Below are 288,358 nucleotides of genomic sequence, written 5' to 3'. Positions count from 1 at the left end.
AGCCTGTCATGGGGAGAAGTAAATGGATCAGAACTAAACTCGAAGAGAGAAAATACACATTTGGAAGCAAACTATGAGGACTCAGCCATGGGTTCCAAGAGGGATTGTGTCACTGCGGACTCTAGCTCCAAGGTTTTGTGTTCAAAATGGGAGACACAGAGCTTGGGTGTACTTATGGGAAAGAGGGAAGAACGGAGCACCCAGGATAGCAGGAGACAGAGGGAGGAGAAAGTGGGAGCTGGAGCCCAGACAGAAGGAGGAGATGCAGGCAGGGAGAGTCCCGTCAGGTGCACCTGTTGCTCAATAACAGGCAAAACTGTCAGGCCCAGGGTGGAGTTAGAGGGCAAGTTCAGGCCAGAAGAAAATGGAAAATCGCGTGCTCACAGAGTCAGAGAATGCAAACGCAGCAGCACAGCCAGCCAGGGAGAGTGGTGGGTCTGCTTCTTAGGGAGTAGCCACCAAAGCCTCTGCCAAAACTGTTGTCACACACAGCCAGGAGGCCGTGGGGGAGGCCTATTCCTTCTAAACTGGTACTTTCTGCCCTGCTCAATGCAGGGCTAAGAGATGTTGAGACATAGTTGTCATCACCCCTGATTGATTGTGGGTTTTAGCAATAGCCCAAAATCATCCTGGCCCACAAGCCAGAGTGATTGACTTGGATGAAGTGATAAACACTTATCAGCTACCCAGGACCCAAACACTGAAACCAAAACACCTGGAGTGACCTGGATACTGCAGGCCTTCCCATAAATTTCCCCTTCTCCAATTGCAGTTTCTCCCTCCCACCCTTGGCTTCCCCTCCATCCCCACCCCCACCCCCCCCGCCCTCCTCCATCCTCCATTTCCCTTGCCCAACATTAGCATCTCCTTTTCCAACCTCGGTGATCCACCTTCCCTCCTCACCAAGCCTGCATCCTGTGCAAGAGCACTTTTCTGTCCCACGTCCACACTCTGCAGGGAGCATGTCTTGTCTTCCACCCATGTGTTTTGGCCCTGGAGTCAGGGAGCCTGCTCCCCCCTGGGATCACTTTACCCATTTCAGTGGCTGCCAGACGCCAAAACAGTACAGGGGTTCCTGGGTCCTTCAGCTAGGACCTGCATAGCTGCCACCCTGCCTATGAAGACTCTCTCACCTAAGTGAGTACAGAGTGCAGTATGGGGCTGAGGACCCTGGACAGACAGCTCTGATTAAACCTCTCCAACCTGACTCTTCTCTTAGAAATTTTGATTCCTATGTCTCCTGCCCTCCATCGCCTCCTCCAATAACACTCTGATAGTGGACTGAGTGGGCATCCCTCTCCCAGGACTGTCTTCCAAGGTCTGGCTCACCTTGGCTCATGTGCACCTCCAGTCCTCACGGTGGGTGCATCTTAGCTGGCAGACCTGCTGGAATCCCCATCTTATCACTCACTTTGTCTCTCTACGGAAACATCTTCACATCTTTTTGCAATGTTCAATTGGGGAAGATAATATTACCAGCATTGCTTGGAGGACTAATTGAATTTATATATCACGTAGCGGGACATCAGTAGTTCATGAGTATAGCTCTTTTTGTGATGTGGGCAAGGGTGTGTTAATCTTACTCCAGCCTCTTGTCTTACAAAAAGACAAGCATTCTAAGTGTAGACACATAAAAGGTGCTCAATAAAATGTATTCAAAAGGGGATAAGTGAACACACATACATATGTGTGAGCAGGAGTTGCCCTCCATGGAGAAATACCTGCTAGGAGTAGGCTAGAGAATTGGGGGAGGAGAGAGAAAGGGCACCTGTGCAGTACCTCCAGCAAAAGAGAAACAGAGAGAGAGCGCTCCCCCAAGTCCTTGATTTCCTTTATGACACCTCATAAAGGTACCTCTGCAGGTGTGCAGCCACCTGGGAATTATGTGGCAACTCCACAACTTCCATGTAGAGCTTAATATCCATATTTTCATGGCACCCCCTCCACACACACACACACACACAGGGGTGCCAGATGAAGCAGGTGCATCCGGGGAAAGGGGGCATTTTGATTGACAAGCAGGAGGATGGATTTACACTGGAGGTGGAGGAGGAGCTGGCAGGTACTTCCAGCTCACTGCAGACCTGTCTAGCTGCCTACCTATGTATCCCACCTCAGTCCCACCCCTTTGAACAGATGATCCCCCCATTCCAGAAGGAAACAGTGCTGGAATGTCAGGAACCATGGCACACGAGGGATGAGGGCAGCTTTTTATTTTTTTCCATCCACAGCTCACCTGGTCAAACCATTCAGGAGATTGCCTATGAGTAGGAGACCAGGGGGTGTGGTGTTCACATGGTGGCCCCTTTGAGAGTAGATCAGTGCACTGTTAACTCCTCCACCCAGGACAGGGGCATGAACGGGACAAACCCGGACATAGGCCAGCTCTCATTTTTAGCAGCTGTCCCAACAAGGTGTGCGTACTGCTGATGCCATCGTTCCTCTCATTGTGGCAAAAAGCTGCTCCAGCTTTAGGAGCATACGAGCTGTTCATGACTGTACAGCCGGGCTCTTAGCACCTGTGTTGTGGGGGGACCAGTAAGCAAGCAGGTGCATAGTGGGAGTGCAAAGCAGGTGGGGTCGCCCCAGGGACTCAAAGGAGCTGCTATCCTGGGGCACCTGGGTGGGGTTGGGCGACAGTTGTCCAGCCCATCAGGACAGCTAAGGAGTCTTGAGAGTAATTATTAGCATCCCCTGGGGCGTGATGGGATGGCAGCAGAGCACTAGACCTCCAGAGGATTTCAAAACGGCAGATGGAGACCCAGGCTGTATCGAAATCCAGCTGCAGGGCTGGTGCCTAGACTCACGCCAGCTTGATGACACCAGTGACAGCTTAGCCAAAGGATGTGGCGCTCACATCCTGCCCACAGGAGCAGGGCTGCTGTGCAGAAGGGAACTTAACAGCAGAGGAAGTCTGCAGGTAACAAGAGCATCCTTGGCCGGCGCCACAGCTCACTAGGCTAATCCTCCGCCTTGCGGCGCCAGCACACCGGGTTCTAGTCCCGGTCAGGGCACCGATCCTGTCCCGGTTGCCCCTCTTCCAGGCCAGCTCTCTGCTGTGGCCAGGGAGTGCAGTGGAGGATGGCCCAAGTGCTTGGGCCCTGCACCCCATGGTAGACCAGGATAAGCACCTGGCTCCTGCCATCGGATCAGCGTGGTGCGCTGGCCACAGCGCGCCAGCCGCGGCGGCCATTGGAGGGTGAACCAACAGCAAAAGGAAGACCTTTCTCTCTGTCTCTCTCTCTCACTATCCACTCTGCCTGTCAAAAAAAAAAAAAACAAAAAACAAAAAACAAAAAAAAAACAAGAGCATCCTCTCCTGCACCATTGGTCATGGTTCCCAGTAATGAGACAGCCCCTTCGTATCCCAGCCAGGCCTCCTAGACAGCTTCGTCTCAGACCCTCCTTATGCTCCAGGGACTCCTAAGGACCAGGGGTCCTTTTCCAAATGGCGTCCAAAGGCAGCAATTCCCAAACCATGATCCCGGTGCCATGAGTAGGAAATGAGGGTGTATGAAAAATACATTCTGCTCTCCATAGCTGCAGATTAAAAAAAAAAATCACCTCGGCAATGGACATGCACAGACTTTGTTCTTGTTACGATTCCCTAGACAAGCCATCTGACTATCTGCATGGCATTGACATCGCGTTAGGTATTACAGGTAATCCAGGGATGACGTAAAGCCCTCAGGAGGCCATGTATAGTTACGTGCAGGTATTAGGCTGTTTTATAAAAGGGACTCGAGTGAGCATCAGCAGATTTTCACACTCCTGGCATCCTGGAACCGTCCCCCCCTCCCCGCCCCAGATGGACACAGAGGGACGACTGCACTCCTATATACCTGGGTCCTCCCACCTACAAAGTAATGCCCAAGACGCGGCAAATGTGTTTTGGCTCCGCTGCAAAACTCTGAAAGAGGCATTTTGCAAAGCGCCGACTATGGCCCACGGAGGCAGCGAGCACGTGGTTCTTCCGGAACATGGCATTCTGCACGAAGAGCCCATCTCAGAGAAGGCTTTCCCAGTTCAAGCTTCCTGACGCTGTGCTCTCGGGCGATACGCGACACCCCCACGTCACCAGTCCACTGCTGCAGGACTCTGTGCACTAAGGCCCGAAAAGACACAGGGTTACAAGAGGAGAGGAGAGAGAAGGAAGGGACGCTGCTGCACAGCTAAGAGGGTAACCAAGGCTCACGGGAAACAGCACCGACTTTCGGGGCGTGGCGGTGTGGCCGCTCTCAGTCAGGGAGGTGTGGACTGCTGGCCACGCCAACTGCCACTCAAGCAGCACTTCACACTTTGTTTGACTAAAGCAGAGCTGAGCCAGGAAGTTTATTGTCTTGTTCAGATGAGAACGCTCTTTGTTGACGTTCCAAAGTGCCCGGCTTAGTAGTAAGTCCCTGTTGGGGTAACAGATGCCTTTATAATTTAATTCCTGTGCTTTCAATGAATATTCATATGCATCAGAATAGAACTGTTTGGCTCTGAGAGAGAGAGAGGACTATGCAATGTCTCTGTCAACAAACAGAAAGGGGTGCGATTCTGCCAAAAGTTTACGGATGTTTTATTAATGCATGTTAACCAGGGCCCTCCTCAGCTGTGCAGGCCAGGGCAAAACAGCTCTGTTACGACTTAGCGAGCGGCCAAGGCACACCTGTCTATGGCACTCCGAGGAGAAGACACAGGCTTTGGTGCACACTTGGGCACCGCGTGAATGTGGTGGCCTGATCCCTTCTGCCTTCTTGTGGGCTAAGCCTGCATAGTATCACAGAATGGCTCTGCACGGTACTTTGTGGCCCAGACTTGGCCCAAGAGCAAAGCTTAGCAAACAGAATGGGTCGGAGAAACACACACACAGTGAAAACTCTCCAGACATCTGTTCAACACATTTGGAGTTTCACACCGTGTCCCCTCAAATTAGCTTTTGAATGCTCTGGACCCCAAAGCTGTTGCTCCGTCTGGGCCACAGAATCCAAATCTACTGATTTTGTGCCAATGTGTGTGTTCTCTGAGAATCACTCACTCAACCCCAATTTGAACCATGCTCCTTGATGTGGACCAGCCTTGAAAGCTAGTCCATCTGTTAATGATCTATTTGGAAAACAGAACAGAACTCAACTGGAATTGTGTTTGCTAATTGCTGCATTGATCATTATTTTCATAGACTGGTTATTGGGAAAGGTACTTCAAAAAGTTCATGGAAAAGGGAATTAAAAATTTATTTTGGTGCAAAAAGTTTTTAAATCAATGAATAGTTTTTTCATATGTACATTTTTCACGAACTTTTAAAACATTCTTCATATGCATGAATTTAAAATTTTTTACACAAAAATAAATGTACCTTTTATTTCCATTTTCCAAGAACTTTTTAAAAGTACCGTGTATGTTCTAACCAAACCCACAATTTTCAGATGTTTGAACACAACAAACTCTCAACATTAGAGAAATGTACTCACAGTTCAGTGGTACTGCCAATGCCTCATCTTCAAACTTTAGACAAACATCAGTTACATATAAATTATGATCATGTATCTAATCACATTTTACATATGCACCATATATTATGGCATAAATACACAGCCTGTGAGGTATGCTATATTTTATGGATGTCATGTTACAGGTGATGTTATATATTACAGGATTGGGCAAACCTTATCTTGAAGGGAGAGAGTAAATGTTTTAGCGAGGGACATACAGTCCAAGTTGCAGCTTCCCAAGTGGCAGGGAAAGCTACCGTGGGAAATATGTAAGTGAATGAGAGTGGCTGTGTGTGGCATCAAGGGTTTATTTACAAAAACGGGTATTGGACCCATGGATCATAATTTGCCAACCTCGGATACACATCACTTGCTGGATATCCCACTGCACTATATACCATACCGTATAATATATGATTGCATATTAAATATTACAAAGGTTTCCTATGTGTAGACTTCATGGTCCTTGTGTAGCAGGGACTTCTGGGAGGCATCTGAGAGAGAGAAGACAATGGCAGCAACAAAATCCATCAGTGAAATGCTCCAGCAGTAACAATGAATTTAAATGTACTTGCAAATGAATGTTGAAGAGCTTGTTGGACCTGTTTGACTCACGTTAGAAACTTGCAGGCGGTTCATCCTGGGTGCTCCAGAGAGCTCATCCCACCCCCATCCCACCCACTCACCTTCCCCGACCACCCCCCCACACCCTGCTTCTCTGTGGCAAGAGCTGCCATCCCAGCCCTGAGCTGCACACACACTTCACACAGCATTTGCGTTCTCCCGGCCTCGTCACTGGGACTTCGCTAAATCCCTTATGGAGCATCATTGACATTTGATGGGAACTTATCGATTCTAAGTCTTTCTCATCGTGATGGATTTGAAACAACCTTCCTTGATTTTTTTTTTTTTATTAGAAAGAGAGAGATCCCATCTATCAGTTTACTCCTTAAATGTCTACAACGGCCCCTGGCTGGGGCTGAAGCTGGGAGCTGGGAGCTCAGTCCAGGTCTCCCATGTAGGTGGCAGGAGTCCATCACTGCTGCCTCCCGGCTGTGCACTGACAGGAAGCTGGAATTGGGATCCAGAGCCAGGAATCAAACCCAGGTACTCGGGTATGGGACACAGGTGTTTTCACTATTAAGGCAAACATCTTCCCCAGACTTCTTTGATTCTGAGTTGCATTTTCACATGAAGGAAGCCCCAGGGCTTTCCAATGCCTCTGAGATCTCCCACACAGACCATACCTTAGAGGTTTTTGATCCTCTGATGCTTCTGTGGGGTTCTATGGACTTCACCTCCTAGCTGAATTTCCTGGTGAGGTTACTCTGTTCGACATTGAGTGTCTCATCCCCAAATAAAGGGTGGGTACATGTGCCCATAGAAGTGGAATGTCACCACTGATATTTCATGATAATGTGGGCAAGGAGGGAGAAATGAGGAAAGACTGCAAAAGTGAACAACAAGAAGAAAGGATTCTGGGAGACCTTTAGAATCGAATTAAGTTTCGCGGGTGATGAGCAGCTTGGAAGAAAGGTGAGCAGTGAGGGTGACAGGACTGGCATCCAAGGATGTGATACGTTCAGTTGCATGATGGAGAGCCAATACGACAAAGCAAAGTGGAATAGACATAAATGTGAAATCCCCGACTTGGATCCGAGATGTTAATGGCACAGACAAGACAGAGTATGTGAAGACTGGGAAGTAGGGCTTCCTGAACAGTCACCTGAAGCTGATGTGGCTGTGGAACATGTTAATGAGCTCGCCGCATCTTCAGTCACAATGGCAGTTCCTCCATGTGCGTGTCCCCTAGCTCTCGCTCCCTGGCATAGCCCATGTCTAGGGCTCCAGGAATCCAGGTGCTGCTCAACCAAGGAGATGAGGCGATGCCCCAACCCACGTACCAAGCCGAGGGCAGAAAGAGGTCCAAATAGAAGACAGCAAGTGTTCACCAAAGGAGCAGCCAAGCTGTAGTGAAAGCATTGAAGACAGAGCAAAAGCCCAAGGAGCCAAGTGAAGGCTGGGGTGGGATGCGAGCTCAGGTTCGCTGCTGCTGGTGCTCTCTGTTGCAGTGCTTGGTCTGCCAGGATCTGGCGCTAGGAATGCAGGGATGAACACATGCTTTACTTGGAAGATCCAGGCCACACCAGTGTGCCATGGCGGTTGGCAGGAGGCACTTTATAAAGGACTTACTTGGCTGTATCCTGAGCCAAGCAACTAGAATGTGAGGAATCTGAAACCCTTGGCACTGTAGATGTGGGGCTCATGGACTGGAAAAGAGGGGTACAAAAACAGGCACTGGGGATACCTGTTTTTTTTTTTTCCTAAGTGTCCAAAGAGCTGTGCTCTAGAAGAGGGATTTAGCCCTGTTTTATGAGTTACTAACACAAGTTACAAGAACGTACACTTTACATAAAAGATGTATCGTCAGTCGGTGAGAAATGAGAGGGAGCAATTTTGACACAATGAGGTATCTGTCCTAGGGTGTTGTCACATACAAAGCAGCAGTCCCCACCTCCAGGGGGGTTTCATGCAGAGCCCCATTCTAATGCTTCTCTTCTCCTAGCCCCTGCCCAAGTGACATACAAACCCCCTACTTTAATGGGTGTGTCTGGTCATTGCAAATTATGTACCTGAAAGCATTTTATAAACCTCAAAATATTAGGCTGGCATACATCATTGTGTAGTTGTGGAATTATAGGTGGTTGAACTGGATCCGCTGCACAATCTCATCCATTTCCAGGGTTCTGTGACTTAGGAGACAGCTGAACTGCAGCCCCACACAGGTGGATCAGAAATTTCAGGACACAGAATCCAAACAATCACAGTCTCTCATCCACTTCCCAGAGGTAAATCCTCTCTCTGCAACCACCCCTGGCGTGAAGAGGATTCTCTGCGTTGGGTAATGAACCTGTGACTCCGAGCTCCTGGGCTACGCCACTGACCCTGCTGCACCCACCCTGTGCGGTTTGAGTGGGCCCTGGAGTCTCGCCTGCACCCTGACTTCACCCTCAGAGTCTGTCTCTGCGTGCACTTCTCTGCACCCTCTTCGCCCCACCCCAAAGGTGCCACGAATTGGTGTGCTCTGGAAAGTCCCAGCCAACTACAACCAACTGACACCTCAATTTCCTCCTCTCTAAGAGGAAGCAAATGTGTGTGCCTGTCCACCTTCTCGGGTTCTTATGGAGGGCACCTGATTCAACATAAGGAAAGCTGTTTCAAAAAACAATTTAGCGACTATTTATTAAAATCTTCCAAGTCGTATATGTCCGTGCCCCTGCACTAAAGCACTTCCCAAACATCACCTTCTAATTCCCCGAAGTCTCCGATTAAAATACTATTCCTCTTGGACAGTGGAGGGAACTGGCTCACAGAACTTGTAAATGCCAGCAGCAGGACTTAAATGTGGCTCTCTTGAATTCCAAAGCCTGTGATCTTCCCCACTTCCGGTGCTGCCCATCTTCATCACTGTTAATATTATCACCTTTGTACAAAGCAGAGGAGGCTTTTGGGGGAAAGGTAGATGAACAGATTCAGGCCACAACTCTCACATGGGAAGCTCTTATGTCCTCAGGGAAACCTACACAAGCAACTTAGGGGTGTGAGGGCAGTATGCACATAGCACTTGAGCTGCTGCAAGACACACACACACACACACACACACCCTGCAGGTTGAAGCCAGGCTGGGTGTCAGAATGGTAAAACGTCATCCTGACAGTTGTAAAATGCTGGAAGGATTTAATTACACTGATGTGTATCTGCTGGAAGCGTTCCCAGAGACGCACGCACCCCATCAGCATTCTGCAGCCAAATTCATCAACAGATTGTTATCAAGACACAAATCTGCTTGCAAAGATATTTTTGTGAAGTTTAATTCCACAAAGAGAAACACTGCTGCTTGTTAATGTGGAAGAAAAATGTAAAACTATAAGAGGCAATGCAGACCTGGCAGGGCCCAGAATGGTTGGAGAAGGGGATTCATCATTTAAACTACGTGTGGATTCTGGAATTTCAGGGTTAGGGTCTGTCCAGAATGAGCATATTTCAGATTCTTTTCCTACCAGGCCATGGAAAGTCTGAAAGTGATGTAGCACAGACCCACAGAGATGTTTATTGAGTCTATCACGTTGCGTTAGGGACCAGACATTCTAAGTGCCACCATTGTGCGGGGTGCTTTTGTGAAGCCCAGGAAAAAAAAAATAGAGGCTCTAGCCAGCCAGTGATGTCTTGGGGAAAGTTTTGGCGACTCTAGGGTCCATATTGTGGCCATTCCCTTCTTTCCCCATTACCATCCAAGGAAGGGATAATGGGTTACTACCAGTTTCTACCCTGTGGGTCTGTCTGATCCACTGATGTCCTTCAAACCCAGGGAGATGGCCAAGCTACACTGTCATTTACTGCATCCAATCTTCTGGCTTTTAAAAAAGATTTATTTTTTATTTTTTATTTTTTTTTGACAGGCAGAGTGGATAGTGAGAGAGAGACAGAGAGAAAGGTCTTCCTTTTTGCCGTTGGTTCACCCTCCAATGGCCGCTGCGGCCAGCACATCTCGTTGATCTGAAGCCAGGAGCCAGGTGCTTCTCCTGGTCTCCCATGCGGGTGCAGGGCCCAAGCACTTGGGCCATCCTCCACTGTCTTCCCGGGCCATAGCAGAGAGCTGGCCTGGAAGAGGGGCAACCGGGATAGAATCCGGCACCCCAACCGGGACTAGAACCTGGTGTGCCGGCGCCGCAAGGCGGAGGATTAGCCTGTTAAGCCACGGCGCCGGCCAAAAAAAGATTTATTATTTTTTAAAGATCTGTTTCTAAAAGTATTTGAAAGGTAAACTTACAGAGAGAGAAAGAGAATCTTCCATCTGCTGATTCACTCCCCAAATGGCAGCAGTGGCCAGGGCTGGGCCATGTCTGAGCCAGGAGCCAGGAGCCAGGAATTTCTTCTCAGTCTCCCATGTGGGTGTAGGGGTCTAAGCACTTGGGCCATCTTCCACTGCTTTCCCAAGTGTATTTGCAGGGAGCTAAATCAGAAATGGAGCAGCCAGGCTCAAACCACCATCCATATAGGATTCCAGCATTACCAGTGACAACTTAACCTCTTATGTCACAATACCAGCCCCTTGCCTGTATCTCTTACACCACATGCAGATGCTCTGTTATTTTGGAAATATCAAAGCAATAAAGGTTCCATAGAGTTGTGTCGTAAAGAAATCACAAAATAAGAAGACAAATATATGTCTGTGCTGATACGTAGATTAGTTCCTTGGCCCAGTTCATATTTTCTTCTCTTTGTAATATTACCTATTTTGCTTCTTCCATAGTGTTTTCTGCCCTTTTGAAATTATGTTTACCTGGAGACTTGTAACCTATTCCTAAGGCTGGTTTTCATTATAAACATTGCAGTGCTGTTTGATATTTTAAAAAACATTTACTTGAGAGGCAGAGAGAGAGAGAGCAAGCTCCCATCCAATAGGCCATTCCCCAGATGCCCACAACAGCTGAGACTGAGCAGAGATAGAAGCCAGGAGCCAAGAACTCAATCCAGGACTCAATGTAACGGCAGGAATCCCACCACCTGAACCATCAGCACTGCCTCCCAGGGTCTGTTTCATTGGGAAGCTGGAGTCAGAAATTGGCATTAAGAATCAAACCCAGGTCCTGTAGTAAGGCATATGGGCATCTTAACAAGTGGCGGAGCTGCCAGGCTGAACACCTGCCTCCGTTTGAGGTACCTCACTTGAATGAAGATTACAGGTGGATGAATCCTTCCCCAGTTCACCGTCCTAGAGGTCTCTGTAGAAAGGGATACCATTTCTTGTGTGTCTCCTGGTAAATACTCAGTATGTGTAACATATATACACTTGCCCCTCAATACTCAACAAAAGATTAATTCCAGGATCCCTCATGTATTCAAAAATCTGTGAATGCTCAAGTTTTTTCTATATAATCTTCCTATATAGTTCTTAAATTTTTTTTAAAAAAATAATTTATTTGAGAGGCAGATAGATAGAGACACACAGAGAGAGAGAGAGAGAGAGAGAGAGAGAGAGAAGCTTTAATCACTGCTTCACTCCCCCAAATGCCCCCAACAAGCATGGCTGGGCCAGGCCAAAGCTGGAAGCTGGGAACTAGATTTAGGCCTCCCACAGGGGTGGCAGGGACCCAAGTACTGGAGCCATCATTGCTGACTCTCTGAGTGCGCATTAGCAGCAGGGTCAGCTGGATTCAAACCCAGGCCCTCTGATAGGTATGTAGGCATCGCAAGTGGCGTCCTCTGCCTTCCCCTATATACTTAAAATCCTGTCTGGATTACTTGTAATACATAATATGATGCAAATGCTATGCAAATAGCTGTGGTACTGTATTGTTAAGCAAATAAGGACAAGGGAAAGGTCAGTACATATTTAGTATACACGTAATTTATTTCTCAATCTGCATTTGAATCCTGTGGCTGTAGAACCTGCAGATACAGGGACTGGCTATATGGATATACACATGTGTTACTGCCGATGTATGTAGTGGAAGCTTAAATTGAAGCCTCATTCCTTAAAATTCAGGCTTCACTTAAACTGCTATCCCTCTATATTTGTGTCTGTAGAATATATAATTTTTCTTCACTATGTTTTTAATCTGCACAGTATCATAATATGTGGATATACCACATTGTCTGTATCCAAGCAACTGTTGAGTAAAAGACATTAAGATGGTTCTAATTCTGGACAATCAAAAACAATGATGTAAATAACGTCCTGTTCCATGTGTGTTGACACCCTTTTCTGAGTAATTCCATGAGATGAACTTCTAGACTGGATCCAAGGTCTGCCACATTGACATTTTTATAGCTATTGTCAAACTGTTGTCCAAATAGTAGCTCTACCCATGACTTTCTATGAATTTTCATCTCATCACATCCTCCGAACATATGTTTCAGTGAATTACTTTAAGTCACAGCCACTGTGATAGATGTTTTGTGACATCTCAATGTATTGATTTCGTTGATTATTGTGAGCACTGAGCATCTTTTCCTATATTGTTTGACGTTTTGATTTTTTCTTGGCTATTTCATTGGTCTATTTTTTATTACATATTCTTTTTCTCATTAGTAAGCACATTTAATGTATTATTCATTACTGTGTTCCAAATATACCCTCCAAATTTGCCATGGGTCTTGTTTTATTTATGGTATAACTTGCAGAATAAAAATGCGTTTATCAATCTCTTATCTTTTCTTTTAGGCATCTGAATCCTACATGATGGTTAGAAGGACTCCTTCCACCCAGATATATTTAAAAAAACCCTATATTTTCTGCCATTAATACTTGGTATTCTTTTAAAGATTTATTTATTTATTTATTTGAGAGGCAGAGTTACGGACAGAGAGAAGGAGAGACAGAGAGAGGTATTCTATCCACTGGTTCACTCCCCAAATGGCCACAATGGCCAGGGCTGAGCTGATCCAAAGCCAGGGGCTTCTTTCTGGGCTCCCAGGTGGGTGCAGGAGCCCAAGCACTTGAGCCATCTTCCACTGCTTTCCTAGGCCATCAGCAGAGTGCTGGATCAGAAGAGGAGTAGTCAGGATTTGAGTAGGCTCCCATATGGTATGCTGGTGCCACAGGCAGAGTCTTAACCTACTATGCCATGGCACTTGGTGTAGTACTTGGCATTTTCATCCTTAAATCCTTCTGGAGCTTTTATGAATATGGCTTGATGTAGAGATGTAACTTGAATGTGTTTCTCAGTTATCCCAAATAAATCATCCATGTTTTCCCACATTGATTTGAAATGCCACTTTAATCACATACCAAATGTCCATATTTAATTGTTCTAATCTTGGGCTCTGTTCTGTGCCATTGATCTATTGGTGTCCATCATTACCAAACTCTTCTAATGATTGTGACTTTATAGTATGTTACGATTGGAACTTTTAAAAATATGATCACTGCTCATGAGGAGTTGCAAAAATAGTAGAGTGGTCCTGGGACCCTTCCCCAGTTTCTCCCAATGGTCACTTACATCCAAAACAAGGAAGCTGACATTGTATGGGGTGTATGTGGCTCAGTGTCATTGTGATAGATGTGCACATTTGTGTAAGTGCAATCAAGACCCAGGACTATTTCATCATCACCAAGGCTGTACTTTATAGTCATCCCTACCTTTATTCCCGCCACCAACCCTAACCTCTAGAAACCACCATATTTGTTTTCCATCTCCATAATTTTTATTGCAAGAATTCCAGGGGCAGTGCCACAGCTCAATAGGTTAATCCTCTGCCTGCGGCGCCACCATCCCATATGGGCACGGGGTTCTAGTCCTGGTTACTCCTCTTCCAGTCCAGCTCTCTGCATAGTGACGTCTCGACGTGACATCGCATGTCTTTTCAACTGCGTATTTGCTAACTGCTTATCCTCTTGCCTTTTGCCCACTTGTTAATGTTGATTTCTGATGACTTTATTGTTCTAGATATGAATTCTTTGTCACGTAGGTGGTTTGTCGATGTCTTACTGCAGCTGCAGCTGGACTCGTATGTTCCTAGCAGGGTCTTTTACAGAACAGGTTTTAACTCCTGATGGAGTCCACTTTGTGAGCTTCCTCCTTTCATGGAACATGCTTTCAATGTTGTAACTAGAAACTCTACCAAGCCCTAAGTCCAGAAGATTTTCTACTACGTTTTCATCTAAAAACTGTTATTTCTGACTCTCTGATCCATTTTGCACACAAGGTGTGAAGTGTAGGTCAGCTTCGTTTCTTTCTCTGTTCTTTTGCCTGTGGACATCTAACTGCTGTGAAGACAGGCTTATCTGCAGGAGTGTTACAGCAGTTAGACAGCCACAGGCAAAGGAAGAGAGAAAGAAACGAAGCTGAGAACTTCACACCTTGTGCAAAACTTCACTCACAATAAAAGCCTATCTTTCCCCCATCCAGCTACTTCCTCAGTTCTGTCAAAAACAATTGGTTCTACTTCTAGAAATGTTTATGGGCCCATGGTTCTGTTCTAATCTCTGTGTCTATGCATCTTCTAGTGCAGCTATACTGTAAGTCAGGAAATTAGGTAGAACAATTGCCAATATTTCCTTCTTCTGTTTCAGAGTTGTTTTAGATATTCTAGTTCCTTCATCCTTCCATATAGACTTAGGATAAAGTTGTCTACATCTATAAAAGGTCTTCCTGGGGTTCTATAGGAATCAAGTTAAACCTGTAAATCAATTTGGGAAGAACTGACATCCTTATTACCTTGAGTCTCCCAACCCATAAACCCAGAAGATCTCTCCAATAACTTAGATCTTTAAACTGCATTTGGTAGTTTTTAGTTGTACAAATGTTCTTGGATTTATACCCAGATGTTTCATTATTGTAAATCATATGGTACATTAAATTTTGGTTTCCACACATTCATTGTTAGTGTACATGAAATTGGCTTCTGTATGCTGATCTTCTATCCAACAGTCTTGCTTAACTCATGTATTCGTTCTTTTTTTTTAAATTTTTTTAAGCTGCTTTTTAACTGCTAGGCAAAATGACCTCATCACGTATCTTTTTAAAGATTTATTTTATTTATTTGAAAGACAGAGTTACAGAGAGAGGTCTTCCATCTGCTGGTTCACTCCCCAGATGGCCACTTCGGCCAGAGCTGCACTAATCTGAAGCCAGGAGCCAGGAACTTCTTCCGGGTCTGCCACGTAGGTGCAGGGGCCCAAGGACTTGGGCCATCTTCCACTGCTTTCCCAGGCCCTAGCAGAGAGCTGGATTGGAAAAGGAGCAGCCGGGACTAGAACCAGCACCTATATGGGATGCTGGCACTTCAGGCCAGGGCTTTAACCTGCTGCGCCACAGCACTGGCCCCATGTATTCATTCTTATTATTGGTTTTTTTCTTTTTGTCTGTTTGTGTTTGCTTTTCCCTGGGACTTTCCACATCTGCTTGTTATCTATCATCTGCTGGTTATCGTCTTTTCTGATCTATATGATTTGTATCCCCTTTTTGGCTTAGTACAATGCCCGGGACTCCCAATATTATCTTGAATACAGAACTAGAAATGACATATTTGCCTTGTTTCCAATCATAGAAAATATCCAAAAATTCTTTACATCAAAATAAATGTATCATTTAATTCCGTTTCCATAAACTTAAAAAAATATTCTCATATAAATTTAGCTGTTGGCTTTTGATACATGTCCCTTATCAAGATGAGGAAGGTCCCCTCCACTCTGAGTTTTTGGGCATTTTTAAAATCATGAGTAAGCGGGGCCAGTGCTGTGATGTAACAGGTAAAGCCACCACCATATGCCAGCATCCCATATGGACTCCTGTTGGAGTCTCAGCTGCTCCATTTCCAATCCAGCTCTCTGCTATGGCCTGGGAAAGCAGTGGAGGATGGCCCAAGTCCTTGGGCCCCTAAAACCATGTGGGAGACCCAGAAGAAGCTCCTGGCTCCTGGCTTTGGATTGGCCCAGCTCCAGCCATTTGAGGAGTGAACCAGTAGTTGGAAGACCTCTCTCTCGACACCCCTCTCTCTCTCTCTCTCTGCCTCTGCCTCTCTGTAAGTCTGCCTTCCACATAAATAAATAAATCTTTAAAAGACTCATGAGTGACTGTTGAGTTTTTCAAAGCTTTTTGCTCGATTGACATGATCATGTTATTTTTCCTTCTTTAACCTAAAGCTATAGGGGATTTAGTTGATGTTTTTGTTATCGAGCCAGCCTTCTGCACCTTGGACATGGTGTATAATTCTTGGTAGTTCTGTTTGTTAATATTCTGCTGAGAGACTTTGCATCTCCCTGAGGACATTAGGGTATAGTTTTCCTCTTCCTTTCTTCCTTGCTTGCTGTCTTCCTTCTTTCTGTTTCCTGCTCCTTCTTCTCCCCCTCCTCCCCCTCCTCCTTTTTATGGTCCAGCCCATGTCTGATCTGGCTATTAGGGTAATACTAGTTTCATAGAATAAAATGGAAGTGTTTGTCTTCCTCTGTTTTCTGGAAAATATGGCATAGAATTGGTGATGATTCTTCTTCAAACAGTTGGTAAACTTCTCCAGTAAAATTGCCAGGGTGTAGAGATTTCTTTTCTGGGAGTTTTTAATCGCAAATTCAATTGTCTTCATTGTTAAATAGATATTCAGAGAAGCTATTTCCTATTAGGGGAATTGTGGCAATTTACTTTTTTAAAATATATTTTATTAATTTCTTTAGTGGAGAGAGATTGAGAGAGCTCTTCCAGCCACCAGTTCTCTCCCCAGTTGGCCACAAAGACCCAGGCCAAAAGCCAGGAGCCAGGAACTCCACACAGGTTTCCCTACATGAGTGTCAGGGACCCAAGCACTTGAGCCATCATCTTCTGCCTTCCAAGGCACTTTAGCAGGGAGCTGTATTGGAAGCAGAGTAGCCAGACTTTAACCTCTGGTGCTCCTGTATGGAATGCCAGCATCTAAGGGCAGCTTAACCTGATGGGCCACAACACCAGCCCCAGCAGTCACAGCTTGAGGAAATGGTCCCTTCTATCTTAGTTGTCCAATTTGTGTATGTAGAGTTCTTCATGGTTTCCCCCTATTCTCCTCCTCACGTCTTCAGGATCTGTATTAGAGTAGCATCAATATACTTTGTGTGTTCTTTCTTTTTTGTCAGTTTGTCTAGAGATTTGTCAATTTTTATCTTTTCAAAAAATAAGTCTTTTGGGGGGCTGGCGCTATGGTGCAATAGGTTAATCCTCTGCCTGTGGCGCTGGCATCCTATATGGGCACCGGTTCTAGTCCCAGCTGCTCCTCTTCCAATCCAGCTCTCTGCTGTGGCCTGGGAAAGCAGTGGAAGATGGCTCAAGTCCTTGGGCCCCTGAACCCAGTGGGAGACCGGAAGAAGCTCCTGGCTCCTGGCTTCACATCGGCCCAGCTCCAGCTGTTGCGGTCATTTCAGGAGTGAACCAGCTAACTGAAGACCTTTCTCTCTGTCTCTCCCTCTCACTGTCTATAACCTCTCAAATTAATAAATAAAATATTTTTTAAAAATAAGTCTTTTGTCTCATTAGCTTTCTGTATTGTTTTTTCTGTTTATGATTTCTTTGATTTCTCTTTCTGCTTGCTATAGGTTTATTTTGTTCTTTCTTTCTTCCAGTTTCTTGTGGTGGAAGCTTAGGATGTTCCTATGAGAACTTTACTCTCATCTTCTATAAACATATAGTGTTTAAATTTCCCTCTCAGTACTACTTTAGCTTTGTCTTACAGATTCTTTTATAGTTCAGTGCATTTTAACAACATTTCTCTTGCGGCTCCCTCTTTTACCTATGAGTTATTAGGAAGGGGATTGTTCTAAGAGTTTCTCCAAAAGATAATTTTCCAGTTATCATTCTATTGCTTACTTATAGCTCAATCCTGTGGTGGTCAGAATGCACACTCTTCATAATTGCAATTATTTTAAATTCATTGACTATACCTTATGACTCAGATGTGGTCTTTCTTGGTACCTACTCTGTGTGCTGTTGAAAAGAATGGGCATTCTGCTGTTGGGTAGAATATTCTATAAATGTCAACTGGATCCTCTTGGTTGATGGCGTGGTTGAGTTCTTTTGTGTCATTGCTGTTTTCCTGTTTGTTTTTTAAGATTTATTTTATTTATTTGAAAGGAAGCATTATGGGTGGGTAGAGAGAGAGAGAAAGAGAGAAAAAGTGAGAGAGAGTTTCCATCCACTAGTTCACTCCCCAAATGTCCACAATGGCCAGGCCTGAGCCAGGCTGAAGCCAGGAGACAGGAACTTCCTCTGGGTCTCCCATATGGGTGCAGGGCCCCAAGTACTTGGGGCATCTTCCTCTGCTTTCCCAGGTGCATTAGCAGGGAGCCAGATTGGAAGTGCAGCAGCCAGGACTTGAACAGGTGCCCATATGGGATCCTGGCATTGCAGGCAGTGGCTTAACCCATTATGCCACAACGCCAGCCCCTGTTTTGTTTTTTAATCATTGAAGGAGAAATGTTGATTTTTAAAATTTATTTGAAAGATAGACAGAGTTCTAATGCACTGGTTCACTTCCTAAATGCCCATGATGCCACCTGGTTCAAAATGAAGCCAGGAGCTGAGAACACAGTCCAGGACTCCCCAGTGGGTGACAGGGATCCAAGTTCTTGGGTCATCATCTGGTGTCTGTCCAGGGTATACATTAGCAGGAAGCTGGATTGGAAGCAAAAATAGTTGGGACTTTAACCAGGTATTGCAATATGGGATAAGGGTGTCCCAGGCAATATCTCAACCACTGCACCAAATGCCTGCCCTTCTGTTACTTTTTAAATCATTTCTCTAGGCAGTACATTAATGAGGGATCTTCAAAAATTCCAGGAAAATGCATATTACTTAAAAAGCTATGCATAGATTTCAAAAATTTTTGCAATAAAATAAAGTTATCTTTCAATTTCATTTCCCACCCCATTTTACATTTTTATGCATTTATTTACTTCAGATGGGAGAGAGAGAGAAAGAGACAGTACCCCCTCTGCTGGTTCACTCCCCAAATGCCTATAAATGGGTTTGGGCTGGGCTGAGGCCGGGAGTTGAAAATGTAACCCGGGTCTTCCCTTCACTGCTGCTTCTCATGGTTTGCATTAGCAAGAAGCTGTAGTCAGAAAAAGTTCCAAATATTGGAACCAGGCACAAATATGTCTTAACCACGAATCCAAATTGCTTTCCCCAGCTCCAGTACTTTCACATGTCCTTATGCTGCACAAGTTATTGAAGTCTACTTGGGTTGACATCCTTCTACTTAAAGTGAGATGAAGAAAACTTACCTTTCTTTACACCCCCTTACCTCCAAAATTTAAAATATAATTGTTTTAAATATTGTCTTTATATATATATTGCGGACCACATTAAAAAAAGTTACAATTTTATTTCAGCCATCAGACGTAATTTAGAAAACTCATGAAGAGTAGGAAAAAGTCTGTCTTTATCTGTATTTTTCTCTTACCAAGTTTTTCCTTACTCCCTGATGTTCTGAGATTCTTTGTATCATTTCTGTTCAGAGAATGTCCGTCCGTTAGCCATTCTTTTCAGATTCCTCTGCTGGCAGCAAGCCTTCTGCTCTCCTTCGTGTGAGACCACCTTTACTTCACATTACTTCCTGAAAAATATTTTTGCTGGATATGGGGTTGTGGACTGAAGAGGTTTTATTTTTAGCACATTGAAAAGTGTGATGCTTCCTGCTGGCATCGCTGTTTCTAACAAGAAATCCAGTCATTCAAATTTCCCGAACAGGTAAGGTGTCATTTCTCTCTAGCTACTTTTAAGACTTTGCTTTTGTCTTTTGGAAGTTGACTGCAATGTGCCCTTGAGTGAGTTTCCTTGGATTCATCGTGTTGGCATTTGCTCATCTTCATTTATCTGCAGGTTTAGTAGTGGAGGGGTGGTGTTTAGCCATAATTTCCCTTAATACTTTTTCAATTCCATGCTCTTTCTCTTCTTCTTCTGGGACTCAAGGGGCATGAATGTTAGATCCTTCATGAGGCTTTGTTCATTTTTATTTCCATCTATTTTCCTCACTGCTACTGAGATTAGGCAATTTTTATTGGGCTTTCTTCCAGTTGCTTTCTTCTTTCCTCTCCATTCTACTGTTGAGTCTATTCTTTGAGGTTTTTTTTTTTAATTATCACATCTTTCAGTGTTGAAATTTCCATTTGGTTCTTCACCCATTTCTTGGGTGGAGCTACCTGTTTGTCCATTCATTGCTTACTCAAGCGTTTTATGATGGCTGCTTTAAAATCCTTGTCACATACCTCTCACATGTGTGCTATTTTGGTATTGTTGTCTTTTGATTGTCTTTTTCTGTTCAAGTTGATATGTATGCCAGGTGTCTTTTGATTGCTACCTAGACATTATGGGTATTATGTTATAAGATGTTTCATTTAACCCTATTGTTAAGCAGGGTTCTTCTGGTCGCACTCTGGAGTGTTACCTTGTTACTTCCAGGTGGGAGAGAAAGCTCACTTGGTCTCCATTGGTCAGGGGGTGGTGGGATCTCTTGATAGCAGTGGACTACGAGAGAGGAATGGAAGCTCAAGTTCCCCACTAGGACTCTGCTGTCGCCATCCTGGCCAAGAGCAGCCTCTGTTGTCACTGTTGGGAGCATGGCTCTTCCACTGCTGGTGGTGGTTAAAGTCCTCACTCTCCACTCAACCTCCTTTGACGGCACCCTGCAGGAAGTGCGAGGTATCTCTCATCACCCCTGAGTGTGGGTGGAATCCTAGGCTGCTCCTGTGCCCTCCACTGACACCATCGGACATAGGAGCTTGGCCCATTGCCCCTCGGTGGGGACAAAAGTCTCAGTTCCCCTCTGCGCCACCCCACGACGGGAGCTGGTCCCATTCTTGGCCTGCTGAGGGTTTAATTCGAGGCTCCCTGCCCCGCTCCCTGGGAGTGTGGGGGTAGGGGCACAGCTTTTTCTGTGCCATTTGCTTGAGTTAGAGAAGTGATTGAAAGTTTTCTGTCCCACAGGGCTGTTTCTTTCCTGTTCCTCTGTCCTGAGAGACAGGATTTTGGAGGAAACTTTGGTCCTGTGTTTCTGTAATATCCAGTCTAAGACATATAAGGCAAAAGGAATCCCAGAGAACTCACCACCGAGTCATCCCTTAGATCCCAAGGTCCCTAAATAACCCGTCTCCTTCTCTGCCAATGAAAGTATTCTTACATTTGTCTCACATATAATCCGTGGGTTTTTAGTTGTACTTACTAGAAGCAAAATGGAAATGTGCATCTACTCCATTTCCCCAGAAGTAGAAATCTCTGGAGTAGAGTTTACTACTGGTGAGGAAAAGAAACCACTATTTTTAGCTATTTTTTTTTTCCTCCTGTAGAGAATTTTTGGACTAAAATGGCTGATCTCTCTCAACATTCCCATTGGGATTACTTACACTAAATGGAAGGTAACTCATGACCCAGTCATCTAAAATATTTAGCAACTGAGATGTAAATAATCCCTGGTCTCATATCAGAGAGCTGAAGAATCTCGGGGAAACATTTCGACCCTGGAATCCTAGCTCGGGATCAGAGGGCTTGCACTTCACTCATCACCAGTCAATCCTAAAGTTCTGTCTCCACATGTCGGTGTTTGGCAGGGATGCCTTTTTCTGTCACACCTCACACTTCACTGCAGCGAATCCTATCTTTCCCAGTTTTCCACCATTGTGGTAGAGCCATCGAGTACACCAACTAGAGCGTTTGCTTCAGAATTTGTCATCCAACTGTTTTAAATGTCCAATCTTGAAGCCTATTGTTGCTTGGGGTGCCCTTTCTACAAACTCTTTTCTTTGTAAGAAAACAGAGCAACATTTTGACAAACAGAACAAACTGGAATGTCCTGATTGCAATACATGTCTGTGTTTGTTTTCCCCCAGTTGCATAAATATAGCAAATCCCTCGACATAGAATTATCCCGTGCTTCCTGGGCTCCCAGGAGCAGTGTTTGCTTTCATTGCCTTTTCTGCAAGAACTGACAGCAGGAAGGAGGAGGTGGTGGTATTCAAACAAGTAGTTATGACTGCAAGTTTCAGAAGGAACATTTTTGGACAGACATCAGAATGAAGAATTTCTGGTCTGGAGAGTAATTTTTATGTAAAAGAATATGATGTAAGTCACAGTGAAATTGGAAAGAGGAGATGTATTTCAGGCAAAGCGTGATGTTTAAACCCAACAAGAAGCACACCCTTCTGGCCACAAATACTGCAATGGGCTTGGCTGAGTTGCTGTTCTTCCTCGCTCCCCCACACTCTGTCTCAGGCCAGCGTACAGGGGCGACACCTGGCCAGGGAGACTTTTCATTGCACATCGACATATAATATGGCCTGGCTTCATCATGTCTAATTCCATCTCTTTTGGTTTAAAGAGAAAATGCAAACATATCGAGAAGAGTTCTCTTTTTCTCTTACTGGAAACAGATAAAAGGACTTGCTGGGGAGGTAGCTTTGGGGAGGGGAGCGAGGCTTCTTTTGTGATTGAGTTACACAGACTCGGGGCGATAGGCTTTCTTCTGAAGGAGTCCATGGTGTACGGAGAGACATTTACCTACTGGTCAACAACTTTAATGAAATGTGACCGGTTAGGCTCCCAAAGCTTCAAGAGAACATTTGTTGGCTTTTCAGCTTCGATGTTCTTGTGCATCGGCATTCTGGGTAAAAGTGGTTTGCATCACTGGAGTGATCTGGGCTGAACTGTACCTTCCCCCGCCCCCTTTCCAAATCCGTATGTTGTGGTCCTAACCTCCGAGACCTCAGAATGGGACTCTTTAGTAGACAGGCAGGGACTTTGCCGTGGTAACGTGCTGGGGCTGTTTAATACATGTAACCCTAGCCCCTTGGTGATGCAGCTGCACAAACTTTGTGGATGAATTTAGGTTGCAAACAAGAACAAACTAGAGGGCAAGTCATGTGGGCAGCCTCAGATCAGACAGACCTGAGAAGCGATGGTGCTATTTCCCTGTGTGTTTCCCCATGGAATACCTGCGTGCTCACTAAACCACCTGACCGCTCCTGGCACAGGGGTGGTCCTTTCCTTCCTGTGCTAAAGACTCTTTGAAGCCACTTCCTGTGCCTGAGGGTGGAGACAGCCCCGGGCTCTGGTTCTCAGCCTTCTGAGGCTCCCTGCTCCTCTCTCCAGACTCATCATTTGGGACACTATGTCTACTCACACTCATCTTCCCTCACGTCCTCAACTGTCAATCTTGCTTGCACCTTGTGCTCTGCCTGGTTCAGTCCCAAGGCCTGCAAGCAGCTCTTCCCATTTTCTACCTAGACAGCACTGGTAAGGTATCACAAAGCTGCCTGTGGCCCAGGTGTCAAACCTCCAGTCTCTCCTTGCTCTCCATGGCAGAGTCTGCAAGTTCAGGATGTGTCCTGAAGGGCAGGCATTTGGCCTCATGAGCAAGATGCCAGCTACAAAGTCTGCCACCCGTATTCGAGTGCTTGGGTTAGAGTCCCAGCTCTGGCTTCTGACTCCAGCTTCTTGTTAATGCAGACCCCGGAAAGCAGTGGTGACACTATTTATTTGTATCCCTGTCACCCACGTGGGAAACCTGTTTGAGTTCTTCGCTCCTATCTTTGGTTTTGCCTATCCCCAATTGTTGCAGGCATTTGAGGGTTAACCGGTGGATAGAAGTGCTCTGTGTGTGTGTGCACCTGCACACATGCACGTATGTTTCTCAAATTTAAAAAACAGAGCCATTCACCAAAAAAAGATTTACAGTTACTTCAACAATATCATTTCAACAATTTTGCAGCCAAGTTATAAATAGCCTGTGGTCTCATATGAGAGTGATTAGCAGTCTTAAGGCAACATATAACTCTCAGATACTTGATGAAGATTTCATGGTAGGAGGCCTTTAACTTCACATCTAACAAGTTGATCATAAAGTTCTGCCTCAATAAATAGTTCTCCATCATGCAAATGACAACCTGTGGTTTTATTACAAGGAAAATTAGTATAATTCAATTCATAGTGTCTCATTCAATATTTCATTATGACCTCTGTTAGCTTCTGGCATGCATATGGATACTTCATCTCCTGGTAAATTTCTAAGTTTACTAGAACTGACTCATTTAGGTTACATGATGCCAAAGAGGCAGCGTCAGAAAGAGGCCTCCCTGGCTGCCCAAGTGTCCTGAATTAGGAGATTAGGAACGGGCAGGGCACTTGCTCAGCTTCTCGCCAGGTGAGCAGGGTCTGTGTTAGGCAATCCCCCTCCCAGCCTCCTTGCCATGGAGGAGCCTCCTTGTGCTACAGACACCGGAGCTAAAATCTCATCACTCTGACCTTGATGTTCAATAGACCAACTCACATGCCAAATCTCCTTGGCTTATCCTGTGTCGTTGGCTCCCATTGCATGCATTTTTTTTCCCAGACTTGATCCTTTCAGATGGCATAGAAATCATTGACATCCGCGGGGGCGTCTGTAGCACTTTCCTGCACACATTCCCCGCCCTGACCCTGCAAAGGCACCCCCACCTCCACAGTCCGCCGTGCACCTGCCGTCAACAGGACCTGACCAGAGGTGGGCACACAGTGCACCCGGTTCCCCAGGTCACACTATTCAAAAGGAGGTGTGACCTTGCCTTGTTCATTCTCACGGAGGGAAAAAGTGAAAAAGCAACAACAGCAGAAGAATTCCAAGCAGATTTTGGCTCTTCTGTCCTTTTAGGGATTGGCGTGGAGGAGGGGGCTGGCCTAGGGCCCCGGTGGGAGCAGCCTCTGGGGATGAATCCAAACCAAGAGCTGCTCCAAATCCCCTTTTCTTTGGAGGAGTTGTACTGGGGGCTTGTTTCCTTCTCTTTGTGAGACGCATAATAATAGCACCGCCCCTGCAAGGGTGTTGGGAGATTAATGAGGGGAAGTCAGCCATCGAAAGTCACCGAGTAAGCACTCCATCAGAGCGAATTCCCTTCCCTGCTTACCTTCCTTCCCCAGGCAAATAGCGGATTAGCGCAGAGGGCTCTAAATCGCTATTAGAAATTAAGCATGTGCAAGCACTTCTCTTCACACTAAATAATTCACAGATGAAGAATCGGCCATAATGGGACCACCCATCTGTACTAATCGTGAGAAAATACGCTCTCCAAAGAGCTGAGGATGCAGGGAGGACATACACACCAATGCCAGGCCGGCGAGCACAGGAACTCGGGCGCCACCTGCAGCCCGCGAAGGCGTTCACAGGGAGAACCGCAAACGCCGTGGCGACTTAGAGCAGCTCACCTGGGTTATCTCAGTTTCTCTAGCCCTGCAGGACCCTGTGGGTAAAGGTCTCACAGGCTGGAATCATATTGTTCCCAGGGCCGGGGACCTCTCAGGGCTTCACTGGGGAAGGTCCCTTGGGTCACCAACACAGAGTTGTGTGTCACAGCAGAGCCATTGGTGGAGAACGGGACCAGGGTGAGTGTGCCGGCAATAGGGTCTAATGTAACAGACCCGGAGAGACATCCCTTTGCGTGCAGAAGCAAGCTGCATATCCTGCCCACAGGCACGGTGCAGATGGTATGGAACCGTGAACACCAGGAGCTGGGGAGTGTGGAGGAAGCCACATCAGGGTCTGCCCAACACAGTTTCTGATGCATCTAACTCTTGAAACAGACCGAGCAGAAAAAGGGAAACCGGAGTGATTATTTCCCAAGTGCACCTTATCAGAGATAGAACTAACCCACGCTGTGCCATACATCTCACCAAAAAGATCGTCCCCCTCCCTGCGTAAATTTTGAAGACTTGATACTTTATTGCTGAGGCTGGATATGAGTAGGGTGCCCCCTAAAAGCCCACGTGATAAAGGCTGGTTCCCAGAGAGGCCCCACAGGTAAGTGATGGAGCCCTTGGGCTTGGGGCTTCGTGGGAGATGCTTAGGTCATGGGAATGTGACCTTGGAAGGTAGTTGTCCTGTGACCTCTTGAGTTCTCGCGGAAGGCTTGCTGTTAGAAAAGACCGAGTTTGGGTTCATCCACTCTCTGCCTTGGGATCCTTCCCCCAGACACACTCCTCCATCCACCCTCTGACCCTCTCCAGAGCCAAAGCCTGGGCCACACTCAAGTTCCAAACCCGTGGCCTCCAAAACTGTGAGCTAAAGAAGTCCCTCTTTCCCACAGAAGTAGATTGTCTCTGGGGTCTCACCGTAGCAACAGAAAACTGACAAACACAATTACTCAGCAATTCAGAAGTGTGCAATGTTGAATGCCGTGACCGGATGCCCAGTTAGAGTTCTAGGGCTAAGCAGTCGGCACAGTGGCTAACAGGCAGCTTAGGGCACCCACACTCCATGTCAGAGCACCTGGGTTCAAATCCTGGTTCCACTCCCAAGGTCAGCTTCCAGAAGGTGATGGCTCAAGTATTTGGGTCCCTACCATCCATGTGGGAACCTTTGTTAAGTTCTGGGCTCCGGGCTTTGGTCTGGCCCCACACCAGTTGTTGTAAGCATTTGGAGATTGTTGCATCAGATGGACAGCCTCTCTCTCTCTCTCTGTCTGTCTCTCTCTCTCTCTCTCTCCTTTTCTCTGTCTCCTCTTTCCATCTTTCACATGCTTTTAAATTCAATAAATATATAAATATACATGACACATGAGGAAATTTCTTAAAACTTATAGTACATTTTACATAAATATTCAGAAAAATTAATTTTGTAGATAAACTGTGTAGCATCAAATAGTTGCTGCTTGGTTGTCTTGGAGGGCGAGCCCAAGTATCGCAGTTCCTCGTGAGAGTGGACAGGTCTGCCCACGTGGCCTGACAAGCACCAGTCCCTTGCGAGGTCCTGCCCTCCCCATCTGCTTTCTTTCCAGGTCTCCAAAGGCCTAAGTTGCAAAGGTGGTTGCAGTGAGAAGAGAAGGAATTGTTTGGGAATTCGGCCAATGAAACCATTCAGTGGGGACAAATTGGAGTCCCTGAGGCCAGGGCTGGGGTGGGGAGGTGAGGTGAGTAGGAAGTGGACACAGGAAAATCCACGGCCCACCCTTGTCAGTCCACTGGTGCCATGAATGACACCCCCCCCCCACCATTGGCACCTGCAATTCACATTTTAATCTGGACTTTGAAAAAAATATTTATTATGTATTTATTTGAAAGGCAGAGTTGCAGAGAGAGAGAGACAGAGGGAGAACCATCCCCTGATCCCCTCCCTAAGTGGCCAGGAGGAAGGCAGGAGCCCCAGCTCTCCCGTGTGGGTGGCAGCAACCCACGCACTTGAGCCGTCTTCTACTCGTTTCCCGGGAGCGTTAGCAGGGGGCCGGATCTCAAGCCTGGCAGCCAGGACTTGACCCCATGCTCATTTGGCATGGTGACATTGCAGGTGGTGGCTTCGTCCACTGTGCCACAACACCAGCCCCTACTCTGGGTTTTTGAATCATTACTTCATTGTTATTTTATATGCTTGTTTTTAAATTTTAAAATATTTCTTTTTTTTTAATTTTTGACAGGCAGAGTGGACAGTGAGAGAGAGACAGAGAGAAAGGTCTTCCTTTTTGCCGTTGGTTCACCCTCCAATGGCCGCCGCGGCTGGCGCACCGCGCTGATCCGATGGCAGGAGCCAGGTGCTTCTCCTGGTCTCCCATGGGGTGCAGGGCCCAAGGACTTGGGCCATCCTCCACTGCACTCCCGGGCCACAGCAGAGAGCTGGCCTGGAAGAGGGGCAACCGGGACAGGATCGGTGCCCCGACCGGGACTAGAACCCGGTGTGCCGGCGCCGCAAGGCGGAGGATTAGCCTAGTGAGCCGCGGCGCCAGCTAAATTTTAAAATATTTCAAACATGCTGAAAAACGGAAAAAAGGCATCATAAATACCTTTATTCTTATAATCAGATTTAACAAATATTAATATTTTGTCATAGTTTTTAGATATTATTCTTATGAAGAATAAAATGTAAGTAGATATAAAGTTTTATCCCCATCTGGCCCACACCACTCTGCCCCTGCCTCACCCTCCAGGACACCCACCCTCATGAAGTTGGTGGGGGTCATTCCTGTGTGTCTGACATTTGGGTGGCACATGTGTGTTCCCAGGGCATTCTGGGTTCTTAACACTGATGTAAGTGATACTATACTGTACATATCATATGTATATTGCTTTATTTCATTAACATTGCAATTTTGAGATGAATTCATTTTTAATATTTTCAGGTCCAGTTCAGTCATTTTAATGGTGGTAATTTCCATAGTAATTTCCATAGACATGCTGAGGGCAGTGTCTACTGAACACACACCAGTTTTGCGCCATCCTGAAGTTGAAGGATTTTAAGTCAAGCTATCCTAGGTCACTGTGATACGTTAGAAGCTAAGTGTTATGGAGAGGACAAAATGAGAAAAAAAGAGGGGTCTGCATGATATGGGCAGATGCAGAGGGAAACAGAGCAATTTCAGTAGGCAGGTGATCAGGGGAGACATCGTTGAGAAGCTGCCTCGGAGCAAGGGTCTGCAGGATTGAAAAGTTAGCCAAGTTCATGTGTGAGGAGGTTCCCCAGGCAGAGGGCACCAACGTGGCTACCTCAGCTTCTCTGTGCATGTTCATTGTCCGCAAGGTTTCCTTGGACGTGTATCTACAGACAGAATTGTAGAACATGGAGTATATAATTTTTCAGATTCATCGATGCAGTCCAGTTGCTTTCCCCTGTGGTTGTGGTCATTCTCTGTGAGTGAGTCTCCATTTTTTCACATAGGCACCAACGTTGGATGTCATCACACCCAGATTCTTTCATTGTGGCTGCAACACCACTTCTCAGACTTTGGCTGCGTGGGTCTTGCACTTCAGTTCTCAAGATCCTTCAAAGGCAATGATCTGGACCAAAACTAAAAACAGAAACAAGTAGTTTCCATATAGCTGTGCTAGCAACCCAGTGTCAAAACCTGAAACATGACATTCAGTTCTTAAAGACGTATTGCTATTAGGATCATTACAGGGCATGAGTTAGCAAATGAGTTTTATTGGGAGAAATCTACAAGTGAGAGTTTTATTGGGAGAAATCTGCAAGGGAGGTGAGAAGAAAATGGGAAAAATCCCAGACCCTTATGCGCTCTGAGGGACCCATGCTAGGTGGTGTTGTCCTGGAGAAGAACCCTGCTTTCTGGGAGTTGTAGGGAAAACGAGCTGCCCAACAGGGCATCTTAAGTTCACTTGAGTTGGGCTGATGTAGCCTCTCCTGCTGGGAGATCCCACCTCCCAGAGAGTCCCACTGGTCCCTCAGGTCATGTTGAAACAACTCTCTTTGTACCCCGGAGAAGCAAACCATGGATAGGTTAGTAGTAGCCTTTGGTGTAAAACAGGCTAAGGTGTTTGACTTCATCCCGTGGGCAATGGGAAGTCATAAAATGCATTAACCAACAAGAAAAGGGACACAATCCAATTTATGTCTCAGCAAGTTCAGGCTGATTGCTGTGCACAGAAGGGTTGAAAGAGAGCACTCCAAGAGGGTGAGGATGTGAGCTGGGAGACTGCTGTTGCCATTGTTGTAAGGGTGATAAAGACCTGCACTGGGAGACAGGTATTAGTAGAGGTGGTAGAACTGTGCTTGTCTCCATCGCAGAATGAACATGATTTAGTTAATGAGACCTGGTCAAAGACGGAAACAGGAATCAAAGATGGTGCCTGGGGCAACCAAGTGGTTATTGGTAAGACTCATTGAAAGAGGAAACCAAGAGGAGAAAGGGTTTTGGTAAAATGCTTAAAAAGATGATGACTTTCCGTGAAAGATTTGTTGAGGTTGATGGGTCAGTGGGACATTCATGTTGAAATGTCCAGAGGGCACTTGGCTATATAACTCTGGACTTAAAAGAAAGCTCTAGTCTTTATAAGAAACTATTCTGTGTCTATTTCAGCTCTGCTTTTCTACAGTGTTGATCCAACCTAAAATGGTTCTGTGATCTTAATATTTTTGTCCACAGCTCCTGGGGTTTCATATTTCATCAGTCACATCCAAGGGTAAGGACAGGAGGGAGCAGTCTTTAACCCAGCACTTTTTAAATATTTTATTTATTTATTTGAGAGGTAGAGTTACAGACAAAGGGAGAGACAGAGAGAAAGGTCTTCCATCTGCTGGTTCACTCCCCAAATAGCCTCAATAGCCGGAACTGTGCTAATCCGGAGCCAGGAGCCAGGAGTTTCTTCCAGATCTCCCACATGGGTGCGGGGGCCCAAGCACTTGGGCCATCTTCTACTGCTTTCCCAGGCCATAGCAGAGAGCTGGATCGGAAGAGGAGCAGCTGGGACTAGAAGCAGCGCCCATATGGGATGCTGGCGCCGCAGGTGGAGGCTTAACCTACTGTGCCACAGCACCAGTCCCAACCCAACATTTCTGAAAACTCTTCAATTGTTTGCCCCAGCTTAGGACACATGCCCATCCCTGAATGATGTCCCTGAGACCAGGAGGTGGGATGTGTTGATTGACTTAGTCCAGGTTACATGCTTCACTCCTGGAGCCGTGGGGGGAGCCATCTTTGGTGGGCGTGAACTTCTCAGGAGTCACAGGGATTTCCAAGCTGCACCACGGAGGACTGAGTGGGAGGGATGGGGGAGTGGGTACTAGGGAGACAGCCAACAGAGATCCCCTCATACAGAGGACAGGGAAGACAGCAGGTGGAGCTCAGATCATTGGCTTGTTTCTCGTAATTCCCCTTGGGGTGTGACACAGCAGAGAGCAGAAGTCTGAGGCCACAGGTCCAACTGGGGTCACCCTGGACCATCCGAGCTGCTGTGGACCGGGCAGTTGATAAACTACACAAATGTGTTGCTCACAGTTCCGGAGTCTGGGAAGACCCAAATATGGGTCTTCTGCTGTGGCCTCAAATGACAGAAGACAAAAAAGCAAGCAAATCCCCTAGGCCTCTTTTCAAGATCACAGACCCCATTTGCAAGGGCTCCTCTTTCACAGTCTAAGACCTCCCAATATCACTGCACCGGGGGATTCCTTTTTTTTTTTTTTTTTTTTTTTTTTTGACAGGCAGAGTTAGACAGTGAGAGAGAGAGAGAGAGAGAGACAGAGAGAAAGGTTTTCCTTCCATTGGTTCACCCCTCAAATGTCCGCTATGGCCAGCGCTGTGCCAATCCGAAGCCAGGAGCCAGGTGCTTCCTTCTGGTCTCCCATGTGGGTGCAGGGCCCAAGGACCTGGGCCATCCTCCACTGCCCTCCTGGGCCACAGCAGAGAGCTGGACTGGAGGAGGAGCAACCGGGACAGAACCAGCACCCTAACCGGGACTAGAACCCAGATTACCGGTGCCACAGGCGGAGGATTAGCCTAGTGAGCTGCGGCGCCGGCCAGGGGATTCCTTTTCAACATGTGAACCTTTGAGGGGCACAAGCATGCACTCCACAACTGGTCTCCACAGGAAAAAGGCAGTGAACAGTGGGATCATTGTAAAGGAATCAGCAGCAGGCGGGAGGGCCTCACCTTGCCTTGAGAGCAGGAACAGGGGCCGTGTGTTCATGGTTCACTGAGAGCTTAGCTCAGAGGCCAGGGAACCCACGGGCAAGGGCGCATTTCAACAACTGCCTCCCCCTGGGAGGATCTGCTGGAGGCTGCACACCCAGCAGGGAGTTGCCTGGGAGCTGCACGGGTGCCCTCTGCGCCCATGAAAGAAGCCTTTGTTTTTATATGGGAAGAACTAGGGAGCCAGACAGTTCCTCTATGGGTGTCCACTGCCTCCCAACAAGGCCAGAAACTTTGTTGCCTTTCACTACTCAGAGTTCACTGTAGATTGCACGCGCCTTTCAGCATTTTCTGAAGGCCAGTGATGGGGAGAGTCACAGGACAGGGCGGGGGGAAGAGAGGAGAGACCCCACCAGCAGAGGGAGGAAGCCAAGCTGACAAACGTATGCGCCAAGTGGCTCCCGCTGGGCAGAGCTGTAAGAGTCGGATGAGAACTTTATCCGAAGCTAGTAAAGAGCTCTCAGGAGCTACCACCAAAACATAAAATGAATTTACAGAAGAAAATATACAATTCTCATTTTTAATATATGAATGGGAAAATAGACTTCTATAGAAAGTCATGTGAAAATTATCGGAATCAAAATGGAGTCACTTCTGTCAAGCCATACCAAGAAGAGCAATGATGAGGTGGGAGATTGTAAAGGAGAGCTCGGGGACATACACCTGGTAACAAGAACCATTCCCAAAGACTGTCAGAATTACAGCCATGCACACAGACCACTGTAACCCTACACAAAGCATCCTCCTGCAAGAGTGTCTGCCCCACAGCTGGTACGTAATCTTGGCTTGGCACCAACCTTGTTGTAGATCCTTCTAGCCAAAATACCCTATGTAATCCTTCTCATTTTGCTTTTAATAACACTCCCTTACCTCAAGCTCCCTGAGACACACAAAATGTATCATAGCATTGCAATGCTCTGAGAGTGCCATACCATTGATCTCTGAAGAATCTCTCTCTGACTGCTGTTGAGGTTGACATTCAAGTGGAATGGCTATCTTACAACATACAGCAAAAATACCAAGGGAGACAATCATGGCCTTGGAGGACAGATCCAAGGAGATGGAATATGCAACCCAAGTGTGATTTTAGAAGAAGAAAAGGGAAATACGGAGAAGAGATAATTACCCAAAAGGGAAAACATCCTCAATCAAATGAGGAGATGGCCTGACAATCGACGTAAGCACTTTTAATGGTAGAATTAGTGCTTAGCGCTGTGGGTTCATTTATACCGTCCATCCCCATATTCATATACCAAATCCTGACCCTCAGGACCTCAAAATATGACCTTATTTGGAAACAGAGTTGTTGCAGGTGTAATTTGCTAGGATGTGATCATGGGGGAGAAAGGTGGGCCCCCTAACCCAAGATGACTGGTATCCCTATAAAAGGGGGACATTTGGACCCAGGGACAGACATGTATAGAGGGAAGAAGATGGGAAGGGACTCAGGGCAGAGACAGAGCCCTGGAGCAGAAGGGACCAACCCTGCCAGCACCTGACGGCAGACTCCGGCCTCCAGGACTGTAAGACAATGCTGCTCGGGGGCTGGCGCTGTGGTGTAGCGGGTTAAAGCGTCGGCCTGCAGCACTGGCATCCCATATGGGCACCAGTTCTAGTCCCAGCTGCTCCTCTTCCAATCCATCTCTCTGCTCTGGCCTGGGAAAGCAGTGAAAGATGGCCCAAGTGCTTGAGAGACCCGGAGGAAGCTCCTGGCTCCTGGCTTCAGATCAGCTCAGCTCTGGCTGTTGCGATCATTTGGGGAGTGAACCAGCAGATGGAAGACCTCTCTCTCTCTCTCTCTCTCTCTGTGTGTGTGTGTGTGGTTCTACCTCGCTCTGTAACTCTGTCTTCCAAATAAATGAAATAAATCTTAAAAAAAAAAAATACAAAGCTGCTGCTGGAGCCTCCCCGCCTGTGCTGTGTTGTCAGAGCAGCCACAGCAGCCACCCCTGAGCCACAGCTAGGTGGTGTTCCCAAGGGAGAGGAGGAAAGAGAAAAATCCTAGCAGCATCCAGGTGGGAGAAATGGATTTTTAAAAGAGAACCAGAATGCTATAGACCTTGATTCTCTATGCAGCAACACTTATCAGGAATGGCTCATTCTCATCGTTGCCCATTGTCTTTTTACCCTCTGTCTTTCCGCCCAGCTTCTTCAGTCAAGACCCAAAATGGCTGCCAGCTCATGAGCCCACCCAGTGAGGAAATGGGTATCAACCACAGCATCAACACACACAGGGCACCATGGCCTGCCCCTGGGACAAGTTGTACAGAGTTCTTCTCTCACCTCCTCCTTGACCTCCTAGACCTCCCTGGACACGCCCCCTTGAAACAATGGAGTGGTCCATGGCTCTGGCCTTGCAAACAAAGCCCTCATCAGTTCCCTGGTGCCATCTTGTCCAGTGCCATGGCTTGGAATGACATCCATGTGCTTGCATGCTTCAGTTTGTATTTCTAGCACAAAAACCGACCCTGAACTTCAAGCTTTTGTTGCTATCTCCGGTTGAATACCTAATGGGCATCTGACTATGCCTGGCTTCCCTAGAAAACAGAATGAGAAACAATTGGGAAACAGGAGATAGGGACGCAGAATGTCTTAGTCTGCTTGCTTTTTTTCTTTCTTTCTTTCTTTCTGATTTTTTATTTTTATTATTTTTATTTTTTTGTAATTAGCTAGAGAGCAGAGAGGGGGAGGGAATGAAGGAGAGAGTACTCCCATTCTCTGGCTCATCCCCTAACTGCCAGCAACAACCCAAGGCGGGGACAGGGGAAACAGGGAGCCAGAAACTCAAACCAGGTCTCCCATGTGAGTGACAGGAACTAAGTTACTTGAGCCATCGCTGCTGCTTTCCAGGGTCTGCATTAACAGGAATCTGGAGTCAGGAGCCAGAACTGGTGATTAAACCCAGGCGCTCCCACGTGGGACACGGGCATCTTAACCACGAGGCAAAACACCCGCCCCTATTTTCTGTTGCAATTACCAAAATAGCCGGAGTCGGGTACTTGACAAAGAGAGTGTATTTGGCTCACAGTTCTGGAGATTACGAGGTCACGTGTGATGCAGGTTTCATGCTGCATTCCATGGTGAGAAGTGTGCCAGCTCGGGGCTCTCTTCCTCTTATAAAAGCACCCATACCCTCATGGGGGCCCCACACGCTTGGCCTCATCTAACCCTGATCACCTCCCAAAGACACCCGCCTCCCAATACCAATAGCTTAGGAATTCAGGGATGAGCTCTAGGGGCACACATGCAAACAGCAGCAGAGGGACAGGAAGCATGGTAGAGCGAGGTACAGAGCTGGCACCACATGATGGACCTACCATCAAGGCTGGCCCAGGGCCCGCGACTTACCCGAGACCAGCAGAGTGCGTGGGTGTAACATGGCAGCTCAAGCTCAAGCCTCTCGCCCCTCCCCACCTCGCAACAGCAAACCACCCTTGCTCAAACCACACAACTCCTTCGTTACTCAGTTACACTGCCCAACAGCCCACACCAACCGTGGTCTGAGACAACCTCACCCAGCTACTGTGCTCATGAGTGTCTCTCATGGTTGAAAGCACGTGGTGCTGGAGGAGACTGGGCACCTCCCATGTCCAGTAAGTGGCCTGACCCCAGTGACCTCAGCCCTCGCTCTCGCTTCCCGCTCACGCTGCCCAGCTTGGAGAAGAAACTGGCTTTCCATCCACATCACTGTATGAAGTCACTTAAAAGTCCATTTGACAGGCCAGTGTTGTGGCGTAGCAGGTAAAGTCGCTGCCTGTGACACTGGCATCCCAGTTGGATACTGGTTTGTGTCCTTGCTGCTCCACTTCCAATCCAGCTCCATGCTAATGGCCTGGGAAAAGTAGCAGAAAATGGCCTAAGTGCTTGGGCCCCTATCACCCATGTGGGAGACCTGGATGAAGCTCCTGGCTCCTGGCTTCAGCCTGGGGCAGTACTGGTCATTGTGGCCACCTGGGTAGTGAGCCAGAGGATGGAAGATCTCTGTGTGTGTGTCTTTCTCTCCCTCTCTGTGTAACTCTGCCTTTCAAATAAATAAATTGAAAGGCAGAGTTACAGAGAGGCAGAGGCAGAGAGAGAAAGAGAGAGAGAGAGAGAGAGAGAGAGAGAGAGAGAGAGAGAGAGATCTTCCATCCGCTGGTTTACTCCCCAAATGGCCACAATGGCTAGAGCTGAGCCGATCTGAAGCCAGGAGGCAGGAGCTTCTTCTGAGTCTCCCACATGGGTGCAGGGGCCCAAGGAACCTGGGCCATCCTCTACTGAGTTCCCAGGCCATAGCAGAGAGCTGGACTGGAAGTGGAGCAGCCAGAACTCGAACCGATGCCCATATGGAATGCTGGCACTGCAGGCAGTGGCTTTACCTGCCAAGCCATAGTGCTGGCCCTAATAAATCCTTTAAAAAAAAAAAGTTCATTTGAATGTGAATACACTGATCTGAAATTTTGTGATTGGCAAGTATTAGCATCTATATCCAAGAACATTAATAGTGTTCTTTGTATTAAGAAATACACATTACAGATCAATCCCATTCACAATAGCTACAAAAACAATCAAATACCTTGGAATAAACTTAACCAAGGACGTTAAAGATCTCTACGATGAAAACTACAAAACCTTAAAGAAAGAAATAGAAGAGGATACCAAAAAATGGAGAAATCTTCCATGCTCATGGACTGGAAGAATCAATATCATCAAAATGTCTATTCTCCCAAAAGCAATTTATACATTCAACGCAATACCAATCAAGATACCAAAGACATTCTTCTCAGATCTGGAAAAAATAATGCTGAAATTCATATGGAGACACAGAAGACCTCGAATAGCCAAAGCAATCTTGTACAACAAAAACAAAGCCGGAGGCATCACAATACCAGATTTCAGGGCATACTACAGGGCAGTTGTTATCAAAACAGCATGGTACTGGTACAGAAACAGATGGATAGACCAATGGAACAGAATATAAACACCAGAAATCAATCCAAACATCTACAGCCAACTTATATTTGATCAAAGATCCAAAACTAATCCCTGGAATAAGGACAGCCTATTCAATAAATGGTGCTGGGAAAATTGGATTTCCATGTGCAGAAGCTTGAAGCAAGACCCATACCTTTCACCTTACACAAAAATTCACTCAACGTGGATTAAAGACTTAAATCTACGACCTGACACCATCAAATTATTAGAGAGCATTGGAGAAACCCTGCAAGATATAGGTACAGGCAAAGACTTCTTGGAAAAGACCCCAGGAGCACAGGCAGTCAAAACCAAAATTAACATTTGGGATTGCATCAAATTGAGAAGTTTCTGTACTTCAAAAGAAACAGTCAGGAAAGTGAAGAGGCAACCGACAGAATGGGAAAAAATATTTGCAAACTATACTACAGATAAAGGGTTGATAACCAGAATCTACAAAGAAATCAAGAAAATCCACAACAACAGAACAAACAACCCACTGAAGAGATGGGCCAAGGACCTCAATAGACATTTTTCAAAAGAGGAAATCCAAATGGCCAACAGACACATGAAAAATGTTCAAGATCACTAGCAATCAGAGAAATGCAAATCAAAACCACAATGAGGTTTCACCTCACCCCGGTGAGAATGGCTCACATCCAGAAATCTACCAACAATAGATGCTGGAGAGGATGTGGGGAAAAAGGGACACTAACCCACTGTTGGTGGGAATGCAAACTGGTTAAGCCACTATGGAAGTCAGTCTGGAGATTCCTCAGAAACCTGAACATAACCCTACCATACAACCCAGCCATCCCACTCCTTGGAATTTACCCAAAGGAAATTAATTTGGCTAATAAAAAGCCATCTGCACATTAATGTTTATTGCAGCTCAATTCACAATAGCTAAGACCTGGAACCAACCCAAATGCCCATCAACAGTAAACTGGATAAAGAAATTATGGGACATGTACTCCATAGAATACTATACAGCAGTAAGGAACAATGAAACCCAGTCATTTGCAACAAGATGGAGGGATCTGGAAAACATCATGCTGAGTGAATTAAGCCAGACCCAAAGAGAAAAATATCATTTGTTTTCCCTGATCGGTGACAACTGAGCACCAAAGGGGAAACCTGTTGAAGTGAAATGGACACTATAAGAAACAATGACCTGATCAGCTTTTGTCCTGACTCTAGATGTACAATGTAATACTTTATCCTTTTTAGTATTTGTTGTTGTTGTTGTTGTTCTAGTACTAGTGGTTGAACTCTGTAATTAACACACAATTATTCTTAGGTGTTTAAATTTTAACTGAAAAGTGATCCCTGTTAAATTTCAGAGTGGAAAAAGAGAGGGAGGAGATGCACAATGCACAATCAGTCTTGCCCCAAATGATGGAGTTAGAAATGTGCCAGGGGATTCCAATACAATCCCATCAAGGTGGCATGTACCAATGCCATCTCACTAGTCCAAGTGATCAATTTCAGTTCACATTCGATGGCTTGGATAGGTCTAAGAAACAAAGGGATCACACAAACAAGACAAGTGTCTGCTAATACTAACTGATAGAATCAAAAAGGGAGAGAAAGATCCAGCATGGGAAGTGGGATACACAGCAGACTCATAGAATGGCAGATGTCCTAAACAACACTCTGGCCTCAGAATCAGCCCTTAAGGCATTCGGATCTGGCTGAAGAGCCCATGAGAGTATTGTAGGCATGGAAAGCCAAGATACCATGGAAAAGAAAAAAAAAAGAAGAAGACCTAAATGTAAGATCTCTGTTAGTGAGATCCCAGTGGAAAGAACGGGGCCATCAAAGAAGGAGGTTCCTTTCTCTGAAGGGAGGAGAGAACTTCCATTTTGACTGTGACCCTATCGGAATAAGATCAAAGTCAGCGAACCCTAAAGGCTTCCATAGCCCTGGCAACTCATGACTAGAGCCTAGGGAGATTACTGACGCCATGAACAGGAGTGTCAAATTGTTAAGTCAGCAACAGGAGTCACTGTGTACTTACATCCCATGTGGGATCTGTCCTTAATGTGTTGTCTAATGTGCAGTGATGCTATAACTAACACTGAAACAGTATTTTTACACTTTGTGTTTCTGCGTGGGTACAAACTGATGAGATCTTTACTAATTATATACTGAATCGATCTTCTGTATATAAAGATAATTGGAAATGAAAAAAAAAAAACCTGGTGTTAAATTGGAAATGGCATAGAAAATTAATTAATTTTTAAAAAAATATTATGTAGGATCTCTGCCTTTAATGTGCTGTTCACTCTTATTTAATGCTATAACTAGTACTCCAACAGTATTTTTTTTTTCACTTTGTGTTGCTATATGGGGGCAAACTGTTGAAATCGTTACCTAATATATACTAAACTGATCTTTTGTATATAAAGAGAATTGAAAATGAATCATGATGTGATTGGAAGGGGAGAGGGAGCAGGAAAGGGGAGGGTTGTGGGTGGGAGGGAAGTTTTGGGAGGGGGAAGCCATTGTAACCCATAAGCTGTACTTTGGAAATTTATATTCATTAAATAAAAGTTTAATAAAAAAATACACATTACACTATTGAGGTATCCTTTACAATGGGTAATGTGCATATATTAAAGGCTATAATTTGGTAAATTTTGACAAATGTATACACCTGTGTGACCACCTCAGTTACAGACATTGTCATCACTCCTAAGAGTTTCTGCCAGCACACCATTTTGGGTCCAGGCAGACCTGAGCTATATGTTTACTTATGTAGGTGTACCAAGCTCAGATCTAGGAAGGCCCTCAAAGAGTTCATGGAAAATGCACACTGTGAAAATACAATGCAGGGACTGCAAATTGTTTTACACCAAAATAAACATCTATGACCTCCATTTTCCATAAATTTTACAAACATTTATTTATATGTGTACCAATTTATTTCAGAGGTAAAGAGGTAGACAGAGACAGCACCCATCTGCTGTACCCACTCCCCAAATGCCTGGAGGCCAGGCACTTAATTCAGGTCTTATATGTGAGTAGCAGGGAGCCAACCACTTGAGCCTTCACCCACTGTCTTCCAGGGTATGCAGCATAGGAAACTGGAATTAAGAGTGGAGCCAGGACTCAAACCCAGGCATCCCGATAGGGAACACGGGTGTCCCAAGTGGCATGCTAGCTGCTGCACCAAATACCTACCCCTCCACAAGCTTTCTGAAGCACCCTCCACTCTACTGTAGACCGGTGCTCTCCTCACCATAGGCTCTGTTTTCTGTCGGGTTTCCTTCACTGAGCATGTGTCTTTGAGACCTGAGTGTGTGTGTGTGTGTGTACATGTGAGTGCATGTGTGTGTGAGGTCCCGCCTTCTTGCCAACTAGTGTTCCCTCACATGGATGTACCACAGCTTGTTTGGCCCCCCACTTACAGGGGAATACTTGGGGTGTTTCTCCTGTTTGGGTTGCAGGAATAAATCTGCTACAAACAGTCATGTGCAAAACAGTGATATTTGTTTTAATTTCTCGTGGGCAAACACCTAGCAGTGGAACTTCTGTGTCATATGATAATATATGTTAAATTTTGTAAGAAACTGATTGTAACACAAGCAGGATATGAAACCCCTGTCTTTCGCTTGCCCCAGGGCCTGTCCGTACACAACCTTGTCCTAATTCTGACTACGGCTTGTCCTCTCTGAAATACATGTTGAAACTTAATCTCCATGGTGAGACAGTAAGAGGTTGAACCATGTCAGAACTTTAGGAGAACATTAGGCAACTTCAAGAATGGACTCACTTGTTCATGTTATTAATGGTGTGTTAGTTTTTTTATTGCTACAACAAAATGCCAGAGACAGCCAACTTACAAAGAGAAAAGGGTGAGGCTGTTGGTGTGGCACAGTGGCTTTAGCCAACACTTGGTATGCCCACATCCCATGTGAGAGTACTCTGTTCAAGTCTGGCTACTCTGCTTCCACTCCAGCTTCCTGTCATTTTACACTCTTGGAGGCAACAGATGATGGCCCAAGTACTTGAGTTATTCCCACCCACGTGGGACACCCAGATGGAGTTCCTGGTTCCTAGCTTTGACTTGGCCTAGCTTCTGCTAGTGCAGGCATTTGGGAAATAGGCCAGCAGGTGGAAGATGGCTCTGTCTGAATCTCTCTGTCTCTCCCTGCCATGCTGCCTTTCAAATAAAACAAATACATCTTTTTTTTTTTTAAAGAAAAGGACTATTTAGGTCACAGATTTGAAAGTTCGCATTCAAATGGAAGAGGCAGGCTTTGCTGAGGTCTCGTGGTGAACAGCAAAACACGAGGAGGAGGGGGATCATGTGGTGAGGCAGGAAGCAGAGAGGTAGCCTGGACCCAGACAACAGTATTCTGTCCCCAAGAGCACGTACAGTCTTACATTGATGGTCACTTCAGTTCTATGGTATCTGAAGGTAAAGATTTTGGGAAACGATTCTATTGGTCTAAGTTGCTAGGGTGGTGCCTCATGATCAAGCCATGGTGGCCTTGTAAAGGAGAGACTGCAAAGGGCAGAAGAGTGTGCTTCATGTGTCTCTGCTTCCTGCCTCGCCATGTGGTCATCCTTCTGACATCCTCCAGCCTCACCAGATGACTGAACCAAGGAGGACCCCGATCTTGGACTGTGAACCTCCAAACTGAAAGCCAAGGTAACCCTTCCTAAGCTGCATGTTAAGGTGATGAACACCCGGCTAATATGCACCCTAAGTGGCACACTCCTGGATATCTAAGCACTTCCAACTAGACCCCACCTCAAAACACCATCATTGGATTAAGTATCCACCCTCTTAGGACCATGAACTTAACGACTTTGCAGCTTTCAATCCTGCATGAGTCTGGGAACCAAATCATAGACAAACCATACCAAATAGATGAATAGATAGATTATCTCAAGGTGGTGTTACTGAGAAGCCACTCAAGCTGGTTTCTTGCACTCTGGGAGGCTCTGTACCACCTTGGACCTCTGCCAGCAAGATGTCCAACCCCAGAGGCAGCCTCTTGACCTGGGGTCACATCTGTGAGCCCAAATTTACATCTTTGCTTTGTAACTTCCCCAGTCTAAGACAATGTGGTTCTCCCTGGCTCCTACTGAGTGGGGAGTTGTCGCCTCTGTCTCTGTCTGTCCCTACCAGCCAGCCCGGGCTGTAGTGTCCAGGATCCCTTATTGAAAATTCTGGAAAATTCCAGGATTCCTCCAGCCCAGCTCAGGGAACCAGGAACACACAGCAAGCACCTGCTGGCTTCTTGAATTGCCTCAACTCCTTCTCAGAAAATAGGATATACACGTGACTCTTCACCAAGGGGTACTCTTCCTGCTGGTTTCTCCCTTGATCATCTCCACTTTATAGACTTCACTTGTTTTTCTGCTCAGGCAATGCTAACTTTTTAAAGCATTCTACCACGAGACTCTCCCACTCCCTGAAAACTGGGGCAGTCATACTTAAAACGAAACTTAAACACAGATTTCAAAAACTCTGCACATTAAAAATATTTTTATAGGGGGAGATATTTGTCTACATACTGAATTTTACTTGTGGGACTTTTTACTTGAGATATTCAACAATCTTTAGTGAGCACTTTTACCCTTTTTTTTTTTAATTTTTTGACAGGCAGAGTGGACAGTAGAGGGAGACAGAGAGAAAGGTCTTCCTTTTGCTGTTGGTTCACCCTCCAGTGGCCGCCACGGTAGGCGCGCTGCGGCCGGCGCACCACGCTGATCCGATGGCAGGAGCCAGGTGCTTCTCCTGGTCTCCCATGGGGTGCAGGGCCCAAGCACTTGGGCCATCCTCCACTGCACTCCCTGGCCACAGCAGAGAGCTGGCCTGGAAGAGGGACAACTGGGACAGAATCGGTGCCCCGACCGGGACTAGAACCCGGTGTGCCGGCGCCGCAAGGCGGAGGATTAGCCTACTGAGCCGCGGCGCCGGCCACTTTTACCCTTTTTTAAATGTTTTCTCCCTCCTCTAGTTTGTCTTCTAAAATTATCTTCCTGGGGCAGGCTATGGAATGTCTGGGTGGTGCCCAGCTCCAGCGCCTGACTCCAGCTTCCTGCTCATGTAGCCCCTGGGAGGCAGCAGTGATGGCCAAAGAATTGGGGCCCCTGCCACTCACACAGGAGACCTGAACTTAGTTCAGACCCCTGGCAGCTGTGCACATCTGGGGAGTGAATCAGCACATGGGCGCTGTCTGTCTCTCTGCCTCCCAAGTTTAAAATAAGGAACTGAATAAACAAATAAATTACTCGCTTATAAATAAAATTATATAACAATTATAAAATTACTAATTTCCTAGAAGATTCTGCCAGTCTAGAATGTTGTGCCTCATAATGAGCTCTCTACTACTACAGCATAGGAATGCGAAATTATGAAGAACAATAATAAATGACATAATAAAACTAATGATGTGTGATATATGGCATTTTAATAGCATATGCTTTCCATCTGGGCACTTAAAAAGCGATTTTACAGAATTTAAAAGCTCCCCCACTTTAGAAGCAACACGACCGTAAAATCCCATTTTTAGCGAGTGTGTGGGTTTCCAGCTAAATTAACATTAAGTCATTGATGAAGAGAAAATAAACAAGCCCAGATCTCCTTAAACACGAAGTGAAACCATATGCGCTCAGGGACTGCGGGGTGAGGCTTTTTCCCAGGGAACACCTCGGGCCCTCAGGGACTGCCCCTAGAACCCAGGAAGGGGCTTTAGCCAGGGGTCTCCGTGAGTCTGGTGGCACCATCGCGGGAGGACCTGTCCTGGAGGGAGCTGTGGCTGCCGGGGCGCCAGGGTCGAGGCCACCAGGGAAGGAGTCTCCACTCGCTCACCCCAAAGACTCCCCGTGTCCTTGAGCCCCTATGCCCCCTACCCAGATTTCCTGCGTTCCACTCCAGGAGAAGAGTCCCTAAGCTACACTCCCAGGCCTCCCTGCTCCATCCTCTCCGGGACCCCAGTGCCCCCTACCCTCTGGGCTCCCGGCCCTGTGCCAGGGCCACTAAGCAGGGCCCCTAACCTGCCAGACGCTCCCAGGTGGGAAGGGCAGGTGGAATTGCGACTGTGTTGAACCCTGCACCTTGCTGCCTCCCACTGCTGACCCTGCCTCCCAGACTTAACTCCCAGCTTCTTAACTGAACGAAGCTGTGGGTTGTTTGCTGCTCCTGTGCCTCAGTTTCCCCAGCCGACACGTAGGCACAGGCCGCCTCCCCGCGTGGTTTTGGGGAGTGGGAGGCCAGAAGATGTCTACAATGTGCTAGCTTTCTGCTCCCCAGCGCATCCCGCACTGACTTGATCCTTCCTCAGAGCTGTGCGGGAAGGAAGAGGTGGAACGTCCGAGACTCACACGCCTCCGTCTTCGTCCTTGTTTGCCCTCAGCTTTTTTGAGGTGTGAGTGACAAGGAAAAGTTGCACAGTTTAAAGCATGCGTGATGAGTTGATAAACACATGCTGGACACCATATGGGGTTATGGGCTGCGCTCCAGATACCAGCTGCTGCTCCTGCAGACCCTGGTGGCAATGGTGATGGCTCAAATAATTAGGTTCTTTCTGGTGAGGTCAGTGGGAGACCCAGGTTGAGTTCCCAGTTGCTGGTTCCAGGCTTCAGCTTGCACCCAGCTCAGCTCCTGTGGACATCTGGAGGAGCTGATCAGTGGATGAGGAGCTCTGGCTGCCTCCCAAATAAATAAACGAAGGAAAATTTCTTTTTAAAAAGTAAGAAGTCCTAAGCACCCCGACTGCTCAGTTACAGAATCAGAATCACTAACAAGAAAAAGCAGTAACTTCAAACTTATCTCTGCCAAAAATGAGAGAGACAGGGAGAGAGAGAGAGAGAGGGAGAGACTTGCCTGGGCTTGAGTTGTGTTAAAGCTTTCCTCCTGTTTGCTATGGAGGAAGCTGGTGCCAGAGGGGAGGCAGCCAGGCCAGACCTGGACGGTCACGTGCAGGATGGAGTTGCTTGTGAATGACTTCCCATGGACAGCAGGATTCCACGTATCAATGCATCTGATTTCCTCACTAGGTAAGAAATTAAGGAAAAGTCAGTTCTTTTTCTTGTTTCCCATCAGCTTTATGGGGGGAGAGTCGACAAGAAAAATTACGGGTATTGAAGGTATACAATGTGATGACTTCATAAACGTATACACTGTGAAACAATTCCCTTGCTGAAACCACTTAACACACCTATTACCTTACATAGTTTTTGTGTGTAGTAAAAATACATAAGATCTATACTGTTCATCTCCCCATCCCCTGACACGCCCCGTCCTCCCCTCCCCGGCCACCTCTACTTGCTATGTCCAGGAGTTCAATGTCTTTAGAGTCCACTGACAAACTCATCAGTATTTGCTTTTCTGTGGCTTTTTTTTTTTTTGAAGATTTATTTATTTGAGAGGCAGAGTTAGAGACAGAGAGAGGAAGAGACAGAGAGATCATACAACCATTGGTTCACTCCCCAATCAGCTGGGCCAATCCAAAGCCAGAAGCTTCTTCTGGGTGTCCCACGTGGGTGCAAGGGCTTGGACCATCTTCCACTGCTTTCCCCAGACCACAAGCAGAGAGCTGGATCAGAAGAGGGGCAGCCAGGACTCGAACCTGCATTCGGTAGAGGTTAGGTAGAGACTTAGCCTACTCTGCCACAGTGCTGGCCCCCTATGTCTTACTCAGTTCTCTTGGTGTAATACTCTACATTTCATCCGTGTTGTAAAGAGCAGGAGTTCCTTCTTATGACTGAGTAGTATCCCTGTGTGTGTGTACGTGCGTGTGTGTGCATGTATCATGTGTTCTTTATCCATCTATCCATCCCAGACACTTGGGCTATTCCCGTCTCTTGGCTGTTAGGAATATTGCTGCAATGAACATGGACATGCAGATGTCTCCTCCACATACTGATCTTATTTCCTTTGGATGTATCCCAAAACAGAGACTGCTGGATATCATAGTTCTCTTTTTACTTTGAGGGGGAACCTTCATATTTTTGTCCAAAAGAGCTTTACCCATTTGTATTACCACCAACAGTATATGAGAGTTTCTTTTCTCCACATCTTCTACAAAACTTGTTATCATTTGACTTTTTAATAATAGCCATCCTAGCAAGTGTGAGGTGATATCTCTCATTTTGCTTTTGATTTTATTTTCTGTTCATTAGTAAAGTTGAGTACTTTTTCATAGACCTGTTGGGCATTTGTATTACTTCTTTCTTTTTTTTTTTAATTTTTATTTGACAGGCAGAGTTAGACAGTGAGAGAGAGAGAGAGAGACAGAGAGAAAGGTTTTCCTTCCGTTGGTTCATCCCCCAGATGGCCGCCACGGCTGGCGCACAGCGCCCTTCCGAAGCCAGGAGCCAGGTGCTTCCTCCTGGTCTCCCATGTGGGTGCAGGGCCCAAGCACTTGGGCCATCCTCCACTGCACTCCCTGGCCACAGCAGAGAGCTGGACTGGAAGAGGAGCAACTGGGACTAGAACCCGGCGCCACAGGCGGAGGATTAACCAAGTGAGCCACAGCGCCGGCCCCATGTATTACTTCTTTCAAAAAATATCTATTTAGATCCTTTGCCTGTTTTTAACATTTGGTGTTTTGTTTTGTTTTTGCTATTGAGTAGTGTGAGTCCCTTCTATACTTTGAATATTAACTTCTTAGTGGATGTGTGGTTTGCAAATATGCCTTCCCATTCTGTAATAGTGTCTTTCAGTGTGAAGAAGCTTTTTAGTTTAATATAGTCCTACTTGTTTATTTTGTAGTATGTCCCCCATGTTTTTGGTGTCATCTCCAAAAATTTATTATGAAAATCAATGTCAAGAAGATTTTCCTATATTTTCTTCTATCAGTTTTATGGTTTCAGGTTTTACATTTAAGGTATTAATGCACCTTGAGTTGATTTTTGTGAATGGTGTAAAAGGATGGTCCAATTTTATTTTTCTGCATGTGGATATAAACTTTTCCCAATATCACCCATTGCGTATACTATGTTATCCTCATTATGTGTTCTGGCACCCTTGTCAAGGATTAGTCTACTGCGTATGCATGAGTTCATTCCTGGACTAGATATTATATTGGTCTATGTGTCTTGTTTTTATGCCAGTACTATATTGGCTTAGATACTGTATTACAAAGTTTTCATATTCAGAGATACTTTGGCTATTTGGGATATTTTGTGATTCTGCATGAATGTTTTCCCATTTCTGTGCAAAGTGTCATTGGGACTTTAATAGGGATTTTTAGTGATTCTGCAGCTTGTTTTGTGTAGCATGGAAAGCTTAATAATGTTAGTTTTTCCAGCCAATGAACATAGGCCATTTCTGTCTTCTGCAGTTTGTTTCGTCCATATCATATGTTTCAGTATACAAACCTCACATCTCCTTATATTTATTCTTAAATAACTTATTATTTTATGCTATTGTACATGCATTTGCTTTGTAATTGTTTCAGATATTTTCTGTTAATGTATAGAACATGCAACTGAATTTTGTATGTTGATTTTGTAGCCTGCAACTTTACTGAGCTCACTTATTATTTCTATTATTTTTTTGGCAGAATCTTTAGTTTTTTTCTTTACATAGATCATGTCACCTGCAAATACAGACAATATAACTTCTTCCAATTTGAATGTCTTTTATTTCCTTTCCTTGCCTAGTTGCTCTTGCTAGAATTTCCAGTACTGTGTTGAATGGAAATGGTGAGAGTGATACTCTTGTCTTGTTCCTAATCTTGGAGAAAAAGCTTTCAGCTTTTCACCATTGAGTACAGCATTAACTCTGAGCTTGCCGTATCTTATTGTATTATGTTGAAGTACATTCCTTCTATACTTAATTTGTTGAGAGGTTGTTTCTTTTTTTTTTTATTTTCATCATGAACAGATGTTCAGCTTTGCTAAATATCTGTAAGATTTTTTTCCTTCATTTGTTAACGTGTATTACATTTGTATATTTGTATATGTTGAACCATCCTTGCAAAACATGGATAAATCCCACTAGGTTATGGTGTGATGCTTTCAGTGTGCTGTTGAATTTAGCTTGCTAGTATTTTCTTGAAGATTTATTTTATCTTTGTTCATTAGGTATGTTGGCCTGTAGTTTCCTCGCTATGTCCTTATCTGGATCTTATCTGGATTTCCTATGAGGATAATGCTGGCAGTGTAAAAGCAATTTAGAACTATTTCCCCCTCTTCAACTTTTTGGAAAGTTTTTAAAGGGATTGACTAACTCTTCATTAAATGTTTTATAGACTTATTCTCCTATGAAACCATTTGTTTCTGGGCTTTTCTTCGATGGGAGACATTTTGTTATTGCTTCAGTCTTCTTATTTATTATTGGACTGTCTGGATTTTCTGTTTTTTCATGCTAAAATCTTAGTAGGTTGTAGGAAGATTCTAAAAAATATTCTAGTACTGTGTCCCCCCACACATATTTTATGCTACTAATATCACAGTTTATAACTTTTTATATTGTATATTCATTAAATTGTTCCAGCTGTAGTTATTTTAATAACTTTTATAGTTTCTGATATAAATTAAAATGGAATTAAAATATAGGTTTATTTTGGCACAATTTGAAATCTACAGGTGGTTTTTTCATAATAGGCATCTGTCATAAATGTTTTGAAGACTACTAATATTCATGGATCACAAAATTTTATTTTGAACTTATTTTTTGATTTTGTTTTCCATGAGCTTTTTGAAGTGCCCTCACATGTGTCTTTACCCATTTCTTCTTGTTTAAACAACTGGTTAGCATATTATTATTCATAATAGTCTCTTACGGTCCGATGCATTTCAGTGTTTATCAGTTGTTAATGTCTCCTCTTCTACTTAATATTTATTTGAGTCCTCTCTGTCTTGATGAGTCTAGCTAAAGATTTGCCAGTTTTATCTTTTTAGAAACCCAGGTTAGTTGTGTTGATCTTTTTGAATGTCATTCTAGTCTCTAACCTTCTGCCCTAATCTTTAACATTCCCTCTCTTCTTCTAATATTGTGTTTTGTTTGTTCTCCTTTTTTAGGTCCTTGAGGGCTATAAAGTTAGATGGTTTGAGATCTTTTTTTTTTTTTAATGTAGTGATTTATGCTATAAACTTTCCTCTTAGAACTACTTTTGCTGTATCCCATCAGTTTTGGTATGTCATGTCTCCATTTCTGTTGTTTCAAGATATTTTTTGTTGCCCTTTTGAGTTATTCTTTGACCTATTTTTTGTTTAGAACAGTATTGCTTAATTTCCATATATTTGTAAATTTCCCAATTTTTCCCATTACTGATTTCTAGTTTCATGTCATAATGGGCAGAAAGAATATTTGATTTCAGTCTTCATATGTGTGTTAAGACTTGTTCTGGCCAGTGCCGTGCCTCAACAGGCTAATCCTCCGCCTAACGGCGCCGGCACACCGGGTTCTAGTCCCAGTCGGGGCACCGGATCCTGTCCCGGTTGCCCCTCTTCCAGGCCAGCTCTCTGCTGTGGCCAGGGAGTGCAGTGGAGGATGGCCCAAGTACTTGGGCCCTGCACCCCATGGGAGACCAGGAGAAGCACCTGGCTCCTGCCATCGGATCAGCGCGGTGCGCTGGCCACAGCACGCCGGCCGCAGCGGCCATTGGAGGGTGAACCAATGGCAAAAGGAAGACCTTCTCTCTGTCTCTCGCTCTCACTGTCCACTCTGCCTGTCAAAAAAATATATATATAAAAAAAGACTTGTTCTGTAGCCTTATCATAGAGAATATTTCCTGTGTGCCTGAGAAGAATATGGATTCTGCTACTATTGGTGGAATGTTCTGGAAATGTTCTACTATTGGGTGGACTGTTCTAGGTCCATTTGGCCTATATCATCGTATTAAAGTATACTGTTTCCTTGTTGATTTTCTGTCTAGGTGACTTACCCATGGTTGAAGTGGAATATTGAAGGCCTCCACTATCATACTACTGTATATTTCTCTCTTCAGTCATGTTGAAATGTTTTTTATATTTAGATGCGAAATTTTTGGTGCATTTATATTTACAAATATTGTATCTTTTTAATGAATTGAGCTGTTAATCATTAAATGGTGACCTTTTTTTTTTTTCTTGTGATAGATTTTGATGGAAAGTCTGATATAAGTATCACCACTCTTAGTGCATTTGGGATAGCATTGCTATGGAATATCTTTCTCTACCCCTTCACTTCCGGCCTATGTGTGTACTTAAAACAGAAGTATATCTCTTGTAGAAAGCATGTTGGGTTTTATTTTTTCCTGTGGAAGCACTCTGTGTCTTTTGCTTGGAGAATTTATCCATTTACAGCTAAAAGAATTATCGATACGTAAGGGCTTGCTGTTGCCATTTGAAAGTCAGAGTTAGAGAGAGGAGAAGCAGAGAGAGGGAGAGGGAGAGGGAGAGGGAGAGGGAGAGGGAGAGGGAGAGGGAGAGGGAGAGGGAGAGGGAGCTTCCATCCGCTGGTTCACTCCCCAATTGGCCACAACATCCGGAGCTGCGCCAATCCAAAGCCAGGAGCTTCTTCTAGGTCTCCCACGTGGGTGCAGGGGCCCAAGGACTTGGGCCATCCTCCACTGCTTTTCAGACCGTTGCAGAGAGCTGGATTGGAAGTGGAGCTGCCGGGTCTCCAACCTGCGCCCATATGGGATGCTGGTGCTTCAGACCAGGTCGTTAACCCGCTGCACCACAGCGCCGGCCCCAGCTGTTGCCTTTTTATTAATTGCTTTCTTCCTACTTGCTGCCTTCCTCCGTGGTTCAATGACTTTTGCTTCAGCCTCTTTATTTTCATCATTTGAGTGTCTACCAGAGGCTTCTTCCTTGTTGTTATCATGAGGCCTACATACAACATTATAGTGTATACTAGCTGACAACAACCTCAATTGCATGCCAAAACCTTACATTTTAACTTTCTCCACCACACATATTTTATGCTACTGATGTCACACTTTATGTATTTTATATTGTGTACCCACTAATAGATTTTTGTAGATATGGATATTTTAACATTCTTAGCTTGTACACAGTGTTAAAAGGATTTGTACATTACCAGCACAGCATTTTGAACTTGACTATATACAACTACTTGCTTTTATCATTGAGTTTTATACATGCAGTATGTTTTCCTGTTACTAATTGGTGTTCCTTCATTTTAACATTAGCATATATTTAAAGGCAGGCCTAGTGGTAATGAGCAAGACAGCTTTGTGGTAATAGTCCTAGTTGGAAATCTTTTTCTTTAAGTGCATCATCCCACTCTCTGCTGACATACAGTTTCTGCTGAGAAATCTTCTGATAGCCTTATGAAGATTCTTTGGTATGTAACAAGTCATGGTTATCGTGCTACTTTCAAAATGTTTTTCTTTTTTGTGGTGTTTTTTCTTTGATGTTACCTTTGAAAGGTAAGAAAGTAGGCAGGTGAAGTTTTCCAATTCTGTCCTCTATTTTTTATATTGGACTCTAATGTGTCCCAGGATAATTGTCCTTGGATGTCTTGCTTGCAGACTTTGGGCTTCACAAATCCAGATATCTATATCCTTCTCAAGATTTGATAGATCTTCAAGTATTAGTTCTTTAAATAAGATTTCTGCCTCTTTCTTCTCCTTCTAGAAATCCCATAATGTTATATATTTGTTTGATGGTGTCTTATAGGCTTCAACTTTTTTTACTCTTTTTGTTCCTTGAACTGGCTAATTTCAAATTACCTGTCCTTGAATTTGTTAATTCTCTCTTCTGCATATGAGTCTGCTGTTGAAGCTCTCTACCAAATTTCTCAGTTCTGCCATTGTATTATTCAGTCCAGGGTTTCTGTTTGGTTCTTTTTATTATGGTTTCCATATTTTTTTTCTTTTCTTTTTTCTTTTTTTTTTTTTTTTTTGACAAGCAGAGTGGACAGTGAGAGAGAGAGAGACAGAGAGAAAGGTCTTCCTTTGCCGTTGGTTCACCCTCCAATGGCCGCCGCGGCTGGCGCGCTGCGGCTGGTGCACCGCGCTGAACCAATGGCAGGAGCCAGGTGCTTCTCCTGGTCTCCCATGGGGTGCAGGGCCCAAGGACCTGGGCCATCCTCCAATGCACTCCCGGGCCATAGCAGAGAGCTGGCCTGGAAGAGGGGCAGCCAGGACAGAACCGGCGTCCTGACTGGGATTAGAACCCGGTGTGCCGGCGCCACAAGGCAGAGGATTAGCCTAGTGAGCCACGGCGCCGGCGGTTTCCATATTTTTTTAATTAAACTCCTCATTTTGTTCATTTTTTGCATTTTCTGTTTGTGTTTTCTTACATCTCACTTAGCATCTTTAAGATGATTACAATTCATTGCAAGATCTACAGTTTGTACATCTCTAGTTCTTTTGGATTGGTTACTGGAACTTCATCAGTTTTCTTGATAGTGTCATGTCTGTCTGAGTCATCGTGACCATGCATCTTTAGTTGGTGTCTGTGCACCTGAAGGAGGGAACCCTTTTTCCGGTCTTTCCAGACTGGATTTGGCAGGTAATGGCCTCCTCCTGTCAGGTCCTCAGCCAATAGGTTTGCTACAGATGTCACAGTTGTGCAGGGTTGGATCTAGGCCATGTGTCTACTGTTGGGTCCACAGTGAGGTCAATGATTGGCAGGCCTGTCATCATAGCTTGCAATAAATGTCAGTCCTTCTTGGTCCTTGGGAATATGGGACTGCCTGTAGGATCTTGGTTGATAGGCCTGGAACTGGGCCAGCAGTTCAGTTAAGGTTTCACAGTTGGGTCCTCAGTGGGTCTGTCACTAGATGTGTGGATGAGTGAGGGTCCTGCCAGGTCCATCCCTCCAAGGATGTCACTGGGAAATTCCCTTGGTGGGCAGGACTGGCCCTGGACCACATCACAGGGGTGTTTCAGGTGCACAGATAAAAAAAAATGATGTCTGTAGCTATGCCTCAGGAGGTATGGACAAGTGTACTTCCTGCCGGGTTTCTGGATGGCCAGGACTGTGCCCAGACCATGGCTGAGTGGGACTGGAGCTGAGTCACAGGATTGCTTTATTATCTGCAGCCATGCTGAGGGTGGCAGGCCTCCCTCTAGGCTAACTGGTGGGTATGTCTCCTCCAGGTCCCTGGGAAAGGAACAGCACTTCCAAATTATGGTTGTGAGGGCCTGAGGCAGGTTACAGGGCCGTTTCAGGGCCCACAGTTGAACTGACTTGCAACAGGAGGAATGGGTAAGCATGGCTCCTGCCAAGTCCATTGGCAGATGGTCTGGGAACAGGATCAAGGAAAATGGAGGTACAGCTGAGTCTACAGGGGGACGGAATTATTTCTAGGTTCTGTAGCTGGGATCACAGTTGCAAGCTCACCACCTGGGCAGTGGCCTACCTTCTCCAAAAGCCCTCCTTGGTCTTGAGAGCTACCGGGTTCTTGTACCCTTTGACCTGTATCCCAAAAACCCCCATGAAGATACCTTAGTCTATGGATGGAGGTGAAATTATTGCTGTGGTAGGGGAATACAAGCAGAGAATCTATTCTTCAGTCTTGCTGAAGTAACCAGGAAAGCAGTTCCTAATTGCTAATTAACATCAGAAGATGGTGGCAAACAGTAAAGAAAACACATTCACTTATTACTGGATTAGCAACTTATCAGCAGAGAGAGAACACTGCATAAGGGAATGGTTGGATCGAGGCTGAGGAAGGATGTCAGAGAGGAGGGAAGAGTGGGAGTGGGTTTCAGAACAGAGTTCAGAATGGCGGAAGGGGCCAGTGTTTTGATGCATGAGTTAAGCTGCTGCTTGCAACACCAGCATCCCGTGTGGGAGCACCCGCACCAGTCCTGGCTGCTCTGCTTCAGGTCCAGATCTCAGCTACAGGATGGCACAAATACCTGGGTCCCTGTCACCCATGTGGGAGACCCAGATGGGGTTCCAGGTGCCTGACTTCAGAATGGCCCAGTCCTGCCTGTTGCAGGCATTTGGGGAGTGAACAAGTAGATGGGAGATCTCTTGCTCCCTCTTTCTCTATACTCGGCTTTTGAAATAAATAAAATAAGTTTTAAAAAAGGACTGGGGAAGCTTTGAAGGCTCTGGAAGCTGACGTCACAGCCGTGTGGACAGGAGGGTGGGAATTGGGCTCTAGTTCATGCTTGACTCTGAACTGTGCTTGTTCTGTGTATCCATTCTTAGTAACAAATAATGGTTAAGCTCTAAATGTTCCTCAGAATGCAGCTTTAACTGTATCTCATGGTTGTATTGATTCCTAGGTACCATGCATTTATTTTTTATTTATTTTTGATCTGGGGCTTGCTGAGAAAAGTCTCCAAGTATTTTTCTGGTCATAACCAGTTCTATGGAATTCTGATCGGGGAAGATGGCTTGTGAAATGTCAACTTTGGAGATTTTAATAAGGTTAACCTTGTTGTCAAGTACCTGATTGATTACTGAAAATGGCATAAGAAAAACTCTACACTATGCATGGAGACCAGTGTTCTCAGCCTGTGCCTGGTAGCTCCAGCTGAGAGGTTGTGTTATTAAAAACAGAATGCTAGCTTAGGTCTTCCTGATTTGCTCTTTCAGCTTCTGAAAAATGCATTTAACGTCCCCACAGCAGCTTTCTACCCTTGGAGCTGTTGCTTTATGTATTTCTTTGCCAAGGTTGCTATTGCTGTTTGTTAGGCCTACACCTGAGGATAGAGGCTCTGTCTTCCAGCCTGCATGGCAGGGCACGAATCTGATTTTGGTGAACACTGGTTAGTTAGCGACCGAGAGGGGTCCCCTAGGGACCACGGCTTCTGTCCTCTATCAGTCACCTCCACTGACTCTCCTGAGCTCCCGCTCTCCCATTGTCCATTTAAAGCATATTCCAGGGAGCTGGCACTATGGCATAGCGGGTAAAGCCGCAGCCTACAGTACCGGCATCCCATATGGGCTCCCGTTAAAGTCCTGGCTGCTCCACTTCCAATGCTATAGCCTGGGAAAGCAGTAGAAGATGGCCCAAGTGCTTGGGCCCCTGTACCCACGTGGGAGACCCAGAAGAAGCTTCTGGCTACTGGCTTCGCATCAGCGCAGCCACAGCCATTGCAGCCATTTGGGGAGTGAACCAGCAGATGGAAGACCTCTCTCTCTCTCTCTCTCTCCTTCCCTCCCTCTCTGTAACTCTGCCTTTAAAATAAATAAATAAATAAATCATGCACCAGCCACCTCTGTGCAGCTTTAAATTGAATTCAGTTCATCCTGGACTCCTTCCCCATTGCAATAGTCATTACTGATAGAGGACTCCCTATTGCCATAGTTATTACTGATAGGAATGTCTTCCCCAGTGTCTGGCTTTGGTGGAAGATCACCAGCATTTGTCAGGGTAAACCCCTGAGGGCTTAGCTTTCCAGAGCACCAGCTCTCAGAATGCACCCCCTATCAGTGTAGGCACCCTACTTTTTAATCCAAATGAGGACTGATACAGAGATTTCTACTTGGGGGGGAAGTCACCTTGAAAATCTAAGTACTTTATTTTTATGCCATTTATATCAGGATTCTTTTTTTTTAATTTATCTATTTGAAAGGGACAGAGGAGAGGGAGAGAGAGAGAGAGAGAGAGGTTATCCATCTCCTGGTTCACTCTGCAAATGGCTGCAAAAGCCACAGCAGGAGCAGGCTAAAGCTAGGAGCTCAGAACTTCATCCCACATGGGTGACAGGGGCCCAAGGACTTGAGCCACCTTCTGCTGCTTTCCCAGGTGCATTCACAGGGAGCTGGATCAGAAGCAGAGCAGCCAAAACTGGAACTGGTGCTCCAGTATGGGATGCTTGAGTCACAGGCAGCAGCTTATCCCCCTGCAACATAGCACCAAACCCAAGGTTTCTTTTCAACAATGGACACAGGGTGCAAATGCATTAAGCGTTTCTCACTTTTCTTCTGTGCCTCTAAACTCAGGCAAACTGTGGCCGACTTAGGGGAGAAGGGAGAGTTTCTGGTGACACTTGGAACTTTGCTCTCTTTGCCTTGATGTGTAGGTGTAGAACTTTGGAAAATCAATCAGACGGCACAACAAGCATGGTGTGGAAGACAGCAGCAGAAACACCACCCCCCCCGACGTGTCGCTGTGCCAGGCATGCTGGTGGGTCGGCTTTGTGCAAAGAATGTTCCCTGTTGGAGCTGGCCTTGTGGCGTAGTAAGTAAGGCTGCCACCTGCGATGTTGGCATCTCATATAGGAGTTCGTTCATGTCCCGGCTGCTCCACTTCCAATTCAACTCCCTGCTGGTGGCCTGAGAAAGCAGTAGAAGATGGCCAAGTGCTCGGGCCCCCTGCCTTCCAGGCACAGGGCACACTCCCAGGATTCCTCAGCACCCACAGTCCTCCCCTGACTTATCTGTATCTCCCCTTTTAAATTGGCACCCCATGCTACTGCTCGCACCTTTATTCTGCCCAGGAGCAAAAATCATTTTTAGGGGAGGAGACAGCTAGCGAGGTGGGGGGGTGCTAAGGAACTCGGTGAATGAGCCAGTGAACTTCCAGTGACCCTTCCCAGAGTCCCTTCTCTTGTGTGTGCAGCCGCATGGCCTGACGCAGCCTGAGCCGCCCCCGTCCCGCAACACACACACCCCAGCTGTCGCTGGCAGGGGCTCATAGCCAATCACATGGGTGAGGGTAAGTTTCCTATCCCCACACAGCTGCAAAGCGTTCACACCGCTTTTCCTCTCACCCATTCCTGGGGTCCTGACAACCCTGCAAGCTGGACCCCTGGGGTTCCGAGCCCTTAGCAGTGAGAGTGCTTTCCCCCGTTCCATGTCCCTCTCTTGGCCGTGGGGGTGCAACCGGCACATTTTTCTTTCCACTGAAAGCGGGGCGAGGAATCATCACTGCGCTCAGGAACAAAAGCAGCTTGGAAGGTCTTTTTCTAGACGATTCATAATCCCCGTGTTTTGTAAAGGCGCATTTGGTGACAGAGAGGACCCCTGGATGATTTAAATTCTGCACACTCAGGCAGAAGAACCTCCCTCAGCTGGCTAAATTTTCCCCACGGAACTGAGCTTCATGATGTTGTAGAATGTATGAGGGACTTTAAAAAAAGTCCATGGGAGGGGCCGGCTTGCTGGCACAGCAGAGAGAAGCCACTGCCTATGGTGCCAGCACCCCAGGTTAGAGCGCCAGTTGGCATCCCCACCGCTCCACTCTGATCTGGCTCTCTGCTACAATGGAAGACGGCCCAAGCACATGGGCCCCTGCCAGCCACCAGGAAACCGGGGTAGAGTTCCAGACTCCTGGCTGTGGCCTGGCCCAGTCCTGCCTGTTGCGGCCATTTGGGGAGTGAACCAGCAGATGAAAGATTTCTCTTGGTCTCTCGCAGTCTTTCTTCTCTCTCCTTGTTGGTCACTCTGCCTTTCAAATAAATAAGTCTTTTTAAAAGAGAGAGAGAAATGGCATCAAAGGTTTACTTTGATGCAAAAAAATGAAGTTTGTTCCCTATTTGCATTTTCCAAGAAATTTATGAAAGCCTTTTAGCTTTCAAAACATTTGCACACCGAAGTGAAGTTACCCTTTAACCCCATGTCCCGTGCCCTGTTTGCAGTGCCTCTGTGTGTGTGTGTGTGTGTGTGTGGAGTCTCCATCGTGTCCGTGTTCCTGGAATAGCAGCAGGCACACAGCAGGCGGAGATCGGCATCTGTCCTCCAAATTAATCTAATAATCTCACGCTGGATTGGCTTGGGGAGTATCTGGTGGGGATTTCTGCGGCCCGGTCTGTAACGTTACCTCTTTGCATTTGGGACAGAGCATTTCATCCACAATTAAATCCATAAGTGCTGTTCTGAGTAACGGAGTTAGCCGCCGCAGTGGTTAACAAGCCGCAGCTTTTCTAACAAGCCCTCTCCTTCTCTCGCTCTTATTGGGAAGAGACTGGGTTTTTGTAAATACTAAGACACTCTAGCAAACAAATGTCCCCAAGCGGCAATGAAGTTAATGACATTTATTCAAGGAATATACTATGTGCAAGGAATATTCAGCGATGAAACCTCCATAATAAAGCCAGCTCTTGTCGGACCACTTCCTCTCATAAAATAAACATGGCCAACGGCATTTTGTGGGAAAGAAACGCAACACTGATATTAGGCTAATGAAATCCACACTGAAAACTATTTTAAGCAACTAGAAGTTTACCCTTACTGGGTAATAATTAAAACTTGAACATTTACCTGAATGCAAAGAAGAGAGAAAAAGCATTGTTTGCGGCCAGCGCTGTGGCTCAGCGGGTTAATGCCCTGGCCTGAAGCACCGGCATCCCATATGGGTGCCAGTTCAAGTCCCGGCTGCTCCACTTCTGATCCAGCTCTCTGCTGTGCCCTGGAAAAGCAGTAGAAGATGGCCCAAGTCTTTGGGCCCCTGCACCCACGTGGGAGACCCAGAAGAAGCTCCTGGCTCCTGGCTTCGGATAGGCACAGTTCCGGCCATTGCAGCCTATTGGGGAGTGAACCAGCAGATGGAAGACCTCTCTCTCTCTCTCTCTCTCTCTGGCTCTCCTCTCTCTGTGTAACTCTGTGTAACAAATAAATAAATAAATAAATCTTTTTAAAAAATAAATAAAAATAAAATAAAATATAAAAAAAGCTCTGTTCAGCTTCCAGAGACCACCGCCTTGCAGGAGAAGCCTCCGCAGCTGCGTGGCTAACTCCGCCAGAGAGGCATGGCCGGAAGTCACCACAACAGCGCCTGCGGGCGTGTGGACAGGCTGAAGCACAAAGTGAGGACAGAAACGGCAGTATTCAGAGTTTCTTCAAAAAAAATTTGAACCAGTTTGTGCTTCCGTTTGGCCAGTAAGCGTTGTTCTGCTTTTGCATGGAGCCACGTGCTTTGTGCACGCACTTTGCAAAGCAGAGAGAGAAATGTCGGGCACAGATGGTGTTCATGCCTGCCTGGCACTGTACCCCTCGATCTCACCTGCACTCAAACAGACAGGGGGAGGAGGCAGGTGCAGGTGGGGAGGAGGCAAGTGTGTCGGGGAGGAGAGGTAGCAGTGTGGGGACAAGAGGCAGGTGCAGGTGAGGAGGTGGGAGCGCCAGGTTCAGGTGAGGAGAAGGCAGGTGCGAGTAGACAGGAGGGAGGGTGCAAGGAGGAGAGGCCAGCACAAGCAGGTGGAAGCGTGAGCTTTCTGGCGCCTGGGAAGTGTTGGAGGGATGGCAGCCACGTTAGCAGGTGGAACCAGAACAGATGAAGGTTGGGCAGAGTGAGGAAAAGAGTCCCACCCTGGACAGGGACAGATTTGGGCTTGGCAGTGTGGTCGCTGAAGAACACAGGCCATTAAGAATGGCTCCTGAATTCTGCATCTCACACCCCTTTGCACTTGGATGTCTTGTTGCACTTGTTTAAAAGGCAGAGTTACAGAGAGAGGGAGGGAGGGAATGAGAGAGAGAGAGAGAGAGAGAGAGTTCCACCCATTGGTTCACTCCCCAAATGGCAATAGCCAGAGCTGGGCCAGTTTGGAGCCAGGAGCTTCATCCAGGTCTCCCACATGGGTGGCAGGGGCCCAAGCACTTGGCTCATTATCTACTGCTTTCCCAGGCCATTAGCAGGGAGCTGGATCAGAAGTGGAGCAGCCGGGACTCGAACAGATATCCCTTTTTGATGCTGGCGTTGCAGGCAGCAGCTTAACCTGCTGTGCCACAATGCCAGCCCCTCAGGATAGCTTTTCAATGCAGAAAATCAAACACTCAAATTACAAACAAAACATCTCTATTGAAATTCTCCAAGGCCGGCGCCGTGGCTTAACAGGCTAATCCTCCACCTTGCGGCACCGGCACACCGGGTTCTAGTCCCGGTCGGGGTGCCGGATTCTATCCCGGTTGCCCCTCTTCCAGGCCAGCTCTCTGCTATGGCCCGGGAAGGCAGTGGAGGATGGCCCAAGTCCTTGGGCCCTGCACCCGCATGGGAGACCAAGAGAAGCACCTGGCTCCTGGCTTCGGATCAGCGCAGCCAGCTGTAGTGGCCACTTGGGGGGTGAACCAATGGAAGGAAGACCTTTCTCTCTGTCTCTCTCTCTCACTATCCACTCTGCCTGTCAAAAAATAAAAAAAATAAAAAATAAAAAGAAATTCTTCAGCCATTCAAGGAACCAGAGTGTGATGTAATGGGGGTGGGGGTGGGGGGTGTGTGTGCTTCTGAATTGCCTCACTCAACAGCAAGAGTCCAGGGCGGCGGGAGGGGAGGTGGAGTTTGCAGTAGGGTCAGGAGAACAGAGCTTTGTGGTGTCAGCCCCCCACTGTCAGGAGGCATGAAAATTGCTGGTTTGTGCTGGCACCAACCACGTGTACCCGTAACACTTCTTGGGGGTTTTTCCCTCTACCTATAAAATAAGAGGAAATGCTCTATTTCAGTTAAAAGTTAATGAAAATAAAAGCGGGATGTGTTTCCCCACCCAAGTTCCCAGGCTGCCCATGGACCTCAGGGTGGAGTCCCTGCTGTGGTGTCCTGCAAGCAAGCAAAGTTTCGGATCTTCAGAGGCAGGGAGCGCACTGCCTCTGCGGGGGCTCAGGAGGGAAAGGCAGCGGTGCCCCAGTGTGAGGTAGGCACACTCTCCTGCCCTGGGCCGCTCAAGCCGCCTGCTCTCCCAAAAGCAGAAAACCACAGCCCTTCCCCAACACCAGCCCTCAAACCTCAAGATGTCACTCTAATAATGTTCTCACACCTGTCTGAGTTAGAGTGACCCGGTCTGAGAGTAGGGTCCCAAGACCCCCATTTCAGAGGTGCCCTGGCCCACACCCGGAAGAAGGTGCACCACACAGAGACCTGGGAAGAAACGGAACAGACAGGTGTTGCTGTGTTCCCTCTGTCTCTTACCACTGCACTGACCCCTTGGGGTCAAATTCTACTCCTATAGAGCTGTTCGTGCTCCATGCAACCTAAGCATAGAGATAGATCATCCAGGGGCCAGCATTGTATTGCAATGGGTTAAGCCACTGCCTGCATCTTTGGCATCCCATATCAGAGCACCAGTTTGAGTCCTGGCTGCTCTGTTTCCAAGCCAGCTCCCTGGGAAAGCAGCTCCTGGGAAAGCAGCAGGAGATGGCCCAAACGCTTGAGTCCATGCCACCTAGGAAGGAGTGGCAAATGGAGTTCCTGGCTCTTGGCTTCAGCCTGGCCCAGCCCTGGCTGTTGCAACCATTTGGGCAGTGAACCAATAAATGGAAAATTGAGCAATCTCTCTTTCTCCCACCCCCCGCCTCTCTCTCTCAGCTCTGCCTTTCAAATAAATAAATAAGTAAGTCTTTTAAAAACTGGATTATTCACCTTTAAGTCTTCCATCTGAAGGCTCCTGTTTCACCTAAAACTGTGATCAAATAATTTTGCCATCTTTGCTGATCTGGGATGGTGGTGTTGGCCTTGATCACCCCCTTTCCTGCCCTACGCCTCCCAAGAGCGACTCCAGACACTCCCAGTCACACACTCTAGCATATGGGTACCAGCATGGCCCAGGGTGCCGGGGAAGGGCAGCCTTCTGTCCTCTGTGCTTGGCAAAGGCAGGGATGTGATGGTGGGAGCGTGGTCCTCGTCGGGTGTCCCAGCCAGGTGCTGGCTGGGCCCTGAACAGCAGACACAGCTCCCTTTGGAAGGCGCGTCCTGTTATAACTTACCTTGTAGGGAGTGCGGAGGGCACCCCGTGGTGGTCAGCACAGAACGCAACCAACGGCACGTGTCCGATACACATTTATGGGATGACTGCGTGAACACGTAAATGAAGGACCTTCAGTGAGAATTAACCAACAATTCACAGGAGTGGCCCTGCAACTGAAATCTTTTCATCTCAGTGAGATTTTCTTTGGGTATTCTTAAAAGTAGATGATTCTCGGGGCCGGTGCCGTGGCTCACTTGGTTAACCCTCCACCTGCAGTGCTGGCATCCCATATGGGTGCCGGATTCTAGTCCCGGTTGCTCCTCTTCCAGTCCAGCTCTCTGCTATGGCCCAGGAAGGCAGTGGAGGATGGCCCAAGTGTTTGGGCTCCTGTACCCGCATGGAAGACCAGGAGGAAGCACCTGGCTCCTGGCTTCGGATGGGCACAGTGCTGGCTGTGGCGGCCATTTGGGGGGTGAACCAATGGAAGGATAGACTTTTCTCTCTGTCTCTCTCTCTCTCACTGTCTGTATCTCTACTTGTCAAATAAAAAAAAGTAGATGATTCGCACTTCACCCCTACTAAGATGCTTTTATAGACAGACATAAGTAGATAGATGATAGATGACTGACATATATAGATGACATGTACATAAATGACACATCTTAGCTAGATGGATGACAGATAGAGACAGATGACAGGTGGATGGCTGACAGACACACAGATGATAGACAGCACGTGTGCTGAGGGTGAGAAAGAGTGGAGGCCTCCCTCACCGAAGGTAGATCAGTGTAATCACTGTGGAGAGGGGCCTGAAAGTCTCGTAAGAAAATCCATGATTTCCCACGTGGAAGTTCCACTCCCAGAATTTTCCCAAGAGGAATGAACACGTGTCGACATAAGAACATACACAGATGCTCCTGACAGCATTATTCCTAACAGCCCCTAACCGGAGTAGGGGGACCCTGTATCCACCGAGGGACGGGTGGCAAACTGGATGTGGTGCATCTGAACAGCAGAGCCCTCACCAGCAATAACGTGAGCTTCAGAGGTGTGTGCAACAAGCAAAGCCAAGAAACACTGAGTGAAAGAAGCTAGAAGCGGCCAGTGCTGCGGCTCACTAGGCTAATCCTCCACCTGCGGCGCCGGCACTCCAGGTTCTAGTCCCGGTCGGGGTACCGGATTCTGTCCCGGTTGCTCCTCTTCCAGTCCAGCTCTCTGCTGTGGCCCGGGAAGGCCGTGGAGGATGGCCCAGGTGCTTGGGCCCTGCACCAGCATGGGAGACCAGGAGGAAGCACCTGGCTTCTGGCTTGGGATCAGCACAGCGCACCGGCTGTAGTGGCCATTTGGGGGGTGAACCAACAGAAGGAAGACCTTTCTCTCTGTCTCTCTCTCACTGTCTAACTCTGCCTGTCAAAAAAAAAAAAAAAAAAAAAAAGCTAGAAGCAAAACACCACCCCTGTGTAATCCCACTTACATGAAGTGTCCAGAAAAGACGAATCCACAGAGGGAAAGGAGAGCTGGTGGCCTGGGACTGACAGGTGTGAGACGTCTTTATGGGGTGAGGGTGGGTTCTAAAGTTAGACTACCATGGAAGCTGAACACTTCGGAAGTGTATTATAGATTCTTGGCTCCTACTTAGCATGGTGTGAGGTTTTTTTTTTTTTTTTAAGATTTATTTATTTGAGAAGTAGAGTTACAGACAGACAGAGGGAAAGGTCTTCTATCTACTGGTTCACTCCCCAATTGGCCGCAACGGCTGGAGCTGGGCTTATCCGAAGCCAGGAGCCAGGAGCTTCTTCTGGGTCTCCCAAGCAGGTGCAGGGGCCCAAGGACTCAGGCCATCTTCTACTGCTATCCCAAGCCATAGCAGAGAGCTGGATCAGAAGTGGAGCAGTCAGGACCCGAACCAGTGCCCATATAGGATGCTGGCACTGCAGGTAGAGGCTTAGCCTACTATGCCACAGTGCTGGTCCTGGTATGAATTTTTTAAAAAGTTTTATTTTCTTTATCTGAAAGGTAGGGTAACAGAGAGAGGGAGAGAGACATCTTACATCTGCTGGGTCACTCCTCAATGGCTTAATAGCAGGGGCTGGGCAGGCTGAATCCAATAGCCCAGCACCCCATCTCGGTCTTCCATATGGGTAACAGGGACCCAAGCACTTGGGCCATCTTCTGCTGCTTCCCCAGGCGCATTAACAAGGAGCTGGATTAGAAGCGGAGCAGCTGGGACTTGACCTGGTGCTCTGATATGGGATGCTTGGCATTGTAAGAAGCAGCTATGCCACAACACTGGCCCCCATAGTGAGTGAATTTTATGCAAATAAATAATGGCTCAATAAAGTGTTAAGAAACCAGTAGTGACTTCGTCCTTTGTAACAGCCAGTGACCAAGGACCCCCCAAAGTCCACCTGCAGGAGTAGACTGAGCTTGCCATGGGCCCCAGAACCAGCACCTTGCTACAGATGCCACGCGGGATCCTGGGGTGAGAGGGAGCAGTGAATCAGTGAAGTCGAACAAGATCGTGGCCAGACTGGCAAGGGTCCCGTGGCCGCCTGCTCCCTGCAGCTCTGAGGGCCAGCTCTTCCCCACCCCGTAACAGTCACTCAGGCACTGGCGCATGCAAATTGAGGATCCTGGCTTAGCACTACCTTTGCATTGCCTGTGGGAAAGGCTTTGTGCAGCCTTGAGAATGGAGATCATAGAACAGTAGGACCCTTGCCCAACAGTAACAGACAATTTGCGAAATGTCAGTCTCCTGGCTCCTGTAGCCCGATTTGAAGGAGTAGAAAGTCAGGGTGAATTTTCTTAACGCAATTCTACGATTCTGCATTCTCACTGGCTACGATTGGCTCACATCCCTCCAAAAAAGGGCTGCTTCCCAGTAAAGAGCCCACCATGGGGAGGAGGTGGCCGCAATGGCAGGAGCTGCACTGACCCAAAGCCAGGAGCCAGGAGCTTCTTCTGGATCTCCCATGTGGGTGCAGGAGCTCAAGGACTTGGGCCATCCTCCACTGCCTTCCTGGGCCATAGCAGAGAGCTGGACTGGAAGAGGAGCAGCTGGGATACAAACCGGCACCCATATGGGGATGCCGACACAGTAGGTGGAGGCTTAGCCTACTACACCACAGTGCCAGCCCCAAAAAAGATGATTTTTTTTTTGACAGGCAGAGTGGACAGTGAGAGAGAGAGACAGAGAGAAAGGTCTTCCTTTTGCCGTTGGTTCACCCTCCAATGGCCGCCGCGGTTGGCACGCTGCGGCCGGCGCACCGCGCTGATCCGATGGCAGGAGCCAGGTGCTTCTCCTGGTCTCCCATGGGGTGCAGGGCCCAAGCACTTGGCCACTACACTCCCTAGCCACAGCAGAGAGCTGGCCTGGAAGAGGAGCAACCGGGACAGAATCGGTGCCCCGACCGGGACTAGAACCCGGTGTGCCGGCGCCGCAAGGCGGAGGATTAGCCTAGTGAGCCGCGGCGCCGGCCCAAAAGATGATATTTTACAACCCTAGAAGGAGAAGTCATATTGACCAGCCAGAGCAGGCCCCAGGAGTGGACACTGCTGGCCACGCCCTGTGGAGCAAACAGGGCCGTCGCCTGTCTGGATGCCTGTCAGTCTCCTTTCCCAGCTGAGATTCTGTCTGGACCCCTGCACTCTGGCTCACATAGGCCTCAGCTCATCTGCAGGCAGCCCCAAGGGCACGGGCCTTGGCCATGCCTGGGGGCAGGGGTCACTGCAGTTCCCGTCCTGGAGGTGTTGTGTTTCAAAACAATGGTCACCTCTGGTCCCCCCCCCCCTCGGTTTTGATTCTACCTCTCGGCCTCTGGACATCATTTTCCACTAACATCGCAGATGGGGAGCAAGAGTGCAAAACAGTAAGAAAGACTTAAAGGTGCTGACTCGGCTTTTTCAGTTCACGCCTTAGAGCTGAGCCACATGTCCTCTTGTGTCTTACCTGGACAGGAGCAGGTGCATGGCTGGGGGACCTGTCACGTCACCATGGAAGTGTGCACTGGCAGAGCCTATAGAAGGCACTGAGGGACCACCAACCAACAGCTGCCACCCCACACCCCATGCACCAGTAAGACCACTTCTGGGGCTAGAGCTGTGGCCAGTGAACCCACTGCCTGCTGTGCCAGCATCCCATATGGGCACTGGTTCATAACCTGGCTGCTCTACTTTTGATCCAGCTCCCTTCTAATGGTCTGGGGAAAGCACCAAAAGATGGCCCAAGTATTTGCGCCCCTGCTAACTACGTGGGAGACCTGGATAAAGCTCCTGGCTTCAGCCTGGCTCAGCCCTGGCTGTTGTGGCCACTTGGGTAGTAGACCCCAGCAGATAGAAGATCTCACTCTCTTTCTGCCTCTCTTGTGGTGGCTCTTTCAGATAAACAAATAATTTTTAAAAAACACAGACCACTTCTAGGAATGTCCCCAACAGACACATGTCTGTGTCACAAGGTAAGTGCACGTTCTCCACAAACATTGCTTGTGACAGCAATGGAGAGAAGCCAGGCCAAGGCTAGCTATGAGATGTGTCAAGCCAAGTAGGACCCGTCCCCACCAAGGATCACTACAGAGCTGAGATGGTTGGGACGCCCTGGTCAGTGACAGAAGCCAGGCAGTGACCACCTGAAACACCTGAGGTCCTAGACGGACCTATGGGTGCATTTACTTACAAATACCTAAGGGAAGTCTGAGGAGACCCCCAAGAGACAAATGAAGTTACTTGAAACGGGGCAGTGGGCAACAGAGGGCTGCAAGTTCACCTGCTGTTTGAGCTACATATGGGCTATTTGATAAACAGATGAAGGGAAACTGGAAAGGCAGACAACACTGGACAGACCCTGTGGCCTTAGCCTGAACATCTGGCCACTGGGCTTTTGTCCTTTGTAGCTGGCATCAGACAAACCGAAACCCAGGCCTTCCTTCCCTAAATAAAGCATTATTGTCTTTTCTCGGGAGCCAGTTACTGGACACTCACCAAGAACAGGGAGAAAATACGGCCCCTGCTACTTTGGGTAATGATGGGGGTGGGGACAGGGTGACCCTAGACAGTCTGCATGGGCAGGCTGTGGCTGCCAGTGCAGAGACACCACTAGGAGTGAGTTCACTTGGACACAAACCCCTTTTTAAAAGTTCATGTAAAAAAAAAATTTGAAATGTTCCTGTAAGAAGCATTCACTGGGAGCGCTGCTTGTGTGAGATTTGTTCCAAGCATCGTTGGAAAACCACCCACTGTGCAAACAAGAGCTGCAAACGTTGAACTGGGAGGTTGAAGTAAATCCCAAGTAAGAGCTCCATGGGATTCTCCTGAGGTGGCTGGAAGCTGCTGTATACTGGAATATTTAGTCGCATGTCCTAATTTAGTACAAAAATCTATATCCAGTAAGCTGACACTGGTTTTGACAATGACTGTTAATAAAAAAAAATGTACGGTGTGTAAAAGGTACTTTTTGGTTTCCTATGGCTGGACTAGAACTCCATGCATGGAGGCACACTAGGTGCGCTGGCTAAGGCACCGTGTGGGATGCCTGCATCCCACATCGAAATGCTGGTGTTTGTCGGCGCCGCGGCTCAACAGGCTAATCCTCCACCTTGCGGCGCCGGCACACCGGGTTCTAGTCCCGGTCGGGGTGCCGGATTCTATCCCGGTTGCCCCTCTTCCAGGCCAGCTCTCTGCTATGGCCCGGGAAGGCAGTGGAGGATGGCCCAAGTCCTTGGGCCCTGCACCCGCATGGGAGACCAGGAGAAGCACCTGGCTCCTGGCTTCGGATCAGTGTGGTGCGCTGGCCTCAGTGGCCATTGGATGGTGAACCAACGGCAAAAAGGAAGACCTTTCTCTCTGTCTCTCTTTCTCACTATCCACTCTGCCTGTCAAAAAAAAAAAAAAAAAAAAAAGAAAGAAAGAAAGAAAAAAAGAAATGCTGGTGCTAACCCAGGCATCCTGCTTCAATGCCAGCTTCCTGGCAGGTGCACCCAGGAAGGCAGCAGGAGATGGTTCTAGTAGCTGGGCCCCTCTCACCCTGAAGATAGCAGACTCAGACTTCGTTCCTGGCTCCCAGCTTCAGCCCAGCCCAGCCCTAGGTGTTGTGTGCATTTGGAAAGTGAACCAGCAGATGAAAGATCTTTCTTTGTCTCTGCTTTTCAAATAAAATGAAGTCAATAAAATAAACAAATACACTTCAGCCCCTCGATGCCACTGAATTCCTCGACTCCTGTTTTGTGGGTGTGAATGGGGACGTTCACCTGAATCACGAAACTTGCTTCTAGTCGGTTGTCCTGGAACATCCCGATGAAGCCAGAGCTGTCCAATGGCAGGAACTTTAAAAGCTCAATAACCTTTCTCAAGATGCAGCACACTTTTACAATGAGAACAAGCAGTTCCAAACAGATGTTATATTTAGCCAAGAAAGAAATCCCCCAAACCCAAATCTCCCCCGTGTTAAAAACACCTTGCAGGGTTTTTCTGCAGGGCCTCGGCGGTGGCAGCCCTGCGGTGCGCTCCCTGGCCAGGAGCATCTCGTTCTCACTGGGGCCCAGCGACGGGCAGCTGAAGCCACGGAGGCAGCAGAGGCCGGCTGCCCTGACAGTGCCTGCGGGAGAGGCAGCCCGAGGGCTATTTCCCATTTTTGACTCTCAGGTCACAGCACAGCAGTTAAACCACCAGGTGGACCAAATTAGAGATGAACTGTTCAGTTCCTCTTTCACATCAGTGGAAATGAGAAGTCACGCCATTGAAGCCCGAGCTCCCGCGATATGCAATGTGGGCCACGCTGGCTGGCACAGGGCCTCGAGGCCGGCTCCTAACCCTTGTCCCAGGTGCGGGACTTCAGGATCTACCCAGAAGCGTGGGATCATTTGTGTGTGGGCAATGCCTCCTGGGAGCAGTGCTCTGCTGAGTGGGTGGTGATGGGTGGGACACCCTACCCCAAGATGGCACCTTGCACTACAGGAAACTGCCCTGCTGGGCGGAAGCAGGCCATAAGACCCCCTCTTTACTCCCAGAGAAAGGGGGTGCCCTTGCTTCTGAAGACGCAGGGACACAGAAAAAGCTGAACAAATGGGTCTCGCTGGGTCCTCCGGTCGTTACTATTTGGTCACACCTTTGTCCGACTGCCCTTCTGCGTGCCTGTGCGGTCTTTATAAAACTCAGCACAGAGCATGGATTTGGGGCTGGTGTGGCATGGCCGGTGACACCGACATCCCATATGGGAGCTCAGTTAGAGTCCTGGCTGTTCTGCTTCTGATCCACACCCTGATACTGCCTGCAAAGGCAGCTAGGATGGCCCAACCCTGGCCACTGCAACCATCTGGGGAGTGAACCAGCAGCTGGAGGCTCTCTCCTCTCTCTCTCTCTTTCAAATAAATGAATCTTTTAAAATGCTATGCTTTCCTCTTGTTACTCTGGCTTTTTTTTTTCCCATCGGGGCTCAGCCACGGACCTTTGCAGTGGGTGAGGAACTACGGCTTCTCCGATGATGAACCTCAAGTTCAGAGTGATGTGAACAGTCAGGCCCCGTTTGATGACTGTTACGGTTTGCTCTGGATGTAGCTTGAATGTGCCTCGCAGACGTTTACCTGTTGGGATCTTGATGCCCAGCGTGATGGACTTGAGATGATAGGGCCAGGTGGGGGCCACCAGCTCATTGTGGGCACTGCCTTTGGAAGGGACCCATGTGGCTCTGGTGGGACCCTGGTGAGTTCCTGAGAGGGTGGTCCAGCCCCTGAATCCCTGCCACTGGGACACCATCGACCAGGAGTCCTTCCCAGAGCTGAGCCGATGGCGATGCCAGGCCTCGGACCTCCAGAACCTCTTTGCTTGACAAAGTGCCCAGGCTTGGAAATGAGACAGGGACCGGACACACAAGACCCACTCCAAGAGCGGACCTTGGTCTGACTCGCCTCTCACCCCCGCTCAGAGCTGGCCCCAGAGGCGCCACCGCGGCACAGGTGCACCAGCCGTGTACTTTAACTTGTGTAGTGAAGTCAGTGGGTGGCACGCATCACCTTGGCTGGGCTCCTGTCCTAAGAGGTCAAAGTAGTCTGGCCAACGCCACAGCAAAGGCAGGTACCTGTTAGAAATGAATGTTCTGGGGGCCGGCGCTGTGCTGCAGTGGGTTAAGCCGCCGTCTGCAGTGCTGGCATCCTACAAGGGCACAAGTTTGAGTCCCGGCTGCTCTGCTTCTGATCCAGCTCCCTGCTAAAGCGCCAGGGAAAGCAGTAGAAGATGGTCCAAGTGCTTGGACCCCTGCACCCATGTGGAAAACCCAGAAGAAGCTCCTGGCTCCTGGCTTTGGATCAGCCTAACTCCAGCTGTTGTGGCCATTTGGAGAGTGAAACAGCAGATGGAAGATCTCATTCTGCCTCTCCCTCTCTCTCTCTCTCTGTAACTCTACCTTTCAAATAAATAAGAAGTAAATCTTTTTAAAGAAAAGATGGGGCCGGTGCTGTGGCGCAGCAGGTTAAATCCCTGGCCTGAAGCAACTGCATCCCATGTGGGCACCGGTTCTAGTCCCAGCTGCTCCTCTTCCAATCCAGCTCTCTGCTGTGGCCTGGGAAAGCAGTAGAAGATGGCCCAAGTCCCTAGGCCCCTGCGCCAATGTGGGGGACCCAGAAGAAGCTCCTGGCTCCTGATTTGGGATCAGTGCAGCTCCAGCTGTTGCAGCCAACTGGGGAGTGAACCAGCAGATGAAGACCTCTCTCTCTGTCTACCTCTCTCTGTAACTGTCTTTCAAATTAAAAAATAAATCTTAAAAAAATAAAAGAAAAGAGAAATGCATGTTCTAGGCCTCCAGCCCTGCTGAGTCAGACAGGAGCGGGGAGGGCAGTGCGGGCCCTGCAGCAGGTGCTAAGGACCTGCCGCTTTACCTGGAGCACACTCACAGCTCAGCCTCGCCTGGCCCCACTCCAGTGAACACGGAGCACCTGCCTTTGTGCTGTGAGGGGCGGCCCCAGACACTTTCTGGCTAGCAGAAGCACCTCTAGGGCTCATCTAAGTTGCAGCTGGGGTACGGCTCCCCCTACCCCAACCCCGAGGTGTACTCTGGCCCAGCTGGCTGCACTGCAGATGGGTGCAGGGGATGCAGGCAGCCCCGGAGGCCCACTCTCTCGCGCTCCTCCCTGCACCTTGGCCTTGCTCCAGGGCCCTGGGAAGTACCAGGCTCCAGGTCTTTTTTTTTTTTTTTTTTTTTTTTTTTTTGACAGGCAGAGGGACAGTGAGAGAGAGAGACAGAGAGAAAGGTCTTCCTTTGCCATTGGTTCACCCCCCAGTGGCCGCTGCAGCTGGTGCACTAGGCTGATCCGAAGCCAGGAGCCAGGTGCTTCTCCTGGTCTCCCATGCGGGTGCAGGGCCCAAGGACCTGGGCCATCCTCCACTGCACTCCCGGGCCACAGCAGAGAGCTGGCCTGGAAGAGGGGCAACCGGGACAGAATCCGGCGCCCCGACCAGGACTAGAACCCAGTGTGCCGGCACCGCAGGCGGAGGATTAGCCTAGTGAGCCGTGGCGCTGGCCTGGGCTCCAGGTCTTAATGTGTCAGGGGCCCTGGGACCTCAGGTACAGGTTGAAAACCAACAGCCACCTTCGCATCCTCCACAATGAGCTCATGCTTGAAACCTCAGCAAAGCAAGGGAAGATATTTCCATCATTTTCTGCCAGTGTGCGTCAGATTAGCGGGGAGTTGCCAGTCCTGAGTGAACCCCCAAAACGTACCCCAATCACCAGGCAGCAGGTCACCTCCTCGCCCAGGAAGTTCCTTCCACGGCCCGACGTCCTTACAGCCCGCCAGAGACGACCAGACGTTCTGTTTCACTTTATTGGCTACACCAGGTGTGGGGTTTACAAACGGGATGGAGCAGGTGCACAGGGTACAGTCAGCGCACCTGTGGGCCCGTGTGTCACAGGGGCTCTGAAATGGGCGGACCTCACTTACACTAAGACAAGCAAACCAGAGTACAGCCAGATGGCATCCCACCACGCACAACGTAAACAGTTAAATTACTAAGCCATTATTTTAGATCAAAATACTTCCATGAAAATGGCGTACAAAAAACCCATATAAATTACATTTAAGGTCTGTACATGATTCTTAAAAAATAACAACAGTGTGTTCTGTACAATATTGCTTCCTTTGAACATTCTAAACCCACAAAACACTTTCCCTTGATTTCCAGAAAAGTGGGCAAGATACAGATGCAGTATAATTAAAACCATTTCACAAAAATACGAACTTGTGTCAGTTTCTTTAAAGGCACGTGTTGTCTCAATACGGGGAACATCCCGTTCTCCTGGGACCCCAGCGGGTGGCAGGTGGCGGCATCCTGTTCCCGAGAATCTTTGGCTGCTGAGCCCATCGCGGGCAAGGAGGCAGCGGGAGAGAAGCCAACAGGTCGGAGGCTGGCAATTTCAAAAGAGCCAGGCACCTCTGGGCTGCCCTCTGCAGGCCTGTTTTTCCAACGCTTCAGAATATTTGAGTCATTGATTTTCTTGCAAAGCACTTCCTGTGCACAACCTGGCGACCACTGTGTCAACGCAGGCAGCAAGGCGGGGCACTGTGCGTCCTGCTTCCCAAGATGTCCCAGGCCGGCTCCTGACGGCAGCTCCGTGTGGACAGGATGGGAGCGGAGTTTCACGCCGTCCAGTCTGCCAACCAGCCTCACTGGCCCCTGGTCTTCCCAGAGGTGGTCGAGGTCCCCTCCCCTCCTGCCCCCAACCGTGTGATGATGATCCTCAGGCTTCCAGCTGCACCTGCGCCTCCTCCATCTGCAGAGTGTCATTGTCTCCTAGGAGCTCGGTCTCTGGCACGGAGCCTTCCTCCTCCTCTTCGGCTTCCTGCACGGGGCTTTGGGCCACGTCTTCCGGGACGTTCTGTGTGTCCTCCGTGCCCTCAGAGAGCAGGGCTGCTCTGTCCGCCACGGACGTGTTGGAGGGCGCCGTGGTGACATAGCCCGTGCTGGTGGAGCCGCTGCCACTGTGGTGCGAGCTGGGCTTGGGGACCATTGGCGGGGGCACCTGCTGTGGGGCCGTCTGCATGGGGATGTGAACCGGGTAGAAGTTGGGCAGGTAGGCCCCGTAGGCAGGCACTGGCTGGTAGCCGTTGACGGGGATGTAGAGCTGGGGCGCGGGCACCATGGGTCTGATCTGGCCCTTCATGGGGATGAACTGGGGTTGCGGGAAGGGCTGGGCCTTCTGCTTGGGCCCCACGTAGCGTGTGTTGCTCACGTTGCTCACGGGGCTGGTGCTCAGCGAACTGGTCTGCGTGGTGTTGCTGGCGCCCGAGGTCTGCGCCGAGCTGTTGTAGTTGGAGAGGTTGCCCCAGGCGCGCAGGCGGCTGTGGATGTCCTTGAAGCGGGGCCGCCGGCTGGGGAACTCATGCCAGCACTCGATCATGAGGGCGTACACCCAGGCCGGGCAGTCGTCGGGGCAGGGCAGCACCTGCCGGTTACGGATCATCTCCACCACGTCCTGGTTGGAGTAGCCGCAGTAGGGCTGCAGGCCGTAGCTGAAGACCTCCCACAGGACCACGCCGTAGGACCAGATGTCGGAGTCGATGGAGAACTTGCCGTACATGATGGCCTCAGGGGACATCCAGCGGATGGGCAGCAGCGAGCTACCCATCAGTTTGTAGTAGTCGGCGGCGTAGACCTCACGGAAGAGGCCCAGGTCGGAGATCTTCACGGCCAGCTTGTCGTACACGAGTACGTTGCGGGTGGCCAGGTCCTTGTGGACCACGTGGTGGCTGGACAGGAACTCCATGCCCGCGGCGATCTGAGCCACGACATGCACGAAGTCGGGCGGCTCCAGGGCCGACTTGACCGTGCGGTCGTCGTCGGTGCTGCCCACGTCCGAGTGCGGTGAGCGCATGACCAGGAACTCGTGCAGGTCGCCGTGCGGGCAGTAGCTGAAGATCATGCTCAGGGGCTGGTCCTTGGTCACCACGCCCAGCAGGCAGATGACGTTGGGGTGCTGGAGCCGGGCCCGCAGCATGGCCTCGTGCCGGAACTCCTCGCGGAGGGGCCCCTCGGCCTTGTCTTTCAGCGTCTTGATGGCCACTGCCTGGGTCTGCTCCCCTGGGGTAGGCCCGAACAGGTGCCCCTTGTAGACTTTGCCGAACCGGTCCTCTCCCAGCTCCTCCATGAACCTCACCGTGGACAGGCTGATCTCTTTGAGCTTGGCCTGCCGAGAACAAAAATCCCAGAATGAAACTTCGGTCACTAGAGCGCTGGGAGCAGAGCTGGGCAGTCAGTGGTGGGGGACAGAGGGAGGGCCAGGAGGGACAAAGTGCCGGGGCCACAGAGCTGCAGAAGACCCACTGCTCCTGCCCGACCTAGTCTTGGTCTGTCCAGGGCAGCTCTGATGAACCTGAGGCCACAAGGCTGCCTCCTGCCTGCAACCTTCAGTGAGTCCCAACCGGGCTAAAGGGGAAGTTTCTCCAGAATACGGCCAAGATACTATAGACTTCCTCCCCTCTGTGTGTGTCCACACACAAACACGCACACACACAGCCAAGCCTGGGCACCAGGGCAGCAGCCATCCTTGGAGTTACCTCTGGCCTCTCCTAACCAGGTTCCTCCACCTCCCCGTTTCTCACTCCCACGTCGCAGCCAGTTCCCTCTGGCTCAAGGCCCCCCGGGATGCTCTCCCCACCACATTCTGCCTTCCAGGACTCTGTCCCGTTGAGAGTCCAGCCCGGCTGTTCCACAGCCTCTCCCACCAGGCCCCAACTCCATCCTCGGGTGCACGCAGAAGCAGCACACAGCCTGCGTCTCTCTGAGCCTCAGCTGCCCATCTCTCCTTCTGTGTGTGGTCCTCATCCTCCTCAGAGGCTCCTGGTCCCCAGAGGACTCAGGTTGTCGCTGACCAGCCCCCGCCCATGGCACACAGGCGCCGCCTCCCTGGCTGAGGAGCCCAGTGAGCCCAAGGGCCCCTTCAAAGCCGCTTGGAAATGCTGTTCCCACGAGGGCTGTGCCTCTTTTCCTCCGCCACATTTCAGCGTCCCATAGACGCCCCCCACCATCTAAGAACTCTCGCCCTGGGGACGCCCTTTCTGCGCTGGCCCGGCCCTCTACCTTCCATTAGGAAACTACTGTCCTATCCCCCCCGCCCCCGAAAAACTACACAAAGCAAAACCAAGCCAACGTGAAACTGCGCGTTACACAGCAAGGCCACGACGAAGAGACCCAAGGTCACAGGTACCCAAGCCCCGAGGTGATGCCTGGAAGAGCCACGTCCCTAGAGCGCGCGAGGCGGGCGACCTGTTTGTGCTGGCTGATGAGCGGCATTTCCATGTCCTGGCTGGGCGAGGCCATCAGCTGTCGGCGCTGTGGGGCAGACCCGGATGCTTTCTGCTTATTCCGGCACATGCACACCAGGAAGAAGAGGCAGGCGATGACCAAGGGGATGGCGATGCTCGGGACCAGGATGTACAGAATCCCCATCTTGCTGCTGTCCCGGGGACCTGCAGACGGTAAGACGCCTTTTCAGAAAACGCACCCCCCTTCTGCAACTCTGAAGTTCTGCACTAGCCCACTCCCCACCTCCAGCCCACATATCGGAGTGCAAATGAATGATCAGATACATGATCCTAAGGGACCTACCTGTATCCCAGACCGTCACAAAGTAACATAGCAAGAATGCACACCCTGCTGTGGTGGGGGGGTGCTAATCCAAACTGCCCACCGTGGAACACCGGAAGACACAGCGTAAGACACACGGGGACTCTGCAGGTCTGAATACTCCTAATATTTCTATCTGCTTTCTTTCTTCACACGTGAATGCCATAGAGAAATGGGTGATCAGAGCCCAGTGCTGTGGTGCAGTGGGCCAAGCTGCCCTGTGGTGCTGGAATCCCATATCGGAACACTCATTCTGGGCCTGGCTGCTCCGCTTCTGGTCCAGCTCCCTGTTAATGAGCCTGGGAAAGCAGCAGAGGATGGCCCGAGTGCTTGGGCCCCTGCACCCACGTGGGAGATCCGGATGCAATTCCAGGCTCCTGGCTTCGGCCTGGCCCTGCCCCAGCTATTGTGGCCATTTGGGGAGTAAACCAATGAATGGAAGCTCTCTCTTTGTCTTTCTCTCTCTCTTTCTCCCTCTATCACTTGAGCTTTCAAATAAATAAATGTTAAAAAGAAAAACAAGATGATGATCTGCCTGCTTCTCTTCTACCAAGGTCTCCCCAGCTCCTGACAAGCTGCTGAGTGACAGTGAGTGGCACTTGTCTCCTGTCCTCGCTGAGTGAACCTTGGTACTGGGATTAGAAAAGTCCCCTTTTTCTTGGGCAATTTTTAACGTCCTCCCCGGGCATTTTTGTATGATGACAACACGTTCTTTTAGGGCAGTAACTTAAAATGCATCGGATTTAAAGGTGCATTGGGACTGGGAATATTCAGTATGCAACAGGTGCACAGGAAGCTTGAAAAGCAAGATGCACCAAGGGTCCTGGCTTGCAGCAGCTTTTCCTTTTGGTTCCTGCAGAGTGAAAAGCAACGCTTTGTCTCCCTCTGCAGGATCTGCCTGGAGTAGGGGGAAGCAGAAGACCCTGACCCTGAGATGCTGGGCAGGGTGCACGGGTAGTGGGGATAGGGCTGGTTACTCCTGGGGTACTCAATACCCTCACCTCCCACCCCAGGATGCCCAAGCACCCCAAGGCAACTGCATTGGAACTGCAGGCCGTGTGACTTGTAGAGAGTGACTGCTGTCGCAGACCCTAAGAGGGCCACCTTTGCCCATCCCTAGGGAACCACCTGAGCTTCTGATTTCTTCCTAACCCTGCGAATAATGACCCTGGACTCAATGGCCCTGGGGCCAGGGGGCAGCGTGCTGCCATCTAGAGGCACACAGTGTGCTTTCAGGTCTAAATCGCTCTAAGCGCAGCCTTAGGGGAAAACGGAGCACACTGCCCCAGACCCAGTCTTGCCCCACTCACCTCCCCTAAATAAGATCAAATCTGGTACAGCCACACATAATACATTCCCCTGGCCCTGCCCAATGGCTCCCTCCTGGAAAGGATCCTGGGAGGCAGATGTTCCAGAAGTCTCTGGCAATGGAGGCTTGGGTTCACGGCTCATAGCTCAATACTAGGGTTGTGGAGGGCTGAAGCCTACACTTCGGTGCCAAGGTCAGAGATAGGAGCACCCGCCAGGCCCTGGCGGGATCGTCTGCTCTATTAACGGTCTTTTTAAAAAGTCACCGGTGGGACGCACGCTTGTTGGGAAACAGCTGTAGGAGGACAGACACGTGGGCTTTTAAAAGTGAACATGCCTCATAGTCCTTTTCACCCAAGGTTGTCACACGGGTGACAGGCTGACAGTCACCTACCTTTTCACAGGTATGTTACACGGGACCCCAGGAAATAACTGATGGCAGAAGCAGCTGTGGAGTTGTATTTTTTTCTTTTGAGGTGGAATTTTAAATGGACATCATTTGCGATAGATTCAGACTATGGTTCTGTTGCTGCCCTGGGGTCTGAGGCAGGAATGAGATGTTCTGCGCTTCTCAGAGCAGGAGCGGGGTGAGGGCATTCTTTCCCAGCTGCGCCCTAACCTGCTTTCACCTCCCACCCAGCCCCTGGGGACCACAACAGAGCTGCTTCCGGTTCGGCTCCCGCAGGCGGGCACCGACCTTTGACCTTTGCTTCTGCGTCCTCTGTGTGCAAATACACCTGCAGCACAGGGTTCCGAGAATTGCCAGGTTCAAGGACACCCAGCTTTTCTCTTCCGATTTTGATTGATTTTTAATTGCAAAAGCAACAACCTGCTTCGTGTGCCAACGTCTTCTATTTTAACACCTCTGTAGGCTCTCGGGCACCTGTGTGCACTCACACACATTCCACTCCTTTCGTTTCTTTTACCAAAAGCCAAAAAAGTGGCGCTAACAGCTCCTGCTCTGTAACTTCCTCCCTCCTCCACTTAGCAAGGCGTGGTAGAATCCTTGGCACGCCAGGGTGGCTAGACTACAATTTAATTCCTGCCATTTTTATTCTTCAAATTGATTCCTGCAATGCACACACATTCTTGAAAGACCTGCGGACAACCGCTGAGCACCAGGCAATGCCAAATTTGGAGCCGCTACACGGCACTGTGGGAGGGTGATGAATACCAGATGGTACCCCCCCTCCCGCCCCAGTGAGGAGGCAGCAGGGGGCTGTGATGCCGTAGGAGGAGGCTGCAGGTGCACAGGGAGCTGACTGCTCCACCCGCGCTCTCCTCTCTCCATCACCATCCACTGCCTCCGTTCCCAGCCTTGGTCACCCTGCCGGCTGCAGCTGGCGGACCACACATGACTGCAACGCAGAGAGAACGGCTGTGGCCCTGCAACCAACCACTAACTACGCTCTCTTTCACCCGCGACAGGACAGGGACACTTGTGAGGAATGGTGAGAGATCTGTGCTCTCTCCTCGCTCCACCAAGTCTGTGTGCGAACGCTGACAAGTGGGGAGAAGCTCAGAAAAGCACTTTGACCAACATTGGACAATCCTGGGCGATGTTAATGGAAGCATAAGGTGCCAACCAAACAGCCCAGGGCACGGAAAATGCTCTCAAAATACAGACAGGGGTCCCCAGTGGGTGGCAGAATTAGGGGTGCTTGGCCATCACTCCTCAGACCCTTTTTGTATTTGAAAACACCCTATAGCCAGCGACATTCATTTCATAACCAGCAACAGTTGTTTTTAAAACAAACAAGCACCGTGGTAGGATGGGAGAACAGGGTCCCCACGGCACACACATGTGCGTCCCTGGTCGGAACGGAAGTTCACATCACAAAGTATACTCAACACTCAACGCTTTTTAAAAAAAAAAGAGAGAGAGAATACATACTACACGAGGGAACGTCACACAGTTCCATGCGTACGTTTTTATTCTGCGTAAAGCACCAGGGGCCTTCCATCTGGCCTCCGGGGTTCCGGCAGTAAGCGTGCCCCCCCCCGAGCTCGGGGAAATCGGCACTTGACAGGTGGTGGCTGTGCGGGTGCTGCAGGGCCCACGGCTGGCACTGGTGGCCCGACTTGGTGGTGCTGGCGGTTCCTCTGTAGTCTGCCCCGGAGCCGTTGTAACACTGATGGTCTGAGAAGGAAAGATGGGTTAGCAGGCCCTAAAGTGCAGGGCAAACGGCCCAGCCCTGGGGGTGCACAGTTCACCTGCGATGATTTCAGAAAGACACCACAAAAGCCCTTTGCCCGCATGCGCCTGAACTGGACGATCAAACGGTCGGAGCAGCCTGCATCGCTCCCAAGAAAAGATGCACTAGAAGTTACCACTCAGTAAAATCTGAGCCAAGTTCAACTGAGGGTGCGCGAGGGAGATGCGGGAGGAAACCTGTCACCAGGGATTCCAGGAGTCCTGGGCACAGAGGTCCATATCCGGCTAGGGATGGCCAGGCCCTGTATCAGAGTGCCTGGGTTTGAGGCCCGCCTTCCAGCTTCCTTCTAATGGGCACCGTGGAAGGTGGAAGGCGAGGTTCAAGTAGTGAGGTTCCCGCCACTCATTTGGGAGACCCAGATGGAGTTCTGGGCTTCCGGCTTTCAACCTGGCCCAGCCTCTGCTGTTGTGGGTAGCCGAGAGCTTCGGCTGTTTGCCTCTCTCCCTGTCTTTCAAATAAATAAATGGAAAATTTAAAGAAAGTTATCCCATGGGCTTGAAACCCCCTTGAGGCCCACCTTTGGCAGGATGAGAATGCCAACCCCAGCCTCATTGATCGCCTGCGGCAGAAAGGACGTGAACAGTGCCAGCAGGAAGCACAAAGCCCCAGGCCTGGCGTGGGAGGAGCTTCGGGGTCCTGGCTTGCAAGGCAAGGAGCCGGGACAGGCAGGAAGGGCGCTGAACCTCCTGCCCGGTGCCCACGGCACCTTCTCCCATGGGACTAGCCCAGGGAGAAGGCTCCTCCCCGCGTCTGGGGCGTGGCTTCAGCAGGTCCGGGGCGGCCGTGGGCTGCGTGTGCATCTCCAAGGCAAGCCTGGCAGCCGGCCCTGTGGTCTCCTGCGGCTGCCCACAGCCTTTTTGAGACAGGCGCTCCCATGGCTCCATTTTAGGGAACTTTGCAGCAATGGCAGGTGTAAGGGGGTGGGAGGATTTGAGTCCCAGAGACGGCCAGGGAGGGCCGAGCCAGAGGGAGAGCGCCCCGGCTCCTGCACCTCGGGGGACCCCCACCCCGGGCGCAGCCCGCACTCACAGCGGCCCAGCCTCTCGGCCGGGATGCCAATGCGCATGCAGTTGGCGGCGTCGGGGCTGTCGGGCAGCGGCAGCAGCTCGCACTTGGGCAGCTGCAGGCGCATGAGGATAAGCGGGTTGGAGCGCGCGATGGTGTACTCCTGGCGGCACAGGTCGCTCTCCAGCACCTCGCACTCGTCGCGGCACAGCTCGCGTGGCTTGGGCGCCCGCGAGCGCGCGTCGCACAGCGGGAACACGAAGTGGCAGAAGGACGGGATGGCGAACTGGGAACACTGGTCCGACAGGTGCGTGGACGTGCCGATCATGGTGAAGGCGGCTGCGGGAGCGAGAGGCCCGTGTGAGCGCGCCCGGACCTCGCCCCGACGGCCCCCAGCACCCTACCCGGGCCTTACCCTCCGCCCCCGGCCTCGCCTCCTGTGCCCTGCTCGGGGCACCCTGGACAAACTGGCCTGTGTCCTCTGAGCCCCTGCCCCCACCCCAGCACCCCACTCAGGTCCCGCCTGACTCGTGCCCCCAACCCCAGGGCACAGCCTGAGCTGCAGCCCTAGGACTCGACCCTGAGCGCAGAGCCTCCCCTCCAGACCCCCTCATTCTGCCCCCCAGCCCCAACCCTACACCCTATCCTCGCCACAATACCCTGCACCACCAACCTGAGCTCCAATACCCGCCTTGTGCACCCATCACTGCCTGCACCCCAGACTCTCTGAGCCCCCAAAGCCTGATGCCCCACCCACATCCCAACACCCCAGGTCTCCCCGTCCTCTTGCTCCCTTCCCCCTACCCTGAACCCCAGACCCTGTGCCCCTCGCCAGGAACCCTCCAGCTGTGCTGGCTCTGCCCTGGACACGGTGTCCCCGAGCAGACCCACGGTGCCACCAAGTACTCTGATCTCAGCTCCCCCTCCACACGTCAGAAGCAGAACAAGACTCCAGGGGAAGGAGGACGCCCTCCGCTGCCCCTCGATGGGAAGATTCCAATTTCTCTCTCTCTCTCTCTCTCTCTCTCTCTCTCTCTCACAAACACACACACCCAGCCCCTTCCTAAAGACGAGCTCTCAGTCGGGCTCTGCAGGCAAGCAGGTGCACAGAGCCTGGGGCTGCAGACTTGGAGAAGCAGAGCAGGACCAGGGCGCCGCCCAGGGCTCTGTCTTTCCCAACACGGCAGGCCTTCCCTGGGAAGGTCCCGGGCACAGGCAGAGCGAATGGTCCAGGGAGACTCAGCCCTGACTCAGCTGCAGGGGACTGAATGACAAGGCAGCTTCAAAGCCAGGCCAGCGCCATGGAGTGGGGGAGCGGGCAAAGGGTTGGAGCAGGTTGAACAGGAGGACGGGGGGGCGGCTCTGTGACCATTATTCCACTTTTGCTGGTGAAAGACCTGCTAATATGAGGAGCCTCTGCCTGCATGCCATGCTGAGGCTGTGTCCTCCAACAGGGACAGAAATCTGCAATTTTAATCCTAGGACAGTAGCTGTTCTCAAATTTGTACTTGCTGGGCCAGGTGTGGCCAGCAGGTGGCGCTGCTGCCAACCATTTCTTCCTGGGAGACCCACCCAGCAGCCGGCCAGGGAGCTCAGCTATAAAACAGCCGGAGATGCCAATGTGTGTGTGTGTGTGTGTGCGCGCGTGTGTGCTGGCAACCGGCCCTGTGTCAGTGGCCACGTGCAGGGGGCATGGCCCAGCCTGGGTGCCCGCACCACAGTGCTCTTCATGTTGTCCTCGGTTCACTTGAGGAACAGAGAGGGTGAGATTGGGTGATTACAGGTTGGGCCATCAAAAATTGCTCTCATTTCTAAACCACACATCAGTCGGCGCAGAGCAGCTGCGAGCTGCTTCTCACGAAACCCTGAAACTCGAGGGCCCGCGTTCTACGCCTTCCTTTAAAAACGGCGATAAAATCAGGCTGCTTGGGGAGCTGAGCGCACCGATCCTCCCAACAACTCCGGAAGGAATGAGTGAGGGCCAGTCGTGTGCCTTGACCCCATGTTTGCCAGCCAATGGGATGTCGAATTCATCCTGCAGTCCGCGGCCTGCATTTTGCAAGACTATGGGGGCAGAGTGGAGGACGGCAGAAAGCAGGGTTTGCCTGCAAAGCTGCAAGTGTTTTTCTTTCTTTTTTCCCTAAAGATTTATTTATTTATTTGAAAGTCAGAGTTACAGATGGAGAGAGAGAAAGAGAGAGAGAGAGAATCTTCCATATGCTGGTTCACTCCCCAGACTGTTGGAACAGCCAGGGCTGGGCCAGGCAGATGCCAGGAGCCAGGAGCCAGGAGCTTCTTCCAGGTCTCCCACGTGGGTGCAGGGGCCCAAGCACTTGGGCCATCTTCTGCTGCTTTCCCAGGCCATAGCAGAGAGCTGGATGGGAAGTGGAGCGGCCGGGACTGGAACCAGTGCCCATGTGGGATGCCGGCGTCTCAGACAGTGGCTTTACCCGATACACCACAGCACCGACCCCTGTGCCTGTGTTCTTTAATGAAACAGACCTGAAGGGAAGAGTCCACGGGCACTGCTTCAAGGAAGGGTGACCGCCGGTCCCCTGACGCACTCCCGTTCTGCAAACACAAGTGTGTGGATACAGGCGGAGCATCCCTCACCTGATTGCCGGGGACCAGAAGCATTGCCCATTTAGGACCAGTTTCTTAATTTCTGCACAGATGTCACTGGCGACAGGGCCCCAGTCTAACATGAAATTCGTCTGTGTTTCATGTACATCTTCCACACACATACCATATGTTAAATCATTTTGAAAATGAAACAAAGCCTGGGCACGTGGAATGCTCAGAGGTCAGGTGTGGAATTTTCCATGTCACATCACGTCCGACTCAAAAATCCTCGGCTTCCGGCTGCTTCAGGATGTTGGATTTTCAGGTTAGGGCGGCTACACCGGTACTGAGGACGTAAGGTACACTTTGCGTCGTTCTCACTGCATTTTGCAGTCATGAAGTTTTTGGCACGTGCTGCTTTCAATGGCACACGAAGCTTTTCCGGTGAGAGGTACTAACCTCTTCACAACCAGTCCCCACGGGGCCAGGGCGCTGCTCAGGCTCCTGTGCATCTCAGTCCTACCTTTCCACTTCCCACTGGTCCTCTGGCCCTGTCCCCAGGGCGCTCTGCGCCAGCACCGGTGAGGCAGGCCCTAGAGGCCAAGACTGTATTCCCTCCAATCTGACGGGCAGGTCGGTGACAGCCGGCGAGATCCTGCCCTGTGTCCTCATTCCGCCCTTCCCAGGCAGGCTCTGCACGGGCCAGGCCACCAGACACCCTAGGAAAGCCCAACATCAGAGATCACTGGTGACTCGAATGGACAGCCAAGGCCACGCGCTCCCAGGAGATAATCCTGTACGTAGATTTTCCTTGCTCCTGTGGGGTCCAGAGAAAGATGCATGTGTGTGTCCCCGGGGAGAGCTGGGATACAGGAGGAAGGCTTGGCAGGACTTCGGCCTAATTCATCGTCTTACTTCCCCAGGGCTTCCTCCACGGAAGTAGTCAGTGCATTGAGGGCCAGCGGCCCGTCGGAGGACTTAGGTCCTCAGGAAATGGAAGAGGAGCAGCTTCGTGTCCCAGATGACCCGGCCCATTTCTCAGACCCTCTGGAAACTGAGGACCGGCACAGTGATGCTCACGGCAGTGCCCTCTCCGCCGACGACCAGCAAGCCCCCTCCCAAACAGCTGCACTTCCGCCCGTGAGCCTTTGCGTCCAGCTCGGCCCAGGGCAGGCATGGGAGTCGGGAGACAGGAAGAAGCCAAGTGCAGTGAGCATGGCTGGCCGGGCCCCGGAAGCCCTGGCTGTGCAGCAAGGCCCGCACGTGAGGACGCTGCTGCAGACTCAGAGTTTGGCCAAACGGAGAGTGCAGAAGTATTTTCTTAAACAGCCTGCACTTGCTGATTTCAACATAAGTCGCACACATTTAGGGCAAATGGAGTAGTGACTGCAACCACTTCTAAAAAAAGGGTCTCTTGGGGCCGGTGCTGTGGTATCATGGGTAAAACTGCCGCCTGCAGTGCCCGCATCCCATATGGGTGCTGATTCTAGTCCTGGCTGCTCCACTTCTGATCCAGCTCTCTGCTGTGGCTTGGGAAGGCAGTGGAAGATGGCCCAAGTCTTTGGGACCCTGCACCCATGTGGGAGACCCGGAAGAAGCTCCTGGCTCCTGGCTTCGGATCGGTATGGCTGCGGCCGGATGGGGAGCGAACCGGTGGATGGAAGACTGACCTCTCTCTCGCTCTCTGCCGCTCCTTCTCTCTGTGTGTAACTCTTACTTTCAAATAAATAAATATTGTTTAAAAATGGGGGTCTCTGATTTTCTACTACAAGAGGGGGCTGGAAGAGAGATGCGCCGTCCAGGCCGCTACCGGATAACCCCCACACGGAGCCTGTGTGCGTGTCGTCTCCTGAGAAGGGTCTGCAGCTCTTACCTGTGATTCGGTTCTCGATCTCCCCCTGCATCTGCAGAGAGTCCACATAAATGGTCCTGTTCCCAATGAAGCGTGCGCAGGCAATGCCGCGGTAGGGCTGGCAGAACCCGTCCTCGTGGTAGTCATCCCTGGAACAAAAACACGCAGGCCGTGAGCGCATCAGGATGTGACAAACAGTTCCGGCAGCAGCCCGGTACCTCCCGACAGCAGCTGAAAACCTTAAGGCCACCCAAACACTTGCACACGGATGTTTCCGGCAGCTTTGGTCCTCACTGACAAACCCGGAAGAGACCGAGATGTCCACCTATAGGTTCATGCGTCAAATCAACTGTGGAGAGGCAAGTTATCATGTCATGAAGATATGGAGGAATCGCAAACACACCTTCCTAAGGGACAAAAGCCAGCCCAAAAGGTGACCTGCTGTAGGATTCTGACTCTATGAGGTTCTGGAAAAGGTACAGCTCTGGAGGTGGGAAAAAGATCAACAGCTGCAGGGGCCAGGGGGCGAACAGGTGGAGCACAGAGCACCGCGGGGCACGGACGGTACCCTGGGTGGCACCGTGATGGAGGATACGTCACTACACGTGGGTCCAAACCCACGGCAGGTGAGACAGAAAGCACAAACCCTAACGGAAACTACCAATGCTTGTTCACAGGAAAGCATCAGGCTGGCTCACCAGCTGTGATAAACACATCACCCACGGCGAGGCGAGGGGCAGGAGGGGCCCGGGAGGGGAGCCCGGGAGAACTGTCTGTGCTTTCTGTCCGGTGTCTGTAAATCTAACACTGCTCCAACAGCAAAGTCTGTTCATTAGGAAACTCGAGTTCGGGGGCGTGTAGAGCAAGGGCAGGCTGCGGGCAGACGCACACACCGAGGGACCCGTGTTTGTGCCGTGCACACAGAGGACGTCAGACTCCGAACACGCTGGTCTTACCCTGGGCTACCCTGGAGACCTTACAGTGCGGCACGCCTCTGCCAAGTGCCCCTGCCTTGTGAAAGCTGTGATAATCCAGGAGGTGCACCCTGCTACTAGGCCACAGGAGAGAAGTCTAAAGAGAAAAGCAGCAGGATGTTACAGCTTCTGCACGCAGAGGCACCGGGAGACTCTGGGATCTCAGCTCTCCGAGAACTTGCAAGACCAGGAACATGCTGATGGCACCAATGGGATGTGACCTCATCCTAAAGACAGGGAGTCAGAGAGAGGCGCCACAGGGCAGAATGCTCTCTCCTTGACTCAAGTCCAGCTTTCCTGGTCCAGCAGGGACAGCCTCCACGGAAGCGAAGGGGCCACAGTCCTCCCCCAAGTCCCTAGACTGCAGGCTGTACCAACTTCTTTTCCGCAGAACCAGTTAGCCTGCCTTTAGCTGATTAACTCCGCCGTGCACAAACCCCAGTGCATTTTCTCGGGGTCCTCAGGATCCTCCAAGCAGGCCCCGTGGCCAGGGCTGCCTGCTACTGGGGATCCTGGGCCTGGAATTCAGGAGCGTGTCTTATAGCAAACCTGGAACAGATCCTCTAAGCCTGAGAGCACTTATCTTCCAACCATCATGGATTTGGACCATTCCCAGATGGGATCTGCATCATGTTCAATTTAACCAATGGAATTGTGATCCCTCCTGAGATCTCAAAAAAGCCAAGGCTGGACACTTGCAGGAGATGAGGACAAAGAGCCTCTCTCTCTCTCTCTCTCTCTCTCTCTCTCTCCAGCCACCTCTGGTTGGCCCTCCTCCTCCAGTTTTTCCCAAAGAAAAGGACCTGGAGCCCTACTTAACCCCATGAAGGAGGCTGGGTGACAACAAGAGTGGGATGCCCTCCTCTCGGCCTCAGCAGCCACCACCCCTTTGGGTCAGGGCCTCCTTGAATGCTGTCGGGACAGGTCAGCACCTGTGCTACAGCCGTGAGCCCAGCCCATCCCCTCTGTCACCTGACGGTAGTTAGGTTCAGGGAGCTTTGCACGCCACACCTGAAAACGCCTTAGGACACACGTAGTTGGACTGCCATGAGCTGCGCCAGAGCACCTGAGTCAGTTCAGTTCCTTGGGGACCTGCAAGAAGAACTTCTCCTCCAGAGTCAAGGAGAAAGGGCCGGGCCCCTGCTGCAAGGCTCAGGTGCACACAGGGTGGAGGGGTATAGGGCAGAGGGCAAGGGGTGCTGGGGAGGGACTCAGTTTCCTGCAGGTGTGCCCCATCTGTGGGCCTCCAGTCTGAGTTTTACAGCACGGCCACGACACATCCTTTGGTTTCCGAATTTTGAGCAAACACGTGGGAATTGTCTCTACCTCCAAACAGAACTGTGTTTTCTTTATCTGGCAGAGCCTGAGACATCTGAAGAGTCCCAGAGCTGGAGACGGTCTGTAAAATGAGTCACTGGGAGACCAAAGGAAGAGGCTGAGACAGAATCTGGCATCTACCAAATCGCTTAAACGACACAAGCCAAACGGACGCGCTTACCCAGTGGTCATCGTCAACGTCGTGGAAATGCGACTTGAGCAGCCCCTGCCCTCCGAATGCTGCAGGCACAGGTCCAAGGCCTGATGACCCACGGAGGAAGAAGAAACTGAGAAGTTCCTGACCAGGAGCGGGGAGAGGTAATGACTGCCATACTAAGTTTAAGCAAAGCCCCTGGAAGACAGCAGGCGATTGGGAGGGAACGGAGGAAGGCCCCAGCCCTGCTCTGATGGAAAGTGCTCCTCACGCAGCCCTCCCCAAACAGAACAGTGAGAATCAGCCTGCAAAAAGGCTCAGATGAGTGCGTGGGCTTTAAAGGAAACTCGGGCTCTCTTGAAGCTGAAAAATCATCAATGCCGGAATCCAAATCTCGTTACAGATGGTGTCAGAAGTTGGCATTTTTCCCCCAAACATTTTTTTTTGTTTTTGTTAAAAAAGTAGTAAAAACCACTTCTGCAACTGTTCTTCTTATTAGGGAAACGTCTGCCTGTAATAAACAGTCCTGCCTGCGCGAGTGTAGCAGAGGAAGCGGAATCTGCAATCTGGTAGGAGGCAGGGCAAGAAGACAAAGAATAAATCAGCCAAAAGCTAAACTCTATAAACGTAAGGTGATCTGATAGCAATATCTAATACACCGCCATAACAAACCGCAACACTCTTGCAGAAAGATAACATCTAGAGAGCAAGCCACAATGTCCAGTATAGAATGAAAAATTACCAGACAGGCAAAGCAACAGGGAACTGTAACAGGTGACCCAGATGTTAACTCAGAGGCCAGGGGTGTCAGAGACTGGAAGTGCAGTAAGTAAAACAGGACGCTAACGAAGACTAGGCGGGATTTTAGAAGAGACGGAAATGATGAAATAGGAACCAAATGGAAGGCTCAGAAATGCAACATGAAGTCTCTACAGCGAGACATTCATTAGATGACGTTTACAACAGACTCGACCCAGTAGAGGAAAAACCATCTGTGAATCCAGAGACAGGTCAACTGAACATTTCAAAACAGAAGCAAAGGGAAACAAACACATTTCAGCTTCAGTGACCGGTTAGAAAGCTTGAGAGGGGGCATCTAACTTTCACAGACTGGGGATCACAGGAGGAGTGGAGTCGGGGAAAATGCTTGAAGACATAGTGGCCAACACATCTCCAAGCACGGTTCAGAGCACAGCAGCACAATGATTAAGGAACGCTGGCGAATCCACAAAGGGACAGGACAAACACAAAGGGAGCCACACCCAGGCACAGCACGGTCAACCTGCTGGAAACGTAGGGCACAAAGGCAGGAGACAGGACACAATCCGGCCGACCTCTCGTCAGAATCCAGGCAAAACAGAAGGCGAGAGAATGGCAGCTCTGCACCATCAGAGAAAATTACATGTCAACTGGAACTCCACACTCAGCAAACCATCTCTCAGATTAAGGGTCCATTAAACACGCAGGCATGGATGTTGGGTGCTAAACCAGCTAGATGGAAGGAGGAAGTTCTGGTGGCCTGCAGAGCAAGGGAGCTGCTGCAGTTCACAGGAGTCTGTCGCTGTTTTATGAAGAACAAGAAAAGAGGCGCTCAGAGACTCCAAATGTACCGGGGAGGGCAATGCTAACAACTCTGATTTGATCAGTGTACACGGTACATGATTAGAGAGATATCACACTGTACCCCCTAAATGTACAATTACTAAGTGCTAATAAAAAATTTTAGGGGTCAGCGCTGTGGGGTAGCAGGTAAGGCCGCCGCCTGTGGTGCCGGCATCCCATATGAGTTGGAGTCCCAGCTGCTCCATTTCTGGTCCAGCTCTCTGCTATGGCCTGGGAAAGCAGTAGAAGATGGCCCAAGTCCTTGGGCCCCTGCACTTGTGTGGGAGACCCAGAAGAAGCTCCTGGCTCCTGACTTTGGATTGGCACAGTTCCGGCCATTGCAGCCAGTTGGAGAGTGAACCAGTGGATGAAAGGCCTCTCTCTCTCCCTCTCCTCTCTCTGTGTAACTCTGACTTTTAAATAAACAAATAAATCTTTAAAAACATTTTAATATTTAAGGGGATGGAAACCTTAACTAACCTGATAGGATCATCACACACAGCATACACATATTGAACTATCACACTGTTCCCCATAACTACATACAACTAAATAAACAAAAACCTTTCCTGTTGAAAAAAAAAAAGACATATGCATGAATGAACTTGGTATCAGGACTTCAAAATACATGGATAAAAATGGAGAGAATCGGAGGATGAGATAGAAAATTCCACAAATATATTTGGAAATGTTAATACCTGTTTCCAAGTAACCTAGGGAAGCAGAACAAAATATTAGTAAAGCAAGAAGGGGTCAGACAAGCACACGCCACCACTCTGACCTCACAGGCATTTGGAGAACAGTGTACCCAACAAGAGCAGAACACTCAACCATTCAGTGCACCCGGAATGTTCACCCTGACAAACCAAACGCCCAGCCACAAAATAATGTGCAACATATTAAAGTAACAGAAACCACCAATTAAATTAGAAATATATGGGGCCGGGGCTGGCACTGTGGTATAGTGGGTAAAGTCACTACCTGCAGTGCCAGCATCCCAAATGGGTGCTGGTTCGAGTCCTGGCTGCTCTACTTATGATCCAGCTCTCTGCTGTGGCTTGGAAAGCAGTAGAAGATGGCCCAAGTCCTTGGGCTCCTGCACTATGTGGGAGACCCAGAAGAAGCTCCTGGCTCCTAGCTTCAGATTGGCATAGCTCCGGCTGTTGTGACCAATTGGAGAATGAAACAGCAGATGGAAGACACCTCTCTCTCTCTGCCTCTCCTTCTCTCTGTGTGTAACTCTTTCAAATAAATGAATAAATCTTAAAACAGAGAAAAAAAAAAAAGAATTCTATGGGGCCAGCATTGGTGTAGTAGGTTAAGCTGCAGAGCCAGCACCTCATATCCAACTGCCTATTTGAGTCCTGGCTGCTCCCCTTCAGATCCTGGTTCCTGCTAATGTGCCTGGAACAGCAGCAGATGACAGCCCAAGTAATTAGGTCCCTGCCACCCATGTAGAAGACCTGGATGGAGTCCCTGGCTCCTGGTTTCAGCTTGGCCCAGATCTGGCTGTTGTGGACATTTGTGAAGTGAGCCAGTGGATAGAAGATCTTTCTCTGCCTCCCCCTTTCTCTACCACTATGCCTTTCAAATAAATAAATAATTTTTTTTTAAAAAAAGAAACTCATGAAAGGAAGTTATTAATTTGAAATACTTGGAAATTAAATAGCACCCATCAGAGTAACCTATGAGTTCAAGAAGAAAATACAAGGAAAATGAAATGATATTTTTAATAGACCATGAAAATATAATACACAAACAATGCATAGGGCATCAAAAAATTTGTGACATGCAGCCAGAAGCTGTAATGAAAAAAGGAATTTATAGCTTTAAATTAGAAAGTGTTTATACCTTGAGAAGTTAGGAAAAGATGAGAAAATTGAACCTGAAGAAAAGGAAAATATCACAGGCAGAAATCAACAAGCTGCAAGATGTACACTAGAAAGGTTCATAACATCAACAGTTCATTCTTTAAAAAAATACTAAAATAATTGCTAATGCCTAGAAAAATTAAAACATAGAAAAAACACGCATTGCCATGACCAGGAGAGCACAAGGAGACATCACTGAAGAACCCACATGAACAGAGATCCAATGACTTAAAAAATGACAAGTTCCTTGTAAAACACAAAACATCAAAGTTAACATAAGAAACTTAAAGTTGTAACAAAGCTCTAACTCATACACTAGAAACAGGTGAATTCTGTCAACTATTCAAGTGAGATTTATCAACAATTTTTATACAAACTCAAAGAAAATAAAGATCATATCTAACTCAGTTTATGAGGCCAGCATAACTCTCATACCAGAATCTAACAAGGACATCACAAGAATATTCTAACCAGAAGGTCCATGATCAAAGGATCAACATACTCCTCAAAACGTTAGCAGACCGAACCCAGAAAAATGAGCACAGACGATATTTTTAAAATGTGTAAGGGACCAAATAGGGTTACACTCAGGAATATAAGGTTGCTGTAATATTCAGGAGGCCACCACCGGAAATACAAAGCGAGAAATGATATGGTTGCCTCACTTGTTACAGAAAGAGCAGTTGACAAAAGTCAACATTCATTGATTTTGAAGACTAAGGAAGTAGTAAGACCTTTCTCAGTCTATATATAAAGCCTCAGTCTTAACATAAAGGGTGTTTGAGAAGCCTGCAGTAAACATTTTACTTCCATTTTCCTCCTAAAAATGGAAATAAGACAAAGATGCCTACTCTTACTGCTTCTACCCAAGACTGCTATCGAGGCCCTAATCACCATCATAAAGAAAAAGATATGTAGCCTGGGAGGTGAGGAGGGAGGGTGGGAGATAGGTAGATAGATGAGATGATACAATGATAAACAGATAAGATGGATACACTGATTGGTGGGTGATGGACAGATGATAGACAAATGATAGATAAAGGAAAGGCAAAACCATCTATGTACAGGTGATAGCACAATTTACACACGACAATTCTGAGATGTACGTGTATCTAAGAACTATGAAACCGAATGTAGGTTTAGAAAGGCCACAGGATCAGGTCTATGTATCAGAATTGTATTTCTATATGTGAACAGCAAACAGCAAAGGAAACTTTAAATATATATATATATATATATATATATATATACATATATATACACATATATATATATGTACTATTTGTAGTAACATTAAAATACATGAAAGAACAGTCAAATTCATAGACATAGAACGTAGAGCAGTGGTTACTGAGGGCTGAGAGTATGGGAATTGGGGATTTACTGTTACAAGGGCACTGAGTTTCAGTTTGGGAAGGTGAGAAAGTTCCAGAAATAGTTGTAGAACAAAGCAGATGCACTTAAACACCATTGCACTCCACATTTGAAAATCTTTAAAATACTTAGGAATAAATTTAAAAGATACACAAGACTTCCACTTTTGAATATTTAAAACATTGCAGAAAGAAATGAAAACCAATCCTAAATACACAAAAATATGTATCATTTTCATAGATTTGGAAAACTCAATAGTTTTGAGATGACAAGTCCTCCAAAGTACAATACCATCCATCAAAATGCTGATAGGATTTCTTTTTTTTTTTATTAGTACTTTTTAAAAATTTATTTGACAGAGTTAGACGGTGAGAGAGAGAGAGAGACAGAGAGAAAGGTCTTCCTTCTGTTGGTTCACCCCCCAAATAGCCACTACGGCTGGCGCACCTCGCTGATCTGAAGCCAGGAGCCAGGTGCTTCTCCTGGTCTCCCATGTGGGTGCAGGGCCCAAGGACCTGGGCCATCCTCCACTGCACTCCCAGGCCACAGCAGAGAGCTGGACTGGAAGAGAGGCAACCAGAACTAGAACCCCGCGCCCATATGGGATGCTGACGCCGCTGGCAGAGGATTAACCAATTGAGCCACGGCACCGGCCCCACTGGTAGGATTCTTCATAAATTAGTTTTAATTATGAAAGGAAAAAATAGCCCTGTCATGAGAAAGCGGGTTTAATCAAGTGAATAAAATTAAATCCCGGATAAGGGACAAACTGATATCACAAACCTCCAAACGTGATACTCCAAGATGGAAATTTACACACTATTTCAGTCCAAAATGCAAAACCGGCATCTAATCAGAAATTTAGAAGCATTTTATACGGTAACTAACCTCCATTCTTGAAAAAAACTTCAAACTCACTAGTGACCAAGGGCCTGTTCTAGATGAAAGGCGACAACACCACCACTTAGGATCCTGTGAGGGAAGGGAGGTGACTAAACAGTATTATGGGACCATTAAAGAAACCGTAGTAAGAATGGCAGTTTAAAGACACATGTCCTCAATTTGAAGCTGTTGCTATAAGAGAATACAGCAGTCGCAGCAATACAGACACAGAAGTATTAAAGGGCAGAGGTGTGTAAGAACTGCAATCTACTCTCACGTGATAGAAATAATTACAAATATGCATAAAGGAACAATAAATATGCCAAATGACAAAAATTGGTAAATATGGATAAAGAGCACATGGGACTACTATCTTGTAACTTTTCTGTAAGTTTGATACTATTCCAAAACCAGAATTTAAAATGTCCAATAGGCACATTTGCAGGAACTGACAACTGATTCTATAATTTACATGCATATACAAAGGTACTAGAGCAGCCAAACATCATGAAAAAAAAAAAAACCAAAGATGGAAGATTCACATCACCCGACTGTCAGGCTTAATACATGGTTACAACGATTGAGACAGTGTGCTACTGGGGAGTGAGAAAGGATCAGTGGAACAAAACTGATGCTCACATGTAGTCAAATGATCAACAAAGGTGTCAGGGCTATTTCAGGGGGACAGGAACATCTTCTCAAAATGATATTAGAACAACTGGATATTTGCATGGAAAAAAAATGAATTGAAACCCAGAACTCAACACTGGATACAAGTTACTTCTGAGCTGGATCAGGAGCCAAAATATGAAAGCTAAAATTATAACACTTTCAAAAAGGAAACCAGGACATCTTTGTAACACTGAGGTAGGTAAGGATTTCACAAACATGATACACAAAAGGAAAAAAATGATATTTATGACATCAAAATTAAAATTTTCTGCTCATCAAGAGGTGATATTAAGAAAATAAAAAGGCAACCACAGGCTACAAGAAAATATATGTTTGACAAAGGATTCACACACAGAATATATTTTAAAACTCAGAGAGAAGACAAACAACACACACAAAGTGGACAAAAGACCCGACCAGGGGCCAGCACTGTGGCATAGTAAGCTAAGCCTACGTCTGCAGTGCCAGCATCCCATATGGGTGCCGGTTTGTGTCCTGGCTGCTGTACTTAAATCCATAGCTCTCTGCTATAGCCTGGGAAAGCAATGGTAGATGGCCCAAGTGCTTGGGCCCCTGTACCCATGTGGGAGACCCAGAAGAATCTCCTAGCTCCTGGCTTCAGATCAGCACAGCTCCGGCCGTTGCAGCCATTTGGGGAGTGAACCAGCTGGTGGAAGACCTCTCTCTCTCTCTCTCTCTGAAACTCTACCTCTCAAATAAATAAATAAATCTTAAAAAAAAAAAAAAGACCTAAGCAAAGGGTGGTCTGAAGAGATGATCCACTTATCAATGATCAAGAAAATACAAATTAAACCACGTGAATTATCACAACACAACTATTATGATGGCCAAAGCTAAACTGACTAATAACATCAAACGCTGGTGAGGATATGGAGCAACCAGAACTCTCATACATGGCTGGCAGCCGTATAAAATGGTGAGACTGCTCTGGGGAACAGCGTGGAGGTTTGTTACTACAGTTAAATGTACACTTACACCAAGCATCAGCAATCCTACTCCTAGGATTTACTCTAGAAAAATGAAAACATGTTTGCAAAAACATCTGCACACAAGTGCTCTCAGGAGCTTTATTTAAAAATGACTCAAAAACATTACTCATATCACAGTATGTTCCCACAACAGAGTACATGTGATTCCTGACTTCCGTGGTTCTACTTAATAATGTCTTGCTTTTTCGATGGCAAAAAGGCATTATGCATTCAGTAGAAACTCCTTGCAGTTTTGTGTTTGGATTTTTCCCTGGACTAATGTGGTCTGATCCTCTCTGGTGATACAGCCCAGCAGTAACAAGGGGAACAACCAAGGTTCTGCATGGCACTGGGCTGCTAAGCCGGGGTGTACAGGTAATAAAGTGTTGGATATTTATGTGCACTGAACATGTAAAGCAGATGGCTGTAGGGACAGACCTGCACACCATCATGAAGTCGAGAAATCCTCTATGGAGCCACAGTGAGTCAGGAGCATTTGTCCATGTCGTAATGTTTCTCACTGTGTGGTCTGAATGAAGGAGATGTGTGTATTTATTCTCTAATGACCTTACCAATGATTTGTTTATTTAGTCACTCTTTGCCTCTATCCCATAATCCTAAAATCGATTATACTCAAACTCTACACCATGGGATTTAAAGAAAGCTAAATTTTCCCAGAAAATAGAATCTATCATAACAGGATGTCACTGAGGAAAAAAACTGGATTGGCTTCCCTCCTCCTTTAAGTTCTACTTGAACTGAGTTGAACTTGATCAGGTTGGCATCCAAGTGCTTTAACATCAATGCCAGTGTCAGCCTTTTGCCTGGGCGAGTGCATGTAGCCACAACAACGCAGGTGAAGTCAATTTTAATTACTGGCTTGGTAGTTGGCAGGTTCAGGTTTTTTTGTTTTTTTTTTTTTTGATAGTGCCATTTTTACTGTAATTAGGATAAAGTTTGAACTAGATTTATGATAAATCCCCAAAAAAGCAATGGAAGAAGAGGGAGGCAGAAGCCAGCCCAGCTGTGTTGTGGCACGCCCAGCGTGGGGTGCCTCTGAGTCACCCACTTGGAGATGCTCATTACGGGGGTGAGCATGTGGGTCTGGAGATGAGGAGATAAGCCAGACCTAGGGGTGGAGATTCCAGATCATAAGCACATAGGTAGAGAACTGTGGCGATCTGAGGGTTAACAGCTGGAGAGCTCAGGACACGGCACCAAGGAAAGTGATTTCCCAGGGGCCAACAGTTAATAAAAAGTTTAATTGTCGCCGGCGCCGCAGCTCAGTAGGCTAATCCTCCACCTTGAGGCGCCAGCACACCGGGTTCTAGTCCCGGTAGGGGCACCGATCCTGTCCCGGTTGCCCCTCTTCCAGGCCAGCTCTCTGCTGTGGCCAGGGAGTGCAGTGGAGGATGGCCTAAGTTCTTGGGCCCTGCACCCCATGGGAGACCAGGATAAGCACCTGGCTCCTGCCATCGGAACAGTGCGGTGCGCCGGCTGCAGCGCGCCTACCGCGGCGGCCATTGGAGGGTGAACCAACGGCAAAAAGGAAGACCTTTCTCTTTGTCTCCCTCTACTGTCCACTCTGCCTGTCAAAAAAAAAAAAAAAGTTTAATTGTCCCAAAGAACAGTGTCTTGTCTTCAGGCAGTTGTCTGTGTGACCCACATTATGGGTGTGCACACCCGTGGGCCAGGAAGTTGGTCCAGGACAACACAGGGAAGAAGATGGAGGGGGACCCCACCTTAGGGAGCACCCCCACCCCGCCCTGCTACTCCAGCAGGCATTGATGTGGGTGGGTCTGTAATCATGAAAATGAGCCACTTTTCTCAAAGAGCAGAAAAACAAAATAAAACCCATATGTGAAGTGTGAGACACGTAGTCTAGAAGGAATCCCCTGGGCATGACCCAAACTGCTACCTGAATGAGCTATAATAACCCTGGTCTTTGAACTGACATCTGTGGCGAAACCACCTTTCCTTAAAGCTTTTGTTCTCCATATACACGCCCTGCTGGCCCCCAACTTAACATGGATGGGAGGAAAAGTGAGGTTTTAATGCTAGCAAATCCCTTAACCTGCACCTCCCCAGCACACGCGAGCTGCAGTCAGATGCCCTGCCAGCGCCCACAAGTGTGAACTTGTGAGGGCAGTGGCCCAGGGAAGACAGGGATGAGTCAGCCGATGGTGCTGTACACAGGAAAACAAACCAGGCTCTGTTAGCAGCCACCGTCTCAACGCGTCACTTGGCGGAGAGGACACAGCGCTTGGCCAACCCTGAACAAATGGGATCCGCGATGTGCTTTCTAAGCAAATGGCCCAAGAGAGACGTCATGGCAAAGGGTAAACTGGTCCAAGCAACAGATGCATAGAATTTGGAAATTACTGTTGCAAACTCATGGATTTTTCCTCTTTCTGGCTTCACCTTGGTTAATTTCCAGCTCCATCATAAACAATCTATACAAAGTGCAGATTTAAAAAGTCCTCTTTTAAAAAAGATTTATTTATTTGTTTGAAAGGCAGAGTTATATAGTGAGAGAGAAAGAGAAAGAGAGATACAGAGCAAGAGATTTTTCATCCGCTGGTTCACTCCCCAAATGGCTGCAACAGCAGGAGCTGAACCAGTCCAAAGCCAGGAGCCAGGAGCTTCTTCCAGTCTCCCACAAAGGTGCAGGGGCCCAAACACTTGGGCCATTCTCTGCTACTCTCCCAGGAACATCAGCAGGGAGCTGGATTGGAAGTAGGGCAGCTGGAACTCAAACTGGCGTCCATATGGGATGCCAGCATTGTAGGTGGCTGCTTAACATGCTACACCACAGCAGAAGCCCCCAAACTCTATTTCTTAATATAAGCTGAAGACACTTTAGTAAGTGAGGAGACCAGCCATTGAGTCCATCCCCCCATGAACTGTTCATAACACATCAGTGATTTCACCACCCTCCCACCTAAGCTTCAGTGTAAACGTGATGTCTGTTCTTGCTTCAGTGTTAGAAGAACCATGCTGCTCCAGTACGGGCTCTTTTCAAACTGATGTCTTATCCTTCTTAGTGCCTCAAACTACAGCCTGTTCACACATGTTGCAACAAGTCACTACAATTTTACGTGGGTGCAAAAAAATTTTGGAAGCCCATGCAGAGTTTCTTCATGATACACATTTATGGACTTTTGGATGCATCTCATACAGTAAACATGAGGGGCTGGCGTTGTGATATAGCAAATCAATCCACCACTTGAGGCTGGCACCGTGGCTCAATAGGCTAATCCTCCGCCTGCGGCGCCGGCACCCCGGGTTCTAGTTCCAGTCGGAGCACCGGATTCTGTCCCGGTTGCCCCTCTTCCAGGCCAGCTCTCTGCTGTGGCCCGGGAAGGCAGTGGGGGATGGCCCAAGTCTTTGGGCCCTGCACCCGCATGGGAGACCTGGCTCCTGGCTACAGCGGCCATTAGGGGGTGAACCAACGGAAAAGGAAGACCTTTCTCTCTGTCTCTCTCTCAGTCTAACTCTGCCTGTCCAAAAAAAAGAAAAAAAAAAAAAAATCCACCACTGGAGACACCCGCATGAATCTAGCTGTCTGCTAGGGTGCCTGGGAAGTAGCAGTGGATGGTCAAGTACTTGGGACCCTGCCACCTGCTTGGGTGACTCAGATGGAATTCTGGGCTCCAGGCTTTGGCCTGGCCCAGCCATAGATGTTCTGGCATTTGGGGAATGAGTCAGTCAGCAGGTGGAAGATCTCTCTCTCTCTCTCTCTCTCCTCTATCTCTGTCACTCTGCCTTTCAAATAAATAAACAAAATAAGTCTTCTGGCCGGCACCGTGGCTCAATAGGCTAATCCTCTGCCTAGCGGCGCTGGCACACCGGGTTCTAGTCCCGGTCGGGGCACCGGATTCTGTCCTGGTTGCCCCTCTTCCAGGCCAGCTCTCTGCTGTGGCCCAGAAAGGCAGTGGAGGATGGCCCAAGTGCTTGGGCCCTGCACCCCATGGGAGACCAGGAGAAGCACCTGGCTCCTGCCTTCGGATCAGTGCAGCGCGCCGGCCGCAGCGGCCATTGGAGGGTGAACCAACGGCAAAAAGAAGACCTTTCTCTCTGTCTCTCTCTCTCACTGTCCACTCTGCCTGTCAAAAAAAAAAAATAAGTCTTCTTACAAAAAACAAAATTGTTAACAGAGTAGATTTTGGATATCCTCACTCAAAAAATTATGAGTATGTGAGGTAATGCATATGCTAATTTGCCTGATTTAGCTACTGTACTACATATATATCATGTTACACACCATAAATACAGTCACATGTCCTACACTGGCATTTTGGACAATAAAAGGCCACATGCACAACGGTGGTCCCACAGGACATAATGGAGCTGAAAAGTGTCTACGCCTGGTGCCATCTTAGTGCATGGCCTTAGGTGTTTGTGGTGATCTGGTGTAAACAAATCCACCACACTGCTAGTCATATAAAAGTACAGCACATATATTATGCACAGTACGGAACACTAGGTAAGGACAACAGGTGACTACTGTACTGCTTTTCTTTCTTTTTTTTTTTTTTTGACAGGCAGAGTTAGAGAGAGAGAAAGGTTTTCCTTCCACTGTTTCACCCCCCAAATGGCTACTACAGCTGACATGCTGTGCCGATCCAAAGCCAGGAGCCAGGTGCTTCCTCCTGGTCTCCCATGCGGGTACAGGGCCCAAGCACTTGGGCCATCCTCCACTGCCTTCCCAGGCCACAGCAGAGAGCTGGACTGGAAGAGGAGCAACCAGGACAGAATTCAGCACCCGACTGGGACTAGAACCCGGGGTGCCGGCGCTGCAGGCAGAGGATTAGCCTAGTGAGCTGTGGCGCCGGCCTACTGTACTGCTTTACCTATTCATTTTTTTATCTTGCTATAATTTTAATCATTTTAGACTAGACTCGTTCTACTTGCTTTAAACACACACACACACACACAAACAAAAAGATTCCAGGCGCAGGCATTTGGCCTAGCAGTTAAGATGCCCATGTCCCATATCAGAATATCTGGGTTCAAGTCCCAGCTCTGTTCCCAGTTCCAGCATCATGCTAACATAGACCCTGAGGGGCAGCAGGGATGGCTCAAGTGCTTGGTCCCCTGCTATCCACACAACAGACCCGGATGAAGTTTCGGCCTCGCCCAACCCTGGTTGTTGCAGGAATTTGGGGACTGAACTAGCAGATTAAGATTTCTCTCTCTCTCTCTGTCTCTCTCTCTCTGCTTTTCAAATAGATTAAAAATACAAATAAATAAATAAAACATTTAAAAGATCACTTGTGGCTCACACACAAACATAGCCAAATTTTAAAAAATCTATGACATCAAATGCTGGCAAATATGTGCAGTGCCCAGTACTCCCCAGTGCTGCTTGTGGAAGAACAGGACCTCACCAGAAAGTTGAGGAATTTTCTATTAAGTTATGCATATACACATGCTATATCCCAGCCATTCCACCTGCACGTAACCAACAGAAGTGAAAACAGGTGTCCACAAAAAAACCCATCTGAGAAAACTCACAGCAGCTGTATTCACAAGGGCCTGGTCATCAGCAGGACACTGGATAAACCCACTGGAACGTTCATACGAGGGAACAGTCTTCAGCAATCAACACCACCTAGTGATGCTGGTACAAAGACAAATCTCAAAGCGTGATGCTAAGACAGGGAAGCCGGTTGAAGTGGCAACACTCTGCAGAATTTCATTTCTATGAAATTCCAGAACAGGTCCAACTAGTCCCCGGTGGAAGGCAGTCTGGGGGATGCCAGAAGAGGAGCAGAGTTGTCTAGGAACTTTCTAGCATACTGCGTGTTCTCTGCCTGGATGAAGGAGTGCAGTGCACAAGTTTATGCAATTTTTTGCACCTGATTAGTAGTGTACTTAATATTTGTGAATTTCATTATATGAAATTTATTTCAGAAAGAGAAAATAAGACAGCAAAGAGATACTGACCTCTAGCTAATGATACTCATGCAGAATTATTTCAGGATAAGTCTACAATATCTGCAAGCCACTGTGAAATGAATAATAAGATAGATGGACCCATGAGAAGACAGTGATAAAATGAGCACAGTAAAAACTAAAAGGTAGGGGCCAGCGCCATGGCTTAACAGGCTAATCCTCCACCTTGCGGCACCGGCACACCGGGTTCTAGTCCCGGTTGGGGAGCCGGATTCTATCCCGGTTGCCCCTCTTCCAGGCCAGCTCTCTGCTATGGCCCGGGAAGGCAGTGGAGGATGGCCCAAGTGCTTGGGCCCTGCACCCGCATGGGAGACCAGGAGAAGCACCTGGCTCCTGCCTTCGGATCAGCACGATGCGCCGGCCGCGGCGGCCATTGGAGGGTGAACCAACAGCAAAAAGGAAGACCTTTCTCTCTGTCTCTCTCTCTCTCTCACTATCCACTCTGCCTGTCCAAAAAAAAAAAAAGTAAAAGGTAGGACCTGGCTGGCAGGTGTATGGATGTTCACTCTGAAATTCCTTCTACTTTCTAATGTGACTGAAATTTTCTATAATGCAATGTAAAGAAAAATACCTTAAAACATGAAGAAATTGTCCCTTGAGAGTAAAATTCAATTTAGATCTTAATTCTCAGCAAATTATCTAAAAATCCACTGTAATTTCAATTAAAATAGGATCATAATTTTTCAAGGATACGATGGTATTCTTTAACAAGCCGCAACACAGAAAACTCATTACATGGAAGTTTCATTTCTCCATGGCCAAGAAATAAGACTTAAATAATTACTGAGAAACAAATGACACAAAGGGAAAATGGGCAAAGGCGACAAGGGGGTGAGTGACCAAGAGGAACTGTGATGCCAAGAAGCCCAGCTTCATTGGCAACGGGGAAACGGAGAGGAAGCAGGTGCCACATCACCTGTTCACGCGTCACAGTGGCAAAGAGGAGCATGTTTGTAGACCACCGTCCAGGAGACAAGGAGAGCCAGGGTCTCTGCTGTGTGCGACCCTTCGACGGGACTGCGTATTGAACAGCAACTCCTGGGGCCCTGCGTGTTTTATTCTCCAGAATGCATCCCACAGAAACTGGTGCAAAGGGGTCAGGGCACATGGCAAGGGGAACCGTCACAGGCGGAGGGAGAAAGAATGCCAGGGAGATCCGAAGTGCGCCGAAAGACCTCCAAGAATGCCACTAACTTCACAGGCCGAGAAGAATACCACGCGTGTAAAAACGTAAACCGAAGGGAAGCGGGAAACGGGCTTGAGAGGATGCATCTGCAGAGTGGGTGTTTAGCCAAGCAGACAGGATGCCCGCATTCCATATCACAGTGCCTGGGTTGGACTCCCGGCTCCAGCTCCCGCTTGCTGCTAATGCACACCCTGGGAGGCCGCGGTCATGGCTCAAGTGCTTGGGTCCCTGCCACGCAGGTGGGAGACCTGGGCTGAGCTCCCTGCTGCTGGCTTCAGCTTGAACCAGGTGCCATGGTGGGCATTTGGGAAGTGAACCAGTAGATGAGAGCTCTAGGTATGAATTTCAAAATTATTTTTGCCCCCCCCCAATAAACTCATATTTTAAATTCCTTCTGCCATAAACTTTATAAAAACACATTTTTATTTATTTAATCTTCACCTTTTTAAAAAGATTGATTGATTGATTGATTTGAAAGGCAGAGTTACAGAGAGGCAGAGGCGGGGTGGGGGGGGGGGGTCTTCCATCTGCTGGTTCACTCCCCAGATGGCCGCAACGGCAAGAGCTGCACCCATCTGAAGCCAAGATCCAGGAGCTTCCTCTGGGTGTCCCACACAGACACAAGGGCCCAAGGACTTGGGTCATCTTCTACTGCTATCCCAGGCCATAACAGAGAGCTAGATGGGAAGTGCAGCAGCTGGGACTTGAACCGGCGCCCACATGGGATGCCAGGACTGCGGGTGGTGGCTTTTCCTGATACAAAACAGCTCTAACTCCTCTTCACTTTTTTTAATTTGAAAACCAGAGAGGAAGAGAGAGAAAGAGCACGAGCTTCCACGTGTTGGTTCACTCCCCAAATGTTTACAACAACCAGGGTTGGGCCAGGTTGAAGCCAGGAACCCAGAACTCCATCTAGGTCTCCCACGCTGCGTGGTGGGGACTCAAGTACTTGAGCCATCATGTGCTGCCTGCCAGGGTGCTCATCAGCAGGGAGTGGGGATCAGAAGTGGAGGAGCCAGGCCTCGAAACAGACTCTCTGATGTAGGATGTAGATGACCCCAAGTGGGAGCAATTTCAGATTAGCAATAGTCAGCTGGTATTTATAAAATGCATATGAGAGAAAATAATAATAATTCCTGTTTGGAGATGACTGACACCTCTTCCAAGCCCCACAAATGTGCCTGTGATGGAATTTCTTCCTCCTTCACTCTAGGATGATAAGGGAGAAGAACCCTCCAGACCACTGCTTCGTACAGGACGTTCTCAGGATCTGCCTTCTGCACGCAGGCTGCTGATGTCCACCAAGATGGGCCCTGCCTGGCCCTGGCCCCCAGCACTATATGGTGAAGTATGGTTGCCAGGGTCCAGAAAACAGGAACTGGCCAACACAGAGCAGTTAACCGGCTGCACAGTGTTTGTGTCACTGCTCAGAACATCTGAAAGTGAAGCAGGGCTGGCACTGTGGAGTAGTAGGTTAATCCTCCACCTATGGCGCCGGCATCCCACATGGGCACCAGTTCTAACCCTGGCTGCTCCACTTCCGATCCAGCTCTCTGCTGTGGCCTGGGAAAGCAGCGGAAGATGGCCCAAGTCCTTGGATCCCTGCACCCATGTGGGAGACCAGGAAGAAGCGCCTGGCTCCTGGCTTTGGATTGGCCCAGCTCCAGACGTTGCTGCCATTTGGGGAGTGAACCAGCTGATGGAAGACCTCTCTCTCTGTCTCTCCCTCTCACTGTCTGTAACTCTGCCTCTCAAATAAAATTAAAAAAAGAAAGAAAGAAAGTGAAACAACAGTGTGCAGCATGTCTGGTTAGGAAACGAGGGGCAATGCCAGTCCACTGCCCATCTCAAACAGGAGCAGCAGGGCCTCCACGGTTCCCAGGAGAACCTCCCAAGACAGCCGGGGCTGTGCTGCGTCCAGCGTCAGGTCTGTTTCCAGTGAGCCTCTGTCTCCTCACCTCATCTGCAAGGTGGGTTTGAGCTCCCAGCAGCCAGAAGGAACCCCGAGGCTCGGTGGAAGCACCCTGACAAGTCTAGACCAGGGGTGCTGGGATTTCAGTGTTTCCAGGATTCCTGTGAACCAGGACCCTTCCTGGCAGCCCCGGGGGGCTCTTTTCCATTGCCCAGTAAGGTGATGGCTGCTGAAAGCCATGAACAATTTTTGTTTTTGTGACGTTATTTTCTGTATACTAAATATGGAAACTATAAAAGTTTCTCAACCCTAAACAAGCACACTGCGACTCTGTGGGAAACCCAAAAGACTTCTAAAAACTCAGCAAAGACACAGGCTTGCAGGATTTCTGTACAACAGAAGCCCTGAGGATCCTGCATCGTGGTGTAGCAGCTAAAGCTGCTGCCTGCAGTGCTGGCATCCCATAGGGGCGCCGGTTCATGTCCCCGCTGCTCCACTTCCAGTTCTCTGCTAATGGCCTAGGAAAAGCAGCGGAGGATGGACCAAGTGTTTGGGCCCCTGTCACCGATGTGGGAGACCCTGATGAAGTTCCAGGCTCCTGGCTTCTGGCTTCCGCCCAGCCTAGCCCCAGCCAGTGAGGCCATTTGGGGAGTGAACCAGCAGACGAAGAGATGGAAGATCTCTCTCTCTCTGTCTCTCTCTCTGTAACTCTGCCTTTCAAATAAGTAAATAAATCTAAAAAAAAAAAAAAAAAGAAAAGCAGCCCTGGGGCCATCAGAAAAGGAGTAGAGGAGACTGGATACTTACTGGAAGTTGTGATTTGGGCTGTGCGTTGGACCTAGAAAGATGAAACAAAGAGAAGTTGTTAACACGCCCTCACTTGCAATGCAACTCTTTCCAAACCAAGCCAATGGTAAACAAGGCCTCGGGCCAGGAGCGTCACTGTGGTCAGCTGTCCTCAAGCCTCGGGCTCTGTCCTTGCCCACCGTGATGCTAGGCTCGCGATGCTGGAGACATTTTGGGGGGTTCTGCTGTCCCTTCTCCCTCTCTTTCTCTCTCTCTTCATCTAATCTTTATGCACAGAATTTGTTTTACTAATTATTGATAAAATGGTGCGGCCACAGGTACCAGGGCCCGGGTTTCCACTGCCTGGGTCTTTCTCACAGCCGGGAGTCAAGAGTCCTATTGCTTCCTGCCATTTAACCCCCTTGCCACCTGTGACAAGCACCAAACCCAGAACCAGCACCAAGCCCAGAACCATCACCACGCCACGCTACCCTCTCCATCCACCAGGTGGGCCACCTTTGCATGGGGCAGACCGGAGTGTCTAGAGAACCACAAGTTGGCGAGGGCCTGAGCAGCAGTGCCCCCAAGGCCAGCGTCAGGCCACTGCACCTGGTGGGCCGGCCTCCCCACAGACACCTGACCTCTTGAAACGCGACCTGTCCACGACAGTGCCAAGCTCACCCTGTGCCTCTGGGATTACTCTGCGTCCCAGGAGTGCAGGCCGCTCCATCTATGCCTATCTTCTTTCATTGCTAGCAAATGGGTACCTGGTTAAGGCAGGACCTGCACACGGGGAAGACCCGGGGCAGTGGTCACAGGATCAGCTGGGGACTCACCGAGGCGTACATACAGGACTCCTGTGGCAGTGATGGTCTTCACCCCGTTGGTGGCCACGCACTGGTAGTAGCCGGTGTCTGTCGTGTCCAGGTCCTGGATCCGGAGCCGAGAGCCGTATTCCGTCTTGCGGATGATGATGCGCCGCGGCTCCTGCACGACCGGGGCGTCATTCTTCAGCCACCGCACGTTGGGGGGCGGGTTCCCCGCCACCTTGCAGTGCAGAATGGCTGTCTGGCCTTGGACGATGGTGATATTGTTGACCGGCTCCAGGAAATTCAGAAAGTAACCTGCCGGGCAGAGGACCACAAGAGAGTGAAGCTTCAGCGAGGGCAGGAGGGAAGGCTGCCTGGCGGGGGTGGGGTGGGGGGTTCTCTTGATTTTTGCTCATGTACATCCATACATATGAGGACAGTCGCTCCTTATCTGCCCTCACTGTGAACAGGTTATGAGTGACTATAGACCATTAATCCTGCAGGAGACACAGGGTTAGGGTTATCTCTGGCCACAACATTCCATCAGCTGGTGAACACATAACCTGCATGTGTGTTCCTGTTTAAAGGAGCCGAGCTAAACACACAGGGCACTTCAAAAAACTCATGGAAAACGGAAATCAAGCATAAGCTTATTCTGGTTAAAAGTTTTTTTTAAATCAGTTGGGGCAGGGGAACATGTGCTTGGCACAATGGTTAGGATACTACTCCATATGCCTGCATCCTGGAGTACTTGGTTTGAGTCCCAGCTCCACTCCCAACTCCAGCTTCCTGCTAATGCACACACTGGGAGACAGCAGGTGATGGCTCAAACAGCTGGGTCTCTGCCATCCACGTGGGAGATCTGGATTGAGTTCCTGGCTCTCAGCTTTGGCCTGGCCCAGGCCTGGCTGTTGCAAGCATCTTGGTAGTGAACCGGTCCATGGATGACCTCTCTCTCTCTCTCTCTCTCCTCTGTATGTATGTGTCTCTCTTTCTGCTTTTCAAAAAAAAAAAAAAAAAAGCTTGAAATCAATGTATAGTTTTTTCATAATGTGCATTTTCCATGTATTTTTTAATGATCGTTCACATACTGTTGACTCCTTCACACTGGACCCACAGCCAACAATGGCAGTACAAGCCACACTTGCTGGAGGCTTCTCTAACACACATATTTCCTATGAAGGGCACAGTACAGCCTTCCTGCACTCAGAGACAGACGGCACTGTACCACTACACTTGGGGAGCCTTTAAAAAGGAGACATCACCAACAGAAGCACAAAACTGAGACAAACCTAAGAAAAGGACACTCGTTCACGGCGGGAGCCGACCCTCAGAACAGAGCGAGGCCTTGCTCCACCTACGCCGACTATGCCTACACAGGGGACTCAAAATTTTCACTGCTTGGGGTATGCCTGCGAAAGACTGCAAAAGCATGAGTACCGCTTTGGGGGTTCCAAGTAGATTTTAGCTACTAGGTGGACTTGAAAATATGCAAATAAGGAGCTTGAACTGTACTTTTCTTTCCAAATGCTTAATCTAAACAGGGCTCAGCCAGATGATGTAAATTCCACACCTGATTAAGTACAAAGCCACAATAAGCAAAATAAGAAGAAAATGTGTGGCACAACATGGACATCACCAAACACGTGCAGTTTTTTTTAAAGAATTATTTATTTATATGGAAGTCAAAGTTACAGAGAGGCAGAGGCAGAAAGAGAGACAGAAAGTCCTCCATCCGCTGGTTCATTCCCCAAATGGCCACAATGGCCAGAGCTGTACTGAGCCAGAAGCCTCTTCCAGGTCTCCCACTCAGGCACAGGGGCCCAAGCACTTGGGCCATCCTCCACTGCTTTCCCAGGCCACAGCAGAGAGCTGGATCGGAAGTGGAGCAGCCGGGACTCAAACTGGCGCATACATGGGATGCTAGCACTGCAGGCAGTGCTTAACCTGCTACACCACAGTGCTGGCCCAAACACATGCATTTGTTAAACTCTTATTAGTAATTCCATCTGGTTGAGTGCATGTGTTAGATATTTTGTAGCTGGGTGCATTTAGCGCTGGGTTTTTATTAAGCCTTTTGGTCCTTAGATCACTATGTAATAATACCTTTGTCTAAAAGATTATTTTGTGCAATACTATTACAGCCACCTCAGGGTACTTTTGGTTAACACAGCTCTGCTCTTATCATTTTAATATCTTTATAATTTGTATGATCTGTATTATACATGAATCTTATAATTGGTACATAACTTTACATACCAATTTATGAATCTCTATGTTAATGTAAGAGGTTTTTTAACTAAAAAGTTTTATTTTTAATGTTTTAATTTTCCTTAGATTGTTTTTAAAAATCTGTTTGCTGGGGGCTAGCGCTGTGGCATTGTAGGCTACGCCTCCTCCTGCAGTGCTGGCATCCCATATAGCTGCTAGTTCGAGTCCCAGCTGCTCCACTTCCGATCCAGCTCTCTGCTAATGGTCTGGGAAAGCAGTGGAAGATGGCCCAAGTCCTTGGGCCCCTGCACCCATGTGGGAGACCCAGAAGAAGCTCCTGGCTTCTGATCAGTGCAGCTCCAGCCATTGCAGCTGTGTGGGGAGTGAACCAGCGGATGGAGGACCTCTCTCTCTGCCTCTCTCTGTTAACTCTTTCAAATAAATAAATCTTTAAAAAAAATCTGTTTCTCCCCTTTACAGGAAAACCCAGAAATTAATTCATGTATATATAGCCAACTAGACATACACTGGAGAAAGGGCAATCTTTTCAATAAATGGTAGTGGCAAAACTGGATGTCATATATACATAGATAATATATATGCAGAAAAATGAAATTGAGTCCCTCTCACCACAACTCAAGATGGTTCAAAGACCTAAATTTAAGAACTGAAACTATGAAATTGCTATAAGACACTGGTACAGATGATGACTTCTCGATTGAGTCTCCCAAAGCCCAGGCAACAAAAGAAAACTCGGCAAAAGGTATTATATCAAACTCGGAAGCTTCAGCACAGCAAAGGAAACAGGGTGAAGAGACATTCAACAGAATGGAAGGAACTATTTGCAAACTACCTATCCGACAAAGGATTAATATCCTTTTTTGTTGACTCAACTAAGTCAACAAAAAACAATCAACCCAATTAAGAAATGAGCAGAGGATTTGAACAGACTATTCTCAAAAGAAGAAATTCGAATGGCCAACAAATATACATTAAAACACTCACTATCAGTAGCCTCAAGGAGTTATCACCCCATGCCTGTAGAATGGCCATCAACTAAAAGAGAGCAACAGATGCTGGCAAGGACATAGAGCAAGGGGACACTTAGACACTGTTGGTGGGAATGTAAATTAGTGCAGCCACTGTGGAAAGCAGTATGGCCATCTCTTAAAAATCTAGAAACAGAACGGCTGTATGACCTAGCAATCCCACTACTGGGTATAAACACACACACACACACACACACCCAAAGAAGGAACTCATTGTAGCAAAGGGATAGTTGCACTGCTATGTTTATAGCAGCACCATTCACAACAGTCAAAATATAGAATCATCCAAGGTGTCTATCAACAGAAGAATGGATAAAGAAAATGTGGTGTACACACAAAATGAAATACTGTTCAGCTATAAATCAGAATGAAATCCTATTATCTGTAGCAAAATGATTGGAACTGGGGGACATCACACTGAATGAAATAAGCCAGTCACCAAAAGATAAATATTGTAGCTTCTCCCTTGAAACCAACAAAAAAATCTGAACTTTGAATGTTGATTATTGGAGGCTGGGAGGAGGAGGAGGGATAAAAGGAGTATACATTGGTGCTGGTGCTGTGGCGTAACGGGTAAAGCCGCCACCTGCAGTGCCAGCATCCCATATGGGCACTGGTTCGTGTCCTGGCTGCTCCACTTCCAATCCAGCTCTCTGCTATGGCCTGGGAAAGCAGTAGAAGATGGCCCAAGTCCTTGGGCCCCTGCACCTGCGTGGAGACCTGGAAAAAGCTCCTGGCTCCTGGCTTTGAATCGGCACAGCTCTGGCTGTTGTGGCCAATTGGGGAGTGAACCAGCAGATGGAAGACCTCTCTCTCTGTGCCTCTCCTCTCTGTGTAACTCTGACTTTCCAATAAATAAATAAATCTTTTTTTTTATCTTTTTTTTTTGACAGGCAGAGTGGATAGTGAGAGAGAAAGACAGAGAGAAAGGTCTTCCTTTTTGCTGTTGATTCACCCTCCAATGGCCGCTGCAGCCGGCACATAGCGCTGATCTGAAGCCGGGAGCCAGGTGCTTCTCCTGGTCTCCCACGCGGGTGCAGGGCCCAAGGACTTGGGCCATCCTCCACTGCCTTCCCGGGCCATAGCAGAGAGCTGGCCTGGAAGAGGGGCAACCGGGATAGAATCCGACGCCCCAACCGGGACTAGAACCCGGTGTGCCGGCGCTGCAAGGCGGAGGATTAGCCTGTTAAGCCACGGCGCCGGCCAAATAAATCTTTTTTTTAAAAAAAAAAAAAAAAAAAGGGAGTATGGATTAAAAAAAATAAGGGAGCTGGGTGTGGTTCATTAACTATGACAAAGATGCTAATTAGAAATGTTAGGAAAATGGGGTAAAGGATATATGGAACTCCTTGTAGTAGGACCTCACAATTTTTTTGTTTAAGTTTAAAATTAATAACAAATTAAAAAGATAAAAATACATGTGGCTTTCACACTTGAACGATAGTTTAGCTGGGTACAGAATTCTAGACTGGCAGTTTACACTATGGTCTTCTGGCTTTTGTGGTAGCTGTAGCAAAGTCTTGTCACTCATTGTTCTTTTGCAGGTGATATGAACTTTCCCTCTTATTCTACTTTCTTTTTTTAAGATTTACTTATTTATTTGAAAGGCAGAGTTACAGAGAAGGAGAGGCAGAGGCAGAGACAGAGAGAAGTCCTCTATCCACTGGTTTACCTCCCAAATGTCCGCAACAGCCAGGGCTGGGCCAGACTGAAGCCAGGACTTCATCCAGGCCTCCCCTGTGGGTGAAGGGATCCAGGCACTCTGGCCATCTTCTACTGCTTTCCCAGGTGCATTAGCGTGGAGCTGGATCGGAAGTGGAGCAGCCGGGACTCGAACCAGAACCCATATGGGATGCCAGCACTGCAGGCAGCGGCTTAACCCACTACACCACAGCGCCAGTCCCTTATTCTACTTTTGACATCTTCTCTGTCTTTGCCATCATGAAGTAGCATCAGCTCTGAGTTTTTCACGTTAGCCTCCTCAAAACTTAGTGCCCTTCCAGAAGACTCATACCTTCCTTCCGTCAACTTCGTAAAATTCTTTGACAGCACCCTATAATTTGTTCTCTGTCTTCTGTTCCCTTGGAAATTTCCTTCTAGATACACGCTGGGCTTCTTACACAAGTCCTCTGTGCTCTCTGTCCACTCTTCATCCTCCAGTCATTTTCATCTTTGGCTGTGTGCCGCTTCCTCCGGAACCTGTCCATCAAGCTTCTCATGTCACAGATTCTGTTTTCCGCGTCTCAAAGATCTGCTTGACTTCCTTTCCCCTGTGTGGTTTCCACGCACCCCTTCGTCTGTAATCCTCAGGCTTCCTTGTTTTACTGGCTCTCACTGGCCCCTCAGAGCGTGCTGTGCAACTTCTCATTGTTGGGCTGGGAATCCCTTGAGGACTGGGGTCCCTGCGACAGGCAGTGCCAAGTTTCATTTTAACTTTCTGGCTTGGGATTTCCCACAACATTCTGGTAGTGACAATCTGACCTCCGGAGATGTGAGTCCAAATCCGATGTTTCGTGGGAAAGCCCTCTAGGCTTCCTGCGGCGAGCCTGGGTGGAGGCAAGCTCCCACTTCCCCTCCCGCAGGCTCGCCTGGCTTTGTGGGGGGGAGGGGGCTCACCCACAGCATCTCAGGCCTGTAGATAGATCCTTTTGGCTTCACGCTGAAACCCACAGCTCTGCTGATGAAACGGGGCCTGCGGGACTGCTCCCCTAGCAGAGACATTTCCTGGGCCCTGTGTTAGGGTGCAAGAAGTGTGCATTCTCTGACTTTCCTAAAGCCAAACGTAATTTTATCATAGCCCTTATTTCTCCTGATCAAAGATAATGTCATCTATCCAATTCCAAGTGAAAGCATACTTTTAAAGTATTTATTGCATTGCATCTCTATAAGTATTCCCCTACTCCTATACATTCTCTTAAAAAATTGTTTTATTTGAAAGGGGAGGGGGAAGGTCCCCCATTTACCTCTGCCAAACGCTTACAAGAGCCAGGGATGGGTCAGGCTGAAACCAGTAGCCTAAATCTCGATCCGCGTCTCCTACGTGAGTCCTTGAGCCATCACCTGCTGCCTCCCGGGGGTGTGCATCGGCAGGAGGCTGCAGCCGGACTCCAGGCACTCCAACGTGGCACGTGGCTGTCCCGCGTGGCATCTTCAGCAGTGCACCAAACACCCACCCCTCGTCCATTCTCTCAGCGTAGCGCCCACCTTCGGCAGCCTCTCTGCCAGAGCGCTGGAGGTAAGAGGCTCCTGCAGCAGCGCGTTGGCCGTGCTGGCCACCTCCGTGGCTGCTCCTTCCGCTCTGCGGCCCACTGACCGACCCACCCCTGTTCCACGGCCACATGCCTGTGGCTGCACCACTTTTCATTGCTGGTAAGCCCATGTCCACGCCACCCTCAGAATCCACCTCTGTCTCAGACTGAGGACCCAGGACAACCAGGCTGCTCCCCCGGCTGCAGACACAGGGGGCGGGCGGCCTCCAGTGGCTCGGCCATGGCAGCCAGACTGGCACCTATAATTCTGTTTCCCTTCTATTCCCAGCTCCTGGGTACTTCTCCATCTCTCTTGCAAGTTCATCTAAGCACGTTGTGTCTTTTCCTAGTACTTTATCGAGCACGCGTGTGTTAATTTAAGCGGAGGCATTGTCAGGTCGACTCGGTCCGCCAGGTTCATTGCCATCAATTCTCCCGAGGCCAAAAATGGAAGCTAGAAAGAAAGGGCTCGGGAGAGAAAACACAGTCCCCTCTCTCTCCCTCAGTGTTTAATTTACAGCAGCCAAGTAACCTCTCTTGGCTTCCTTTCCCTCTTGTACAAAAAATGGGGTTTGTACTAACTGTTTGCTGAGCTCTCCGCTGGCTCACAAAAAAAAAAAAATGCTTTGGAGCTGCCTGAACCTCTCCAGACACAATTTAACAAGCTGAAAGGAGCCAAGAACGGCTGGCCGAGCATTCGGCAAAGTTGCTGGATGCAGCCAGCACTGTGCACAGTGTTAAGAGCCGAGAACGGTAGTCTAGCTCCTTTAATCGATCCAAGCGAGCTACCTTCTGTGATCATGGTGCAACTTTAACCATGGGTGCCAAAGTGGTTCCTCCCCCCAATACACGGCCCCACTCAGGGTAGTCCTGCGTTCTACCAGTGGAGCCAAGTGCAATGCATTACAACACCCCGAGGGCAAAGGTTAGGGGAGAACCCATCACCATGCCTCACAGCCAGTCAGGCCATTCAGTGACTAATGATTTTTACAGCCCAACCCACCACCCAGACAGTCGCCAGCGTGGGGTTTGAGCGTGGTGGGGCCACATTGGCAGGGCTGGGAGGGAGGTAAAGATAAAGACAGCCCGATCTGCCAGGGTCCTGAGGTCACAGTGCTTGGACCACAGACAGGAAATGAAACAGACACAGCCCATGGAAGCACGGGGGAAAAGGAAGACTCGCTGGCCACAGGGGGAGCTGTAACAGGTCAGTGAGTCAGCTGGAGGTGGGTGGCGAGTGGGGGCCAGCAAGGGGGGGCATGCCACTCCTGCTCGCCCGCTGAGCTGTCCAGTGGTCCACAGACCCAGCTGCAGGCAACAGGGGGGCATCAGAGAGACTGAGGAACACGGGGGCTTGGGGAAGCAAAGGGAGCTGAAGATGAGAAAAAGATATTTGAGCGTCTGCACCTCTGGAGCCAAGGAGGCTGTGCAGGGAGGAACTACGTCCCTTAGGGTCTCTCCTTCCTCAGGCAAGTTCAGGCCAGTCACACCCACTGAGGTCGGCCCTAACCCAGGGACCGGCTCCTCTGGAGAAGAGGGCGATGTGGACACAGACACGGAGGGGCAGACACGGGTGCGACTTGGCGAGGGGCCCAGGACGGATTCCTTACCCAACCCTATGCAGACACCTTGACTCTGCACTCCCAACCTCCAGAAGTGAGCCAGAACACACTCGGGATGTTTAAGGTGCCAGCCCACGGGCCTTTGCGATGAGAAGCCAGGAGACAGGTGACACAGCACCGGGAGGGCCTGACGAAGCAGCAGAGGGCTGGACACCCACACAAAGGGACACACACACACACACACAGCATGCACAAGCACTGGGGACAGATACAGACACACAGGACAGCCAGATGCAGGAAGGTTTAAGACACGATGAGAGAGGAAGAACTGCTGTCTAGGACCACCTGTGGTCAAAGCAACCATCGACCACCCCAGGAGCCACGAGGCAAGTGGCCGTGGCTGCAGCGGCTCCAGCTGGGGAAATGCAGCCGTTGTCAGAATGCTACCCCTGGGAGCAGGAGAGGGGCTGACGGAGCACCCAAAAGAGGAAGGGGAAAGAAAAAGTAAGCCCTGGAGGCAAAAAGCACCTCGCTGACAGCAGGGGGCCAACGGGCCCAGGCTCACCTGGGGGGCTCACAGATGCGTGACAAGCCTGGCCCACACTCTGCCCATGGCAGTCGGCCAGGCACGCCCTGAAATCCATTGACGCCCACAAGGATGGCTCAGTTCATCCAGATCTTCGGCAGCCCAGTGGGCCCTGCAAAGGCACAGCCAACAGAGGGAGAAAGAGCCTTCCCTGTAGATCACGAGGGGTCCCTATTGGTCCTCATCTCCTGGGTGATGTAGAGCTTACAACTCCAAAACCACAGGTCTGTTTCGCTCCCAGACAGTGAGTCTGGCTGGGGGAGGTCTCTCTTCCATCGGGTCCTAGTGCTCGACTGGCTGAGAGCCCTGGCCTGGGAGGCTGTCACTCCCCACGTCACACAGAAACAAAACGTACCCCCACAATGTCCAGATGAGAGTGGCCGTGGCCACGGATGCTGCACAGTAGCAGACCCATCTGAGCCACGATGACCCTGAAGTGCTTCCAGGGTTTCTCACCAATACCCAAATCCACAGATGCCCGGGTCCCTTAAATACAATCCTGTCTGCTCACCATCATTTCTAGATAACTCTTACGGCCTAACACAAGGCAAACGCTATGTGAACAGTTGGTCTACTATATTATGTAGAGAATAATGACAAGGGGAGCAAAGTCTGTACACGCTCGGTGAAGACACTGCTTTGTTTCGTTTTCTGAATATTTTTAATCCAAGGTTGGCTGAGTGCACACATGTGGAGGGCCAACTGCAAGCTCATGGATGTCCCTGCAAAATGAATCCAGAGCTCCCAGGACCAGCAAGGCAGTGAGCACAGCCTTCTAAACTCCTTGGTTCTCACTGCATCCTGCAGGGGATGAGCTGGCGGTGGTGGGAGGCAGGGGGCCCTCTGAATCTTTCAGCCCAAGGCTCTCTGAGTCCAAGAGAGGCTCCAAGATAGGCATTTGAGGGTGCTGGCCTGGATATCTAATGTCCCCATTCCCAGGGAGCAGAAGAGCAGAGCTGAGCAGGTGCACAAGCAGGACCCCACCAGGGGCAGCGACTCGGCCCCCACCCACCTCCTGCCTGGAGCACCCCCCACTCTGTGTGGGGTTTGGCCGGATGTGGCCTCTAGGTCCCCTCCTTAGTAAGCCACAGCCTCCCTGACCACCGCTCATCCCATCCCGGCCCCACCTTCCTGCGGCACCTGGAACCCGGGTCCTCCTGCTGCTCACTGGTTGTCCTCTTTGCTCTCCGTCCTCTGTCCCTGTCCACCCTTTGCCTCCTGATCGCCCCTCGTCTACTCAGAGGAGGCAGGCAGTGAATCCGGGGAAGGCAGGGACCTCACCACTTCCTACCGAGGTGCTGCCGGTGCCGACAATGCTGTGGGCTTCAGCAAACACCTGCTGTGTAAACGCTCAGGGGCCACGTCCATCGGTACCCATGTGGGTACCCAGATTTCCCCCCACATTTCTGCAGCACCGTGCTCTGCCCCCTGCTCTACATGTGCCCACTCTGCCCTCCCTGAGGACAGAGTCTCTCCCATTGCAGGGAGATGACCGGAAGCCGCAGTGCAATCCACTGCTGAAGGTGCCCAAGTCCGCCTCGTGGCCATCTGGTAAACCTCAGCCCTACCACTCCGTTCTCTGTGCTGTCTAAATGAGGAGACTTCAGGGAGCATGCTCCATCCATCCGACAGGAGGGACACACTCCCCAGTGTTCTGCACCCTGGGTCACCTGCTGGCCATCAGTGCCAGAGGATGTGGACGGAGTGCCTCTCAGGCTCTGGTCTGGACCCTAGGGAGCATGCCATGTTCTAGGGAGTACCAACCCATCCCAAGGGGATGTCAGGCACATGGACACCAAGGTTAAGGCTTCATGGAGCCAGGTTTGGGGTCAGCATCGGCCACACAACTACCCATTCACTGCGAGCTCAGAAGCACCACGAGACTGACGGTCACTGTGCCCATCTTGCAGAGTAGCACACTGAAGCTTGGAAAGTATCTGTGGCCAGCTCAGGAAGCTCAGCCAGGGGCCAAGAGTCACAGGGCACAGGCCCATGCTGAGCCCATGTTCTCAATCACAGACCCAGCATTCGTTCCGCCTCTGTGATCAGGATTCTGTGTTCACTCTCTGCGTGGTTAGCTTTGAGAGATCCCCAGTCTGTGTGAAACCTACAGAAGCATCACACACACACACACGCACACACACACACCCAAAAAGTTTGAAAATAAAGCAGAAACACGTGCAACATGTTTGCCAATTAGCATGCATGACCGATGTGAACTGAGAAACTGACGCCCAGTAAACACAGAGCAACAGGCACTGTCTCCATGGCAACGCAGCCAACTCCGCTGATGGCTGTTTTCTCTTTGCAAGACAATTTTTGTTCAGTTCCGTGCCAAAGCCTGTCACAGACAGCAGGGGCAGCCCAGGCAGGATCTGCTCCCCGGCACCTGTAACCACACCCTCCCCTTGCACAGGACGGTCAGGAGCTCCCCCTGGGGCTTCCACGTGGGCCTCGAGCAGGCTCCTCCCCCCGGCCAGCAGATGAGCAGCTGCGTCTGTTTCCACCAAGCCAGAAGACGGGGGGCCAGCGGAGAGACAAGAGCAGCCCCACCTCTCCTGGCGTTGGGAAATTCTCTCCACTTCCCACAACATTCCAAAGCACTGATTTTACAAAACACGGGCTGTATTACATGCATTTCAAATATAGCCTTGGAACAAAAGAGCAAATGGTTTCTAGGCCAAACGTAAGCTTTTGTAAGTAGTTGAACAAAGGCAATTAAATACATGTGTGTATACACACTGCATGTCCGACCTAACAGGGAATGCCAAACTCCCAGCAAACCTCCACTCACTTGTTAAACTGGTGCTACAGCAGGATCCCAAAAGCCAGCGTCAGTCCTAATAACCGTGGTGCTTTGGCATACAGATATTCAAGGCCAGCTTTTCATCTGTAAGTCACAACACGCCCTGGGATCATTTTCTCACATACGTCCACTCCTGTCATTCTTTGGCATCCTTGGGGGTTGCTACCAGAGCTTCCCACAGACACCCAAATCCCCGGGAGCCCAAGTGCCTTAGAGACAATGGAACAGTGTCTGTCTATAACCTGCACATGTCCTCCAGCACTTTAATTCTCTATTACTTACAATACCCAACACAATGTAAATTGGTGTCTTACTGTGCTACTTAGGGAATGATGGCAAGGAACAAAACTCTGTACGTGTCTAGTACAGACACAATGTTTTTCCCCAAATATTTTCAATCCCAAGTTAGTTGAATCCCCGGATGTGGAACCCATAGATACAGAGGGGTGACAGCTACATGCCAAACCCTGGCACTGTCTTTTACAGTCAGTTCTCAGATTCTGTTTTGCTCAGACCCAAGTAAAGCTGTCAGGTCACTGATGGACAGACTGGCCCAACCAGCCAATTTAACTGTCCTCGATTCTGCAGATGGGTGTGCATCGTAAACAGTAATTGGATTAAAGAAATGGCTATTACAGTGCCTCCAGTTATTATTTTTATATTTAATTTAAGCCACATGTGGCCAACCCGTGACACTCCCAGAAGCAGTTTGAACAAAAAGGGCAGGGATCAAGAGTATGGGGTTGCCAGGCGCTCCTTCCACCCCTAGAGGGTGAGGGGCTGGAAAGGAAGGAAGCTGCAGTCCCCTTTGGGACGAGAGCTGTCCCTCAAAAGTCAAGTCACACCACGGGACCAGAGGTTGCCAGGGGAACACGGGGGCTTAGGGGACCATTTGTCATGAATCCTGTCCCAGAGGGTGTGGAGGTCCTGGTGCTTAGGAGCCGATGGATCCACCAGGAATCACGACTGTGACACTCACAAACAGCAGGACAGTAGGCACTGCTTCTGGGTGCCTGCTGTGAGCTAAGCAAGGCCCTGCACCCTCCTAGAGGGGGGCGGAGGGAGGCAGGGGGAGTGCACCTATCTTGGAACTGAGCCAAAGCAGAACCACACTCCCATGAGGTTCAGCCTAGACCTAGAACGGTCCAGCCTCACCCCCTCCCCGACCCAAGCTGTATCACTCACAGTTCCTTAGGTCACTGGAGAAGTTAGTGTTTTATTACGCGTTGTTGGAGCCGGGAGGCCTGAGCTTGGGGCCCTGGACTTGCTGGAGCCACAAGGTACGCACGCCTATGTTCTGGCCAAGCCCAGCTCAGAACTGCAGCACCTACCAGACTACAAGAGAAACAGGGCCGGGTATCCTGGGCTTTTTGCTTTTGTAAGCTTGCACGTGTGCACACGGACACACACACACACACACACATGCGGGAGTGCACGCGTGCTTGACGAGCTACCTCTGCAATCAGGGCTGCTGTGCCCCCCGGAGAGGTCCAGGGCAAGCTTCCAAACTTGCACTGAGACTCCCCTCGGCACTGGGAACACACTGAAGCACACGTGGTTTTTAACCCCAGCACTTCTGAGTTCACAAAGTCAGCAGGCAATCAGATCCCAGGTAAGCAACTCATTCAGGGCCCTATCCCTAATCTCAGCCTGACGTGCTACTCACCTACCCAAAAGGGAGGTCAAAGAACACTACCCAAGGCATCAGATCAGACTTAGAAATGTCTGGAGCTGCTGACTGGCTGGGAATAAAAATGTCTATTAAACTCTAGCCGATGGTCTTCGCTTCCCCTCCATAAGCAAATGCATCTTCCTGAGTGAGGCATGAACACTGCAGCCTCCCGGGCTCCTTCAGGATCACCCCACTCCCCACGTCCTGTCCCAGGCCCCCTCCCATCCCCAGGCCCACAAGGAAGCCAGTGTGCCCCCCCGGGGGTTGCAGGTCTGCAGCGCATCTTAACCCATTCCTCCATGGGACACCAAAGTCCACAGAAAGCCAGCTCATGGTACTGCACACCCTCCATCTGGTCTCCTCCATCACACCCTCCAGCTGACAGAGCCAACCCCTCACAGCATAGATCTCAGGCCCCAACCTCAGGCCTCCCAGCTCCAGCAACGTGAAATAAAACGCAAACTTCTCCAGTGACCTAAGGAGCTGTGAGTGATACAGCTCGGGTCAGGGAGGGGGTGAGGCTGGACTGTTCTAGGTCTAGGCTGAACCTCATGGGAGCCTCTGGCTACATGTATATGCAGCTCCTAGGACTGAGGGCCCGAATTCTTCACTTCATTTATCTTGAAGCACCTGAAGAGCCAGGTCATGTTGAACAGTGCAGGGCCAGCCTGTGACTCCCCAGCCCCCGTCCTGCCCATAAGCCAGGCCACTTCCTCTCAGCACCTCTGAAGCACCAAGTCCTGTCTGTCTCGGGACCTTTGCACAAGCCAGGGCACACTGCCCTGGTCCCCTTCACCAAGCCAAGGTCCACTCTCCAGATTTCAGAACAACAGGCTGTCCCCAAATCAAAATGCTCCTTCCCCTTCCAGCTCCCTGCAAACTGACCCCTTCCCGGAGGCCGCTCACCAGAGCTCCACATTTTATAGTAACCTGACTTTCTCCAGTCCTGCAAACTCCAGGAGGGACACCACAAACTCTGACCGCCGCCAAGTCCCAGGATCTCACACAGATGCCAGTAGAGGGGCAGCCAGTGAGTGTGTGTGGGCCATGGGCACTGTGCATTGAAACGGGCTGCTGGGAACAGAACCATCCCAACCTGTCTGCCATTCTCAGCATTCTTGCTTTGGAGGCTGGAATTTTGAAAGTCGTCACCTATGTAATCGGAGAGTAATACTTCCGCTGAATCAACTCCTTTTAGAAACTGTGGTGGATCCGACTTCTGGCACAGAAATGCCCTGGCCACTCTACAACTAAGGATTATAAAAATGCCTCTCTCCCCTTACCCACTATCCTAAACTGAAGCCCTCACCCCCCCGGCTGGTGGTGTTTGCTGGCGGGGCCCCTGGGAGGTGGTTAGGGTTAGATGAGGTCATGAAGGCAAGATCCTTCTAAGAACCAAACAGAATATTCTGTCCCTGCCATGTGAGCAAAGTGAGAAGGCAGCCATCTACAGGCCAGGAAGGAGCCTCACCAGGGCCTGACCACACTGGCACCTTGGTCTGGAGCGTCCATTCTCCAGGACTGGGAAAAAGAGCGTCCCCTCTTTCAGCTGCTCAGCCCATGGGGTTCTGAGACCACCCAAGACCACCCAGGTGCCATGGTGACAGTGTGCCAATCAGCAATGCCACCACTTCCTCGAGGCTGGGGGACATTTGTTCTATCAACTCCACAAATCTATGGTCTATGGTGTGCACTAAGTGAGCAAAGCTCCAGTGGGAGACCCTGGGAAGGAATCCAGCACCTAAGGCTCCTTTGAGGCCCCCTGAGCACCCCAAAGTCGCTTCCTCCCCTGCCAGCACCATTTGCCCACCCACCTGCTCCCTGTTCTTTCACCTCCCACCTGCCACCTTCCCACCAGCTCCAACCAACCCTCAAGGGTCCTGGGAATCAAGAAAACACAGGACTCCCGGTGGACATGGCATTCACCCATCAACAGGGGGCAGCGCTGAGCCACGTCACCAGCCCAGAGGCCCAGCCCAGAAGAGAATCTGCAAAACCAATTGTGTGTCTGTCCACATGACCTTCTGAACACACCAGAAGGGCACTGCGCTTCCCCACTGACCTTTCAGAGTTGGAATGGGGCCATCCTGGCCATCCAGAGGTCCCAAGGGGTCAATCGGATCCGGCACCTCCACTTCACCTGGGAAAGGAACACAGGACACAGGTTAACCAAAAGTTTCACTTCAGGAGCCTTGCATTTGCCTGCTGTTTGTAGCAAATACAGAGGGGGTAAGACACCATAACGACTTCCACACAGAGGGCTGGTACGGTGTCAAATCAGATGGAGCAGGAAAAGCAATCTTTAAGTCAAAACGTTCAAGGGAAATGGAATTAAAATATGTTTACTTTAGCACAAAAATGTTGAAATCCATGCTTATTATTTTTCACAGTATGCATTTTCCACGGACTTTTTGGAGATCCCTTACATCCCAAATACAACAAACGCAAGTGCTCCATTACTGGGACAGGTCAGGGAGACACGTGACTCGGGCCCTGGGTGGCATCCGGGGACGGGGAAGAGACATTGAATACCGCTGTTCTGTGGCCAGCTTCAGCTGCTGTCCTGCAGATGGAGGCCCCAGTAATTAGATAACAAGTTCAGAAGCAGAGAACTTCTTAAGAAACTTATCCTCTCCCCTCCCCCGTCCCAGACCCAGGGGCAGCAGCCAAGTGTGGACCAATCCCATCACCGTAAAGCAGAGACTTGCTCATCTTGGATTGCACAAGAGCAATCCAATCCCTCGCGCACCTGCCCACCCCACGGAGATGCTGGAATATCTCAGCTGGAGCAACCACACCCCGGCACCCCCAAACCCCAAGAGCAAGCACAGATCTGGGTTGCTCAGGGCTCAACAGTCAGCTTTAAATACAGCACAAACTGAGGCGCCACCCCCAGCCCCCAAGTCCCAGGGAAAGATGGGCAGGTGAGGCTGACAACCCAGGAAGCTGCCTGGGGTCTTCACATGAGCCCCTCTCCCATTCAGTTTTATTTATTTATTTATTTATTTATTTATTTATTTATTTATTTATTGGACAGGCAGAGTGGATAGTGAGAGAGAGAGAGACAGAGAGAAAGGTCTTCCTTTTGCCGTTGGTTCACCCTCTAATGGCCGCTGCGGCCAGCGCATCTCGCTGATCCGAAGCCAGGAGCCAGGTGCTTCTCCTGGTCTCCCATGCGGGTGCAGGGTCCAAGGACTTGGGCCATCCTCCACTGCCTTCCCGGGCCATAGCAGAGAGCTGGCCTGGAAGAGGGGCAACCAGGATAGAATCCGGCGCCCCAACTGGGACTAGAACCCGGTGTGCTGGCGCCGCAAGGCGGAGGATTAGCCTGTTAAGCCACGGTGCCGGCCTCCCATTCAGTTTTGCCTCCCGACTTTACCCAGGACGTTGGCCCTGACAGAGTCCCACGGCTGGGTGGAGGTGGGCAGTTAGAAATTGCGACGTCAGAGATGACGCAGCGACACACCCCCCGTGTGGATCTGGGTTTGTGACATCAACAGCCCATGAGGGGGTGCACAGGCAACAGATATTCCCCAGCCTTAGAAGGGAAGGGGCCCGTGTTGTGGCACATTGTGAACTGCTGCTTGCACTCCATGCATCCCATATTGGAGAGCCAGTCTGTACACCTTGCTGTTCTGCTTCTGATCCAGCTCCCTACCAATGCAGATGGAAAGGCAGTAGAAGATGGCCCGAGGGCTTGGGTTCCTGCCACCCACGTGGGAGACCCCAATGGAGTTCCTGGAGCAAACCTTGTTGCTTGCTGTGGCCATTTGGGGAGTGAATCAGCAAATGAAAGATCCCGCTGTCTCTGTCTCTGTTTCTCTGTTGCTTTGCCTTCAAATAAATAAATCTCAAAAAGGGTGGGGGTGTGTGTGTTCCTGCTTGCTATGATATGGGTAAACTCTGAGGACATGACACTGCGTGAAGCAAGCCAGTCACAACAGCACGAGTCTGCATGATTCCTTGTACATGAGGTTCCCAGAGTCATCAAATCATAGAAAAGTTGCCGATGGCTCCCCATGTGGAAGGAGACAATGGGAGTGAAGTGTTGAATGGGGACAGAGCTTCCGTTTGCAAAGATGGAACGAGTTTAGGGATGGATGCTGGTGATGGTTGTACAATCACATGAATGTCCCTAATATCACTAAATCCTACCTTTAAAACAGTTAAACTGGAAAATTTATGTCACTCGAGATAGTTTATAATATTATGTACTGAAAATTTGCTGAGAAAGTAGATTTTAGGTGCACTTACCCCAACCAGCCCTCCCCTACAGAAAGACAACTACAGCAGGTGACAAGATGATTTGCTTAATTGTAGTAATCATTTTGCTACGGACATGTATATCAAAATGGCGTGCTGTACACCTTAAAACCGAACAACACAAAGCAGCAATTTCAAGAAACAACGTATCTCCCCAACAAGACAGTTTACAATGCGTTATGGGATGACCTCATTAGGTTAAAAAATGAGAGATAAGAATTCACAAAGCAGGTAATTGTCCTAGCAAGTCCTCGATTAAGCCCTTGATTAAGATTCCGATTCCCACATCCCACACCAGGCTGCCTGGCTCCACTCCCACTCCAGCTTCCTGCTAATGCAAATCCTGGGAGGCAGTGGTGATGTCTGGAGGAGCTGGGTTGGGGACCCAGACTGCATTCCGGTCTGACTTTGGGCCCAGTAGCTGGGGTGGAGGGATGAGGTAGGGAGTATTTCAGGCACTTGGAAAGTGTATCAGTGGATGACAGTGTTTCTCTCTCTCTCTCTCTCTCTCTCTCTCTCTCTCTCTCTCTCTCTCTCCCTCCCTCTCTCCAAAAAAGAATTAACACACCACTTGACACTTCAGATGCCCTTATGATGCACCCTTGTTTGGAAAAGCTGAGGTCCAGCGGTTCAAGAGATTGGGGGACAGAATGAGAATAAAACACTCAAACGTCTTCACACTGGTTGCTTTACACTTCACAGGCCCAATGTCTCTCCAAGCAAATCCTCACCATTTAACTGGTCCCCAAACCACATTCAGCTCTCTCCCCAGTGGCAGGGCAGACTTGTTCTGGATGGGCCAGGGCTTCTCTCTTCTACCTTTCCAGTCAATTCTAGTTTGTACCATCTTTCATAAAACCTCTCCAACCATTAAGAAGCAACATCTGTTCTCCAAACCTGCCCCCACCATGGTCTCTCCTAGACAAGCACACCCATTGCTCCTGGGCTAGTATTTGTATACATTCCATCTTGCAACAGTACAAGGATGGCAGGTGCTGAGTCCCTGGGGGAAGGCTAGCAAGCCTGCCACTAGAACACAGATACAGGGCTGGCATTGTGGCACAGCAGGTTCTGCCACTACTTGGGATGCCTGCATCCCACATAGGACGCTGGGTCCAGTTCTATCTATTCTGCACTTATGATTCGGCTTCTCACTAATGCACTGGGGAGGCAATGAATCATGGTGCAAATACTCAGGATCCTGCCACACTCATGGGATACCCAGATGGAGCTCCTGGTTCCTGGTTTTGCACTGGCCCAGTCCCGATTATTGTGGATATTTGGGGAATGAACCAGTAGATGGAAGATCTCTCTGTCTCTGTCTCCACCTTTCAAATAAACAAATAAATAACTATTTAAAAAAAAAACCACCTAGATGGAAGCATAAGCCACAGAAGGCAGACAGTGGGTTTTTGTGGAAGAATTAGATGTCAGTTTGGGACCAGTGCTGTGGCATTGTGGGTAAAGCCACCACCTGCAGTGCCAGCATCCCATACGGTGCCGGTTTGAGTCCCAGATGCTCCACTTCTGATCCAGCTCTCTGCTATGGCCTGGGAAAGCAGTGGAAGATGGTCCAAGTGCTTCGGCCCCTGCACCCACGTGGGAGAACCGGAAGAAGCTCCTGGCTCCTAGCTTCGGATCAGCCCAGCTTTGGCCATTGCAGCCAATGGGGGAGTGAAACAGCAGATGGAAGACACTTTCTCTCTCTCTCTCTGCCTCTGCTTCTCTTTAACTCTGCCTTTTGGATAAATAAATAAATCTTTTAAAAAATGTCAGTTTGGGTTTGACATTTTAAGTGGGTATGTCACACTTGCCATCACTCAGCACTGTTTAAATGTAGAGAGACCACAGGAAACAAAACACACCTGACTACACACACACACACACACATATATACAGTGAAAAGAGCCGTAAAATTATTAACTGCTTAGAAACGGACAAATGGTGTGAAACAGTCAAATAAATATATACCCTGAAGAAAAATAAGCTCCACCACCCTAGTCCCCCGGTGGCAGGATTCCGGCTCTTCCCGGTCACCTTCCGACTCAGAGGCCTTCTCGGACATGGAGAAGCACGCTTCCCAGGCCGTGAGACGGAGGCGACCCAAAGTCTGCTCTTCCACACGCGCAGGGGCCGCCCTACCCCTGCCACGAGTCGCCGATGACGCCAGAGTTGCAGGGTACTTCCTGAGCACGTTGTGCCGTTTTAGTACATACGCCGGGGTTTGATTTGTTTTTTTCTTTCTTTCAGCCTGGGTGAAATTGATTTTGCCCGCTGAGCAAAAGAGTGCATCAAACTCACGTTCAGGAAAATGGGTAGCATTTCAAGTTGTTCACTTCTGACGCAAGAAGCCCCGCAGGTCCTGAGACCCAGATGTGCGGGGTCGAAAAGCCACGAGTGAATTTCTTCCGAAAGTGAAATATGGTTCTAACAAGGGCATTTCACTAGATGCGTGGAAAATGAAATGAACAGTTAGGTTTCTTTTGGCACAAAAATCTGATGATGCTGGCACTGGTGGTACAGCAGGTTAAGCCGCTGCCTGTGATACTGGCATCCCATATCAGAGGGCCAGTTCAAGTCCGGCTGCTCTGCTTCCCAACCAGCTTTCTACTAATGTGCCTGAGAAGGCATCAGAGGATGGGCCAAGTACCTGGGCCCAAGCCACCCACACAGGAGACCTGGAAGAAGCTCCTGGCTCCTGGTTTGGCCTGGCCATTATGGCCATTTGGGGAGTGAACCAGTGGATGAAAGATCTCTCTCTCTCTCTCTCTCTCTCTCTCTCTCTCTCTCTCTGTGTGTCTCCCTCCCAGTCCCTCTGTCTTTTAAATAAATAAATAAACTACTAAACAATTTGAAATCTATGCATGGGAGAAGTCTTCATAAAGTTCAAGGAAAATGCTTACTATGAAAAAGTGAATGACTTTCAAAACTTTTTGTGCCAAAATAAACTTATTTTTACTTCCATGTTGCATGCACTTCTTGAAGCATCTTTGTATACGAATTTAGGATGTTCATTCACCGTGATCCTTAGAATGGACACCTTCAGTTCCAACTGAATGACACTCGGTGACTACTTGCTAACTGATGAATAAACGCAGCCTTTATTCTTCAAAATTAACAAGGTCATCTTGGGGCAGGCATTTGGCCTAGCGGTCAAGACACTGATTGAGATGTTTGTTTCCCATTACAGAGCTCCTGGGTTTGGTACCCAGCTCTGCTCCTGGCTACAGAGTCCTGCTAATGCAAACTCTGGGAAGCAGCAGTCATGGCTCAAGTAGTTGGGTCCCTGCCACTCACATGGGAGACCTGGTTGTGTTCCCAGCTCCTGGCTTTGGCCTGACCAAGTCTGCCTGCTTTAGGCATTCATGGGGTGAACCAGTGGATGGGGAGTTTTCTCTACTGGTCTGTCCATCTGTCTGTCTCTGTCTCTCTGCCTCTCAAATTTTAAACACGTGTTTAAGTGTCATCTTCCTATTCTACATAAAGCTTAGGTGCAGAATGGTTGTGGTCATGCAAGATACTGTTTCTTCCAAGCATCAGTAAGAACAATATGAGAGGGAAGTACATGCATGGCTCAGTATTAGAGGGAGGCTGCTTCCAGGACCCCTGCACCACCACCAGACACCAAAACTGTGAATGCTAAGGTCCCTTACACTACTCAAGTTCTTCATGGGTAAGCATGTCTAAGAAAAAACCTAGTGTCTGTAGGGCTTGTTACTATCTGTGGTTTCGGGCATCCACCGGGGGTCCTGGAACATATTCCTCCGTGGATAAGCTGGGGGCCGCAGTGGTTCTTTACATTAATGCCCATTTGGTTTTCAGCCGGTGTGGGCACCTCCCCGGGCCCGCTGGTGAAGCCAGGCCTACGTCCTCAATGGCTGGAAGAGATACAGGAAGGCCGAGGGGCCTCCTGCACCTGGTCACAGCAGCACTTCTGAGAAGAGGCTCGTCTGCATGCATTCTTCAGGGCTTCATTCTTCTTTTGAAAAAGGAGTCCTTTAGGCGCTTGTTTTGGTGCAAAGGCTAATACATGTGCCAACCTTGCCAGGCAAGAGCAGCAGATCCGTGTCGTGCACAGTGGCTCTGGCTCTTAGGCACTGCATGTGGGTGACTTTCTTGTGCAAACACAGTCAGGCCACCAGGAAACTCAAGCCTCGGGCAGCACTGGCAGCAAAGAGTCACAAGGCCCTTCCTAGTTCTGTTAAAGAGAACATTTAATAATGAAGTGTGGGTGGATTTAATGGAATGATACATAAAATGTTTTCTCCATGTCAAAAATTCACCTTATGGGGCCAGCATTGTGGCACATCAGGTTAAGGTGGCATCCATATGGGAGCCAGTTCGAGCTCTGGCTGATTCGTTTCTGTTCCAACTCTCTGCTAATGCATCTGGGGAAACAATGGAAGATGGCCCAAGTGCTTGCTCCCCTGCACCCTCGTGGGAGTTCCAGGCTCCTTCTTCGGACTGGCCCAGCCCCGGATGTTGAGGCCAGCATATTGAAGATCTATCTCTCTATTTCCTCCCCCATCATCCTGGTAACTCTTCCTTTCAAATAAATAAATCAATCTTTAATTACACCTATGTCCAGGAAGCAAAGACTGAACAGAATGTGGTATCCAGGCTGGGATTCTGGAGCAAGACAAGGATATTAAGTAAAATATAAAGACGTGAGAAGAGCATGGATGCTGATCAAGGATAAGGTACTATTACTGCCGGCGCCGCGGCTCACTAGGCTAATCCTCTGCCTTGCGGCGCCGGCACACCGGGTTCTAGTCCCGATCAGGGCACCGAATTCTGTCCCGGTTGCCCCTCTTCCAGTCCAGCTCTCTGCTGTGGCCAGGGAGTGCAGTGGAGGATGGCCCAAGTCCTTGGGCCCTGCACCCCATGGGAGGCCAGGATAAGCACCTGGCTCCTGCCATCGGATCAGCGCGGTGCGCGGTCGCGGCGGCCATTGGAGGGTGAACCAACAGCAAAGGAAGACCTTTCTCTCTGTCTCTCTCTCTCACTGTCCACTCTGCCTGTCAAAAAAAAAAGGGGGGGAGAAACTGGGCTCGGGGTGCACGCGTCATCCGACAATCCTGTAAATCTGAACTCAGGCTAAAGTAAAGTTTACCGGAAGACAATCGCCCATTCCACATTGGTCCATCCCTTCGCCAAAGCTCATAGGGGAAGAAGAGCTGTGTGAGAATATTCTGCCTTCGTAAACACAGACATTCTTCACTGCGCAAGCGTCGGGAATGGCACCGAAGCCAGACATGAGTGCCAACAAGTGAATCGAGTACAACCCAGATACACGGATTTAATATGAGTTATCTGAGATTCATACACACGCCAGTGAATACTTAGACAGGAAGACACGTTGGCGAAGGTTGGGGGTTTAATGAATGCTACGTTAAAGGCACTGATGGCGTGTTCTCCGTTGCACTTGACCAATGCCGTGCACACCAGGGGGCTGACCCAATCGGTGTCCATGGAACACCTAAAGGGAGTAGATTCACTGTTGCTAGTGGTGATGCTTGCTGGCAGTGTGAATTTCACACCTGGGCCTGCAGTAGCTGCAGGTGCCCACTCAAATGAGTGCCAATTCTGGATACCCAGACACTGCAGATTTGTCAGAAAACTCTTCTGCAATCCTGCTCTCAACATGGACCCGCAGTGTGGCCTCTTGACCTAGGACGATGACAAGCTATGAGGTTCGTGTATTTGCCAAAACAGCCAAGTGCTTCTGTTCTGATCCCCAGGTTCTTGGGGGAACAGCAGAGACACCAGGAATCAAGAATGTACTAACGACGCGCAACCTGTGCCCTTGGAGCTGAATCCATGGTGCATTCTGGTTTTGATTTGTGTTTCTTTTCAACGTGTTCTATTATTCAGACTTCTCATCCATTCATCTCTTTACTTGGTGATCTGAATCAGTACGCTTATTGAGAGGTAATTAGACGCAGTCTTGGGGAGTATTCCCATAACTTCAAAGTGGTTTCCTTTTAATTAGCGAGGGTATTTTATTCACCAAAGCCTGCCACTCTTCGATGTGGCCTTCCTCACGACAAGGTGTAATTACCAGGATGTGAGAAAGAAAGCAGTTGGGGTGTGGAGAAAGACCTCAGCTTGGGACGGGGGACACCGCACACACGGGAGCCTCCAGCGCAGCACGCGAGATTCCGCACCGAGCTGGGCAGAGACATCCACCTGCCCACTCGCAACCGCAGGTACCAGGAACAGGGGCTGCTGGCCCCAACACGTCAAGTCAAAAACCCTCCGTGAGGCTGGAACGCAACAGTTAAGTGGGAGAGGCGGGAAGGAGCAAAGGTGAGCCCCCTGTCCGGGAAGGGGGCCAGGAAAAGTGCGTTCCCGACGCTCCATCGTCTTTCTGGGAGCTCTCGTCTCGAAGCCTTGCACCGTCTGTTTCCACAGCCAGCTAAACACCCGCGTCCAGCATTCCGGTGCAGCAGCCACGACCTAATCGGTAGTCGTCTTAACAGTTTGTAATGTTTTATTTTCGTTATTTCTAGCCCCTGGTCCGTATGCCTTGAAGGGCCGGCCTGACTCTGCTTTGCAAATACGAAGCAGCAGAGTTCAACAACTTGCAAACGCAGTAACCACCGGCCCTCAGCAATTTAACCTTCGCTTTGATTCCACTTCTGTAGCAAACATATAAAACCCTCAATTAAGTCCACGTACTGGCCCAGCCCCCTCCGATGCTGCCTGCCTACAGCATGTTCTTACCGTCTGCCCCCGCCGGACCCCCGAGTCCCTCCCAACAAAAGACCACTGTCAGAGGCCAAGTGAATATTTGGCCAACAGGGAAGAGAGGCCATGTGGGCAGCTGAATTGGGGCCTTTCACAGCCCATCTAGTTGCCAACATCTACAGCCCCTGGCATCCCACTGCAGCGCGCCCCACTCCCACTCCCCCAGGTGGGGCTGGGAAGGCGTGAGCCCACGCCCCTAGCTCTGACAGCAGGGTGCAGAGTCTGTTTTTCCCTAACACGTGGTTGCTTGTCTCTGCCTCAAAACCAACATAAGAGCAAACAGAAATGGCAGGCAGATCCTCCAAGTTTCTTGTGCCTCTCCATTTGGCTCCCCAGAACCACCTTCTGAACGTCACTCATTCCCAGGTATACAGAGGGTCACCTTTTCACCTTGAATCTCTGGACGGTTTCTAGTTAAAGGGGGGGATGGAGTGGGAGGCAGGGGTTCCTTTAAGCCCTTGCACTGCTCCATGGCAAGGAAGGAAGGTATTTTATTTTAATTAGAATAAGGAGAGGGACCAGCACTATGGCATAGTAGGTTAAGTATCTGTCAGCAGCACCAACATCCCATATGGGCGCCGCTTGCGGACATTTGAGGAGTAAACCAGTAGATGGAAGACCTCTCTCTTTGTCTCTCCCTCTCTCTGTCTGTAACTCTACCTCTCAAAAAAAATCAGATTAAGGTGGAGTCCCATGGCCTCAGCTGCACTTGCTGCAGCCCTGGGGTGCAGGCTCTGCTGAGGGCATCTGCGGTTGACCCAGGTGTCTCAGGGTGGAGGCAGTGAGATACAGAGGTAGTGGGTTCTGAAGCTCTGGAGCAGCCTCCATCACTGGCACCCAAGGCTCTCCTCCCAGCCAGCCTGCTGGCAGGTGCAGAAGCAGGTTTTTGCCAGCCATCCCGAGACCACTAACAGCGGCTAGAGGTCTGATGCGACCCAGGGCAGTGGCAGTGAGGTTGTTAAGGTGGCTTCTGCATTAGCTGCCTGAGGCTGCCGTAACCGTCACACAGCCCACCTATACAACAAACGCATTTCCTCACGGTCCTGGAGGCAGGACCACAGGTGTGGGCAGGGCTGGTTCCTCCTGGAGCTGGGAGGGCCACTGCAGCCTGGAAAGGTAGTTGGGAGTTCTGGGAGTTGTGGGTGTTGTGATGTCATCTAAACCAGGTCATCTCGAGGTCAAGGACAGAAAGGGCAGGGAAGTTCTCTCTTAACAGAACTGGCAATGAGAACCTAGCAGGGGAGGCTGAGGCAGACGTTCCAAGCATGGACGCCGGTTCGAGTCCCAGCTGCTCCACCTCTGATCCCTGCTAATGTGCCTGGACAAGCAGTAGAAGACCTTGGGCCCCTGCACCTACATGGGAGACCAGCACATTTTGCTCGGGGAAAGAAGCCAGACTCAAGAGGACATTTGGGAGAATTCACTTCCAGGATGGTGGAGTGAGGGCCAGACTGGACTCACTCTCCCGCTACGATAAAAAATATGGGCAAAACCACCACAGCTAATACTTTCACAACCGAGGGAGTTAACCAGAGCCACAGAATGAAGGAAAAATCATCTCCCACCGGAACCTGACGTGACAGTGGGCCTGTCGAGGGTAATGGGGGCCACTCCCATGGTTCCCCCCCCCCCCCCCCCCCGGTTCAGTGCCCTGCAGACAGCCCTCCGTGAGAAGCGCCAGTCCCATTGCAAGTCAATATTCTGTCTGGGAAAACTCAGAGCTCAACAACCTGCTGCCACACCTCGGATGCCTAATGCTGTGGCTACAACTTCGAAGAAACCTGAGCCTGGCCCAGAATTTGAAAGGAAATCCCAAAGCATTAGAGGACCCGGGGAACTTCCAAACTCTAACCTGCTACAGGTCTGGCTGTGCACATGCAGAGGGCTCACACACAGTTAGGCAAGGCCTGGGAAGCAGAAGGCAGCCCTCGCTCATCCCTGAGTGAGCGCAATTCCCTGTGCAATCAGGAAGGGAAAGCCAAGGGTGTCTGAGAACCGTCCGAGTCTCACCCAGGCCCCCTTGGCACAAGACACACGGGCAGAACATGGAACAAACCTTCTGATGCAGCTGTCCAGGCTAGATGTGATCCCTAAGGAATCCAGGCTGCAAATAAAAAGAACTTAAAAATATACACACAGCACAGGATTCGGCGGTCACCCACTATAGGAAATACAGAAACCTTGGAACAGGACCAAGAAAGAACACCACCAACAGCCGAAATGCACAAAACAAAAATAAAATCCCAGCAGCAACAGGAAACTATTGAAGGGTTCAGGGATTTGCTCCCCAAAGTGCTACAATATTATCATCTAAAATGGCCATTTTTAATAGAGAATTATGAGAAGTGCAAGGAAGCACGAAAGCATACCACACACGCGGGAGTGAAAAGTAAACAGCCATTGGAAAAGGACCCCGAGGAGTCCACGATTTTGGACTTACTACACAAAGACTTTCAGTGAGCTATGATAAATGTGTTCAAGTAACTAAAGAAAGAGATCTCTGCAAAGAAGCCAGGGAAACCCCAACAAGCTCATCTCCCCCAGATAGAGAATATCAGCAAAGTAATTAGAAGAATCAAATGGAAATTCTAGAGTTGACAGTGAGATCACCAGAATCCGCTGGATGCATTCAACAGCGGGCGTGAGGTGGCGGAAGAAAGAAATCAGTGAGCTAGGAGACAGATCGACAGAGATTATCCAGTCTGGGGAGAAGGGTGGAAAAAGAAATGATGAAAAAAAAAAAATGACAGAGGATACCAACACGTATATAATGGAATCCAGGAGAAGAAGGAAAGAAAAAATATTTGAAGAATAATAACCAAAAACCTACCCAGTTTGATGGGAACGGGCATTCCCGCAGTTCCTCTAAAAACTCACAGAACCAGCCCCCGCCCCGGCAATCCCCACTACTGGGAATGCATACAATGTTTACAACAGCCAAGACACGGAATCAACCTACGCGTCCATGAAGGATGGCGGCACGAAGACAGAGTGGCATGTATACACAACACAGCGTTGCTCAGCCTCGGGAAAGCATGAGACCCTGTCCTTTGTGACACCAGGCATGTTAAGGGCAATAATCCAGGCGCAGACAGACCAACCACGGCCACTCCCGAGGAAGCTGAAGACACTGTAGTAACACTGGTTACTATGAGAAGTAAAAACCCGCATGGCCCACAGCGCTGTAGACTGAGCATAATTAATCACTCACTGCGTATTTCAAAGTAGCTAAAGAGAGAGCTTTTGAATGTTCCCAAGACAAAGACATGAGCCATGTTTGAAGCGATGCGTAGGCTAACTTCCTGATGTAATCGTGCACATTATATGCACAGATCGGAATGTCCCTCTATGCCCTGTAAGTATGTACGATTATGTATCAGTTAAAATGCAAACACTAAATTTGAGGAAAGACACTCAAGGTACCCCAAGGAGGATACACGTGAAGATATTCACCAGGAGACACGGGAGCGGCAAACCACAGAAAGGGGCAGCGCTGTGCAGGCAGCAAGAGCGGTGACTCATCTGCCAATGTGCCGGGGATGCGCACACGATTATGAGCTGGCCTCGGATCAGAACCCAACCAGAGGACACACTCCCAGCGCTGCCAGAGGCTCAACCAAGGGCTCTGCAGCCAGCTCCGCTCCTCACCGACGAAGACGTCAGGGTGTTTCTCCATAAACACAACCTGAGAAAAGCTGTCAGCAGCAGAGCGCGCTACAAGAAATACTAGAGTCATTCAGAATGAAAGCAAAGCATGCTGGGAAGGGGTTCTAACTCACACAAGGAAAGAGAAACAAGAGCCATAGAGGTAAAAAGGCAGGATAAACGTTGTGGGTGGTGGGGTTAACTTTACTCCACTTACTTGGTTTAAAAGACTAATGCATTAGACCTGAATTCTAAAACCATGTTGACAGACTTGGAACTCATAAACGTGTCACATATTCGACACTAACAGTTCAAAGGAGAGGCGGGGGGGTTGCAGCAAAGCTCTTGTACACTATTGTTAGAATTAACTCAAACCAGGTTTTTTAAAATAAAATTAAGATGCAACTATTCATAAAATAACACATATTTGGGGCCAGTGTTGTGGTGCGGCAGGTTAAGCTGCTGCCTGCAACATGGGCATCCCATATGGGGCGCTGGCTTGAGTCCTGGCTGCTCCACTTCTGATCTAGCTCCCTACTAATTCACCTGGAAAAGCAGAAGAGGATGGCCCAGGTGCTTGGGCCCCTGAACCCACATGGGAGACCTGGATGGAGTTCCAGGCTCCTGGCTCCTGGCTGCAGCCTGTCCCAAACACAAAGCTTGGCAGAATGGACTGAAAAACATCACTCATTCATTTGCTGTCATAAGCCATCCACTTCAGGGACAGACAATTGGCACAGCAGTCAGGGCCTTGCTTGGAACAACCATGATTCCGAACCAGAATGCTTGTGTTTGAGCCCCAACCCCACTCCTGATTCCAGCTTCCTGCTAATGTGCACCCTGGGAGGTGGCAGACGATGGCTGAAATAGCTGGGCCCAGGTACCATGTGGGAGACCTGGACTGCGTTCAGAGCTCCTGGCTTCAGCCGGGCCCAGCTCAGGCACCTGCGGGCATTTGGGGAGCGAATCAGCGTATGGGGGAATTTCTGTCTCCCTCTCTCTTCGTCTCTTTGCCTTCTAAATAAATAAATAATGAAATTTGAAACCAACCCCTGTAAGTGATACATTTCAGATTCAAACACACAACTAGGATGAAAAGATCCAGAAAGTTGGAGGTGGGCCAATATGAAACAAATTTGTTACCAGAAACAAAGAAGAACATTTTATGATGATAAAAGGGTCAATCTATCATGTATGACAAATGCACATGAACAAAGCCCTACCATACGTGAAGCAGAAAGTGACAGAAGTAAAGGAAGAAATAGACAATTCAACAGGAAACTGGAAACATCAATACTCCACTTTGAAAGGGAAACAGCTTTGGCATCTGTCAGAATCATCTTAGCACATTTAGATGTTTCTTGTTTAACTAAAAAAAAAAAAACTAGTTTATTTTTTAAATAAAAGAAGTAGTAAAGCAAGATAAATCCTTGGAAAGTCTGTGATGAAAGAGATTTCTAGTTTTCAAATAATGTTAAAATGTTAACGAATCATAGCATTAAAAATCATAGCATAGTAGGCCGGCGCCGTGGCTCAACAGGCTAATCCTCCGTCTTGCGGCGCCGGCACACCGGGTTCTAGTCCCGGTCGGGGCACCGATCCTGTCCCGGTTGCCCCTCTTCCAGGCCAGCTCTCTGCTGTGGCCAGGAAGTGCAGTGGAGGATGGCCCAAGTGTTTGGGCTCTGCACCCCATGGGAGACCAGGATAAGCACCTGGCTCCTGCCATCGGAACAGCGCGGTGTGCCGGCCGCAGCGCGCTACCGCGGCGGCCATTAGAGGGTGAACCAACGGCAAAGGAAGACCTTTCTCTCTGTCTCTCTCTCTCTCTCACTGTCCACTCTGCCTGTCAAAAATAAAAAAAATAAAAAATAAATAAATAAAAAGGAAAAAAAAAATCATAGCATAGCACAAATGCATGCTAAAATCTAACTGCACCTGTGGTTTTCCAACAGGAAGACAGAGTCTTCATATTCCAGCAGGAATTCCTGAATATCTTGCTCCTAGCATATTAACACCTTGGGAACCACGAGATGCTACCTGATTTCTACATTATGAAGAGCAAGACTTTTGAAAGAACATAAGCAAGTGTAGTCTAAGGTACATTAGCATTAACGCTGAATATGAAGGAGCAATTTAAAACACTGCTAGACGCTTATCCTAAGATGCATGCAACTTCAACTATGAGTTTTTAATTTTCGCTATAAACCAATGCCTTTGCCATTTCTAAGCACCTCCTTAAAGGAAAAGAATGTATTAAAAAAAATGTTAGCAACCACATCACCAGACACTTCGTACTTTCCCGTACTCCTTACAAAAAGGACATTTTTCAATTCATTGTTTGGCCTAAGGGAGACTCGTAAACTCATAAATCATAGTTGTTTCCAAGCTTTTCTTTGAGGCCTTTTTATTTTCACAGCCAGAAGCCCTAAACTCATCGATCACGGCCTCATGACACGGGTAATCAGCTCAGCGTGGATGTGCCTGCCCGTTTCTGCAGGCTGCAGGTGGGCTCCCGCTTGGCATTTAAAGCATTTTTGTTCCCACCAACCAAAAGGGCGCCTGGAGTCATCACCCCCAAACTATGTATGGGCTTACACTCGGGTGGAGCAGCCCGGCAAACACCCAGGTACACACTCACACCCCCTGCAGCAGCCCCAAGTGCCTGGGTCTGAAGGCGGCAAGACTCACGGGAAAGAGCCGAGGCTGGTGTCCCGCCGAATCCCGCGGCACCAGTGTCACATGTGCAGTGACTGTGGGACTGGGCGGCCCAGGGCTCCCATGCAGCTGAGCCCACTTCCTGACACACGCCTCTGAGGTCAAGCCTTCCACCCCTTCCCTCCGAATTCTTAGAGTCTGTTTCACCCTCTCTGTATTCTGTGTCCTCCCAGATCCACTCACAGGGGTGCCTGAGGTTTCCAAGTCCATTGCAGACACAGGCTGGCTGAATGAATGGGGGCAGGGAGGGTAGCACCCTGGGCTTATGGAAGGGGGCTGGCACCCTGGGCTATGGAAGGGGGCTGGCACCCTGGGCTTATGGAAGGGGGCTGGCACCCTGGTTTATAGGAGGGCTGTTCCTCTGGGTGCATGGGTGAGTGGCTGACACCTTGGAGAGAGGGGAGCTGGAGAGAAGTAAGACCCCAAGCAGAGCAAACCAACCCCTGCACCCATGTGGCAACTCCCGGGGACAGAACTCCCTCTTGGGGGCAGGCTCGCGAAGCATGTCTTAACAGAGGCCTTGCGCTAAACAGACGTCCACCCCCTCTCTCCCCTCACTCTAATTCTGCATTTCTCATCCTCTGCTTTGGGGCTTTGTGTGGGGTAGAGGAAGCTGTCACGGAGTCCCTTCCTGTGTTTCTCCTTCCAAGACACCTCATCCCCTCCAGAGGGGGTCTCTCCTCCCCCCTCCCTCTCCTCTCCCCGAGGCGTCCTCATCGAGTCTCTGAGCCCAGGGCACACTGAAGATGCAAGAATTCTGGATGCTCAGACTGGTATCCGCTGGGTGGGGGCCAGCCTGCACGTGCCCAGTTCAGTGTCCACAAGCCTTGGAGCTGAAATGCTGTCTGGGTGGCCCCTGGCCCACGCAGCAGCCCCAGTCCATGCATGGTGGACAAGCCCATCTTTGCTGCAGCCACCTCCCTGCAGGCAAAGTCGGGCTTCACCTTCCTCACACCCAAGTAGATAAATGCCATCTGCCTCCACCTACCCCCTTTTTCTGAGCTTTCCTCTTCCAACAACTCACTCAGGAGACGCCCCTGGACCGTGGTGCAGAATCCAGGGTGTGGCCCCCGGGGCTGCGGAACAATGCCTAAGGCCTGCCGTTTTTTATTTGCTTCTTCCTAACATCGCCATCTTCCCTGTACAACCATCCCGAGGGACTCATGAATTTGATGTTTTTTCAACTCTAAGATGCTGCAGAAGCAACACACACTTAAATCAAAATGGCCCTTGGGAGGTTGAATCTCGATCTTTCCCGGTGGCGCTGTGCGGTCCCACCATGGCCAGAAACAGGCAGAAGGGACCAGGCACTTCCAAGCCGGGCTCAGCATCCAGGTGCGAACTCACAACCTCTCAAGCCTCAGGCCCGCGTCCTGCATCTGTGTGGCCACAGCCAAGTGCACAGCCGGCAAACAGGCTGCTCCTCGACGCTGGCCTTCTAAATGTTTACCAAGACAGATGCCAAGTCTAGCACCATGTAAAAGTCGACGGGGAGAAAAGGCTCAGACAACGTTCACCCTGAAGGGTCAAGTTTTGCAGAAACGAAGTGCAAGGCTGCCAAGAACGGGTGCGGCGGGGATGGCCTCCCCAAACTGCCTGCGTTCTATCGCTGTGGACGATTCCTACAGGGAAAGGCGAATCCTGCCCTTACTTTTGATGTAGAGAATTCAAAGCATGCCAGTGTTTTCATGAGTCACGGCTCCATAACTTCCTGTCCCAGAGATCTCTCTGTCTTGTCGCATTTCCACAACGTATTATTCTCTATCCAACCAGGTAGACAAGTGTTTGGCTCTGAGTTTTCATTTTACTGATGGCTCCTTGTCCATGTAAAATTGGCTAAATGTGTGTGCGTTTCTCCTGTCCGTCTGGCTTCTGTGAGCTTGTTGGGCTCGGCTGGAAACCCAAGGAGGGAAAGGGGGACCTGTACCTCCCCAGCCCTGGAAACGGCACTCCAGGTTGTGTCCCCATAAGAGGAGAGAAGTAGTAGGGACCCCTGCTGCTCAGGCACGGGATGCTCTGAGCGTGAACCAGCCAGAGGCGAGATCTGCAGCACAGCATGATAAGCGTGGTCTGAAACATTCCAGGTCGGCCTCTTTCCAAAACCTCTCTTGGTCCTAACGGCCCCAAGTCCTCTGTGCTCAAAGGGATGAGTGACAAAGAGGAGAGCCCAGGATGCCTCTAGGGCAGCTTTCCACGAGGGAAACATGGAACCGAGCAACCTGGAGTGGATACAGACACTGTCGTTGGAGGGCAGAGAGAGGACCCCAAGCAAGCCACACCAGTTGCTGGGCAACAAGAGAGGGTAATGCCTGCTCAGGAAAGGAGAGACTGGCCCTAAAGACCTGAGAGGTTGGCCAGCTCTGTGGCTCACTAGGCTAATCCTCCGCCTGCGGTGCCGGTACTCCGGGTTCTAGTCCTGGTTGGGGCGCCGGGATTCTGTCCTGGTTGCCCCTTTTCCAGTCCAGCTCTCTGCTGTGGCCCGGGAAGGCAGTGGAGGATGGCCCAAGTGCTTGGGCCCTGCACCCGCATGGGAGACGAAGAGGAAGCACCTGGCTCCTGGCGGCCATCTGGGGGGTGAACCAATGGAAGGAAGACCTTTCTCTCTCTCTCTCTCTCTCCTGGCGGCCATCTGGGGGGTGAACCAATGGAAGGAAGACCTTTCTCTCTCTCTCTCTCTCTCTCTCTCTCTCTCTTTCTTTCTCTCTCACTAAGTCTGCCTGTCCAAAAAAAAAAAAAAAAAAAAAAGACCTGAGAGGCACACCAGCTGCCTAAGAAGCCTGCCAAAGACCACAGGGCCCTAAAGCAGCGGCGGCATACAGAAGGACATGGGAAAGATGGAGTCTGACGAGAAGCAGCAGGGCTACTGTGATCTGTACAAGCTCCCCTGGTGATGGTCCCAAGAATGGCTAGAGGCTGCTGAACCCTTGCTATGGACATCTGTGCTAGCAGATAGTGGTCAACCTGTAGCCCTGTGAGCCCTCCCACCCACCAGATGGGACCTGCCGCTTAAAGAGCTGTGGCCTCTCCCCATCTGATGGACAGAGATCAGCAGATCACACAAGGACAAACAGGCCAGGCTGATGGCAGGGAGTGGACAGGCCAGCCCAGACACAGCGGTGGGAGTTCAGCAGGGCACCCTCCCCAGAGGCACAAGCGGACCCAACAATCCCACTTCTGAGGAATCTACTGGACAAAGTGAATGCACGCGTGTAGGAGAACACACAAGCAAAGAACTATTGAAGATGAGCTCACACAGGATGACAGCAGTAAGCCCTCAGCCACTGTGTCTGCAGCTTTGGTTGGCTGTCTTGCATTTTCATTGAGCCTTGTCTTTTGGTGTATAAATCTAAATGTTCACACTTATATGGCTATGTTATCACAAACACAGTCAATACATACAACAGTTTCATCACCCAAAAACACTCTTCTCATTCTCTTTCTCTGCTGGCTCTCTCTGTCTCTCTCTCTCTCTGTGTGTGTCTCTCTGTCACACATACACACACACGTTTTTCTTCTCGTTTCTAATTTTGTCCTTTGGGAAAAATACAACCACTCAGTCCATCACCTTCTCAAACTGGCTGCTGTCACTCAAGACTTGAGAGCCACGCCGCGTGGAGCCTCTGGGAATAACTCATTCCTCTGTCTTGCACAACATCATGGATGTGGCTGAACCGTCTGTTTACCCATTCATCCACTGAAGAACATCTGTGCCATTTCCAGTTTGGGCTATTACAAATAAAGCTGCTAAGAATATCTGTACACAGATTTTTGTGTGAACATGAGGTTCCTTTCCCTGGGTAGCAGCCAGGAATGGGCTGTGCCGCATTTGAGACCAGCCCGTCAGCCCTCCCACTGGAACAAGCACGCATACCGCCAAGAGACCTTGTTAAGTGACGCTGGCTCTCCGGGGTAGAGCCTGGGAGTCGGCATTTGGAACAATCCCCAGCGACGGCCATGCTACTGGCCTGCAGGCTACTACAAGCCTTGAGGTCAGCTTCTGGGCATATGAGGCCATGCCTCAGTGTGTCCTCCCAGGTCTGGGTGGGCAGGGGTAAGACTGGCAGCCAAGACAAGGTCCTTTGATCAGTTGATGTGGCCCAACATAACTAAACGTGTTTCTAATTTGGAAAGTTTTAGGAGAAACTTGCACTTGGCACACTTAAAGGCCAATTTGCCCACTTAAATGAGTAATGCCCAAGGGAGCCCTTGCAGGCATCTGGGTCTCACTGGGGGCAAAAGGAACTATTTTCAGAGGCACCACAGTTTACAGCCCAAGGATTTAAGGGCAGCACTTTCTCTACACAGCAAGAGTTTCTGCAAAGATCATTTACACATGGACAACTTGGACCGCAGGGCTCAGCAACGAGATGGAGAGGGAGCAGAGTTGGGAGAGGGTGAGACTTAGAAAATTCGAAACAGCACAAGAAACGCCTCCACTTCTACCCAGGGGAAATGGACCAGATCCAGCCTGAATCGGTGCCATGTGCCCGGAAAGCCAGGGCGGGGAGCATGCGAGGTGTTCCTGGTGTGCAGACCACCGGGGCAGGGGAGGAACCACCACACCACACCAGGGCCACACAGGGACAGTGCCTCAGAAAGCACAGGTGGCCAAAGCACGGGCAAAGGATTTGAACAGACACTGCTCCAAAGATGACAAGTGTGCAAAGTGATGCTCCCCACCATTAGTCACTAGAGACACGACTGCAAGACAACACCACAAAGAGACAGCACCTCACAGCCACTGGGACGGCTAGAAAAACAGGAAATAACAAGGTGGGAGAGGAGGTGAGGAAATCAGACCCCCTTGGTGTGGCTACAGGAGCAAACAGTAAGAAGGGGCCTCAACAAATGGAAGGCATAGCATAGCCAGAGGTGGAAGTAGCCCAGGTGTCCACGCACAGGGGGATGGATAAGCACAACGTGGTCCGTACGGATGTACAGACAATGGAATACTGTTCAACCTGCTAGGGCGTGACAGATGCTGGCACCTGGATGCCGCACTTCCCAGCCCCTAGAACCGTAAGCCAGTGAGCTTGTGCTCATGGCAAACTACGCAGGCTGTACTGTGCTTTGCAGCAGCACTAAACGGACAAAGACATGGGCTCAGAAAGGGGGAGACAACGCCCCGTGCTTCGACTCCTATGACCCTGATGCAGGGAGCCAGTCGCAGCACGGTAAGTGCTGCGTGAGCCCACTTATCCGAGGTGTGTGGGGTAGTCAAAATCAAAGAAACAGGACACAAGAAGTGGGCGATTATGGTTTAATGGGTATGAAAGTTGTCGTTTTGCCAGATGAAAAGAGTTCGGGAGACTGGTCACACAACACACAGGACTGCATACTTAGAAACAGTTAAGGTGTTAAATTTTACATCATGCATCTAAAAAAACCCACAATTTTTAAAAAAAGAATTGTTGGGATGTGGCGTATAAAGCCATTGTCAACGCCTGCATCCCGTAATGGACTCCGATTTGTAGCCCACTTGCTCCACTTCTCATCCAGCTCCCTGCTAATGGCCTGGGGAATTTGGGCCCTGCCACTTTAAAGAAAAACAAACAAACAAAACAAAACAGGGAAGCCGGATGAGAAAGCCATAGAAGAAGCAAAGAGGCTGGAGCCAGGAGAGTCACAGAGAGGGGCTCAAATGATCTCATGCTGAACTCCACGCTAAGCCCCCCGCCCGCCGCCCTGCATGGGCGTGGGCGTGCACAGATGGGCACTGCGTGTAGCCCTGCACGCTGCACCTCCCAGGGAGCTTCCATCATTCTCGAGAACTACTTTGTGCAAGCTCTGCTTGGCAGGAGCCCTCAGAATCTCCAGCACACAAAGACTCCACAGCCCAGAACACTACCAGGGCAGTGATGTCACGGCCACGTCACGTGTTTCCTGGAACGATTTCACCTCCAGGGATTTTATTTTTAATTTATTGTGACTCTAATAAGTACCCGAAACACTTACTTCTGAACACTCTTTTCTTAACTTACTTGAAAGGCAGAGTAACACAGGAAGACAGAGATCTTGTATCCATGGGCTCACTCCCCCAATGCCTGCGTGGACATCAGGAGAGCTCTCTGTGTCTCAGCCTTGCTCTCTCAAAATGGGAATCATAATACCACCCGCCCCGCACGGGAGCTGAGCTCTCTACAAGCTCCTTCATTGCTGGATTGCATCCGACTCATCTCTGCTGTCAAGACGGGCAACAGGGATCAAATACTCAAGGAGTCACGTGTTTGGCACACCCACACCCCATATTGAAGTGCCTGGGTTTGAGTCCTGGTTCTGCTCCCAGTTCCAGTTTCCTGCTGGGAGGCAACAGGTGATGGCCCAAGTACTCTCCCTGCTACCCACACGAGAGACCCAGACTGAGTTCTGGGATCCTACCTTTCAGCATGGCTCAGCCTTGGTCGTTGCATTCATTTGGGGAGTGAACTAGCAGATGGAAGACCTCTCTCTCTGTCTCTTTCTCTCTGGCTCTACCTCTCTCTGTAACTCTTTCAAATAAATAAAATAATTCTTTTTTTTTTTTTTTTTGACAGGCAAAGTGGACAGTGAGAGGGAGAGACAGAGAGAAAGGTCTTCCTTTTTCCATTGGTTCACTTTCCAATGGCCATTGCGGCCGGCGCGCTGCAGCCGGCACACCGGGTTGATCCGAAGCCAGGAGCCAGGTGCCTCTCCTGGTCTCCCATGCGGGTGCAGGGCCCAAGCACTTGGGCCATCCTCCACTGCACTCCCGGGCCACAGCAGAGAGCTGGCCTGGAAGAGGAGCAACCGGGACAGAATCCGGCACCCCGACCAGGACTAGAAGTCAGGGTGCTGGCGCCGCAGGCGGAGGATTAGCCTAGTGAGCCGCAGCACCGGCTAAAATAATTCTTAAAAAAAAAAAAAGAAATCGAATCTTAAAAGTCACTGAATATGCACTTCGGGTGTGTCTGATGTGAAAAAACTTCTCTTTTAACTACAATACTCATATATTAATGCACATTGTAAGTTAACATAAAACATGTCAAGTATCGAACTTTTTGATGATTTCCCCATGTAACGTTTTCAACCATTAATTCCCGCTACATCTAACACCAGGGCTTCAATGCCATCAGCAGTGGAAGGCTCGCTTCTGTTGTACATTCACCATGAGCTAAGGAACATGCTACGGCTGACACTCTTATGGCCTCTACTCCTACCAACGACCAGATGAAGCCGTCACTTAAGCCAAACCTTCACACAACTAAACTGTGGCTGATACAGGGTAAGCAATTTAACCAAATCCACACAACCCATGAGGTCACACACAGGTGGTACTGACTGACAGGTGGTGCCAAAACCGTGCTTCAGAAAGTTCATGGGAAACAGAATTAAAATGTAAGTCTATTCGGGTGCAAAATGTTTAGAAATGCATGCCTTAATTTTGAATAACACGCGTTTTCCATGAACTTTCTTGAAGACTCCCTGTAGTATGCCAAGAGGTCAGGCATCAGACCCTGGGAGCAGGGTCTATCTACACAGAAGATACCACCAATGTCCAGCTGAAACTGCCAACAGCCAAAGTGTAAAGGGAGGGGTTGGGGATGGTGCACAGTGGGCTAAGCCACTGGCATCCCACACTGGAGAGCCAGTTCAAGACCCAGATGCTCTGCTTCCGACCCAGCTCCCTGCTAACGTGCCTGGGAAAGCAGTGGAGGATGGCCCAAGTGCTTGGAGGTCTGGAGGGTCAACTCATTAACCAATGAGACAGCGCACATTTTCTTTCCTGAAAAGACATGAATGTTTATCAGGATACTGACAGGCCTACCTGGTGGGAGGGCTGTTTAAATATGGGACGCACTGGGACGCTGGCATCCCATCTGGTCATCAGTTCAAGCCCTGGCTGCTCCACTTCTGATGCAGCTCCCTGCTAATGGCCTGGGAAAGCAGTAGAAGATGGTCCAAGTGCTTGGGCCCTCGCCACCCACATAGGAGACCCATAAGAAGCTCCTGGTTCCTGGCTTCAGCCTGGCCCAGCCCTAGCCGTTGCGGCCGTTTGGGGAGTAAACCAGAAGGTAGATCTCTCTTTCTCTCTATCACTCACTCTCGCTCTCTCTCACTTTCAAATAAATAAATCTTTAAAAAAAATATATTGGTGGGGCCGGCGCTATGGCTCAGGGGGCTAAAGCCCCAGCCTGCAGTGCTGGCATCCCGTATGGGTTCCAGTCCCGGCTGCTCCACTTCTTAACCAGCTCCCTCCCTGCTAATACACCTGGGAAAGCAGCGGAGGACTGCCCAAGTGCTTGGACCCCTGCACCCACGTGGGAGACCCAGAAGAAGCTCCTGGCTCCTGGCTTCAGCCTGGCTCAGGCCTGGCTATTGTGGCCATTTGGTAAGTGAGCCAGCGGATGGAAGAGTTCTCTCTCCCTGTAGCTCTGCCTTTCAAATAAATAAATTTTTATATATACAAATTATATATATTCTATATATAATAGATAATAAATGTATATTTATATAAATAATATATATATATATATATATATATATATATATATATATGGCACCCATCTCCCCAGCCCCATGTCACAAGGAGAAAGGAGAGTCAACAAACAATCAAGAAGGGCCGGCATTGTGGCATAGTGAGCGAAGTCTCCACCTGTGGTGCCAGCAGCCCATATGGGCACCGGTTCATGTCCCAGCTGCTCCTCTTCCGATCCAGCTCCCTGCTAATGTGCCTGGGAAAGCAGTGGAGGATGGCCCAAGTGCTTGGGCCCCTGCATACACGTGGGAGACCAGGAGGAGCTCCTGACTCCTGGCTTCAGACTGTCTCAGCTCCGGCCATTCTGGCCATTTTGGGAGTGAACCAAGAAGACCTCTCGTCGGCGCCACGGCTCAATAGGCTAATCCTCCACCTTGCGGCGCCAGCACACCGGGTTCTAGTCCCGGTCAGGGCACTGGATTCTGTCCTGGTTGCCCCTCCTCCAGTCCAGCTCTCTGCTATGGCCCGGGAGTGCAGTGGAGGATGGCCCAAGTGCTTGGGCCCTGCACCCACGTGGGAGACCAGGAGAAGCACCTGGCTCCTGCCTTCGGATCAGCACAGTGCACCGGCCACGGCGGCCATTGGAGGGTGAACCAACGGCAAAAAGGAAGACCTTTCTCTCTGTCTCTCTCTCTCACTGTCCACTCTGCCTGTTAAAAAAAAAAAAAGAAGACCTATCTTTCTCTCTCTCTCTCTCTCTCTCTCTCTCTCTCTCTAACTCTACCTCTCAAATAAATTTAAAAATAAAAAGATCAAGAAGGCCACCTGACAGGACGTGGCGCTGACAAGTCCTCCGTCACCAGCATCTGCACGGAGAAGGCCGTGGTCACAGCGAGAGAGGAAGCAGCTCTGAAGCCACAGCTGCCCATCACAGCGGCCGGAGAGTCCTCCCAGTTCCCTGTCTGGGCCCCGCCCACACTGAGGGTGGGCACCTGCCAAGTCCCGGGGTGACAGAGCCTACACTGAGTCCACAGGCCCTTCCAGGGGCACCCAGGCTGCAGGCTGTCCCTGGCATGACATCAGAATCACTGGAGCCCAACGACCCAGGCTGCAGTCTCTCACCCACCCTTGTCTCCTGGTCAGGAGGTCGAAGCAGGAGCCCATGCATAAGCATTTCTAGCAAGGACCCTAGCAGACCCCACCCCAGGAACAGCTGCTCAGGGTCCTGCTGCCCACACTCATGCAGGTTGGTGGCTGAGATGCTGGATTCAGGAGTTCCCTGAGAAGTCCCTGACTACTAAAAAGGATGCCTAGACCTAACACCATTTCTCCCACTGGATTTCAGGGCTCCCTGCCATTGAGAAACTAAAGGGAAGAGAGCTTCCCTTGCTCCTGGGAACCTCAAATCCTTCCCTAGGGGCCGGCACTGTGGCGTAGTGGGTATAGCAGATATTCTCGGCTTGCGCTCCCCATGAGTTCCACAACCAAGGAATCAGCTAACTGCAGGTTGAAAACAGTCAAAGCAAACATCACATCCGTACTCGACATAGAGTCCTGATGTCCTAAACAAACAACCATTTCCACGGCATTTGCATTGTAGCAGGTGTCCTAAGCAAGCATCTGGAGACAGCTAAAGGTACACAGAGGGCTGGAGGTACGTCATATGCCAACAGTGCACCTGTTCCATCAGGGGCGTGAGCACTGGTGGGCTTGGGCTCTGTGGGGGGCCTGGAACCAAGTCCTCCATGGTTACCGGGGGACACAGTAACAACACAGATTTTCACAGTTACTCTCTGGCAAAAGCAGTGATCTTAAACAACTCTTTAAAGATTATTTTGAGTTAAAAAGTAAAAACGTGGGGCCAGCACCGTGGCTCACTTGGTTAATCCTCCGCCTACAGCGCTGGCATCCCATGTGGGCGCTGGGTTCTAGTCCCGGTTGCTCCTCTTCCAGTCCAGCTCTCTGCTGTGGCCTGGGGAGGGCAGTGGAGGATGGTCCAAGTGCTTGGGCCCTGTACCCGCATGGGAGACCAGGAGAAAGCACCTGGCTCCTGGCTTTGAATCGGCGCGGCACGCCGGCCGTAGCAGCCATTTTGGGGGTGAACCAACGGAAGGAAGACCTTTCTCTCTGTCTCTCTCACTGTCTAACTCTGCCTGTCAAAAAATTTTTTAAAAAAAGTAAAAACGATGCTTCACAGTGCTCGGCACCCCTGATGCTAATCCATTGTCAGATCCCTGCACCCCCTCCCCAGAGACAGAGACATAGACAGACAGAGACAAGGAGAAGGCAAGCAAGAGGGAGAAGTGGCTGCAGAGGGAGCACTGGGCCTGCCTCCCAGCTGTGCAATGCATGGACCAAGCAATTAGGCCCTGGGCCAACACCAATTCCCGGTCAGTGGCCGGCACTCGGCAGTATGACTCATGCTTGGTTGTTCACAGCCATGCAGCAACAGCTTCTTGCAGGTCTCCCAGGCAGTGGGAGCAGGCAAACAGGGCAAGCATCCTCAGAACTGTGTGTGTGGAGGCGCCGGGGACCTGCATGCCCGGCCAGATATCCTCCCTACTGGCCTGGCCACAGTTTCCAGCTCCACTCTTGGGCACCTGAGCTCCTCCACTACAGCGGGAATGACCTTCAACTGCCTGACCCAAGGACCACCTGTGCAGACACAGGAAGGAGAGCTGGAAGTGATCGCCTGTGCCTCTCTCAGGCACAGAATTTGGTGCACCTAGAGGTGCAGCCCCCAACGACAGCCCCCCACACAGCTACATCCCACCCTCATCATGGCCCCAGGCAAGCAGGCAGGCTTGGGGACCCCTGGACCTGGCCCCGGGCCAGACAGAGCCCCATACTCCAGACTGAGATATTTTCCACCACGTCAGCGGCTACCGCAGTCACAGAATCCAGAGCAGGGCTCAGCCGTGTCCTGTCCTCGCCTCTCTGGGAGTTTTCACGGTGATGCAGTCCGCTTCCCCGTGAAAACAGGAAGGCGCTCCTGGGAGATCTACCCGGCAAACGGGAGACCCCACAGCCAGCACCTTGTCAGAAGCCACTTTCAAGGCCGAAGCACCTGCAGGATTGACGGCTGTGGCTTTGCCTTCTGCCTGCTTCTAAGACATGATCACCTGGATCCACAGGCAGGGGCCCCAACACGCCAGCCACCCAGCTGCCCGTGGGCTCTGGGCTAGTGATGGGCTTTGAGCTACGCAGCAGGTCGGGAGACAGGGGCGCCCAGGGCAGGGGTGCAGCCACAGCAGACAACACCCCCCAGTCCCCAGAGGGAACACCCCAGTGACTTCCGCCTCTAACCAGGGAGCCACATAGGGCACCTGTCCGGTTACTCCCGACAGGAGCTGTGCTCAGGAATAAAGGATGCCACCGGCCGGCGCTGCGGCTCATTAGGCTAATCCTCCGCCTGCAGAGCCGGTACCCCGGGTTCTAGTCCCGGTCAGGGCGCCAGATTTTGTCCTGGTTGCTCCTCTTCCAGTCCAGCTCTCTGCTGTGGCCCGGGAAGGCAGTGGAGGATGGCCCAGGTGCTTGGGCCCTGCACCCGCATGGGAGACCAAGAGGAAGCACCTGGCTCCTGGCTTTGGATCAGCGTAGCGCCAGCCATAGCGGCCATTTTGGGGGTGAACCAACAGAAGGAAGACCTTTCTCTCTGTCTCTCTCACTGTCTAACTGTGCCTGTCAAAAACAAAAAAAGAACAAAGGATGCCACTTGGATTACTGGACGCTGCAGGGGCCTGGTCAGTGTCATCACAGGACACCGGATGAGGGACTGCATTGGCCTGTGCTTCCAGGGCTGGGACATTCCAGGTGGAGCGTGTGGTTGCTGGGAGACCCCTAACCGGCGCTGTTTGCCTTGGGCTCACACGCAGGAACCCTGGGCCTTGGCAATGACCTCGTTCCCCTGAGAGCGGAAGCCTGCAGGGGAGAGCATGGCTGGTTCAGGCTGCTCAGAGGTGGGCGGCAAATCAAGACCCAAGTCTCATTTGGTGCAGAGCGAAGGGCAATGGCCCACCTCCTCCAGAGCCCTCTCGCAAGGGCTGGCACTGATGCTGGGTGCGGGGAGCAGGGTAAAAGGCCTGATCCAGTTTCCCTCCAGGGTCCAGGGTGTGGTTTTCTCAGTGGCTGATATCCAAAAGGCAGAATGAGTGACACAGAAAGAGAAAGAGAGAGAGCTTCCATCCTCTGGTTCTCTCCCCAAATGGCTACAACAGCTGATGCTGGTCCACGCCAAAGCCACGAGTTCAGAACGCCATCCAAGTCTCCTACGAGGGTGGCAGGGGCCCGAGCACTTGAGCTGTCTTCCTGTGCTTTCCCAGGTGCATTAGCTGGGAGCTGGGTCTGAAGCACAGCAGTCAGGATTTCAACCGGCACTCTAATATGGGATATGGAGGGTCCCTGGAGGAGACTGTCCAGGCCCTGGGAGCACAAGCCATCTGCTGAGCCAGGAAGGGAGAGGAGGAGGGCTCTGGTCTGCAGGTGGGAAAGATCTATGGGTGCAGAGAAGCTAGGGATGGATGGAGAGGAAGGGTGGGAGAGAGGAGAGGAAGTCGGGAAGGTAGGAGGTAAGGAGAGAAGCCAGATGTTGCTGTGGTTTGAATGTGGTTTGTCCTCACCAAACTCATGTCAAGGCTTGGTCCCCAGGGAGGCAGCGTTGAGAGAGCTTGGGGTTTTTAAGAAGGACTAACACTCCCCTGTGGAAGCTGGATGAGTTACCACTAAAGAGGGTGGCTGTACTGTAGGCCGGCACCTGCTGTCTATCCCTCTCACATCGCTGCTGGCCCACACTTGCCCACCTGCCCCTCTCGAACTTGCTCCCACCATGCACTGTCATGGAGACCAGAAGCTAGCCACATGCCAGCTCCACGCTCCGGGATTCCAGGACTGTCAGCCAAATAACTCTCTTTTTTAAACAAATCACTCATCCTCAGGTATTTTGCTATGGCAGTGAAAAACAGACTAAGGCAGAAGCCTCCAATGGGGCATCGCATGGCAGGGGGCCAGAGCAGAGACCCCAGGCCCCACGCCAGCCTGGCCCTGCACGCTGCTCCCTCTAAGCTACTTTCGAAAACGTCAAGAGAACATAGCGTCAGGCGAGTGTTCTGTCCTGCTGGAGGTAGGGTCAGAGGTCACAACCTTTGTGCTCCAATCCCAGCCCACACATCAGTTCCTCTGGCAGAAGGGATGAAGTGGGGGCAACTGAACTCTGAGCCCCAGGTAGGAATAAACTTCTGTGATCCAGTTAAGAATTGCTCCATCTCCATGCAAGAAACAAGTAACAGAGGGGAAATCAAGGGGTCAAAACAACAGTAGCATCAACCTACATACGCAGCGAATGTGAGCTGCAAAGCACGTTTGCAAATATGCCCTGCTGCAAGGTTCTCACCAGCGCACGGGCGCTCAGGAGCACGAAGCAGCCACGCCCAGTCCATGCAGAGCCGAGGGCCAGGTGGCAGCAGGACCTTTGCAGTGGAATCCCTGGGCCTGCCATCAACAGCGTCAGATTTCCAGCTCATGAAATGTGAGATTATGATGCTTTGCGGGGAGAGCTGGTTAAGAGACGAGTTGAGGGGCCAGTGTCCCCTATCAAAGTACCTGGGCTCAAATCCTGGCTCTGGCTCCTGACTCTGGCTCCCTGCCAATGCACACTCCAGAAGTAGGGATGTTGGTTCAAGCAGTGGGAGACCTAGATTGGGTTCCTGGCTCCTGGCTTTAGACTCAGCCCAGCCCTGGTCCCTGTGGGCATTTGGAGAGTGAAGCAGTACATGGAAGCTCTCCCTGTCTCTCTGTCCCTTAAATAAAAAAAAGGTCCCAGGGGCCAGCACTGAGGCATAGTGGGTAAAAGCCACCACCTGCAGTGCCGGCATCCCATATGGCTGCTCCCATTTCAAATCTAGCTCTCTGCTATGGCCTGGGAAGTCAGTAGAAGATGGTCCAAGTCCTGGAGCCCAGGTACGCGCATGGAAGACCCAGAAGAAGGTGCCAGTTCCTGGCTTCAAATGGGTGCAGCTCTGGCCATTGCGGCTTTCTGAGGAGTGAACCAACAGATGGAAGCCCTCTCTCTCTATCTCTATCCTGCCTCTGCCTCTCTGTAACTCTGCCTTTCAAATAAATAATTAAAAAAAAAAGATCTCCCTGAAGAAAGGACTACATTAACCATGCCTATTTGCTTTCTGTATTTTAAGATTTCTTGCTTTCTTTTCTTTGAAAGACAAAGAGAAAGACAGAGACTTCCCATCTGCTGATTCACTCCCCAAATGCCCAAGACAACCAGGTAAAGGTCAGGATCTGGGAGTTTCTGGGTAGTGGGGACTAGTTGAGCCCTCACTGCTGCCTCCCACGGTGCACATCAGCGGGAAGCTGGAGTTGGGAGCAGAGCTGGGACCTGAACCCAGGCAGGTGTCCCAGTCAGTCTTAACTGCTCAGCCAAACCCCACCCCTGCTTTTCTCTACTTTCTGGGCTTTTGACACATGGCCTTGCAGACCCCAGGGCTATGCAACTCCTAGAGATGATAAATGATCCCCCTGCAACATGCAGGAAATCCCAAAGCCCACTCCCAGCGCCTCCCGTACTAGGTTCTCAAGTGCAAGCCATCCTCTCCTGCCCTCCTCACCCAGGGCCAGGGGCGGGACAACCCAGGGTAGCCCGACACCCAGATCCACTGAGATCACTCAAACCAGCCCCTCCTAGGCCTGTGGAGCCTGCTCCCCCTACCTGGCTCATTCCTTCCCTCAAATCCACAAGGATTCCTAGCTGAGTTCTCCCCTCTGCCTCTCCTGGCCAACCCTGCAGAGCCAGACTCGCTTCCTTCACAGCGGCTGGGTGCCTCAGCATCTCTGATGCAAGCTGATCGGAGGCAGATACTAAGATGCCCCGCCCCACCCTGCTCCTGGGGGGACTCCCCACGCACCCCAAACCCCTGGCCAGGGATTTTTCCCCTTCTGCTGACACCCATGCATTCACTGGGGCTCCCTCTGCATGTGGCTGCAGGAAATCCTAGCTTGTGCTTCGTGGAACTGGGGGCGCAGGAAAACGAGCACACGGAGCCAAGAGCCAGCCGACAGCACCCAGTCCTTCCATGCTGCTCGAGTAGTTCAGGCTCAAGCATACACATTCCCCCTGCTTCCACGCTGGACTGGACGTCTGGGGACGAGGGACGCTCAGCGGAGGCCCTGGGCCGCGAAAACAAACAGAAAATGTTATTTCCAAACCTAGGGCAGCATCGGCACCTCCTCAGGGCAGCCCTGCACATGTGTGTGGGCCATCTCAGGCACACGTGTGTGGCCCGGCGCGCCGTACACCGCGGCTTCTCAAACAAGCCTTGGACTGGGGCCGGGGATGTGTAAACCGGGCCGCTGGTGAAGAGAAACCCAGTCATCCTTCATGCCCACGTCCCTCTCAGCCTTGCCCCTCTCTGCTTGTAAAAGAAACAGACTTAATTTTACAGGTCTTCAGCTGGCTCCCACTTTTCCAAGAATTAAACAGAGGGTGCCATTGCGCTGCCCTGTCACCAAAGCAAAACCCAGCCGGGGGGGGCACACTGGCCTGGGCAGCACCCAGACATCTTCTTGTGCCCCCAAGTCCCCCAGGGAACCAGCAGAAGCCCTGCACAGAGCACCCGGAGTGCCTCTGCCTGCACGCATCTGGCTACCTAGTGTTGAGTTCGTCTTCAGCGCAGGTCTGTGTGCTCTCTTTCCATGACTGGGAGAAGACCAGCTCATGGGCTACAGTCCTTGATACAAAGCAAATCGCGGCCGGCGCTGTGGCCTGATAGGCTAATCCTCCGCCTTGCGGTGCGGGCACACCAGGTTCTAGTCCCGGTTGGGGCGCCGGATTCTGTCCCGGTTGCCCCTCTTCCAGGCCAGCTCTCTGCTGTGGCCAGGGAGTGCAGTGGAGGATGGCCCAAGTGCTTGGGCCCTGCACCCCATGGGAGACCAGGAGAAGCACCTGGCTCCTGCCATCGGATCAGCGCGGTGCACTGGCCGCAGCAGCCATTGGAGGGTGAACCAACGGCAAAAAGGAGGACCTTTGTCTCTGTCTCTCTCTCTCACACTGTCCACTCTGTCAAAAAAAAAAAAAATCGCCCTCCCAACCCGGTCCCACCAACATGCTCAGGGGCCATCTATACCACATTTACTTTTGGCAAAAAAAAAAAAAAAAAAATACACCCTCTGGCAGGTGCTGACCCTTCCAGATAAACTCACAGCAAAGGAAACAGAACCAAGGTGGCCTCCTGGCGTAGCGACAAGAACCACATAAACGAAACGTCGGCTCTCTGCAGTCTGCATCACTCACACTCCGCATGCCACGAGGGCTTACAAATTACAGCTGTTGATGCTCTCCCATAACCCGTCTAAGTGTATTTATACTCGCAGGGGCACGGGGGGCTCATTATGGGCACCGCTTGTTTCAACAGTGCCCCGTTGTGCGGGGCTGTCGCGTCTGGGGAACAGCGTTCAGAACCCGCGCCATGAAAGGAGCCGAGGAAACAGGCCCAGGGAAGATGGCAGGGGTAGAGGGGGGTGTGGAACGAGAGAGAGGGGCTTTGTGCATTGTAAACAGGCCTGCGTGGTGGGTGGGGCTGCCTCTCTGGTCGCTGGAGGAACCACACAGCAGGCAGACGTCGAGAGGCGACAGACTTCCAGAAACCCAGTTAGACCCTGAGCCCAGAGCAGCATTTCTAGAAGATTCTATCATGCCCAGTGCCTGCAGCATGAATCCAGAGCTTCCCCCAAAAAGGGGGCCTTTTCGAGGGTCCCTTCACCCACATGAGCCACCAGACCCTACACAGTGCTCGGGAGAGTGCTGGTGGCCTGGGAAGGTGAGGTGTCCCCAGGCCAGAGTCCAGAGAAGGCCCTCAGTCACCAGAAAAGCTGCAAAACGCACTAGGGGGATGGCGGAGCCGGGGCCGCTGGGGCACCAGGCGCTGGGCGATGGTGCTGAATGGTCCACATCTTCTCTCCAGACAGGAGAAGAAGCCGTACAGGACGGCCCTCCATCACGGGAGGACAAATCCAAGCAGACGCGGCTTTGGTGTTCGTCTGATCTGGGCGGGCTCCTCGCCGCTCAAGAGGGAAACAGCCAGGCTCTGTCACCTCCCCCGAGGACAGAAAGCACTCCTGTCCTCACCGTGCGCCTCCGTCCTCGGCCCTGTGCACGCCCAGGTGAGGACAGTGGCCATCTGGCCAGAAGGGACGCGGCGCAAACAGGGCCCTGGAATCTGGTTGCCGTGGCGCCCGCCTGGTCTGCACAGGCAGCGGGAAAGCCACAGCACTCCAAGCAAAACACGAAAGCAAACCAGATGCCAAGTAATGAACTCTGGGGTAAACGCACAACTTTGAAAGAAACAGTTAACCTCGGTTTCCTGGAATTTTGTGGATGCTCTCAGTAATTTAAACTGTAAGGCATTACCACAACACCTCCCTCATCTCTCCTGCCCTTCCAGTATCCGAGGGAGAGTGTGAAGACAACACAACGAGGGCCCGGCGTCGTGGCACACTGAGTTAAACCGCCGCTGGTAACACTGGCATCCCGAGTCAGAGGACCACGTCGGGTCCTGGCTGTTCTGCTTCCGATCCAGCTCCCTGCTAATGCGCCTGGGAAAGCAGCAGAGGACGGCCCAAGTGCCTAGGCCCTTGCTACCCACATGGGAGACCCAGATGGAGTTCCAGGCTCCTGGCTTTGGTCTGACTCAGCAGATGGAAGACCGCTCTCTCTGTCTCTCCCTCTCTCTGTCACTCTGTCTTTCAAATAAATAAATATTTTTTAAAGCAAAAAGGCATTAGAACAGGAGATGTGTGGTCAATAACTAATACAGACAGCCTTTAAAATCCCTGAAAACCACACTGCAGATTCAACCAGCCTCAGATCAAAAACCCTGGGGGAAAATGTTACATTGTTGCTGATGTATACCATGTAGTTAGGCCTACCACAGTTGCCTTTGTACTGACCATGCACAGAATTTTTTCTTGTCAGTATTCACTAAACAATACAGTACAACATCTAATTACACAGGATTTACATTGCATTAGGTATTATAAATAATCCAGGGTTGATTCAAAGTGTATGGAAGGATTTGTTCTATGTAAATAACCATGCTGTTTTATACAAGGGTACTTCAAGTTGTTTGTGGAAAGTGGATTTAAAAGATAAGTTTATTTTGGTGCCAAAAAATGTGAAATTCTTACTTAGGAGGGATCTTCCAAAAGTTCGTGGAAAATGTGTGCTATTAAAGAACTATGCATGGATTTCAAAACTTTGAGCATCCAATTTTTTTCCCACAAACTTTCCTAAGTGCCCTCGTGTGAGAGACTTGAGCATCGCCAGATTCTGGTATCTACAGAGCATCTTGGAAGCAATCCCTCTCCCACCCTCTGCTCCCCACAGCAACACCGAGGGACAGCAGTGCACCCCTAACAGCAGGGCTGGACAATGTGAACGTGGGCTATGGAATTTAAAACCCAAAACAGAGGACATCGAGTTGACACCCAGGCCCTGCTGGTTTCCGGCAGGTTAGCCAAACTCTCAGGTACCTATCCCATCACAACTGATGACAACCTCGCCCAGGCCCTGGCCATGCACCTGCCACCAGCAGGGCCCAGAGAAGCGTTAACAGTGCTAAGGCAGGAGCAGCGAACACGAGCCGTTTGATTCTTCTCGTTCAGAAAAACTTCACGGTGATAGAGATCACATTTCAAGAAGGAAATCCAATAACATCAACGACCCTTTTCCATAACACATGATACGCACTGCAGTTTTAAATGATCTACAGCTCCCAGCACGCCGTAACACAGGTTCATGGCGTGTGTAAAATGACTTTTCTCTCATGAGAAGTTATTACGGAGCACTACGGCTTCCTCTTCGTAGCAAAGAAACCATGCATTTTTATTCATAATAAAAGTTATCACATAGTTTGAAAAAATAAAACTTTAAAGGCAATTAGAATACATGAGTCCAAAAACGGTGCTTAAAAGAGAGCATTAAATATTTACAGGTGAAATGTGTAAAACGAGACCAAGCCGTGAAATCGAGCTGCTCTTGCTTTTGACGGCCTCATGGTAAATTACAGGATTTTCACTAATCCTCAAATAAACAGCGTCAACGCTGTTTGTAACTCAAATCGCCTGCTGGCTATCCGGGGGTACTTCTGATGAAGAACCTGACAGCGCGACGACTGTCAGCCTTCAGATGCCCTGAGAACACAAGCGATTTGATGAGACGCCTAAGAAATCAACAAGGGCCGCTCTGAGATGCTTCTTAGTGGATCGGGAGATGGTGAGATCCCAGGCAACACCCAGAGGCCTGGAGACGGGTATGTCTCCCACAGCTCCCACCAACCATGGGGAAGGGGCTGCCCTGGGGTTTGCTGGGAGCCCTGCTCATGCGCTCTCTGGGCCATTTTCCGAGTGTGCTCATGGCCTCTCCAAAAGCCACGGCCTTCTCTACCACAAAAATTCCTTCTCCATAAAGGTAAGTGGCATGGTCCCCTCCCCAGCCGCTCAGGGCAGACACCCAGTCTTCCTCCCTCCTGCTCTGACTCCTCGTGCTCCAGTTGTGCTTCGTGGCCCCACCAGGGCTGCCCACTCCGTCCCCTCACCCCGGCTCTCCTCCTTCCCAGACAGGCCTCCCATGCCCACCTCCCTAGGGCCCCTACCGCACCCACCAGCTCCTGGGACTGTTCCTCATAGCCCGTGCCAGCATCCACAATCCCCTTATTCATTTTGTGTTCACTGCCCTCACTCCCGCTAGAAATGGCTGGTTCTGCTTCCAGGGAAATGACACAACAATGTCTGGATGTCGTCCGTCCTCTCAAAACCCGTTCTTGAACCCAAGCCCAAGGTAACAGGGCTAAGAGGTGAGGGACGGATCAGAGGCAGGTAGGTTGTTAAGAGAGATGAACGCGTCTCTCCCAGGACTGGGTTAGCTGTCTCTAGCATAGCCTGTTACAGCCTAGACCAGCCCTCCTGTGCTGTCGCCCAAATACACCTGTGTGCTCTTCTGCTCTCCTCCATGAGTCGAAGTATAATGAGGCAAACATGAGTGCCATGCCCTAGGACTTCCCAGCTTCCAGATCCTCCGGCCGAGAGAAGCCTCCAGGCTTCAGGCATCACATGGTCTCAGGTGCTCTGCACTAGAACAGGCGCCAGGATGCCATGCAGAGGATTTTAAAGGCAGAGAAAGCAGCAAGGGCACAGACAGGGAGAAAGGTCATCCCCGGCCACTTATTATTGTTTTTAAAAGATTCACTTATTTGAAAGTGAGAGTTACAAAGAGAGGGAGAGAGACAAAAGAGAGAGATCTTCCATCTCCTGGTTCCGTTCCCCACATGGCCCTAAGGGCCAATGCTGGCCCAGGCAGAAGCCAGCAGACAGGAGCTTCATCCCAGCCTCCCACATGGGTGCAGGGTCCTAAGAACTTGGGCCATCTTCTGCTGCTTTCCCAGGCCACAGCAGAGAGCTGGATTGGAAGTGGAGCAGCTGAGACTCAAACCGGAACCCATATGGGATGCCGGGATTGTAGGTGGTGGCTTTACTTGCTATACCGCACCAAGATGCCATTTATTATTGGATTTGAGCCTAAGTAGCATTGGACACAAGCAAGTTGTACTATTCTCAGCTGACCCGTTCTTAAATCTCCCCAAAATGAGACCAAGTGTTTGAAAAAGTCCATTTTAACTGACCAGAGATGCTTTTGAATCACTCTGAAGCCACCCAGCATTTCTGGAGGCGTGGAAATTCCCGGGGGCGGGGGGAGACCAGTCGGCTGTGGCGCTGCCTGCCTTCCGGGTGCTTCCGTGCCACTGTGGGTCTTGAAGCAGGCAGCAGGCAGTGTGGCCATCTCCATTGCAATTGGGTCAGGCCTCACACCTGGGGCTCAGGACTGCTGATGGACTTGACCTCATTTCTGAAATATACAATCAGCGGGGAGCATGGCTGGGGCCCAGCTGCGAGGGTAGAATCGAGGTGCCCCTACCCCAAGTCCTTCCAGGACAGCGACCTTCCATTGTGTCCAGAGCTCCTGGTGGCACTGACCAACGGGGCCACACCAACATCATGGGTCACTACAGATGAGCCCAGCAAAGGCAGGACGGCTTAACTGTGGCCACAGGCAGGTGCCTGCCTGCATCTGGGAAGTGACTTTATCTCCCACCAGGAGTCAGGGATGAGGTTCTGCTGCCTGGGCCAGGCCCTGGAGACTCGCACCCCTCACCTCTGAACCCCACTCCTTGTGGGCTCCCTGCCTGGCCACCTGTGGGCATCAGAGGTCCAGGTACCCATGACCAGAAACACCCTGTGTGGATACCAGCTCCGGAACCAGCACACACCCCCACCCCCATCTGGCAGCCACCCCCAGGGGGCCTCCTGGATCCCCTACCCACAGGGTCATCGCCACAAGATGAGGCCCCATCTGGTATCCATGGAAACGGAAGGAAAGTCAAGGCTGGGTTTAAGGACCATGACTAAGATTTACTTCGGGAGAAAAAGCAAAACGAAAACAGAGGCGCAGCCAGTTGTGAAGGGAGGGAGAGGGCAGGGAAGGGGCCTGTTCAAGTGGTCCTGGTTTTTGTTTATAGCTGTGCCAGACGATCTTAAAGTGATCAGGCTGAGGGGGGAGAGAGAGCCCCCGCGAGCTGGGGGCCGCGAGGCGACTGATGGAGCAGGTCCTCTTCTCTGGGGCCAGGGTGGTGGTCACGGGACCTCTGCTTTGCTCAAACTCCACGTTTGTGTTTGGAGTTTCTTGCCAAAGCAAATCAGTTCTGCTTGTGGCAACTTTCAAGAATCACGGCTCACTCACACAGTCTCGGAGTTTGACTTCTTTCCAAGAACGTGGAGCAACATTTGTACAGGTTTCACATGCCTGGTGATCAAATCCTCTAATTACTCAAATCTGTGTCACAGAGCTGCCAATTAGTGACTTGTGGGATGACAGATTTCCGCTCTTTGATATGCATGGCTAAATTCCTTTCTTTCTTTCTAGTAGGGCAAAAAACATTCCTCTTACAACACACAATCCTGGATGAGCTCTCTCAGTATGGCTGTCACGGGAACAAAATGCTGCACACCTCCACCGGCCACTTCTCTGGACGCCACCAACTCCCACACGGTGTGGCTAGCCTTGCTCCCACACAGCCTGCCCACCACCGGGCCCCCGGGTGCAGGGGAGACCTGGAGGTCCAACAGCAGTGTCTACAGGACTGGACCATTCCGAACAGAGCCTTCTGGAGTGGGGAGAGAGAGTATTTGTTGCAGGGGATGCCCCTGTGGCCACAGGAACAGCCCCGAGCTGCACAGTAAGCCTTGTGCTGCATCCACAAGAAAACAAGAACAGGGTGGACTTAGCAGGGCTTAGCCACTGCCCCAGTGGGCTCCGAAACACAAACACCAGCAGAGCAGAAAAGGGGCAGCCAGGAGCACCTCGCCCCCAAGAGCATCACCTCTACCAAAGGATGCAACCAAGCCACCTGGCTCACTCCAGGAACTCGTCTCCCAGTCCCCTGGCCAGATGCCACCCGAGGGTGGTGCTCACGGGTTGTCAGACCCTATGCCTCCTGCACTCCAACTACGCTCCTCTGGGGGTCACACCTTCATCTCTGTTCCTGAATGTGCACTCTCCCCCACCCACTCCAATTTTCCACTCCATGATGAACACATACTCCTGACAGCACCCACAGTCCATCCAGCCAGCCCCCGAGGGGGTCATCCCACGGTCTCCCACCCACCCTGACCAGGATCTAGCTGCAGGGAAATGCTTATAGCTGGATGACTTGCCTGTGGCCCAAGGCTGCAGCCAGGAGGCTGGCTGGGAAGGGCACGTGCCACAGATTGGAGGGAGCGTGGAATGTCAGCCCACGGCGGGATTCCTACAACACCAGAACACAGCGATTCCAGCGCAGACGCCTCAAGCCCAGCTGTCTGCCCCCACCTGCTCACTGAGCTACGACTGCCACCCCCAGGCTCCCTGCAGAGCGGAGCTGTCACTGCACAGAGGACTTCTTCCCCCGCAGGGCAGCAGGCAAGGAGGAAGACTGGAGTGTCTGTGCGTGTCCGTGTCTGAGTGTGGAGCGTTTGCATCTGTGCCTGCCTGTGTGCGCACATCCATGTGTGAGAGAAGGCGCTGGGCAAGACGGTCAGCAGCAGAGAGGAGCCCCTCCCAGTAGGGCAGGAGCAGCAGCCCAAACACCAGAGCGATCATTGGGACCTTTTTCTTTCTACTTAAAAATTAACCTAAATTTTGCATTTTCCAATATATTCATGTTCGGTTTGCATTTTTAAATCCACCTCCTATTGCAGAATTTTGAGTTAAAGCAACAAAGCCAGTGTCTGGGAAGATGGGCATTTTTCCTGAGGCTGCACACCTCATCCTCTCATGTGAGTGACACACACACATACACGTGTGCACACACCTCACAGGCACACTCACATACACACACCCTTATACAGATGCACAACACACATATACCTCACACACACACACTGACACATAGGCACACACCTCTCACACACACAGACTAACACACACAAATACACAGTCACACCTCTCTTAGATACACCCACGGTATGACACATACACCTCACACACATACAGACATGAACTCACACACATACACACACACTTCACACATACACTCACCTCTCACACAGACACATACAGATACATACATGAACTCACATATACAGGCACACCTCACTCTTGTACACAGAATAAGACACACACACCTCACACATGCACTAACACACAGGCACACACTTCTCACACACACATACCTATACACTTCACAGACATACAATCACATATGCACAGACACAACTTCACACACACACACTCACACTCACAGACACACACGATGCAGATTCACACCCACTTGACTCTACTTGCACACCCAAGACACACCTCACGCACATGCACTAACACATAAGCATACACCTCACACACATGCATAACCATCTGTCACACACCAGGGGCAGACAGCAACCACAGGAGGCACAGCACAGGAAGGCACCAGCAGCAGACGGCACAAGTGCTCTGGTCTCTGGCTCTCTGCAGATGTCCAGTCTGAGGGCAAACCAGGACAGAAGCACCAGCCCAAGGCCACTGGGGATGGTGAGACAAACCCAGAACATGCTGGTTCTCCAACAAAACAGGCCTGTGCCCTCCAAACAGTCACAGCTGAGCGTCCAAGTGGTTACAGCGCCTACATGCACGGGTGGATCCCAGGCCAGATCCCGGCCCCGGGAGAAGGAAGTGATAAGACAGGGTCTGGGGTCTGAAGGAGGGTGAGCACCAGGTCACTCTCAGACGACACCTGTGTAAGAACGGTGCTGCCTTGATGTGGTAGGAGGCCATATCCCAACTGAAGAGGGCTCCCAGATCTGCAGTGGGGGAATATCAGGATGTCGTAACATGTTCAAACTTCTTAGCAAAAAAAAAAAAAAAAAAAAAAAAAAGTAAAATATGTGTATAGGGAGAAAAGAGAAAAGGGAGGGCAAGAGGCATGGCGTAACAGTTAACGACTGTTGCATCTGAGCAGAGAGTTTACGGTTATCTGCTGCTGGCTCACAGATGCTAGCTAGCATCCATCATATGAAATAGTGCAGTATTTGCTAGAACCTACACCTATCCTCCTGAGTACTTCAATCACACAATGTGAATGCTATGTCAATCACTGCTGCTGTGTTTAGTATTTAGGGGAAAAGGACAAACACAGAAAGTCTATATACATTCAGTACAGATGCAATTTTGTTTCAAGTGTTTCAGTCCACGGTTGGTTGAATGCGCAGATGCAGAATCCACGGAGACAACTGGACTTGAGAACTTTTACAGCGGAAAGGAAGACGAGGGGATGTACAGGAGCACCCACTCCCGGCGTGACTGTTCACGAAGAGTTAGGACAGTCGGGGAGACACCACAGAGCTCTGATGCACGAGGCTTTCGGTCTACGTGTCTCAAAAACGCACGGCCCACACTGCAGTCCTCGCCGCTCCGTGCTGTTCTTCCCCAGAGCTCCACCTTCACAAGCTGCGCTCTCTGAAAACCAGCCATCCCAGCGCATTGTTGCTGCTGTAACACAGAGCCCAAGGCTGGGTTATTTACGATGGACAGACACGTATGTAACTTACGGGTCTGAAGGCTGGAAAACCTAAGGGCATGCAGCCAGCCTTCGAACTGCGCTATCCCATAGCAGAAGGCAGAAGGGCAGGAGAGGGCAAGAATAAGACAGCAGGAGACTGAACTTGAAGCCCACATCCTTTTTTAACGGGCATGAACCTGTTCAAGAGAACGGTGCTGTACTGACCCAAACAGCTCCCACTAGGCCCTCTCCCAGCAATGTGGCATTGGGGGTGAAGTCGCCAACCAGGAATCTCAGCGCACACATTCAAACCACAGCGTGAGTCTTTCTCAAGGAGCTGGTAACTCAAAGCCGTGCAACATCAAAGACAAGCATCCCATCCACTGAAGGAAGACTCTAGTGCACACACTCCCAAGTCGCCGGCCTGGCCGCACCGCCGGAGAGAGACTGTTACTGGCCTCTCACAGGCGATGAGCTGAACCTCAGGCCGATGAACAAACTCTGGGAGGTTCCAGAGTGCGCAGGAGGTGGGCGTTCAATCCGTGCCTCAGAGGGGTCTTTGGGTTCCCCTCACTCACACCTAGGGTTCCGCGCTAGCTCCGGGGGCCTCTCCACTCGGGGAGTGGGCTCTGGCCGTGCAGCCCCCAGGGACTCGCACACCGGTTCCTTAGCAACACGCAGACAGAAGGCGCATGCGCCCTGGGCAGGCCATCCTGTCTGCGGGACAGGGTGCCTTGAAGATGTCTATTTGGTAACAGCAAACACATTAACAGGAAGAGAAAGGGAAGGGAGCGAGGGTTCACTCACCCACCAGAAACAAAGGAGGATGAAAGGCAACCAAATCCCCCTGTTCTGACTTACAAAGGTTCCCGGCGGGCACCCCCTCGAGGCAGCTGTCCTGGGGCCCCCGGTTTCCTTGATGAGAAACAGGGCATGGGGGTGGGGGGTGGAGACACACACACACACACACACAGCTCTTACCAGGCGGGACACGGATTCCGGCCGGCTCTGGAGCAACACATGTGTTTGCAATTAGGCAGGCCCGCCCTGCAGCAGGGGAGGGTCCAGCAAGGCCTCGTGCCTGGCCTATTTCCTTCCCTGCCAAAACAAGGCCGCCCTTCACCCAGTGACCAACGCTGACCACAGGGCATTCCAGCCCTGCAGGGAGGGGACAGCACAGGGGGACCTGCAGGCCCATTCCCCAAATGAGGCAGGCAGGCCACAGGGCCCTCGGCGTTTCTTTGTGGCCTCAAGGAAGCCAGTGACAAATAACATGTGTCTGTTAGACACAAGGGCCAACAAGGAAAACACACACATCTGTTTCCACCACTGGCAAGCAGGCTGCAACACACAGAAGCCCTTAAACGAGGTCCCCCTCCCCCCCCAGGATGCAATGGGGACTGGGGGTGGGGAGGGTGCCGGCCGAGCAAGGCAGTGAAACTGGAGCATGCACCCTGCCCCCACTCCGGCCCAGCCCCTCTCCTGCCACCTGGGCACCTCGGGGCTGGTGGTCAAGCTTGCTGGGCGACAGGTAGGTCTCACCTCCTAATCCCGCTGTGGCTGAAAGGGATCATGGAGAGCCACGTGTTTGTGCAACCATGCTGAGATCTTGTGGTTGGACAGTCTGGACAGCCCAGATGATTTGCAGAGACTCTTAACGGGAACGTCCGGCCTGAGACTTGGGGCAGGGAGGAGACGGTCAGCTGGGGAGAAGCATCCCCACTCCAAGGCCTCGGGGTGTGCTGAGGGAGCAGGGTACCCACCGAGGCACTGGGGAACCGGGGCACTGAGCCAGGGCTCTATTTTTAAAAATCACGAGGATTTTGAATCAGCTCTGGGCTGGTTTCGCCACGAGAAGGGATGACTCTTAATTCTAGAAGGCAGTAAAGGATGGCTCACGGTGCTGGGGAGCGGGGCGGGGTGGGGGAGGCAGCCGGCACAGAAGCGTCAATTTAGCCAAGCCACAGAGAGACTCCTCTGTCTCTGCGGCCACAAATGCTGACTAAGGCAAACCCGGGACTGTGGAGCAAGGAAAAGAAAGAGGGTTCCTCCTGTTACAGCAGATAAACCCACAGAAGCTTTATGGCTGATTGAGATCAGCCTTGATCCAGCAGGAGTCCACAGTCCCTTCCCTGGTGGAGTCCACGGTCCCTTCCCTGGTGGCCTTAGGAACTGGATCAGCACACAGGAAGACACACAGGGCGGCCCTGTCTCCCAGACTGCTGGTGAAACAGCTGCTTTTCCAGTAGGGACCATGGATGTCTCATTGTTGTAGGTGTCATGTGGCTCACTGGGCTGAAATCCAAAGAGCATGACATCCTGGGCCTCGGTTTTCGCATCTGTAAAATGGGGGGATTACACCTTCCATCTCATAACACAGAGCAGGCCCCAGGGGGCATTCCACCTGTATTCAAATCATCTTACGTCCCACACACACTCCAGGGCCCATTTCTTACTGCATGGTACTTTTTAGGCTTGATATTTGAACATCCTATGTTATAACCCAAGTGCTCCCGAAATAGAAAAACCAGAACAGGCTGTGGTTAAATTTCATGATTCTGCCGTTGTACCAGCCTAACTTGCTAGGCAGGAATCAGCGGTTAATTCTTGGGTTAAATAAATGAACTTCTGTGAATGTGAATCTGCAATAACTATGTGCTTGTGTTGACGGCACCTGGGAGAAGGGGAGACTGGGAGGGTTTCTTTTTTAAATTTTGTTCCAATTATCAAAAGCAAGTCAGCTTTGGTACAAAATTTAGAAAGTATAAGAAAAAAAAACTGGAAAGCATAATGAAGGAACAGATGTCACCTGTTGTGCTTTTCCCCAGACAAAAACCACTATTAAAATCTGCATGCAGGGACCAGCGCTGTGGCCTAGCGGGCTAAGCTGCCGCCTACAGTGCCAGCATCTCATATGGGCACTGGTTCTAGTCCCAGCTGCTCCATTTCTGATCCAGCTCTCTGCTATAGCCTGGGAAAGCAGTAGAAGATGGCCCAAGTTCTTGGGCCCCTGTACCCATGTGGGAGACCCGGAAGAAGCTCCTGGCTCCTGGCTTCGGATTGGCACAGCTCTGGCCATCACGGCTAATTGGGGAGTGAACCATCAGATTGAAGACCTCTCTCTCTCTCTCTGTGTGTAACTCTGACTTTCAAAGAAATAAATCTTTAAAAAAAATCTGAATGCATTTCTTTCTGTCTCCCCGAACTATAAGACAGCACTTCAAAAAGTTTGAAGAAAATGTAATTAAAAGTTTATTTTGGTGCAAAAACATCTTTAAATTTATATGTAGTTTTTTATAATATGCATCTTTTAAAGATATAATTATTAATACATGTTATTTGAAAGGCAGAGTGACAGAGAGAGACATACACATCTGCTATCCACTGGTTCACTCCCCACAGGGCAGCAACAACCAGGTCTGGACCAGACAGAAGCCAGGCATCTGAAACTCCATCTGGGTCTCCCTCGTGGGTGCAGGGACCCAAGTACTTGGGCCATCTTCCACTGCTTTCCAGGTGCTTTAGCAGGGAGCTGGTTAAAACTAGAGGAGCTGGGCCGGCGCCATGGCTCACTTGGTTACTCCTTCGCCTGTGGCGCCAGCATCCCGTATGGGCACCGGGTTCTAGTCCCGGTTTCTCTTCTTCCGGTCCAGCTCTCTGCTGTGGCCAGGGAGAGCAGTGGAGGATGGCCCAAGTGCTTGGGCCCCTGCACCCGCATGGGAGCACCTAGCTCCTGGCATCATCAGATTGGAGCAGCGCCGGTCATAGCGGCCATTTGGGGAGTGAACCAGCAGACAGAAGACCTATCTCTTTGTCTCTCCCTCTCTAACTCTACCTTTCAAATAAACAAATAAAGTCTTTCTTAAAAAGAAAGTGATTTTTTAAATGTCTACAAAATCCATCTTTATGTCACTTAACACATTCACTTAAGTAGTCTTCTGCTACTGAACACTCGAATCATTGCTAATTGCACCCAATAAAGCCGCCACAAGCATCCCTGTCTGTATCTTTGTTTCCCTCACTACTTCCTCTGCACCATTCCTGAAACAGACGTGAAGGGACAACACATGCAGAGGTGGGTTTTGCATTCCCTGTCCAAGATATTCTACAGAGTGCGTGGATTTACACATCTACCTAAGAATATAACTGAGAGCCAGTTGCGGCACAGAAGGTTAAGCTGTCTCCTGTCACACCAGCAACCCATATCGAAGCTCCAGTTTGAGTCCTGGCTGCTCCACTTCTGATCCTGCTAATGCAACTGGGAAGGTATCGGAGGATGCCCCAAGTGCTTGGGACCCCTGCCACTCAAGTGGGAGACCAGATGGAGTTCTGTATCCTGGCCTCAGCCCGGACCAGTCATTGTGGCCATTTAGGGTGTGTACCGGTGGGGGAGAGATCTCTCCTGTCCTCTCCCTTTCCCCTCCCCTCCTCCCCTCCTCCTCCTCTCTCTCTCTCTCTCTCGCTCTCGCTCTCGCTCTCTCTCTCTTCTACCTTTCTATCACTTGGCCTTTCAAATAAATAAAATCAATCTTTCAAAAGCTCTTAGTCAACAAACAGTCCATCGTTAGGCTTCATTTCTATTTCTGGAATCTGAATGACTCTGAGCCATTTTTAACTTCCTACATCAGCAATTAATATCTTTCTTCTGGGAAATTTCCTTGTCTTGTTTGCCTCTTCTATTAATATTCTTCATTTTGGGCAGTTCCATGTTGTCTTAACTTCTGAAGAATTTTACCGCATGTTAACAACAGCACCATCGCCTTTCACCACTTGTCTTCCTTCTTCCTGATGGACCCCGCCATTGCTCTGTCCAGCACCCCCTCAGGTCCTGCGGGTATTGGATGGAGGTTGCTTTCTATGTGTGCTGCCTTGGGAAGAAATGACTTTTTAAAAATACTTGACTTTTTAAAAATACTTAGTCTTTCTCATGCAATAAAGAATACATTATTGCACTGCTTTAAAACTATAGCAATTCTAAGACACTTTCCTATTGCTTGGTATAAAGCTTTCAGGTTGCTCCAACAGCACCTATGTATTTTCTGATGATATGGTGTGTGTAATCTGTTTTTGCTCTTTGCAAGGGAGTTTTCCCTTATATGTCTCTCTTTTTTTAAAAGATTTTATTTATTTATTTACTTGAAAGGTAGAGTTGCAGAGAGTGAGAGAGACAGAGAGAAAGGTCTTCCTTCCATTGGTTCACTCCCCAATTGGCTGCAACGGCCGGAGCTTTGCTGATCCAAAGCCAGGAGCCAGGAGCTTCTTTCTGGTTTCCCCTGTGGGTGTACAGGTCTAAGGACTTGGGCCATTTTCTACTGCTTTCCCAGACCACAGCAGAGAGCTGGATTGGAAGAGGAGCAGCTGGGACTAGAACCGGCACCCATATGGAATGCCGGCGCCACAGGTGGAGGATTAACCTACTGCACAACGGCGCCGGCCCTTCCTTTATATGTCTCTTGATTACTGGTGATCTATAGGAAAGCTTTTCTGATATATTTTATCTAAATTTGTTAATGAATCCACAAATTAACTCTTTAAAGTTTTCAGTCTACTGACTTTGGATTTAAGGCACACAGTTGCACAAAAGCGCCAACTGTGTCTCATATACTCCATTGGGTCTTGCCCCTGTTTCTGCTGCACATCTTAATACCTTGGCAAGGCTTCCAGAAGAATTCCAGAGAGGCTTCCTTAATTGGTCTTGAGATTAACTGGAATATTTAGTTTACACCGCTGATGTTTGAGTTTGGCATGGATATTCATGACATTATACAAAGCTACCATCTAGTAATAGTTTCCTAGAATTTTTTTAATCAGAAATGGGTAATTAATTTTCTTAAAAGCCTTCTGGCCACCTCATCATCTCCCTACATTACATGTCTAAATGATTCCAGACGAGATAAACACAAGCTGGGAATTAGGGAGAATCCTGTTCCATTTTCAAATGACTTCAAGGTGTGGGTGAGACACACTGACCAGGCATCGTGACACTGTCCCTCCTCTGAACTCAGACTGCCCAGGCAGCCCCTTCCAGGGAGTGCAGCCAGCACGAGACAAATGAACACTCCGCCCAGGTCTTTTTTTTTTTTTTTTTTTTTTTTTTTGGTAAACCAGGTAAACCTACTGATTCACATATTCCCAGGGTAGCAAGCAGTGGCCTTGGGAGAAACCAATGAGATACACTCTATGTTAGTGTTACTATCAGAAACGGTGCCCCAGTGCAGTATGTGTGTCCAGAGTTACTGGGATTTTTTGCAGGAGTGGGTGAACTAAGAAAACTGTCTCAGTTGAGAATCTCTGGGAGATTCAGGAGAACTTTGGATGATTTTAACAACGCCCATGGATGCCTCAGGTGGTTTCTGAAAAATGGCTTTATTTTTTTTGTACTTTTTATTATTTATCTTTATATTTTATTTACTTGAAAGGTGGAATGACAGAGAAGAGAGAGATAGATCTTCCACCTGCTGGTTCACTCTCGAAATACTTGCAACAGCCAGGGTTGAGCCAGGTTGAAGCCAGGAGCCTGGAATTCACTCCAAGTCTCCCACATGAGTGGCAGGGACCCAAGTACTCAGGCCATCATCTGTTGTAACAGGAGCAGGAAGCTGGACCAGAAGCTAAGCAGGGACTCAGACACAGTTATTCTGATACGGGATGTGGACATCCCAAGCAGTATCTTCACCACTGTGGCACAACATCCACCCTACTTTATACTCTTTAAAAAGATTAGGTTTCAGCTTCTTTGGTGTTCAGTTTCTACTGCCCAGGTCTTAGGAAAGCACAGGTGCACCTCTGTGTGATTAAACACAGACGTGGCATACAAGGCAGCCTGTGAATGTGTCCACATTACCCGAATCCAAGGCAGAGAAAGTGTTAAATAATTAGAGCAGGAAGTGATGAAGTGAAATCTGACTGGTGACACCTTCTTACCAATGAGAGCAGGGTTCATAGATGGCCCGTTAACAGAATCAAATCACATCAAGTTGGGAGCCATAAAAAAAGGATACATGCCTACAATAAATAAATATTTTAATCTGAAACACACAAATCAACCATTGTTAACCAATCTACTGATGTTGAGTCCAGGCTCTTTTTTATTGGTAAAAATCTGGTTGCTAGTCATGTTAATTACTTCATAGGTCACCAATATGATATCATTGGGACCTGGCATGGCTTTCCTAACATTAAGTGTTTAAATACACCTCTGAATTTGAAAACAAAACTCTGATTTTTAAAACAGATTCACTTATTTATTTGAAAGGCTGAGAGACAGAGAGAGGGGTGGAGATAGAGAGAGAGACAGAGAGAGAGAGAGAGAGAGAGAGAGAGAGAGAGAGATCCTCCATGTGCTAGTTCACTCCCCAGATGGCCATAATGGGCGGGATTGGTGCGGGCTAAAGCCAGGAGCCTACAACTACATCCATCCAGGTCTCCCATGTGGGTGGCAGGGACCTAAGTTCTCAGGCCATCCTCCCCTGCTTTCCCAGGCACATTAGCAAGAAGCTGGATCAGAAGCAGAGCAGCTGGTACTTGAACTGGCACTCCCATAAGGGATGCCTGAATTGCAAACTCTGTCTTCTTAACCCACTGAGCCACAGCACCAGCTCCCAAAACCCTGACTAATTTTCAACACAAATGATTGTAACAAGTTTTCCCCATTCTGTGTTTTCTTTTTTTATAATCTGTTTGCATTTATGTATTTGTGTATGTGTTTTTTTAATAGGCTGAGAGACAGGGACAGAGAGATCTCTTACCTACCTGCTGGTTCACTGCCCAAACACAACAGCCAGGGCTGGGAAGGCCAAAGCCAAGAGCCTGGAACTCAATCTAGGCCTTGTGGCAGAGACCTGAATACTTGAGCCATCATCTGTTGCCTTCCAGGGTGCACATTAGCAGGAAACTGGAATGCTGAGTGGAGCTGGGTCTCAAAATATATGAACCCTTTTTGACTCCCCTCCTCCAAATAGTCGGATGTATGTGTAGAGAAAAGTGGAACAAACTAACCGGCAACTAAATTTGGCCTTAAACCGTGGGAAGGAAGGAATGGCCAGCATATGTTTTCTGTGCTCTGATTTTTTTTTTGACAAAATTTTCATTATTTCTTTATATTTTAAAGATTTACTTATCTGTTTGAGCTGCAGAGTTAGAGAGAGAAAAGGAGAGACAGGTCTTCCATCTGCTGATTCACTCCTCAAATGATCCCAATGGCTAGGGTTGGGCCAACCGGAAGCCAGGAGCCTGAAATTCCATCCGGGTCCCCCCATGTGGGTGGCAGCAGCCCAAGTACATGGGTCAGCTTTGCTGCCTTCCCAGGCGTATTAGCAGGGAGCAGGAACTGAAGTGGAGCAACGAGGACACGAACCAGCACTCACGTGGAATGCTGGGGGTTGCAGGCTCAACCTGCTGCATCACAGTGCTGGGCCCCATGATTACTTTTGCAACATAAATTCGTTGCCATTTTTAAGAAGAAGAATATGGGCAGAAAGTCATCTTTTGGGGAGAGATAAATCAAATGACTTTTTTGGAAGAGACCAGCAGAGTTTGGTAACAATAAAGCACAGATCTTGTGCTGCTTTTTCTTAGAGGCAGCCGTGTGTTTCGCATCCGATCTTTTTTAACAAGGGAGAGGAATGACCACACACGTCAGCTTGCACAGCCAGAAGAGACTGTACCATCTCCCATCCCTGAAGAGGATGCTCCGTGTAGGCCAAAGGAAACCACTAATGTCCCTGATCTCTGGAGAGGGGAAAGCCAAGCCAGAAAGTCCCAGACCAAAGGCGCCTCACGCCAGGCTGGGCTGCAGATGTTCTATTCTGTTTGGACTTGCTGGCTGACCACTGGTGACCTTGTAGAACTCGGAGGAGACAATGGAGAGCATCCACAGAATGTCTCGCAGAGCCCAGGACAGCTGCAATCCATCAACACAGCCACATTTCACTACCACTCCAGGTGTGAGGGAGAAGCTACCTTTGGATTGACAAGAAAACATTGACCTTGTTGCTTAACCATCCGCGGGATGTGAAATGGAAAGGTTTGATGAGTCTTTGTCAGCTCTGAGGATAAGAGCCTGGGACAGCTGTTGTGCTCCTTCTTGTGATGGTCAGGGTCCGTGTGGCTGCCCGCAGCCCAGCTGTCAATCAAACACAAGCCTAGGTGCCACTCTCCAGGCATGCCGTGATGGGAGTAAAATCCACCACTGGCCCTCAGACTGGAGCCTGCCCGCACCCATACCCAGAGTCCCGGGTTGTCAGGGCCAGCATTGGAGCACAGTGGGTAAAGCTGCCTCCTGCAATACCCACATCCCCTGTGGGTGCTGGTTGGTGCCCTGGCTGCTCCACTTCTGATCCAGCTCCCTGCTAATGGCCTGGGAAAAGCAGCAGAAGATGGCCCTGGCGTTTCAGCCCCTGCCATCCATGGGCAAAACCCGGAAAAAGCTCCTGGCTCCTGGCTTCAGCCTGGCCCAGCACTGGTCCTTATAGCTGTCTAGGGAGCAATTCAGCAGATGGAAGATCTCAGACTTTCAAATAAATAAATTAAAAAAAAAAAATCTTAAAAAAATTAAAGAAAAAAAAAAGCATTCCAGGCTCCCCTTTGTACTGCCTGCCCAGTGGATTTGATTCAAACCTTCCTGGTTTGAACATAGTTTGTCCCCACCAAATCTCCTGGTGAGGCGTGGTCCCCAGTGCAGCAGCTGGGAGGTGAGCAGCAGAGCCCGCATGGATGGACAGACACCTTTCTCGAATGTGTGCTTGTTTTCAGGAGACAGGATTTGTTCTCATAGACAAGGCTTTTGCAGAGTGAAACAGCCCTGGGATTCTGTCTCTTCCACACAGGCCCACTGGCCCTGACGAGAAGGAGCCATGAGGTCCTCTTCCGATGCAGCTGCCCAATCCTGCACTTCTTTGACCTCCAGAACTGCGAGAAAATGAATCTGTTTTCTTTATAAATCATCCACTCTCAGGTAATCTGTTACAGCAACAGAAAACAGTCTGACACTTGCCCAGGCTCTATAATCACATAAGTCAATTCTTTGCAACACATCTCCTCCTATGCATCTCCTACTGGGTTTTGTTTCTCTGGCTGAACCTTGACAGATGCACTCCCCCAATTCCTTGAACATAATAGAAACAGAAATACAACGTCATCTTGCGGGGAATCAGGAGCCACCTGAAGAGGAGAAAGAACTCCAGGGAGGAAGGAGAAAGACACCAAGTGAAGACATGGCAGCACCAGCCCTAGACAGAACTCAGTACCTCTCTCTCAAGGAGGAGCCACCCAAAAACTCAAGTTTTACATACAAGAGCAGGCGCCCAGGCACCACAGGGACTCTCTGCGATGAGCAATGGGCTGAGGGCAAAGCACCATGCACTTTTCTCTGTAGAGTGGGTGACAAGTATGTCTCGGGGTCACGGAGGGTGGTCACCACGGAACATGTGGGAGGGAGAGAGCTCTTCAGCACTCCGCCCTGCCTGGGTCTGCGAGCCGTTCCTCTCCCAGCCTCACTCCCATGAGGCATCCGTATCCCCCATCGCAGCTCTGAGTTTCCCTCCCACCAACATGGTCCCCACACAGCAAACAGCGGTCACCTCCTGCCCAGGTGCTCAGGCCAAATCCATTGCCCAGGTGCTCAGGCCAAATCCCTTGCCGACACTCTGGATTGAATCCCAGCTGATGCAGTGGCGCCTCTACCTGCCTCCACAGGCTCACAGGCACCAGGCGCACCGCGGCAATGACTCCATCACCAGGAGAGGCCCAAGTCCCACAGCAGCCCACAGGCCTGAGTGAGGCATGGCCTGCTCTGCCGGCACCTGTGGGGTCGCCGAGGCCCCAACAGGTAGAAGGGGGTCAGCCTGGGTGTCTGCTGTGAGGGTCCCTGGAACACGCTTAGAAGGATGTCTGCATTTAAACACTGCTTTCCCCAGCCCAACTTTTTGGAAAGCCCAAGGCATACACAAGCAATTAGAGTTCCTGCCCGTGACCTTGCTTCAGCCTCAGGCACCTATGGCTGAGGTCAGAGGTTGCTCCAGGGTAGGTTCTGCAGGGAGGCAGAGGCTAGCCTGTGCTCCCGAGCCCATGAGCCTGGAACACACATCTACACTTTCATTCCAGCCGTTGAATGAAAAGTAAAAATGAGTCTCAGGTTCCACAGCATGCTGATCTCCGTAGCAATAGCCAGGAAATCTTGCTTCTCAGAGAAAGGCACATGCAGGCTCCAGGGACAGAACCAGGAGCCATGGCTACAGGCACCCAGGCAGGGCCTGCCCCTACCCGGGCCCATCTCCCAGCATCTGTTGGGTGAACCTGCTGGGTGCCCGGGAGCTGTGCCTGCTTCACCCCAAGCCCAGCACCCCACTATTCAAACCTCCCGCCCACCCAGCCAGCCCTGCCTGAAGGCCAACTGTGTTCTGTGGTTTATCATGAAGATGATGATTTTTGATCCGGCCACAGAGCACGTTTCAAGTCTGAATTCAGTCTGGCAGGAGCCCAACCGAATTCTCCTGCATCTAACTCCACCCACGGCAGAAGATACATTTTCTACGCCCCACTTGTGGACTACCAGGGCCACAAGGTCTCTTCCCCCAGCACACAAGCAGCGGGGCATCTTTCCGAGAGCCAGGGGCAGCCATGTCAGCAAGCTCCATTCTCTGGCACAAGCAAAAACACCATACTGCACCAGGTCATGGACCCATCTATCTGAACGCATGAGATTCCAACACGAAAAACAAGTGGAATCCAAATTTTAAGGACTTCTCAGGTTGAAGATCCTTGTGATTTTAAAGCAGAACACTGGCAAGGTCTGAAAACGAAGGGGTGGATGGGTGTGTGCGTGCACATGCAAAGTTCCATCTGAACAGCGGGCTATGGACTCCCGCAGGGCTCAAAATAAACACAGCTCCAATAAAACTCGATAGCACGGGCTCTGTTCAAGGGAGACCACTTTATAACTTGACCAAGCTCCCTGCCAGGAAATGATTGCTTTTCCAGTCCAGCGCAGGAATGCATCCTGCCTTATGTCTCTGAGCGCAAACGTCACTGTGGGTGGGTGGGCCAGGGCAGAGAGGCCTCCAAGGCCAGCAGGGACTGACAACACAACATGGTGATGGAACTGACAATGCCCAAAGCCCCTTGGACCCTGGAGATTCACGAGCTGCCCCTTGTTGGAGGCAGCAAGAATGGAAAAGTCTTGCTCTGCAGGCAACCAACGGTCTCCCGCCTTAGCTCCCGCCAGTCCAGAGCACAGCCGTTTGGTAAAGGAAGCTAAGCTGTGGTGGGCAGCTTTGCTCCACCTGGCGGCCCCTAATCCGTGCAAGTGTGGCTGGCACATGCTTTCACCACACATGCTAGGCCGCCCCCAAATACCCTCGGCTCCTCTATCCTGGGGCACTCTGATCCTGCAGGCTTCCTTAAGGAGACATGCGCAATCTCACCATGACCGGAGCAATCTCTGGTTTAAGGTTCCACTGCTCTCCTGTCTCTCCACACACTGCCCCCAACCCGCATTTCATGCACACTGGAGTCACGGGGACCTTGGGGCGTGCTTTGAGTTAAGTCTGCGTTGGAACAGGTCTCTTCATCGCCAGTCCCGACCCCGCACTCATCCCAGGGGAGGAGCCCACAGCACCCTCGGTGGCCATCTTTGGATGAGAGCTGTAAGTTAAAGGTGTGCAGAAGGCTGCAGACAATGGTACCTCCGGCCACAGGAGGCAAAAGGCCACACTTGCAGGGATTAGGGGCCACCAGGCAGAGCAAAGCTGCCCACCATGCTGGGAGGAAGGACCCCCGCGAGACCTTTCCCACAAGACCACTCTCCTGTGGACATCCCCCTCCCCCTCCCAAAGTAGCCACATCACTTCTCCACCGTACTAGGGCAACTGCCATGCAATCCCACCGTGCTCTGGCCCACAGCGTCGCTTGTGGCTGGCAGGTGCTTCTTCGCATTGCTGCATTGCCCTGCATGGCATGGAGAGTCCTTGGTTCACGGTCCTGTCTGGTGCGCAGCAGATGGGTTGACCAGTAGCACTGCTAAGAACAGCCCCGATCTGGTTGGTCTGCCCACCCATCCTACCCAGCCCGGGTGTGGGGGATGCACAGGCCGTTGTGAGAGCCTAGCGGAGGGGTGGAGCTGTTGCTCGCAGGCTGCTGACTTCAGGGGGAGTTTCAGAATTTCTGGAGCCCTGATTTTACCAGCCCATCCACTCGTGAACAAGACCCTCCACAGTCCGGGCAAGGAATAAAGCAGGTGTGTGTAGGTGGCACACTTGGTAGCCCCTTCTGAGTCTGACAATTGTCTCTGTGACAGCCCCTGCCCTGCTCAAGCAGCTGCCCGAGGAAAAGTTGCCCTACTGTGTGTTTACTGAGTGTCCTACTATGTGCACCAACACATCTCACAAATACCTACATCCATTCATCGTAACAGTGGTTCTTAACCCTGCCCTTACTTTAAAACTACCTGAGGGCACTTCAAAAAATACACATTCAAGGAGGGTATTTAATGTAGCAGCTGAGAAGCTGCCTGGGGCTCCCACACGCCATGTTCCCATTTCGGAGTTGCCCAGGTTCCAGCCCTGGCTCTGCTCTCAATTCCAGCTTCCTGCCAATGTGCATCCTGGGAGGCAGCAAGTGATGAGTCAAGCACTTGGTCCCTGTCACCCACCTGGGAGACCGGGATTAAGTTCTTGGCTCCAAGCTTTAGCCTGGACCAGCTCTGGCTGCTGCTGACTACAGGGAAGTGAACTAGTGGATGAGAGCGCTCTCTCTCTTTCTCTCTCTCTCTGTGGATGAGATCTCTCTCTCTCTATCTCTCTCTCTCTCCTCTTTCTCCCCCTCTGTCTTTCAAACAAATATGAATAACTAACTAACTGAAAAAAAGACACATTCCTGGGCCATCCTCTAGACAAACAAAAGTGGAGTCTCCGGACACACAGGCCTGATCTTCCGCATTTGTGAACGTGTGGGAAGTGTCAGCCGTGGGTTCCAGCCCCACGGTCAGCCTCTCTCTGTCGCGGCTTATTGTACGAACTGCAGCCTTTAGAAGCTGGTGCTTCTTCTTCAGCTTTCATCAGTGGGATATAGTGCGCTTGCTTCCAGAGGAATAAAGTTACAACAGTTGGAGATTATTAGATTTGAGAACCATCAGAAGAAAATTAAATCACTTTTCGTTAAGCAATGTACATCAAAAAGGAAAACGACTTAAAAAGTCTCCTTCAGAGAAAAGTGATTATATATAACTTACATTTATATGTTATTAAATATTTCCTTAAGAAGGGCTGTTCTGCACTGCTTCCTGGTCTTAAAACAAAATACCATGTAATGAGATCACATAGCACCGTGTAACAAAATCAAAAATTATAATTATAAAAAGATCGCCAAATATTCTAAGCTGGAAGTTAACTGCTTAAGAGAGGCAAGGGTGAAAAGCACTTCTGTATTGAAACAACCCCCTTCTCTCCCCTCGCATTTTATGAACGCTATCCAAAGGGACGGGATCGTACAGGGCTTTAGGGAACGGCCAGCCAGTCAAAAGGGCAGCCGTTATTCTCAAACTCGTCTCATAAATTCTTCATTTCCCAGTGGCCTCATTCTGGAGACGTTTAAAGTATTTTAAAAGGAGAAGAGAAATTCCAAGTGCTCAAAAGAAAAACTCCGAAGGTTCAGGGTTCTCAGATCATTTGGCAGGTACAAAAAAAAGGTATTTAAAAATCCCCATTCTAGGCCCCATTGAGTCTCGTCATACCTTGCTTCTTAACTGCAAAGTGCAAGTAAAAGAATAAGAGAGTTCGACTAAAATGCCACGTGCTCACTTGTTCCAACTAGAACACACGAAAGACGAAAATTCTCAAATTAGGGTCTTCACCATGGAAAAGCCACCTTAAAGGCGTATTTTAGGGAAAAACAGGAATCACCCAGACTCCCTCTACGCTCACCAAACAGGTTTCATTTTTGCATGTTGACGTCAAGGTTTTATTGCCTTGTCCAGGAGTTTATTTTGGGATTTATGGTTTATTAGGCAGTTAAAACCTTTACCGTGTCCCTTAACCTGGGCATACCTTAGGTGCATAATTCTCCCTCTGGATCCTGAAAGCTGGACTCACTACTGAAAGCACGACTCACAGAAGAGGGAAAAATGATTTATTTGAAATGCTGCACTCTGCCTAGGTGGCTCATAAAAGTCCGGTGAGCCAGGCAACCCGAGGCCATCGGGGGACAGAGCAAGCGATGCACACTGTCACCTGTGTAACTGCGGGCTGGCCTGAATGCGCAGACACACAGGGTCAGGCCTGGGCCCGCAGCTTGCTGCGGGCAGGAGGCACGAGCCCAGTGGGAAAGCACCCCCCAGCTCTCAGGCCACAGGTCACATGTGCAGCAAGGCTGTGCTGTCCTGGCGCCCAGACGGCTCGCAGCCCACCACTCAGGTCCTGCTTGGATGGCAGAGCCCTCCACCTCTTCTCTCTTTCAGCGTAAGGCACCTGTTGGTAAGACAGGACACAAGACCTCCCCTGGTCAGCCCCCAGTGCTCCCCACGCTGACGCTGGATCTGCTGTTCCAAGTGCTCCCAGGGCGGGTGGGTGGGTAGGGGTGGGAAAACCCCGCCCCGCCTCGGGCACACACACACACACACACGGAGCAGGCAATCACCCTGCAATCAGACAATGCGATCTCTCAGGCTAGGAACTTCTGCAAAAGCAGACCAGGCACTGTGTGAGTCCAAACATTTAACCAGGACTCGGCACGGGCATTCACAGAAGTAAGTACGCCGTCCTGGAGTTGTAAATCACAGAGTACAAAGAACAAGAAAATGGCTCTCGGGCGTGCAGACATTGAGGGGGAGACTTCTTTGTGAACTCTAATGGGCAGAGGAAACCCAAGTAATGCATGCTGGGCCAAAAGTGAAAACTGACATGAAGATACAGGCTACACAAGGTGTGGGGCTCCTGCCGTGCTGCTTCCGTGGGCGCAGCTAGACTCGCAGGTGGACACGGATGAATGGGAAACTCACCAGCAACAAGAGGACCGGGCGCAGGGGCAGGCTCCAACACCCCCACCAATCCCTGCTCTGGCTCAGCGGCTGTGTGGTGTGTGGGTTGTGTGTGAGTATGTGTGGTGTGGGAGTTACGTGGGGTGTGGTATTGCTGCATGTATGAGATATATGAGTCTGTGTCTGTGGTATCTAGGGTGTGGTGTGAGTGTGAGTTGTGTGTGTGTGTTGTATATGTTGTGTGCAAGCTGGTGTCTGGTGTGTGTACAGTAAATGAGTTAGTGTGTGTAGTATTTGGGATGCAGTATAACTGGGGTGGTATGTGAGTGACAGATGTGAGTTGGTGTATGGGTAAGGTGTGACTGTGTGTTGTGTGGTGTGGCATGTGAGTAAAATGTATGAGAAGTGTGTGGTATGGCATAGACTGGTGTGTGTGACATGTGTGGGGTGTGGGATGTGAGTGGGTGTATGGAGTGTGGTGCAAGTGCGGTGTGGTATAGCATGTGAGTATAGCCTAGGAGTTGTGTGTTTGTCTAGTGTGATGTGGTGTGATGTGGTATAAGGGGTGTGGTGTGAGAGCTGGCGTGGGGGGGGTATGGTGTGAGAGTTGGTGTGTAGGTCGTGTGGTGTGTGAGGTGGTGTGTGAGTTGGTGTGTGGAGGATGTGGTGTGAGTTGGCATGCGTGGGGTGTGGTGTGAGAGGGCATGTAGGGGGTGTGGTATGAGAGTTGGTGTGTGGGGGTGTGGTGTGTGAGGTGGTGTGTGGGGGGTGTGATGTGACAGGGCATGTAGGGGGTGTGGTGTGAGAGTTGGCATGTGGGGGGGTGTAGTGTGAGAGCTGGCGTGTGGGGGTGTGGTGTGACAGCTGGCGTGTGGGGGGTGTGGTGTGACAGCTGGCGTGTGGGGGGTGTGGTGTGAGTTGGCATGTAGGGGGTGTGGTGTGACAACTGGCATGTGGGGGACATAGTGAGAGAGCTGGCGTGTGGGGGGTGTGGTGTGACAGCTGGCGTGTGGGGGGTATGGTGTGACAGCTGGCGTGTGGGGGGTGTGGTGTGACAGCTGGCGTGTGGGGGGTGTGGTGTGACAGCTGGCGTGTGGGGGGTGTGGTGTGACAGCTGGTGTGTGGGGGGTGTGGTGTGACAGCTGGCGTGTGGGGGTGTGGTGTGACAGCTGGTGTGTGGGGGGTGTGGTGTGACAGCTGGCGTGTGGGGGGTGTGGTGTGACAGCTGGTGTGTGGGGGGTGTGGTGTGACAGCTGGCGTGTGGGGGGTGTGGTGTGAGAGCTGGCATGTGGGGGGTGTGGTGTGACAGCTGGTGTGGGGGGTGTGGTGTGACAGCTGGTGTGTGGGGGGTGTGGTGTGACAGCTGGCGTGTGGGGGGTGTGGTGTGACAGCTGGTGTGGGGGGGTGTGGTGTGACAGCTGGTGTGTGGGGGGTGTGGTGTGAGAGCTGGCGTGTGGGGGTGTGGTGTGACAGCTGGTGTGTGGGGGGGTGTGGTGTGAGTTGGCGTGTAGGGGGTGTAGTGTAACAGCTGTATGTGGGGGGTGTGGTGTGAGAGCTGGTGTGTGGGGGTGTGGTGTGAGAGCTGGCGTGTGGGGGGGTGTGGTGTGACAGCTGGCGTGGGGGGTGTGGTGTGAGTTGGCGTGTAGGGGGTGTGGTGTGACAGCTGGCGTGGGGGGGTATGGTGTGAGAGCTGGCGTGTGGGGGTGTGGTGTGAGAGCTGGCGTGTGGGGGGTGTGGTGTGACAGCTGGCGTGTGGGGGGTGTGGTGTGAGTTGGCGTGTAGGGGGTGTGGTGTGACAGCTGGCATGTGGGGGACGTAATGAGAGAGCTGGCGTGGGGGGGGTGTGAGGTGTGAGTTGGTCTGTGGTGTGTGAGGTGAGAGTTGGTGAGTGTGTGTCTTCTAGGGTGGTGCTGAAGGAGCATCAGGAACCAGAATCCAGTTGTCTGGGCTGGCGCCATGGCACTGCCTGGAGGTGGCGATGAGTTTAATGTCATCTCCCATCTTCAGCTAGCTGGTAGTTCAGGACACCACACTGAGAGCGGTTCTTTCAGCCACAGCCCTGCTGCCCAGGGGCCCACGGTCACCCCATCGGGTGCCCACCCTTCTTCCTTGGAGGATCCTTTAGCGATCCTCCTCCTGCAGCACAGTCATCCTGCCACACACAACACACACCCCAACTCACACACCCACACCTTAACTCACACACTCACACCCCAACTCACACACACCCCAACTCACACACCCACACCTTAACTCACACACTCACACCCCAACTCACACACCCACACCTTAACTCACACACCCACACCCCAACTCACACACCCACACCTTAACTCACACACTCACACCCCAACTCACACACTCACACCCCAACTCACACACTCATACCAACTCACACACCCACACCTTAACTCACACACTCACACCCCAACTCACACACACCCCAACTCACACACCCACACCTTAACTCACACACTCACACACCCCAACTCACACACTCACACAGCAACTCACACACCCACACACCCCAACTCACACACTCACACCTTAACTCACACACTCACACCCCAACTCACACACCCACACCTTAACTCACACACTCACACCCCAACTCACACACCCACACCTTAACTCACACACCCACACCTTAACTCACACACACACACACCCCAACGCACACACCCACACCTTAACTCACACACTCACACCCCAACTCACACACTCACACACCCCAACTCACACACTCACACAGCAACTCACACACCCACACACCCCAACTCACACACTCACACCTTAACTCACACACTCACACCCCAACTCACACACCCACACCCCAACTCACACACACCCCAACTCACACACCCACACCTTAACTCACACACTCACACCCCAACTCACACACTCACACCAACTCACACATCCACACCTTAACTCACACACTCACACCCCAACTCACACACTCACACCAACTCACACACCCACACAACCCAACTCACACACCCACACCTTAATTCACATACTCATACCCCAACTCACACACTCACACACCCCAACTCACACACTCACACAGCAACTCACACACCCACACCCCAACTCATACACCAACACCCCAACTCACACACACTCACAACCCAACTCACAAACAGCACATCCTATCTCACAGACCCACCCACCCCAACTCACACACCAACACACCAACTCACACACACATATCCCAACTCACACCCTAACTCACACACTCACACCCCAGCTCACACACTCACACACTCCAACTCACTCGGCCCGCTCAGAGCAGCAGGACCCCCAGGCTCTCACTGTGCCTCACTCACTCCTGCTGGGCCCGCGTGTCCTGGGAGGCACTTGCATGGGTGGAAATGGCTAGCACACAAAACGCCAGTTGCACAGGGCTATCCAAGCGTGGCCTCGTTACGATGCCCCAGCAGCCCAGAGCGCTCCTCATTCTTTTCCAAACCTGCTCTTTTTAGGATTGAGGAAACCCTGAGTGGCAGACCCACGACAAGAGCAGCCACTTCCCAGTGCTTATTCCAGGCGTGACCACCACACTAAATTGCCTCCAGGATTCCCCTGTTTCCACAAAGCCAAAACCCAAATTTTATGCCTGAGAAGCAAAGTCTGATGGTTTTTTCCAGCTTAGATGCCAGTCCGCTCCCTTCCTTCTGACCTGGGGCCTCCTAGGGGACTGGGTCCCTGGCGGGGGCCTGGCTCACAGGCTCCATAGGCTCCTGGGTGCTGAGCTGTGTTTCCAGGCCCTCAACAGCATCTGCCCGTACCCTTACCCTTAGTATCTGCCGTGTGCACAACGAACAAGAAAATCAAAAGCACCAACATGCATGATGGCTGCAGGGAGGGACAGCACCCAATGCCACAGGCCACCCTCTCTTCTAATCTCTCTCCTGGGGAGTCCTGGAGCCCCCGGAGCACCACATGCTCACTTGGATGAGGTATCAGCAGCGCCCTGCCCTCAGCATGGACCTGAGATACAATCCACAACTGGTGCATTGCTGAACCCTGCAGCCCTGCTTCAACTTCACACCAGGTAGCTGGAAGCATGATGCTGTGTCTTATATAAATCAAAATACTACAGCTGCCGGCGCCGCGGCTCACTAGGCTAATCCTCTGCCTTTGGCGCTGGCACACCGGGTTCTAGTCCCGGTCGGGGCACCGGATTCTGTCCCGGTTGCCCCTCTTCCAGGCCAGCTCTCTGCTGTGGCCAGGGAGTGCAGTGGAGGATGGCCCAAGTCCTTGGGTCCTGCACCCCATGGGAGACCAGGAGAAGCACCTGGCTCCTGCCATCGGATCAGCGCGATGCGCCGGCCGCAGCGCGCCAGCCGCGGCGGCCATTGGAGGGTGAACCAACGGCAAAGGAAGACCTTTCTCTCTGTCTCTCTCTCTCACTGTCCACTCTGCCTGTCAAAAAAAAAAAAAAATACTACAGCTGTGCTGCCACAGGCTATAAGGACTAACACATTACCCGAAGACCTTCAACCCATTAAAGGCAAGCGTAATTGGGTTCTTAAACACAATACAGCACGGAATGTATACCCATGGGCAGATCATGGGTGGAGGCAGGGACCAACCCCATCCACCCTCTTCGTTGTGTGTCCATCAGCGGAGCCCTCGGTCCCAATGGTGTTTTCCCTTATCCTCATCTTACAGAGCAGCGGGCAACACAGGAAGCAGAGTGGTCTGCAAGGGTGACTTGGGACCCTGTGGGTTTTCATTTGCAAGGTAACAACTTAGCAGAGTCGGTGCCCTGCTCCTGGGTGCATGGAAAACCCAGCAATTGTCTGGAGCTTGACCTTGAGCCGTTAAACTAATAGCAGAACTGCTTTCAAGCTACACATTTCTTATCTGTCGCATGGACACAGCTGGCCCCACCAAGAAAGCTTGCTTTACTCTAGACTCATCGTTCCAGAAGCATGTTCATCCTCCAACATAACACATCCTTCCTGGCGACACAGCCCCTTTAGGAACTCTGCTCTAGATGACGAGCAGGGGTGGAAGGGAGCTGGGTTACTGACATCAATCTCCCACTTTCTTGGGAGAACATGGACTTCCCTTAAGCGCTGGGACCCCTCCGCCACGCCCAGCAGCCGGCTCACACGTAGCAATGACCCTGGCTACAGAATTCACACAGCTGTGCACGCTCCACATACACAGATCCATCCGAGTCCACAGGTAGTAAGTCACCATGGGAGCCAGGGCCGGGCAAGAGAGGGCTGCAGTATATGCGGCCACCTTAATGCTTCTCTCCTGGCCCCTTCCGGAGGCCTGGTAGGTCCCGACTCCTGCGGCAGTCCCCACCCCATCCCAACCCTGGCCCCGAACCACAGTGGACAGAGCCGGCTGGGAGCAGGGGCTAGGCCCACCAGCCCAGAGCTATGAGAAGCCAAATGGACAGGACTTCCCTGAGGGATGGCGATGGACACTCTGCACTGAATTGAGGACAGCCCGGGGGTCCCAAGCACGAAGGTCGGGCCCCAAGAGAGGCTTCCCTCACCCCATCACTGCCACTCTGCCTCACCCAACAGAGAAATTACAATCGGTCAGTTCAGCATCGAGTCCCAAATCCACCCATTTCCCTGAAAAGCTCCCAGTAACAACACCCCACAGCTCCCAGCCTGCATCCTGAGGCTCGGCAAAGCACCGTGCGTGGCCAGGCCCATGCGTGCTTGTCTTTGACGAAAGGGAGCCTTCCAAACTGCACGCGGGCTGACCTCGTTTAGTGAGAAAGGCATGGCACCACTGCCTAACCCAAAAAAAAAAAAAAAAAAAAAAAAATCAGTTCCAAGACCACAGCCAGCCCCAGCATCGGTCCCAGCCGGGGCCAAGGCAGCTGCCGGCCCAGGCTGTCCACACATCTTGCCTCCGTCCGCCGCCTCCCTGCGGACCAGGGCTTTCAACAGCCACTCTCTGGCACTAACGGCCTTCCACAAACTCCTTCTTAGGCGTGTTTTCATCCCTGCAGCGGGCGGTTGGAGGGGAGGGGCGCCTGGCGTGGAGCTGCGTGCGTTTCAGCAGGCCGTCCCGAGCCAGCGGCATAAATCAGAACGTGCTGTCAGGACTTCAGGGCAGAGGAAATGGTTCTCCCGCGAAGCTCCCTACCGTTTCTTAAAGTGATTATTTTGATTTAAACCGCTGCCTGTGGCTAGGCTGCTAGCTACCAGCTTCAGGCCGTTTGTCCGGGAGTCCGGAGCACAAAGAAACACTGTGTGCTGGTTCCCGGGGGGCCTCCTCCAGGCCGGCAAGCGAGGTGGGCTCCAGGCTCTCCCTCTTTCCATAGACGAGTGCTTGTTCCTCGCCAGAGGAACTGCCAGGCCCAAAGACATGGCCTGCTCCTTGGCGATGGGTGGATGGCTCATCACCGGAGCTGTGCTTCTACTGAGAGCCTCCGGCTGTGTGCTAGCACCAGGCCCTCCCCAGGTCTGGAGAGAACAGATGAACCTGGGGGAGGGAGAGGGGTGGGAAGCCAACACAATCCAGCCCATGGCCAAGTCTAGACTCCATGGTGAAGCGGTCTTAGCCTACTGAGACTCACCCAGATGCAGAGCTGCAGCTCCCTGTGGTCTTCCCCCCCCCCCCCACCTCCTACACCAGGGAAGATATTGCTGTTCTCCATAGGTCGGGAGCTACCGGAACCTACCCGGCTGGGGATGCTGGGAGACCTCATAGGGCAAAAGGCTGCCCGAAGTTACCTGTGTTCCATAAATCTCAGTAGTTAACAGATGGGAATGACTTGCCCCGGGACCCTGAGTGTTGCTGTGGGTCAGTCCTGGGGTGCAGAGGTATGTGGGGAAGGGGTACCCACATTTTCCTCACGTGTCCTAATTTAAAGTGAAAATTTCACGCGCTGCTAAATATCACTAGACAAAGCAAAACACATCCAGGACACAGTTCGACATTAGAACTCCAATCAGAAACGGACTGTGGCAGCGGTCTGCTGGGGTACGGCCAGTCCCTTGCTCTCTGCCCTGCCCACCCCATGGTACTCAGGGCTGGACAATGACTTTCTCAGAATGAACCCCTGGTCCAGTGACACAAGAACCCAGTGGGAACTTCTGGACACAGACCCCGGCCCCTACCATACCACCAGTGTCGGGCCTGGGCAGCCCAGGGAGGCTGTGCTGGGGCAGCAGGCCCTGAGCACGCAGGGAGGAGGTCACACTAGACCCCAGGCCCCCAGTGGAGACATTGTCCTGGCAAACCATCCCCATCTAATTCTTACTCAGAGCTCATTCGCTGGACAAGCACGGGGAACAAAGTGGGGCAGTCCTTCCAAAGCTACCCCTCCTGACACTCAGACACCTGCCTGCTCACCCCCAGCAGCGGCATTTTCATTAACCAGGGTCTAATTTACATACAACAAAACACACCCATCGGAGGCACATGTTACAGTGAGCTCTGACAAACGCACAGCCCAAAGCAGCTGTCACAAAGCCCTGAAAGGCAGCTGTCATGGGAAGCGGACACAGAGACGGCACGGTCGGGGACAGCCAGTGGTACAGACAGAGGATCCATAAGAGACGCCACCCCCCAGGGCACCTGCCGGCTGGGCTACTACCCTTGCTTAGGCTCAGAGGGCATTGCGGCCTCACACCTGTGCTAAGGAGGACAGGCCCTCACCTCCAGTGTTGATCCTCTGAGCACAAGATCTATCCACTGCCAAGTCTAAGGGTCCCCCTGGCTCTTAGGAACAATATACCAACAAGCAGAAGCGGTGCTCCCCCCGCGTCCCAATCTCTCACCGACTTCCCAGGCAGGTAGACTCCAGGGCACCAGAGAGGACCCTACTGGGGTTTTTTGCTTACTGGGCAGCAAGTCAGTGTAAACACACAGAACCCAGTAATGTTCGGCACGGCAGCTCTCTGCCCAGGGTGCAGTGTGCCCAGACCGGGGCGGGAGGCCAGGCCCAGAATGTCCACCTGGCACAGAGCAGACCCTGCTCATCCCAGCCAGGGGCTGGCTACTGTCTGGTCAGCAGAAAGGCGTCCCTCAAGTCACCACGGCCACCAAATACAGCACTGGATGCCCAGAGCACAGGTTTGGCTGGGAGGGGCTTCAGTGTGTCTTTGATCTGGGAGAAAACCCCAGGACTCGCTGTCCTGCGTCCCAGACACAGGAGCCAGTTCTGGCAGAACTCCCGAGAGCTTCCCCACCAGGGGCTGTCCCAGCTGCCTGCAAATGTGACACAGATGAGCCGTGAAGGGAAACGTTATTTATACCTCGGGATCTTTCCGGGCAGGCGGAAACGTGAAGACGCCCATCACCTGGGGCACAAAACTAGTGATACTCGAGCTGATGTGCTTAATGGAACATAAAGACAAGGAAATGTGTTGGTTCGATGCTATTTCTTGGTTTCTAGCTCTAATCACACAGGCATGCCGGTTCCAAGTAATCAAGCAGCGATGACATCCAATCAGCCCACAAGGAACTCCTTCCTGTTGCCCCAAGGTCAAGGGCAGGAGTGGAGGGGTAAATTAACCAAGCCTTGGGTGCCTTAAAAAAATAAAAGTGTAGGGGTAGGCATTTGGCCTGGAACTCAAGGTGCCCACATCCCACACAAGAACACCTGGACTGGAGGCCCAGCTCTGTTTTCTGCTAATGTGCACCATAGGAGGCAGAGCTGATGGCTCAGCTTTGGTCCCTGCCACCCACATGGGAGACCTGGATTGCATGCGGGCTCCTGGCTTCAGCCTAGGGCCAGGGTTGATGTGGGCATTTGGGGAGGGAATCTGCAGATAGGAATATATCTCCTTCTCTTCTCACCTCCCCCCTGCCCTGACCACAAACACACACCCATATAGTCTTCTCATAACATTTACTTTCCATTAATTTTTGAATGCTGCTCAGATGCATAGATATGAAAAAAATTTTGGACTCAAATAAATTCATCTTTCATCCCATTTTCCATGAGCATTTGCAAGTCTGTCCTTAGTTGTATTAGCTTCCTCTGGCTGCTGGAACCAATGCCTTAAACTAAGTTGCTCCAAACCAGACGAACACATCCTCTAACAAGCCTAGAGGGGTGGGTGGTGGCACCTTCAGGAAGCTCTGGAAGGGAACCCTTTCCTTTCCTCCGCTCCCCCACCTGCCTGGCCTCATCGCCCTTCCTCTGTCTTCAAAACCTGCAGAGTAGCATCTCCCCATCCCTCTCCCTTATGGCCAAATATTTTTTTAAAAAATGACACCCACGTGTACAAGGGGTTTTCAAACCTTTCATGAAAAAATGCATATTCCTGGGGCTGGTGCTGTGGCATATCACTTCCCATAGGGGTGCCAGCATTCCGTATGTGTGCCAGTTCCTGTCCCAACTGCTCCACTTCCCCTTCCGGCTCCCTGGGAAAAGCAGAGGAGGATGGTCCAAATGCTTGGGCCCTTGAGACCTGGATAAAGCTCCTGGCTCCTGGCTGTGACCTGGCTCAGCCCTGGCCATTGCAGCCACTTGGAGAGTGCACCAGCAGAGAGAAGCTCACTTCTCTCTCCCTTTCTCTCTTTCCATCTCTCTCTCCAACTTTCAGATAAATAAATAAATCTTTAAGGAAGAGTGTTTTTTTTTTTCTTCATACTATTTGTTGAACTCTTTTACTTGGTGTACAGTTAACTTTATGATCATTAAGTAAACTGAAAGTGGATCTCTGTAAAAATTAAGAGTGGGAATGGGAGAGGGAGGAGGAAGAAGGGTTGGAGCGTGGGCAGGAGGGAAGATAGTGCAAGTAGCACTGTATTCCTAAATTTGTACATATATGAAATACACAAAACTTGTATAACTTAAATAAATTTTTAAAAAATACAAAAAAATGGATAATCTTGAAAAACAATGCATGACCTCCAAAAACTTTCCCCCAAAATAAATCTTTAAATTTCATTTTCTATGAATTTTCTGAAGTACCTCCACATAAAAATACCATTCATGTTTCCGGTTGGTCCCAAATCCCACCAACTCATTATGTCCTTGAAATGGCTCTAAGATTTTCTGGGTTTTTTTTCCCCCCTCCACAACCTCTCACCTTTATTTCACCTTGTTTAGCGCTGACACCAGTGATGTCATCTTGACTTTTATTCTTTCCTGATTAAGACCCCCGTAGGTTTTTTTTACTTGTCCCTCGTTGCCAGGCCAGATGTGACCTGGTTGCTGACCGGGTTCCTTGCAGGGAGAGAAGTATCTGACCACCAGAAGTCTGTAGTCAATACCCCTTCTAGCCACAGAGAAGCAACAGAGAGGCTTTAGGAGAGGTGGTCCTTAGGCAGCTGTGCCTGCAGTGCTGTTGTTGCACTGAATTCTATCTGTGCTGTAGGCATGAGTCACCCTCTCCGCGTGTCAGGTAGCCATTATCTCGCTGGGAACTGTACTTCTGGCCCCACGTACTGGATTGGCTCTAAGATTTTCAGCCGAGTCCCTTGCAGCTCGTACCAAGACAACTGTACCAACTGCAAAAATAACAGCTGCATATATAGTTGATAAAAAACTACATACACCTATTGTTTCCTTCATTTAACTTCCCCTTGAGCAGTTTGCTGTACCAGATAAACACACTGGTCTCTTTACAGCCTACGCGGGTTCTTGAGAATAGCTTCAGCTCTCCTAACGGTGGCTGGGACGGTGGAAAAGTACGATTCTACCCCAGATGGCAGAGGGGCCGCATTCGAAGTACAATTCTGGGAGGACTTCCTGGAAAAGGTGAGGTGAGCAGCATCTTCTCTTTTCCCCAAACGCAAACTTGAACCCTTTACACAAGGATGAGAAGCATCCAGTTCAGAAAGCAAATGGGATCCAGGAAACGATGGAAGAACCAAGATGTGCTCCCGGGAGTGGTGCTGAGATGCCGGACTGGACTCAACCCCAGGTCACAACAAGTCACAGCCCGCCCTCCACCACAGCCCGGGTCTGAAGGGTCACACAGCCCCCAGTTCCACACCCCAGGCTGGGCAGATGTGGTCTCCAGGAGGGGTGGGGATGGGGGGTGGGGAGGCTCATTTCCCCACAGCTGCGAATCAGCTCTTCCCACAAACCAGTGACCTCCATTTCCAGAGTTCTCTGCGCCAGGTGGCAGGTGAGCATCTAAGAAGGGACACTCAGAGTCACTCAGCCCGTGTTTGCCCGGGGGACACTTGTCCCCAGCCGGGCAGCAGCACGGACCAGGTTCCTCCCCAGGGACAGCCCCACCCGTACAGGAGCATGAGGTGGGGTGGGAGGGTATGTGGAAACAGAGGAGCTGCAGACTCTGTCTCAGTGAGAAAGGGGGGCAGCCTGGAGTCAAGCCCCCCAGAGAGGCTTTTGCACCCACGTCTGCCAGCACGGTGAGCTCCCCAGGGCCGCCCCATCTGACCCACTCTGGGCCTCTCAGTTCCGGCAAAATCCCAGAGCGCCGGGAGGACGATGGGTCAACAGAAAGAACATGTAAAAGCAAAGAGAACTGGTCCCATGAGCATGCAAAGGAGCGTGAAAGAACACTTGCACGTTAGACTGAGTCTATTACAGGCCAAACTTGTCCCCCCAAAATTCCCGTGTTGCAGTCCCAACCGCCAGGACCTCAGAAAGTGACCGTATCTGGAGACGGGGCGTTTGAAGAGATGGGTGATCAGGGTGCGTTCTGATCCAATGACTGTGGCCTTCCTTCCTTACAGGGACAGGAGGCGGGGACACAGGCACAGGGAGGGGACAGCAGGGTGGAGACACAGGGAGAAGACACAGCATCCACAGACAGCACCCAGGAGAAACCAGCCCAGCCCACACCTGATCTGCCCCGGAATGGTGGAAGCCGCCGGTCTGGGCGCTGTGATGGCAGCCTGAGCTGGCTGATGCCGGGCCCCCATCTCAAAGGACATGAAGCCTCAGAGTCGCTCAGCCATCTCCCCTGCTAGCAGCGGCATGAGCCAGAGTCCTCCCCGAGGACAGCCCACATCAGTCAAGTCCCAGCACCGAATGGAAGCTCATGCTCCACCTGCAAGCTCAGGCGACCACAGCACCGACCCCAGGCCATGGTGTTAACTGGCATCACCCTACTGGTAAACAGCACCGACCCTGGTTTGGGGCTGCAGACCCAATGCCCACTCCTGCCTCCCGAGTCGGCTCCTTAGGGGACCCAACACACATTCTTTTGTGCTGTGCTGCACAAACGGGACTCCAACCGCTGTCTGATTTCCCTGGGGCCTTCCTCTCCTTTGGCATTTCCTCCTCCACCTCTCCAGTTCCCCGTCCAGTGCTGCAGGTCTGGGCATTTTTAAATCCCACTGAATCAAGTCCATCAGCAACAACAACAAGGGAGTCTTCTTTGAACCTTTTGCATGGAGGGCATCCCAGGGCTGGCCTTGACCGAGGCTTGCTGGCTGACCACAGGGCTGGAGCAGGGATGCCCACTACCTTGCCTTTATGAGCAACTGTGCCCTACACCAATGAGGACAGAAACCTGCACCACGTGGACCAGAGACTCGCTTTGTACAAACATTCGGGCAGATCACGTTCACATTCTGCAGCGGGCGACGCGCAGGCACCACGAGGAAGGGCCTTTATAAATCCCGGCCTGTGTGCAGCCACTTCCCAGCTGCCTGGCAGCCTCCTGTTTCACAGGCACTCCCGGGCAGGACCCAGGCCCAGGGGTGAAAAGCCCGGCAGGGCCGTGGCCTCCTGTCATCCTGGAGGCAGGCTGGTAGGGGCGGCAACTTCCTCTCCGGGAGCTTAAATTCCCTCTGCGTGCAGCTCCCAACAGCTCCGTCTCCGGGGAGGGGCGGGCGCGACAGGGCGGCCCTTGTTTCCTGCAGGTTCCACAATCTGGTTTTCATTGAATGGAGTTTTTAGTGCTCTCCCACCACATTTTTCTTTAATTATGATAAAAGAGAGTAACTTAATCAAGCATAAATCCTGTTGAAATGAACAGGAGAAAATAAAGGGGTGAACTTGGGAGAAGGGGAGGGGAGCTTCGCCCACAGGTTCTGATTTAGGAGGAAGCCGGCGTGAGGCCCGCCAGGCCCAGCAAATAAAAACCAAGGCTGTTCCCACCCAGACCCCAGTGCTACTCCTGTGCTGGAAGAAGAAACAAAAGCTGACCCACTTGACTGAGGCACCCGGGAACAAAGGGCACAGCTCAACTAGGGTCCCCAGGGCAGCACCCGGCGTTCTGCAGCCTCCACTCTGGGATCCTCTGTCCCACACTGAGGACTGTCCAGGGAGACGGGTAGTGACTCCCCTGGGCAATGAAAAGGTGTGAGTACACTCACAGTTACACATGTGTGCCTGTGGGTACCCACACGTGGACACACGCACCCACATACGTGCAGCGATGCTCATGTGTGTGCCACACAGGTATACACACAGGTGCAGACACACACACCCCCACATGCACAGTGCATAATGACCAGCACCATAGCCACAGCACCCAGAACTCCTGAGAAATTCAGAATCCCAGGCCCACCCCACATCTGCAGAATCAAATACTCCGGATGGAGGGCAGGCAATTTGTACCTAAGCAGCTCTCAGGCAGCAGTCTGAAAACCACTGCTCGTTAATGCGTATCTTACACACATGGCTTAAAAATGACTTCAATTCTATTACCTCATTGACAGAGACACCATGCGCTCCCTCTAGCTCCAAATCAGTAATGGTGACAAGGCAGCACTAGCTCTCAGGGCTGTGGCGTGCCACATGGGGGCCTAGGTGCCTACACAACCACCTCAATCACTCTGCGCCAGCACTCTGGGCATCTCCAACATGAGACACGAGGAAGCTGTAGCACACACAGGCTAAGCAACGTGCCCCAGATCCTGCAGGTAATGGGCAAAGCAGACATCGGGCTGCGGAGTCTACCTCCTAAACCCACAGGAGCAGACGTCACACGGGTCCCCAGCACCCAGGGCAGTCTTGCCCTCCGGAGCATGACCACCAAGGAGGGGTGGACAGGCGCTCAGGAGACAGGACGCCCAGGTCTGGCCAAGCGCCAAGGCCTGGCTTGGCTTAGTCCATAACTGGTGACCAGCAAAGAGAGGGCCCCACAACGCAAAGGCCGCAGCGCAGGCACAGCCCCCGGTGACTCGACAGCCATCGTGGTCGGCATAAGAGCACTCTGTGATGTTCACACAGTGACAGAATCACCCAAGGACACATTTTTCAGACCACACCCATGCTGTTGAGTGACGCCTTGTACCAAAAAACCCAATACACGAAATCAAGTGTATTTCTTTATGTTAAAGATTTATTTTTTTGAAAGGCAGAGTTACAGAGAGAGGGAGAGACAGAGACAGAGAGAGGTCTTCCATCCGCTGGTTCATTCCACCAAATGGCTGCAATGGCTGGAGCTGGGCCAGTCCGAAGCAAGGAGCCAGGAGCTTCTTCCAGGTCTCCCACGTGGGTGCAGGGGCCCAGGCACTTGGACCATCCTCTGCTGCTTTCCCAGGCCATAGCAGAGAGCTGGATTGGAAGCAAGGAGCCAGGACTGGAGCAGGCGCCCATATGGTTTAACCTGCTGCAGCACAATTCTATTTCTGGACTCTGGTAATGAGCAGTGTGAAATCAGGAGAACAATGCGCTTTCCAATCACATCGAAAAGAATGAAATACTTAGAAATTCATTTAATCCTCCCCCAAGTACAAAACTTAGACTCTGAAAGCTACAAAACACTGCTGAAAGAAACTGAAAATCTGCATAAATGGAATAGCCCGCGCTCACGGAGGAGACTTAATGTTGTTAGCACGGCAATACTCCTCCAGCATTTCTACAGATTCAACGCAGCATCTGCCAACATCACAGCTGGGTTTTCTCTTCTTTTTTATTTTCTTTTGGCAGTGATCGGACAGCTTCTTCTACAATGCACACGGAAATGTGGAAGGGACCCAGAACAGCCCAACCAATCCAGAAAAAAGAACTAAGCTGGAGAATTCACACCTCCCAGGAATTGAGCGGCGCGGGACTACACAGGAGAGACACTTAGATGGACGGCACAGAAGCACGAGGTCACAGGGCTTTTGACAAGGCTGCCAAGATAATTCTATGGTGCTGGAATAACTGGACGTTCATATACACAGGAACCAAGCTGGGCCTCTTCCTCACAAAATACACAATGACTCAAAACCCGCTGCAGGCCTCATTGTAAGAGCCAAAACCACGAAATAGTCCGAAGTGGAAATCTTCACGACTTTGACTTCAGGAATGGTTTCTAAGACACAACATCAAAGGAAACAGCCACAACAACAAAAATGCGTCACGGACATCATCAAGACAGTGGGTTCGGAGTAAAATGCTGTGTCTTCCAGTCCAGAGTTCCTGAGTTCGAGACCCAGCTCTGCTCCCATGTTCAAGCTAAGGTGCACGCTGGGTGAGGGCTCAAGGATTTGGGTTCCTGCCACCCATGTCGGGGACCGGGATGGAGTTCTTGGTGCCTGACTTCAGTCTGAACCCATCTCAGGTACTGGAGGCATTTGAGGAGTGAACCAACAGAGGAGAGATCTCTCTGGCTCTCTGCTTTTCAAATAAATTAGTAGATAATAAACACGTTAGTAAATACGTAAGAGAGTGGTAACACACCCACGAAATGGGGAAAAAACTATTTTGAATCCAACATCGGATGTGGGACTGTTATGTACATTTTACTAACAACACCGCTGCGGATGGAGTGGATCCCCTCAAAACGTGAAGTTCTAACTGCAGAAGTGGGGTCTCTGGGAAGTAATGAAGCGTGGTGGTCCAAAAGTGTCCTTCTCAGAAGAGGACGGGGGACCAGATCCTGCTCGCTCGGGGCCTTGTGAGGTCACGGGGGGCGGGGGGAGGGCTCTCACCAGGAGGCATGGCTGCTGGAACCTTCGTGTTGGATTTCCAGCCGTTCAAACGGTGAGACATACATTTCTGTTGCTTAAGTCACCCAGTCTGTGGCATTTTAGTACGGCTGACTAAGACAAATATTTAGAACTACATCATTAAAAGACAACTTGATCAAGTGAGTGTCCACGGATCTGAATGGCCATTTCTCCCAAGAAGATGAGAAATGAGCACATGAAAACATATTCCTCCTAAGTCACCCATGGTGTGCAAATCAAAACCACAATGCAACACCCTTCACCCTTGCAGGATGGCTCCAATTAGAAAAGTCCATGGCGACACCGACATCCCATTGCAGAGTCCCAGGTGAAGCCCAGCTGCTCCACTTCTGATGCAGCTCCCTGCTAACGTGCCCGGGGAAAGCATAAGAAGATGGGCCCCTGGCCAGGTGGGAGACCCAGCTGCAGTTCCTGGCTCCTGACCTCTGCCTGGCCCAGATCTGGCTGTTGCAGCCATTTGGGGAGTGAACCAGTGAATCTTTGTCTCTGTGTGTCTCTCCCTGTTTCTCCCTGTTTCACTCTGGATTTCAAATACATGATTTTTTGGGTTTTTTAAATATTTATTTATTTATTTGAAAATCAGAGTTACACAGAGAGAAGAGAGGCAGACAGAGAAAGAGAGAGAGAGAGAGAGAGAGAGAGAGAGAGATGTCTTCTGTCGGTTGGTTCATTCCCCAACTGGCTGCAATGGCCAGAGCTGCACCGATTCGAAGCCAGGAGCCAGGAGCTTCTTCCAGGTCTCCCACATGGGTACAGGGGGCCCAAGGACTTGGGCCATCTTCTACTGCTTTCCCAGGCCATAGCAGAGAGCTGGATCGGAAGTGGAGCAGCCGGGTCATGAACCCGCACCCACATGGGATACCAGTGCTTCAGGCCAGGGCGTTAACCCACTTCGCAACAGCACCGGCCCCATTTTTGTTTGTTTGTTTTTTTAAGTCCACAACAATAAGTAATGGAGAGAATGTGGAGACACCAGAGCATGGTGCCCTGCTGGGGGGAACACAAAACAGTGCAGCCACTGTGGAAACAACATGACAAGTCTGCAACTTGTCCCGCCACCGTGTCGCCCTGCAATCCATGCCTCCAAGCACATCCAAGAGAGATCAAAGTAGAACCCTCATAACCACATTTTTCTAACAACGAAAAAATAGGAGCAACTCAAATGTCCCTAAACAGATAAATAAATAAGAAGGCCCAAATCCTTGGACCCCTGCACCCACGTGGGAGACCTGGAAGAAGCTCCTGGCTCCTGGTATCGGATAGGCACAGCTCCGGCCATTGCAGCCAGTTGGGCAGTGAACCAACGGATGGAAGACCTCTCTCTCTGTGTCCACTTTTAAATGAATGACTAAATCTTAAAAAAAACCAACAAGGACACAGATGCAGTAGTTAAGCAGAACAGAAGATGGACTCAGGAACAGGGGCAGGTGAGCAGGTTTGAGACATGCACTCCGGACCCCTGTTAGCACCCGGGCCCTCACCCTTATCCTCTGCTGCAGAGTAATTTCTGCCCCACCCCCACTCCCTCCACACACTCCTGCACCCATTGGAATTCAACACAACGGTGCCAGGACTTGTGTTACATTATCTAGGCCACTGGACACCGACCTGGGAGAAAGGGGTCCTGGTGTCTCTGATGCTGGCCACAGCAAGGCCTAGTTTTCGCAATGGAGAGAAACTAAGTGCCCTCTGATTTCACCAGCCCCCTGCAGGCTGGGAGCACAGGCCGTGGGGCTACAGAAGAGCGGGTGGGAAAACAGAGCACCGTTCATACACGTGGGAAGCCATGTACCACGTGATCCTGCTGCATAGCCTTTTTTTTTTTTTTTTTAAAGTCAGAGTTACAGAGAGAAAGGGAGAGACAGAAAGACATCTTGTATCTACTGGTTCCCTTCCTAAATGGCAGCAATGGCCATGACTGGACCAGGCCAAAGCAGGGAGCCAGGAGCTTCATCGGGGTCTCTCACACGGGTAGCAGGAGCCCAAGCACTTGGGCCATGCTCTGCTGCTTTCCCAGGCCATTAGCACGGAGCTGGATCGGAAGTAGAGCAGCCAGGGCTGGAACTGGCGCCCATATGGGATGCCATCTTCAAAGGCTGTGCCCACTCTGCCACAATGCCAGCCACCTGCGGCACAGTCCTGATGACGACCTGGCCACGTTCTGGTCCCCAAGCCAACATTCACAGGGAAACGCTGCCCCGGCTCGCAGTGTGCTGGAGGCACCCAGCCTGGACTAGGAAAATCCCTGGAATCCAGCTGTCTGTGGACGAGCTGGCCACCCTGCCACAGAGAGCACCCTCGGGCGGCCTGTCCTTCCAGGCCAAGTGCCCAGATCCGCCGCTTGCCACGCGAGCCTCGCCTACGCACTCCATGAGGGTGGGGTGCTTCCGGCCGTACCCATTCCAGACAACTCACTTGAAAGACGGATCCTTTTCAGCACAGAAGAAAGCCACAGATGCGTCCAAAGGCACCATGTGTTTTATTGATGCTGCTGTCCCACAGCCCGGCATATCTTCCAACTGTCTGCTCTGCAGATAAATTCTTTTCTATCGCTGTCAGTGGAGAGCCGCTTCTCACGGGAAGTTTAAAAGCAACAAACGTCCCCCCTTAGCCGGGAATGTTGTGCTTTGCAAAATGTTCTCCTCAACAGGGTTCCTTCTCTCTAATCTGCAAAATCCCCGGTGTGAGAGCCGAGGCCAAACCTTTTTCCAGTATGGTTTTCAAGTGCTCTACGCAGTAATAAAGGGCTTAAGGGAGCTCCTCGAGTTCTTTCACAGGACAACAAAGCAAGAAACCACATGAAGGTATCGCCGGGCTTAAGGCCATCGAGGGACGGTTTACACACTTCCAGCCAGCAGGTGACACGGCCCTGACTACGGGGCCACCCTTACGAAAACTGTCCCCAGTCACATGGTTCAACTGCGAAACTGTGTTTTCTGCTTAAGTAAAAACAACGTGACTTTACTAACGTTGACTTTCCTTCTCTGTAGAAGCCAGGACTGCAGAGCAGTGCCATGGCGACCTCACGGAAGCAGAGAGCAGAAAAAGGGTTGCTTAGGAGGCAAACTGGGGAGGGGAAGAAGAGGCATTTCATTTTGGAAAGCACACCGTGGGGGGACGGCATTGTGGCATCCCATATGGGCACTGGCTGGAGTCCCAGCTGTTCCACTTCTGGTCCAGCTCCCTGCTAATGTACCAGGGAGAGCAGTGGAAAATAGCCCAGGCACTTGGGCCTCTGCACCCATGTGGGAGACCCGGATGGAGTTTCAGGCTCCTAGCTTCTGCCTGGCTCAGCCCTTGCCGTGGCAGCCATTTGGGGAGTGAACCATGAACCAGCATACAGAAGAGCGCTCTCTCGCTCGCTCTCTTTCTCTCTCTGTAACTCTGCCTTTCAAATAAATAAATAAAAATCGTGTAAAAAAGCATGCAACACACCAAAAGCAGTGCAGTAAACACTTTAAGCAAAAGGTAACCTTTGTGCAGATTAACCCTTTGTTATTCCTTAAAACACAAGGCAAGGGCAAAATCATATTTCATTTTGAAAACTTGGGCCCATGACACAAGTTTAACTTTCAATGAGGGGTCGGCGCTGTGGCCGCTGCCTGTAGTGCCCACATCCCATATGGGCACCGGTTCGAGTCCTGGCTGCTCCACTTCCAATCCAGCTCCCTGCTATATCCAGGGAAAGCAGTGGAAAATGGCCCAAGTCCTTTGGCCTCTGCATCTGCGTGTGTGGGAGACCCAGAAGAAGCTCCTGGCTCTGGCTTTGGATTGGTGCAGCTCGGGATGTTGCAGCCACCTGGGGAGTGAACCAGCAGATGGAAGACCTCTCTCTGTCTCTCTGCCTCTCCTCTCTCTGTGTAACTCTGACTTTAAAATAATTAAATACATCTTTTAAAAAAAGTGAAGATAAATAAAAATGTATTTTTATAAAGTTTGTGGACAGATTCCACAGACTGGGGGTGACTTAAAGCAACAGAAATTTATGCCTAGGAGCCAGCGCTGTGGCATAGTAGGTAAAGCTGTCACCTGCAGTGTCGGCATCCCACATAGGCACCAGTTCTAGTCCCGGCTGCTCAACTTCCCATCCATCTCTCTGCTGTGGCCTGGGAAAGCAGTAAAAGATAGCCCAAGTCTCTGGGCCCCTGCACCTGCGTGGGAGACCCGGAAGAAGCTCCTGTCTCCTGGCTTTGGATCAACACAGCTCCAGCTGTTGCAGCCATTTGGGGAGTAAACCAGCAGATGTCTCTCTGTAACTCTGCCTTTCAAATAAATAAATAAATCTTTTTTAAAAAAGCTTTCAATGAGCAATGACAAGACTGTGGATTAAGTTCTGTTGTCTTTTGCATGAAAGCACGGATGGGGGTGCTATGAAAAAACACTGGTTTCAGAGCTAGCAACGCCAGCATCCCATATTGGAGAGCTGGTTCCAGTCCCAGCTGCTCTGCCTCTGATCCAGCTCCCTGCTAGTGCACCTGGGAAAGCAGCAGAATATGCCCTAAGTACTTCTGTCCCTGCCACCCACGTGCAAAACCTGGATGGAGTTCCTGGCTCCTGGCTTTGCCTAGTCCAGCCCTGACCATTGTGGTTATTTGGGGAGTGAAGCTGTAGAGCTAACTATCTCAGTATCTCTCTCTCACTCTCTATCTCTATCTCTCACCTTCTCTCCATCCCTCCCTCCCCTCCCCCTGTAACTCTGCCTTTCAAATAAATAAATAAATAAATCTTTTAAAAAGGGGAGGATACACCGATGCCTTGGGTATCACGTTTCAAACACTTGAACTTGGAGGGACACACTCAATCATGGCAGAAGGTAACTCGGTCCCAGTAGCCACTTTGAGACACCTTTTAGCTGCATGACATTAACAGCTCCTATACAAAGATACGGAACATTTCCGCCAATTCACCAAAGTCCTTACAGCACTGAACAGACAAGGGAAGCCCATAAACTAGTGTGCATAGATTTCCTTACTAGGAAAAAAACAGCTAAGACTTTGATACAATCTGAACTCCGCACATTTTCTCAAAATGCAGTTGATGCTACTGTGCTTTAAGACAAAATGAGAAATAAATATTCCAACTAATTTTCTCTGAACAAGACTCCTAAGGGCTCTAGTTCCGGATGACATGCTAAGGGCTCACTCTGCCCACCCCTCCCACTGAATGAAGCCGCGAACCCTGGAAACAATGAAGAAGCAGCCACGGGGGACTCCTCGTGCTCCAGATCTAAAGGGAATGCCCCACAAAGACTCACAGGAAGGCACCAGCTCGTAAGAGCGAGCTGCCAGAGAGGCCTTTTGGCTCTGCTGGGAGAATACAGAGCTAAGGTGACTCCCCCAATACACACACACACACACACACAGCATAGGAGCAGACCACAGGTTTTTGGTTGTTTTTTTTTTTTTTCTGTCTTCCCTTCCTTCCTCATCCTCTTGCACCCCAGTCCCTGTGCAGTGCTGAGGAAGTAGGTGGTGAGGGTGGCAACAGATGACGACAGGGGCTGGTGTCTTCCTACTGTCGTCTTCCTACTGTCTGCTCCTGGACCCGGTCATAGTCAAGCTGACTGCGTGGCGTCCGGCACTGTGGCGCAGCAGGTTGAACTGGCGCCTGGAATGCCAACACCCCACAGAACGCCGGTTCCAACTCCAGCTGCTGCTCTTCCAATCCAGCTGCCTGCTAACGTGGAAAAGGGTTCATGCCCTGGTTCTTGTCAACCATGTGGGAGACTCACAGGTACTTCTGGGCTCTGGCTTTAGCCTGGCCCAGCCCTAGCTGTTATGGCCATTTGGGGAGTGAACCAACTGAGGGAAGATCTGAATATCGTGCTCTCTCTCTCTCTCTCTCTCTCTCTCTCTCTCTCTGTAGCTCTTCCCTTCAAATAAAGAAATAAATCTTAAAAAGAAGAAAGAAGACAAACATGAAGAGAATTTCTGGACCTGGAAGACAAAATGAATAGTCTGACACCTGTATTACCGAGAGGGCCACAACGAGAAGAAAAAGAGCTGAAGACATATGGCTAAAGAAAAGCCAACATGTGCCAAATACACATTTATATAAGCACACAAACAAACTTCATGAGCCTCCAAGAAGATAAGTCCAGAGACCTGTACTCAAGCACACACTAATCAAAGGGAAAACCGAAACAAAGGAAAAACCTTAAAAGCCAAGAAAAGCAACAAATTATTTTTGGAGGTAAAACTATCTTAATGATTGCATTAAAAACAATGGAAGCCAGAGGATGTGGGACAGAATACTTAAAGTGCTGAAAGAAACAGACTATGAGCCCAGAATTCTAGACCCAAGGAAAACATCGTTAAAGGAAGAAGGTGACATCAATCCCGAATGAAGGAAAACTACTAGAATTCACTGCTGGCGGACTGGCAGTAAAAGGCTTGCTAAGGAAGTGCTTCATACACAACGGAATTAATAGAAAGGGAATTTGGCTCATCAGGAATGAGAGAGAACAGAAATAGAGACCTGGAACTCTCAACCACTTCTGTTGGAACGCTTTCTGGAGCTTGGCAGTTAAACATGCACTTACATCTCCCAGCAAGTCTACGCCTAGGACTTACACGCTCACAAAAACCTGCATGAATATTAGAGCAGCTCACGTATAATCGCCAAAGCCGAGATGTCCTTATGAAACAGGTGAATGAATACCAAAGTTGGGGTTCATTCACGCGATGGAATACTGACCAGCAATAAACAGGAACAAACCATTGACACCTGTAACAACTTGGGTGAAAGAAATCTGGGGTGATATTAGAATGGTTCTGTACCCTACACATATCTATCCACACTTGTGTTGAATTCCTACAACTGTATTCAAACAACATCAATTTCTGGGAGCGGATGCTTAGACTGGCAGTTACAAGGACTGTGGCCCATAGTGGAAAGCTCAGGTTCAATGTCACACTCTGGACTCACAGGCAGCCAGTGACTTCAGTATTTGGGTTCCTGCTACCCACACGGAAGAGTGCAGTGCAGTTCTTTGGCTCCTGTCTCCAACTCCAGCCCAGCCCTGGCCACTGTGGACATCTGGGTAGTAACCCAGGAGTCAACAGCAATGTGTCCATCTATCTCTGCCTCTTTGCCTCACAGATAATTTTTGTTTAAAAAAAATCAATTTCATTGTGTGTTAACTTAAAACCTACAATTTTTATATACATATATATCAGGAATTTTTAAGAAGAAAAAGGACTATAAACATTCATAACAAGTTGCCTAAGTCAACTCTCCCATTCATTTGTGTCTATTTCTTGAGATACTGAGAAGCAAGTCAGCCACCCACAGCCCTTGGGCGAAATGCAACCCACTGCAGGTTCTGAGAGCCAAGAATGGTTTTTCCATTTATGAATGGCTGAAAGCAGCATCAAAATTAAAAAGTATTTGTGGCACGGAAAAGTATGTCCACAGCAACGTTTTAAAAGGATTCATCCTGTATGCATTATCTCTCAGTGCTTCCACGCAGGGCAGGGCTCAGCGGCTGCAAGAGAGACAACAGAACCCACACAGTCAAAAATACTGTGTGGTCCTTTATGCAAAAGGTTTGCCAACCTCGATCTATGTCAGGCCGTGGGTAATTCAGTCAGTAAGTATGAAAACGGGCTACACCCAACTGCCCACACAGCAGATCATCACCACCTGCCTAAGGCTTCCATCTGAAAACCAAGGAAATTGTTCAGCAGAGCAGAAGGGGAGGGTGCACAGGCTGCACGCAGAGGCCATGGCAGCAGCTGGCTGAGCGCAAGGATGACCAGGTCTGGACCTGAATGCCCTGGAGCACCCCGGGAAGCAAGGGCTCTGACATCCATTGCTACAGTCTGGATAGGGTCTGAGTGCTTCCCAAGGCTTCGTGTTTTTGAAATAACCCCCAAGAGGGGCTGGCACTGTGGTGCAGCGGGTTAAAGCCCTGGCCTGAAGTGCTGGCATCCCATATGGGTGCCGGTTCTAGTCCCGGCTGCTCCTCTTCCGATCCATCTCTCTGTTGTGGCCTGGGAAAGCAGTGGAAGATGGCCCAAGTCCTTGGGCCCCTGCACCCACACGGGAGACCCAGAAGAAGCTCCTGGCTCCTGGCTCCTGGCTCCTGGCTCCTGGCTCCTGGCTTCGGATCGGCGCAGCTCCGGCCGTTACAGCCAACTGGGGAATGAACCAGCAGATGGAAGACCTCTCTCTGTCTCTATGTCTCTCTGTAACTCTGTCTTTCAAATAAATAAAATAAAGCTTAAATAAAAGACAGAACCCCCAATATAAGCTACAAAACGAATGGAAATTTAATCCAACTGTGGTGTTTAGAGGTCCAGCTTTTGGGAGGTGATTAGGACGTGCAGCCCCCATGAATGGCTACTAGTGGCTTCACAAGAACACACACACACACGCGTGCTCCTGTCTCTCACCACATGATGGCCTGCACCACTTCAGGACCCTACCAGCAAGAAGGGCATCCCCAGATCTGGGCCTCCCCTTCCACCTCCAGAACCATCAGCCCAAATAAAGCTCTCTTCTTTCTGACTCACTCTGTGTGATAGCAACAACAAGTCAGACAGACACATCCAGCTACTCTCATGCCCCACGTAGGTATAACCGTCAGCCATTCAAGCCCATCTCACTTTCGGAAAACAATGCAGCCAGCGTCTCTGGGACGATGAAAGCAATCAGAACCAAAAGCACTATTTAACATAAATACGCTCAAAGTGCAGCTATCAAAAGTAAAAGGCCTGTCATGTCAGCAAGTCTGCATTACTTCATGTGGCCTGCAAGCATCCCGCAGCCTCTGAAGGAGAGCCTGAGCGTGCAGACTATCTTTATACACCTGGGGAAAATATTTATTCTAGGGACACATCCAGGGTCAAGAAGTCTGCAAACACGAGCGCCCTTCAGTTTCTGGAATGCCATTAGTAGAGCTGCCATTAAGTCCAAACACTATGGCAAAGAATGGTTAACACTAACACTCAAGACAGTCCTGCTGGACAAATCAATCAAGGAGCTCTGCCAAAGAAAGAGGCACAAACATCCGGGTTCACGCACTCTCCAGGCCAGAGAAACCCCGGTGATCTGAGCAAAGCCCACAGGAAAGTGCCTATCATCTTCCCCGGGGCTGAGAAGGGACAGTGGGAGGTAGTCTGTCCCAGGCAGGCCCCCGTAGCTCCAACAGGCAGCTCTCCCTGCTGTCTGCGCTCTGCACAGCCTCACTTGCTCTGTTTACACACAGGTTTCCTTCCGGGTGCGGACCAGCTGTCTCTTATGTGTGAGCATGTGTGTGCGTGTGTGCGTGTGTGCACGTGTGTGTGTGATTCTGTGTTTGTCTTCCTCTATCCAAACCATCATCTGTCTCTTCCTCTCTTTCCACTGTGCTTCTCCATCTCTGCCATTCACCGCCCTTAGGGCATCGCAACGGATACACGATACACGTTGGAGGGGTGAATGAGCACATGGCCCACAGACAGGAAGAAAGTGCTCCTGTGCTCTAATAGCGCCAATGTGTGAAGGAGGACTTCAGAGAGCCATATTTGATTTTGATCTCAAAAATCTTCGGACAGGCTGACATTTCCCAAATACGGCTGTGAACGTATTTCCTATGTCACAAACACTTCCACGAAGTGTCCTTGCCACTGCCCTGCCCAGAGCTGAGGTCAGTTCCCCCACAACCCCCAATCAAAATGCTCCATCCACAGAACAGAGAGGACCCGACGCCGTGCTAGAACGTTCCAGAACCTGCAGCTGCCCAGGTTCTTCTTCCTGCCCTTGAAACACCCACTCTGGGGAGTCCTTGGAGCCCAGGCTTGGCGCTGGGAGAAGGCCTCAGACGGAGGGGCCAGCCCACCAGCATCAACCAACAGCCGTGTCAGTGTGCCACCTTGGAAGCCCAGCCCTGCTGAGCCTTCAAATGGCTGCAGTCCCCGCTGGCGTCTCAGCCCAGCCACACACACAAGAGACCTCCCGCAAAGGCCTGTCATTCACACGCTACGCTTAGGCTACTGTGTGACTGGGTCCCCCAAAGACTTGTGCGCTGGAAGCTTGGTCTCCAGGGAAGCAGGGTTGAGGTGGTGGAAATTTTAAAGAGGCAAGGCTTAGTGGGAGGTGACTAGGCCATGGGGGCGCCACCTACATGCATGCATTAATGCTGCCTCGGGAGCTCTCGTTCTTGCTGTACTAGATGAGTTCTGAGAAAGCGAGCTGATAAAAGGGAACCTGACACCTCCCCTGAGTCTCTCACTTCCTGTCTTGCCATGGGATCTCTTGCCATTGCAACACCATCTGCCATGAGGCCCTCACCAGAGCCGAGCGGATGCCAGCACCAGGCTCTTGAGCCTCCAGAACAAAGAGCAAAAATAAACCTCTCTTCTGCATAAAGTACCTAGCCACAGGTATGTTGAAATAGTAATGCACAATGGACTGTTAACACCAGGGAACGATGTGGCTTAACGACATATTACCATGTTAAGCCTCTAGGCTGTGGAGCAGTGTTTTGCCGCACAGTAACAGACAGTAAAATAGAGCCGTAATAATTCTAAATCAGGAATTGTACATTAGGGGCCAGCGTTGTGGCACAGAGGGCTAAGCCACCACTTGTGACGCCGGTATCCCCTATTAGAGTCTGGTTCAAGAAATGTCTGCTCTGCTTCTGATATCCAGCTCCCTGCTAATGCACCTAGGAAGACAGCAGAAGTACTCGGGCCCCTTCCACCCATGCGGGAGACCAGGATGGCATTTCTGTCTCCTAGCGTTGTTCTGACCCAGGCTTGGTTGTTACAGCTATCTAGGGAGCAAACCAGCAGATTGAAGACCTCTCTCTTTCTCTCTCTCTCCCTCCACCCTTCCAATGAATAAATAAATCCTTTTCTAAAGGACTTTTACATTATTTATTCACCCACATTTGCTTTTGTTTTTCTTTCTAGGAAACAGCATAGAAGAGATTCTATGCCTTTGGTACCGCTGAACTGAATCAGGCTGTGGAGCATGGAAAGTTTCCCACCCGTGGGCCCTCAGACAAATGCACCGTACATCCTGCAACAAATGTGTTATTTTAGTTATGAGTAACGGCACCATTCAAGGTGAGCCACTGTTCCTCTCGGCCGATGTCCGCGTGCCCCAAGATTTCCAACGTGTCCCGCGACTATTCCTCCGTCTCCTCTAAGCCTTGATGAGGCATTAGGGTGCGTTCACACCACACAGCCGCAATAAGCTGTAGTTCTGCCTGCACAGATTTCTGCAAGGTTACTAGGAAGTCAGCTCGCCTTTCACCTCTGTATCTCCCAACTCCGGGCCTGTGTGTTTAATGTACGAAAAATAATGTATTAAGTATTTCTTATCCTACATAGGAGGGGGTCTTCTAGAAGTTCATGGATAGATGGATCTCCAAAATTTCTGTACCACAATAAATCTAATTCCGTGTCCATGAACTTCGTGCAGTCTTCGGGTATCGCACACTGCAGTCATCTCTGCCGGCTGCCAAAACACAGAGCGTGCATTTTCTACAGAACCCCAGAGGCTGAGCTAGGAACACAGAAACAGGCCGCGGGAGAACTCTGCTTGGCAGGTCTTCAGCATAAATTAGGAAAGCAAGGCTCACAGCCAAAGTAACTGCGCACTTTGGGGGACGAGTGGGACCACTTTGGTCCTTTACGCACCGAATAAGTGAAGGCCCTTTGGCACGCTTTCCGTAAAACTAAGGAACTTGGGCCACGCGGGGTCACAGGCCAAGGGTCCCCTTGGCTATTGCACGACTCACATTTTTGACTGTGAAAGAACACCTTAGTATGGTTTCTCTGGGGTTCTTAAAATTCATGGAGACTCAACTACTTCGTTTATTATCATCACCATCACGATCTTCATCCTCTTTTCCTTCAGTTGTGACAGCTTGGGGCTAAGGCTTGTCCCCAACAATGTCTTCTGGCCCTGTGGTCCGGCTCATTCCTCTGGATAGAACGGCACAAAGGTTGGTCCCTTCCCCTCACCCCTATCACGTTTGCGTCTTCGTGCAACTGCACACCAGCTCATATACTACTGTCTCTGTGTGCCTGGCCTGTGTCCCCTTGTCCACCACTGGGGAAGCCCCCTCTGGCAAGAGCATGCAGAAGCCACCCATGGGTGCACAGGGTGCGGCAGGGCCCCCTCCGTGGCAACCCCGTGAACATCCGCGGAGCATCTGACCCGGGGAGGTGCACGCCCCACCCCGCCAGTAACAGGCCATCCCCAACCCGGCAATATATACGGCTGCGTTGACAGGACTGTAATTTATCCAGCAGCTGCGTCCCAGAGTCCAAAGCCACATTGTGCATCCAGCTTCTCCCATAAAGGGATGCCTCCAGGGGAACCTTTTCCTCCTCTGAAAATTTCAGGCTGTAAATTACCTTTGACAAATTAACTTTCACTTCCCCTCGGAGATAAATTTGAGAAGGAGAGCATCTCTGAGCACACATGAAAGGCAATCCACGTCTGGTGGTCTTGTTGGAGACGTGGGGGGAGTGGGGCTTCGTCTGATCTCGCGAAGACTTACAGCCGGTAACTTGGTCGCTGCCCGGAGAAAATCAAGTCGGGGCATGGGAAAGGAAGAGCAGCCCCCTGGAAAGGCAGCTGCCAAGGCCTCCCTCCCAGGCAGGGCTTCAAGGAACTGGTCTATGGGGGCTCCCGCTCGTTTCCACACCAATGCCGTGAGGCCCCGGCTCTGCTACGGAGCAGGAATATTCCAGCCGAAGGCGCTTAGCCCAGCTCCGCTCGACCAGCTCCTGGGGCTGTGGGAGGCTCCTCGCAGCCTGGGTGACACACGCTGAGCACCGGTTACTAACGTCTCCTGCCTGAGACAGGAGGCCCCCGCTTCCCAGGACTTAGCCACACCAGGGGACTTCGAACACTGAACTGAAGGATCATTTAATCTTGCGAAACCCACACACTGCTTTTTCTCAATGCCCATCTTTCATGAATCTTTTAAAAATGTACACAATATTTATTTTTTCAAAAAGACAGAGCTCCCATCTGTTGGTTCACTCCCCAGATACCTGTGAGTGGGCCAAAGCCAGGAGCCCAGATGATAATCCGGTCTCCCACATGGGTAGCAGGAACCCAACTACTTTCTAGCCATCACTGCTGCCTCCCGGAGTCTGCATGAGCAGGAAGCTGGAGCTGGAAGCAGAGCTGGGACTCAATCCCAGGCATTCCAATGCGGGACATGGCATCTGAATTGACATCTTAGCCTAAGCCAACTCCCGTCCCTCCGTGAACTTTTTTTTTTTTTTTTTTTTTTTTTTTTTTACAGGCAGAGTGGATAGTGAGAGAGAGAGACAGAGAGAAAGGTCTTCCTTTGCCGTTGGTTCACCCTCCAATGGCCACTGCGGCCAGCGCATCATGCTAATCCGAAGCCAGGAGCCAGGTGCTTCTCCTGGTCTCCCATGCGGGTGCAGGGCCCAAGCACTTGGGCCATCCTCCACTGCACTCCCGGGCCACAGCAGAGAGCTGGCCTGGAAGAGGGGCAACCGGGATAGAATCCGGCGCCCCAAATGGGACTAGAACCCAGTGTGCCGGCGCCGCAAGGCGGAGGATTAGCCTGTTAAGCCACGGCGCCGGGCCCTCTGTGAGCTTCTTAAAGACCCCTCATCTCTCTTCCCAAACTTGCTTATGCCAAGTGTATGTAATACAGTAAATAAATTATGTAATTAAATACTACTTAAATACAAGTAGAGTTCCACACCCACAAATTCAACCAATCATAGATTGAAAATATTCAGGGACCAAAAAAAATCTGTTTGTACAGAACAAATACAGAGATTTTTTTTCTTGTCATCACTGCATAACAACCGTCTACGTGATATCCACCCTGGATTAGGTATTAACGTAGTCTATGGAGGATTTAAACTATCCAGGAGCATTATGTAGGTTCCGGGCAAAAACCAAACCTTGCTATGTAGGGGCCTTGGACGTCCATGGATTTTGGCATCCAGAGGGAGTCTTGGCATCAATGCACAGCAGATATACTGAGGGACAACTGTATGTAATGCTTAGGAGGAAACAGGAGTGAGAGCAAAGTTCTATCCAGGGAAACTAAGTTGGCCTGGAAGAGACCCAGTTCAGTTTTTTAAAAACTCAGTTTAGAAAGGTGGGAGTTGAGTTTCGAATGTGGGAGACAGGACCGTAAAGACAAGGGGAATGCTCTGAACATGTGACCCCACTCCGCTTCCGAAGTTTCATTTCACGTTCAAGGAAACCCGACCCAGAAACTCTGGATGTAGCTCAGGCATGAGAGACAAGAATGAACTGGCATCAGCAGAGCCTCACGACAGACACTGGCCTACACCAATAGACCAGTGAGTCGTCGGGCAGCTATGTGATTTAAGCTGCACAAAAGGTTGTATCATTTCATTACAATTCTCCAACTTTTAAAGGTATGTTCAGGCTGGCGCCGCGGCTCAGTAGGCTAATCCTCCACCTGCGGCGCCGGCACAGCAGGTTCTAGTCCCGGTCAGGGCGCCGGATTCTGTCCCAGTTGCCCCTCTTCCAGGCCAGCTCTCTGATGTGGCCCGGGAGTGCAGTGGAGGATGGCCCAAGTGCTTGGGCCCTGCACCCCATGGGAGACCAGGAGAAGCACCTGGCTCCTACCTTCTGATCAGCGTGGTGCGCTGACCGCAGCGCACCAGCCACAGCGGCCATTGGAGGGTAAACCAACAGCAAAAGGAAGACCTTTTTCTCTGTCTCTCTCTCTTTCTCACTGTCCACTCTGCCTGTCAAAAAAATAAAATAAATAAATAAATAAATAAAGCTTAAATTTAAAAAAAAGGTATGTTCAGTTACCCAGACCAACTACCAGCCCCAGCAGAAGCAAACACGCCCACTTCTACTCTGATTTCAATACGCAATGCTGTGAATGAAAGGACCACAGAGGGGCAGGCATTGGGCGCCATAGTTAAGACTCCACTTAGGGGGCCAGCGCTGTGACACAGCGGGTTAACACCCTGGCCTAAAGCGCCAGCATCCCATATGGGCACCAGTTCGAGTCCCGGCTGCTCCTCTTCTGATCCAGCTCTGCTGTGGCCTGGGAAAGCAGTAGAAGATGGCCCAAGTCCTTGGGCCCTGCAACCACCTGGGAGACCCGGAAGAAGCTCCTGGCTCCAGGCTTTGGATCGGTGCAGCTCCAGTCGTTGCAGCCAATGGGGGAGTAAACCAGAGGATGGAAGACCCCTCTCTCCCTCTCTCTCTCTCTCTCTCTCTGCCTCTCTCTCTCTCTCTCTCTGCCTCTCTTCCTCTCTCTGTGTAACTCTGACTTTCAAATAAATAAATAAATCTTAAAAAGAAAAAAAGACTCCACTTAGGACACCTGCAACCTGCATCTCCCATCAGAGTGCCTGAGTTCAAGTCCAGCTGCACTGCCCAATCCAGCGTCCTGCAGATGTGCACCCTGGGGGACAGCAGGCGATGGCTCAAGTAGCTGAGTCCTTGCCTCTCACATGGGAGACCTGGACGGACTTCCCCGATTCTGCTGCTGGCCTGGGCCAGCCCTGGCTGTTGCAAACATTTGGGAGGTGAACGGATAAATGGGAGTTCTCTCCCTGTCTCTGTATCAGCGTCTCTCTGGTAAATAAAAAATAACAATAATTTTAAAATGGCTAAATATATTTCACAAGCACTTTCACATTTTTGCTGATGATTTTTTAAAGAGACAATATCTCATGTATCAAACAGCGATCTCATGGCAAATAGAGAATGTATGTAGAAAATGTCAGCATCTCTCTCCATGCAGTTGACAAAGTTGCAGAAGTACAGATGCTTTTAAAAGAATTTCCAAGTACCCTAGTGGAACTCATTGTTTAATTTTCCTATTTTAAGAGCCAGCAGAGAATAGGAAAAGGCCTATTGCAGTACTTCTCCAATTAGTGTAATTACCGGTGAAAAATGCTGAATTAACCACATGCTTTCTCCTTTTACATTTCTGAAAACCCCACAAAATGATAGGAATGAGAGAAAATGAGAGGTCAACCTACAAACACACGGAGAACAAGAGCAAGGTCACAGGAGGTGAGTTCCATGAACTTGGCAAGAGAAAGGAAGTCAAAGACACAGGCACAGCAGGCAGGAGAACCCGCCACACGGGACTGTGGGTGGGGTACGCAATGGAAGGGCAAAACACCCGTGGAGAAGCCAGGGCCCAAGGGGAGCTGCAGAGAGATTCAGAGCCCAGAAATACCAAGTTCATCAAGGAGAAAGTGGGGTGAAAACATGGGATGAACCACGAATCTGCAGAGGAACTCGATCAACCCCTACTGCAACCCCGCTCAGAACAGGCCTGGCACTCTGGGGGCATTTCTTACCCTTCTAATCCCTGCTAGGGGGGAACAAAAAAAAAAGAGTATGGCTGTCATTCAGAACTAAAATGAGAGTGACACCCTGAGGGGACTTCAGAAAGTTCACGGAAAACGCGTATTTTGAAACACCTACATGTAGGATTCCAAATTTTTTTGTACCAAAATTGATTTATTCTTAATTGCATTTATTTTGGTACCCTGGATCCCCAGTGAGATAGCCAGCTCCCTACACAGAAGCTGAAGTGAAGTCTCCCCCACACATGCCACTCAACCTCGCAACCCTACTGCTTCAACCAAGGGCAAACCAAGAGCCACCAGACATCGGTAGAAAGCCCCCACTAAGAAAAAGAGGTACCTGGTGCTGGCGCAGGTTAAAGCCCTGGCCTGAAGCACCGGCATCCGATATGGGCGCCAGTTCTAGTCCCGGCTGACCCTCCTCCAATCCAGCTCTCTGCTATGGCTTTGTATAGCAGTAGAAGATGGCCCGAGTCCTTGGGCCCCTGCACCCACGTAGGAGACCCGGAAGAAGCTTCTGGCTCCTGGCTTCAGATCGGTGCAGCTCCGGCCATTGTGGCCTTCTGGGGAGTGAACCACCGGATGGAAGATCTCTCTCTGTCTCTCTGTCTCTATCTCTCTCTGTAACTCTTTCAAATAAATATAATAAATCTTTTTTAAAAAATTAAGAAAAAGAGGTGCCAAGGTAAGAAAACAAATCACTCCAGAGTTAACGAAGATAATTCAGGAGCGAAAAGATAGAAAATTAAGTCTTTGGAGAGGTTAGACGGTAATGCACTGTTAGAAAAGAAAAGAATGCAATGTAAAAGGAATAATGAGAGAAGGAGCTTCAGAAAATTAAAACACATGCCAACATTAAAAGGAACTCTCACAGAAAGGAATAATTTCAGAAAGATGGGGCAGAAGATTTAGATGTGGGAGTATTATTTTGAAAGGGATGCAAAGAACATGCCCAAGCAGAAAGACGCAAGTGTCTGTATTAAAAGAGCCAAGCCGGCCCCCAGAAGACAAGACCTGTACATTGAACCCATCGATGTGAAGTTTCAAATGCTGGGGTGGATGGAAGATCCCAAAACCTCTCCAAGTAAAGGCGGAGTCAACAGAAAAGGAACCAGGTTCCAGGGAGCTGTAGACCTGTCAGAAGGTAGTTCAGGGAGCAAGGAGACCATGGGGTGACCTCCCAAGGAACACGATGATGTGCAGCCAAACTACCAAGTGGGAGCCCATGAACTTACAAGGACTCAGAACACATATCCTCTTTTTTTATTTTATTTTATTTTTATTTTTTTGACAGGCAGAGTGGACAGTGAGAGAGAGACAGAGAGGAAGGTCTTCCTTTTGCCGTTGGTTTACCCTCCAATGGCCACTGTGGCTGGTGCGCTGCGGCCGGCGCACCACGCTGATCAGAAGGTAGGAGCCAGGTGTTTCCTCCTGGTCTCCCATGGGGTGCAGTGCCCAAGGACTTGGGCCATCCTCCACTGCACTCCCGGGCCATAGCAGAGAGCTGGCCTGGAAGAGGGGCAACCAGGACAGGATCTGGAGCCCCAACCAGGACTAGAACCTGGTGTGCCAGCACCGCAAGGCGGAGGATTAGCCTATTGAGCCACGGCGCAGGCCCAGAACACATATCCTCTTTACACATCTCTTGGTACATTCTGTCTTCTCTTCCCAGCCCTCCCTCGATTCTGCTCCCAACCTCTCTCAACACCACACATTCAAGGTGTCATCCATGCTTCCAGGAAGATGTGGAAGTTTCTGGATGTGTTAGCTCCACGCCCAGGCCCACCCCTAAATCATGTGCTCAACAGTGGTTGACCGGGTGCAGAAAGACACAGAATGGCCTGCCTGGGGCAGAGAGGAACTGTGTGACCAGAAAAGGAGCAGGAAGGTCAGACAGAGCTGATGGCGTTTGGAGAAAGAAGAAAGACAACCTACTAAGGGAAAGCAAACATCCTGGATGTGGCCCATAACTGGGGTTTTACGAAACTTACAACGTGGTGCCAGGTGACACTGCTACGTTCACTGCTAAGAGATGATTCTGAAAAGCATCACTAAGGACATTATCGAATCACTTCACATACCAGTTCTTCCTGCTCTGTCTGGCTGCAAGTCATCTCACCTCCCAGGTTTAGACGGCTATAGCACAGCAGGGGGCACAGGGGATCACACCTGCCCTTACCTGGGTGGGAGGCCAGCAGGTGTATAATTAGATTGCATTTGTAAAGTGTTGCAGGGCTCCCCAGGAAGGAAGGCTATAAATAACTCAGGGTATTATTATCCCCAACGATAATCAATTATTTTCTCATCAAACGCGGGCTCACGAAGACAGGTTGCAAGGATGAAGACCCCATAATTTGTTTAAGCCACCAGCTTTCACAGGATTTCCAGAGTGCTTAGAACTTCACAGGGACCCACTACCACCTCCAGTGTCTTCCAACACATGGGATATTTACAGCACCGCGGAGATCCTTTTGTTTCTAGAAAAAAGTACAGGAGTAGCACTTTAAAGGATTACATGCATTAAGTTCGTTTGCTATTAATCTGCTAGCACCCCACATTACGGTGCCTGGGTTTGAGACCCAATTCTGCTCCTGATTCCAGTTTCCTGCCAATGCAGACCCTGAGTTGTGGCAGGATTGGGAAGAGACCTGAATTGAGTTCCCGGCTCCCTGCTTTGACCATGGGGCCATGGTGGGCATGTAGTGGGTAAACCAGTAGATTTTTCAAAAAACAGAAACAGTAGAATAAAGGACTTACATTGTTTTCACCATAAAGAAATGGTCAATATTGGAGGACAGGGCCGGCGCCGTGGCTCACTTGGTTAATCCTCCACCTGCAGCGCCGGCATCCCATATGGGCGCCAGGTTCTAGTCCCGGTTGCTCCTCTTCCAGTTCAGCTCTCTACTGTGGCCCGGGAGAGCAGTGAAGGATGGCCCAAGTCCTTGGGCCCCTGTACCCACGTGGGGGCCCGGAAGAAGTTCCTGGCTCCTGGCTTCAGATCGGCACAGTGCCAGCCGTAGCAGCTATTTGGGGAGTGAACCAACGGAAGGAAGACCTTTCTCTCTGTCTCTCCCTCTCACTGTCTATAACTCTACCTGTCAAATAAATTTTTTAAAAATTAAAAAAAAATTTAAAGATTAAATATATATATATATAATATTGGAAGATATAGATAAGTTTACCTCAATTTGACATTGCACAATGTAGGAGTATATATATGTATCAAAACAACACAAGGCCCCAAAATATGTGTAACTTTTTTGCACTAGTTAAAAATAAAATAAAATTTAAAAACAGGAAGCCACACTGTTTGTGGTTTGTGGAAATATACTATAAAATGTTCATAAACATCCCAAACCCCCTAGCTAGCACAGTTCTTGAGATGTGCTCCTGGTAAATGACATATGACTATACATAGGAGCCTGTGTATGTGCATACTGCAAAAAGTTCACAGGGAAACAAATTAAAAGATAATTCATATTTTCCATACACTTTTGTGAAGTACTTTTTTTCCCCCCAAGATTTATTTATTTGAAAGGCAGAGTTGCAGAGAGCCAGAGGCAGAGAGAGAGGTCTTCCATCCGCTGGTTCACTCCCCAAATGGCCGCAAAGGCCGGAGCTGGGCCAATCCAAATCCAAGAGCCAGAAGCTTCTTCCAAGTCGCCCAAGCACGTGCAGGAGCCCAAGGTCTTGGGCCATTTTCCACTGCTTTCCCCAGCCATAGCAGAGAGCTGGATTGGAAGAGGGGCAGCCAGGTCTTGGACCAGTACCCACATGGGATACCCGCACTACAGACGGTGGCTTTACCAGCTTTACCACAACACCGGCCCCTCAAGTACTCTTTTGAGTTCATGTTAACACACACAGACACACACACATACATATATATGCACATGGAACAAAATTCATGAGTCACAAAAAAAATGGAAAACAAGGCCTTCTCCCACCCTGGTCCCTGACTTCAATTTTCATTAAGCCTACAACATCAGGGCACGCGCACCAAGAAACAAATCCTAGGAAAAGCCTGAGTGTGACCCAAGCGTGGGCCTGGACCAGTAGATGCAGACAGCACTGGGTGTGTCCTCAGTCCCATTCATTTGGACAAGAACGCAGGAAAATCTAGTTCCACCTTTCGAAAGGCTCAGTCTCTTCTTAACTCAGAGCTTCTTTGCCTCTGTTTGCACCCATTTCTTCTGTGGATTCTTAGGAATGTTAAGGAAGTCAATGCTTGTTACAGTTTTTCATCACAGCAGGAAGTCGCCTGGGCAGGGGATTCCCACAGTAAGAAGCTCTGTTAATCAGTGTTACCGGGAGGAGGGCACCTGGCACAGCGGTTAGGCCGCCACCTGGGGCGCCCGCCTCCCACATCAGAGTGCCTGATTTCACGGCCTGGCCTCACTTCCAATCCAGCTTCCTGGCGATGCTCAATCCTCAGTGGCGGCAGGTGATAGCCCAAGTAGCCGGGCCCGTGCCCCCCACGCGCGTTCAGTGTCAGCTTGGCCCAGCCCAGACTGTACAGGCATTTGGGGAGTGAACCTGCCAATAGAAGATTTCTCTCTGTCTTTTAGCTAAATACAATTTTTTTTTGTAAAATTGTGATGGACTGAGCTGCATCTCTCAAAATGCATTAAGTTGGAGTCCCAACCCACAGTGTGTGTCTCTATGACTTACGTTTGGAGATAAATCCTAAGTAAAAATGAAGTCATTGGGGTTGGTGCAAATCCAAAATGATCGATGCCCTTAAAAGAACATGAAATTCGGGTGCAAACATGCACCAGAAGGCCAGCCATAGGGAGACACAGGGAGAAAAAAGCCATCTACCAGCCCGGGAGAGGGGCCTCAGATTCTAATAATACCTAACACAGGGTGAATGCTGCATAACTGGTTGTTACCCTGTGTTGTCCAGGGGAATAATGACATGTTCAGTACAGATGCACTTTCTTCTCTGAACATTTTCCAGCCATGGCTGTGTGGCTGAATTCGCAGATGTGGGACTTGCTGATACAGAGGGTTCCTGAACTCCTCTGTATCACGGTGACTTATCTCCAGCGGGGTAATCATAGAACATTTTTGTTGTCTTCTTTAGACCTTTTTTCATTCTAGATGCTGTGAATAGGTGAAAACACAGGACAGGGGACAGGTGCCTATGAGCTGTCAAGTCTCTTCAGGGAGGGTCAGTAGCAAAGGGCACAGCAAAAGGCCCTGGGACTGTCACAAAGAGCAAGGGCGGACGGGAGTGGATGGGAGGGGAGGAGAGCTCATGTAAAGGAGACTACAGGCAAGGGAGGAAAAAGGGGACCAGGAGGCGGCAGGCCTGCTCCTGCAGACAACCTGCATGGTGAGAACTAACCCACTGGGCGAGACCCGCATGAATCCCTTTGACACGGCTCGTGGTCCTGACCCAGCCACCTCTCCACAGCAACACAACAGGGACAGCGGCCACTCAGGCTGGTCAGTGCGTGCCCTACATCGAACTTGGCAAAGGGACTGCAGGGGTCAGCTCTCCTCGTCATACCCAGGGAGAAGCCTACTGAGCCGGCCCCTCCAACCCTGAATGAGAACCCAGGACTGACCCCTCAACCCACAGAACTAGCCCCTGACCAAGGCCCAGAGCAGTGTGAGGTGTCTCCTCCAACCAACCACGAAGAGACAAAAAAAGAGGGCTGAAAGGAACATATCACAGGGCCAGCGCCATGGCACAGCAGGTTAACCCTCCACCTGCAGTGTCGGCATCCCATATGGGCGCCGGTTCAAGTCCCGGCTGCTCCTCTTCCAATCCAGCTCTCTGTTGTGACCTGGGAAAGCAGCAGAAGATGGCCTAAGTCCTTGGGGCCCTGCACCAGCACGGGAGACAGGGAAGAAGCTCCTGGCTTCTGGCTTCGGATTGGCGTAGCTCTGGCCGTTGTGGCCACCTGGGGAGTCAACCAGCAGATGGAAGACCTCTCTCTCTGTCTCTCCTTCTAACTGTCTGTAACTCTACCTCTCAAATAAATAAATAAAATTTTAAAAAAGAACATATCACATGCCTCCATTCACATGCAGATCAAAAACGGCAAAACTAACTGATGCCCTGTCTAGGGATTGGCACAGGTACAAAACTGCAGTAACTATCTGGAGGTAGGGGAGACCCTCATCCAACATGACCAGTGTCCTTCTAAAAGAGATCACGACACAGACACGCACAGAGGGACGGCCAGGTAAAGACACAGGGAGAAGACAGCATCTACCAGCCCAGGAGAAGCCAACTCCGCCCACACCTTGATTCCGCACTTCTGGTCTCCGGAACCCACCATGAGACAATACATCTGTTGTTTAAGCCATCCCCTGCGGCACTCTGTGATGCAAGCCCTTACTCTAGGGTACAACTACAAGAAGTAAGGGAAAGATTAACACACAATGGAGGGCAGTCATTCCATGGGAAGACAGAGACCCAAAAGTCTTCTAAGAAGTGGGGAGGAAGTTCAATTTCTTCAACCGGAGGCCAGTATCTCAGCTTGCTCCTCTCATGTTTCTTCACACAGTCTATTCATAGTTTGCTGACTTACAATGCTGAGGGAGCATTTCCAAAGTGCCGGGGAGCTGGGGGTCTCTGTCACTGTACTGTCCAGTATGGTGCCCACCAGACACATGGGGCTCTGTCGATTTAAATTAACTAAAATCCCTGATCTGAACTCAACAGCTACAGAACATTCCTATCACTGCAGAGCATTCTATTGGATATTGCTATTCCAAGTGATTTGGCCAACCAGACGGCTCGGGATGAGACGCCAGAGGTCTAGAAACCTCTCTCGCTCCACACGGGAAACACCCCACCCACTGCTCTGCCACTGGCAGCCCACTGCCACCTCCTACGTCCTTGCTGCTGGCAGCCACTGAATTATTTCCAACAGGCCCTTGCTAGAGCTTAAATCCCCATCCAAGTCCCCTCTCCTTAATCCAAGGTTTGGCTTCTCCCATCCAAAACCCATATCGGAGTTCAATCCCATTCTAAGTTATTAATCCGACGGTGGTGTTCAGAGGAGGGGCTCTGGAGGGCGATCAGGATTCCATGATCAGATCCTCAGGGTGAAGCTCCTGGAGGCTTCAAAAGAAGTAACAGAGAGAGAGAGAGAGAGAGATAGAGAGAGAGAGACATCCACGTGTGCTCTCTGTCTCTCACCCAGCGACTCGGCCAGCACGGCCCCTCACCCTTGGACCAAAACTGTGAATCAAAAGCATGTTCTTTTCTGCATGGCAGCACTGCGTCATCAGCAGCAGAAGATGGACTAACAGCCCTTCAAGCGTCCCGCCCACCCTGTGGGCCTCTCATCCTCCGACCCCGACCCTTTCCTAACATGAGTTCCATCTGAAAGCAGAATCTCAGAAAACACTATGCCTATGATTTCTCAACAGGACATACTCACATCTTGCAATGGCCGTGGTACAGCCACGAGAAAGCCACAGAGGAGGAGCAGAACCCAAAGAGAAAGTACACTCACCATGCCACCGTTCAGCTCACAGAGGAAACGGAGCGGGGGAGGGGGGATACTCAGCAAAGGGAATCTGTATGGGAAATCAAGGTACTTGAGTAATAATCCTTCCCTTTTCTTGTTGGTTTCAACACTGTGTCCGTCCTGTTGGTCTGGTTCCCACTGATCGGCCCCTCACTCAACACCATCTAATCAAACCCGCCTCGCCCACCTGCACACACTTCTGAAAAACATCCAAAGACACACAGGCCTTAAGGACAGGCATTTGGGTTTTGCCCTGCGGCCATGCGTGCAGGCAGGTGCCCCTGTGATAGGCTAGTCCCAGCCTCCTCCCGGGATCTCCAAGGGGATTCAGGCATGATTTACCTAAGTGGCTCCCAAACACAATGACTTACTCTCCACTTATCCTTGATTACCTTCAAAACAAACAAAAAAGGCAGGTCCGGAAATTCTGGCTTCTTCCTTCTCCGTTCCCCATGACTGTTTTTCTAAGAGAGTTTTCAATATTGTCAGAATATTAATGCTAACGGCTTTTATCGCTAGCATCTCCGTGAGTTGCCAATATCTGACAAAGTTGTTCCTCTCCTGGATTCTTGGCCGGCACCGCAGCTGACACATCCCTCCGGCTGTTCCAAAACCATTCCCACTCGCTGAACACAAAATCACTCCCACGTCCAGTTTGGCAAAACTTTTACATCTTTTTTTTTTTTCACATACATATATAGAGAGAATGTCAGGGTATAATCTGGATAGATATGAACACGCACTGAATGAAATCCAAACAGCCTCTGGACCAGGTTTTTAAATCATATTTTCTAAATTAAGTCATCAAGCTTCCTGGGCTGAGATGGTGACTAATTGGCTGGGGAGACAATTCCATTGGCTGAACTCAGCATTTTCTGTAACCAGGCAAAGCTCAGTAACTCTTGCACTCCAAAAGCTAACGAACCTTTGGGCTCAGGCGCCCAGACCTGGCGATTCTGCGAACCCAACCCAGTTCATACCAGCGTCTCTCTTTTCTGCGTTTCTATAAAATACCCTCTGAAAAGCGTGGGGTTTTGCACCTGGATTCTCCACCCTCTGTCAATCAAAGCTGAGGGAGACAACTCAGTTTCCCAAAGACAGCATAGCCCCCAGCTGGCCACGGAGGAAGAACAAAAGCAAGAGGCCAACAAAGGGCAGAGGGCAGAAAGGGGGGGGGGGGGCGCCTCTTCTCAAACCTCGGGAGGCGGGCGGGTGATCGATCACCCTTTGGCCAGAGAGCTCACCAGGACTGGCCATCCTCCCAGCACTCTCGCTTTGACTAAAACCTCAATTCGCAGCACATCACTTTCATCCCTCCCATTGGGTGGCAGCAGTGGGGTGATGGGCCAGGGCCGACCGGTACGTGACTCCCGCGCCTGGGTGAGTCTGATGTAGGACAGAACTTCAAGGAGAGGGCCAAATGCCCGGGTGAGAGCGGGGTGAGAGCGGGATCCCAAAGGACGTTGGTCCTCACCAAAATGTAACTGCAAATAGAAACCGGAAACCCTGGAGCTCTTCTGCAAGCCCACTCCCTCCCCGGGGGCCTGGGTCTTCTCTCCTGGGAGGGGCTGCTTTGATGTGCTGAAATCAATCAGCCCCTGGAAAGGTCTAGGCCTTACTTAAACCTGGGCTGACTAAGAAATAAAACGAAAATCATGAAATGAACAGGCAGATATGAACACAGGAAATAGTGCTAGGTGTTCCTGAGACACACAATAGGGTGACAGATTCAAAAGTATGTGGCTTCCCATTTAGGGATCAGGGAGAGACACGGGGTGTGAACAAGCCAGTGACAGGTCCTTGGGGGACCTAAGCTATGCCCCCCAGCACACACACACACACACACTTTTTTTTCCACTTTACAAAAGGAGTGTTTAAGGAAGTATAATTAAAGGAAGTATATAATTTACATATTTATTATACAATCTGCTTTACAAATATTATATTTATTACTACCTTAAAAGATGCTAGAATCTGCTCAATGTGAGAGATTCGAGTGTTGAGCCAGGAGTCAGACATAAAAATTCTTGATGACACTTGGAAATATTTTAATCATACACATCTACTTTCTTTAATGTCAAACATACACACACTTTATGGGAGCTAGAAACTGCCCCTGCCACATGAGTGGTGGCCGACCTAGGCTGGACTGACAGCATGGGCCAATAGGTGTCCATATCTACGTCCACCTAGGGACCCTGTCTCGGTCTACACTGCCGGCACTGTCTACACCAAGGACTCTGTGCACGCTGTGGTCTTTGTCTATCACATAGTCCCTGACTACGCTGCTGGCAGTGAGGACACAGAGCAGTCTGTCCACACCTCTGACGGTGCCCCTGATGCTCCCCAGCACTGTGGCAGGCAGCTTCTTCCTGCCTCACCAGGGCCTCTCCCACTGCTTCTCGGGAAACACAAACTGAATTCCATTCCCAGGATGAGGTTTCTTGCATCTCCTGGGGGGTGGGCAGGGTGTCCTGGCAGCAGGGAGATTAGCAGATGAAAGGGGAAGATACCATTACGTGCTGGGGCGTCTTTCTTCTCACTTCAAGGGTCATGAACCCATCCCCTCCCACTGAGCAGCCCGAGGAAAGGCTTGCTAAGAGCTTATAATACAGACCCAGAGGCAGCTCCCCTACCGTGGCCTCCCTGTCTGCTCCAGGACTGCTGAGGAACCCAGACTCTGTTCAAGAATCCAGGTAGCTTTTAACTTCTCTGGCTCCCAGAACAGTCACACAGAGACCATGATGGCAGGACCCCGGGCAGGAGGGTGGGGGGGTTTTGCTCTGGGTGACTGACTCCCATCTTGGGCAATGGGGTCCACGACTGGAGAGAAGAAAAACATTTAGAGTTGCACCTCTACATCCAATTGTTGCAAGGTGTCTGGGGGTTTGGAAATACTTTGAGTAGTTCAGATATACTCCAGAAGAGTGCACGAATCACACAACGGCAGACAAAGGCCTACCCTGCTCACAATCCTGAATTTACCACAATTTAGCACCACCATCCGTTTCTTATCCCAAGGTAATTCCTGTGAACACCCCGCACAGTTAACCATCAAGCCACAGCTCGCATTTCAGTGCCCTGAAGTGCATTGCATCCCCATACGCACAGGTGATCCCACTTGACAAATATCGCACAGTGGTGTCCCGCTGTTGTACTGCGCGCAATGGAGCTGTTTGCAACTGGTAAGAATTTGAGTCAGGCTGCCACGAACATTCCCAAGCGAGGGGTTCTCTGTTAAACGCCTGGGAGTTGTACAGCGCCCGGAAAAGAGGACAGCTCTGCTTCTCCAGCGGTTGCTCAGTAGCCCTGGGTACCCAGTGAGCTCCCTCCAGCAACACGTCCCTTTCTGCAACACATGTCTGCCAACACTTGGCATGGCCAGACTTCTGCGTTTTCATGAATCTGATGGGGACAAAGTGGTACCTTCCAGTAATTCTAACTTGCATCTCCCAGGTCACAAGCCTTCCCAAGGTTTCTTCCTAATGCACCCTCCCTCTGCGTAGGCTTTTGAGATCCATTTATTTAGGGTGCAGCTGAACAGCAATCTGAGGCTTCAGATGTAAAGGGGCCAAAACTCTGCACTATGGGAAGGAAACAGCCCACATTCGAGGGTGTGGAGGCAGGGTAAATGGCCAAGCACCCATGGGAGATGCTCCTTGGGCTCCTTCCTGGCTGAACAACTCTGTCGTACGCAGCACAGGCGAGGCCCATGTGGGAGGACACAGGGGCAGAAACCGGTGCGTCTCACCCCTGCCCAGGCACCCTCAGCCACTCTGCTCCCAGAGGCTGATCACGACACGCCCTTTGCTCAGACGATGGAACGAAACGTGTTTCAGTGCGTGCAACCACAGGCAGGGGTAAGCCGACTCGCTGAGTAAGGAGGAATCAAATCGTCAGCGCCAGGAAGGAGCTGGCCGGGCTCCGCGGCTTCTGCCTGGCTGCGTTCTGCACGGGAAGCAAACACCTTTCTTCACCAGCCCCAGCCACAGCCTGCCCCAGCGTCCAGTCCTTGGGGAAAGAGCTTGTGACCGGGTGTGCACCCAGCAGCTTGGTGGGTTCTTTCTCCACTTGCTCATGTCTATGGCTCCATGCATGTTTTTTGCTTTGCTTTCTGATCTGGCTTTGAACAACTCTTCAGAAAAACATCACAGAATAACCTTGTTTGGAAGAGAGACCACTTAATGAAATAGAAAAGGGCGCCTTGATCCTGCACACCGAAGCCAATGGAATACTGAATCTTGACCACTCTCCAATGCGGTTGGCAGGATAACATCCTGGCCCCAGGATGTTTGTGATGTCCTGCAGAGCTGCCGAACCCCACTCCCAAGCCCTGAGGAAGTGTGAGAAGCCAGGGGATTGAGGGGCTGGGGCCCAGGCCCCTCAACACACAAGTGCTGGGCTATTATCCAGATCAGACCCACATGTAGACACACTGTGGAGGTCCCTGCTGGATTCTACACCATGAACATCGCCCCATGGAGTACGGAAGAGCTGGTGGTGGGCCACACTGCTCGCTGGCAGGCTTAGGCGGGATGCTTCTGCCTCTCCGTTATTGGAGGTCACACACATGGTGGAGCCCTGGAGCTGCTGACCGCCCCTCAGAGGACATGGACAGACCCCCACCTCTGCCCACCACATAGCCGCCCACAGCTTCCGCTGTCCAGAGTGGACCAGGAGAGGTCTGAGTCCCTTCCAGCTGAAGCAATCGCCTGTCCAGGACAACAGCCAGAGCCCACGTCACACTCGGAAACTGCACACAGCACACCAAACCGGGCCAAGAGACTCTGCTTCGGGAAATTAGGGCGCAGATGTATAACCCCCGTTTGTGCACCTGTCTCTGTAAGGTCTCAGAGGAAACCCCATCCAGATGAGCAAAGCTTCCAGAACAATCCTGGCCTGTGCCAGGGACAGCACAGATGTGACCCGTGGCGGGTGGGGGAGTTACTGCTCCCTTAGCCCCTGCTCCTGTTGGAGCCAACTTGGGACAGGTAGAGAGGCCCCTGTGCCTTTGTCCCAGATGCTGTCCGGGTCAGGGCTGCAGCCCAGAGAAGCAGCAGGAGGAGAGGGTTTCCACCATGCGAGTCCTGGTGTCCGGTGAGTGTCAGAGGTGCTCTGTTGAGGGACTGTTCTTTCCTCTGTTTCTAGCCAGAAACTCTAAAGGGAAAATCAGTGAGCCCCTTCTCTCCCGACAAGCTAAACCAGGCCTGGCCTGGCTTCCGGTCCATACTCAGGGTTACATGGGGAACCCCACCACCTCCTACCCCTGCCGTGTGCACATGGAGATGGTTCTGTCCTCCCCGCCCCAAAACTCAACGGGCACCGTTTTCCTGGTCTCTTGGACTGGTTTGTGGCTACAACATACGGGGCACAGCTGGGCTTCAAAGGGATTAAGGGACAACATGCAAATAGCTAAAGACTGAAGTCATACACACACTGGCCCTGTTAATAGGACTCCAGCAAGGTGTCCCTCCTCTCAATGTAAGGAGCCATTTTCTCAGATGTTTTGGGGTAAACATCACAATTCTGTGCCCAGCACACACCCTCTAAAATGATGGCTTAGGGCCGGCACTGTGGCATAGCAGGTAAAGCCACTGTCTACAGTGCCGGCATCCCATATGGGCGCCAGTTTGAGTCCCAGCTGCTCCACTTCCGATCCAGCTCTCTGCTATGGCCTGGGAAAGCAGTACAAGATGGTCTAAGTCCTTGGCTCCCTGCACCCATGTGGGAGATCTGGAAGAAGCTCCTGGCTCCTGGCTTCGGATCAGTCCAGATCCAGCCATTGCAGCCAACTGGGAAGCGAACCAGCGGGTGGAAGATCTCTCTCTTTCTCTCTCTCTCTTTGTCTGCCTCTCCTCCTCTCTCTGTGTAACTCTGACTTTCAAATACATAAATAAATCTTTGAAAAAAAAAATAAAATAAAATGATGGCGGGAAAATGCTGACCCCAGGTACCCCAGGAGCATGATAGCTTTCAGAGTTCTGGAACAAAGAGCTCACCTCCTGTCCACGCACAGCCCATGAGGCGGCCATCACTGTCACGCGGAGGACAAAGCTGTCATTGGAGAGGCTGGCATCCCATCTCAGAGTGATGGCTTGAGTCCCAGCTGCACTGCCTCTGATACAGCTCCTGCTAATGCACCTGGGAAGGCAGCAGAAGATGGCCCAAGTACTTGGGCTCCTGCACCCACATCGGGGACCAGATGGAGTTTCTGGCTTCTGCCTTTAGCCCAGCCCCAGCTGTTGGGGCCATTTAGGGAGGAAACCAGCAGATGGAAGCTCTCCTCCCCCAACCCCCTCTCAATCTGTCACTCTACCTTTCAAATAAGTTATTCTTTTTTTTTTTTTTTTTTGACAGGCAGAGTGGACAGTGAGAGAGAGAGAGACAGAGAGAAAGGTCTTCCTTTTGCCGTTGGTTCACCCTCCAATGGCCACCGCGACCGACACGCTGCGGCCGGCGCACCGCGCTGATCCGAAGGCAGGAGTCAGGTGCTTATCCTGGTCTCCCATGTGGGTGCAGGGCCCAAGGACTTAGGCCATCCTCCACTGCACTCCTAGGCCACAGCAGAGAGCTGGCCTGGAAGAGGGGCAACCGGGACAGCATCCGGCGCCCCGACCGGGACTAGAACCCGGTGTGCCGGCGCCGCAAGGCGGAGGATTAGCCTAGTGAGCCGCAGCGCCAGCCCTCAAATAAGTTATTCTTTAAGAGAGATCCACAAAGCCCCTGAGGGCTCACCAGCCCCCACCTGGGGGAGCAGACGCCCCTTTACTCAAGACAAGAGGCCATTGAGTCGGATCTCAGAATGGAAGATGTTCTCAGGAAAATAAGAGCTCATGCATTCAAAGGTATCTCCACCATGGAACGATGATGCTCCACGTGCACCTCCCATCCAGCTGCTTCTCCATCTTTTTTTCTTTTCTTTTTTTTTTTTGGGGGGGGGGGTGTGTCGCAGTACACTTACTAAGAAAACTTGGCATAGCAAGATTATATACTTAGCTTTTTGTGTGCACTTCTTCAGACTTTTTGTGCATCTGAAGTTTGCTTTGTGAATGGTGAGGGTAAAGCTGTTTTCTCCCAGAGGAATCCCCAGTAGCCCTGACGTCTCGGTGTGCTAAAAGTTGACCCAGGCACTACTGGGTTTCTGTCTTCTGTTTGGGGGTATTAGGTACTCAGGGCTGCCCTACAAAGCACCCCAGGCTGGTGGCCTAAAGAAGGGACCTGGATCCTCTCACGGCCTGGAGGCTGCAAGCCAGGCTGGTTCCTCCCGGGGCCTCTCCTCTCGGCTGGTGGTTGGCGTCTTCTCCCCGTGTGCTCACGGGGCTGTCCCTCCTCCCTCCGTGTCCTGACAGCCTCCTCTGCAAAGGACAGCAGGCATGGTGCAGGAGGACTCCCCCTACACACCTCAGTTCACCTTGCTCACTTGCGTAAAGGCCCTGCCTCAGAATGCAGCCACATTCTGGAGTGACGGAGCTGGCACAGAAGAATCTGAGCGGGCAGGAGACATCTGAGCCCATGCCAACACCACACCATTGCAACTACCAGAACCTTGGGCCAGTGCTACGGTGTGACCATCCCCAGCGTAACTCCTGCTGAAAGTTAATGTCCCTTGGGAGGGGTCAAGAGGGTGGACACTCAATCCAACTATGGTATCTGGAGGTGGGAGCTGTGGCCATGGATTAAGGCTACATGAGGCCATAAGGCGGGGCCATAATTCAAGACTGTGGCTTCACAGCAAGAGGAGAGAGCTGCGCTGGGACACTGTGCAACATCCCCAACAGGAACGACTTCGCCACCCGAGGCAGCCAATTCATCTTGAACTTCCAGCCCGCAGAACCATGCAGCGAACAAGTCTACATTCTTCAGTAAGTACTCAGACTGTGGCGTCAGTGACAGCAACAGAAAACAGACCCTCTGATCTCTAGGAAGGTAACTACCCCCTCCCCTCGTACGGTTCATTGCCAACATAGCCTTGGCTGCGGTAAGGCTTCCCAATACGAGATGAATTCTAAAGTCAGCTCGCTGAGTTTCGAGAAAACGCCATTGGGGATTCTGACGGACAAGGCACGGGTTTCTAGAACATTTAGCAGAGTGACGACATCTGAACCTGAATCTCACCCACAGTTGATCCTTCCATCCGAGTCTTTCTGGCTCCTTTGGGTAAAGTTTGTGGTTTTCTCCTCCTAGGTGTTGCGTGTTTACTGGACTTATTCATACAATTTTGGGGTTTTAGTTCATTTGAAAGCAGAGAAACAGATAACCAGATTTTCCATCTGCTCGTTCACTTTCCAAATGCCCGCAATAGCCAAGATGAGGCCAGCCCAAAGCCAGGAGCCCAGAAGTCAATCCAGGTCTCTCGCATGGGTGGCAGGAACCCAAGTACTTGGGTCAGCACCTGCTGCCTTCCACGGTGCTCATTAGCAGGAAGCTGGAATCGGGAGCAGAGCCAGGGCTCAAACTCAGGCCCTCTGCTATGGGATGCAGGCGTCCCAAACGGCATCTTAACCACCGCGCCAAATGCCCACCCCTACAATCTCCATTCTGTTCTCATAGGTGACTCCTAGGGACCTACTGGGTTTCTATGTTAACTCATATCTTGCTAAAAGCTCTCCTTAATTCTCAATAGCTGTTAGCTTATTCTCTTGAGTTTTCCAGAGCGACATTTATTCTACCTACCAACCATGACAGCTGTCTCTGGTCTTGTCTAATTATCACGCTGGCTGGCTGGCTGGGACTTCCAGAACAGCATCAGAGAGGAACAACTACCTACAGACCACAGACATCTGCAATGTAATATTCACGGTAGCTTCCTGGAAGCCTCCTTTTATCTAGGTAATGATGCCTGTTTTGCTCATATTTTTCACCTGTGAAGAATTTCAGACCATTAGCACAAGCCTTTACAGCATCCATTGAGACTATCTTTCCCTCTAATCTGTTAATGAGGATTTTCTTTTAAAATGTCCAACTCTTAGGCTTTTCACAGATGACCAGATCTCACTTGCTAAATTCTCTACAGGATGTCTGCATCTGGGTTTCTTGTTCTTTGTTTCTATCATTGGGTAACAAACAGTCTGCAACTCAGTGGCTTAAAACACCAACCTGGTTATCAGCCTCCATGGCTGCCTTCCTAGCTCAAAGTCTGGCAGAACTAAAATCAAGGTGTGGGCAAGTGCTATGGAAACTGCTAGAAGCTCAAAGAAAGAACCTCCTTCCTGGCTCGTTTGGCTCTTGTCTGAATTTAGTTCCCTTTGGGCTGCAAGACTCAGGCGCCTGCTTCCTCACTGGCTGGTCGGCAGGACCAGTCGAAGCTGCTGGAGGCACCCACAATTCTTGCCCGGCAGCATGTCGGGGAGCCTCTGCCTAAAGCCAGCAACAGCCCATCACGTCCTCCTCCTGGTTCCAGTCTCTGACCTCTGGACCCTCAAGAGGAACGGGAAGTCAGCGCTGTCGCGCTTCTCAGGAGAACACAGGCAGGGTGCCCCCAGGCACGGGGGCAGGGCAGCCAAGACCAAACCTGCGGGCTGTGACCTCGCCGGTGCCTCAGTTTCCCCATTTGTTAAGTGAGGAAACACTGCACCTGGGTTCAGAAGGGACAGGGTGGTGGATAAAACGGCTTAGGACAAAGTGCTGAGAGTGGCACCTGACCCTTAGTAACCTCTACCTAAGCGTGCGTCGTTGTGGTTGGGAGAAGGGCAGAGGGTTTTTCTTCTGTGCTGTGTTTATCATGAGGGGCTGCCGTCTGTACTGTTGATGAAGCTGCTAACCCGTGTGTAAACGTCTGCTCTACAGAAGACCACAGGCACAATGAAAAGGCCACCTGTTGCGCCCACAGCAAGAAACGTCTCAGACCCCCTCGCTGCAGGAGAAACACCAGAGTCACGGCCCCCCTTGGACTCCCTCCCCGTGTTGATGCACAGCCCCCTCTTTCCCTCGGGCGGGGTCACTCTGGCCTGGCCCTGCTCACTGGTGTTGGCTTGCGGAGGCCCTGACACCCTGGCCGCCTCCTACAGACAGAACTGGAGACGGCTCCTTCCTTGAGCCCTCTCCCTCCTCTCTCCCCTCCTCTGGGGGTCAGCCCCCTCCTCACCCCCGCAGCCTGGCAGCTCTCCCAGCCTCCCCGCCTGCTCGCCCCATTTCCCTAATTAATGTCTTGCTCATCTAGTTCTGCTTTGGAGTCGGCTTCTCAGGCAGACCCAGACGAACGCCCCACGCGTGTAGCAGAGACAACCTCGTGTCCAAGACTCCCTTCACCACGGTCTGCTTGCTCTCCCTCCAAAATGCGTCCCCAGCCCACGGCTGACCGGTACCCTCTGCCCCACCCCTCCAGTCTACGCCACCATCCTCTCACCTTGTCATCCTCAATTTCTCACTGCGCCTTCCCCCCAAAAAATTGCGGCTAAGTACACATAACATAAAACTGACATCTTAGCCATTTTGAAGTGTGCAATGCTGGGGCTTTAAGCGCACTTGCACTGCCTGCAACCGCCGACCCCAGCCTTCTCCGGGACCAGCAGCTCCTCCAGCAAAGCTGAAACTCCGTACCCATCAGAGGGGGCTTTGTTAGCACAAAATCAGATCACGACATTCCCCTGCTAAACCCTCCAAAAGCTGCCCAACACACACAGAATAAAACCCAAGAAACCCCTCCAGCAGCAGGCAAGGCCCACCGGGACCAGCTCCCATCACTCTTCCCCAGTACCTGGCTGCAAACGTCCCTGCCAGGTCTCAACATAGCAAGCTTGCTCCAGCCCCAGGGCCTTCGCACAGCCATTCTCTCCACCAGCAACGTTCCTCCCTCAGACATTCCCAAATCTGTTCCTTCTTTTCTCCCCTTCCTTTACACAAGGAGTCTTAGCCTCATCTAACGTCCCCGACATCAGAGTGCTGCTGTTACCTGATCAACGCTGATGTTCGAAGCTGTTACCATTCAGCAAAAAAACACAAAACTTGAACTTTCTCACAGAGACCTCAAGGATGCCCAAAATATGGACAGAGCTCCAGTTTTAAACATTGCATGTTCTTGTGCAGGTCCACTGTTGTTCTTGGGGAATCTTGCTCTTTGGGGTCCTTTTGGGATTCTCCAGCATTTCCTTTTTAAAAATATGTTTGAAAGAAAGATATCTCTCGAGGCCGATGCTATGGCACGGTAGGTTAACGCCCTGGCCTGAAGTGCCGGCATCCCATATGGGCACCGGTTCGAGTCCCAGCTGCTCCTCTTCTGATCCAGCTTTCTGCTATGGCCTGGGAAAGCAGTAGAAGATGGCCCAAGTGCTTGGGCCCCTGCACCCATGTGGGGACCTGGAAGAAGCTCCTGGATCCTGGCTTCGGATGGGCGCAGCTCTGGCCATTGCGGCCAACTGGGGAGTGAACCAGCGGATGGAAGACCTCTCTCTCTCTCTCTCTCTCTCTCTCTCTCTGTGTGTGTGTGTGTGTGTGTAACTCTGACTTTCAAATAAATTTATTAGTTTTAAAAAAAGAAAGGAAGGAAGGAAGGAAGGAAGGAACCTGCTGGTTCACTCTAAAATTTTTCACAAACATAGCCAAGATTCAGGAACGAATAAGTTAATTCTGGTCTCCCATCACTGGAGCCATCACCTGCTGCCTCCCAGGGTGTGCTGAAGAAAGAAGCTAGAATCAGAAACAGCCAAGACTGAAACCCCGGCCCTCCAATGCGGGAAGCAGGAGTCCCGGGCAGCTTCTCAATGGATGCACCAAACACCCACCCCCTCAATTCCTTCTTCACGAGAAGTTGCTCTTGTCCACACTGACAATACCAAGGTTGTGGAGCAACAGGAGCTCTCATCCACTGCTGGAGAGCATGCAAAATGGCACTCAGGAAGACAGTTAAAGGCCTTCTTAGAAAACTAAACCCCCTCTTACCCTAATAACGCCCAAAGAAGTTGAAAACTCATGTCCACACTAAAACCGACACATAGATGTTTACAGCAGTTCTAGTCACAATTGCCAAGACACGGAAGCAACCACGCCATCCTGCAGTAGGGAAATGGATAAACCGAGATATATGCAATTAGTAGAATATTATTCATGCTGAAAAGAAATGAGTGATCGTACAACAAAAAAAAAAGAAAACTCAAGTACATATTACTAAATTACAGAACACAAGTGGAAAATGCTACATGCTGTGTGAGTCCAGCTCTATGACTTTCTGGGAAGGGTACAGCCATGGTGGGGGTGGTTCATCAGTCATCACTGAGGGCTACCCAGAGGAAGGGAGGAACCGGTGAAGCAAAGTGGAGTTTTAGGACAATGAGACCAGTCTGCGTGATTCCACAGTGGTGGACACCTGTCATTATAAATGTGCCCAAACCCAAAGCATGCACAACACCAAGAGTGAACTCTACAAGTGAACAAACATTGGACTCTGGGTGATGATGGTGTGCAGGTTCATTGGCTGCAGCAAACATTATCCCTCCAGCAGAGGATGCTGACCACGGGAGACACACTATATGTACGTGAAGCAAGGGTATCTGGGAAATCGCTGCACCTGCCTCTGAACTGTGAACCTAAAATGCTCTAAAATGAATGATGCAGACATTTGGTGATGAGAAGAAGCCCATGTCCCTTCACATCAACCCGGTGCCAGACACCAGAAACCTGCGGGAGACAGATGGCTCAACTATCAGTAAGACATTAGGTCACCCCAAAATCAGTTAAGAAAAATCCAGCCTCCATCTTTGACAAATGCCAAAGTTTAATGTTGCAAGAAAGGATAACTCCACAGGATCCAAGTGCAGTTGCAACCCTATATTAGAAAAGCTTTCTGTAATGTGCCTGGCTTCCTGCCCCTAGAAGAGAAATTCAACCAGTTCAAGTCCTTTTGTGTAGGTCAACAAGCAGCTCAAATGCTCTGTCACGGACCAATCATCAGGCCGTGCCAGTGCCGCTCCACTGGGCTTATTCGTAGCCCTGACTCTGTCTCTGGACCAGCCTCTGGATGCAACCTTGGATCCCCCGCCTGCCACAGTGCTGTCCCCACCCAGCGTCTCTTCAGAAACACCACTTTAAAAACAACAGGACTCACTCTCCTCAGCTCGACAATGATCAGGTTCAGGTTTCACCCTCCAGCTTCCAGAACAGAACCTGGGCTCTGTGCTTCCAACAGGAGGGCAGGTGTGGCTTTTTCTGCCTCCTCCCCAGGGCCTACTCGCTTCAGTATGTTTCTCCCTCAGCCTCCCTGCTTCTGGTTCCCATTAAAGGCGCCGCCTCATCTGACACCAGCAACAGAGACTTGCCTCCCCTTCCCCTCATAGTTTAAACCTATAAAGCGGATGGGAGAAATGTTCACATACACGCGTATGTTGTAATCCCTTTTAAAATTACTTCTGAGGGTACTTTTTTTTTTTTTTCTTGTGGACTTAGAACTGATTAAACAAAACAATGTTCTGTCCAAACCTGCATTTTTCTTATTACTTTCTAATCATTTTACCACCAACATAAAGGCCTGTTCTTTTCCAACACCGGGCTCTTTAATCATTCCTGACAGGCCCGCGCTTTCCGCTTGGCTGGGCCCCAGCAAACACCGTTGGGCTCCACCGCCCTCGGCTGCTCCGCTAACATCCTCTCCTCCACTCGTTTAGAGAGCGAAGGCGAGCAAAGGGGAGGGAGAGGGAGGCTCTGGCGCGCTAGATTAAACACAGCCCCGCGAGCCGGGCGCACACGCGGATACCTGGAAGTGTGTTGCTGGTGGCTCCCCACGGACCGAGGGGCCCCCGCCCAAGCCAGCGTGGCACCGTGGTCGGGAGAAGCACTCCCACCTTAGGCTGGGAGTAGGGCTCAAGTACCATTAGACGAGATCGTCTAGCTACTCGATAATATGAGCAATTAAAAGCATACTACGTAATCTTCCATCGGAATTCAGTTACAGCCTTTGTTTGAGGTCAAAACAACCCCACAGGGGAGACAGGACATACATTCCCATCCCACGAGTGCAGAGGAGCGAGGGAAGTGAGGTTTTCCTGGCACTTTCTCCTCCAAGGCGCTGCCAAAGGCTACGGGGCCAATACACGGCGTAAGCTCACACTGCTTCAGGGAAAACACATCCCACAATAGCACAGACTCGCTATGAGCAGTGCCCTGGCCAACGGGCAGGACCTAGAAAGTGAGAGAAAGCACTGCCCATGGACAGTGTGAGGTTGGATGGGGGTGAGCTTGACGCGCCCAGAGTGGGCAGATGACAGACTTCCCGGGCTTGGGGGTGGAGGTAGGAGCAGGGCTGGGCACTGGCTGAGCCACACGCTAGAGGGGACCTGGGGTTGGGGTCAGGGCAGAGTTCATTGCAAAGCTCATTTTTCTTTTTTTTTTTTTTTACTTTTCTTGTAAAGATTATTTATTTGAAAGTCAGAGCTACAGAAAGAGAGGGAGAGACAGAGAGAGAGCCCCCATCTGCTGGTTCACTCCCCGAGTGGCTACAATGGCCAGGGCTGAGCCAAGCTGAAGCCAGGAGCTTCCTCCAGGTCTCCCACATGGGTGCAGGGGCCCAAGCATTGGGCCATCTTCTGCTGCTTTCCCAGGCCATTGGCAGGGAGCGGGATCAGAAGTGGAGCATCTGGGACTTGAGCCAGCACCCATATTGGATGCCAGCATCACAGGTGGTGGCTTTACCCTGCTAACACCACAGCGCCAGCTCCTCACTTTTCTTTCTAAGAAAAACAGTCAACCCTTGAGACATCGACATCAAGCCTCTGAGACGGCTTGGGGCTGGAGTCTTGAGACAGACCTGGCCAGGACTTCCCTCCCTAGGATGGGTCTGCTTCTGGGGGAGTCCTAAAACTGCATCACTGAGTACCCCCAGGGCTGTGAGGTGAAGAAAGGTGGACAGGGGCCGGCACTGTGGCGTAGCAGGTAAAGCCGCTGCCTGCAGTGCCAGCGTCCCATACGAGCGCCAGTTCTAGTCCCGGCTGCTCCACTTCTGATCCAGCTCTCTGCTGTGGCCTGGGAAAGCAGTAGAAGATGGCCCAAGTGCTTGGACCCCTGCACCCATGTGGGAGACCCAGAAGAAACTCCTGGCTTCGGATGGGCGCAGCTCCGGCCATTGTGGCCAATTGGGGAGTGAACCAGCAGATGGAAGATCTCTCTCTCTCCCTCTGTGTGCGTAACTCTGACTTTCAGATAAATAAATAAATCTTTAAATAAAAAAAAAAGAAAGAAAGAAAGGCGGACAGAGGGAGCAGCCCCTGCCCCTGGAGCACAAAGCACCAGACTGAAAATGCCCACAGAGGGAGGGGACAGATAGGCTGTGCTGCAGCCTTGGTCAGTCCAGCCTCGCTGTGGCTGGGCCCACACACTGTACGGACCCTTTGGACAGCACGATAGGGTCTTTCTGACTCCCTGTCGAAGCCACTGACCCCTCATGGTCACCCATTTCTGGAAAGCAAGTCCTGAGTGGCTTGGCCAACTTAGTGGTACATCTTGTATCCACTTCCTCTTCCATAAATGTTGTCCGGGGCCCCCCAACCAGCTTCCCTTCCAGGCTCTCTCAGGAGGGAAAGTACCCGTAGTCAATTCAGAGCCCGAGGACACAGCTGTCAGTCCAGCAACACCATATGGCCAACACTGTGTTTGGAGTCCAGTACACGTCCCACCTCCCAAACCTTACAAAACCCTGTCGGGGACCAGTGCAATCTTGTCTCACGGAGGAGGGGGACGCTGAAGACCTAGGGTGCAGCATGATCTGCCCAAAGATACTCAGGAGGGGCAGCATTCCAACCTCAAGAAGCCCCCAGACCTTGCCCTCTTTACGGAAGATGTGATTTGTACACGACAAGATAGACCCATTTAAGTGCATGACACAGGCGCACCCAGGTAGCCAGGGCACCCAGAGTGCCACCAGTCCACCACAGAGGCTGGCCAGGGACCTTCCGGCCCTGAGAACACTGAGCCAAGGATGCCTGCAAGTGGTCAGTTCTAGCAAAACTTTCAAAGGGTGATTCTGTTTGCAAAGCAGAATCTAATTCCCTGTCTGCCGGCTGCCACAGAGTCCCCCCAGCCCAATGCAGAGGGAAGACGCTGTGGAGAAAACCTGCACATACTGACAGCCAGCCTGGCTGCCCCCAGAGGGGCCAGGGACAGCCAGGGAAGGAGTGGCACAACTTGAGAAAAAACGCACACGAGCCCATGAGACAAGTAAGCGGCTGCTGGTGCTGCCAGCCTCACGGCGGGGGGCTGCAATGCGGGGCGCTGGGCGGGAGGCTTGTCACCTACTTGCAGTGCAGTGAGTGCAGGGCCTTGGGGCTCCACACCTGCTCAGGCACAGACCCCGTGTGGGACCCTGGGAAAGCTCCCTCTTTCTGAAGGAGCCCTGAGCCTGTGGCCCCTACGTGCTGGCATGTGCACGTCCCTGTCGGTCAGGGAGATGCACACCAGCTGTAACTGAGGCACATAGGCAGGGAGTGTGATGAGGCAGAGGGGGTGGGGCCGACCAAAGTCATTAGTCAATGTGACCCAAACTCTGCTTTACCCCACCTGACACCTCAACCCTGTGATGTATGTATGAGACACACACACACACACCAGGAAATTATACACTCACACATGCGCACATACATAGACACATGCACACATGCCTGCACACACAATACACACTACGTGCACTTACACACAGCAACACACACATACACAACTGGGGAATGACACGTAAAGACATGTGCACTCACATATACACACATGTGCACAGGCACACTCTGCATGTACGCACACAAAAACATATATAGGTTCACTTGCCAGGAAATAACACACACGCACAAGCATTGCAGTCATGCAGCGTATCCACAACACATGCAACACACTACATGTGCCGCCCACACGTGTGCATAGCTGCCAGGAAATGACACATACATACATGTTCATATAGATAATATGCAAGCATATGAACAGGAGCACACATATATACTGCACACACCTCACATGAATGCAAACATACAAGTCTCTCACCATACACATACATGTGTGCCATACACAAACATGCATATGCATATACATAGACACAATACACACGTGCACGCACACACACAGCACACATACATACACAAACATACCAGTGCGCACGCAGGGAGAAAAGGAGGACTAGAATCAAGCTTATAAAAGCACGAAACCCATACCTGACCCGTGAATGCAGCCTTGATGATTTGGTCAAACATTAATCCAGAAGCACCTAGCGACCAGGAGTCCCAGCCTCAAACCAAGTGGATGCCCTCCACTCAGAGACTGGGGCGGGGGGAAGATGGGACACACACACACACACACATACACACCACACACACCACACACACCACACACACACACATGCCACACACACCACACACACACACATGCCACACACACCACACACACACCACACACACACACATGCCACACACACCACACACACACATGCCACACACACACACACCACACACACACATACCACACACACCACACACACACATGCCACACACACACACCACACACACACCACATACACACACACCACACATACACACACACCACACATACACATACCACACACATCACACACACCACACACACACACACCACACACCACACACACCACACACCACACACACCACACACATACACACACATATACCCCACATACACACACCACACACACACCACACACACATCACACACACACCCCACACACATACTCCACATATACACACACACCCCACATACACACATACCACACACACAGACACCAGACATCACACACACACCACACACACCACACACCACATGCACACCACACACACACCACACACACCACACACACACACACCGACACCAGACATCACACATCACACACACACCGCACACACACCACACACACACACACCCCACACAGACACCACACACACACATCACACCACACACACATCACACACACACCACACACACCACACACACACACCACAAACACACACACCTCACACATCATATACACACACCACACACACACACACGTCTGCCTGGGCTCCAGATCAGCCATAGGCCAACACTCCCACCTTTATTCCAAAGCCAGCAGGCCCCAGGATAAGGCCACGTGCCATTGGGAGGGTGGTCTCCCATGAACAGCCCCCGCCCTGCACCTCACGTGGCTTGGAGACCAGGCCTGGAGCTGCCGGCCTGCCAGGGGAACTTCCAGCCAGATTATAAAGTAAGAGGAAGCAGCCACCACAGACCCTGCAGGGTCCCGGAGACAATCAGCCCCGTGGTGCTGATAAAAGTACTAGGGCTGGGGCACAGCAGGTTGACGCCCTGGCCTGAAGCGCCAGCATCCCATATGGGTGCCAGTTTGAGACCCGGCTGCTCCACTTCCGATCCAGCTCTCTGCTATGGCCTGGGAAAGCAATAGAGGATGGCCCAGGTCCTTGGGCCCCTGCACCTGCGTGGGAGACCTGGAAGAGGCTCCTCCCGGCTCCTGGCTTCGGATAGGCGCGGCTCCGGCCGTTGCAGCCATCTGCGAAGTGGGCCAGCAGATGGAGGACTTTCTCTCTTTCTCTCTCTCTCTCTCTCTCTCTCTCTCTCTCTCTCTCTCTCTCTCTCCCTCTCCTCTCACTGTGTAACTCCGACTTTCAAATGTATAAATAAATCTTAAAAAAAAAAAGTACAAGGGCTGAGAGGTGCCATGTGGGCCACAGAGTCATGAACAGGGAGTGAGCTCCTCCCAGCAGGCAGGAGGGATCGACCAGCCCTGCTGTGCCGGGGGGCAGCCACAGGACCAGGAGACTCACCGCCCACCTAGCAATGCAGGCCCCTCCTCTCTGCAGCACCTGGGGCCCGGAGGAGGAGAAGCAAGGACGGAGGTGGGACAGAGAGGGCTGGCAGCGCACATGGGCTTTTCAAATGCCGGAAGCAGTCAGAGGGAGCCTGGGAAAGAACAAGCACCCAGAATCGGGAAGGCTGCTGAGAGGGAACAGAAACAGGGCCCACCAGAGGACCCGCTCTCACTCCAGCTGGGACGTTCCCATGGACAGGAGGGGCAGAGAGCGGCTGAGGGTCAGCTGAGGCTGGGAGGGGAGGGCGGGGAGGGGGGTCTCGGTCTGCAAAGAAACCATGAAGCCTCCTCTCACCACACCACCTTCCCCGCCAGCTGCAGACCTGAGTCAGCATTGTGGTCGCAAACATCGCCCAATCTGTCCCGAGCCACTTTGCACTTCATTCTGTGAAAGCGGAGGAACCAGGCCCGCGCACAGGCCCCTACCTGGAGGGAAAAAACAATCAAGCCAAGAATGCCCATCTGCTTTTAAGAGAGGAATCCACTATTAATTAAAGAGCAACTAAGACACAAAGCTCTTGGGATTAAAAAAAATACACTGCTTAATCAGAGACTAGACTGAAAGTCCCTTTTCTTAACAGATGTAAAAAAAAAAACAAAGCCACAGTTTTTAATATGCACAACCAGGAGGCTGCACCTGGAGCCCCTCTGCCGCTGACCCCACGGAGTCCCCCGTGAGGAAGGTGCAGCTCACTATAGTGCACCTGCCACTCCACCGTGTAGGATTGCCTTAGGATCGCTCTAATCCCACTCCATCATTCAACGTAAGGAAAGAACAGTCTCATAAAACTGGCAGACTTTGCAGCCCAGCTGCACCTGTCTGAAAGGCAAACTATACTATAAACAGACATAGTTAAACTACAGGGCATAGCTCACGTATAAATTACACAGTACTAGTGCCTCAGTATCTTCAGGAGATTGGTCCCAGGGACCCCCAACTCTGGAATACCCAACTCCAAGAATGATCCCTCACAGACAATTGCATAGTATTTGCACATCTTCCTGTATACTTTAAAGCATCTCCGGACTACTTCTAATCATAGTTATATTGTATTGCTTTGGAAAAATAATAACTGAAAAGAAGTCTATACTTTTAATCTACAGTTGGCTGAATCCATACATACAGAACAATAGACACACAGAGCCGATTTTTCCTTCTAGTGTAAATTATAGCATCTCCAACTATGCAAACCTGTGTGCCAGCGTCTGTGACCGGGCATCAGACACCTGTGGGAAGGAGAGTCAGGAGACAGGGACTACCCCTCAAGTGTAACCAACCCTCCAGTGTCCTGCTAGCCCAACTCCGTCCCCAGGCTAGAAACAACTTGTTGGTTCTCCAACTCATTTCCGGTGCTGGCTCAATACATTATCCGCCTTCTTCTGCAGGAAGTGAAAAACAAGCAGTGCTCTGAAGTCTAGAACCCTGGGGCCCCTTGCACCAGGTGCAGGCCACTGGTCAGCAGACTCCAGGGCATCAGGCCAGGACAGCTGACGGCACCAAACAGCCCCCTTAATTCACTGAGCAGTCCCAGCACTTCAGTCCACACAACCAGGCACGCTCCTGTCTTTCAGGTGCAGACAGTGAGGCCCGGGGAGATGAAATAACTCAACATGGGCCCCCGGTCTACTCCAGGTGCCTGCTCCGACCTTCTTGGGAGCATCCGCCTCCACCACAAACACGCAGACCGCCAGTTAGGCTCTGTCTCCTCCAAACCAGAACCGCACCTGCCTGGGCTCCCGGGAAACCACCTCAATGAGACTGACAGCTTTCTAAGTAATCTGCAACAATGAATGGCTTCGGACTCCCAGAGCTAAGGTGAGAACTAGGTTCCAAGACATGACTCCAAGTCGTGCAGGCCTCCTTTATCTAACTCTTTGCTACGGGGGAGAAACATGGCATTTCTAAGCCAGGGCATTGACTTTCCATCCTTATCCTGTCACAAGAAGAGGCAGGGTCCACCCTCTCCCTGTCACAGCGCCGCCCTTTCTCTCCTACCAAGAAGCCCAACCCCCAGGCCCTAGAGGGGCTCTCTACCAGCCCCCACCTCCTTGTCCCAGTCAAGGTCAAGGCCTTATCGGGTCTCAGGCCCCTCCTAAAAAAAGAAAAAAACAGAAAGTAGCTTAGCTGGCAGGCCGGGGGTGGGGTCTTGGCCATCGATGCTGCCGATTAGCCCTGGGACCTCCCAACCGCTGTGGGGTCTAGCCCCGAACACTCAGGGCCCTCCTGGGCCACCTCCACTCCAACCAGAACCCAGGTACCTTCACTGAGGCACCAGCCATCACGTTTGGGCGTCTGCGATTTTTCTGAAGTCTCAATTGAGGTGACAGTGAAAGACGCACCATTGGACTGATTTTTATATGAACCTGCTCATCAGCATGGAGCATCTGCAAGGGCTCGACCTGGCAAAGTAGCAAGGTGCACACATTCCATTTGCACCTCTGGCGGACTGGCCTTGGCACTCAGTATTATCCAGGAACGCGGGGTGGTGGGGCGGGCAGTGGTCACGGTGGGAACACAGAGTGGGTGCAGGGCGCACAGCTGCTGAGCTAGGATGTGTGGACAGTCTGGAAGGGTCCCGTGCATTCTCAAGGTAACCATGTACAATGTAACAATGTAACTCACCATGGGTTTATCAGGACAGATACCATCGCCCCAGCCAAACGAATGGCCACTTAAAAACTAGGCATCAGAACTGGGATTCTGACACACGCCACACCACGGGTGCACCTTGAAGACATTATGCTAAGTGAAATAAGCCAGTCACAAAAGACACACCCTATGACTCCATTTATACTTGTCCAGAGTCCCTAGAGTACTCAGTTGCAGCACGAGGGTGCCAGGGGCTGAGGAGGGAGGCAGTGGGGAGCTGGTATGTAACGGGGACAGAGTTTCTGTCTGGGAAAATGAAAAAGCTCGGAAGAGGGATGATGGTGATGAGCCCGCAAAAATGCGAATGTGCTTCCTGCCACAGGGCCGCGAACTGAAAACTGACGCAGGTAAATTCCTTAACACTTGTATTTTATCACAGCGAAACAGGGGGTGGGGGGAATCCCACCGCCTCAAAAACAATGAAAAGCCCAAAAAAGATTCCCTTAAAGTCTGAATGTACAGAAAATTAAACCTTAAAACTGTGAAGTCAAGACAGCAACAGGTGGTGGGCGTTGTGGTGCATCAGGTTAAACTGCCACTTTGACACCATCACCCTACATTGGGAGGCTGGTTCAAGTCCCAGCCACTCTGCTTCCAACCCAGCTTCCTGCTCATGTGCCTGGGAAGGCAGCAGGAGATGGCCCAAGGGCTTGGGCTCCTGCCACACACGTGGGAGATCCGGATGGAGTTCCAGGCTCCCAGCTCTGGCCTGGCCCAGATCTGGCTGTTGGGACCACCTGGGGGAGTAAACCAGCAGACGGTGGATCTCTATCTCTATCTCTATCTCTATCTCTATCTCTATCTCTATCTCTATCTCTGTCATTCTGATTTTCAAATAAATAAATCTTTTAAAAAGAGAGAGAGCAGCTGGATTTTCCTGTGCCCCTGCAGAATGGGCCACGGTCAGGCTCTAACTACGGCCCACCAAGGAGCAGCCTACAGGCAGGGCTGGGAGGGTCTCAGGCACCCCCAGGCTGACCGGCTCAGTGCCTGGCTTCCCCCCTCCCCGCCCCACCCATGGCCAGGAAAGGACAGTCTGCTCCAGGTCCTCCCATCCTCTGCGCTCACTCACTCACTTCTGCAACACAAGACCCCCGGGGGATACACAGAAATCAGAATTGCCCCACGAAGTCAACTTCTAGATTTTTCTTCTCAAGCCAAACATGCAGCCCAGTTCCTCCACCTCCAAATTCTTCCATGAAGTATTTTAAAGGCAGACACTTGGAGAGCAAACAACCCCAACCTACATATTTTCTGTAAAGACAACAGTAAAGACTTTCTCTTAAACCCAGCCGGGGAGCCGGCAAATGAGCTCACTGCCCACAGCCGGGCCTCCCCACGGTCTCGGCGTCCCAGGGACGACCTGCCCGCCATCCCACAGGGCATTGCAGCTATGCTGCAGGCCCAGAACAATGAAAGCAAGGCACTCGGCCTCCACAGCAGGTTTACCAGGAGCTCATAAAAATGCCTTAGACTGAGGGCGTCTAAGAAGGAGATGGCAATAAAATGCCCCCTCTTATTTTATGTATTTAAAGGGACACGGCTACATTCTCGAGACAAAACCCAATTGATTCCCAAACACACAGTCAGAGGGCCCTGAACTATTTTAAAGGACAGAGGTTTCAGCCATTCACAGGCCCAAGAAGCGGTGAAGCACTCCGAGGAGGGGTGGGACGGCTGCCCGGACATGTCAGGGGCACCTCTTCTAAACCCCAAGTCGGAGCTGGCGCCAGGGACTCCGGGAGGAGATGCCTCATGTCGGAACCCCAGAGCTGCCTGTCCACTGGACATAAGGAAGCCCCTGAGCCACCAGGAAGGCACTGCACCGTTCTCGGGAGCCAAGGCCCCAGAAGGTTCCAGACAGGGGTCTGGTCAGGGCGGCTGGGAAGAGGGAGGGTCTTCCTCCGGGGTCCCCTCCAGAAACGAGGGGTAGGACCCAAGCCAGTAGACAATCATGTCATCACCATGCAGAAAAGCCACAGTTGCAAACCTTCCACTCTCCACCAAGGAGACAGTGGGTGGCCCAGTGTGGAGCAGAGGCCCACTCGCCATACAACCTTATAACTCACCTTACAATCTCACAGAGAGGCCCCGCAGCACCCAAGCCACCACCAGGAGGCGCCAGGGTGGCAGGCAACCAGAGACAGTGGCTATCTTCCAGGCACAGAACCCTGTGGGTTCCTGCTGCCCACCCGGCCTCAGAGGCCTCCTCACTTCTGCACCCAAGTAAATGAGGCAAAGATGAGGCCGGTGCTGTGGCGTAGTGGGTTAAGCCGCCGTCGGAAGTGTCAGCATCCCTTAGGGACACCGGTTCAAGCCCCAGTTGCTGCACTTCTGATCCAGCTCCCTGTTAATGTGCTTGAGAAAGCAACAGAAGATGGCCCAAGTGCTCGGCTCCCTCCACCCACGTGGGAGACCTGTATGAAGCTCTTGGCTTCAGGCCAGCCCAGCCCTGGCCATTATGGCCATTTGGGGAGTGAACCAGTGGATGGAAGCGCGCTCTGCCCCCCCCTCCCCCCCGTAATTATGACTTTACAAATAAATCTTGTTTTAAAAACGAGGGAAAAACTCCAGAAGGGGGACAACAAAGCACTCCTCCCTCGCTGCCTTCAACATGGCCTGCTGTCCAGGAAGGCTGCAGAACACACGAGGGAATGTGCACACATACATACCACACCACACACATACATACCATGTACACACACTGCAACACTCGGTCACACACATCGCACCCGTCACATACACACCACACACGCATCACACATCTGCATATACCATACACACATCAGACAACGTACGCACTCCAAAATCCTCTAACAGCACAAACCCTCTCTCCAACTGGTAGGGGAATTGGGTGTGGGAGGCAAAAGACTACCCCGTTCAGAGGAGAAAATGGAAATAAAGGCACAGCTCAAGCGATCGGGGAGAAAGTGCGAGCGAAGCAGGGAGCCGAGAAACACGTTCTTTTGACTTTTTTAAGAACTAAGAGTAGCATCTTTCCTGGGAAATTCTAGAGCCCAAGAGAAGATTGCATATTAAAGAAAATGTAGAAAATTACAGACTAGATTCTGTGTGCAACTCTGAATTGCTGGTTCCAAGAAGCTATTATTAATGAAGAGGCAAAAACACCGCTTATTTGAAGAGAATTCTTTGGGGGAAAAGCCAGTAATGATTGCTGAGCAGGCATAGCAAAGTGAAACTCGGAGGGAGGGTTTTGAAACCACACCAAAACCCCAAGCCTGAAGCTCCTGGGCCTGGGAGTGGCCTTGGCTGCCTGCAGGAGGTGGAACTGGGCTGAGGGTAAAGACCAGCGCCAACCCAGGGGCTCCAGGGGCTGGAGACGGAGGAGGTTTGCGGATCTCCACGGAGCCGGACCCGTCCGTAGCTCTTCCCTGCCGCCGAGCTGCAGTGGCTCCAACCACAAACCGCCAGTGCATGAGGCAAATTCTACCCGGACCTACACATCAAGGTCCTTGCACACCAACCGTGGGGGAAGGCTGTGCATTTAGGGCAAAAAAGCCCTCAAGGATGGCTCTGCCTGCCGTCTGCGCCACACCAAACGCAGGGCAGCCTTCCACCGGCACCTGGCCACATGCTGTCACCAACATCGCTGGGACAGTCCCAGCACCCTGGCAGAGGGAGTCCTAAATCCCGGGCTCTGGTATTCCATGAGCTGGTTCTTCCACCCTGTTCCTTCAAGGAGTTTAAGAAAATCCCCTCCGGAAGCAGCGTTGTGGCACATAGCAGGTTAAGTCACTGCCTGCAATGTTGTCGTACCATTTGAGTGTGGGTTCAAGTCCCGGCTGCTCCACTTCTGATCCAGCTCCTTGCTAATGCACCTGGGAAGGCAGCAGAAAATGGGCCAAGTGTTTGGGCCCCTGCACCCACACAGAAACCCAGATGGAGTTTCTGGCTCCTGGCTTCAGCCTGGCCCAATTCCAACAGTTACAGCCAACTGGGGAGTGAACCAACAGATGGAAGAATTCTCTCTCTAACTGCCTTTCAAATAAAAGAAATAAATCTTTAAAAAGAAAAAGAAAGCCCCTTCCTTCAGTGTCTGTTTTGTTGTCTGTAGCGTTTTTTCTCCTGAAATCAAGGTCACGGCTAAGTAAATTTCATTTGTCTTTTTCAGCTAATTCTTTTTAATGCATTTTAGAAAAGTACTGGTTTGCAATGACTAGGGGTTGGGAGCACAAGTTCTTGGCCACAGAGAGACTGCGACACACCGAGGAGGGGCCGAAGTGCAGGCTTCAGACTTTGGGGGTTCTAAGGCTTCCACACTTCGTCTCCCTCAAAGTGGGACACACACCCCTGACACTGGCCACTCTTGGGCCGTTCAGGGGCATCCAGTGCACTTATAGCTTTGTGCAGCCCCCCCCCCCATCCATCCCCAGAGTTCTTTTCATCCCAAAAAACTGATGTCCCCGCAAACAAGACCCTGCTGGGTTTCATAAACCCTGCAGCAGGTGGAACCACACCAGAACAGGAAGTGCATGAAACAGAGAAATCTGCGTGATTTTCTTGAAACGCTCAACAAGAAGCCAAGTGAACTGCCCCTTTCCCAAGTCACAACTCAAGGTGACAAATGGCTCCCTACCCCGCCCAAAACAACCTGGCGGCCAGGTGACATCCTGCTGGCCCAGGATCCGACGCCCGTGGGAAGAGCCTTTCCAGACACACACAGGTGCAGAGGACCAGCCCCCACTCCATCAGAGAAAAGGAAGGAACTGAAATCCTGCCTTCCCGGGGCAGGGAGGGTGAGAGTGGCTGCCCAATCCTCGTTCAGGGGGACCTCAACATCCCTCTCATTATCCGCGAAGTGGGATTCTTCACGGATGACAAAGCAGAAAATAGGCGGGAAACCAGAGGAATGAAATAGGAGTCAATGAAGTCATCTCTCGAAAAAGGCGCACTCAGAGCAGCTGTGCTCAGAGCCCTCACTGCCAGGAAACCAGGCGCTGCCACTCACTGCGCCGTCTGCAGATGCCCAGCTTGCTCACCTCCCGGCTCTCAGTCCCTAAACACAAGTCATCTTCCCAGGCTGTGGATCTCACCCACACGGGCAAAGTGAGCTGCGCGTCTCCTGCGACCACCGACTTCTGAGAGTGGACGACAGCTGGAGCATGGGCTCAGGAGCCGCCCTCAGCCAGGCTCCCGGGTGTCCAGTGGGCCGGGCCGCCGCACACACCCGCTGCCTCCAGAGGAGCATGGAGTACAAGGCCAGAGTAAGTGTTTGAAAGAGAGAGCGGTCCTCGGGGCAACACTCGGAGTTGTGGCAACTGTAATGGGAAATGACCGCCCCAGAGACTGCAAATGCCATGGACCAAAAACCTGGGAGCTGGACAAGCCAGGGCGTGGATCCCAGCATAGGTCTGCAGGTGCCAGGGGTCCCACTGGAGCATCGGTGGCAGGGCGCATGAAAGCAGCTCGCCAGTTTCTGTCCTGGGTCCCCAGGCGCTTGGTAGAGGTCTCAGTGTGCCTTCTGTTGCTACAACTGAATGCGCTGGGTAACTAATAAAGAATAAAGGCTAACTTGCTCACCGTTCTGCAAGCTGGGAAGTTCAAGGTGGGACAGTTGCATCTGGTGAGGTCCTTCCTGTTGGCTGGGGACTCTACAGAGTTCCAGGGCTCAGGGCATCCTTGTCAAGAGGGACTGAGTGTCCCGACTCAGGTCTCTCTTCTTATGAAGCCACAGCCCACTGAACTACGAACCCACCCTACGGCCTCCTTTAACCTTCAGCTCTGGGGGCCACAGCTGTGGCGTAGCAGGTAAAGCCCTGGCCTGCAGCGCCAGCATCCCATATGGGCACCAGTTCGAGTCCCAGATGCTCCACTTCCAATCCAGCTCTCTGCTATGGCCTGGAAAAGCAGTAGAAGATGGCCCAAGTTCTTGGGCCCCTGCACCCACGTGGGAGACCCGGAAGAAGCTCCTGGCTTCTGGCTCCTGGCTTTGGCCTGGCCCAGCTCTAGCCATTGCGGCCATTTGGGGAGTGCACCAGCAGATGGAAGATATCTCTCCCTCTCTCTCTCTCTCTCTGTCTCTAACTCTGCCTCTCAAATAAATAAAAATAAATCTTTAAAAAAATCCATGCAATATTTTTTTCATAATATTCACCTTCTACAAGCTCTTTGAAGATCCTGCCTCTCTTGCCTGGATTTCAAAATTTTTTTGCACCAAAATTAACTTATCTTTTAATCCCATATTTCATGAACCTTTTGAAGTACCATGGTATAATCATTATGGAAAATATAACTTTTCAATGACTCTCTAACAAGGAGGACCAGTGGGCTTAGTAGAAGTTATCTTAATCAACGACAATCACTGGGCCTAAGGGCTTCATAACTATTAACTAACTCATTTAATACCCAAATGATCAGGCCAGGAGGCAGGTGAGTACCGGTGCTTACCCAAATGAGAGGCCATGTTTACACAGGATGTCTAAAAGAAACACCCAGTACCTTAGAGAAAATGAACACTGTTAGTCCCAAGGTAAGATGTTCAGGACAAACCCAGCATCTCACCACAGTTGCTTTAAAATTGATGTTAATCACAAATAAAATTAATGTCATATTGAAAAGATTACACAAAATGAGCTCCTCTGAGATTTTAAAACACTCCACGGAGCCAAAAGAAACAACACGGAGACTTCGAGCGGAGGGTGCCAATTAAGAAAATGACTCAAATTCCTTGAAATGTAAACACCTTATAATTTCATTATGAAAACCCATAAAGCTGACACCTTGGACAGTTAAAAAGTCTGCTGACCAGGACGGGAAGTCTCCTTTCCATCGCCCCCGATTAGCGCGTGGTGGAAAGTCCGGCTGTTGTCAGCACCGAGCCAACGACAGCCATTTAAGCAGAAACCACAATGACCCCAAACCTCTTTAATTTACAGAGCCCCCGGGTCCACGGGGCCTAGTGCAACACGCCCCGCTTTGCCAAAAACAACCTATAGAATTTCTTTCTGATGAGAAAATTTAAATTACTTGCTAATTGCTTTTCCTCCCCCAGCAAATGGTCTTGGAAATGCCTAGCCTGGGTGCTCTTCGGGGGTTGCATGAAGAATCAAATCTGTGCACCTCGGGACTGGGATGTGGGGGGCACACCTCCTCTGCACTGCTACGTCCTTGGGGAGCCCTTTGGGGGAGGGGCGTGAAGGACAACAAACGGCACACACGGCTGTAACTCGGCCCACTTATGTCCTGGAGCAAAGATTTATCCTAGTGACTGGGAAACCAGGAATCTGAGGTCCCCACACCTACCTGTATAGAAGATCTGCTTCCTCCTCTATCTGTGGATTTCAACCCCTTGGGAAACTCTCACCTTCAAAACAAAAGAAGCATTGTGCTGCTGCTTCAAGTCATCTGCTATTGGGCCAGTTCAGGCACCCATGTCCCACAGCAGGCACACGGGGAGTGAACCAGCAGATGGGAGCTCACTCTTTCCAACAAACCCTCAAGGAGGGACCTGGGCTAGAACCCCTCAAAACTGCCAAGGCCAAGAAAGAAGCAGACCTGCACATGTCCGAGTGCTGGTCTGAGCCCCAGCTACTCTGCTTCCAATCCGTCTTCCTACTAACGCACCTGGGAAGGCAGAGAATGACGCGCAAGGGCTTGGCCCCTGTCGGCCACACGGGAAAACAGAGCGGAGTTCCAGGCTGCTGGCTCATTCTTGCCCAGCCCTGGCCCTTGCAGCCAATTGGGAAGTGAGTCAGGGAACGGACGACGTTTGTCTGACTGCTTCTCCTCTCTCTTTGTCACTATGCCTTTCAAATAAGCTGTTCTATTTTCGCAATCCTTCCGTGTATCTAATATCATTTCAAAATAAAAGAGGGGTGTGTGTGTGTGTGTGTGTGTACGTTCCCCTAGCAGGACTACACTTTATTCTAAAATCAGGCACAAATCATTGTATTCATCGAGTCATCTTGAAGTCCAGAGTTATCTGCTAATGAGAAAGATGAGGTTGCCTCTAGTTGGCATGGGAAGGCAAGAGTTATAACAGCCCAAAGAAGGTTCAAAATAACCCGGGCAGGAGCTCAGCTCAAAGTGACTATGACTACAAAAGAGACCTACCCCAAGGGCCTGAGCCACGCTCCCCAGGGAGACTTCCAATTGCCTTCTTCTCAAACGGACCCAAATCCTCTGTTCCAGCAAGCCTGCCTTCACCACCTTCACAGATGAGGCACCAATTCCAGGGTCAAATTCTGTCTGTCTGTCTCTCTCTCTCTCTCTCTCTCTCTCTCTCCTTCCCTCCCCCTTCCTTATCACTTCCATCCCAAATAACCATTTAAAAATAAAGTTTGTTTTCATAAAGGTGTTTAGCCTAGCACTTAAAACGCCATGTCCCACATCAGGGTGCTGAGTCCAGCTCCGGCTCCAACTCCAGCTTCCTGCTAGTGCAGACCCTGGGAGGCAGCAGTGATGCTCAAGTCCTTGGGTTCCCGACACCCACGAGGGAGATCTGGATTGAGCTCCTGGCACTCGGCATCTCACCAGCTCTACCTAGTCTCAGCCACTGAAGGCATCTGAGGAGTGAACCAGCAGATAGGAGTTCTTTCCCTGTCTCATTCTACGTCTCTCTCTCCCTCCCGAACAAGTAAATAAACATTTAAAGTAAAATTTTATATAAAAATATTCACAGAAAGTAGAAGAGCATTGCCAGGAATCAGGAGAAGAGAGAGAAGGAGAGCCGCTCTTAAGGGGTATGGAGTTCTAGTCGTACAAGACGAAACAGTTCCAGAGATGGATGGCAGCGACTGCTGTACCACAATATGAATGCACTTATTAATGTCACAGAACTTAAATGTCACACTTAAAAACAGGTACAATGGTCAATCTTAGATATACAAAATCAACCGTAATTTTTTTAAATGAATAAAAAAAAAAAAAAACAGCTCTTACAGAATAAGATTTCAAAGTCTTTCTGGATAGTCCCCAGCCAGAAACGCTTCATACCAACCAAACAACTTCAGGCTATTGCTCCCCAATGTTGACTGGCAGCCAGATTGCCACCATGGCCTGGGTGCCAGGCAGCCCTGCCTGCTCTCTAGGCCACACGGCATCACCCAGGCACAGCTCTATCAGAGGCAGGGTGGGGAAGGAGACTGCTGCCGGCACCTGCTCCGTGCAGGTGTGGCAACTTCATGTCAACAAACCAGGAGCTCAGGGACAAACGAACACGATTTCAGCTCACCGGGTAATCCTGTAACTTGGCAAGTATCATTTTTCTAGCCAAGAATATGGTGCCAAAATCTCAAACGCACATGTAGAGCGTTTAAGTCCCCAATAAGGTTCAATTTTGTTCAGCAAATCAAGTGCTAGATTGAGACAAGAACTCCCGAGAAAACCACAGGAACACAATTCCCTCTACTCCCAGTAATTAGGATGTGTAGGGGTCTACCTGTGACCATGAGTGCCTATCTTAGTCCATTTTCTGCTGCTGTCACAATACCACAGGCTGGGTAACCGCCTCACAGATCTGGAGTCCAGAAGACCAAGATCAAGGAGTAGCCAGCCTCTGGTGAGGGCTTTGTGCTGCATCACGCCATTGTGGAAGAGCAATGGAGGTGGGGAGCAAGACACGGAAGGGAAGCAGGCCAAAATCATCCTTTATGAAGATTATAAGCCCATTCTTTTTTTTTTTTTTAAAGGCAGAGTGGACAGTGAGAGAGAGAGACAGAGAGAAAGGTCTTCCTTTTGCTGTTGGTTCACCCTCCAATGGCTGCCGCAGCCAGCGCACTGCGGCCGGTGCACCGCGCTGATCCGAAGGCAGGAGCCAGGTGCTTCTCCTGGTCTCCCATGGGGTGCAGGGCCCAAGTACTTGGGCCATCCTCCACTGCACTCCCAGGCCACAGCAGAGAGCTGGCCTGGAAGAGGGGCAACCGGGACAGAATCCAGCGCCCCGACCGGGACTAGAACCCGGTGTGCCGGCACTGCAAGGCAGAGGATTAGCCTATTGAGCCGCAGTGCCGGCCATAAGCCCATTCTTTTGACAGCAAGAATTAACCCATTCTGAGAGTGATGTTCTCGTGACCTAATCATTCCTTCAAGGCCAAGGCCACAAGCTCCCAGCCCTGTTGCAGTGGGAATTAAGGTCCCAGCACATGAACTTTGGGGGACATACTCAAACAATGGCAGGGCCTTTACTTAACAAAGTCTGCAGGGGGGCTGCGCATGACATCACTGAGGCCCAGGGCTCTCGCTTCCCACTGAATGCTGGCTACCTGGCCGTCCCAGATGGCAACTCCAGGGTTGGACAGCCCAGGAAGGGAAGCGGGAGCCAAGGCTTCCCCCAGCTCTCCTTCCCTCACGTATCATTGGCCAAAGGGGACTGTGATGGCCAGAACAGGTGCATGCCAATCACATGCATCCACACCCTGCCCACTGGCACAAAGGTAGGCAGGAGACTCCCACAGGGCTCACTCCTCTGTTTCTCTCATAGATCCTGGATTAAAACGTCACATGTCTATAAGCACAGCAGAGTGAGTCTGCCACCTTTGATCTCTGCAGGTTGCTTCGCCTCAATGTCAGAATACTGCCATTCCTCCAGGCATCATGGCTACTGCTGGGGTCAGGAAGTAGCCAAGGAAATGAAGAGAGCATCTCCTAAGACCAGCAGCCTCTGCTCCCTCACACCTCGCATCTCTGGGCGCTGATGCCCCAGCTGCAAGTTCAGCAGCTGGACTGCTTTGTCACACCCCAGGTGATGGAGAAGGAATCCAAGACCCAGGGTGCCCACCCTACACAGGACGACACAGAGAACAGAGAATGCGATTGCCACAGTGGCCGCCAACAGACACCTGTGCACAGGTCATCTCCCCCCACCCGCCCCCGGCTCCTAAGAGTGGCCCCTTCCTGCCGAAATCTGCCCCCTTCTCTGGGGCCCTGCAGGGGAGGAGTTCAGCCCGTTTCCATTTGCTTTTGAAGAAGGGAAGGGCAGGAAGGCAAGGAGCTGGCTACCAGTGCAGGTTCCAGCAGGGTCTAGAATGGAGAGCCGGACGGCTCTCAGCATCTCCTTCCCAGCTGTGTTTCACCACCTGTGAGCAGAGGCTCTGGGAACTCACAAGTCTTGCAGAGGATCTCAGAAAGCCCAGCAGGTGACATCCTGGCTGCAACGGATTCCATTCAGGGGAGGGAGCAACAATGGGAGGGAAGGAAGGGCCATTCCTGTCCCAGGAGCCTCGGCTGACTTGATCGAACCGTGGACATTGGTCTCCTCTGCCACCAATCATTCTGGCACCTAGAATTCCTCCATGCCCTTGCCAGAAGTCAAAAACTCTGCGATGGAATTAGAAGCCCAAAGTCATGAATAATCTGACGTGGGTGTCCAACGCCGTTACCTCATTCTGTGCAGGTGAGGCTGCCACGACTTCTACGCTGGGTCTCTAATCTCACTGCCACGGCTGGGATATAACCCCCAAGGGCTCACGTGCCAGATACGTGGTCCCCAGCAGAGCGATGTGAACGCCTAGGGGGAGATCATAAAGTCACTGGGTGCACTGCCCCCAGAATGGATTAAGGTAGTTCCCATGGGACCCCAGTCTCCTCAGTCTATGGTTTCCTGTCTCACCAGGCAATCTCTCTCTCTCTCTCTCTCTCTCTCTCTCTCTCTCTCCCCCTCTCTCTCCCTCTCATGCACTCCCAACACAATGCCATCTGCCATGCTGTGACACGGCCAGAAGGCCCCACCAACTGATGCTGGCTCCGTGCCCTGGAACTTCCAGAACTGTGAGCTAACTAAATCTCTTGTCTTTATAAAGTAGTCAGCCTCCGGTATTGCATTATAGTAACTGAAAACAAACCAACACACTCGCCAGGCACTGTGCAAATGCAATTCCCTGCTTCTGAATGCTTGCTCACCAGCCAGCCTCTGCTTCTGCCACTGTCCCTCTCTGCCAGCCCCCACCCTAAGGCCTCAAATGGGGTGTCTTCCCCCCTGCACAGTAAGCCTGAGGAAGGCTCGGGGTTCCCCCCCCACACCTGGCACCCTTATCCTCCTGAGTCCTTCTCTATCCCAACTGCCGGCGTCCACAGCACATCAAGTAGGAGGACTCTAACCAGCAGCCGGCAGTCCCATCCATTTCCACGGTGGCCATTTTTTCAGATTCCAAGCAAACTCAGCCCAGCAAATGACCATGACTCTGTCTGGGTGCCCTGTCTGGGTCCTGACACTGTAATTTCACAAATCTACTTTTCTTTCGTAATTAAGAAAGGCAATGCAGCAACACTTTTAGAAGGTGCAGCCTGGGCCGGCGCCGTGGCTCACTTAGTTAATCCTCCGCCTGCGGCGCCAGCATCCCATAAGGGCGCCAGTTCTAGTCCCGGTTGCTCCTCTTCCAGGCCAGCTCTCTGCTGTGAACCGGGAAGGCAGTGGAGGATGGCCCACGTGCTTGGGCCCTGCACCCGCATGGGAGACCAGGAGGAGGCACCTGGCTTCTGGCTTCAGATTGGCGCAGCGCGCCGGCTGTGGTGGCCATTCGGGAAGTGAACCAACAGAAGAAAGACCTTTCTCTCTCTCAATGTCTATACTCTACCTGTCAAAAAAAAAAAAAAGGGGGGGGGGGAGGTGCCGCCTGAGGATGCAAATGAACTTGCGCTTTCTCCCAAGAAAGCAGGGAAAGTCAGAAGAAAACTGAAGTTGCCCACCAGCATGGAAGGAAGACTCCCTAGGATCTTTAATAACCCTCAAGGTATTCCCACCCTCGGACAGGAAATGTCCCCTGCCCCCAAGTCTATGGTCACAAGTGAACATGGAAACGCTACTCCCACTGCTTCCTAGCAGCTCCAAAAGTAATTCCCTGGGTTATTCTGGGCTGCGTATCTGTTTTACATCAACACCACCACCCGTTTGCTCACCAAAGGTCATTAATTCCCTCCTGACCCCACTGCAGTCTTCCCACTGCCTTAATTTAAGAGGAAGACTGCAGCTCAGCCTTTCGGGGTCTGGCATGGCTTCCAAATTCCGTCTTCAAACAGAATCTCTCTCCAGTCTTTCGGGAGAGTCTCCTCCTTTAACACAGCTTCGTAGGTTTCTGAGTGATAAACTCTTTGGCCAAGACCAGCTACAAATCAACACAGGGAAAGGAATACAAAGGCCAGAAATGTGAGGGAAGAAGACAGGGTAGAGAAGCAAAGCCAAGAAAGAAACTGCAGTACCCAGGCTGAGGAAGCACCGGTCCAGTCACAGCCTCCGACGCATCATGCAAGCGGCAGGGCCCACCAGGTGTCCGCACCGCGACAGGCACCACAGCCCCTACCTCGGTACCTTCAGAGAGCCCTGGGTGCTAAAAGGGAAGAAGGAGCTGGAAACTCAAAGGCCGCCCTGGAGGCCTGGAGATCGCCGCACACCTGGCATCCGCCTACCCTCCCCGTGCTCTGCCCACAAGCACACGGCCCTTTTGCAGCTGCTGCTGGGCGTAGACATCAAGAAGACAGTCCACCAGCTGATGAATAGTCAGGTGCTACAGATGACGTAGCAGGGGCCGGCGCTGTGGCATTGCAGGTAAAGCCACCGCCTTGCAGGGCCAGCATCCCGTATGGGCGCTGGCTCGAGTCCCGGCTGCTCCTCTTCCAATCAAGCTCCCTGTTCATGAACCTGGGAATTCAGTAGAAGATGGCCCAAGTCCTTGGGCCCCTGCACCCATGTGGGAGACCCGGATGAAGCCCCTGGCTCCTGGATTCAGATCAGCCCAGCTCCAGCCATTGTGGCCATTTGGGAAGTGATTTGTTAGTACAAATCAAAGATTTTCTCTCTCTCTCTCTCTGCCTTTCAAATAAATAACTAAATCTTTTAAAACAAGGACCAACAGTCAACAACAAATCACACATGAGACTGGAGTCTCAGGATTACAATGGAGCTGAAAATGTGCTATCACCTCAGGACACTGTAGCCGTAGGAACATCACAGCGCAGTGCGTCACTCACATGGAGGTGGTGATGCTGGTGCGAACACACCAGGTGCGCCGTCCGTCGCAGAAATGAGCAGCACCTAGGATCACGAGCGCGATTACGAGGGGGCTGCTTTATGTACTCAGTATACTGCACTTCGCACCACTGCCTTCTTCCAGTCAACACCCAGCCATGTTTGACTTACAAAAGCCGCAATTTCACACCTTCTATTTACTTAAAAAAAAAAAAAAAAAACTTACAGTACAACATCATGCTGTGTGACACTGGCAGCAGCCTCATCCATCTTTTAAAAATCATTTAAAAAGATTCATTTCTTTATTTGAAAGGTGGCGTTACAGAGAGGCAGAGAGAGAGAAGAGAGAGAGGTCTTCCATCCACTGGTTCACGCCCCAGATGGCCACAACAGGAGGAGCTGCGCCGATCCAAAGCCAGGAGCCAGGAACTTCTACCGGGTCTCCCACGTGAGTGCAGGGGCCCAAGCACTTGGGTCATCTTCCACCACTTTCCCAGGCCATGGCAGAGAGCTGGATGGGAAGTAGAGCAGCCAGGACTAGAACCGGAGCCCATATGGGATGTGGCACTGCAGGTAGAGGCTTTACCCACTACACCACAGCGCCGGCCCCCATCCTTTCGTCACCAGGCCTGTAGACTGCATCAAGAGGCCATGCAGAGTGACTGACCTGCAGCACCCAGGTTTGTGTTAAGTGTACTCCAGATGGTTACACAACAGCTAACTCCCCCACCAAGGCATTTCTCAGAACCTACCTGGTATCCCCGTGGTGAAGAGGCACATGCCTGCAAACATGGTCTGTCCACACGGTGGGATATTATTTTGTACCAAAAGGGAAAGCAGGGTGACCAACACCAAAGCCAGTCCATGAAGACAGTGAGCATCCTTTGACCAGAGGTGACGAGCGGGCACCCACAAGTCCAGTCTAACCAAGAGAAATACATACATGAGAGCAACCCCAGATGAAGGACATTCTAGGAAACACCTGGGCAGTGTACCGCAAGAGTGTCACGGTCATGTCAAGGAGACATGATGACGAAATATAATGGGGTGTCCTCAGTGGGGTCCTGGGGCAGAGGGGGGACGCGGGGCGAAGGCTAAGTAAGTCTGAACACAGGATGAGCTCCAGTTAATGTGAGTGTTGCCTGCGGGCTCACTAATTTTGAGAAAGTGCTATCGTGATGGAAGGTGTTGATAATAAGGGAAGCAGAGTGTGGGGTACAAGACCTCTCCGTGCTGAGTTTGTACTTTTTCTGCAAATCCAAAACCGTTCTGAAATACAGAAACTGTCTGAATTTTTTAAAAGGAATAAAGCAGCGACACTGGTAAATGAAAGTTTGATGCCGAATGCAGGGAGGCCTTCTTCAAAGACCACACGGCATACGGTTCAGTTGATAAGAGATATTCGGAGCAGGTAAATCCACAGAGCACAGCCAGCGGATGGGGAGAGGAGGGTGACTGTTAATGGATGCAAGGTTTCTTTTTGGCGTGACGAAAATGCTCTAAAATTGACGATGGTGATGGTCGTACAACACTACGCATTTTCTAAAAACCACTGAGCTGTACACTTTAAAGTGGCGAGTTTTTATGATATGTGAATCATATAAAGCTGTTATTTAAGACGGAATCTAGCCAAGGAAAAACTGAGTCCCATGGAACTGCTTTAACTCAACCATTTTGCACATCAATAGACTTCTTCGGTGTTTTTTTTTTTTCCAGGGCAGTTTTCGGTTTACAGAAAAATGGACCAGAGAGTACAGGGTTCCCAAGAACCCCGCTCCCAATGCCCCCGCCCGGGGCTCCCTGGTGGTTACTTCTCCTCTCGCATCTGAGTGGTACCTGTGCTACCCTGCTGAGCCAACAGTGACAGCTATCAGGAGCCACCGTCCCGAGTTTCCAGTGGGGTCCGCTCTGGATCCGGACACACACAGTAGCCGCACAGAGCAGTCACTGCCCTCAGATGCCCAGGCCCTCCCTCCTCGCTCACCCTGGAAGCCACTGGGCTTTGTACTGCTTCTTTCAAAGGGTGTCACCCGGCTAGAATCCTACAGCGGGCAGCCCTTTCAGACTGCCTGCTTCCAGTCAATATCCAGCCATCTCTGACCTACAAGAGCAGCAATTTCACACTGCTTCTTCTACGTGATGGAATTATTTTCCTGCGCTCACACACACACACACACACAAATAGATGCATAGCAGCTGTCTTCCAAAAACTCATGGAAATGTGTATAATGAAAAAAACTATGCGTGCATTTCAAAATTTTCTGCACAAAAATGAACTTACCTTTTATTTCTGCTTTCTATGAACTTTGTATCTATATATACATATATATATATAACTTTGTATCTCTCTCTCTCTCTCTCTCTCTCTCTCTATATATATATATATATATATATATATATATATATATTAGGACTGGTGCTGTGGCATAGTAGGTTAATATTCCGCCTGCAGTGCCAACATCTCATATGGGCACCAGTTCTAGTTACAGCTGCTCCTCTTCCAATCCAGCTCTCTACTGTGGCCTGGGAAAGCAGTAGAAGATGGCCCAAGTCCTTGGGCCCCTGCACCCATGTGGGAGACCCAGAAGAAGCTCCTGGCTCCTGACTCCTGGATCGGCTCAGCTCTGCCTGTTGTGGCCATTTGGGGAGTGAACCAGTGGATGGAAGACCTTTCTCTCTATGTTTCACTCTCTCTGTTTGTAACTCTACCTCTCAAATAAATAAATAAAATCTTTAAAATATATATATATATATATATATATATATATATAATCATCCTCTTTATCAGCGGTTTCAGTTTCTCTAGTTTATTCTACCCACAGCCAACTGTGACCCAAAAATACTACATGGAAAATTCCAGAAATAAACACATGGCACTCAGTATATTGTTGTACTTATTTTGTTTTATTATTAGTTATCTTTGTTAATCTTTTACTGTGCCTAATTTACAAATTAAGCCTCATCAGCCGTATGTGTGTATAGGAAAAAGCATCATCTATACAGGGTCTGGTACCATCCACAGTTTCAGGTGTTCACTGGGGGACCTGAGACGTACTGCTTGCCGAGACGCGAGGACGGCTGTATGTATGCACACACACACACACACACTGCTCATGCAGAGTAGTCCCATTATTTTTATTCCCAGTGTAAATCAACTGAGAACCTCCAGGGACCTGGGGAACAGCGTGAGCATTCAACAGACATGTACAAGATGTGAGGTCACCACGTGCACAGGACATCTGGAGACACTACACGTCTCTCTGATTTTACCTGTCAGTGGGACATTTTTTAAATTAAAAATTCAAAAAGTCTTCCTTACACGTAGCAAAATCTTTCATGGCAGATGACCAAAGATGAAGAAAAACAAACAAGACAGAATTCAGCAGGGAGCTCCCTCTGGCCCTTGCCAGGCCCAAAGATGGAGTTGTGCGCATCACAGGCCCACAGCCGACACCCCAGCAAAGCTCGTTTTCCATTCCTTTTCCCCTTGACACAGTTGCACTGCCTGGGATTTGGCATCAAGTTCTAACAGGTAGAGTCCAGGCTTCCAGGAAGATCAGAAAACCTTCCAGGGACAAATACTATGTCACAACTGCACCTCTTCATACCACAGAGACGGTCCTGGCTCTTACACAGGCTCCTAACACACAATGGTAATTGCTACTGACAATAATTAGGGTTTTCGTGCAAGATCCTGTTGCTTTGAGAAGGTTGACTGTCGGGCAACCAGAATTCCTCATTCCCAGTGTAAATCATTACACGCCTCGGATTAGTGCAAGACTCCACTTTCTCTGGCCGCTCTTCCCTTCCAAGAACAAATGCATCCAGTGAAAATTCGTATTAAAGCAAAGGCCAGCTCATACGAAAAGAAGTGCAACAAACCGCACAGACTGGTCACTATCTCTGAGCAGCAGACCCCCTGAGTCCAGGGGGGAACCCCGGGGGTACAGTCCTGCACCTCGTGGAGACAAAGATGATGCCAGGTGGCAGCGGCAAACACCGCTCCCAGGCAGACTCACAGTCACAAGAAAAAGACTTGATGCTGTACAGTCCGCAGTGTTTGCCGGTGTTTTGGGATACAGGTACTGAATAAATTCCATGAGATATGCCATACTTCACTATAGAATCGGCTTTGTGACAAATAATCGTGCCCCACTACCGGCTAATCTAAGTGCTATGAACACGTTTAGTGTGTGCTGGACTTAACTAGGATGTGCAGCAGGTTAGGCACATGCAATGCATGTCTGATATAATATTCAAGATGCCACGGGTCTATCAGGACATAACCCAATCAACAGACAAGGAGCACATCTGTATGGGGGGGGGCTTCAAAAGATTCATGGAATGGGGTAGGCGTTTGGCAAAGCACTTAAGAAAGACACCCCTTGGGATGCCTGCATTCCAAACTGAAGAGTCTGGGTTCAAGTCGCAACTCCGCTCCCATTTCTAATTTCCTGCTAATGCACACCTTGGAAGGTGGCCAGTGATGTGTCAAGTAGTTGAGTCCCTGTCACACATGTGGGAAACCGTAATTGAATTCTGTGTTCCTGCCTTTGACCTGGCCCAGCCCTGGGAGTTGCAGGCATTTGGGAAAAGAAACAATAGACAAGAAAGTTCCTCTCTCTCTCTCTCTCTCTCTCTCTCTCTCTCTCTCTCTCCTTCCCCCTTCCCCCTTCCCTCCCTCCCTCCCTCCACATTTCAAATAAAAATTTTTAAAAATATGGAAAAGGAAATTTTATTCTGGTGCAAAAAAGAAAAAAAGTTGAAATCCATGCACACAAGGAGTGCCCAAAAGGTAAATAGAAAATTCATTCTTGACACCAAAATGCACTTATCTTTAATACCATTTTCTATGAACTTTTTGAAGTACCTTCTTCTTATTATTGTGACCCATTTTAATGCCATAGGGCATAATGCTTATTGCAAATTGTGAAACTAGGGGCTGCCACTGTGGCACAGCACATTAAGCTGCCGCTTGTGACCCTGGCATCCCATATGGGAGCACAGATTCAAGTCCCGGCTGTTAGATCTGCAACCCAGCTCCCTACTAGTGGCCTGGGAAAGCAGCAGAACATGGCACAAGTACTTGGGGCCCTGCACCCATGTGGGAGATGCAGACAGAGTCCCTGGCTCCTGGCGTCAGCCTGGACCAGCCTCAGCCACTGCAGCCATTTGGGAAGTGAACCAGCGGATAGAAGGTATCTCTCTCTCCTTAAGCCTCAGTCACTCTGCCTTGCAAATAAACAGGTAGATATTTAGGAAAATTGTAAAATTATGATTTTTTTTTTAACCTGGGCCCTGTACTTAAAAATAGATCACCTGCCACATGACAAACACAGAAGTTCTGGTGGCATCTCGGTCACTCATCGGGCACTTTCTTTTTTTTTTTAATTTATTTTTTCACTTTAAAGGCGGAGTTACAAGAGGTTACAAGAGGCAGAGGCAGTGAGAGAGAGGTATTCCATCGCTGGTCCACTCCCCAAATGGCCACAAGAGTCAGATATGAGCCAATCTGAAGCCAGGAGCTTCTTCCAGGTCTCCCACGTGGTGGCAAGGGCCCAAGCCCTTGGGCCATCTTCTACTGCTTTCCCAGGCCATAGCAGAGAGCTGGATTGGAAGTGGAGCAGCCGGGACTCGAACCGGCGCCCACATGGGATGCTGGCACTGCAGGCGGCGACTTTACCCACTACGCCATAATGCTGGCCCCTCAGGTACTATCTTAATGTCTACTATGTTCTGAGAACTTGCAGATGCAAGGGGGACATATTTTAAAAAATGTTTTCCCTAGGCTGGGAAAGCAGGCAAATATGAACACGCAAATAATGAGATCAAGTAGATGGTGATGGTGCACTCAAAGGTTGTCACCTTTTGTGCAAAAGAAGAGCTTTTAAAAAAAAAAAAAAAAGTTACTGGGGCCGGCGCCGTGGCTCACTTGGTTAATCCTCTGCCTGCAGTGCTGGCATCCCATATGGGCACCGGTTCTAGTCCCGGTTGCTCCTCTTCCAGTCCAGCTCTCTGCTGTGGCCTGGGAGGGCAGTGGAGGATGGCCCAGGTGCTTGGGCTCCTGCACCTGTGTGGGGGACCAGGGAGAGGCATCTGGCTCCTGGCTTTGGATTGGCACAGCGCTGGCCATAGCAGCCATTTGGGGAATGAACCAACGGAGGGAGGACCTTTCTCTTTGCCTCACTCTCTCTCACTGTCTAACTCTGCCTGTCAAATAAATTTTTTTAAAAAAGTTATTTATTTGAGTAGCAGAGTTACAGACAGAGAGAGGAGCAGAGAGATAGATCAATCTTCCATCTGCTGGTTCTCTCCCCAGTTGGCCGTTAATAGCTGGAGTTGGGCTGACCCGAAGCCAGGAGCCAGGTGTCATGAGCTTCCTCCAGGTCTCCCATGCAGGTGCAGGGGCCCAAGGACTTGGGTCATCTTCTACTGCTTTCCCAGGCCATTAGTAGGGATCTGGATCAGAAGTAGAGCAGCAAGGACTCGAACTAGCGCCTATATGGGATGCCGGCACTGCAGGAGAAGGCTTTACCCACTGCACCACAGTGCTGGCTCCCAGACAAAAGAAGAGAATTGCTACAGGCCACCAGGAGAGATGTGAAGTGAACTAATTCAACCTACATGGCCCTAGACAATGAGGCATGAGCCAAGGGGGTCAAAATGTAAGCTGAAGGCTTTTTATAAACTAAAATATGGAACCAGCTAATAATAAAATCAGCCAGACAGCAGCAAAGTGAGCCAAGGCTCTGACAGCCATTATGCACTATCTGTGCCAACACCAGGGCTCCACCTGAGGGCAGCGGACACTATATCCCATCCCCAGCCACGTGTCATGACAGGTGGTCAGTCTTGGGGCCCGAGGGGAGGGCGGGAGAAGCACCCATCCAACAGAGGGTCCCACAGGCTGCTCTGGGCATACCTATATCACAGGACAAAGATAACCAAGAACTCAACCCCATATCCAGAGTGGATAGCTTAGCTTAGACATGTCTTGTTTTTAAGGTTCTTCTTTAATATAAAGGAAGTCAAAAGTCAGTCTCAAGCAAAAATCATTTACTCTCATTCCTCATTTTAAACATACACACACACACACACACACAAACACCTACACAAGGGTATTCCAAGAAGGTCATGGGAAATGGGATTTTTAAAGTTTATTAAAAAGTAAATAAAAGTTTATGTTTATGGATTTCAAAAATCCATTTAGTTTTTTCATAATATGCATTTCCCATGAACTTTTTGAAGGAAAAAAATGCCCCATTCCATGCATGGATTTTAATTTATTTTTCGGCAAAACAAACTGGTCTTTTAATTTCATTTTCCATGAACTTGTGATAGGACCCCACATAACGTAAGTCTGTTTTCGGTAGATGGCAGAAGGCAAGCATCGTCAGCAGTGGGACTGCCTGCAGAGGCCGGGGATACCCCCGCTCCCACTGGGCAGCAGAGGACTCCACACTGGACACTGTGCCAGCACACAGCCTAAGCCTCAGGCTTCTGTGTGTCACCACACTCTCCCCCGGCCAACCTCAAGGGGATGGGTATACTTAGCTTTTCAAAAGTAGATGCAGGGGCTGGCACTGTGGCTTAGCCAGTAGAGCCACCACTTGCAGTGCCGGCATCCCATATGGGTGCTGGTTCGAGTCCTGGCTGCTCCACTTCCCATCCAGCTCTGTGCCTGTGGCCTGGGAAAGCAGTAGAAGATGGCCCAAGCCCTTGGGCCCCTGCACTAGCATGGGAGACATGGAGGAAGCTCCTGGCTCCTGACTTCGGATAGGAACAGCTCCAGACATTGCAACCATTTGTGGAGTGAACCAGCAGATGGAAGACCTCTCTGTATCTCTATCTCTATCTCTATCTCTATCTCTATCTCTATCTCTATCTCTAACTCTATATCTCTCTTTGCCCCTGCCTCTCTGTAACTCTACCTTTCAAATAAATAAAAATAAATCTTAAAAAAAAAAAATCTGGCTGAACTAGTAAATGAAAAGATTCTTTCTCTCTCTAACACACACATGCGCGTGTGCACACACACACACTGCCTTTCTAATAGATTTTTTTTTTAAATCTAGCTAGTGCAATGAAAGTATTAAGCTTTTAATGTCACTTACTTTGAATTCATTTTAATTAAACAGCCACATGTGGCTACCTACTAGACTGCGCAGCTACAACACTCTGCTCACCCTGGGCCTCCTGATAATACATTCCAGAAACATTCAAGATAAGAAAACTTGCAGGTGGTTAAATGAAGGCCTGGCAAGCAAAGCAAAGCTACAGAGACCAAAGGCCAAAGAAATGTGTAAAACGCCGCAGGAATGCTTTCTTTCAAAATTCACACCAAAGCACTGAAGGACCACAGACACCATGATCTCCCTCAGTAAGCAACACCTTACTTATTTCAAGGTGACTGAACTGACTTCTGTATTTTAACCTCACAGGTAATTGTATCAAAGTGCTCAGAAATCTACACACTGCAAACAACACACACAGAAGCCCATTCTGGACCCTGTGCCTGCCCACTGTTCCACGTGGTATCAGGGCACAGGCGTCCCTCCACATTCTGAGAGTCTTGGTTCCAGGACCCAGTGCAGGGGGGAAAAAAAAATCCATGTTTGCTCAAGTCCACCTATAAAATGAAACAGTATTTGCACATAACCATGCACATCCTCCCTGGAGCTACAACGGACCGCTGTGTTCCTAGTGGGTAAGGCTGCACTGTTCCGGGAGCAACAGTAAGGGGGAAAGTCAGCACAAGTTCAGCACAGTTGCAATTTTTTGCCAGATACCGATCCACAGTTGGATGGGGAACCCCCGGAGTGGAAGGGTCCGCTGTACGTGGGTGCATTCCTCGCCCAAGATTTCTCGGGACGAGCTCACCTTCACACATTCTGCCTGCAAGCCACACGTCCACCCTTCCTGTGCCCCTGAAATCCATCTCTGGACCACTCATTCCTCCACTTTCTCCCCGCTCGCCACGCACCGCCTGTTCGCGTCAAGGACAAGCACAGGTGGCCAGCACGGGTACTGCAAGAACAGGTTCTTCCATCCCCCACCTGAAGGATCGCTCAGACTGACCAGCCCCTTCCTTTCCTGGTCCAACCCCCCAACTCCAGGCACCCTGCAGGCAGGCGGGGGACTGCCCAGCCATCTCTCCCAAGGAGAAGCTCTGGGGGGAATAAAGAAAAGCTCCCATCTGGCCGGGGTAGTCCCTTGTAGCTGAGTGACAGACACCTTCAAGGCTGGTGGCCTGTGCCAGCCTGCTGCCGTCCTGGGCCCACCTCAGGGGTCACCACTAGTGGACGTCCAACTTCTGCATGCACCCAAGAAGCCCAGGCTGCTGAGTCACCACTCAACATCTCTGACCCAGCAGGTTCAAGGGAGAGTCACCACTCAACATCTCTGACCCAGCAGGTTCGAGGGAGAGTCCAAGGGCTCATGCGCCTAACCGGATCCCAGGTGACGCTGCTGCTGCTGCCATATCCCAGCCGAAAGGCCCTGGTCTTCCGGTTCCACTAATGGGTTCATGGCAGATGGCAGGGGGTGTGCAGAGAAAGGATCACGTGGTGAGCCAGGAAGCAGGGGGAGGCTGGGCCCAAACTCAGGCTTTAATAACAACCCTCTCACAAGAACCCCCTTCCAAGGGGATGCTCCTCTCCCACTCCCACATCCTGAGCACCTCCCACTGGGCCCCACCTCTACCAATTCCACCACTTCCCAATAGCAGTGTCCTAAGGACCAAGCCTTTAACACAGAGACCTCGAACATTCAGCATCTAAAACATGGTACCCAGGAGCTCACAGGTGCAAGCCCCTGACGCTGCTTTCTCCTGCCTCTGTGTCTGTGTGTGTGAGAGTGTGTGTATGTGCTTGCTTTCCATTCCTGACACAAGCACCCACTTCTTAGCAAATGTACAACTTGTCTCTGCACGAGCTTCAGCTCCCAATTCCCTGTCTGTAACTGTTTCTCATCCCCAGGTGCACACACTCACCTACGGTTCTCAGATGGCAGGAAATCCACAGGAACTCATATTTGGAATAGCAGCGATCCTATGGCTAGCAGTGTTTGTCAGACAGTGAAGCCTCACTCTGTGGTCTACCAGCTGGACAGAATTTGGGAGACCAATCCCGACGAGTAGCATCACTCAGGACTCAACAGGCAAAGAAGTCACCAATAGGGCCTTGGAGGCAGGGTTTTCTTCTTGGAGAGGAACAAGAAATTTAGCTTCCACTTGCTCTGCCCAATTTCTCCTGCACATGGCCAGCAGACAACACTAGAGAAGACATCCTGTGGCTGTCTTTCCAGTAGGACTTAAAACACATCAACCTGGGATCAATGTTCGAAGTCCAGTCCCTGAGGCCAGAGGGAGGACTCCACCTGACTCTCCTGAAAGACCACGCGTGTCATGTCTGGGTGAACCCTGAGGACACGATGCTGGCTGAGCAGACCAAACACTAACACACGAACACCGTAGGAGTCTGTGCATATGACCGCTCCAACTCACAGGAACAGAAGGAAGAATGGTGGGTGCCGAGGCTGCAGGGGGAAGGAGGGGAGTTAGCATTTAATGGGGACAGAGTTCCAACTTAGGAAGACGATAAAGTTCTGACGATGACGGTTCCCGTGTCTGTATAGCACTGAATGCACTTAATGCCACTGAACTGTGTACTAAAACATGGTTAAGATGGTACAATTTATGTCATGTGTATGTAAAAAAACAATGTAAAAAAAAAAACAAAAACCAGGGCCAGCGCTGTAGCGTAGCAGGCAAAGCCATTGCCTGCAGTGCCAGCATCCCATATGGATGTCAGTTCGAGTCCCGGCTGCTCCACTTCCGATCCAGCTCTCTGCTGTGGCCTGGGAAGGCAGTGGAGGATGGCCCAACTCAGTGGGCCCCTGTACCCGCATGGAAGACCTGGAGGAGGCTCCTGGCTCCTGGCTTTGGATTGGCACAGCTCTGGCTGTTGGGGCCATCTGGGGAGTGAGCCATCGGATGGAAGATGTCTCTCTCTTTCTCTGTCTGTCTTTCTCTCTCTCTCTCTCCCCCTCTGCCTCTCTGTAACTCTGCCTTTCAAATAAATAAATAAATCTTTTTTAAAAATCCACAAACTTCATTGTTAAAAGTATTATATCACTGAATTCGGCTAAATAGCACTCTTACACCCCATTTCACAGGCCAGCCTCAGCCCAATGGAGCGAAATAATCTTTTTCAAACCATGCATGCTTCATCTACACCCAAACTGTGCCCTGGACCCAGCAGGTCAGAGACCACATTCTCCCCGCAAGCGGCACCACCAGACCCACAGCCCCCTTGGGAATCCCAGATCCTAAAGTCCTATCAGGTCACCACCCTCAGTGGCTCCTGGGAACCCATCCAAATCCCCTCATGACCACACTGAAGTGCTACTTGGCAGCCTGCCCACAGCTCCCAGCTCCAGGGACGACAGCTCCCCACAATCACAGCCCAGAACCAGAGGGTGAAGAGCCAGGTACCAACCCCAACGCGCTCCTCCGCTCAGTTCTGCCAAGGTCTGGCCGGCATCCAGCAATCACAGGGCCCACTGCCTTCACCTTATTTCCTTACTTTCTATATTCTGGATGCACCAGCATGTGTGGCCCCCGTAACTGGGAAAGGAACCCCCACCAGTAAACATTCAGGACCACAATGGGCTCCCAGAGCTCACCCTCCATATGCAAACCAGCCAAGCCAGAGCTTACTGAACTCACATTCCTCCTGCCCACATCGCCCCAGGGCCAGCTCCCAGACTCCCAGGAGCAACAGCATGCCCCAAAGCCAGCCAGAGCTGTTTAGAATACCCCATGTCCCTGCCTTGTCCTCTATGCAAAGCCCAGTAAAGGATCTGGCCTCAGCTCGTCTGCCCACTCCCTTCCATCTCCTGACCAAGTCTGGTGCTCACCTTGTGGCTCTGCGTGGAATGGGAAGTGTGAGCGATAAAGCCTAAATCTTCTTTCAGAATCACTGCCAACCCCCCATCCCAGGGCGGGGTCATGCCCTGTGGCCATACAATGAAAAGAAGGGGATACATCCTCCTCCTCCAAGGCTGGCTCCCAGTTGACCCTGGGGAAGCTGGGGTGGGGGGAGCAGTCTGCAGGCTGCTGGTGGGTAGACAGAGGATACCCCCAGTGGATGCCTGAAACCACCAATTTGTCACAGGGTGCCAGCCTTGTGGCACAGCAGATTAAGGCACTGTTTGCAATACTGACATCCCATATCGGAGCGCCAGTTCCAGTGCCAGCTGCTCCGGCTTTGGCCTGGAGAGTGAACTTGGAGGGATGGAGGCAACACGACAGAACAAGAGAGGTCCACAGACAGAAGAATCTGCACTAGAACCTGGTTCTTTCCAACCCAACTCCCAATCCCAAAGCATTCGACAGCCACGCAGGTGTCAGCCGATGAAAGGTGTCCCCTCGCGGAGACACGCCAACTCCAGGAACACCCCAGCACAGGCTCGGATCTGAACTACTGAGAAAACACATCCCAGTGGGCACCAAAAGCTACGACCCATCTCCAGGGACCTCAGGAGAAGGATGGGATACTCTGCTGGCCCCAGTCACATCTGCACAAAACGCCCCACCGATGAACGGCCGCGATAGGGGATGCCCAGGCCACAAGGTGGGCAATCCCAAACCCCAGGTGGCTATCCCAGGGACCTGATTCCCACATCACAGGACATCAGGGAGCAACGATCAACTCCAGATTTCAGTCTGCGCAGTGGCTGCTCAACCCCAACTGTCACTGGAAGCTTTCAAAAATATCTGGGCGCACAAACCACACCCCAACCTATTTGATTAAAACCATGATCAGGGAGGAGGCAAACCCAGCCACCAGAGAAGCAGAGACTCCCAGGTCTAGCTGACTCCTGAGTGTCTCCTAGAAGGTTTGCTGCAGAACCTGCATCCCACCCCAGACGACGGAAACTCTGCACAGTGAGCCCATTGTCAGGCGGAGTTCACAACCACAGGAGAAAGGGCAGAACTGCTGGGTCCATACAGCTGAGACCCAAGACCCCCGTAATCTGTGATCCTGAAGACGAGAAGAGAGCAAACAGAAAGTCAGCCTTGCATGTGCTGGGTTCCACTCAACCAAATATGGACAGAAAATGTTCTTTTTTAAAAAAACCCACATCTGGTCTGAACATCTGGACTCTCTTGTTCTTTGTCATTATCCCCTACACAATGCAATGGAACAACTACAATGCATTAGGTATTACAAGTAATCCAGAAATGATTTAAAGACTACACAGGAGATTATGCTTGGGTTCTATGAAGATGACACGCCATTTTTATATAAGGGATCCATCTGAGCATCTGTGGATTTGGGCAGCTACCAATGGCAAGGGGTCGGGAACCCATGCCCCATGGCTGCCAAGGGCTGACCCTGCAAGTATCTGTTTGTAGGAGACAGAATGAAAAGACAAGTTTACTGTTGGTGCCTACGAAGGGTCTTCATAAAGCTTACCTAAAATGTTCATTAAGAAAACACAATGCACGCATTTCAAAACTGTTTTGCAACAAAACAAACTCATCTTCTAATTCCACTTTCCAAGTTTTTGAAGTACTCTCACATATCCAAAGGGATAAAGGATGAAAAGAAAACTAAAGCCAGGATTTCATCACCGATGAGGACTCAATTCCTGCGGAAAATGGATTTGGATCAGTCACTTCCGGGCGTAAACTGCTGCATTTCAAGAATTCACATTTTCCTGGTGTACTTTGCCCTTCTTTTTCCTTTTCTACCTACTGGGCACCTGGATTCCATCAGGCCTCTTACATAAAAGTCAAAGAAGACGAACTGAACAAAAGGGAGAGAAAATCATTTCTCTAAACTAAAAAAAAAATCATTTTTTCTAAAACTAAAAGCTACAACTCTCAAAATGTTATAGAATTAAGGTCAAATAAATTATCTCTGAGGAAAAAACTAATATCTGGAAAAAAAAGATAACGGGATAAGATTTAAAAAGAGAAAGCTATTTGTTATATGTAAAATCTGACTGAATCCAAAGTTGAATTTAGAAAATTCTGACTTTTTTGTTAAAAATTTAGAAAAATTTTAAAAGCCAGAGCTGCCAAGGTAAACACCACAAATAAGAAAGAACTATAATATTTTTTTGACAGATAGAGTTACACAGCAGAAAGAAGAGAAAGGTCTTCCTTCCATTGGTTCACCCCCCAATGGCCGCTACGGCCAGTGCTGCGAATATCCGAAGCCAGGAGTCAGGTGCTTCCTCCTGGTCTCCCATGCGGGTGCAGGGCCCAAGCACTTCCCAGGCCTTCCCAGGCCACAGCAGAGAGCTGGACTAGAAGAGGAGCAACTGGGACTAGAACCCGGCACCCATATGGGATGCTGGCGCCGTAGGCAGAGGATTAACCAAGTGAGCCACAGTGCAGGCCCCAGAACTATATTAATGCCATCCATGCCCATTAGAAACAAAAGGCAAAAAACTAAGAATGAAGGGGTAAAGGGTGACTTCTCAGTAGGGCTCTGTCATAAGTATAAGACACATGACAATGTCCAAAATTACAATGCAGAACCTAAAATAAAATCAGAGAAACACAGAACCTGCATCCCACAGGAAACTCCTACTCCAACTCCCCGGAGCAGAAAAAGAAGACAAACAGTATAAGTTAAAAAAAAAGAAAGAGAGAGAAATTAAATTATATAATCAATGAGATTGTGCTAAACTTAAATTGTATCTAAGGTCCGATTATATAATAAATATTAATTAAGCCATTAAGAAACATCAAATTCCCTGAAACCGGTCACAGCAGATTACACTCTCCATACAAAATGCAATGAAACCACAAAATAACTCCTTAGAAGCATCAAGAACTTCTTCTTAACTCTTGAATCATAAAATAAATAAAAACTGAGATTACAGATCATTTGGGAAAACACAATACTAAAAACATCACGCAACATGTAACACAATCTAAAAGCAGCAGTTAAAGCTACATACACAGGAAAATGTATAGTCTGCGCCTTGCTTCCAGGAAAATTAGTCAATGGTTATCTAGAAAAATAAGTGAGACTAGTCAGTAAGATTCTGGGGGAAATGGATAAAGGGCTAATCCTACCAAATAACAAAATCTATAAAGCTACGGTAATTAAAAGAGGGACAGAAACTGAATGTTCCAGAAGTAACTAACATGAGATTTGAATGCCAAAGAAGAAGACTGCTCTTCCAAATCATTGATAAAGAATCAGTTGTATAATAAAGGAAATCAGATCAATTCATTTTTTCTGGGAATAAAGAAGGGTGAATCTAAATTCTACATGAATCAAAGATTTAACTACAAAAGGCAAAAATCACAAGAATCCCCCCCAAAAAAGAATAATTTAGAAAGAAGTCTTAGAACAGCAAAGGGATTTCCATGTATGACTCCAAGTTCAAAGTTGGCTTAGTTTTATCCAATAAAAATTAAAACTTTCTGCATGGAAACAAATACAAAGGTATTTCACAAAATTCAGAAAAAATGAAATTAAAAGACATTTATTTTGGTGCAAAAATTTCTGAAATCAAGGCATAATTTTTTCATTATATGCATTTTCCACTGTGGTACTTTGTGAAGTATCCTCGTGAATCATGCAAAATCAAAGGACAATTTGGGAAAGAAAAGAATTCCAATAGTCTGGGACAGTTAAACAGTCTTAGAAATATTCTTAGATGGAGCCGGCGCTGTGGCGTAGCAGGTGGAGCTGCCACCTGCAGTGCCAGCATCCCATATGGGCACCGGTTCGAGTCCCAGCTGCTCCACTTCGGATCCAGCTCTCTGCTATGGCCTGGGAAAGCAGTAGAAGATGGCCCAAGTCCTTGGGCCCCTGCACCCATGTAGGAGATCCGGAAGACACACCTGGTTCTTGGCTTCGGATAGGTGCAGCTCCGGCAGTTGCAGCCAACTGGGGAGTGAACCAGCGGATGGAAGACCTTCCTCTCCCTCTCTACCTCTCTCTCTCACTCTCTCTGCCTCTCCTTCTCTTTCTGTGTGACTCTGACTTTCAAATAAATAAATAAATCTTTAAAAAAAAGAAATATTCTTAGAAATCAGTGAGAACAACAGAAAGGAAAGTATAGAGAAAGTGAAGAGTTATTTTCCAGAAAAAAAAAGCACAAAGACTTATGAAGACAGTCAGGCTCATGGACAAATTTGTGAGTACACAGAACTGTGATAACTTCTTTGCTTTTCACACTTCCTAATATTAAAAGGCCTGATTATCTCTGATGTTGGTTGGGGCTTGGAAAAACCTGAAAAGATCATACAGCATTGCCATTTTCCTTCATTTAAAAAAAAAAAAGATTTTATTTATTTATATGAGAGGTAGAGTTACAGACAGAGAAGGAGAGACAGAAAGATCTTCCACCCGCTGGTTCACTCCCCCAAATGGCCTCAATGACCAGAGCTGGGCTGATCCAAAGCCAGGAGCCAGGAGCTTCTTCCGGGTCTCCCATGTGGGTGCAGGGGTCCAAGGACGTGGGCCATCTTCTACTGCTTTCCCAGGCCATAGCAGAGAGCTGGATGGGAAGAGGAGCAGCCGGGACTAGAACCGGCGCCCATATGGGATTCCAGGGCCACAGGCGGAGGTTTAGCCCACCACGCCACAATGCCGGCCCCATCACTGCCACTTTCTAGGAAAGCAATTCTGCAGATGCCACCAAAACTTTAAATATAAACCTTGGACAAAGAAACTTCACATCTGGAAACTACAAGTGCTAAAAAAAAAAGTCTACAAGTGCTCTCTGCAGAGCTGTTCCATGTTTTAATTTTTATTTATTTATTTGAGAGGCAGAGAAAGAAACAGTCAGAGAGCTCGCGTGTGCTGATTTACTCCTCAAATTCCCCAGATCACGAGCACTGGGTCAAGTCAATGCAGGAAGTCAGGAACTCAATCCAGGTCTCCCACGGGGGTGGCAGGAGCCCAAGTCCCAGGGCCATCGGCCGCCTAGCAGAACACTAGATTGAAGCCTAGGCATGCCCATATGGGTCTTGGGCATCCCAACCAGTGTCTTAGCTGCTAGGCTAAACACCCACTCCAGAACTGTTTCATGTAACACACAAAAATCAGAAGTATTTCTCCGTAGGAGTTCAGTAACATAAGTTCTGTATACACAAATGACAGATGTTAACAATGGTTTAAGAAACGAAGTAGCCTGGCACGCACTAAAATGGAAAGATTCCCAAGAACTATTGGTACGTCAAAGCAGCAGACTTCAGCTCAGTATATACGGCGTGGTTTCACCGGGTATAAAAACAAATAGAAGACGCTGCAATGTAGCTGAACCTTGAAAACATTAAGCTGAGTGAAAGAAGCCAGATCCCAAAGGCCACGTGGTTCATGATTCTATGTATATGAAATTTCCAGAATAAGCAAATCCATCCAGACAGAAAGCAGATTAGTGGTTGCCAGAGGCTGGGGGAATCGGCGGAGGGGGAGGTGGGTGTGATTGCTCTTGGGGAGGGGGCTTCCTTGGGGGCTGGTGAAAATGTTCTGGACCAGAGGGCAGCGATGGCTACCTGAGGCGGTCCATGTACTCAATGCCACTGGATCAGCTAATTGGATGTTATGGGAGTTTTACCACATTTTTTTTTTTTTTAGGTTGAGCACTTAGCAAGCATCAGGCTCCAGGCCAAATGCTTTATGTCCCATTATCTCATTCATTTTTTTCTGATTGGCACATAGTATTTGTACACATTTATGCAGGACAGGTAATGTTCTGATTGAGGTAATATTGGGTAATGAATGAATAACTTAGGTTAATTAGCATAACCAACACCTCACCTTTTTATCATTTCTTTATGATGAGAGCATTCCAAATCCTGTCTTCCAACTATTCTGAGATACGAGTCCTGCATTATTGCTCATTGTGGTTCCCCCACTGTGCCACAGAACACGGGAACTCACTCCTCCTGTCCAGCTGCCGCTGTACCGGACCTCCCATCTGCCTCCCCCTTACCACGGTTTTTAAAAACAAAGAAGACGCACAGAGAAGTGTGTATGCCCAGAAAACGCCTGGGATGAAGCAGCGGGGTGGGGAACTGCCCATGAAGGAGGCGAGACGTTAGTCACTTCATCGTATTCCCCGCTGAGTTTGGGTGGCTTTTAAGTCATCTGCATGTATTACCGGGTTTTTTGGGTTCCTTTGGCTTTTCTTGATTTTCACTGACTCAGATACATTACCCTGACACAAAATTAAAACAATGCCCTTGGATCACACCCCCATGACAGGAGGGGCCCCCATAAAAGACGAGGAAGTATGTACCACTGCTTTGTGGGTATTTTCACATCATGATTTTTTTTCAAAGGAATATCTTCAATTATAAATAAGTTACTGGTCCAAACCAATGCTCCCTCAAGGTCCCAAGACCACCACCCCTGCCATGCCCCAACACACGCTACCCACAGTGCACGGTAGGACTTAGCCTCTGGCTGCATGACAAAAGCAATCACGAAGAACATTCTTAAACACTGAATTCTGAGCAGCTCAACTCATACCCACTCTTCTATCTGCTCTTTCTTTTGTTTTTAATCAGCTTGACTTTGGGGTCAGTACTGGAATGCTAAAGGTTAAACTGGGGGCCAGCACTGTGGTGTAGTGGGTTAAGCCTACACCTGCAGTGCTCCCATCCCATGTGGGCGCCAGTCCAAGTCCCAGCTGCTCCACTTCCGATCCAGCTCTCTGCTATGGCCTGGGAAAGCAGTGGAAGATGGCCCAAGTCCTTGAGCCCCTGCACCCAAGTGGGGGACTCAGAAAAAGCTCCTGGCTCCTGGCTTCGAATGGGCGCAGCTCCGGCCGTTGCGGCTAACTGGGGAGTGAACCAGCATATGGAAGACCTCTCTCTCTCTGCCCCTCCTTCTCTCTCTGTGTAACTCTAACTTTCAAATAAATAAATAAATCTTTAAAAAAAAAAAAAAAAGGCTAAGCTGCAGCTTGGGACACTGGCATCCCATATCAGAGTGCCAATTCAAGTCCTGGCTGCTCCACTTCTGATCCAGCTTCCTGCTAATGCAACTGGGAAAGTAAGGGATGATGGCCCAAGTGCTAGGGCCCCTGCCCCTAACATGGAAGACATGGATGTAATTCTTGAATCCCAGCTTCAGCCTGGGGAGTAAACCAGTAGATCGAAGATTTCTCTACTCTTTCAAATAAATAAATAAATCTTTAATCAGCTTGACATTTAGAACCCACAGAAATGTGTGGTTAGGCAACTGGAAGAAACTTGACTGTCTCAGTCCTTTTTAAAATCACTATTATTTTCTTAGGAAGAAAGAAAAGAAATGGGTTCAAAGTTTAGAATAATAGCACACACACAAAAGTGAACCTTATTTGAACTGTGAAAATAAATACAACATGACTAATTTGAGTAACTATGCTTGTGTTTTGCATTGCAGCTTTCTGTGTTTGCAAAAGAAAATGATAATGATATGTTATTTCCAAAAGAAAATGTCCATCTAAGAGGTGACATGGATTTTGCACATAGTAAAGGAGAAGTGGTATAGGCTGGCCACCCCTAATTGGAAAATCTAAAATCCAAGAGTTTTGGCCTCAAGCAGTTCAGATAAGGGATATATCAAAAAAAGCTAGGAGAATCTTGAGAAACACTTTTTTTTTCTTTGAGATAGAGAGAGCCCATCCACTGGCTCACTCCCCCAAATGTCCCCAAAAGCCCTACCCCAACCGAAGTTGGGAGCTGGGAATTGGGTCTCATGTGGGTGGGGGGACCCAACCAACTACTTAAGCCACCATCTCTGTCACCCAGGGTCTGCACTTGTGGGAAGCTGGAGTCAGCAACCAGAGCCAACACTCAAAGTCAGGTTCACTGATGCAGGATGCAGGCATCCCAAACGGCATCTCAAACACTGGGCCCGAAACAACCACGTTCTTGACAACAATGCAAGCACAATTGGAAGGCAGAATGGTGCATCTCGCTTCAGGCCAAAGCATCCACTAGGCCTCACTTCTATGAAATACCATCTTCCAGGCCACCTGGGTCTACACTGACACCCCAAATATGCTCATCACCAATGGGGGGACCCACCCCAGCACTCCACACCAGCTGAGAAGCAGCTGACCAAACACCCGTGCACCTGCCCTGGGGGTCTCACCCAGGCTGGAGATGCAGACTACTGCCCAGCCCCAAGTCAGCACGAGGTCTCAGGAGCCACCCCTGGGCTTTGGCCTACGGGATTCAGCTGAGTGGAGGTGCCTTGGGATCCCAAGGACAGAGACATACACTCCCAGAAACGGCTCCCCTGTCGCCCAGCAAGGTGGCAGCTTCCTCCTCCATTTGGTTCTCCCAGGGCCTTCCTCCCTGCCTCCACTTCCAGGAGTCCAATCTGTCTCCCACTTCAAAGGGCTTCCAGGTCCCACATAAATCACACATGCTGACAGCCCCACAATCCCAGTGGCCCTGAGGATGTTGGCTTTTGTTGGCTTTTGTTTTTGTTTTTGCAAGCAGGGTCCCCATAAGGGAAACAAAGGCTTGGCATCCACAGGCTGGGCCCTTCAGGGCCCCTTAGCAGCTGTCCTCTTACCAGCTCCCACCCCCGGGGGAGCCATTGCTTTGTCTAGGAAGCAGAAATCATGCACCCCAATCAAAGCCCGCCAACCACCCAGCTCCAAGCCCTTCTCCCCAGGCAAACATCTGGGAACAGAGAGGGAGCTGACCAGTGACCCCGGAGAGAAGCCCTGGGCTAGGGACAGGCCTGCACAGTGCTGCCCCATAAGCCCTAGGGGCTGGCTGGGGACAGAGATGACAAGCTCTCCAGGAGGGAAGAACTGCTTTCTGATGCAGGTCTTGTCCATGTCAGGCAGGAGGCACACCCCCACCCATGCGTCTAGGTGGCTCCCCTGCTCAGCAAGGCACATGCCGCCTTGGGAGTCTATGCCTTCTCCCCTTCCCCACTCCAACCCCTGGCTCCTGACTGCAGCAGGGGCCAGTGCTGGGGCCCAGAGCCACTCAGCTCAGCCCATGGCATCAGGAGCTCTGCAGGGACAAGGGTATTGATGAGCAGCTTTTGCTCAAGCAAATTCCTATGCAGAAAGTCAAAGAGGGCACTCACCAGCACTCAGTGTGCATGAATATGTGCTAGTTGCTAGGTCTGCTCCCATGATTTCAACACATGAAGGTACTGCAGCAAGTTTCTGAAAAAATGGAATTAAAAGATACATACAAAAAATTTTCTAAATCCAAGACCAGTTTTTCATAATATGCATTTCCTGTGAACTTTCTGAAGACTCCTCCTATGTATGGATTTCAAAACTTTTGCACAGAGGCTGGTGCTGTGTGTGGCACAGTAGGTTAAGCCACCCTCTGTAACTCCAGCATCCCATATCAGAGCACTAGTTCAAGCCCCAGCTGCTTGGCTTCCGATCCAGCTCCCTGCTAATGTGCCTGGTAAGGCAGCAGAAGATGGCCCAAGGGCTTGGGCTCCTGTTACCCACTTGGGAGACCCTGATGGAGTTCTGGGCTCCCTGCTTGGATCCGAGTCAGCACTGGCCACTGCAACCTTTGGCATTTGGGGAAGTAAAACCAGTGGACAAAAGCGCTCTCTCTCTCTCTCTCTCTCTCTCTCTCTCTCTGTCACTCTGTCTTTCAAATAAATAAATAAATGTTTTCTTTAAAAAATTTTTGTACAAAAATTATCTAACATTTAATTCCATTTCCCATGAGCTTTCTGAAGACCTCTTATATCTCTTCAAAGCTCTTGTATTAGAAACTTGGACCCCAGGAGCCAGCACTGTGGCATAGTGGGTAAAGCCGCCATCTGCAGTGCCAGCATCCCATATGGGTGCCAGTTCGAGTCCCAGCTGCTCCACTTCCAATCCAGCTCTCTGCTGTGGCCTGGGAAAGCAGTAGAAGATGGCCCAAGTCTTTGGACCCCTGCACCCGCAAGGGAGACCCGGAAGAAGCTCCTGGCTCCTGATCGGCACAGCTCCAGCCATGTGGCCAATTGTGGAGTGAACCAGCAGATGGAAGACCCTCCCTCTCTCTCTCTCTGCCTCTCCTTCTTCTCTGTGTTACTCTGACTTTCAAATAAATAAACAATCTTATAAGAGAGATAGAGAGAGAGGGAGAGAGAGAGAGAGAAAAGAAACTTGGCCCCAAATTCCTATGCTGATGGTAGTTGGAGATGGGGGCTTTGGGAGGGGTCAGGATGAGATGAGGTCATGAGGGTGGGGCTTCCTGAGAGGAGGAAGAGAGACCTGAGCTGGATCGCCAGGTGCCAGCCCCATGCTCTCCATTTCCCAGCCTCCAGCACCGTGAGAGAGAAATCTCTGTCCTTACACACCATCCAGCCTAGTACTTTGCCCTAACACCAGAAAACAGACCAAGTCGGCTGCCACCACAAAGCAAGGCAGGGCCAGGCCTTAGACCACAGCTCATCAGTGCCTCACAGCTCTGGGCTCTGGGATCCAGGTACGGGCAGGGCTGGTCTCTCCCAACAGGTGATGGAGTTGTCCCAAGGCTCTCCTGGGCCTAGAGACAGGCAGCTGCCTTCTCCTGGCGTCTCTGTTGTTTCCCACACCATCTTCCAGCTATAGGTCTGCCTGGTCCAAATTTTCCTACTGGTCATCTTATCATGTCTAGAAAAAACCTTTCTCCAAATGAGACCACCCTCTGACGTACTGAGAGTTAGGACACCAAAGTGTCTTTTCTAGGTAAGGACACAATTCAACCCATGAGTGTTCATTCTCTCTGTTAGAAAGTCAGGGGGCAGGTCTACACACAAGTCCAGGCTCTGCTTCTGACCCCAGCTTCCTGCCCATGCACACCCTGGCAGGCAGCAGGTGATGGCTCAAGTAGTTGGGTGCCTGCCACCTACATGGGAGACCCAAAATCAGTTGCTAGCTCTTGACTTCGGCCAGGCCCAACATTCCCTAATTGCGGGCACTTGGGGAGTGAACCAACAGATGGAAGATCTCTCTTCACCTCTGTTTCTCTCTCTCTCTCTCTCTGAATAAAATGAAAGGAAAATATATTTTTAAGTGAAGACAATGAACCTCCATTTTTTAAAAAAAGATTTACATGCATATTTGAAAGGCAGACAGACAAAGGAAGAAAGAGGGAGAAAGAGAGAAAGAGATCTTCCATCCTCTGGTTCACTCCCCCAAAAGGCTGCAACAACTGGGACTGGTCCAGGCTGAAGCCCAGAGCCTGGAACTCCATGGGGTTCTCCTATGTGGCTGGCAAGGGCACAAGTTCTTAGGCCATCTTCCACTGTGCTGCAAGGGCAGCTTAGCCTGATGTGCCATACCAGCCCCGAATCTCCATTTAAACAGCCATAAAAACTTGAAACCAGAAGCATACACTGTGGCCTGCAGTACTGGCATCCCATATGGGTGCTGATTTGAGTCCTGGCTGCTCCATTTCCGGTCCAGCCCCCTGCTAATGCACCTGGGAAAGCAGTGGAAGACGGCCCAAGTCCCTGAGTCCCTGAACCCATGTAGGGGACCCAGAAGAAGCTCCTGGCTCCTGGCGTCAGGCCTGGCACAGTCCTGGCTTTTGCAGCCATTTGGGGTCTCTGTCTACTTCTCTCTATATAACTCTACCATTAAAAAAATTTTAAAACACTTGAAGCTATTTAGAAAGACAGCTCTAACTGTATTTCCACCTCTAAATGCCTTAAGGTTTCCCATATTTGGCTTTAGCTTCAGAATACCAAGAAAATTCTGCTTCTCATGGCCATTTATACATGTAAAACTATTTCAAACATGATACTTGTCTTTTTGGGTCCAGTTTATTCCACTAAGCATAGTAGTTTCCAATTGCATCCACTCCACTCAAAAGACGGTATTTCATTCTTTTGTGGCTAACATAGAAAGCACAAAAAGTTTTTAAAAATAACTTTATATGATGGAAATTGACATCTTGGGACTTGATTATCATTTCTATCCATTGTCTGTATGCCTGTTGAAAAGTCTTTCTATTTGTTGATCTCTCTATATACTGGAACATTAAGCCTATAATGATAAAGTAAATGAAAAATATGTTATCCTAAAAGAAAGGAAAGGAAAGAGGAGGGTGGGAGATGAAGGTATTCTTAGAATTGTATCTATTGAGCCGGCGCCGCGGCTCACTAGGCTAATCCTCTGCCTTGCGGCGCCGGCACACCGGGTTCTAGTCCCAGTCGGGGCACCGGAGTCTGTCCCGGTTGCCCCTCTTCCAGGCCAGCTCTCTGCTGTGGCCCGGGAGTGCAGTGGAGGATGGCCCAAGTGCTTGGGCCCTGCACCCGCATGGGAGACCAGGAGGAAGCACCTGGCTCCTGCCTTCAGATCAGCGTGGTGCACCGGCCACAGCAGCCATTGGAGGGTGAACCAACGGTAAAGGAAGACCTTTCTCTCTGTCTCTCTCTCTCACTGTCCACTCTGCCTGTCAAAAAATAAAAAAAAAAAAAAAGAATTGTATCTATTAACTACTGTAATCTGTTCTCTTTATATTAATAAAAAATTTTAAATAAAACTCTATCCTCTTAAATTGGTTAAAAAATAAAAGTCTTTTCAATTGTTCACAACATAAACTGAGATTCTAGAATTAAACAGAGATGGCAACTCAGTTTGCACCAAACAAGCTAACAGAGACCCTGCTGGTCTGGCAGAGAACAAACCTGGGTGGGGATTCTCATGATAATTTTAAAAATGTTAAATATGTTAAAATGGCTTTGGACCAAATATTTGCAAAGCCCAGAGACGCCCCTAAGGGGATGGGTGAAAACCTCGAAGACTCACCCAGGCAATTCTTGCAAATCCAACCTCCCATTTCTCTAACTCTTTCCAGCCAAAGAGGGAGACATACTCCTGAGGAGCTCATACCCCAGTGGTCTACTCAAAAACCGACTCCCACCTGGGTCCCCACCTTCCACTCTGATCAGAGCTGGACAGTGCCTTTTCACAAGGCAAGCAGGAGAGCAAGGGAGAGACACTGGCCCTGACAGTGACCCCTGCACATCCACAGTCAGAGTCCTTGGTAACCACAGGGGGACTGATCCCAGGACCCTTGGGGATAACGGATGCTCAAGTCCCTTATAACAAGCAACATGAATTTGCACAAGGCTCTCCTGGGCATAGAGACGGCCAGCTGTCTTCTGGCATCTCCGTTGTCTTTACAGCATCCCCAAATCCTATACAACACTTAACACAATGCCTCCAGGTCACTTCATTCATGTGCATTCAGTGCAGCACTCTGCCTGGGGAAAACTCAAGTTATGCTTGTCGGAAACTCCTTTTTTTTTTTTTTGGCAAATATTTTCCATCTATGGTTGGCTGAACTTGCAGATGCAGAAGAAGGCTAACCTACATTCCAATTTGGAGAGAGAAATGTCTTCCCCAGGGGCTTAAAGAAAGTGTTCAATAAAGGGATCACTAGCACAGGAGGTTCAAGCAGACCAAAGATGTACTTATATATATATAAAGATTTATTTATTCATTTGAAAGGAAGAGTTTCAGAGAGAGACAGGCAGGCAGAGGTATCCTGCATCCACTGATTCCCTTCCCAAACGGCCACAACAGCCAGGGTTGGGCCAGGGCAAAGCCAGGAGCCAGGAGTTTCTTCCGGGTCTCCCACATGGGTGCAGGGGCCCAAGCATTTGGACCATCTTCCACTGCTTTCCCAGGTGCATTAGCAGGGAGCCGGATCAGAAGCAGAGCAGCTGGGACTCCGAGCTCTGATGTAGAATGCTCTTCGGCTTAACTGGCTGCACCCCAACACTGGACCCCAGACCAGGTCTTTTTAATCACACGTGGAGGCAGCCCTCTTGATAGAAAAAATAAGTAAGCAGACAACTGCAGGGAAGAGAGCAAGACCTTCATCTTCTCCAGGACAACCACGCTGGTCTGATGTGTGTCTATTTTAAGATCTCATTCTTTGGGACCAGTGCTGTGGAGCAGTGGGTTAAACAACCGCCCACAGCGCCGGCACCAGTTCGAGTCCCGGCTGCTCCACTTCCCATCCAGCTCCCTGATGATGGCCTAGGAAAGCAGTAGAAGATGGCCCAAGTGCTGAGACCCCCTGCCCCTACCTGGAAGGCCAGGAGGAAGTTCCTGGCTCCTAACTTCAGGTCGGCCCAGCTCTGGGCCCCGTTTGAGGAGTGAACCAGCACACAGAAGACCTGTCTCTCCCTCTCTCTGTAATTTTGCTTCTCAAATAAATAAAGTCTTAAAAAACAGTAAGAGTCATGGACTTCCCAGAACTTCGTTTTGACAAATGGCGCTGCAATGAACAGCACGAGGTTCATGCATTTTAAATGTGAAGAAGCAATGCCACGTGCTGTAGCCACATGCCCATCCCAACGCCACACTCCCCACAACGCTGTTCACATACTCCGCATCACCCACTTCTCACTGCGGCCAACCAAATGAGCGTGGGACAGGTGCTTTAGAATTTGCACTTTCTTGAATCCTAACAAAGCCAAACTTTTTTTCAAAAGTCTGAGGCCTTCTGCATTCGCCCTTTTGCATGATGGTAGATTTGTTTATTATCTGGGGCATTGATATTGTCCTCATGCAGGTATCCTGGGTGTTAATCGCTCCATCTGCTCTACATGATGTAAACACTGACAGTGTGAATTTTCAAGTGGGACAGCAAAGCCTCCACGGCCAAAAGCAGAAATCTGAGATTTTGCTGGGGGAGGTGGGGTACAATGCAGACACCGGAAAGCTGAGTCGCCTGCTTCCCCGATAGCGAAGGGTAGAGCTCCCTCCCTCCACCCACTGCACTGAAGTCTGCCCGCAGCAGTGGGAGCCACTAGGAATCCACGGGTGCAAGGTCCCTGGGCTCTGCACTCAGGACTCAACTCTGCAGTTCTCTGGGGCCTGCAGTCCATGCAAATGCAGAGAGGCAGCACCTGGGAGAATTCACAGCCACAAAGCCCAGGGTCTGGCAGAATCCACCGTGAGAGTCATGGTGGCTGGGTGCACCTTGCTCGGATCCCGCTGTGAGCAAGCCCAATATCAAAGGCCATTTCCAGATGGCTGGGGACCCAGAGCATGGCCTGGGTATCAGATAACGCCCAGGGTAGGGGGATGTCCTGCCTGTGACAAGAATACTGCGATGACATGAAAGAACTGATCCTACAATACACACTGAAGCTTTACAGATAAAAATATTCCAGCCATCTGGGGCCCGATAGGTGAGCCAGAGGCGAATCGACACCCAACAGAATACGGCAGCTGGTGAAGCTGGTGCAATGGAGACAGGGTTTCCATTTTAGTCCATGCCTGCTCTTGTCCCGCTATAACACATCACCATGGACTGGGTAACTTATAAATAACAGGAATTTATTTCTCACAGTTCTGGAAGCTGTGACGTCCCAGATCAAGGAGCCAGACCATGTGAGGTCTTGTGCTGGCTGCTGCCCAAGAGCTGTGATGTGTGATGCCCAGAGCCCTGGGTGTGTATGGGGAGGGGGGGGGCACTGAGTCCCCACAGAGCAAAAAGGCTCCTGGCAACCTCTTTCAGAAAATAAGAGCACAATGCCAGCGCCACGGCTCACTAGGCTAATCCTCCACCTGCGGCGCCGGCACACCAGGTTCTAGTCCCGGTTGGGGCGCCGGATTCTGTCCCGACTGCTCTTCTTCCAGGCCAGCTCTCTGCTGTGGCCCGGGAAGGCAGTGGAGGATGGCCCAAGTGCTTGGGCCCTGCACCTGCATGGGAGACCAGGAGGAGGCGCCTGGCTCCTGCCTTCGGATCAGCACAGCGGCCATTTGGGGGGTGAACCAACAGAAAAGGAAAACCTTTCTCTCTGTCTCTCTCTCTCACTGTCTAACTCTGACTGTCAAAAAAATAAAATAAAATAAGAGCACTAATCCCATTCCCGAGGGAGGGGTGTTTGTGAAGGCCCACTCAATCCAATCGCACGGCTCCTGAGTCCCGGCACGAATTTTGGAGGGACACACACATTCCCATCACAGCAGGTTCACTGGGCCAGTCTAATTCTATCTATGTTTGAAGTTTTCTGTAACAAAACCTTAAGGGAAGAAAAAGAGAAAAGCTCTAGAAATCTGGAAAACAGACCACAGTGGCGTCTCCATGTGGGGTCCCTTCAATTAAATACTATCTGGCTTGGAAGCCACCTGAATCCTGCCTCCCCCCACCCCCAACCTAGCCGTGTCCCCAGAACACTGTTTCTGGTAAAAAAATAATAATAATAATAATAAAATACACAAAGCTTAGTCTTCTGAGAGGTGTCAAACTCTACTGCTCATTCCAAATGCTAAGTACACATATTTGTACAACTTTTAACGTTTTTAAAAATAATGTATTTAGTTGCGAGGCAGAGAGACCTCATCTGCTAATTCACACACCAAAAGCCCGAAATGGCCAAGGCCAGAGACCTCATCTAATTCACACACCAAAAGCCCGAAATGGCCAAGGCCAGGCCAGGCTGCAGCCCAGAGCCGGGAACACGATGCAGGGCTCCCCCGTGGGCGGCAGGATTCATCACTTGTAGCATCTTCCCGGCATTAGCAGGAGTGGAGGTGGGACTCACACTCAGGCACTCCCATAGGGAACACGGGTAAGTGTGTTAAACAGCCTGTTAGCCACCACGCCAGCCCTGTGCGTATTCCCTTACAGGGAGATTCTCTTACACAACCTCTGCACAATTAACAAATTCAGGAAAGCTAACTTTGACAACCCTTTCTAAAGAATTTATAATGTATGGCTACCTTCCAATTTCATCGGTGGTTCCAGGAACATCCACGACAACTCCTCCAGCACAGGGTCAGGACGGGGACCTACATCTGGCTGCCTTGTCCCTGTAATCCCCTTCAAGATGGACCAATCCCAGGCTGCTCTGTCTTTTGTGACTTGGACAATGTGTACTGCAGACCCATGGTTGCATCAGCTGTCCCTCCATTTGGGCAGGCTCACTTTTGCTCACAATCAGATTCTGGTTCTCATCCCTAGCTGTAAGGCAACCTAGGTGATATAAGCTTCTGGGACAGAAGGAAGGACTAGTGTCCATCTGCCTGACCTCTGCTGTTAGCCCGATCCCCCAGCGGAGGTGCCATGCAGCCTCCCCAGCACAGAGCCCGTGACAGTGAGGAATCCGGGGGGAAATCTTTGAGACCATGATGCATCCTGTCCTCATCCAACATGTCCCCCTTTAATTAGATCCGGCACTCACTGGTGACTCCTGCCTAAATCAGTCTAACTGCTGTTGCAAAATGCAGTATTTCCAACTCACTTCCCAGTTATCTGTCGGCTCTTCCACAAAAATGTCCTCTCTTCCCAGCTTCTGAAACTTAATTATGTCTTATAGGTATGTATCACTACATATGTGTGTGTGCACATGTGTGTGTGTGTGTTTCTTAGTAGTGTTGGGGCCGAGGCTCTGGTGTAGTAGGTTAGGCCTCCCCCTGCAGTGCCGCCATCCTGCATGGGCGCCAGACGGGGCTGCTCTACTTCTGTTCCAGATACCTGCTGGTGCACCTGGGCAAGCAGAAGACAGCCCAAGTGCTGGACCCTTGCACTCACGTGGGAGACCCAGATGAAGTTCCTGGCTCCTGACTTTGGCCTGGCCCAGCCCAGGCCATTGCAGCCATTTGGGGAGTGAACCAGCAGATAGAAGAAATCTCTCTCTCTCTCTCTCTCTCTCTCTCTCTCTCTCTCTTCCACCCCCCTTCAAAATATGAGCTGATTTGGATATAGTCTCCGTAGCAGTAATGAGTTAAGGAATCTGAGACAAAATCATCCAGGTTTAGGGCGGACCCTGAATCCAACACCTGGTGTTCTTATATAGAAGAGGAAAAGACACAAGGGACACCCAGGGAAGAAGGCAGAAATAGAGAGGAGAGAGATGTGGCCAAGGAAGAGGCACAGGGGCCGGAAGGAACAAAGCAACAGCTTCTCCCCTGGAGCCTCTGCAAGAAGTGGCCCTGCCAATACCTGGATTTTAGACTTTGAGCCCGCAGCACTGTGGGAGAATCCATTTCTGTTCAGTCACTCGGTTGGTGGCACTTTGTTGTATTTCTGTTTTGTTCCGCGTAAAATCTATACTTGTCTTTATGTTGATACAGATTTGGCCATGCAGCCCTTCAAGGTGACCTCTGTTTATATGTGACAGGCGCCCCACACTTCTGATTATTTGCTTTCTTTCTACCACAAGGACACATTCCAGGCTCAGCTTGTATCCCCTTTAACATAACAGCCCTTCCATACAGAGTTCTGAGCGCCACTGCTCACTGCTACTGAGGTGTTAGGAAGTAAGTGTCACGCACAGAATGAATTATGTTTTGCACACTTTGGGTTTATAATTTTAACATTATTTACCAGAGCACTTGAAAAAGTTGGTGGAAATGTAATTAAAAGATAAATTTGTTTTGGCACAAAAAATTCTGAAAGCTATGCATAGAAGAGGTCTTCAAAAAGGTCATGGAAAATACGCATTACGAATAAAACTATGCATGGTTTTCAAAATTTTTCACAAAACAACTATCTTTTCATAACCGCCAATCGCAATCCCACCTCTCCCAGCCCTGGCTCACCTTCCCTCATCCCCACACAGTAAGAGCCCTGGCTCCAACAGTATCACACAATCCCACAACTCACACCTTCGGAAGCGCCACATCGCACCACCATGAAAATCAAATCAACCGACAAGAGAGCACGGCTTGTTTTCAAGCGGTTGTTGTTCCTCCTGCAGACCAAAGATGGAAGATCGCAGCCAAAGCCCTGAGTCCCTGGTGTCAGTACAGCCCGTGACTCATCTGCCATACGACTGTGCTCACAGACTCGTGGGCATTCACTTCAGTGTCACTGATTGATTTTTCTGAACAGGTAGAACGTTAACGTGTTCCAAAAGTCAAGACATGTAAGACGAGAGGAGAATAAACTAAGAATACAAAGGAAACTATCGGCCACACAGGAAAGGCCTACACTGAACATCAGACTCAATAGTCAAAAGGCAAAAGCTTGTCCTCTAAGATCAGGAATAATATAATTTATTTATTTATTTATTTTTGACAGGCAGAGTGGACAGTGAGAAAGAGAGACAGAGAGAAAGGTCTTCCTTTTCCATTGGTTCACCCTCCAATGGCCGCTGCGGCCGGCGCACCACGCTGATCCGATGGCAGGAGCCAGGTGCTTCTCCTGGTCTCCCATGTGGGTGCAGGGCCCAAGCACTTGGGCCATCCTCCACTGCCTTCCACAGCAGAGAGCTGGCCTGGAAGAGGAGCAGTCGGGACAGAATCCAGCGCCCCAACCGGGACTAGAACCCAGGGTGCCGGCGCTGCAGGCAGAGGATTAACCTAGTGAGCCTAGGCGCCGGCCTGTCTTTATTTTCATTTTGGATTCCAGACAGAGAGACACAGAGATAGACACAGCGAGATCTTCCATTCTCTGGTTCACTTCTCAAGTGCCTACAACAGCCAGGGCTGGGCCAGGCCAAGCCAGGAGCCAGGAACTCTTCTCCCACATGGGTGGCAGAGGCCCAGGGACTCGACTCCCCACTGCTGCCTCCCAGGGTGTGCATTAGCAGGAAGCTGTATGGGAAGTAGAGGTCAAACTCCAATCCAGGCACCCTGATCTGGATGTGAGCAACCCAAGGGGAGGCGTAACCCACTGTGCTGCAACACCCACCCACCCCCACTTAAACACGTCTATTCGACATAGTTCTGTAAGTTTTAGACAGAGGTAAAAATAAAAATAATAATTTATATAAGCAACAAATAATAAAACATATCCAAATCAGAAAAGAATCAGTAAAACTCTGTTTGCATAGGACACGATTTTATACATAGAATAAGATCCACAAAAATACTAATAAACTAATTAGACAAACTCGCATGCCAGGAAACTCCAACATGTAAAAATCAGTTACATTTCTATAAACCAACAATGAACCAAAAAAGGAAATTCAGGAAAGGATTCCAAATCCAATAGCATCAGAAAGGGTAAAAATGCTTGCAAACAGATCTAAGGAGGTGAAAGACATGAAAGAAATAAAAAATCTAAATAAATGGAAAGACGTCCGATGTATCAAAAAGAATAAAACGCTGACCAATAAGCTAAGGAGGTGGGAGACTTGTACACAGAGAAGTACAAAACACTGATGAAAGACGTTTAAGATCTAAACCAACAGGAAAGATATTCCGTGTTTATGGACTGTAAGACTTAAGGCTGTTGGAAAGTTGGCATTGCTCATTCAACGCAATGTACAGAATCCACAGGACCACTCTCAGAACTCCCAGTGACATTATGCAAAGCCCTCAGTGGCGACTGACATCTGAAATGAGGCCGGGGAGGTGGAGGAACTGAAGCTTCGATTGTTTTTCATTTAATTAATTTTCATTAATTGTCACTTAAGCTTAGATCCCTCCATGTGCCTAGTGGCTACTACATTCCATGGCACAAGTCTACAAGGAGGAGTTCGGCGTGTTTTCACTGCACGAGGCTGTGTGAAGTATCCCTCCAGGAGGGTGTGGAAACCATTAGGCTGGGAACATGTGGGAGAGGGGGAGGCCTCCCCCACTCGGACCCATCCCAGCTGCAGCCACATTCTTCCCGATGATAACATCTCAGAAGTGGCAGAGGCTCACTGAAGCCCGTTCCAGCGCCAATTAAAGACACACGCACACCCCCACTTCCCACTAGAACGTAAGACCTTCTGGAGGATGAGCTACTTAGTTGAATTAGGCTAAATTTTTCTGTAATTATTTCCTTCCCTTTGGCTTTTGATATTCTCCCCCTTTGGTTCTTTCATTGTCAGGAGTTAAAAGAAAACACTCCCCAGAAATCCCAAAAATGGTGCAAACCACACCAACACAATCCCCTATTTTTGAAATGCTTTGTGAAAATTCCCCACGTTGTTCAACCATGCCTTGGCCGCTCTGTGAATACGATTTTAAACAGATTACACCCCAGACATATTTTATGACAACTGCACACCCAAGCCAAGCTATCCTGCCCCGCATTTCCAACTTGGCAAGCTCTTCCACAAAACCAAATAAATGCATGCTGGGAAAAGGAGGCAGGTACAAAACCCCAGCCAGTTGCAGCCCTCAGTGATGGGCTAGGACCCCTCTAGTTTGCTTGGATTTTGACTTCCAAACTCAAGGACACACCACCCACTGAACTCCTAACCTCTGTTAGGATGGTGTGGTGACACAGTGCAAAACCCAAGAGCCCCGAAAGTTCTCTGGTGAAATTGCTATGGGCCATGTAGCAGGGGTGCGACCAATAAAAACCCAGCCTCACTGGCCGTGCCTTCTCTGCAAGGCAAAACTCCCAGGCTTCTTTGCTTTGGAACCTTTCAAGCACTGAATTCAAGGGATCCACTTGGTAATCACCGCAGGGTTCCCAAAGAAGGAAATAGCCTAATGATAATTTTCTCTACAAGGAGCCAATGACCAGGGGACAAGGAAGGGCCAGCCCCAGGGGAGCCCTCCCCCCCCCCCCCCCCCCCCCCGGGGAGCCACAGATTTGGGAACCTGAGGTTGAGCAACCAGCTGGGCAGAGCCCAGTAACCACAGGATGCTTCAGTGGGGGGAGGGTGCATGCCCTCCCCGGTTCCCCACCCCCAACCCTCCAGGTTCCCAGGAATCGACCAGATAAACACCCAACCCAGGAACCATTTTTAAAAGATGGTCACAAACCTGAAATATATCTCCTTGACATACAGCCTGGAATTACGTAATTAGAACTGTCCAAGAGAAAAGACTAACCAAGGTGTACACACATTTCTAGCACTGCACCAGACTAGCTGGGTCCCCTCCGCCCAGCTCCAGGGTCAAGGATGACCACTGCCCACCCCGGCCCCCTGCGGCATGCATTTTAAAGGAGTGCCGGTTCCCCACTGAACCCTCTGTAAAGGGGATTTGTCTTCCCTCCCTGCGCTTCCATTCCAGGGACTGCAGAAAAGGTTTCCCAGTAAAAGACCAGGCAGTGTAAAAGTCAGACCCTGCCAGGCTTTGAAAGTCTGGGAGGTTACATGCGGGCTAAACACTGAAGAAGCTAACACGTGGTTCGCTGCACATCACACCACAACACACCAGCACCGATTATGGCTGCACTTGGGATCCACAACAGAAACCGTGTTGAACACTAAAACCAGAAACGCATTTTCACACGGGCTCTGACTTCTTGCAGTCCGCTGCCTCCGAAAACCAGCCCTGGAAAATGCCCGTGTTTAATTAAACCCATGGTGCTTTCTGACAGGCAAATACGCGATGCTGAATTCTGCTCTTCTAACTGCAACTTGCTATGCTGATCAAAAGTCCAGCTTCCTCTGACCAGAGTCGCCTCAGTGCCACCTTAGGTCTTCGGGACCTAAGGCGGGGACACTGGGATTCCCGGGGTGACATTCTTTATCAGGTGGACGCCAGGGCTGAACTTGATTGAGTGATGAAACACTGAAAAGTTCCAAAAGTGTAGTCCTTTGCTTGGTACACAGGCTTAATAAGAAAAATATGTTGCTTTACTACATATATAAAAACGCTTTTTTTTTTCCCGCAAAGTCCTCTTGTATAAGATGTTTTCATTTATTTTCTCCTAAATGGGCCACTATACCATTGAGACCATCACTTCCAGGAATCTGAACCAGGAGTAAACACTAGCGATGAAAATGGGGGGAGGGGCCCAGTCTCCCCACCAAGGAGGGGTCCAGGGTCCCTCGAGGGAACAGAGCCTTCCTATAAAATACTAGAGTCAGAATTTACAAGTGCTTTTAGAATGACCTTTCCATGTAATTAGTGAACTATGGAGCGCATAAAAACGCAAACAACAGGGCCTTCCAACAGAAAAGACCCGAACACTCAAATCCCCCCAGGTCATCGGACGATGTCATCCACACTTCGAACACGAATCGTCAACCTTATTTGAATTTTCGATTCAAGTAGCGATCCAGAACGAAGAGGACCGCACCCTACGGCCTCCCCTTAACAGAGAGAAGCTCACGACCACGCCCCTGGGTTGCTCTGTCCATCGTACACGTCTGAAGTGTCCCCTGGAGCCGACGGCGGCGGTGAGGACGTGGCTGCACCCCCAACACGGCCACTCTCCAGTTCTGGGCACAACCTCGCTGCAAGCAAAGGCCCTCAGCACCTACCCGAGCGGTGCGGTTCGCAAGACTGCAGCTCCTGCGGGGCCAGGAGCCAGGGCGCCCACCCCCAGCCCCGCACCCCGCACCCCGGACGTGCAGGCAGCCCCGCAGCCACCAGCACCGGAGGCCCCCGACTCTACAGGGTCTGGGGGTGCATTAGTCCAAAGAAGTCACTAACGAACTTACAGTGCTGACGTCCCAGCGGTTCAGGCTTTGACCCACAGCGACGACACAAAGCTAAGACCCCCTCCCCAAATCAAGGGACCGGGATGCCTGACGTCATCCGCATCTGCTTACACCGCAAGCCCACCCCCACCCCCACTCCTGCTTCCAGGAAGGGCCGCTCCCAGGCTGCAGGTCCGGACGCCCGGGGCGCGCGGAGCGAGCGCAGCAGGGCGCGGAAACAGCGGAGCGCCCCCCACCCCCAGCCCGCGACGGTCGCCTCTTTCTCACCTGCCTTCGGGAAGGCGGTGGGGAGGGGGACGGGGCGGGCACGGCAGCCCACGGGCGTGTAAGCGGCGTCCCACGTCGGTCTCTCATCCTCCGAGGCCTGGACGCTCCACCCGCCTTCCCCACGACCTCTGGGTGCCCCAAGTCCGCCCCGGGAGGCGTGCAGGCCGGAGGTGTCCCCGGGGGTCTGCTCGGCGCGGACGGGAGCCGCCTTCCTCCACACCCCGCTCTGAGCCTCCCCGCAGGCCCTCTGTGCGCGTCCCGGGGCGAGCGCGCCCCAGGTCCACGCGGCCCGGCCTGCGCCAGGGGCCCCCAAGAGCTGCGGGCTCCCCTCGAGGAAACAACCCATCGGGTGGCCGAGCTCCACGCCTCCAGCCCCGCGCCTTCTCCTCGGTCCTGGGGGCGGGGGGGGTCTCCCCTGACCCCAGCCCCCAAGAAGCCGTGCTTCGGCCATTCCCGGTGGAGGAAAGGGGAGTCCGAGTGCCAACAAAAGGGAAGCCAAAGCGCGTTCCACCGAGCGGCCCGGAGGACGGAGGGTCGGGACCCGGGAGCTCCGGGTGCTCCCCCGGGTCTTGTCTAACCTGGGCGCCCGCCGAGCACCCGGAGTGGGGACCTCCGGAGCAGGCAGCGACCACTGGGGCCCGTGAGCTTGGAGAGGGTACCCTCGGGGAAGGAAGGGCTGATCCAAGTCCGGGGAGCCTGGGCGCACGGCGGTGGACGCGGTCCACGGCCCCGGACGCGCGCTCAACCCCACGACCCTCGGAAAGCCCCCGGCCTCTGGAAACACTTAGCCCGCCCCGCATCTCGGCTTATTGGAACCAGCCCTGGGTGGCCCCGGGGGCGCGGGCCGGGGTGCGGGGCTGAGGCTGGCGCCAGGCGCGGTGCCGAAAGGCTCTGTCCGGCGCCCCTCACTGGGGAGCACGGGCGCCGGCGCGGCGGCGGAGCAAAGAATGGGTGCGCCGGGTCCTACCTGAGATCCTGGGCACGGAGAGCAGGAAGGCGGCGGCCGCCCAGACGGCCGGGGCGCGCAGCGGCAGCGCCGAGCCCCAGGCCATGCCGCTGGCCGCGAGGGCCGAGCCGCCCTCCGCACTCGGCCTTCGGGCTGCGGAGCCGGGCGCCACCACCCCTTTCGGCTGCGCGCGTCCGCTCCTCCTCCTCCTCCTCCTCCCGCGCTTCCCAAGTCGGTCCCCTTCGAGGATCTCGTCGCCGAGCTCCTCTCCTGCCCCGGAGGTGCAGCTCCACTCCGGCCGCGACGCGGGCTGGCTGGGGGAGGCTCCCGGGCGCGGGCGCGGGCGTCCCGCCGGCCGCCGGGACGAGCGCGGGGGGCGGACCGCGGGCGGGCGCGCAGGAGGCAGGGTCCCCGGCTCGCCCGCCCCGATGGGCAGAGCGAGGCCGGCGCCGGCGCCCCCTGCCGGAGAGACAGCGGGCGGCGGGTGGGGCGCCCGAGACGCGGGGCGCAGGGGCCGCCTCTCCCTCCCGAGGCGTGCCCCTGCCGCCTGCGCTTAGGGTCGCTGGCACCCAGGGTGTGCCCTTGGGGAGCGTCCAGGCGGACCTCGCCGGGGCTGCCCACGCCGCAGAGGCGCCCGTAAGCAGTCACCACCCACCTTCTGGGCAGCCGGGACACCTAGGGGACCTTGGATCACAAGGGACAGCGTGCGCCTCCAGCCTCCACCCGGTCCCAGAAGACGGCGGTGCCGCAGGAACCGGAGACGCGCCAGGTTGTCACTGCCGGCGCCCTGCCATGCCCATGGCGACAACCGTGTCCCTCCAGACTGCTCGGGACTGCTGGCAGTGGGACCGCGTGGAGGCAGCCCGCGGGAGTGCGATGCTATCTGAAGCCACCGCGGCTCTGGGTTTATGTTAAAAGCAAATTGTGTAATTTTACCCATTAAAGGCAGAACGCTATTTGTTCTCAACAGAGCCCCAGAACATGCAGAAGTAATTTGCCTCACTTGTAAAAGACGTTTTGAACGCAATTCAAACAGCATTTTTTTCTTGCTTATTCTCCGCAC

General features: G+C 50.4%; 1 protein-coding gene across 4 annotated transcripts; it reads right to left on the bottom strand.

The window, feature by feature from the left end:
* Positions 1 to 70,616: 70,616 nt before the first annotated feature.
* ROR2 (receptor tyrosine kinase like orphan receptor 2) lies at positions 70,617 to 287,632 on the bottom strand. Of its 4 annotated transcripts, none has more exons than XM_062208581.1 (9): positions 287,317 to 287,632; positions 119,064 to 119,141; positions 103,895 to 104,182; positions 103,080 to 103,110; positions 83,403 to 83,530; positions 78,992 to 79,306; positions 77,641 to 77,886; positions 74,079 to 74,281; positions 70,617 to 72,999 (listed from the first exon to the last, which is right to left on the bottom strand). In XM_062208581.1, the coding sequence occupies exons 1-9, from the start codon at positions 287,399 to 287,401 to the stop codon at positions 71,554 to 71,556; spliced, it is 2,820 nt and encodes a 939-aa protein (XP_062064565.1). In that variant the 5' UTR covers positions 287,402 to 287,632; the 3' UTR covers positions 70,617 to 71,553. The 4 variants fall into 4 exon arrangements, 3 of the variants coding, with proteins under 3 accessions (XP_062064565.1, XP_062064566.1, XP_062064567.1); XM_062208582.1 differs by lacking the exon at positions 287,317 to 287,632 and adding an exon at positions 271,920 to 271,998; XR_009867680.1 differs by having other exon boundaries at positions 72,913 to 72,999; positions 77,675 to 77,886.
* Between the last annotated feature and the right edge of the window lie 726 nt (positions 287,633 to 288,358).

This window comes from Lepus europaeus, chromosome 12 (genome assembly GCF_033115175.1).
Source record: "Lepus europaeus isolate LE1 chromosome 12, mLepTim1.pri, whole genome shotgun sequence".
Lineage (NCBI taxonomy): Eukaryota > Metazoa > Chordata > Mammalia > Lagomorpha > Leporidae > Lepus > Lepus europaeus.
The sequence above is the reverse complement of the archived record's forward strand: the minus strand, read 5'-3'. Positions and strand labels throughout refer to the sequence as shown.

Excerpts from the sequence above, each read along its gene's own strand:
- ROR2 (XM_062208581.1), bottom strand. The coding sequence starts at position 287,401 with ATGGCCTGGGGCTCGGCGCTGCCGCTGCGCGCCCCGGCCGTCTGGGCG. Across the intron at positions 77,887-78,991 it reads GGCCGAGAGGCTGGGCCGCT|ACCATCAGTGTTACAACGGC; the intron begins GTGAGTGCGGGC and ends TTTCCTTCTCAG. Across the intron at positions 74,282-77,640 it reads GTGTGACGTTCCCTCGTGTA|GTCCCCGGGACAGCAGCAAG; the intron begins GTATGTATTCTC and ends TACCGTCTGCAG.